At 44.1% G+C, this 288,358-nt stretch overlaps 6 protein-coding genes across 17 annotated transcripts in view; 3 read left to right on the top strand and 3 right to left on the bottom strand.

Annotated features, from left to right (window-relative positions):
* Positions 1 to 64,944, top strand: part of ANO8 (anoctamin 8) — a 104,136-nt gene extending 39,192 nt beyond the window's left edge. For 2 of the 5 annotated variants that reach the window (XM_070747512.1, XM_070747521.1), the window contains exons 3-17: positions 5,305 to 5,437; positions 6,432 to 6,570; positions 13,476 to 13,572; positions 23,679 to 23,795; positions 27,242 to 27,369; positions 30,285 to 30,446; positions 32,393 to 32,545; positions 35,313 to 35,439; positions 37,542 to 37,597; positions 40,533 to 40,607; positions 44,624 to 45,376; positions 47,609 to 47,800; positions 49,722 to 49,853; positions 55,108 to 55,218; positions 59,225 to 59,993. In XM_070747512.1, coding sequence (XP_070603613.1) covers positions 5,305 to 5,437; positions 6,432 to 6,570; positions 13,476 to 13,572; positions 23,679 to 23,795; positions 27,242 to 27,369; positions 30,285 to 30,446; positions 32,393 to 32,545; positions 35,313 to 35,439; positions 37,542 to 37,597; positions 40,533 to 40,607; positions 44,624 to 45,376; positions 47,609 to 47,800; positions 49,722 to 49,853; positions 55,108 to 55,218; positions 59,225 to 59,896 — 3,047 coding nt within the window. In that variant the 3' untranslated portion in view covers positions 59,897 to 59,993. Of the gene's footprint in view, positions 1 to 296; positions 387 to 5,304; positions 5,438 to 6,431; positions 6,571 to 13,475; positions 13,573 to 23,678; positions 23,796 to 27,241; positions 27,370 to 30,284; positions 30,447 to 32,392; positions 32,546 to 35,312; positions 35,440 to 37,541; positions 37,598 to 40,532; positions 40,608 to 44,623; positions 45,377 to 47,608; positions 47,801 to 49,721; positions 49,854 to 55,107; positions 55,219 to 59,224; positions 59,994 to 63,595 lie in introns of those variants that run through there. The other 3 variants (XM_070747540.1, XM_070747550.1, XM_070747531.1) reach the window with 3 other exon arrangements.
* A 5,564-nt stretch (positions 64,945 to 70,508) lies between these two features.
* On the bottom strand, positions 70,509 to 93,416 carry DDA1 (DET1 and DDB1 associated 1). 4 transcript variants are annotated; one of them, XR_011558712.1, is made up of 6 exons: positions 93,230 to 93,339; positions 90,352 to 90,432; positions 85,013 to 85,064; positions 74,519 to 74,580; positions 72,338 to 73,470; positions 70,509 to 72,285 (listed from the first exon to the last, which is right to left on the bottom strand). XR_011558712.1 is itself a non-coding variant. In XM_070747625.1 (5 exons), the coding sequence occupies exons 1-5, from the start codon at positions 93,327 to 93,329 to the stop codon at positions 73,360 to 73,362; spliced, it is 372 nt and encodes a 123-aa protein (XP_070603726.1). In that variant the 5' UTR covers positions 93,330 to 93,416; the 3' UTR covers positions 70,509 to 73,359. The 4 variants fall into 4 exon arrangements, 3 of the variants coding, with proteins under 3 accessions (XP_070603726.1, XP_070603743.1, XP_070603736.1); XM_070747625.1 differs by having other exon boundaries at positions 70,509 to 73,470; positions 93,264 to 93,416; XM_070747642.1 differs by having other exon boundaries at positions 70,509 to 73,470.
* Positions 93,417 to 98,915: 5,499 nt separating this feature from the next.
* On the bottom strand, positions 98,916 to 106,170 carry MRPL34 (mitochondrial ribosomal protein L34). Of its 2 annotated transcripts, XR_011558702.1 has the most exons (4): positions 105,929 to 106,170; positions 104,154 to 104,288; positions 100,465 to 100,547; positions 98,916 to 99,436 (listed from the first exon to the last, which is right to left on the bottom strand). XR_011558702.1 is itself a non-coding variant. In XM_070747419.1 (2 exons), exon 2 carries the CDS (start codon positions 99,410 to 99,412, stop codon positions 99,119 to 99,121), a length of 294 nt encoding a protein of 97 aa, XP_070603520.1. In that variant the 5' UTR covers positions 99,413 to 99,436; positions 100,465 to 100,551; the 3' UTR covers positions 99,025 to 99,118. The 2 variants fall into 2 exon arrangements, 1 of the variants encoding a protein (XP_070603520.1); XM_070747419.1 differs by lacking the exons at positions 104,154 to 104,288; positions 105,929 to 106,170 and having other exon boundaries at positions 99,025 to 99,436; positions 100,465 to 100,551.
* Positions 106,171 to 110,514: 4,344 nt separating this feature from the next.
* On the top strand, positions 110,515 to 224,939 carry ELL (elongation factor for RNA polymerase II). Its single transcript, XM_070747565.1, has 12 exons — positions 110,515 to 110,745; positions 171,731 to 171,778; positions 183,067 to 183,188; positions 184,673 to 184,836; positions 192,246 to 192,499; positions 195,710 to 195,834; positions 207,473 to 207,569; positions 211,477 to 211,951; positions 216,469 to 216,535; positions 219,762 to 219,933; positions 221,246 to 221,290; positions 224,363 to 224,939. The coding sequence occupies exons 1-12, from the start codon at positions 110,614 to 110,616 to the stop codon at positions 224,477 to 224,479; spliced, it is 1,818 nt and encodes a 605-aa protein (XP_070603666.1). The 5' UTR covers positions 110,515 to 110,613; the 3' UTR covers positions 224,480 to 224,939.
* Positions 224,940 to 246,128: 21,189 nt separating this feature from the next.
* On the top strand, positions 246,129 to 266,651 carry ISYNA1 (inositol-3-phosphate synthase 1). Of its 3 annotated transcripts, none has more exons than XM_070732760.1 (11): positions 246,129 to 246,275; positions 248,518 to 248,638; positions 251,729 to 251,890; positions 253,413 to 253,542; positions 253,718 to 253,911; positions 256,727 to 256,876; positions 259,057 to 259,272; positions 262,379 to 262,543; positions 262,687 to 262,800; positions 264,007 to 264,221; positions 266,061 to 266,651. In XM_070732760.1, exons 2-11 carry the CDS (start codon positions 248,525 to 248,527, stop codon positions 266,278 to 266,280), a joined length of 1,680 nt encoding a protein of 559 aa, XP_070588861.1. In that variant the 5' UTR covers positions 246,129 to 246,275; positions 248,518 to 248,524; the 3' UTR covers positions 266,281 to 266,651. The 3 variants fall into 3 exon arrangements, with proteins under 3 accessions (XP_070588861.1, XP_070588869.1, XP_070588879.1); XM_070732768.1 differs by lacking the exon at positions 246,129 to 246,275 and adding an exon at positions 246,401 to 246,479; XM_070732778.1 differs by lacking the exon at positions 246,129 to 246,275 and adding an exon at positions 246,431 to 246,567.
* Positions 266,652 to 272,828: 6,177 nt separating this feature from the next.
* The window catches only part of SSBP4 (single stranded DNA binding protein 4), a 97,324-nt gene continuing 81,794 nt past the window's right edge, over positions 272,829 to 288,358 (bottom strand). Inside the window, exons 12-18 of one of the 2 annotated variants that reach the window (XM_070747590.1) lie at positions 286,101 to 286,136; positions 285,865 to 285,910; positions 280,752 to 280,819; positions 279,436 to 279,514; positions 276,071 to 276,099; positions 273,512 to 273,619; positions 272,829 to 273,280 (exon numbers count right to left, since the gene is read on the bottom strand). In XM_070747590.1, the coding sequence (XP_070603691.1) occupies positions 273,251 to 273,280; positions 273,512 to 273,619; positions 276,071 to 276,099; positions 279,436 to 279,514; positions 280,752 to 280,819; positions 285,865 to 285,910; positions 286,101 to 286,136 (396 nt within the window). In that variant the 3' untranslated portion in view covers positions 272,829 to 273,250. The remainder of the gene's footprint in view (positions 273,281 to 273,511; positions 273,620 to 276,070; positions 276,100 to 279,435; positions 279,515 to 280,751; positions 280,820 to 285,864; positions 285,911 to 286,100; positions 286,137 to 288,358) is intronic. The other variant, XM_070747598.1, reaches the window with a different exon arrangement.

Raw genomic sequence — 288,358 nt, forward strand, 5'->3', positions numbered from 1 at the left:
GTTTTCCTAGATTATATTGTACAATCATATTGCTTGATTTATGGGGCCCAGATCTGCAGGTCAGCGGTTCAAATCTCATCACCGGCTCAAGGTTGACTCAGCCTTCCATTCTTCCGAGGTGGGTAAAATGAGGACCCAGATTGTGGGGGCAATATGCTGGCTCTGTTAAAAAGTGCTATTGCTAACATGCTGTAAGCCGCCCTGAGTCTAAGGAGAAGGGCGGCACAAAAATGAAATAAATAAATAAAAATCAAATAAATAAATTTTCCTGTTTTTCCCCTGCATTTTTCTCATAGTTCAGAAAATCAGAAAATCCATTAAGTAGAGAACGATGGAATATCTTTACAATGACATGACTGACAGCATGAACTGCTGGCTATTTAAAAGTACATATCTCACTCCTAACATTATTTTATGCTCATTAATGACCTTAATCTTCTCTATATTTGTTTGTTTGTTTGTTTGTTTATTTATTTATTTATTTATTTATTTATGCCGCCCCTCTCCGTAGACTCGGGGCGGCTCACAACAATAACAAGAACAATGTAAGAACAAATCTAATAATTTAAAAAACCCCATTATTAAAAGCAAACACACACACAAACATTCCAGTTATTCATATTAATAACTGGCCTTCTCTAAAATAAGCCTGCAATCATCTCAGCTATGCTCATAACAAGATCATATGTGGTCCAGCAATTAATTAATTGGATTTAAATAGCATCATAGGCACATGATAGTTAGAAACTTCAAAAGAGACAGAAAGAGACAAAGTTGTGCCAGAGAATTGGAGTAAAAACAAATGTGTCAAAGTATAGTAAAGTATCCCCCCCCCTTTTTACTATTATCAGAGCATCAGAAAAGGTTGTGCGGGTTTTAAACAGCAGCAATAGGAGGCAGTAAATGGAATGATTCATGGAACTTATTTCCACTGTCTGGGAAAATAATACTTTGTTCTTTATTGGGTTGCACCCACTCAGCATCACTACATCTACATACTTTGGGAATGAGCCTAAAACCATTTTCACAATTGGCCTACCAATCCTATTAGATTTATATTCTGGCATTCCTCCCAGAACTCAAAAAAGTTGATGTGCCTACATCTCTCTCCAGTAGTGAAGGAAAGTAGAGAAGGGAACAAGAGGATCAGCCATATTGGATTTAATTTTCACTAACAGAGATGAAATGATAGAAGGTGTTGAGCTACAGGAACCTTGGGGGCAAGTGATCTTGCAATATTGGAATTCAACATTATGCAAACAAATTGATCAATTAATAATTCAGGCATTAGTCAAGCATTGTTTAACTTGAGATAACTTTAGTTGGGGGAAACAGTAGTAGATCCTTGGAACAAACTTCCAGCAGACGTGGTTGGTAAATCCACAGTAACTGAATTTAAACATGCCTGGGATAAACATATATCCATTGTAAGATAAAATACATGAAATAGTACAAGGGCAGACTAGATGGACCATGAGGTCTTTTTCTGCCGTCAGTCTTCTATGTTTCTAGATTACATTATTATTTGACTTTTATTAATCTGATATTTTACTGTTTTGCTTGATCATATTAAGAACAGAAGTTAATATAGGAAAGATAGTGGTAAGTGAATACCTGTCTGCACTAGACAAGTTCAAAGTACCAGGACCAGGTGGATTATAACCCAAGGTTCTGAAGGAACTGGCAGACGAGATCTCAGAACCACTGAACTATATCTTTCAAAGATCCTGGAGCACTGGAGAATTGCCAGAGGACTGGAAAAGAGCTTTCCCATCTTCAAAAAAAAGGGGGGGGAAATAGATCCAGGAAACTATAGATCTATCAGTCTGACCCCAATACCAGGAAAGATTCTGGAAAAAATAATCAAGCAAAAAATAAATGAGCACCTCGGTGTGTTAGTGCTACTGTCGTGAGGCAGAGGTAGGTGGAACGGCTCCACGGGCCCTGCAATGGCTTACCTCAGGGCCCCTCCAGCCAGGCCACCCACGCCCCAACACCTGCCTCGCGGTGGCAGCACCAGCAGCCATGTCCAGCAGGAGGCTGCATGGCCACCGGCCCACTTCTTCTATTTGGTTGTGGCTACAGCAGGAGGCTGAGCGACATGCCATGAGGCGAGGCAGAGGTTGGAGCTGCCTCACGCATCCTGCACCTGTTTACCTCAGGAGCCTCACAGCCAGGCCATCCTTGCCCCAACACCTGCCTCGCCTTGTGGCTGCGGCACCGACACTCAGTTGCGGCCACAAGTATTCAGAAGAAGTGGGCCAGCGGCCACGTGGCCTGGACATGGCTGTTGGTGCTGCCACTGTGAGGCAGTTGTCAGGGCGTGGATGGCCTTTCTGAGGGGGCCCTGAGTTAGCTGGTGTGGGGCGCATGGGGCAGATCCACTCCTCCAGCTTGCTTTGCCTCACCTTGTGTCAATGGCGCTGGAAGCAACCAGATGGAATAGGCAGTTGTCTGGCTGTGCAGGCTCTTAAGTGGGGCTTATTTTGGGGGTAGGGCTTATTTATTATTTATTTGTTTGTCTGTTTGTTTAAATATTTATTTATTTTATTTTATTTATTTTATTTTATTTATTTTATTTTATTTATTTATTTTATTTATTTTATTTATTTTATTTATTTTATTTATTTTATTTATTTTATTTATTTTATTTATTTTATTTATTTTATTTATTTTATTTATTTTATTTATTTTATTTATTTTATTTATTTTATTTATTTTATTTATTTTATTTATTTTATTTATTTTATTTATTTTATTTATTTTATTTATTTTATTTATTTTATTTTATTTTATTTTATTTTATTTTATTTTATTTTATTTATTTATTTATTTGAAGGACTCAGGGCAGCTTAAAACAAAATATAAAAATACAGTTAACAATAAAAAGAAGTCCAATATAAATTAAAACAATAACCCCAGTAAAACCTCACAACTCAGCAATCCAATCAACACAACATACCATTCAATACAATTTGGCCATGAAAGATGTACAATTCATGGCTCCCAGGCCCTGCTGGCAAAGCCAGATCTTTGTAGCCTTTCGGAAGTCCAACAGTGTGGGAGAAGTATGGACATTGGGGGGAGGAGTTCGTTCCATAGAGCCGGGGTGGCCACAGAGAAGGCCCTTCCCTCCCTGGCAACCTGCATTGCTTAATCGGTGGGACCCAGAGAAGGCCAACCCTGTGCGATCTTATTGGTTTCTGGGAGGTATGCGGCAGGATATTATATTAAGTGCACACGTAAAAATCATGCTAGTGTTAGGATAGGTCTTGTTTTCAGGGAAACAGTGCCACAGTCTTCACTGATTGCCACTTTGCTCCTTGGCTAATTGAAACCCCAGAAACATTTACAGTATATAAGAGAATCCCTGTAGTCAGCAACAGCTGCAAAATTAGATTACTGCGTCCAAACTGGAAAGATGGTGGACAGTCCATCAGCTTCAATTGTGACACCACTGTTTTACTGACTTTAATGCACAGACCCTTGGAAGTGGCTATCTACGGGAGATACCCATAGATAGTCACTTTTGGTTGACATCATGCTTGATGTCAACCAGGAAGAAGGTTCTCTGCATTGTTTTGGAAGTGGTTCAGATGTATATCCTGTTGAACACTGTTACATTCATCTCTGCGTTTAAGAATTTGTGACAGGGCTGCCACATGAACGGATGTCTGTTGATTAGGTTGCTTGTTTCTGACACGGAGGCACCATATCAGTATACCAAATTATGTGAAGGCCTGTGATTGCCACTCATAATCCCTTTTATTTTCTGTCTCTCGGGGGTGTTAGTCTAACCCAATGTCATACTGAGCATTATCTATGACACGGGACTGATTTAACCGGTGCCTCCTAATTATAGCCGAACTCTGATCCCCAGAAGGCCCAGCCAACATAGTTAATAATGAGGGGTCCTGGGTGTAGTAGGTTTCCAACTCTGTCCCAGAGCATTGGAACCATGAACGTGGGTGCTCGAGGTGTGTATTTATGTTTGAATAGAATAGAGTAGAATTTTATAGGCCGAGTGTGATTGGACACACAAGGAATTTGTCTTTGTGCACATGCTCTCAGGGTACATAAAAGAAATTACAGATTTGTCAAGAATCATGTGGTACAACACTTAATGAGTCCTCGAAGAGGGACGCCATATAAATCCGATAGGTAGGTAGGTATGTAGGTAGGTAGGTAGATAGATAGATAGATAGATAGATAGATAGATAGATAGATAGATAGATAGAGATAGATAAATAGATAGATAGATAGATAGATAGATAGATAGATAGATAGATAGATAGATAGATAAAATATCATCCATGTTCTGTCCCAGCACCAAGCCTCCAAAAAGCAGATGCAAACCACCAGATTAATTAATATAGGATTTTACTATATACAAGGAGTATTTGCAGTTAAAGTCTTTTAAAAAAGAAAGTAAAGTCTTATCAGCTGGCTAGCGCCCCAGGAAGAGATAATCATGACAATAATTACCAAGTTGAAGCAAGATTCAAAAGCAAAGTCATTCAGAAGTTGGCTGGAAGCACAGAGCTCCTCAGAAAACCAAGAATGTAAATCCCAGACCGAAAAAACAAGATCTAGAAATTAGATACTAGAATGAACCTACGTTGTTCTCTGCACCGAAGCATGGCGTGATTTACTCTTAAATACCCTGGGAGCGTGGCCCAGTAGTCACGAGTAAACCTCCTTCTGAGTAACCACTCATGCCTCCTAGAGGCCCTGCAAATCCTAGCATCCAGGACAGGCTCCTCCTCCTGAGTCACTCATCTCAGGAGGTGCAGAAGGCCCTGGTTGCTCTTCAGACTCCGACACCACGTCTTCTTCGCTGTCAGTCTCGGGACTGCCAGGAACACAGGACGCCTGTACCGCGCCTCCACTGTCTCTGAGTCTTCTGGGTCCATCACTAATTGTGCAGGATGCGAGCGAGGCACAACAGTCCGGATACATATAAGCGATCAAATTGTTTGCCATGGGTGCATGCAATGTGCAAATGAATGAATGAATGAATGACATTAACTTCCACCTGGAGGCAGTGTTCCCTCTAATTTTTTTTTGGGGTGGGCGGAAAAGTATAGTGTCTGAGCGGCAGTCCCTTCGGGACTGGGCGGCACTCTTTCCCTCTCACTCTTTCCCTCTCGGCTTCTGGGCAGGTTTGAAAAACTCTGAGTTGATGATGATTTTTAAGTGAGCCATTGCTCACTGCTCAGCTTAGAGGGAACTATGCCTGGAGGAAGATTGCAGGTATCGTGTTTGCAGAATTAGAAAGCTTGCATTTGTGTTTCATCCTCCCAGATACAACTGATGACCACACATTACTATGGCTGTTGAACCACATGCGTTTGGGAATCCCAGAGCTCATCATCCAGATTCGGCATCACAAACACACCCGGGTCTATGCATTCTTTGTGACAGCAACCTATGAAAGGTAAGTCCCCTTGGAGGTTGGCAAGAGGGATAGACGGGCAAGTTGGCAGGAGTAGATGGGCAGGAGAGATTTAGGCAGCCTAGTAATTTAACTACTGCTGGAGGAAGCACTATAAAGCTAGTCTAAAGCAGTCTATCTCAACCTTTGAGCATGCTGGCTGGAGAATTCTGGGAGTTGAATTTCAAATAGCCTAAAGTTGATAAAGTTGAGAACCACTGGTTTAAAGAGATAGAGCAAAACCATGAAAATGGATATACACTGCTCAAAAAAATAAATAAATAAAGGGAACACTTAAAACAACAGAATATAACTCCAAGTAAATCAAACGTCTGTGAAATCAAACTGCCCACTTAGGAAGCAACACTGATTGACAATCAATTTCACATGCTGTTGTGCACATTCAACTTTGTACAGAACAAAGTATTCAATGAGGATATTTTATTCATTCAGATCTAGGATGTGTTCTTTGAGTGTTGCCTTTATTTTTGTGAGCAGTGTATATGGATGGATGAGTGGATGGATGGATAGGTAGGTAGGTAGGTAGGTAGATAGATAGACAGACAGACAGGATAGATAGATAGATAGATAGATAGATAGATAGATAGATAGATAGATAGATAGATAGATAGATAGATAGATAGATAGATAGATAGATAGATAGATAGATTAGATTAGATAGATAGATATAGATGTAGGTAGATAGATAGATAGATAGATAGATAGATAGATAGATAGATAGATAGATAGATAGATAGATAGATTTCAAAGAGGTAAGTAAGGAAATAAGCTTTTGCCCTCCCCAGACTTTTTCTGAAAGCCTCTCAACCCTCTGTGCACCCCGTTTTTTGCAAAAACGACCCATTTTTCATTCTTCCACTTTCCCCCCCCAAAAAATGGGGTATACAAAGGGTCTGGGAAGTCCACGGAGTGTTCCTGAGAGTTGGGGGAAGGCAAAAAAAAATTCTCACTCTCCTGTTTTCCCTTCTCTTGGCAGTTTGCTCCGGGGGGCAGACGAGATCGGCTTGCGGAAGCCCGTGAAGGCTGAATTTGGGGGTGGAATGCGCAGTTTCTCCTGCGAGGAAGATTACATCTACGAGAACATAGAAAACGAGCTCTATTTTTTCACTTCTCAGGTGAGTCCTCTGGGGCAGGGAGGAAGAGGAGAAAAATAATCTCCTAGCACCAATGGTGTTAGCTAGTTTGGGTAATGAAGCATCCACAACAGTGGTGGCGAACCTATGGCACAGTTGCCACAGGTGGCACGTGGAGCCATATCTGCTGATACCTGAGCTGTTGCCCTAGCTCAGCTCCAACGTGCATGTGTGCCGGCCAGCTGATTTTTGGCTCGTCCAGAGGTTCTGGTAGGGCGTTTTTGGCTTCCAGAGAGCCTCCGGGGAGATACCCTGTTTCCCCGAAAATAAGACATACCCTGAAAGTAAGGCATGTCAGAGGTTTTGCAGAATTTGCTAATATAAGGCACCCCCCAAAAATAAGGCGTAGTCAAGTTTACATACGGTACGGTGGAAAAACATACGGTACCATTCAAAGCTGTTCATAGCGGTACCGTAATAATGTGGCGTCCCCTGCTGGCCCCTTCCATCGCTTTGTACCGTCCAGTACAGCAGACACAGTCTGCTGCTGTCTCACCGCCATTACAGTCTCCACTGCAGTGCGTAGACTGTAGTTCCTTTGGTGGACGGAAGCTGCAATAGCGGGAGTATACTGTTGTACCATATAAGTGCCGTTGTTTGTGTGTGTGGGTGCCATACTGACAGGTACCGTACCGTAATCAGTGTACCGTACGGTACACTTTCTTTGGGGGTGTCAGCTTTTCTGCCTGTGAATTTGTCTTATTTGAGAAATATAAGGCACCCCCTGAAAATAAGATGTAGCACAACTTTTGGAGCAAAAATTAATATAAGACAGTGTCTTATTTTCGGGGAAACACGGTAGGAGAGGGTGTTTTTACCCTCCCTCAGCTCCAGGGAAGCCTTTGGAGGCTGGGGAGGGAGAAACACAAGCCTACTGGGCCCACCAGAAGTTGGGAAACAGGCCGCTTCCGTCCTCCAGAGGGCCTCCGGGTAGTAGGGGAAGCTTTTTCACCTTGCCAAGGCATTGAATTATGGGTGTGGGCACTACACAGACACACAATAGTGTGCACACACGCTTTTTCAGCACCTGAGGAAAAAAAGGGTTGCCATCACTGGTCTAGAAACATAGAAGTCTGACGGCAGAAAAAGACCTCATGGTCCATCTAGTCTGCCCTTATACTATTTTCTGTATTTTATCTTAGGATGGATATATGTTTATCCCAGGCATGTTTAAATTCAGTTACTGTGGATTTACCAACCATGTCTGCTGGAAGTTTGTTCCAAGGATCTACTACTCTTTCAGTAAAATAATATTTTCTCATGTTGCTTTTGATCTTTCCTCCAACTAACTTCAGATTGTGTCCCCTTGTTCTTGTGTTCACTTTCCTATTAAAAACACTTCCCTCCTGAACCTTATTTAACCCTTTAACATACTTAAATGTTTCGATCATGTCCCCCCTTTTCCTTCTGTCCTCCAGACTATACAGATTGAGTTCATTAAGTCTTTCCTGATACGTTTTATGCTTAAGACCTTCCACTACAAGCTCAGAGACCGCCAAGGAACCCTCATGCCAACTCTGAGCTACAAATATTTGATTTTTGATTTTATTTTATTACATTTATATGCCGCCCATCTCCTCAGGGTGGCGAACAACAATAAAATATGATACAAAAGTTGAAACCCCGTAACAAAAACATTCATCTCACCATCATACAACAGTCGGACAGGAGCCAGGTGTCAATGCTCAACGGTCTTCCCAGGCCTGTCGGAAAAGCTGTGTTTTTAAGGACATTTCGGGAGGTCAGGAGAGTGGGGGCGGTACGAATCTCTGGGGGAAGCTGGTTCCAGAGTGCCGGAGCCACCACAGAGAAGGCTTTCCCCCATGGTCCCGCCAGCCAACATTGAGATCTGATTGGTCGCTGGGATGTGTGAGGCAGAAGATAGTCCAGTAAGTAATCTGGTCCTAAGCCATGTAGGTCTTTATAGGTAATAGCCAACACCTTGAGTTGCGCTCAGAGATCGACCGGAAGCCAGTGCCGCTCGTGGAGTGTTGGGAGTTACATGTGTGTATCTAGGTACAGGAAGAGGGAGATTGTGATCCCGCTATATACAGTGCTGGTGAGACCACATTTGGAATACTGTGTTCAGTTCTGGAGACCTCACTACAAAAATATATTGATAAAATTGAACGGGTCCAAAGACGGGCTACAAGAATGGTGGAAGGTCTTAAGCATAAAACGTATCAGGAAAAACTTAATGAACTCAATCTGTATAGTCTGGAGGACAGAAGGAAAAGGGGGGACATGATCAAAACATTTAAATATGTTAAAGGGTTAAATAAGGTTCAGGAGGGAAGTGTTTTTAATAGGAAAGTGAACCCAAGAACAAGGGGACACAATCTGAAGTTAGTTGGGGGAAAGATCAAAAGCAACATGAGAAAATATTATTTTACTGAAAGTAGTAGATCCTTGGAACAAACTTCGAGCAGACGTGGCTGGTAAATCCACAGTAGCTGAATTTAAACATGCCTAGGATAAACATATATCCACCCTAAGATAAAATACAAAAAATAGTATAAGGGCAGACTAGATGGACCATGAGGTCTTTTTCTGTCATCAATCTTCTATGTTTCTATGTTACACCCATGACAGCTTGCACGGCTGCGTTTCGGAGTGACTGAAGTCTCCGGACGCTCTTCAAGGGTAGCCCCATGTAGAGCGCATTGCAGTAATCAAGCCTCGAGGTGATGAGGCCGTGAGTGACTGTGAGTGGAGACCGTCACCCACGCCACCAAATATTCTCCTTTGGTTCTGGTTGCTGTTGGGTAGAAAAGCCATTGACTGCTAAGGACCTCTACAGACAATCCTGCTGGGTTGATCGAAATATTTGCTAGATCAGACAAACTCTGGTTTCCTCAAAGACTTATTACTTCAGTGCTCTCCAGAAACGAGGACACAGACCTCTCTGATCTGTCCCCAAGGAGCTGTTTTTTATTAATAGTTTGCCAGGGAGGCTCTGTAGAGTGCTTATAGCTAATGGCCCTCTGTTTCTTTTTCTGCCATGGGCTCCATTAAGACCCAGGGCTATCTGTTGCATTCATGTCCCCGAAGCTTTGGACGAGGCCAGCAGTGAAACCTAGATACACCTTTCCTACTGGTTCGGATTTGTGCGTTTTGCCATTGTTGTGTGTGCTTTTTCACCCTCTGTGCCTGCACAAAAGGCTTTGTGCGTGCTCAAAGGATTAAAAAAAAGAAAATGGCGACATCCGGCAGGTGGGCGGAGCCTCATGCTGCTGCCGCCTCTCACGGCGGGGGGGAAATTATTAAAGGTCTGTTAGGACCTTAAACTCCTTGGAGTCGATGGATAAAAGCCTTTAATTCATTTTAAACAAGATATCTTTATTTTAAAAACAGAAATAAACAAATAAAAGACTGTCTCGTGGGACAGCAATACATATACGTCTTACATCATGGAGGTTCATAGAGGTTAGGAAGAAGAAGGAGAGAAGAAGGAAGTGAGGTTGGCAGGATATTGTGACATAAGAGGAGGATCCAATAACACAAACTAGTTAACTGTTTCATTACTAAATGTCTCTGAGGGGCTGTCAATATACAGCGTGACACCGCCGCTACCAGTTCTCTGAATCACCGGCCGCTGCCGCTACCAGTACGCCAGAATCAGGCCGAACTGGTCCTCTACTCGCAACAGAATACCATACGCAACCAGACTTGAAATCCTAGGCTTAAAAAGCTTGGAGCTTTCTTGCCTTAAACACAACCAAGCATAGCCCATAAAATCATCTGCTACAACGTTCCTTCCTGTCAACGACTACTTCAGCTTCAATCACAACAATACACGAGCACAGAACAGATGCAAACTCAAAGTGAACCACTCCAAACTCAGCTGTAGAAAATATGACTTCAGCAACCCAGTTGTTAATGCATGGAACTCACTACCGGACTCTGTAGTTTCATCACCAAACCCTCAAACCTACCCTTAAACTATCCACTATTGACCTCACCCGATTCCTAAGAGGTCAGTAAGGGGCGTGCATAAGTGCATCAGCATGTCTACCGTCCCTGTCCTAGGTTTCTCTCTTATTACTACCAGTATCATGTATATAAACAGTGTTATTTCTTTGTATACTACCAATAAATAGTTGACAAAATAAATAAATATAATAATTTTTATTTAATTTTTTTAAGACAAGGCATCTGAAATCCCGATGAATACTGCTCACAAATTGCCATATTTATTGAAGGCAAAGAAGAAAGATCATATTGACAGGATTGTATTTGTGTAGTGTGAGATTCAATGGAATTCGGCAGAAACTAAATCAAATGTCATTCAAGGCTAAGAGTGCCTCATGGCTAGGCTTGTCATAATCCAGACTTCCGAAACTGGCAGCCTAATTAGCACAATATTTCAATTAGACTAATAGGCGAATTCACTCACTTTGCATTCATTGGATGTGTTTTGAACACAGTCTGCTGACTCATCCTCCTCTGTCTCTCCTTTCTTACCCCCACAATCTCCACTTTTGAATGTTTGCTTTCAACAAACTTTCTTCGGCCCTCTGGGATCCCATGGGAAGATCTTACTTAGCCCCTCTTTTTTTTGTTTTCATTTAGGGCAGGGGTTTCCAAAGTTGGCAACTTTAAGATTATGGACTTCAGCTCCCAGTATACCTCAACCAGCCATGGTAGCTAGGGAATTCCAGAAGTTGAAGTCCACAAGCCTTAAAAGTTGTCAACTTTGGGGAGCCCTGATTTAGGGCTTCCCCTTCTAACTCCTGATCTTTCCCATGCTGTGTACCAAAACTAGATCTGGGTTATAGGCAGGGAAGGCTTGCCGAGGCTGGCACAGGCACCCAGTGGGTGGGCACACGCCATTCAACACAAGATTTCGCTTCTGCGCATGCGCAGCAAGCGAAATCTTGTGGGAAGATGCTCACGTGAGTGATATTTTGGCATTTTTTACTGATATTTTTGCTTCTGCACATGCGCAGAAGCAAAAAAACAGCAAAACCCAGCGAAATCTCACGCGTATGAGCATCTTCACGTGAGATTTCGCTTGCTGCATGTTCTGTCTGGGTCACTCCGGAAGCTATGACCAACCCAAAAAGATAAGCCAGACACACCGGTTGAATCCAAACACAGTTTTATAATGGTAAAGAGAAAAGAAGCCAACAGAAAATGTCCTTACAGATCAGGAAAACACTGGAACTCCAAATAGATACACGAAGGCAATTGTTCATACAGAAACACAGGATCCTTGATGACAAACGAGGCTGTTGCTAACAGGCACAAACCTCCCACGGGTCTTCAAGACTGCTGGGCCACGAGCCAGGAACAAAACGCTGAGAGAAAAGGCAGATAACACCAACTCCACTGTGATAACACTCCACGCTGCCGAAAGAGTTTGCCTGCCTTATAAACCCTTCCCTGCTAATGAGGACCACACCCAACCCCTTGGTGTTCCTCAGTCAACGCTGATAATATCTCTTCAGTTGCTGCCTCCTTTGATCTATGCGTCTCTGTCGCATACTAATGATAGCTTGTGCTTCGTCATCCAATGACTCCAAGGACTCCAAAGAATCCAAGCTACTTGCTTGCGAGAGCCCTTCCCCAGGGCTCCCAGGCCTTTCTTCCTTGTCATATTCCTGACTGTAATCTCCCCTGTCTGGCTGCCAAGAACTCTCCTCTTCGCTCTCAGCCTCCACCGGGCATGGAGCCAGCAGAGACGCAGCTGGTCTTTGCTCTGACTCAGGCTGAACCACAACACTGCATAAGCGCAGAAGCAAAATCATGTGCAGGGCGTGCTTGCGCACATCGGGATGTGCAGCTGCCCATGCATCTCCAAAATTGCTACTGAAATGGAGTACCTTACCGTTCCGGTAGCAGTCCATCACTGGTTATGGGGTACTCTCAGTGAAGGGCTACACATTTTTTTACTATCACACTGTGGACGTGGCTTATTTTGTGGGTGTGGCTTACTGGCCATGTGACCAGGTGGGAGTGGCTTGGCGATCATGTGACTGGGGGTGGCTAAAGGTCATGTGACTAGCTTAAACTTGATGTCACGTCAAGGGTTTGAGTTAGGGTGCCTGGCCTCTCCTCGCCTCGAAGAAATACAATTTCCCTCTTTACTATTACGGTACGTCCAAAATATACCATTTAATTCTATGTATTACACAAAGCCACACATAAATATACATTATCTACTATATAAACTGTATGTGTATGTAAATAAACACACACATGCACAGCTCTTCTAAAATTATACACATTCAACCTCATTTACTGTGATAGGAGAAACATTAGGTTGAATGTGTATGACTGCATAGTTAGGGGTTTTATTATGTTATTAATGTCTTCTTAAATGGATTTAATTTTTTATTATTAGATTTGTAATGTATTGTATTACTGTTATGCTGTCAGCCGCCCCGAGTCTTCGGAGAGGGGTGGCATACAAATCTAATAAACTATAACTAACTATAACTATCTATACCCAGAACCCAGAAGGGAAAAAAAGAAAAAAATTCAAAATTTTGCTACCAGTACTGCATACCTGACCGTACCTGTAGGAGCCCATCACTGAGCGCCCTTATCCATAGCTCCCCCCCCCCAATACTTGTACTCGCTGCTCCCAGCTAATAGCTGTATCACATCTGCAGAGCAGACCTGCACCACACAAAGGTATATTTCCTGCACGGACAGCCTTGTTGAGTGGGGTGGTTTCCTGCGTCCTGGAACAGTCTGTCCTCTGTCATTGCTTTGGTAGGAGTTGTGTGTCCCGATTCACAGCTGGTTGGGACATTGCGATCCAGGCGGAGAGAATTGATGGCTTTCGAGAGAGCCGTAGAGACACAGTCCAGCCCTGGGTATGACTTTGAACGAGAGGCTGTTAATCCAAACTGTTCACGGCTTTTCCATCTTGCTTTCAGGAACGCCAAAACATCATCAGGTATTGGCTGGAGAACATGCGGGCCAAGCAGGGTGAAGTGCTGCATAACATCCACTTCCTGGAAGGGCAGCCAATCAGTGAGTTGGGGACTGGGGGGGGGAGGAGAGTGGACAGTATAACATATGAGATGTACTCAGTGCTGTGCATCCGACAGTTATTTATTTTATTTTATTATTTTATTTTATTATTTTATTTTATTATTTTATTTTATTTTATTATAGAAACATAGAAGCATAGAAGTCTGACGGCAGAAAAAGATCTCATGGCCCATCGAGTCTGCCCTTATACTATTTTCTGTATTTTATCTTAGGATGGATATATGTTTATCCCAGGCATGTTTAAATTCAGTTACTGTGGATTTATCTACCACGTCTGCTGGAAGTTTGTTCCAAGGATCTACTACTCTTTCAGTAAAATAATATTTTCTCATGTTGCTCTTGATCTTTCCCCCAACTAACTTCAGATTGTGTCCCCTTGTTCTTGTGTATACTTTCCTATTAAAAACACTTTCCTCCTGGACCTTATTTAACCCTTTAATATATTTAAATGTTTCGATCATGTCCCCCCTTTTCCTTCTGTCCTCCAGACTATACAGATTGAGTTCATTAAGTCTTTCCTGATACGTTTTATGCTTAAGGCCTTCCACCATTCTTGTAGCCCGTCTTTGGACCCGTTCAATTTTGTCAATATCTTTTTGTAGGTGAGGTCTCCAGAACTGAACACAGTATTCCAAATGTGGTCTCACCAGCATTCTATATAGCGGGATCATAATCTCCCTCTTCCTGCTTGTTATACCTCTAGCTATGCAGCCAAGCATCCTACTTGCTTTCCCTACTTATTTTATTATTTTATTATTTTATTATTTTATTTTATTTTATTATTTTTTTCTCTTCTCTTCTCCTCTCCGCTCTTCTCTGCTCTACTCTACTCTCTTTAAAACAAATGTAAAAACAAGCAATATAGCACTTGTATATAAAACAAACAAGAGGAAAATAATATAAAAGCATATAAAATAGATAATAAATAAATTAGAGCATACAGCCTATAGTAGTCCTTTACTCACAACCATTCATTTTGCTGCAGAGTCATTTTGCAGAGTCAATTGGGGGAAGGCAGATTTGCTTAACAATTGCATGATTCGTTTAACAACCGTTCTGATTAGCTTAGTGAATGCAGCAAAGAAAAAAAAGGTTGTAAAACTGGGTGCAACTCACATAACGACTGCCTCACTGAATGACAATGTTTGGGACCAATAGTGGTCACAAAGCGAGGACTACCTGTCATCCTGTTCATCAAAACAATTGGTGCAGCCACTGGTCCCCATGCTTTTTGGTAAAACCGTTTCTGTGAGACTTTGCCAAAAAAAGTCAGAATGGCTGCATCACATTAAAATAATAACTAATCTCATAAATCCAGGCATGCTCACGTCCATTAATTTGGATTGTCACAACAGTGATTTGTTTTATTTTTATTTATTTTTTAAAAAAATATTTTTTATTAAATTGCAAAGACAGACAAAACATACATTACATGTAACATTTAGTGGAGCAACAATCGGTCCTCTCAAAGTAGAAGTCATCTTTATATTTATAATAAGTAAAAAATAAAAAAAAATAAACTAACTTTAGCATTAATTATAAAATACTTGAATATATCAATTGTAAGAAAATAAGTAAAAAAACATATCTAAAACATTTAAAAATATATAGAAATTTTAAAATTATGACTTGAAATGAACTATGAAGAAAGAAAAAAAAGAGAAACGGTAGAAGAGGAAAGAAGGAGTTTATCTTTATATTGTTAATAATCACTGTCTAATACAATATAACTACTAAGTACAAATATATTTAAAATAATGTAAAAATAAGGTTATCTCTGTTTCTTTGTATCCCACCAGATACAGTGATACCTTGTCTTACAAACTTAATTGGTTCTGGGACGAGGTTCTTAAGGTGAAAAGTTTGTAAGACGAAACAATGTTTCCCATAGGAATCAATGGAAAAGCAATTAATGCGTGCAAGCCCAAAATTCAACCCTTTTGCCAGCCGAAGCTCCCGTTTTTGCGCTGCTGGGATTCCCCTGAGGCTCCCCTCCATGGGAAACCCCACCTCTGGACTTCTGTGTTTTTGCAATGCTGCAGGGGAATCCCAGCATCACAAAAACGAGTGCTTCACTGGCAACGGAAGTCCGAAGGTGGGGTTTCCCATGGAGGGGAGCCTCAGGGGAATCCCAGCAGCGCAAAAATGGATGCTTCTCTGGCAACGGAAGTCCGGAGGTGGGGTTTCCCATGGAGGGGAGCCTCAGGGGAATCCCAGCATCACAAAAACGAGTGCTTCACTGGCAACGGAAGTCCGAAGGTGGGGTTTCCCATGGAGGGGAGCCTCAGGGGAATCCCAGCAGCGCAAAAATGGATGCTTCTCTGGCAACGGAAGTCCGGAGGTGGGGTTTCCCATGGAGGGGAGCCTCAGGGGAATCCCAGCATCACAAAAACGAGTGCTTCACTGGCAACGGAAGTCCGGAGGTGGGGTTTCCCATGGAGGGGAGCCTCAGGGAAATCCCAGCAGCGCAAAAATGGGTGCTTCGCTGGCAACGGAAGTCCGGAGGCGGGGCATTCCAGCGGCGGAGGTGGGTTTGTAAGGTGAAAATAGTTTGTAAGAAGAGGCAAAAAAACCTTAAACCCCGGGTTTGTATCTCGAAAAGTTTGTATGACGAGGCATTTGTAAGATGAGGTATCACTGTATATACCTTTTGCCAAACCTCATAAAATTCTGATTCTTCTTGATTTTTCAACCTTCTTGTCATCATGTCAAGCTCAGCGCATTCTAAGACTTTCTTAAATATATCAGTTTCTTTTGGGGTCTCAGTGATTTGTTTTAACAGAAAAGTAGTTGGGTTGGGGTTAGCAGCTAGAATACCTGGGCCAAATCTGGCCCTTTGGAGGGAAAAATTCAGACCCTCACCTGTCGACCTGGAAACAAAACTGCTGTAATTGGAATTTTAGCTGAACATATTGCCTTAGACAGGCACCACCTCTTCCTTCTTCCCTAAGGGGCACCTTGTGAATTGAATCGTAGATCAAGAGCATTTTTAAAAAGAACACTTCATATCCACTTGCCAAATTAGATGCTTTTGCGCCTTACTTTCCCCACCTGACCCCCAATTCCCATGTTCAAGCCATCCCTGAAATTGATCCTGCTGGAAAGAATTTTAATCAAGCGAAAATTTAATTAGGGCGAAGTGTAGAATTGCAAATGCCAGAGAATGAATTAAGTTAGCAGAAAAAGTCTTTGCCTTCCTCCACCCCTGGACAGCTAAGGTGCCATTTAAATATTGAATAGAAATCAAGTAATACAAATGTCCCTGAAATTGTGGGGTAGGGTGGGGTGGAGTGGGGCTGGATGAGAGACTGAATAGTTTAATGCAGCGGTCTCCAACCTTGGCAACTTTAAAACCTGTGGACTTCAACTCCCAGAATTCCTTTGACTCTGGAACTTGAAGTTCACACAAGTCTTAAAAGTTGCCAAGGTTGGAGACCCCTCTTAGAAAGATGCTATAAATGTCAGAGAAGGTTGTCTTTCAATGGCTGGAAATTATGATTACAGCACAGATAGTCCTTGACTCATAGCTCTGCATTTAGAGATTTTTTGAAATTAGAACAGCACTGGGGAAAAGTGACTTACGACCAGTCCTTGCACCTAAGATCATTGCAGCATTCCCCACAGTCATGTGATCAGAATTTGGGTGCTTGGCAACTGGTATTTATTTATTTATGATTGTTGCAGCATCCTGGGGTTGTGGACTCCACCATTTGCAACCCTCCCAGCTGGTTTCCAATGACGGCCACATGATTCGTTTAACCAAACAATGTCGTTTGGTGGGCCCCAGGGGAAGAGCCTTCTCTGTGGCGGCCCCGGCCCTCTGGAACCAACTCCCCCCAGAGATTAGAACGGCCCCCACCCTCCTTGTCTTTCTCAAATTACTTAAGACCCACCTTTGTCGCCAGGCATGGGGGAGTTAAGTTATCCTTTCCCCCTAGGCTATTACAAGTTATGCATGGTATGTTTGTGTGTATGTTTGGTTTTTTATAATAAGGGTTTTTTAGTTGTTTTTATTAATTGAATTGTTCATGTTGTTTTACCACTGTTGTTAGCCGCCCCGAGTCTGCAAAGAGGGGCGGCATACAAATCCAATTAATAATAATAATAATAATAATAATAATAATAACAACAACAACAACAACAACAACAACGGTGGCGGGGGAAGAGATTGCGAAATGGGATGCCACTCACTTAACAACTGCCTTGCTTAGCAATAATAATAATAATAATAATAATAATAATAACAACAACAACAACAACAACAACAAAACAACAACAACAATAATAATAATAATAATAATAAATAATTATTATTATATTATTATTATTATTATTATTATTATTATTATTATTATTATTATGTCAATACAACTCAGCAAACGAGATCACTATGCTGGATTTCGTATTTCATCACCAGTCGGGCGTTTCCCAAGCACCTAGGACTGCGTGATGTAGCTGCAAATTATGTGTGCCGATCCAAGTAAAGCGGCCTTTTGCAATTGACAGATGGAGATTTTGTCAATTCCAATGGTTTTCAAATGTCCGCTGAGATCCTTTGGCACTGCGCCCAGCGTGCCAAGTACCACTGGGATCACTTTCACGGGCTTATGCCAGAGTCGTTGCAGCTCGATTTTTAGATCTTCGTATTTCACTAATTTCTCTAGCTGCTTCTCCTCAATTCTGCTGTCCCCTGGGATTGCGATGTCGATGATCCATACATCATTATCATTATTATTATCATTATTACTATTACTATTATCATTATCATTATTATTTATTAGACTTGTATGCCGCCCCTCTCCAAGGACCCGGGGTAGCTCACAACATACAATACAAAACAATATGAATACAAATCTAATAGTTAAAACAGTAAACTAAAATCTCATTATGTTAAAAAAAAACCAGTCAGTCTACTCAGTCACATCCATACATAACATTTAATGGTCAGAGGTGGGGGGCATGATCTAGCTGCCCCATGCCTGGCTACATAGATGGGTCTTAAGGGTCTTGCGGAAGGCAAGGAGGTTGGGGGCAGTGCGAATCTCCGATGGGAGCTGGTTCCAGAGAGTCGGGGCCGCCACAGAGAAGGCTCTTCCCCTAGGCCCCACTAAACGTCATTGTCTGGTCGACGGGACCTGGAGAAGGCCAACTCTGTGGGACCTTATCGGCCGCTGGGATTTGTGCGGCAGAAGGTGGTCCCGTAAGTAGTGTGGTACAATGCCATGTAGGGCATTTGTAGGTCAGCAATGGGAATTCTAATCCCAGTTATGATCATAAATTGGGAGCTATCTGTATTTGTACGTAAGAAAACTAGACAGCACAGAATAGAAAGAAATTACACAGGGATCGTACCTTAGTTGAGCCTTGGTGGTGCAGTGGTTAGAGTGCATTACTTCAGGCTGCTTCTGCTGATCACCGGCTGGCAGCAGTTTGCCAGATCGAATCTCAGTAGGCTCAAGGCTGACTCATCCTTCCCTCCTTCCAAGGTCGGTAAAATGAGGACCCAGATTGTTGGGGGCAAGATGCTTGCTCTCTGTAAACCGCTTAGAGAGGGCTGTAAAGCACTGTGAAGCGGTATATAAGTCTAAACGCTATTGCTACTGCTAGCTAGTTCAAAAATGGAAATGGAATAAATGTAAGGGAGGAATATGAGGAGGAATAATAAAGATACGCTGGTTATTATAAGAGGATCCAGCATTAAGGTCCCACACATGTTATTTTAGTCTATCATAATCGTTGCTGTCAAAAGCATCAAAGACACACACAAAGGGGAGAGCTTTGTTCATCCTGACGACACCCTGATCACTATAATAATATATCCTAAATATATATTGAAAGAAAGATGATGTTCAATTTAAAACAGTCACCCTTTAAAAGAGATTAAGAGATTAAGGGGGACCTCATCCTTCCAAAAGCCACACAATTAATCCTAACACTGCTACCTTTTTTGAAAAATCCCTTAAAATTTATCATGCCATGGTGGAAAGCAATTCTATCACTCCATGCTGATTATTTATTTATTTATTTATTTAATTTATTTTATTTTTATTTATTTATTTATTTTATTATTTGGATTTGTATGCCGCCCCTCTCCGAAAACTCGGGGCGGCTCACAACAAGTGAAAAGACAATCCAATACATTAATCCAATTAATTAAAATATTATAAATTTAAGAAAAACCCCTATACTAACATACACACACACAAGCATACCATATATAAATTCAACGTGCCCAGGGGAAGATGTTTAGTTTCCCCATGCCTGATTTATTTATTTATTTATTTATTTATTTATTTATTTATTTATTTATTTATTTATTTATTTATTTATTTAATTAATTTTTATGCCGCCCTTCTCCTTAGACTCAGGGCGGCTTGCAACATGTTAGCAGTAGCACTTTTTTTTAACAGAGCCAGCCTATTATGGGCTGTTATTCCTTAGTTCTTGGTATTTCCTTTTCCAGTAAAACATATCCATTGTTTTTCGCTGTTTGTCACCGTTTCCTCCTTGTTTTATTGTCCTAATAAGTTGCACGGCGCCTAGATTGGCTCGTTTGACTATGGCTGTCAAGCTGCCAGTCAGAATGGCAATTATAAACTGAACAAAGGGAGATTGGATAAAATGGAGATCCTTATATACAGTAGAGCGCTGGTGAGACCCCATTTGGAATACTGTGTTCAGTTATGTTTATGTTTATGTTTATTTAGATTTGTATGCCGCCCCTCTCCGCAGACTCGGGGCGGCTCACAACAAAGTGAAAAAAACAGTTTACAACAAATCTAAATTTCTACTAAAAACATTTTAAAAACCCCATTTTCTAAACACACATACATACACACATACCATTCATAAACTGTACATGCCCGGGGGAGATGTCTCAGTTCCCCCATGCCTGACGACACAGGTGGGTCTTAAGGAACTTACGAAAGGCAGGGAGAGTAGCGGCAGTTCTAATCTCCGGGGGGAGTTGGTTCCAGAGGGCCGGGGCCGCCACAGAGAAGGCTCTTCCCCTGGGGCCCGCCAACCGACATTGTTTAGTTGACGGGACCCGGAGAAGGTCCACTCTGTTCTGGAGACCTCACCTACAAAAAGATATTGACAAAATTGAACGGGTCCAAAGACGGGCTACAAGAATGGTGGAAGGTCTTAAGCATAAAACGTATCAGGAAAGACTTCATGAACTCAATCTGTATAGTCTGGAGGACAGAAGGAAAAGGGGGGACATGATCGAAACATTTAAATATGTTAAAGGGTTAAATAAGGTTCGGGAGGGAAGTGTTTTTAATAGGAAAGTGAACACAAGAACAAGGGGACACAATCTGAAGTTAGTTGGGGGAAAGATCAAAAGCAACGTGAGAAAATATTATTTTACTGAAAGAGTAGTAGATCCTTGGAACAAACTTCCAGCAGACGTGGTTGGTAAATCCACAGTAACTGAATTTAAACATGCCTGGGATAAACATATATCCATTGTAAGATAAATTACAGGAAATAGTATAAGGGTAGACTAGATGGACCATGCCGTCAGTCTTCTATGTTTCTATGTTTCTGTTTGGATACGATCCGTTTGTGGGCCATAACACACTCCATGTATTTGATGTTATTTTTTCTCTCTCTCTATTTCTCTCTTTTATTTTTTTTAATTTTTTTTGCATTTTGAGTTCAGTTGATCCTCTTACATATTTGTGGTATTTAAACTTGGATCAAGCTCAAGTTGTATTGATTGTCCTCCTGCACCAAATGACCGAACTTGCCTCTGGGCCTGATTTGAGCATAGTTAGAAAATAAACAGAGTGAGAGCGAGTTTAGTCTTTGTTTTGAAGGAGTTCACACCTGTAGAGCAAACAAAACATTGGCAGAACAGGACAACCCAGATCCTTCTGAGGTCAGGAAGAGGAACTATAGTGAGGAAAATCCTCACCGTTTACCTTCTAGTAAATCATTGCTATTTTATTAACAGACCAAAACAAAAACACCCACGGCCCGTTGTAGCTCCTTGATATTAATGCTCAGGGAACATTCTCAACAGCATGAATGGGCCTTCCACCTCAAAAGGCCAGCTGCCTTCTTGCCGGGGTGGCGCAGTGGTTAGAGCGCTGCGCGGCAGGCTACTTCAGCTAACTGGTAGCTGTAGTTGAGCAGTTCAAATCTCACCACTGGCTCAAGGTTGGCTCAGCCTTCCATCCATGGGTAAAATGAGGACCCAGATTGTTGGGGGCAAGAGGTTGATTCTGTAAACCTTTTAGAGAGGGCTATAAAAGCACCATGAAGCAGTATATACAGTGTTCCCTCGATTTTCGCGGGTTCAAACTTCGCGAATCGCCTATACCACAGTTTTTCAAAAAATATTAATTAAAAAATACTTCGCGGTTTTTTTTCCTATACAGTAATACCTCATGATATGAACTTAATTGGTGCAAGGAGGAGGTTCGTATGACGAAAGGTTCGTAAGACGAAACATTGTTTCCCATAGGAAACAATGTAAAGACAATTAATCCGTGCAACCAAAAAACCCCCGCAAAAAAACGGCTTTCGGCGACTGCTGGGAAGCCGCGCTGCTGTTTTAAAAGGTGACAGCCAGCCTGGGGGGCTTCCCAGCACCCCCCCGAACCCGGGTTCGGGGTTCGGGGGGGTGCTGGGAAGCCCCCCAGGCCGGCTGCGACCTTTTAAAACAGCCGCGCCGCTTCCCAGCTGTCTCCTGAAGCCGAATGCCAAAGCTGAACTTCCGCGTTCGGCTTCGGGAGACAGCTGGGAAACGGCGCGGCTGTTTTAAAAGGTCGCACCCGGCCTGGACAGCTGGGAAACGGCGCGGCTGTTTTAAAAGGTCGCACCTGGCCTGGACAGCTGGGAAACGGCGTGGCTGTTTTAAAAGGTCGCAGCTGGCCTGGGGGGGCTGGGAAACCCCCCCAGGCCAGCTGCGACCTTTTAAAACAGCCGCGCCACTTCCCAGCTGTCTCATGAAGCCGAACGCCAAAGCCAAACTTCCGCGTTCGGCTTCGGAAGACAGCTGGGAAACGGCGCGGCTGTTTTAAAAGGTGACAGCCGGGCTGGGGGGCTTCCCAGCAACCTCCCGAACCGAACCCGGGGTTCAGAAAAATTTTGCCTCTTCTTACGAACTTTGTTCGAGTTACGAACCGGCGTTCGGGAGGCTTCTGGGAAGCCCCGCCGCCCGGTTGTCACCTTTTAAAACAGCCGCGCAGCTTCCCAGCAGTCTCCGAACGCCGGTTCGTAACTCGAAAAAAGTTTGTAAGAAGAGGCAAAATTTTTCTGAACCCCGGGTTCGTATCACGAGTTGTTCGTAAGACGAGGGGTTCATATCTTGAGGTACCACTGTACCACGGTTTTTCCCCGCCCGATGATGTCATGCGTCATCGCCAAACTAATAATTTTTGCAAATAAATAACAAAAAAAATAATTATTGTTAATAAATAATTATGTTTATAAATACATCAGGATCACTAAGTGTCTTATTCAATGGTGAGTACCAGTAATAATGGTGAGTAAATGGTTGTTAAGGGAATGGGAAATGGTAATTTAGGGGTTTAAAGTGTTACGGGAAGGCTAGTGACACTGTCCATACCAAAAATGGTGTATTTACTTCCGCATCTCTACTTCGCGGAAATTCAACTTTCACAGGCGGTCTCGGAACGCATCCCCTGCGGAAATCGAGGGAACACTGTAATTCTAAATGCTATTGCTAAATGCTATTGCTCCAGAATGCATTTCCAGATTCAGTCTGTTTTGTGACCTATAGCTAGCACACTAGCTCTCTGCCCAGGGGTGTGATTGACCATGGTAGTGTCAAATAATGGGGCCTGGGGGTGGTGGGGGACCAGTGATGGGCTACTATGGGAATGGTCAGGAATGCAGTTCCGGTAGCAAAATTTGGAGCTCCATCCCAGAGCACCCAATTTGCACTGAAAGATGTTGAAACAAAATGCATAAGCCACGCCCACAGCATGGCATTAAAAATTTGGGTAGCCCATCACTGTGGGGAACTATGGTTAATGTGGAGAGCTAAGAAAAAAGATCTCTGGATTTTTGCTCTGCTCCGTTCTTCCTTCTTTCCTTCCTTCTTTTCACAGTCCCTGAGCTGGCTGCTCGTGGTATCCTCCAGCAAGTCTTCCCTATCCATGAGCAACGGATTCTGAACCGGCTGATGAAATCATGGGTACAAGCCATTTGTGAAGCCCAGCCTTTGGGTATGGCGCCTTGAATCACATAGGTCCCTTAGAACCTTTATTAGGGTCATACCACCACACACTTCTGGTTTTTTTCCCCCTCCTTACGCTCGTCAGATTTGTTTTGCTTTCTTAGAGTTGAAAATTAATGCTTCCCCCCCTTGAAATAATAAATTGCTTAAGTGAGACAGGGCTGTTGCTTTCCCAGTACAAAGACTCTCTAACATGATCTGAACCCAAACATTTCTAAAGGTGGTAAATGTGTGCATTTATTTCATGCAGAGTCAGTTTAGCATAAGCATTTTACATGCAGATTTCATTAAGCTCGGAAAACCAGATCTGCTATAACCCCGGCAAACACAAGATGGCAGTAAAGGATTATTTTTTTTCTGGATCTCTTTGCTGCCACCTATTGGTTATGCCGACCTTGCAATTCAAATATGGTACAGTAGCAGTATCAGGTGACAGCTTGAAGTTGTACATCATTTTCTAAGTGGATGGAGTTGCCTTCATACGAAATATGAAAAAAAGATAGGAGAAGTGAAAGAAGCTGCGGAGTATGGCGGGGTGGGGGGAGAGATTGGAAATTAATTATTACTGTAAAAGATGAGGAAGAAGGATGGACACAGAGAAAAAAATAGTTAAAATCATAGTCAAAGAATAAAGATTAGTTGAGGTTAGAACGAGGCTGAGAAAATACAGAGTTTTTCTGCAAGAGGGAGAATGATTTGAAGTTTTACATAAATCACAGCGAATCTACTTTGGTTAAATGTTTATCTATTTACTTTTCACGGCCACCTATCTCAAGAAGTACCTGGGAAGCAGCATAGCGTAAAGATGTAAAACTAATATTTCTTTAATGTTTTTATTGCATTTATATGCCGCTCATTCCAAAACGGACTCAGGGCGGCTAGTGTCAAAAAGTAATCATTAGTAAAATGTTAATACTTACTTCTGTATTAAATTGGTCACCCAATATATGGAAAATGAAGAATGGATGGAGAAATTTTAAGTGCAAATTCTGGCAGAAAAGTACGCAGTCTCTCGAGAGGCATCTTTGCCTCCGGGAGAAAGTTGTCAGAAAATCTCAGCAGGTGGTAGCATCTCCCTGAACTTGGCTGACCTTGAAAAAAACAAAGCTGGGTGATATTTGCTCTAGGTGTGGGGCACCCTACAAGCTAGATGGGGTAATCTAAAAATATTTCAGAAGACGTTAATGGCAAATGACTTCACAATTGTATCCAAGAAAAGATCTTGGACATATCACCGTGGTTATGAGAATTTAGTTTGACTCCCAGTTAGGCTATATCAGTGATGGTGAACCTTTTTTTTCTTTGGGTGCTGAAAAAGCGTGGGCGTGCAGGAATCTCTAGGAATCTCCTGGGAGGAAACAGGACCGGAAAAGGCGGGGAGAAGCCTCCATGGGGCCTCTCTAGCAATCTCCTGGGAAGAAACAGGGCCAGAAAAGGCAAGGAGAAGCCCCCGTGGGGCCTCTCTAGGAATCTCCTGGGAGGAAACAGGGCCAGAAAAGGCAAGGAGAAGCCTCCATGGGGCCTCTCTAGGAATCTCCTGGGAGGAAACGGGGCCAGAAAAGGCAGGGAGAACCCTCTGTGGGGCCTCTCTAGGAATCTCCTGGGAGGAAACAGGGCCAGAAAAGGCAGGGAGAAGCCTCCGTGGGGCCTCTCTAGGAATCTCCTGGGAGGAAACAGGGCCAGAAAAGGCACGGAGAAGCATCCGTGGAGTCTCTCTAGGAATCTCCTGGGAGGAAACAGGGCCAGAAAAGGCAAGGAGAAGCCTCCGTGGGGCCTCTCTAGGAATCTCCTGGGAGGAAACAGGGCCAGAAAAGGCAGGGAGAAGCCTCCATGGTGCCTCTCTAGGAATCTCCCGGGAAGAAACAGGGCCAGAAAAGGCAAGGAGGAGCCTCCGTGGGACCTCTCTAGGAATCTCCTGGGAGGAAACAGGGCCAGAAAAGGCAAGGAGAAGCCTCCATGGGGCCTCTCTAGGAATCTCCTAGGAGGAAACAGGGCCAGAAAAGGCAGGGAGAAGCCTCCATAGGGTCTCTCTAGCAATCTCCTGGGAAGAAACGGGGCCAGAAAAGGCAAGGAGGAGCCCCCGTGGGGCCTCTCTAGGAATCTCCTGGGAGGAAACAGGGCCAGAAAAGGCAGGGAGAAGCCTCCGTGGGGCCTCTTTAGAAATCTCCTGGGAGGAAACAGGGCCAGAAAAGGCAGGGAGAAGCCTCCATGGGGTCTCTCTAGCAATCTCCTGGGAAGAAACAGGGCCAGAAAAGGCAAGGAGAAGCCTCCGTGGGGCCTCTCTCGGAATCTCCTGGGAGGAAACAAGGCCCCCACCCACCCTGTGGTTTCCCCAATCGCACACATTATTTGCTTTTACATTGATTCCCAGACCTATAATTTCCCAGACCCATAATTCAATGCCTGGGGAGGGCGAAAACAGTTTCCCCTATCCTCCCGGAGGCTCTCTGGAAGCAAAAAACACCCTCCCAGAGCCTTTTTGCAAGCCAAAAATCAGCTGGCTGGCACACACATACACGTTTGGAGCTGAGCTAGGGCAACAGCTTGCGTGCCAGCAGATATGTCTCCATGTATCACCTGTGGCACCTGTGCGGTAGGTTCGCTATCACTGGGCTATATCATTTGTCTCATTAGTGTCTTTTTAGCATAGAAGGGCATTAGCAGCCATTACATTCCCATCAATTTAGGCCAGTATTTCTCAACCTTGGCAACTTGGCTGAACTGTTTTAGTGAGTAGATTGACAGCCCTCGAGGTTCCCGTAATGCGGGAGTCATATCCTTCATAGAAATGCAGGTAATCTTCAACTTACAACTGTAGTTGAACCCAGAATTACGGTTGTAAGTCATTGCAATTGTTAAGCGGGTCACAGATCCTATTTTACAATTTTTTTGGTGGCGGTCGTTAAATGAATCCATTCTACAAAACGGATACTTTTTGCATGTAACCAGCAAACAACTAACGGGGGAAAAATGTAGGCAGCCAAGTGACTGTTTGTATGTTGAGTACTACTTGTGATTGCAGTCAACAGTAGGCTGACTGCATTACTGTATTCTGAACAGTCTTCAAGGACAGCCCCATGTGGAATGCGTTGTAGTAGTCCAGATGGGCTATAAATGCTACTTGTACTTCTGAATTTGTTTTCACGTTACCTGTCCAGAAAAAAAGTGTAAGCTGAAAAATCCCAGGGTATTTGGAACAGTTATGGAAGTGAATGCAGATAGGATTGATGGGGTTGGATAGTCCCTTGGATCTGGTATAAACTACCTAACAGCTGAGGAAAAGGGTCAATATTTGAAATATAATAAAATGTAATTCGCTCTTTGATTGAACTGAGAGATTTCTGAGATGGCACAGTTTCAGGAAAGGGTAATTTTGCCTTTTATTTTAGGTTCTCTCCTTATGTTATCCTGAAACTGTCTTTCTTCTTCCTCCAGATGAAATATGTGACTATTTTGGGGTGAAGATTGCCATGTACTTCGCCTGGTTGGGCTTCTACACGTCAGCCATGGTATACCCTGCTGTCTTCGGCTCCCTCCTTTACACCTTCACAGAGAACGATCAGGTGAGGCATTGCAGTGCTTAGCGACGGCATGGTGGCCCTCTGGATTTCTTCTACAGTGGTACCTCTACTTACGACCAGGTTCTTAAGTAGAAAGTAGAAACGTTTGTAAGAAGAAGCAATTTGTCCCCATAGGAATCAATGTAAAAGCAAATAATGCATGCGATTGGGGAAACCACAGGGAGGGGGGAGGCCCTGTTTCCTCGCAGGAGATGCCTAGAGAGGACCCATGGAGGCTTCTCCCCACCTTTTCTGGCCCTGTTTCCCCCCAGGAGATTCCTAGAGAGGCCCCATGGAGGCTTCTCCCTGCCTTTTCTGGCCCTGGTTCCTCCCAGGAGATTCCTAGAGAGGCCCCATGGAGGCTTCTCCCTGCCTTTTCCGGCCCTGTTTCCTCCCAGGAGATTCCTAGAGAGGCGCCACGGAGGCTTCTCCCTACCTTTTCTGGCCCTGTTTCCTCCCAGGAGATTCCTAGAGAGGCCCCACAGAGGCTTCTCCTTGCCTTTTCTGGCCCTGTTTCCTCCCAGGAGATTCCTAGAGAGGCCCCAGGGAGGCTTCTCCTTGCCTTTTCTGGCCCTGTTTCCTCCCAGGAGATTCCTAGAGAGGCCCCACGGATGCTTCTCCTTGCCTTTTCTGGCCCTGTTTCCTCCCAGGAGATTCCTAGAGAGGCCCCACAGAGGCTTCTCCCTGCCTTCTCCCTGGCTGACGGAACCTGGAGAAGGCCAACCCTGTGGGCTCTCATCGGCCGCTGAGAAGTATGAGGCAGAAGACATGGCTGAAGTGGCAAAAAATTCAACCCCCCCCCCCCCCCAATAAAATGGCGATGTTGCATGCAAGTATGGAAATTAGTGGCTTGGGCCATGATGTCACAATACATTCTGTGTCACGTCCTTTTACCCCCGAGGATGCTATTGGGTCTGAGCAACTGATGACAACCTTCTGGCAGGTTGAGATAGATGCAACTAATCCCTAGGTTGACCCTTTCTTAACCTTATAAAGGTTAAAACCATTTTTCTTTGGCCCTGGAAATAAATAGGCTAGGAATGTGGAAGGGCTAAAAAGCTGTAATGTGATCAAAGCCCTGAACTTTTGTGAATCTTTTGATGTCACACTTTGCCACTTTTAAAAGAAGAGATCTCAGTAACTGGATTACTTTCGCTTTAGAATCCCATCTGGCTTTCAGCTGCTAAGATAAATACTTCTTTCAGTTCTTAACTAGTAGCCTCTCTGTGGATAGACAAGGAGGCTAATCAACCACCTGATAGCTAAGGAATGCACACGTGGTGTAGTGGTGACTCCTTGAGACTTTAAGCATACCGTTATATGCGGTGTGTATTACAGCCAACTCAAGACTTGTGCCACTTAAGGCAAGATGGCAAGATCCTCCTTCTCCAAATGCAGTCATACTTGGCAAACCAGCTGAAGCTAGGCAGAAATAGAACAGGGAACACTTGGAATCAGTTAGAGCTTACTTATGGGTCATATCAAAGTTCCACTTTGTACTATTCTAACAGTGGGAGAGCTTTATTCCCCTGGGAAGAAAGATAATATCAATAGGGTTGATATTCCTGGAGGGGTCTGTAATATGGTAAATTATTTAGCTTTACTAGATAAATGGTCAAAGCAATGGAAACTGCAGTTTAATTTTTTCAAATGTAAAATAATGCACTTGGGGAAAAGGAATCCTCAATCTGACTATTGCATTGGCAGTTCTGTGTTAGCAAAAAACTTCAGAAGAGAAGGATTTAGGGGTAGTGATTTCTGACAGTCTCAAAATCGGTGAGCAGTGTAGTCGGGCGGTAGGAAAAGCAAGTAGGATGCTTGGCTGCATAGCTAAAGGTATAACGGCAGAAAGGGACCTCATGGTCCATCTAGTCTGCCCTTATACTATTTCCTGTATTTTATCTTACCATGGATATATGTTTATCCCAGGCATGTTTAAATTCAGTTACTGTGGATTTACCAACCACGTCTGCTGGAAGTTTGTTCCAAGGATCTACTATTCTTTCAGTAAAATAATATTTTCTCACGTTGCTTTTGATCTTTCCCCCAACTAACTTCAGATTGTGCCCCCTTGTTCTTGTGTTCACTTTCCTATTAAAAACACTTCGCTCCTGAACCTTATTTAACCCTTTAACATATTTAAATGTTTCGATCATGTCCCCCCTTTCCCTTCTGTCCTCCAGAGTCCAGACTATACAGATTGAGTTCATGAAGTCTTTCCTGATACTTTTTATGCTTAAGACCTTCCACCATTCTTGTAGCCCGTTATTGGACCCATTCAATTTTGTCAATATCTTTTTGTAGGTGAGGTCTCCAGAACTGAACACAGTCTTCCAAATGTGGTCTCACCAGCACTCTATATAAGGGGATCACAATCTCCCTCTTCCTGCTTGTTATACCTCTAGCTATGCAGCCAAGCATCCTACTTGCTTTTCCTACTGCCCGACCACACTGCTCACATGTCTAAAATGTTGTGCTTTGAAATGAAATGTTTGACATACTACTGCAAAGGTGCAGAGGGAGAGGCTGTTCCCTTGCTATCTTAACAGACATATCTGGCTGGCCATGGTTGGAAGGTGTATTTTTGAGTGAAACTTCAGGCCAGGATTGCTGGTTGTTAATATTATATTTGGTACTTTTCCAACTTAGTTGTTTTCTTGCAGCTGTTTCATTACCAAAACCAAACTCTGCCCAAACATCTACCCAAATTAACATCTAATTATCAGTGTTAGACTAGCAACATAGCTACCAATATTCTTCTTTATTGGTGACATTCTCATCCCGGGAGAATTGTTGGGAGTTGATTTTTCTAATCGATGGATAGCTGGGATAAACAACCTTCTTTAGAAGCTGTTAAAGCAGTGGACATCCCTGTCTTTCTTTTCTCTTCATTAATTATCTCTTCCCTTCCTAATTAGACCAGCAGGGACATTTCCTCTGTGGTATTTGCCATCTTCAATGTCATCTGGTCCACGCTGTTCCTGGAGGAGTGGAAACGCAGAGGAGCCGAATTTGCATACAAGTGGGGAACTCTGGACACACCAGCAGAGTCCATCGAAGAGCCTCGGCCGCAGTTCCGGGTCAGTGGTGTCTGATCTAGCTCAGAAAAGAAGAAAATACAAGTTTGAAAAATGATAATTTGTGCTGCCCGTGTCCATGGATCAAATCTAGGCATGTCATGCAGATATCTCAACATTCAGAGCCATCCTGTTATCCACCTCTCATTTAGCCTAGGATTCTCTGCTTGGATTAATTAAATTTATATGCCTTTGTGGTGTCTAGCATGGTACTCCTTATGATTTTAAATGGGTATCTATTACTTGCAAAAGTAAGAAAACTCTATACATCAGTGATGGTGAACCTTTTCCCCCCTTGGGTGCCAAAAGTGCTTGTGTGCACACTATCAATTCAATTCAATTCAATTTATTAGATTTGTATGCCGCCCCTCTCTGAAGACTCGGGGCGGCTCACAACAATAATAGAAACAATATTCCAGCGAAAACAAATCTAATATTAAAAAGCACATAAAACCCTATCATATTTAAAAAATCAAACAACATATACATACCCAAACATAAATATAAAAAAGCCTGGGGGAAAGATGTCTCAACTCCCCCATGCCTGGCGGTATAGATGGGTCTTGAGTAATTTACGAAAGACGAGTGTGGGGGCAGTTCTAATCTCCGGGGGGAGTTGATTCCAGAGGGCCGGGGCTGCCACAGAGAAGGCTCTTTCCCTGGGACCCACCAAACAACATTGTTTGGTCGACAGGACCTGGAGAAGGCCAACTCTGTGGGACCTTATTGGTCGCTGGGATTGTGCGGTAGCAGGCGGTTCCGGAGGTACTCTGGTCCAATGCCATGCAGGGTTTTAAAGGTCATAACCAACACTTTGAATTGTGACCGGAAACTGATTGCACCTGAACAAGTGCCCCCACCCATAATTCAATGCCTGAAGGGATGAAAATTGCCTCCCACCCCCCCTGGAGGCCTATGGAATCCAGAAACAACCCATTTCCCAATTTCTGGTGATCCCGGTACACCCATTTTTCACCCTCCCCAGGGTCCAGAGGACAAGATATGGCTCTGCATGCCACCTGTGGCACCTGTGCTATAGGTTTGCCATCACATATCAAAGCTAGGGAGATAGATTTGCCTAATGCTGGTGTCTGCAGTCCGTGGCTCATAAGCCACATGAGGCTGTTTGACTCTTGCAGCTCCCTGCTGACCCAGTTGCGAGATCTTCACTCTGCCTTGAGACACTGGTCCAACACAGTGTCTGTCAACCTCGCTAACATGAGGGCTGGCGGGATGGGAATGGGATCCGGGAGGAGGGTACGATGAAAAGGGAGACAGGCCTGCAGCTGAGGAATGAACACAAGCCATGGTAGCACCTTCCCCGAAGACAACCCTCCTCAAATGACCCCTTGGTCAGCTGTTGTGGAGCCAGGAAGGTGTGCACGAACAGGGATACCCTCAAACGAGTGGCTGGGCTCAGTTAAAGTAAAGGCACACGGAGCGGGCAGGTTGACCGGCTGACGTGCGAATGTCTTTCTCCGAGCCTGACCCCTGGAGTAGGTGTGCGAGGCTCAGTGGGGCCAGTCCCTTTTCCCCACTGCTCTGAGTTTCTTCAATTGATTGATTGATTGATTGATTGATTCATTCATTCATTCATTCATTCATTCATTTATTAGATTTGTATGCCGGTCCAAATAGGGCCGCAACTGGTGCACCAGGCGAACCTTGGCAAACGCCCCCCTCGCCACAGCTGAAAGATGTTTCTCTAATGTGAGCTGTGGATCGAGGAGGACGCCCAAGTTGCGGACCCTCTCTGAGGGGGTCAATAATTCCCCTCCAGGGTTATGGACGGACAGATGTAATTATCCCTGGGAGGCAGAACCCACAGCCACTCCATCTTATCCGGGTTGAGTTTGAGTCTGTTGACACCCATCCAGACCCATCCTTGTAGATGTCCTACAAGGTCCCTTCTAACTCTAAATCTGTATCTCTATCTCCTTCCTTTGCAGGGTGTGAAGCGCATCAGCCCGGTGACCAACACGGAAGAGTTCTACTACCCGCCTTGGAAGCGGCTGCTCTTCCAGTGTTTGGTGAGCTTGCCCATCTGCATCTTCTGCCTCTCCTTCGTCTTCCTTACCATGCTGGGCTGCTTCGAATTGCAGGTGAGCATCGGAACAAAGAGAGAGAGAGAAGAATTGTAGTAACTTTGACCATGTAAAACTGCTTATTCACGGTGAATATGCAAATTATAATGTAATTTGATTGGCTGACAAAAGTAGATATACTGCTCAAAAAAAATAAAGGGAACACTGAAACAACACAATATAACTCCAAGTAAATCAAACTTCTGTGAAATCAAACTGTCCATTTAGGAAGCAAAACACTGATTGACAATCAATTTCACATGTTGTTGTCAGCACATTCAACTTTGTACAGAACAAAGTACGGTGATACCTTGTCTTACGAACTTAACTGGTTCCAGGACGAGGTTCGTAAGGTGAAAAATTCGTAAGACGAAACAATGTTTCCCATAGGAATCAATGGAAAAGCGATTAATGCGTGCAAGCCCAAAATTCACCCCTTTTGCCAGCCGAAGGGCCCGTTTTTGCGCTGGTGGGATTCCCCTGAGGCTCCTCTCCATGGGAAACCCCACCTCCGGACTTCTGTGTTTTTGCGATGCTGCAGGGGAATCCCAGCAGGGGAATCGCAGCATCGCGAAAACGGGCGCTTTGGCTGGCAGTGGAAGTCCAGAGGTGGGAGTTTTGGATTCCCCTTTTGTGTAGTGTGTATCTGTTGTTATTATTTAAAAAATTTAAAAATATTTTTTTTAAAAATAAACATCATAAATACATGCTGGTTGGCAAGCACTTGAACGTTCATCCCAAGACCAGTAATGGGTTCCTACTGGTATGGTTGACGCCATTGTACCGGTAGTGAAAATTGAGCGCACTCAGCTCCAAAATCTTGCGAGGGGACACATGCGCGTGCAAGATTTGGATGGGTTTTTTGCTTCTGCGTATGCGCGGAAGCAAAAAAAAAGCTGAAATCTCGCACACGTCCCCTCGCAAGATTTTGCTTCCTGTGCATGCGCAGAAACAAAATCTTTGTTGGACCCACAAGCACGCATACCGGAGACCCAGGGCTGCATGCGTAGCGCGCTGGTAATGGCAGGAGCAGCAACCCCCACTTGCCCGAGACCCTGGGGATTCTATTTTTTTAAATAATATTTTATTAGGGACTGTAAATTTAAGTACATAATACAAAAACAAACAAAAATACAGTAATACCTCGTCTTACGAACCTAATTGGTTCCAGGGGGAGGTTCGTAAGACAAAAAGTTCATAAGACGAAACATTGTTTCCCATAGGAAACAATGTAAAATCCATTAATCCGTGCAACGAAAAAACCCCGCAAAAAAACAACGACGACCGGCTGTCACCTTTTGAAACAGCCGGGGGGGCTTCCCAGCATCCTCCTGAACCCGAATGCCAAACCCGAACTTCCGGGTTCGGCGTTCGGGAGGCCTCCGAGAAGCCCCCCGGCTGTTTTAAAAGGTGAGAGCCGGGCAGCTGGGCTTCCCAGTAGCCTCCCGAACGCCGAACCCGGAAGTTCGGATTGGCGTTCGGGTTCAGGAGGCTGCTCGGAAGCCCCCCAGCTGTTTTAAAAGGTGACAACCGGGTGGCGGGGCTTCCCAGCGGCCTCCTGAATGCCGAACCCGGAAGTTCGGCAAAAGTTCGGATTCGGGAAGCCGCTGGGAAGCCCCGCTGCCCGGCCTCCCGAACCTGAACTTTTGCCGAACTTCTGGGTTTGGTGTTCGGGAGGCCGCTGGGAAGCCCCACCACCTGGCTGTCACCTTTTAAAACAGCCAGGGGGCTTCTCGGAGGCCTCCCGAATGCCAAACCTGGAAGTTCGGCAAAAGTTCAGGTTCGGGAGGCTGCTGGGAAGCCCCCCGGCTGTTTTAAAAGGTGACAGCCGGGCGGCGGGGCTTCCCAGTGGCCTCCCGAACCTGAACTTTTGCCGAACGTCCAGGTTCAGCGTTCGGGAAGCCGCTGCGAAGCCCCGCCGCCTGGCTGTCACCTTTTAAAACAGCCGGGGGGCTTCTCGGAGGCCTCCCGAACGCCGAACCCGGAAGTTCGGGTTTGGCGTTTGGGTTCAGGAGGCTGCTGGGAAGCCCCCCCGGCTGTTTCAAAAAGCGACAGCCGGGCGGCGGGGCTTCTCGGCGGTGGGTTTGTAAGAAGAAAAAAAGTTCGTAAGAAGAGGCAAAAATTTTCTGAACCCCTGGTTCGTATCTTGGGTTGTTCGTAAGACGAGGGGTTCGTATCATGAGGTACAAAGTTAAAAGTTAGAGAGATATCTTGCTCTCTCCTCCTTTCCTTATTGTGTTTCATATTTATTCTACACAATATTTTGTATTTGTATTTGTATTTATTCAATTTTTAGGCTGCCCCTCTCTGCAGTTGCAGTTTTCCACATCGGTATTTTTCATGCTCTACTAATTTAGCTCTATGTCGCAACACAAATAAACATATATTCTTAAATTATAGGTATATAAAAAAATAAAGGGTGGAAACAAGGGTAAAAAATACAAATCATTACAAATACAATGCTTTCCAGATCATATAATTAAACCCCTTACTAGATCTCAAATATCTGATTTTTATCTAATTTTTATCTATGTGTATTATGGCATGTCTAAGAAACAAGATTCTATGTTAGTTGTAAGTCAAGGACTTATCTGGGGTCAGGTTTGTTGATAGTCAAACTAGCTTAGTTATTGTTTGTTTAGAAAATGCTTAAATTCACGGAACAGAAATAATTGAGCCATAGGAACTGGTAGAAATAAACCTGCTTTTACGAAAAGTCATTTCTATTCATCAGCTGTGATGTAATTCTGGCCCTCCAACCTGCTTTTTCTTCCTCCTTGATCAGGAATTTGTGCTGAGCATCAAGGAGCTGCCACGCCTTGTTCGCTTCTTGCCCAAAATCATGCTGGCCATCATCGTCACCGTCTGTGATGAAATCTACAGAAAAATTGCCTACTGGCTAAATGACATGGGTAAATATCATCACATGGCACACCTTCTGATCCCCAAAAAACTTTGCTGAATGGAACCTTAAATGGGTGAGAGGCAGAGGTGGGCTGCTGGCCGAACACCTACCGTATTTTTCAGTGCATAAGATGCACCTTTTTCCTCCCTAAAGTAGGCTGATAATTAGGGTGCATCTTATACTCTGAATGTAGCTCTAATTAACTGCTGGCAATCTTCCCAGCTCTTACCTTGCAGGCTCTTTCATTGTTTCTCTCTGCGAAGAATGTTTTCCAAGCCCTAAGTCTCTGCAGGGTTTGTTTCATTACTCTAACTTGCTCTGAGTAAGTTTCTTTCCAGCCCTAACCAGGTGCTAACGATGTTCCCAGCTCTTACCCCTTACAAGCTCTTTCACTGTTACTCTCTGAAAAGAAGAATGTTTTCCAAGTCCTAAGTTTTTGCAGATTTCCAAGTCCTAAGTTTTTGCAGATGTTTTTTCCAGGTGCTAATGATGCTCCCAGCTTTTCTGGCTTGCACGCTCTTTCATTGTTACTCTCTCAGAATTTAAAAAAAAATTAAGCCCTTAACCAGGGGATAAAATTATGTGCTGAAGCTGACCAGACTAAGGATGCTAGCCAGAGGAATACCCTGTAAGCAGATTCTTTTCCCTATTTTCTTCCCAAAAAACTAAGGTGCGTCTTATACTCTGAAAAATACGGTAATTGGGTTCGCCTTAGCGGCTCTCGGAAGTCCCATGAATTCGAGCGGAATTATGCTTCTGCGCCCGTGCATGTGCGGAAGCAAAAAGCCTCGCCGGAACACGGGCGCAGCTGCGTTTCCGTGAACGATTTTGCTACCTGCACGGGCGCAGAAACATAATTCCGCTCGAACTCTCGGTACCTCCAGAGCCACAGAGGCGAGTCCAATTAGGCCTTCTGGCTAGCAGCCCATCTCTGGTCAGAGGAAACTTTCTAATCGCGTCCAATGCAAGCGATGCTCCGAATCTGGGAATTTCCAAAAGCAGTCCAGATCAATATTTCTTAACTTGGCAACTTTAAGATGAATGAACTTCAGCTCCCAGAATTCCCCAGCAAGCAATGCTGGCTGTGGAATTCTGGGAGTTGAAGTCCACACCACTTAGAAGTTGCTAAGGTTGAGGATGCTGTGCAGCTTTCCTCCCTAAATCAGGGAAAGGCCCACAAGAGAAAGAAGAGGGAGAACGGGGATAATGCAGCTAGTCTCCAGCTGAATGCTGTGAACCAAGTATGCTGAGCATCCTAGCAGTACTTACCCAAAATCTAAGGTTGGAGCAACCTCATAAGTGGGATTAGGAACCGAAATAAAACAAGGTATTGCATGCTACTAGTCTCTCTCCCTCCCCCTCCCATTTTTTTGCTCCCCCTCCACTGCTCCCTCCCTCTCTCCCACTCCCTGCCTCCCTCCCCCACTCCCTTCCACTCCCTCGCTCCCTCCCGCTCCAATTCCTGCTCCTTCTTCCCCCTCTCCCACTCTTGCTCCCTCCCTCTCCCATTCACCCTTTCTCCCTCCCCGCTCCCTCCCGCTCCCTGCCTCCCTCCCCTACTCCCTTCCACTCCCTCGCTTCCTCCCGCTCCAATTCCTGCTCCTTCCTCCCCCTCTCCCACTCTTGCTCCCTCCCTCTCCCATTCACCCTTTCTCCCTCTCCCGCTCCCTCTCTACCGCTCCCTGCCTCCCTCCCCTACTCCCTTCCACTCCCTCGCTCCCTCCCACTCCAATTCCTGCTCCTTCCTCCCCCTCTCCCCCTCTTGCTCCCTCCCTCTCCCACTTCCTCCCTCCCTCTTTCTCCCGCTCCCTCTCTCCCGTTCCCTCCCTCTTTCCAACTCCTGCTCCCTCCCCCTCTCACTTCCTCTCCCTAACCTTCACCCTCTCCTGCTCCCTCCCTTTCCCTCTCCCCCCTCATGCTAGCACATGCACTCACGCCCTTTTGGCACGTGAACCAAATAAGCTTCACCATCCCTGCTATGGGCGGTCCCTCTTACCCCAAGGAACTCTGCTTAGGTTCACTGCTGTCATTGAGAGATCAGTTTATTCTGATTCTATAAAAGACCCACCGAACACCACGTTTTACCTCCTCACTCCTTTTTCCTTGCAGAAAATTATCGCTTGCAGAGTGCCTACGAAAAACACCTCATCATCAAAATGGTCTTGGTAAGTCGAGCCTTTTTGAAACTTCTGTTCCAGTTCTAAAGGGAGGAAACCGTCCCCAAAATCCATCGGGATGAGTTTCTCCAGACAGGAGACTCTTCCTTGTGATGGCTTTCGGGTTGTTGGGTTTTTTGGCTGAGTCTTAGCAAGAAAGTGTCTCAGTTGGCAAGATTACAGGTGGTCTTCAATTTACAACTGGTTGCTCAGAGACCATTTGAAGTTCCGACGGACCTATCTTGAAGATAGTTATGACCCAGGTTTGAAGTTCTGATGATTAATAATTAATAATAATAATAATAATAATAATAATAATAATAATAATTTATTAAATATGTATGCCGCCTCTCTCCGTAGACTCGGGGTGGCTCACAACAACAATAAAAACAATATACAGTGTAACAAATCTAATAATTAAAAGAAAGCATCTAAAAACCCATCATTTAAAAACCATACAACAGAAGCATACCATACATAAAACTCTGTAAGCCTGGGGGAGGTGTCTCAATTCCCCCACGCCTTCTTTAGCCTTCTTTAAGGTCACATGTCCAGACTTTTTTAGGTTTTTGGAAAAGGGACATATATTTGGCAGTTTGCAGCGTATTTTATCAAAAGAATGGCCCTCTTTTGACAAAACTCGGCCTTAGCAAACCAAAGATTCACTGTGTTTGCTTAATGGTAACCTTATTTACTTAAGGACTGCTGCCAAAAAGTTCATATAATCATGGGAACAACCAGGAGCGGGCTACCATTCCCAGCCCTACCGGAATGGCCCGGGAGCGTACCCTCACTTCCCCTCCTCGCGCATGTGTGCGCACGATTTCCGGGGTTTTTTTCCTTCTGCGCATGTGCAGAAGCGAAAAGAACCCAGAAATGGGCAAACAAGTGCCTGCTTGCCGCTGCCCGCTGCCGTTTGCCCCCCCTACCACCCACTTGCTGCCGTCTCGAGCGCCTCTTGCTTTTGGGCGAACAGCGGCAATGCGGGCGGTGGGGGGAGCCGGCGTGAGAGGTGAGCATGGGGCGATTGGCGGAGAAGGCAGTGCTCGCGGCGGGACAGGCGTAGGTCCGAGGAAGTGCCGGTGGTGCATGCACGCGTATGCCTGCCCGGCATCGCCACCGGTGCTAGGCTATGCGCTACATGGCCACCACCGGAACCGTGTTTCCCACCAATTAGGCTGGGGCCCACCACTAGGACCAACTCACTTTACAACCATCACATTGTAGCTCAATTATGGTCAAGGTCTACCTGTAATTCTGCTATTTAATACTGCTAATTATACTTGTCCACCAATATTTGATGGTAAAGGGGTGTGCAAAAATGTACACTTTCTCTGGACCGTTTAGTCTCAATGAAGTTTTGTCTTGTTTTGATAGGACTGTTTTTTTGTTCAATAATTCAGCGACAGCCCCTCAATAAATTGCCCAAAGCTAGAGATAAACAATGAGACGATTTAAATCTCAAGTGGCAACTGGAATTTCTGGTTTTTCTTTGAAGATGTTTTTGCTTCTCATCCAAGAAGCATCTTCAGCTCTGACTGGACGGTGGGGAGTGGAAGGATTTTTTAAAAACATTAAATTAAATATTATAAATTTTATTTACATGAATATATACAATAAATATAATAACAATACAAATATTTAGACAAAAAATATTAAAAAAGAGGAGAAACATCAATGAATTATACAATAAACAATATATAATAATAACAAACAAATAGTAAAAAACGGGCGGGTGAACGGCAGGTTTGTATCGAAAGTTTGTGCTATAAATATTCTCTATAGCCCGTTACATTATAACTGAAAATTACATTATAAGTAAATAAGAAGTAAAGTTGAGTACAGTGTTCCCTCGATTTTCGCGGGTTCGAACTTTGCGAAAAGCCTATACCACAGTTTTTCAAAAATATTAATTAAAAAATACGGTTTTTTCCCTATACCACGGTTTTTCCTGCCCGATGACATCATATGTCATCACCAAACTTTCGTCCACCTTTAATAAATATTTTTTTAAATAAACTTTAATAAAGAAACATGGTGAGTAATAATCTAAATGATTGCTAAGGGAATGGGAAATTGCAATTTAGGGGTTTAAAATGTTAAGGGAAGGCTTGTGATACTGTTCATAGCCAAAAATAGTGTATTTACTTCCGCATCTCTACTTCGCGGAAATTCGACTTTCGCGGGCAGTCTTGGAACGCATCCCCCACAAAAATCGAGGGAACACTATATAGCATAGCAAAGAAATTTTAAAAAGATAGGCTTAATTTTTACCTATATCATATTTCAATCCTTTACCGAAGTAATTTAAACACCAGACTGTTATCTTTGTAAATATACAATTCGGTATGTAGTGAGTTTTAAGAAGTTATTGGTTGGATTGTTCTCTTTTTTTCCAACCAGCGGTAAAAAGGGTCCCAGTGGAAGGATTTATACTCCTTGCAGACAGGGGGTCATTTGAAATCTTTTAGCAGAAATAAGAAAAGATAGAAAAAGTCCAGTTGTCTTTTTTTTTTAAAATTAAAGTTTTTATTTACAAATATACAATGAATACATAAAAACATATAATTGACATTTAAAACATGGCAAATTACATAAGCAGTTGTCGTGTGTTTGGACGATATGCCAAGATATAAAAAACAAAACAATCAATGAACATACGAACTTAGAAAGGAAAGAAGGAAGAAAAAGGAAGAAAAAGAAAGGAAGAAAAGAATGGGCGGGTGTGTGGTGGAGCTGTGTTAAGAATATGAACTGGTTTTAATTACAACAGCTCGTTTCCTTATATCGAAATTTAGTAGTATAGGTAGGTAAGTCCAGTGGTCTTTTGAACACCATTGGGACAGCTGTGACCTGGATGACTGAGAAACTGCATAGACGTTTAGTCTTAATCTTGTTACATCAGCTCTCTCTTACAGCTTCTGTTTCTCTCTTCCCCAAACAGTTTCAGTTTGTAAATTCATACCTAAGTCTTTTCTACATTGGATTCTACCTCAAAGACATGGACCGCCTCAAGGAGGTATGGCATTCGTGAATATGGGAAAGGGTTAAATGGCACTGGGCTCCATTACAACCAGAACCAGGGTTAGTCCAGGTAAATGTACCGGTTTTTTAATCAGGATACGTTTAGGTCCAAGATGTTTTGGGGTATTCAAAAATAGTCACACCCCAGCAAGCCAAGGACTATCAGCCACATTCCTAACATAGTTTTCTTCCTTCCTTCCTTTCCGTTACGGGTTCTTTTAATTTTTCATGGTTTTTTCCCTCTCTCTCTCTCTCTTTGTCTCTCTGTCTTGTCCATATTGCCCTCCACAGCTCCTGCTCATCTTTTCTTTCTTCCAAAGCCTTGTGCGTCAGCTTAAAGACGCGGTCCTCCCTTCCATCACTCTCCAACTTCACCTCTGTCTCATCTCCTTTAAGGGTTTGCTGAGTTTTTCCTGGCAACTGGGCATCTCCAAAGTAGGATCCTGATGATGGAGGGGAGGGTGGGAGGGTGGGGGTGAGAAGGAGTAAGCAGGCTTCAGGTTGAGCCTCAGCTTTCATCCCATTTGTTGGTTCCAATGCATGGAATGGAGTGGAATGGAACGGAATGGAATACAATAGAATGGAATAGAATAGAAAACAATGGAATAGAATAGAACAGAATACAATAGAATGGAACGGAATAGAATAGAATACAATAGAATGGAATGGAATAGAATACAATGGAATGGAATAGAATAGAATACAAAAGAATGGAATAGAATAGAATACAATAGAACAGAATACAATGGAATAGAATAGAATGGAATGGAATAGAACAGAATACAATAGAATAGAATGGAATAGAATAGAACAGAATACAATAGAATAGAATACAATAGAATGGAATAGAATAGAATGCAATAGAATGGAATGGAATAGAACAGAATACAATAGAATGGAATAGAATAGAATAGAATAGAATAGAACAGAATACAATAGAATGGAATAGAATACAATAGAATGGAATAGAATACAATAGAATGGAATGGAATGGAATAGAATAGAATACAATAGAATGGAATAGAATACAATAGAATGGAATAGAATACAATAGAATGGAATAGAATACAATAGAATGGAATAGAATACAATAGAATGGAATAGAATAAAATGGAATGGAATGGAATGCAGTAGAGTAGAGTAGAGTAGAGTAGAGTAGAGTAATTCTTTATTAGCCAAGTATGATTGGACACACAAAGAATTTGTCTTTGTTGCATATGCTCTCAATGTATAAATAGAGTGTCCAGCAGATTTGGAAATCAGGAAATTGTCAGGGAAATCGGCGATTCGGGAAATATCAGGAAATTATCTGGTAATTCGTTAAAAAAATGGAATAAATCAGTGGAAAAACCCCAAACTCTATTAAAATGTTTAAAAGTCAAGGAAAAATCATGTAAAAAAAAATGGATCGCGTTGCCTGGCAGAGTCAAGCAAAAATGAGCATAACTGTGGCAACAACTTGCTTCCTCAGCTACCGATATTTCTCCACGGCTTATCATTCAAGGTCGGACCTCATAAAATTGCGAGATCAATGGCCCCAAGCCTGCCAGAAAAGCCAGCCGTTCTCCCTGAGCAGGGGGTTAGACTAGAAGACCTCCAAGGCCCCTTCCAACTCTGTTATTCTGTAAGATAAAGGAAGGGAAGGAAGGAGGTGCCAAGTGTATTCAGACTTGTAAGACTCTGTAACCTCCATGACCTCATGATAAAACTAGCACGTCTGACCTGCATGACTTTTGCTTCCTGGTCTTCCGTGGTGGGCAACGGCTGGCGCAGTCAGGTGCTCTGTCCCGGTAGAAAATTCCGGGATGCGCACGCAGCTGGGTGTCCCTGACACGTCCCCGCACGAGATTTGTGCATGTGCAGCAAGCGAAATCTCATGTTAAGACGCTCGCACGAGTGAGATTTCGGCGATTTTTGCCGATTCTTTTGCTACTGTGCATGCGCAGAAGTAAAAATATCAATAAAAATCGCCGAAATGTTGCTCGCTCGCATGTCCTCACACGAAATTTTGCTTGCTGCACATGCGCAGAAGCTAAATCTCACGTCGGTGGAGAGCTGCATGGAAAAATATGAGGTAAGATCCAAGTGCAGTCCTCTGACTAGGCAAGCAGGCTATTACCGTATTTCCCTGAAAATAATTTAATTATAATAATAATAAATATTATTATATATAATAATATTATTATATAATATAATATATAATATATACATATGTATATAATATATTATATAATGTATATACAGTATAATAAATATTATATATAATAATAAATATAATTATAATTTAATTATTATTATAATAATTAAATTAATTAATTAATGTGACTTTATGCCGCCCAATCCCAATGGGACTTAGGGCAGCTTGTAACAACAAATAATTCAATACAATATAACAAAAAGTCAAATATTCATTAAAAAGCAGGTAAACCCCATTATAAAACTCTTAACCAACTATCCAATCAAACACACATACCTACAAAAGAAGGCATAATTCGGCTGTGAGGAGATGTTAGCATTCATGGCGCTCAGGCCTGCTGGCAGAGCCAAGACTTCATGTCTTTCAGAAGGGTGGGAGCAGTACGAACATCGGGCGGGAGTTGGTTCCATAGATTTTTTGCTTCTGCGCATGCAGGGAAGCAAAAATATCGGCAAAAGTTTATTTCTTTATTTATTGGATTTGTATGCCACCCCTCTCCGCAGACTCGGGACGGCTAACAACAGTAAAAAGACAATATGAACAAATCTAATATTAAAAGCCCTTCATGGCACCGGACCAGAATATCTCCGGGACCGCCTTCTGCCGCACGAATCCCAGCGACCAGTTAGGTCCCACAGAGTTGGCCTTCTCCGGGTCCCGTCAACTAAACAATGTCGTTTGGCGGGACCCAGGGGAAGAGCCTTCTCTGTGGCGGCCCCGACCCTTTGGAATCAACTCCCCCCAGATATCAGAGTTGCCCCCACCCTCCTAGCCTTTCGTAAGCTCCTTAAAACCCACCTCTGCGATCAGGCATGGGGGAATTGACATGTTCCTTCCCCCCTAGGCTTATAAAATTTATGTATGGTATGCTAGTGTGTATGATTGGTTTTAACTTGTGGTGTTTTAAAATTAATTTAAATATTGGATTTGTTTACATTGTATGGCGATTGCTGTGAGCCGCCCCGAGTCTGCGGAGAGGGGTGGCATACAAATCTGATAAATAAATAAATAAATAAATAAATAAATAAATAAATAAATAAATAAATAAATAAATAAAAGTAATGTAAAAAACCCCAATTTAAGAAACCAATCATACATACAGACATACCATTCATAAATTCTATAAGCCTAGGGGGAAGGGAAATTTCAATTCCCCCATGCCTGACGACAGAGGTGGGTTTTAAGGAGCTTACAAAAGGCAATGATGGGCAACTCTGGTATCTGAGGGGAGTTGGTTCCAGAGGTCGGGGCCGCCACAGAGAAGGCTCTTCCCCTGGGTCCCGCCAAACGACATTGTTTAGTCGACAGGACCTGGAGAAAGCCAACTCTGTGGGACCTAACTGGTCGCTGGGATTTGTGCGGCAAAAGGCGGTCCCGGAGATATTCTGGTCCGATGCCATGAAGGGCTTTATAGGTCATAACCAACACTTTGAATTGTGACCGGAAACCGATCGGCAACCAATGCAGACTGCGGAGTGTTGGTGTGACATGGGCATATTTTGGAAGGTCCATGATTGCTCTCGCAGCTGCATTCTGCACGATCTGAAGTTTCCGAACACTTATCAAAGGTAGCCCCATGTAGAGAGCGTTACAGTAGTCGAGCCTCGAGGTGGTGAGGGCATGAGTTGCCGAAATCTCACTCGCTCGCATGTCCTCACACGAGATTTTGCTTGTTGTACATGCGCAGAAGCCAAATCTCGCTTCGGAGGGCGCACCGGTAACGCCAAAGATGAGCGGCCCTTCACTGCTGGTCTTGTTCTGCGCCGAAGGCGTAACACCTGGTGACTTTACTTCCCCCTTCCTGCCTCTTTCAGATGCTGGCTACACTCCTCATCACCCGCCAGTTCTTGCAGAACATTAAGGAAGTCTCTCAGCCCCACTTATACAGCAAGTTCAAGCGTGGCGACTTCAGTATGCAAAACCTCCGGGAGGTGACCCACACCTTCTTCCGCCTGCTGACCCAGAAGTACACCTTCACCACTTCGTGCGGTGCCAACCCTCGGCATCCCAGGCACCACGACTCGCCGGAGGTCCACGAGGCCCCAGAGGGGGCGGTCAAGGGAGAGAAGAAATGCCTGAACGGAGGGTGCGGAGTGCCCGAAGAAGAGGACGAGGAGGAGAAGAAGGACTCCGACTCAGAAGACGAGAGCATCATCGACTGCGGGCTGAAGCTGAAGAAAGTGAGCTTCATCGAAAAAGCCGACCGCAAGACGGGGGAACCCAGTTTGGAGGATATGAGTTTCTTGGAAGAAGGCAGCCCCACCATGGTGGAGAAAGGGATGGACTCCTCCTCCGTCTTTGAGCTGGGCGACGACGACGACGAGAGCGACGAAGCCCCCGAGAGTCCGTTTAAGGCCCCACCGGAAGTCAAGGAGCCAGCGGTTACTATGCGGAATCGGAGGCCGCGGCTAGGCAGGAACGCCACAGAAGGCGAGGAAGAAGAGGAGTTGGAAGATGGGTATGAGAACCGAAGGCAGGCCAGGTCCTCATGGATTGATCCCCCCGAGGAGAATTACATCACACAGCTTGCCCAAGCCGAAGTGGAGAGCTGCATGAAAAAATATGAGGTAAGGCCCAGGTGCGCTGCTCTGACTAGGCAAGCAGGATATTTATTTATTTACTTATTTATTTACTTATTTATTTACTTACTTACTTACTTACTTACTTACTTACTTACTTACTTACTTACTTACTTACTTACTTACTTACTTACTTATTGGATTTGTATGCCGCCCCTCTCCGAAGACTCGGGGCGGCTATTACCATATTTCCCTGAAAATAATGTAATTTAATTAATTTGACTTCATGCTGCCCAATCGCAATGGGGCTCAGGGCAGCTTACAGCAACAAATAATACAATACAATATAAGAAAAAAGTCAAATATTTGTTAAAAAGCAGTAAAATCCCATTATACAACTCTTAACGAACTAGAAACATAGAAGATTGACGGCAGAAAAAGACCTCATGGTCTATCTAGTCGGCCCTTAGACTATTTCCTGTATTTTATCTTAGGATGGATATATGTTTATCCCAGGCATGTTACTGTGGATTCACCAACCATGTCTGCTGGAAGTTTGTTCCAAGCATCTGCTACTCTTTCAGTCAAATAATATTTTCTCACGTTGCTTCTGATCTTTCCCCCAACTCACCTCAGATTGTGACCCCTTGTTCTTGTGTTCACTTTCCTATTAAAAACACTTCCCTCCTGAACCTTATTTAACCCTTTAACATATTTAAATGTTTCTGTCATGTCCCCCCTTTCCCTTCTGTCCCCCAGACTATACAGATTGAGTTCATGAAGTCTTTCCTGATACGTTTTACGCTTAAGACCTTCCACCATTCTTGTAGCCCGTCTTTGGACCCGTTCAGTTTGATTGGAACTATCCAATCAAACACACATACATACAAAATAAGGCATAGTTTGGCTGTGAGAAGAGGTTACATTCACGGACCCCAGGCCTGCCGGCAAAGCCAGGTCTTCACAGTCTTTCAGAAGGCCAGAATGGTGGTAGCAGGACGGACATCGGGGGGAGGGCGAGTTGGTTCCATAGAACTGGGGCAGACACAGAGAAGGCCCTCCCCTGTGAACCCGCCAATTGCATTGCTTAGTCGACGGACCCGGAGAAGGCCAACCCTGTGAAATCTAATTGGTCTTTGGGAGGTTATGCGGCAGGTATGCACCAATATGACCTGGTCAGTGTTGTGGTTGGCTCTGGCCCAGCTCCTGCCCCAGGGAATGTGGAGGTGGAGGCAGGGAAACGTCAACATGTCCCAGGCCTGTTTTGTTGCCGGCAGAGTCAGGGAGTGCAGTTTCCTCAGACGAAGAAGAAGGTGGGGGTGACTTGGAAGAGGGGGGCTTGGCACACAGCCCAGGAAGCCAATCGATTCGGATGACGAAGTGTTAGACCCACGCAGGCGCAGACTTATGCATCGAAGAGACCAATTGAGGAAATATAGGGAATAAGAGAGGCCACCTGTGTTTGGGTGGGGTCCAGTAATTAGAGCTGCTGTTATAAATAGCAGCGTGCTAGTTTGGCCGTTGTGGAAGATTATCTGATCGCAGTTATTCAGGATCGTGCCTCGCTGTGTCTGAACTTTGTTTGTGGATTTTTCACGCCTTTAACACCAAAGCAGAGTAAAGTGTGTGTGTGTTTCACTTCGTGGGAAGAAGGAGGGCTGTGACGTTTCTTCACAGCTACTAGCTAAGTACTTAAGGACTGATTAAAGGACTTGTACAGCCGACAAGGTTGTTTTGGGGAAGAGTGCTCTTTGCAATACAAAAAGGGTGCTCTGTTTCTTTTGAATTTTGTGATAAAGAACATTGTTTTGAATTTTCAAACGTGTGTGTCTGAAATTTGTACCCGTGAATTTTCGGGAGGCTTCTACCAGAGAGCCTGGCAGAACAGTCAGGGATGGTCGTTCGGGTAATGGAAATGGCAATGCGCATACATCTGCATGTGCCTGACGTACATATGCGCACCCTGCATGAGATTTGGCTTCTGCGCATGTGCAGCAAGCGGAATCTTAACGTGTGTGATTTTTCGGCCTTTTTGCTTCTGCGCATACCCAGAAGCAAAGAAATCAGCAAAGATCCCCCGCAAAAGACAGTGAGTTCCAAAAGTTACTCGGTGTTTTCTATCTTTGCAAACGAAAACAATGCATCTTCAGACACCGAGTGCTAATCTTCGGAATAAGAGAAGTTTAGAAAAGAGCCGACGAATGAAAGTGCTGCATGACCTTTGTAGTTCTCTCTCTTGCACATGCACACACCAGACCTTTTGATCCTGTCCCAACCCAGGACACTTTTCAAGATTACCAGGAGATGTTCATCCAATTTGGATACGTGGTCCTTTTCTCATCAGCTTTTCCCTTGGCTGCAATGTGCGCCCTCATCAACAATATCATTGAAATACGGAGTGATGCCTTCAAGTTGTGCACGGGGCTCCAACGGCCCTTCGGTCAGCGGGTGGAAAGCATTGGAGAGTGGCAGGTAAGCCTCCCTTTTCCATCGGGTTGCAATTGACCGTGTCTTTGGACGTTGTGGGGGGGCTCCGTGACTGGAGGCTTTTTTGGGAAGAAATTGTCCAGATATATATATACAGTGGTGCCTCTACTTACGAATTTAATTCGTTCCGTGACCAGGTTCTTAAGTAGAAAAGTTTGTAAGAAGCAGCAATTTTTCCCATAGGAATCAGTGTAAAAGCAAATAATGTGTGTGATTGGGGAAACCACAGGGAGGGTGGAGGCCCTGTTTCCTCCCAGGAGATTCCTAGAGAGGCCCCATGGAGGCTTCTCCCCACCTTTTCCAGCCCTGTTTCCTCCCAGGGGATTCCTAGAGAGACCCCACGGAGGCTTCTCCCCGCCTTTTCCAGCCCTGTTTCCTCCCAGGAAATTCCTAGAGAGGTCCCACGGAGGCTTCTCCCCGCCTTTTCCAGCCCTGTTTCCTCCCAGGGGATTCCTAGAGAGACCCCACGGAGGCTTCTCCCCGCCTTTTCCAGCCCTGTTTCCTCCCAGGAAATTCCTAGAGAGGTCCCACGGAGGCTTCTCCCTGCCTTTTCCGGCCCTGTTTCCTCCCAGGAGATTCCTAGAGAGGTCCCACGGAGGCTTCTCCCTGCCTTTTCCGGCCCTGTTTCTTCCCAGGAGATTCCTAGAGAGGTCCCACGGAGGCTTCTCCCTGCCTTTTCCGGCCCTGTTTCTTCCCAGGAGATTCCTAGAGAGGCCCCATGGAGGCTTCTCCCTGCCTTTTCCGGCCCTGTTTCTTCCCAGGAGATTCCTAGAGAGGTCCCACGGAGGCTTCTCCCCAACTTTTCCAGCCCTGTTTCTTCCCAGGAGATTCCTAGAGAGACCCCACGGAGGCTTCTCCCTGCCTTTTCCGGCCCTGTTTCTTCCCAGGAGATTCCTAGAGAGGCCCCATGGAGGCTTCTCCCCACCTTTTCCAGCCCTGTTTCCTCCCAGGAGATTCCTAGAGAGACCCCACGGAGGCTTCTCCCCGCCTTTTCCAGCCCTGTTTCTTCCCAGGAGATTCCTAGAGAGGTCCCACGGAGGCTTCTCCCCACCTTTTCCGGCCCTGTTTCTTTCCAGGAGATTCCTAGAGAGGCCCCACGGAGGCTTCTCCCTGCCTTTTCCGGCCCTGTTTCTTCCCAGGAGATTCCTAGAGAGGCCCCATGGAGGCTTCTCCCCGCCTTTTCCAGCCCTGTTTCCTCCCAGGAGATTCCTAGAGAGACCCCACGGAGGCTTCTCCCCGCCTTTTCCAGCCCTGTTTCCTCCCAGGAAATTCCTAGAGAGGTCCCACGGAGGCTTCTCCCTGCCTTTTCCGGCCCTGTTTCTTCCCAGGAGATTCCTAGAGACACCCCACGGAGGCTTCTCCCTGCCTTTTCCAGCCCTGTTTCCTCCCAGGAAATTCCTAGAGAGGTCCCACAGATTCTTCTCTTTGCCTTTTCTGGCCCTGTTTCCTCCAACAATATTCCTAGAGAGGTCCCACCGAGGCTTCTCCCTGCCTTTTCTGGCCCTGTTTCCTCCCAGGAGATTCCTACAGAGACCCCATGGAGGCTTCTCCCTGCCTTTTCCAGTTACAGTTTGTAGGTGGGAAATGGTTCTTGAGAAGAGACAAAAAAATTCATGAACACCCAGCTCTTATCGAGAAAAGTTCATAAGTGGAGGCGTTCTTAGGTATAGGTACCAGTATTGATTTTCTATCCCGTCATAGATTTTCACCCATACATTATAATATCCTGTATCTTCCTTGTATTTACTTTTCATTGTCAGTCTATTCCTATCTGCACAATCCAAGATTTTCTTAATTTACTTCTCCTTCAGAAGGAATTTTGGTTGCTTTCCATATTTCTTCTCAAGTCAGTCCCTGAAAGAGTTTTATTTAAAAAAAAAAAAAGCTTTTTTCTCTACATCTGCAGAAAGTGATGGAGGCCATGGGCGTCCTGGCTATCGTGGTGAACTGTTACCTGATTGGCCAGTGTGGGCAGCTGCAGCGTCTTTTTCCATGGCTGAGTCCTGAAGGTGCTATAATCTCTGTGGTGGTGCTAGAGGTAAGGCTGTGATCTTCTTCTTCTTCCTCTCCTCCTCCTCTTCCTCCTCCTTCTTCTCCTCCTCCTCTTCCTCCTCCTCTTCCTCCTCCTCTTCCTCCTCTTCTTCCTCCTCCTTCTTCTCCTCCTCCTCTTCCTCCTCCTCTTCCTCCTCCTCTTCCTCCTCTTCTTCCTCCTCCTTCTTCTCCTCCTCCTCCTCTTCCTCCTCCTCCTCCTCTTCCTCCTCCTCTTCCTCCTCTTCTTCCTCCTCCTTCTTCTCCTCCTCCTCTTCCTCTTCCTCCTCCTCCTCTTCCTCTTCCTCCTCCTCTTCCTCCTCTTCTTCCTCCTTCTTCTCCTCCTCCTCTTCCTCCTCCTCCTCTTCCTCTTCCTCCTCCTCTTCCTCCTCCTCTTCCTCCTCCTCTTCTTCCTCCTCCTTCTTCTCCTCCTCCTCTTCCTCCTCCTCCTCTTCCTCTTCCTCCTCCTCTTCCTCCTCCTCTTCCTCCTCCTCTTCCTCCTCCTCTTCCTCCTCTTCTTCCTCCTCCTTCTTCTCCTCCTCCTCTTCCTCCTCCTCTTCCTCCTCTTCTTCCTCCTCCTTCTTCTCCTCCTCCTCTTCCTCCTCCTCTTCCTCCTCCTCTTCCTCCTCTTCTTCCTCCTCCTTCTTCTCCTCCTCCTCCTCTTCCTCCTCCTCCTCCTCTTCCTCCTCTTCCTCCTCTTCTTCCTCCTCCTTCTTCTCCTCCTCCTCTTCCTCCTCCTCCTCTTCCTCTTCCTCCTCCTCTTCCTCCTCTTCTTCCTCCTTCTTCTCCTCCTCCTCTTCCTCCTCCTCCTCTTCCTCTTCCTCCTCCTCTTCCTCCTCCTCTTCCTCCTCCTCTTCTTCCTCCTCCTTCTTCTCCTCCTCCTCTTCCTCCTCCTCCTCTTCCTCTTCCTCCTCCTCTTCCTCCTCCTCTTCCTCCTCCTCTTCCTCCTCTTCTTCCTCCTCCTTCTTCTCCTCCTCCTCTTCCTCCTCCTCCTCCTTTTTCTCCTCCTCCTCCTTCTTCTCCTTCTTCTCCTCCTCCTCTCCCTCCTCCTCCTCCTCCTCCTCTACGGCAATGGTTCTCAACCTTTGGGGTCAAACTACCATTTCACAGGGGTCGCCTAAGACCATGGGGAAAGACTAATTTCCCCTGGTGTTAGGAACTGAAGCTTCTGTTCTGGCGCCTTAGAACATATTTTTACAATCCGACCAGTCAGGCGTTTACAGTGGGCGTGTCCCTCTGACCTTCCTGCCAATCGGCTTAAAGCTCTGTTGGGAGAATTGGCGCTGGACTTATGGCTGGGGGTCACCACAACACGAAGAACTGTATTAAGGGGTCGCGGCTTTAGAAAGGTTGAGAACCACTGCTCTATGGGTAGTCCTTGAACCACCCATTTAATGACTGTTTGAAGCTACAACAGCATTTTTCACACTTAGGATTGCTGCAGCATCCTCAGGGTCACATCATCAAAATCCAGATGCTTGGATCCACGGGATCACCTTTTGCAACCTTCTGACAAGTCATTTGGGAAGCTAGATGTACAGTATTTTTCGGCGTATAAGCTGCACCTCCCAACCGCACCACCAAAAAAAAGAGGCTGAAAATTTGAGTGCATCTTATACTCCAAATGTAACTTTTACTAAGCTTTTTTTCAGCCCTAACAAGGTGCTAAGGAGTGAAGCAATCTTCCGGGCTTTGCTAGCTAAGCGATCTTCCCTTTGCCTGTTTTTTCCACAGCTGCTCCCTCCGACAATCGGCTGGGCTTCTGGGCTTTAGAATAGTGGTCGGCAACCCGTGGTCCGTGAACCACTGGTGGTCTGTGAGAAAATTTGGGTGGTCTGCAGAAAAATTATTTGCATTTTTAATATTGTACTAAAGACTTTTTCACTTCTTGATTAAACCACATTATTTGAATAGCCAATAAAAAGGACAAAATGATAGACAGCATTATTAGTTGAGGAGCACAGTGTAACATTTGAAGGTTTTTATACTGAACCCACAAGGTTCAGTATGATAACAGGTTAGGCAAGTAGCTTAAATTTCTTTCATTGCTATAAAAGTCCAGTTCTAGATAATGATTAAAATGATTAAAGAGTTATATGGGTAAAAACATACTATTTATTTCCTATTTTAAAAGTAATTAAGAATCATACTAAGGTACTAGAGAAGGAAGGATGAAAAACAAGTACAGTGGTACCTCATCTTACGAACGCCTCTTCTAATGAACTTTTCAAGATACGAACTCGGTGTTTAAGATTTTTTTGCCTCTTCCGAACTATTTTCACCTTACGAACCCAAGCAGCTGCTGCTGGGATGAAGGGGTTTCTTCCCCCCCCTTTTTTTAAGAAAGAAAAGGGAGGGGCAGCTTGGAGGAGTAAAGATTTTGCATGCTTGCAAAGGCACTGAAAGGGTGTCTTTTTAAGAAAGAAAAGGGAGGGGCAGCTTGGAGGAGTAAAGATTTTGCATGCTTGCAAAGGCACTGAAACGGTGTCTTTTTAAGAAAGAAAAGGGAGGGGCAGCTTGGAGGAGTAAAGATTTTGCATGCTTGCAAAGGCACTGAAACGGTGTCTTTTTAAGAAAGAAAAGGGAGGGGCAGCTTGGAGGAGCAAAGATTTTGCATGCTTGCAAAGGCACTGAAAGGGTGTCTTTTTAAGAAAGAAAAGGGAGGGGCAGCTTGGAGGAGTAAAGATTTTGCATGCTTGCAAAGGCACTGAAAGGGTGTCTTTTTAAGAAAGAAAAGGGAGGGGCAGCTTGGAGGAGTAAAGATTTTGCATGCTTGCAGAGGCACTGAAAGGGTGTCTTTTGAAAAAAGAAAAGGGAGGGGCGCCCCCTTGCCTTTCTTCCTTCCCACTCACCCTTTTAGCCTAGCCTTGCTTCTTCCACCCGCCCCCTTTAGCTGCTCCTCCCTGCCCTCTGTTCGCCTCCCTTCTAAAGTTTGGGATTTTCCTGAAGGATTTGCACGCATTATTTGCTTTTACATTGATTCCTATGGGAAACATTGTTTCATCTTACGAACTTTTCACCTTACGAACCTCCTCCTGGAACCAATTAAGTTCGTATGATGAGGTACCACTGTATTAAGTATTCAATAAATAGTGCATAAACCTACTACCCCCACTGTAAACCCCCCCCCCATGGGGGCAGCAGCCCATTACTGCCTCTTACTCCTCTGGAGTTTACCCCCTCCCTCCTGGTCCATTGCAAGAATCCCAGAGACATCCTGAGCCTGGGAACCGAGTCAGGCCTTGGAGAAAACTTGGGAAAGTGGGAGAGCTGAATATATCTTTGAGAATACTTTGGACACATCATGCAAAGACAAGTCATTGGCAAAAATCCTGATGTCTGGAAACATTGGAGGCAATGGAAAAAAAGCCAAGAGAGAAAACCGCCAGATTAAATAACATCATTGGTGACTCATCTCACAAGACCTCAAAGTCTAATGACTACTGAACAGCCCTGGTGAAGGGACATCTGACATCACGAGGACTTAGAAGCAACTGAATAACAATCTGTTTCCTGTCTCAGAACTACACATTATGCCCAGATCTGAGTTTGGCAATCTCACTTTGAGTTAGTATAAGATCTCAAGTGATAACGCTGAAAAGATACCAGACACTAATGAAATGTAAAGAACCCAAGAGCTTGCAGACCTGAGACTGTGCAAAGTTTGCAAAATTTCAGCCCATTACAAATTACAAACATAATTTTTCACTGAAGCAGTGTTGAGGGATGTAGACTCTTTATCTGGTTACGGGTACAGGAACTGGAAAAGGTGCAAAAAAAGGGAAACAAGAATGATCAAGGAAATGGAGCCCCTCCCTTACGAAACCAGGTTGCAACACCTTGGTCTCTACAGCCTTGAAAGACGGCGTTTAAGAGGTGACTTGATCGAAGTGTATAAAATCACGCATGGGATAGAAAAGGTGGATAGAGAAAAATTATTTTCTCTATCACACAATTATTTTCTCTATCACACAATACTAGGACGAGGGGGCCCTCCCTAAAGCTCATAGGTAAGAAAGTGAGGACAAATCAAGGGAAATATTTCTTCACGCAGAGGGTCATTGGTTTATGGAATTCCAGAAGAGGTTGTGACAGCTGTCAGCCTGGATAGCTTCAAGGCAGGATTAGACAGATTCATGGATTTATTTATTTATTTATTTATTAGATTTGTATGCCACCCCTCTCTGTAGACTCGGGGCGGCTCACAACAGCAATAGAACAATTCATAACAAATCTAATAATTTAAAAACATTTTAAAAACCCCATTATTAATCAGACATACATACAAACATACCATACATAAATTGTATAGGCCCAGGGGAGATGTCTCAATTTCCCCATTCCTGGCGGCAAAGGTAGGTTTTAAGGAGTTTACAGAAGGCAAGGAGGGTGGGGCAGTTCTAATCTCCGTGGGGAGCTGTTTCCAGAGAGTTGGGGCCGCCAGAGAGAAGGCTCTTCCCCTGGGACCCACCAAACGACATTGTTTAGTTGACGGGACCCGGAGAAGGCCAACACTGTGGAACCTAGTCGGTTGCTGGGATTCGTGCGGCAGAAGGCGGTCCTGGAGATATTCTGATCCGATGCCATGAAGGGCTTTATAGGTCATAACCATGGCATCGGGCCAGAATATCTCCGGGACCGCCTCCTGCCGCATGAATCCCAGCGACCGATTAGGTCCCACAGAGTTGGCCTTCTCCGGGTCCCATAAGCTAAACAATACCGTTTGGCGGGACCCAGGGGAAGAGCCTTCTCTGTAGCGGCCCCGACCCTCTGGAACCAGCTCCCCCCAGAGATTAGAACTGCCCCCACCCTCCTCGCCTTTCGTAAACTCCTTAAAACCCACCTCTTTGAATTGTGACTGGAAATTGATCAGCAACCAATGCAGACTGTATCAGATGCCAAGTGTATCGGTGGTTATTGAAAGGGATGTCCAAGTGCCGCCTCTATGTTGGTTGAGGCAAGCAGGATTCCCTTGGGTCCCATTTGTTGGGGGTCAAGGGAAAGGGAGGGTCTTGCCTTCTCTTTCTGCTCATGATCCCCATGCACAATTGGTGGTCCACTGTGTGACACAGAATGCTGGACTCGATGGGCTTTGGCATGGCTCTTCTTGTGTTCTTATGGAGGTGTAACAGAGGCAGTGACGTCTGCAGATAATGTCTAATGACCTTTTGTCACAAGGGTCCATGCACAAGGGTCATTTTTGCTATGTAAAAGTCAAAGTCATCTTCTTTACTCTCTACAGCCTGTCTCTCTCCTCTCCACAGCATTTTGCCCTTTTGCTCAAATATGTCATCCAAGTCTCAATTCCTGATATCCCAGCCTGGGTTGCAGAAGAGATGGCCAAGCTTGAATACCAGAGGCGGGAAGCCTTTAAGGTGAGTCTCACTAAAAAGATGCACAATGTGGAGCTCTCTCTTGTCTCTTTTTAATACAGGTAGTCCTCAATTTACAACCATTCATTTGGTGCCCATTCCAAGCTACAACTGAAAAGAGTGACTCATGAACAGTTTATACACTTGGCCTTAAAGCAATAGCATTTAGACTAATATACTGTGTTCAGTTCTGGAGACCTCACCTACAAAAAGATATTGACAAAATTGAACGGGTCCAAAGACGGGCTACAAGAATGGTGGAAGGTCTTAAGCATAAAACGTATCAGGAAAGACTTCATGAACTCAATCTGTGTAGTCTGGAGGACAGAAGGGAAAGGGGGGACATGATCAAAACATTTAAATATGTCAAAGGGTTAAATAAGGTCCAGGAGGGAAGTGTTTTTAATAGGAAAGTGAACACAAGAACAAAGGGACACAATCTGAGGTGAGTTGGGGGAAAGATCAAAAGCAACGTGAGAAAATATTATTTTACTGAACGAGTATAGATGTTTGGAATAAACTTCCAGAAGACATGGTTAGTAAATCCACAGTAACTGAATTTAAACATGCCTGGGATAAACATAGATTCATCTTAAGATAAAATACAGGAAATGGTATAGGGGCAGACTAGATGGACCATGAGGTCTTCTGCCGTCAATCTTCTATGTTTCTATACCACTTCAGAGTGGTTTGCAGCCCTCTCTAAACGATTTATATAGAATTAGCATATTGCCTCCAACAATCTGGGTCCTCATTTTATCATATTATAAGGCTGAGTCAACCTTGAGCCTACTGAGATTTGATCTGCCAAACCGGTGATGAGCAGAAGTAGCTTGCAGTACTGCACTCTAACCACTGTACCACCCAGGCTCTTACGACAGTTATACCCTGTTTATCCCAAAATAAGACATCTGATAATAAGCCGAATCGGGCTTTTGAGTGCATGGAAACATAGAAACAGAAGATTGACGGCAGAAAAAGACCTCATTGTCCCTCTAGTCTGCTCTTATACTATTTCCTGTATTTTATCTTAGGATGGATCTATGTTTATCCCAGGCATGTTTAAATTCAGTTACTGTGGATTTACCAACCACGTCTGCTGGAAGTTTGTTCCAAGCATCTACAGCTCTTTCAGTAAAATAATATTTTCTCACGTTGCTTCTTATCTTTCCCCCAACTAACCTCAGATTGTGCCCCCTTGTTCTTGTGTTCACTTTCCTATTAAAACCCACCTCTGTCGTCAGGCACAGAGTTCCCCTGGGCCGTTTCCGTTTTATGTATGGTTTGTATGAGATGTATGGTTGTTTTTTTGTATTAAGGGTTTTAAATTGTTTTAATCATTGGATTTGTAATGTTTTGTGTTGTGAGTCTGCCCCGAGTTTTCGGAGAGGGGCGGCATACAAATCTAATAAATAATAATAGTAGTAATAATAATAATAATAGTAATAATAATAATAATAATAATAATAATAATTCCCTCCTTAACCTTATTTAACCCTTTAGCATATTTAAATGTTTCGATCATGTCCCCCCTTTCCCTTCTGTCCTCCAGACTATACAGATTGAGTTCACTAAGTCTTTCCTGATAAGAATCCATGGCAATAAAGCCAAGGGCTTATTTCAGGGTTCATAATAATAATAATAATAATAATAATAATAATAATAATAATAATAATAATAAAAAATAAAAAATAAAAATAAATAAATAAATAAATAAATAAATAAATAAATAAATAAATAAATAAATAAACTTATGCCACCCCTATCCAAGGATAGGATCTTGTTTTGGGAAAACATGGTAGTGTTCAAGAATCATGTAATCACCATTTGTAACCTTACAAATCACCCTTTGTAAGCTTCTGACAAACAGAGTCAATGGAGGAAGCTTAATAATCACATGATTCACTTAAGGCTGCTACGATTGGGTTAAGAATTATGGCAAAAAAAAGTTGTAAAATGGGGCACAATTCCCTTAACGGTCTTGCTTAGCAATAGAAATTTTAGATTCAACTCTGGTCATAAGTCAAGGAGTCACATGCCAACAGGCATTGGTTCATCTATATGTGATCTGCAAGCTTAATTCCAGCCTATTTTGCAAGGTAAGGTTAAGCTCAGTTTTTTAGAGCTTTTATACTGCATGTAATACAAAGTGTTGCTGTCCCACCTCAACAGGAATTCTCAATTCATTGTTTTATATTTATAAATCCAATATATATGATAGTCAATTTATATTAAGTCAAAAATAGCTCCAGTTCAAATACCATTGTTTTCCTTTCAGGTAGGGTATTGTTTCAAAGCCACATTTTCTTTAAATCTTCCTAAAAACCCTTTCCAAACTTCCCATCTTCCCATCAAACTTTTTAGACAGCCTCCCCCAATACCTGCAGACGCCTTTGTCATTGTTCCTCTGGTCAGAGTGTGTGGTGTCACCCAGATTTCGAAATCTAAAGGAACATTGGTGACACCCTCAACTTTTTCATCTGCTGATTTATTTATTTATTAATCAAATTTATTGGACCAGAATATCTCCGGGACCGCCTTCTGCCGCACGAATCTCAGCGACCGGTTAGCTCCCTCAGAGTTGACCTTCTCCGGGTCCCGTCGACGAAACCATGTCGTCTGGTGGGACCCAGGGGAAGAGCCTTCTCTGTGGTGGCCCCGACCCTCTGGAATCAACTCCCACTGGAGATTAGGACTGCCCCCACCCTCCTTGCCTTTCACAAACTCCTTAAAACTCACCTCTGCCGTCAGGCATGGGGAAATTGATTCCCCTGGGCCGTTCCGTTTCATGTATGGTTTGTCTGAGATGTATGATTGTTGTTTATAGTAAGGGCTTCAAATTGTTTTTAACTATTGTTAAAAATTGTTTTGCTGTGAGCCACCCCGAGTCTTCGGAGAGGGGCGGCATACAAATCTAATAAATAATAATAATAATAACAACAACAACAACAACAATAATAATAATAATAATAATAATAATAATAAAATTGTTAGCACCTCGCTAAGGCTGGGGAGGGGCTTCAAATAAAACCACATTCAGATTATAAAACGCACCCTAATTTGCAGCCTCTTTTAGGGAGGAAAAATATCTGAAAAAGTATCTGAAAAATACGGTAAGTCTAAGTGCTATTGCTATATGTATGATAAAGGACAGAGACTCTTCAGGGAAGAGGTAGGCTGCTTGGCTGCATAGCTAGAGGTATAACAAGCAGGAAGAGGAAGATTGTGATCCCCTTATATAGAGCGCTGGTGAGACCACATTTGGAGTACTGTGTTCAGTTCTGGAGACCTCACCTACAAAAAGATATTGACAGAATTGAACGGGTCCAAAGACCGGCTACAAGAATGGTGGAAGGTCTTAAGCATAAAACGTATCAGGAAAGACTTCATGAACTCAATCTGTATAGTCTGGAGGACAGAAGGAAAAGGGGGGACATGATCGAAATATTTAAATATGTTAAAGGGTTAAATAAGGTTCAGGAGGGAAGTGTTTTTAATAGAAAAATGAACACAAGAACAAGGGGACACAATCTGAAGTTAGTTGGGGGAAAGATCAAAAGCAACGTGAGAAAATATTTCACTGAAAGAGTAGTAGATCCTTGGAACAAACTTCCAGCAGACATGGTTGGTAAATCCACAGTAACTGAATTTAAACATGCCTGGGATAAACATATATCCATTTCTAAGATAAAATACAGGAAATTGTATAAGGACAGACTAGATGGACCATGAGGTCTTTTTCTGCCGTCAGACTTCTATGTTTCTATGTTTCTAAGAATTGTTGGATTGTTACATGCTGTTTTTATCATTGTTGTTAGCCGCCCCGCGTCTACAGAGAAAGGCGGCATACAAATCAAATCAAATCAAATCAAATCAAATCAAATCAAATCAATCAATCAATAAATAAATAAATAAATAAATAAATAAATAAATAAATAAGAAAGGGGAAGCTGCAGGAGGCAGCAATTAAGTCAGGTAATTAATTCATGCGTTCGTTATTCCTCCCCAGAAGCACGAGCGACAGGCCCAGCACCATTTCCAACAGCAACAGCGCCGTAAACGGGAGGAAGAGGAACGCCAGCGCCACGCCGAATATCATGCCCGGAAAGAGCGTGAGAGCAGCCGGGAGGAAGGCAAGGCTAATGGCGGCGGGCAGGACCCTGGACACGAGAAGAGTCAGCCCAAAGGGAAGGGTGCAGGCGGGTCGAGCCACGGATCCGAGAAACCCAAGCGGCCCAGCTCCCTCCTGGCCACCAACAACGTCATGAAGCTCAAGCAGATCATCCCTCTGCAGGGCAAGTTTCTATCAGGGAGCACGGGGGCAGCCGGCCCTGGGACGGCCCGTTCACCCCAGTCCCCCACTAGTACTGATAACAAACTACCTGGCTTCCTTAGTTTCAAGTTCCTTAAGTCCCCAGAGACCAAGCGGGAAGCCAACACTGAGAAGGTGCAGTCACCCACTAAGCCTTTCAACCCCAGCAAACTGTTCAACTTCAGCAAATCCGAAGGGGGCAATGGGGCGCCGTCCCCTCCGCGGCCCGGCCCTTCGGCAGACGCAGGCGAAAAGCCTTTGGCCGGCAGATCCCATCTCAACGGGTTGGCAGATGAGGATGTGTCTGAGGACCTGGAGATCCGAACAATGGTGGAGGAGGAGGAGGAGGGGCCGAGCCACAAACTCTAACCCAGATGTTTAGGGCGTGAGGGCTGGGAAAGAGGGCGGCGTGGGCGGCCGGTTGGTTCCTCAAGCAGAATTGGGGGCAGCCTCTGCCGTTGAGTTGGGAGAGGGTCTGTTGGGTCCATCAACTCTTTCCCAGGTGATTTCAGGGCAACCCTTGCTGAGATTTACTTTAGGGAAAAGTTAAGTTGAAGATGGTTCCAGGGAGGTTTTGATGGCTTTGACCTGGAGGGACTCAGTTCTGATATTGACGTCATTGATCTAAGTCAGATTTTAAACCAGGCTCCCCAAACTTGGCCACTTTAAGACTTGTGGACTTCAACTCCCAGAATTCTTCAACTTCAACTCCCAGAATTCTTAAGAGAAATTCAACTCCCAGAATTCTTAAGAGAAATAAACTCTCAGATTTCTTCAACTTCAATTCCCAGAATTCTTAAGAGAAATCAATTCTCAGAATTCTTCAACTCCCAGAATTCTTAAGAGAAATTCAACTCAGAATTCTTCAACTTCAACTCCCAGAATTCTTAAGAGAAATTCAACTCTCAGAATTCTTAAGAGAAATCAACTCTCAGAATTCAACTTCAACTCCCAGTATTCTTAAAAGAAATTCAGCTCTCAGAATTCTTCAACTCCCAGAATTCTTAAGAGAAATTCAACTCCCAGAATTCTTGAGAAATTCAACTCCCAGAATTCTTCGACTTCAATTCAAAAGAGAATTGAAAGGAGCTGAGGTCCGCAAGTCTTAAAGTTGCCAAGTTTGAAGTCCTCTGCTTTAAACCAAGAACTCCCCAAGAATAAGGGATATCTCAAAGGAACTACATGTTAGAAGTGAAGGATACGAAGCGAAAGGGAGAGGGGCCTTTCCCTAACATTTAATCTTAGGTTGTGTTACATGCCTTTTCCCCTTATTTTATTAGAGCTTGGACCAGGAAAGCATCCTAGCTCAAACTGATTTTCTAACTTTAACCCACATAATTCCCAGATGCTTCTCCCTCTTTAACACGGAGGGGCAAGACTGCAAAAAAAAAGTGGATGCAATTTCTCGTTTAAGAAGTCACCACCTTTTGAAAATGTCGTTCAGCTTTATCGGAGCATTTTTTTAAAAACTTTCCCTCCAGAGTTTTGCTTAGCGAGAGCCCCTTCAAGCATTAAGATAGACTTTCAGCCATAGCTAGTTGTAGCTAGCCTTTCCCAGGATGTGTAAATATTTCGAAGAGAGCCACAAAGACTAGAATCGGGTGGGAGGAAGCTTTGCATTACTTTCTCCTTTTTTTCTATTTAAGTCACGGATGATCCCCACGCAACCCCTTTTCTGCTTGAAGAACCACCTCAGCAGCAAAGCACAGGACTTTCAGGAGGCTTGAAAGGGGAGGTGGAAGGTTTTGAACCATTGTCCATGCATGATTGACATCATCTCTTGCACTAAAACTGGGAGGGGGGGGGGGAGAACCACAATGACTTTTGCGTTTCTGAGACACGATTTCAAAAGCTACCGCAGTCGATCAAAACACAAAAAAGAATTGAGATAAGAAGCATTAAGAGTTCTCGGAACGCAAATCTACCACCTATTTTCCTTCTACAAACTTAGTAATAAAGAAAACAAGAAATAAAGGGATGGGGAGGGGATAGAAATCTCATTTGGGAGGCACTGTTATTAGTGATTATTCTTTTTTAAAATTTTGCAATAAGGACCTTGACCTGTGACAGGCTGCGCCAAGGAATTTTTTTTTCTCAATTAATGGGGAAAGCAGATTACAGGTAATCCTTAATTTACAGTCACAATTCAGATCCGTCACTAAGTGATGTGGCCATTAAGTAAATCTTGTCCTATTTTATTGCTTTTTGCCATACTCAAGGAGATCACGTACCCGTTAAGCAAAATTTGGCTTCCCCTCCATTAACTTCACTTGTTGGTAATCCTCTGAGAAGGTACTAATAGATGGTCACATACATCTTGTGCGACACAACAACTGTAGTAAGAAGATGCTTCTTGCCAAACGCACAAATGAAGACAAGGTTGCTACCAACAGCCCTAAGTGCAATGGCTGGGCATAAGTCACTTTTATCAGTGGCATAATTTTAAATGGTTATTAAATGAATGGCTGTAAGTCAAGGATTACCTGTACATTGAGCTACTTTTTAATGACACCATTGAGAAATCCACACAGTTGGCCTTGCCCAAAATATGGAAGAGTTTGCGGCTGCTGCTGCTGCCTTCTGAAATATTTCTTTCAGATTCCACCTGCACACCATGAATTTCCTGGTCATTTCTTTACCAGGATTAACCATATTAACCAGTTCAGCCCTGCTTGGCTTTTTAAATACATAGGAGCACCCGCTTGCTGAAATTGAGAGGGGAGAGTTTGAGCTAAAAGATAGAAAATCCAAAATGCCCATTGAAATAAATAAGAGAGGGGGAATGGAATTTTCTCAATTAGATAATACAGTGATACCTTGTCTTACAAACTTAATTGGTTTTGGGACGAGGTTCTTAAGGTGAAAAGTTTGTAAGACGAAACAATGTTTCCCATAGGAATCAATGTAAAAGCGATTAATGCGTGCAAGCCCAAAATTCACCCCTTTTGCCAACAGAAGCACGGGTCTTTGAGCTGCTAGGATTCCCCTGAGGCTCCCCTCCATGGGAAACCCACCTCTGGACTTCTGTGTTTTTGCGATGCTGCAGGAGAATCCCAGTAGGGGAATCCCAGCAGTGCAAAAACGAGCGCTTTTCTGGCAACGGAAGTCTGGAGGTGGGGTTTCCCAGCGAAGGGAGCATCAGTGAAATTGCAGCATCGCAAAACCACCGAAGTCCTCGAAACCCCACCTCCGGACCTCTGTGTTTTTGTGATGCTGTGATTTCACTGAGGCTCCCCTCACTGGGAAACCCCACCTCCAGACTTCCGTTGCCCATTTTTGTGCTGCTGTGATTCCCCTGCTGTGATTCCCCTGCAGCATCACAGAAACACGGAAGTCCGGAGGTGGGGTTTCCCATGGAGGGGAGCCTCAGGAGAATCCCAGCAGCGCAAAAACAGGTGCTTCACTGGCAACGGAAGTCTGGAGGCAGGGCATCCCATTGTCGGTGGTGGGTTTGTAAGGTGAAAATAGTTTGTAAGAAGAGGCAAAAAAAATTTAAACCCTGGGTTTGTATCTCGAAAAGTTTGTATGACGAGACATTTGTAAGACGAGGTATCACTGTATTATTTTCTCCCAAGTAGATAACAGCTGTATAGTTATCACCTTCAGGAACGTTCTAACACTTTGGAAATGGGGTGGTAGAACTTTTTTTTAAAAGAAATCAGGGTCTATTTGTACATTTGCCCTGTCGTGTAAATTTCTCACAACTGGGTCTGGATAGAAAGGGGGGGGATCCTCCTTTAATCTGGCCGCCCCTTTTAATATGCAAATCACTGTAAAAAAAAAAAGCTATGTGTTTTTTTGACTGGCGGGATTTCCTTAAAAAAATAAAAGCAATTGAACCCCCAGCCCCCCCAAAATAGGAACATCCCTTAATTTTCAGCTTTGTAGACTCTCTGAATTGTTAGCAGGAAGGCTGCTGCTGAGAGCAGGCACGGCCTCTGCCATCTCCCCCCCATCCACCCCACTTAAGCCAGCGGGAAGCGGCAGGCTTAGCACCACACAGACCGTCGGAGGCAGCGTCGGCTTTCCCCAAATTAAAGGAAACTTGCTTTGTCTTTTCTTTGCTAGTCCAAAGGAGTCGGTCGCTTTGCAGGACGGAAAAGAAGTGACCCCCCTAAAGGAAGGGATTTCTCTTTGGTCTTCTATACACAACCCCCCCGTCCTTTCTCTGGACCGATTTGCCGTCACCGCAATACATCGCTGACCGCTTAATACATTTGTTCCTCGCAAGCCAAGTTTGCAGCGATCAAGGTTGGAGGACGGATTTCCGTTGGCCTGCTCCCGGGGGGAAAAAAGGATTTTTGACCACTAAATTCTCCAAGGGGAAAAAAGTGGGGGGGATTACAGCCCCCCCCCTCCAATAAGCGAGCTCCGATGTCTCTCCTACGAATCACTCCTTTGCCTGATGGTGAAACCAAGTACTGGCCTAGCTGTTATTTTCATCCACGCCAGAATGCCAAAAACACAAGGGATTGACCTGCGCATGGCTTTGATGCTCAAAGCTTTCTCTCTCTTTCTTTTGCGGTGGCATCACTTTCAAGCTGTTTTCGCAAGAGCAATAACACAACGCTAGCAGCTACCAAGTCCATTGTTGGTTGCCAGCTCCATTCGATGGGTGCCAAGGAAATATCCCGGAGAGAAAGACTAATATGATGGGGCTTGGACTCGCCCAGGACACACGTGGCGTTTTTCAACGTGGCTTTTTCTGCCTTCTATCGAGTTGGCAGAAGTTGAACCTCGCTCACAGCCATTAGCTGTGTGACCCCCCCCCCCCCCAAGGTGGACTTTAACCTGCCCGTGTTTCCATCCCCTCGCTTAAAACGGGCCACTTTCATTCTGCGGAACAGTTGGGAGTGCTAGACGTCCATCCGAATTAATCGATCCCATTTCTTCTCCTACTCTTCATTGCCTACGGTGACCCGCAGCCAACGTCCACTCATATTTGCCACGTCCAGCCAACCAAAGCTTTCGCAAAAGGGGGGCCGTTCGCAGGAAGGCAGGATTTGAACGCACTCCCAAGGATACTCCCGAGCCAGATGGGAGATTCGAGCTGGGACGGAAAGCTCCCTTCGCTTCCTCTCACCCTTCCAATTCTGCAGCCCCCAGACCCTCCCAAACAAGCCCAACCCAGATATATTGATCTCAGAGTACCTACAAAAAAAAAGCACTGGTCTTTAATGTCTTATTCTTCTGAGCAAATTCACTGTACCAGAGGGGATTATATTTTCTCTTTTGTTTTTAAAGGGGAGGAAAGCAAAGGGGACTATTTTTTTTAAAACTGGTTGATTTGCTGCATTCTAATTTATTTCTGCGACTTCAGCAAAGGAGGGTGGGAGAATATCGATTCCTTTTTAAGTTATTTTTGTCATATTTTTGTAAATTTGGCAGAAATGCAATAAAATTATATTTCAACAGAAGGAATAAAAGTCGGGAAGGGCGGGGCAGGCACCCGCAGCTGCTTCTTCGGAATTTATTTACATAAGGCCCCCACTGATAACTTTTGCTACACTCGGAAGATACATTATAAGGAGATTAAAGGTCTCATTTAATTTATACATTGCCCAACTCCCTACCCAAGCGACTCTAGGTGGCTAACCTGAAACATAACAAATTCGATTTATTCAGCATATCCCTATACAGTGGTACCTCATCATACGAACTTAATTGGTTCCAGGAGGAGGTTCGTAAGGTGAAAAGTTCGTAAGATGAAACACTCCCATAGGAATCAATGTAAAAGCAAATAATGCGTGCAAATCCTTCAGGAAAATCCCAAACTTTAGAAGGGAGGCGAACAGAGGGCAGGGAGGAGCAGCTAAAGGGGGCGGGTGGAAGAAGCAAGGCTAGGCTAAAGGGTGAGTGGGAAGGAAGAAAGGCAAGGGGGGCGCCCCTCTCTTTTCTTTCTTCAAAAGACACCCTTTCAGTTCCTTTGCAAGCACGTTGTTCTCTGCAAATTTTTCCTCCCCCAAGCTGCCCCTCCCTCCTCCCTTTTCTTTCTTCAAAAGACACCCTTTCAGTTCCTTTGCAAGCACGTTGTTCTCTGCAAAATTTTTCCTCCCCCAAGCTGCCCCTCCCTCCTCTTTTCTTTCTTCAAAAGACACCCTTTCAGTTCCTTTGCAAGCACGTTGTTCTCTGCAAATTTTTCCTCCCCCAAGCTGCCCCTCCCTCCTCCCTTTTCTTTCTTCAAAAGACACCCTTTCAGTGCCTTTGCAAGCACGTTGTTCTCTGCAAAATTTTTCCTCCCCCAAGCAGCCCCTCCGTTTTCTTTCTTCAAAAAAGGGGGGGGAAAGAAACCCCTTCATCCCAGCAGCAGCTGCTTGGGTTCGTAAGGTGAAAATAGTTCGGAAGAGGCAAAAAAATCTTAAACACCGAGTTCGTATCTTGAAAAGTTCATTAGAAGAGGCGTTCGTAAGATGAGGTACCACTGTATATTGAATATTATACTGCTCAAAAAAAATAAAGGGAACACTCAAATAACACACCCTAGATATGAATGAATGAAATATTCTCATTGACTATTTTGTTCTGTACAAAGTTAAATATGCACAACTGCATATGAAATGGATTGTCAATCAGTGTTGCTTCCTAAGTGGACAGTTTGATTTCACAGATGTTTGATTTCCTTGGAGTTATATTGTGTTGTTTAAGTGTTCCCTTTTTTTTTAGCAGTGTATATTGTGACTTAACAAGGTTGGCTGGCTTTTGGCTGGTCCACAGAAAATGCCGTGCCGGATTCAAGTCACACCACCAATTAATGCAGTGTGTAAAAGCTACCACTGCCTTAAAACCTCAACTTTTTTTAAGGCAAAGGTAAGGCTTCAAGGTGGCTTTAAAAGTAAATTTCCTGAAATTTAATGTGCGTATTAGAATGTCTATACATGTGAATCAAATATGCATACGTACATGTGCCTGGAGTAGTTAATCCTTGCAGTTGCCTTGGCAAGATTTTTCAATAGTGGTTTGTCATTGCCTCCTTTTTAGGGTTGAGTGACGGGCCCAAGAGTGATGGGCCCAGTTCACTTTGTGCCTAAGGGGGCACGACAAGAGTCACCCATTTTTAAGCCAAGAGCTAGGATGGTGAACCTATGACAGGCGTGCCACACATATGGCTCCACCCAGAGGTGGGCTGCTAAGGTGGAACGGTGACGTGTGCTCGCCCCCCGTGGCTCTGAGCGCTAACGGAGTCCGACGCAATTATGCTACTGCACCTGGGCGGACACGCAGGTGCACCCAGGTGCAGTAGCATAATTGCGCTGGACTCCGCTAGCGCTCAGAGCCACGGGGGGCGAGCACAAGTCACCATTCCACCTTAGCAAGCCCACCTCTGGGTGGAGCCATATGTCACGACACACAACGCTTTGGCCTACATCATCCCCAGCACGCATGTATGCTGGCCAACTGAATTTTGGCCTTCTGGAGGGTGGGGGAAGCCGTTTTTGCCCTCCCCAGGCTTCAGAAAAGCTTCTGGAGTCTGTGAGTGGCAAAAAACGGACCCAATGGGCCTACGGTATGTTTGGAAATGAACTTCTGGGAGGCCTATTGGGCCATTTGAACCGCATGGAGTCTTCCAGGAGTGAGCGGCATACAAATTCAATAAACAAATAACTTTTTCACCCTTCCCAGACTTCAGGAAAGCCTGGGAGGGCAAAAAATGGCCCAACCGCAAATCTAGAGGCTTCAGTGATGTGCAGGGGAGGAGTAGCACTGGGGGTGTGCTGTGCATGCATACACAAGGGGAGAGCATTGCATTATGGGTTTGGGCCATGCACATGTACGCTATTGCGCACAAGCGCCCCCTTTTGGCACCCAAGAAAAAAACTTCACTATCACCGGGCCTAGAATCCTTAGCCACTGCACCAAACTGGCTCTTTTAGAAATATAACCATGTGTTAATTCCGTGTTGCTGGAGTTACACTTTGCAATTGCTTAAAATAGCCTCGGGTGACCCTGATCCAGCTAAAAGCAATCTGGCTTCGTCTCTTGGGCTAAGTAAGCAAGGGATTTTTTTTTTAAGGGTACATTTTGAACTTTTGAGAATACGGCAAATGTTCTCACAAAATCTCTTTGGGGGAAGGAGGCTGCCTGTTCAGAGAACGGTCAACAGGAGGGATGCAAGTCCTCCATGCAAACGCAATTTGCCATCTTTTCTGCTGGAGATGGTACGCTGCCCGGCAGCAAGCCCATCGCTCATTTCCTTAAAGAGTTTCCTAAAAACTGTTTGCTGACCCATGGAATTTTATGTGTTCTATGAAAGGTGTTTAGATGTATGTACACAATCCTAGAAGTAACTCCATGGATCATTGTTAAAATACAGCCAGATTCTAGGTCTCAACAGCAACAAATCTTGACATCCACTGTTTGCTATAGTCTACTGGATTATGGGTAGTGATTGCTGACAGTCTCAAAATGGGTGAACAGTGCAGTCAGGCAGTAGGGAAAGCAAGTAGGATGCTTGGCTGCATAGCTAGAGGTATAACAAGCAGGAAGAGGGAGATTGTGATCCCGCTGTATAGAGCGCTGGTGAGACCACATTTGGAATAATACTGTGTTCAGTTCTGGAGACCTCACCTACACAAAGATATTGACAAAGTTGAACAGGTCCAAAGACGGGCTACAAGAATGGTGGAAGGTCCTAAGTATAAAACCTATCAGGAAAGACCTAATGAACTGAATCTGTATAGTCTGGAGGACAGAAGGAAAAGGGGGGACATGATCGAAAAATTTAAATATGTCAAAGGGTTAAATAAGGTCCAGGAGGGAAGTGTTTTTAATAGGAAAGTGAACACAAGAACAAGGGGACACAATCTGAAGTTAGTTGGGGGAAAGATCAAAAGCAATATGAGAAAATATTATTTTACTGAAAGAGTAGTAGATTCTTTGAACAATCTTCCAGCAGACGTGGTAGATAAATCCACAGTAACTGAATTTAAACATGCCTGGGATAAACATATATCCATCCTAAGATAAAATACAGAAAATAGTATAAGGGCAGACTAGATGGATCATGAGGTCTTTTTCTGCCGTCAGTCTTCTATGTTTCTATGTGTGTTTGCAGCTCTAATTCAGCAGTCCTATATTAGGTATGAGATTTGTCAGATCTTGGGAGCCACAAACATTCACCATTTTGATTAGCTTACTAGAGTTGAAAGGGAGCTTGTAGGTCATCTAGTCCAGCCACCACCACCACCCCCGCTTAAGCAGGAGTCCCTACCCCATTATAGACAAATGGTCATCCAATCTCCTCTTGAAAGTCTCAAGTGTTGGAGTTCTCACAATCTCCGCAGACAAGCTGTTCCACTGGTTGATCTCTCCCACTGTTGGAAAGTTCCTCCTTATTTCCAGGTTGAATCTCTCCTTGGTCAGTTTCCATCCATTGTTCCTTGTCTGGCTTTTCTGGTGCCTTGGAAAAGAGCCCGGCCCCCTCCTCCGTGTGGCAACGCAACTATTGCAGCACTGCTATCATGTCCCCCCTGGTCTTTCTCTTCGCCAGACTAGCCATGCCCAGTTCCTGCAACCGCTCTTCGTGTGTTATAGTCTCCAGTCCCCTAATCATCATTACATTCTATCAAACTCAGCGTTGACTTTTAGCAAATCTTCCAGAATGGTCTGCCCTAAAAACTGACACTTCATGTCTTTATTCATTCATTTGGGTTCACTTTACATAAATAAATTGATATTTAACGGACACTTAGGTTTAGCTGACCCTCCTTTCCTTCCATTAATCTAAACAGCTCCAGCAAACTGGTTTGTGCATTTTGTTGAGTCAACTGCTCATATTCTGGTTTTTATACAGTGATACCTCATCTTACAAACACCTCGTCATACAAACTTTTCGAGATACAAACCCGGGGTTTAAGATTTTTTTGCCTCTTCTTACAAACTATTTTCACTTTACAAACCCACCACCATCGCTGGGATGCCCCACCTCCAGACTTCTGTTGCCAGCGAAGCACCCGTTTTTGCACTGCTGGGATTCCACTGAGGCTCCCCTCCATGGGAAACCCCACCTCCGGATTTCAGTGTTTTTGCAATGCTGCAGGGGAATCCCAGCATCGCAAAAATGGGTGCTTCGCTGGCAACGGAAGTCCAGAGGTGGGGTTTCCCAGCGAGGGGAGCCTCAGTGAAATCGCAGCATCACAAAAACAGAGGTCCGCAAGTGGGGTTTCGAGGACTTCGGTGTTTTTGCGATGCTGCGATTTCACTGATGCTCCCTTCACTGGGAAACCCCACCTCCGGACTTCCGTTGCCAGCGAAGTGCCCGTTTTTGTGATGCTGGGATTCTTCTGCAGCATCGCAAAAACACAGAAGTCCGGAGGTGGGGTTTCCCATGGAAGGGAGCCTCAGGGGAATCCCACCAGTGCAAAAACGGGCGCTTCGGCTGGCAAAAGGGGTGAATTTTGGGCTTGCACGCATTAATCGCTTTTCCATTGATTCCTATGGGAAACATTGTTTCATCTTACAAACTTTTCCCCTGAAGAACCTCGTCCTGGAACCAATTAAGTTTGTAAGACAAGGTATCACTGTATTGCCTTACCAAATGGAAGCTAAAAGAAGGGGCGTGCATTAGCACACTATTGTGCCCACCGTCCCTGTCTTTCTGTCCTAGTATATCCTTTTTATCACTCTATACTTTAAGTTAATACAAACTATAGCTCTAAACTTGTTTGACAAATACAATAAATGAATAAAAATAAATAAATAAATTTCACAAGGTGAAATTAACGTACAACCACCAAACAAGTCATGAGGTGTCTGCCAACCCAAATCTGATATTCTCACTCTATAATTTGAAACTAGGATCCTGTTGGCTTTGCACTACGTAAACTTACAACTCTGAATTGGGCAGGCCTTCTTTCCAGTTCCACAATCACATATTGCCGTTGATGATAAACAAAGTTGAGTCTGTTGACAATATACACTTCAAAGGCACCATTTTGAGTTTTCGGCCACATAAAGTCCTTGTACATATAAAATTCCAATCAAATTAAGTAAAAAGATTAGTTTTACTTCTACATTTAGAATTTAGAAATAAACAGTACATTCTCCAGTGGGGCAGAATCCACTTAAACCAAATTATATTTCCTAGATTACAAAGTATTGCACATGCATAATTTGAAATGCATCAATACACAGTTTGCAGAATTCCCCACAATGCACCATCCTCTGACTTGGTTGCATGGTGTGCACTAGGCCCATTAGGGACCCCGCTCCCAAATCTGTATTTAAAGATGATGCTAGTTTTATTACTTGGCAAGGAAAACAATTGGATACTGCTTTTCACTGTAAAAAACCTAGCAGGAAGTACAACTATCACACACAAAAAAATAAAATTGTAAGGTGAAAAACATCCATTAAAATAATTAGGGATTTTACTGTTGGAAAAGGGCAACATAAAAAGGATGCATTTTTTTTAAAACCGAGCTAAAATATACCAAAGTTGGAGTCTTGAGTGCAATTGATTTGATTTTTTTTTCCATCCTGCCTTTCTTAATTTATAAAGGTGGCTAACATGCATAATGCTCCTTCCTTCTGTTTTCCCACAGCAACCCAGTGAAGTGAGGTGAGAGTGAGTGACTGGCCCAAATCTACCCAGCTACGTGCAAAAAGTGGGACTAGAACTCACACCTTATCCACTACAGAAAACTGCATCAATGAAAGATATTCCACAGGCCTCGTGCTAATTCAGACACTAACCACATCCACACCATCTTGTGGCAGTTGATGTTGAGGGTGGGGAACTGTGGCCTTTTTGTGGACTTCAATTCCCAGAATTCCTGAGCCAAGGCTGCCTTAGGAATTGTGGGAGTCGAAAATCCACAGGTCAAAAAAAGGCCCATAATTCCCTACCTCTGGCTTATGTGAATAAGTTGTTGTACCTAATTCACCTAATTCACACATTCTCCATACACGCATTCCTTCACTCCTTTTTTAATTAATTGTCCCTAAACTAAATCAACCTGCTTCGATGTCAAAAGACCATAGATGTGGTCACTCAGCTTGCTTTCAGAAGCAGCCAAAGGATGTTGGAGAGGTTTTCTGTAACCAGCATACCCGGTTACCAAAACAGCCAGCCACTATTTCATTTGCCAATCAGAAATAAGTTTTCTTCGTTTGTTAGATTCTCAACTAACTTAAGGACAGGGGACCACAGTGAGAGGCTGCCAATCAGAAGCGATGACTCCAGCCCAACAGACAATTACTTAGAATAAGGCAGCTCGTGTCACCTTGGCTTAAAATGTGAACACATCTCAGAATTAAGCACTCCCAACTGCACAAAGAGCAGGCAAGCTTTCTGCTTTTCAAATCTTTTTATGTTTTCCCTCTGGATAAACTGTCGTGGGCCACATAACTGGATGAGCGGCTGGGTCCAAAAAGTGGGGAGCAGACGCAGAATGACTTTATCAGTTTAAAATGTTTTTGACCTTAAAAAATATCCCAACCGTTAGAATGAGTATTCTGATCCTACCCAGAGTGCTTCTGACGTCCCGTGAGATTTGGCATCCGTTTTCAAAATCAAAGCTCTGACCTTGAAATGTTTAACGAACATCTGACAGACGCGTGTTTTCTGACACATTCACACAACCGTCTCTCTTTCAAGTGGCAGGCTGCAAGACAGGACTCTGCTCCGATTACTTGCACGAGGGGTTTGCAACTAATCTCAGAACTGCAGGCAGCTTTAGAAAGCCATGGCCCTTGCCCTAGAGCAAGGGGTCCCCAAACTTGGCAACTTTAAGACTTGTGGACTTCAAGTCCCAGAATGACTGGAGAATTCTGGGACTTGAAGTCCACAAGACTTAAAGTTGCCAAGTTTGCAGTCCTCTGCCCTAGAGTTTCCAACAAGTTTTTTTAAAAACAAGAACCCGTCAAAAGTGGTGAGAAAAATCCTGCTTTATTCTACTTGAAAAGATGCACAGAACTGGTCCATTCAAAAAGGGGTGACAAAGAGATGCTGGGCGAGCCCAAGAGAGGGGTTTTATTTTTTGCTTGCTAGCTACGACCGATGTGCTAATGAGTTTCTCAGGGTTGGGGGGGGGGGAGCCAGAAGGTCGGTGGGGAGGAGGAGGAGACAGGCCAAAGAATGTAACAAGATAACACAACATTGGACAGCAAAATGGGGACAATCTCATCAGCTGAAGAGAGACCACCGCAAACAGACTCATCTCCCCCCCTCCCAACCCCACCGTTGCTGGAAAATGGTATGGAGGTAGCGACACGCCTGGGTAAGAAATAAGCTCTCCGACCCCACCCTCGGCCTTTTAGGAGTTCCTCCTGTTATGGAAACAATGCTAAATCATTACACACCAGTAGTCATCCAGTAATTGTGAGATGGAAATTCTCGATAAGATGAATGGGGGTCACAATATGGAGGGGGTGCCGTCTTCAAGGACCAGCTCGTTCCTCAAAAAGAAGGGGTAGCCACAAAAGTGGATTTTTTTTCATTTTTTTTTTAAAAAAGTACTGATCACAGATTAAACATCATTACTTTCTGATTTGCTCCGAACATATGAGAGAGAGAGAGAGAGCGCACGCATAAATAATAATTAAAAAAATATGGAAAAAGAAAACCTACCTCTCCCCGTCCCCCCCCCAAAAATAAATATATCGGCTTCTAATAAAGTCAGAAATGGTATGTATGTAGGCTGCGCGATGGGAGGGCAGGAGGAAGAGACGGGGAAGGCAGAGGGCCGACGGAAGTGTGCGCGAGTGTGTATGTACATGTGCGTGCCCGGGTACACACTGAAAGACACACGGGGGAAAAAATTTCAAAAATAAAAATAAAACCCACACAGGAAGCGCCTGTAAATTTTAACACAGAAGACTGGAGATTTTTTTTTTTAAGTGTCCTCGTTCATATCTTGGCTGTCTGTCCGGGCAATTTTGCGAGGAGGGGCAGAGTTTTCACCTTCGATTTCCACTTGGTCAGGATCTCTTTTCTTTGCTGCATTCTAAGAGGGAGAGAGAAGAAAAATTAGATCGGCTTGACTCCCTCTCACATCGAGCCCCCAAATCTTTCCTCAAGGTTCTTGAAATTGAATTCACTCCCAAAGCAAACATCGGATACCCATTTTGCTTCCAGTAGACTGTCCTTTCTCTCCCTCTCTCTCTCTCTCTCACACACACACACACACACACACACTTCTCTCTTTCAAGCAGTAGACTTCTGGCAGTGCAAGCAAAAAAATATATATATTATTTCACTAAAAGAGTAGTAGATCCTTGGAACAAACTTCCAGCAGACGTGGTTGGTAAATCCACAGTAACTGAATTTAAACATGCCTGGGATAAACATATATCCATCCTAAGATAAAATACAGAAAATAGTATAAGGGCAGACTAGATGGACCATGAGGTCTTTTTCTGCCATCAGACTTCTATGTTTCTATGTTTCTAAAAAGTGGCCGGTTAGAAGTTGTCTTATTATCTACATATCTCAAGTGAAATTCCATTAGAGCAGTGGTTTTCAACCTTTTTAATGCTGCGACCCCTTAATAAAGTTCCTCATGTTGTGGTGACCCCCAACCATAAGTCCAGTGCCAATTCTCCTAACAGCTTGAAGCTGATTGGCAGGAAGGTCAGAGGGACACTCCCACTGAAAATGCCTGATTGGCCGGATTGTAAAAAATACGTTCCAAGGCGCCGGAATAGAAGCTTTAGTTCCTAACAACATGGGGAATTTGTCTTTTCTGAGGGAAATTGGTCTTTTCTGAGGGAAATTTGTTTTCTGAGGGAAATTGGTCTTTTCTGAGGGAAATTTATCTTTTCTGAGGGAAATTGGTCTTTTCTGAGGAAATTTGTCTTTTCAGAGGGGACAGAGGCGTCCCCTCTGAAACGGTCATTTCACCTCCAAAGGGGTCCCAACCCCTGCTGAGAACCACTGCACTAGAGTTACGGATCTATCAGTTGTTTTGAATCCGCTGTCCTCCCGATGCTGTTTCTGACATGCGCACCCTCTTAAGAATGGTACCCGACAACATTTTTCACAAATATCCCTACCTTTTTGTCCCACTGCTGATGTAGGTAGCGCAAGAGTATATTTGTCTTTTCTGTGACAATTACTGTGGATGAAAGACGAGAGAGAAATGATCAGTACGGAATGAAACAAAGCCGCAAGTAAGCATTGCAGGGTTCTGGACTTCACTGGCTGTGGGTTTACGGGCAGCATGAGGTTGCTTGCCCGGAGCTTAAATCAAGCGCAGGGAAGGTCTCCCGTCACTCAGCAGGAGAGCTCACATTTCACAAGCGGAAAAGTCACAAGTTCGATCCCTGGAGATCGTCTCTCCAGCCAAAAGAAAGCAAGACAATGATTTCTGCAGAACTTTAGGGTAGGTTGTTTCAACCAGGGAAAGTGCAATTCTGACTGCAGAACGATAATATATTATTATTATTATCATTATTATTATATCAATACAACACAGCAAACGACCTTTAAACCACTCCCTTCACATGATTGTCAAGCTACTCCCACCTGGTCACATGACCAGCAACCCACTCCTACCCAGTCACATGACCATCAAGCCATGCCCACAAAATAAGCCACACCCACAGGCGTGGTGGTAAAACTTTTGGCAGCCCATCACTGGTTCCGTCAGAGTAGGAAATCTTTTTAGCCTCATTCAAGATCAAACAATGAAAATACAGTTGGTCCTCAACTTACAACCATTTGTTTAGTGGCTGTTTGATATTACAATGGCACAGAAAAAAAAATGGGTTAAAGGGTTAAATAAGGTTCAAGAGGGAAGTGTTTTTAATAGGAAAGTGAACACAAGAACAAGGGGGTACAACCTGAGGTTAGTTGGGGAAAGATTAGAAGCAACGTGAGAAAATATTATTTTACTGAAAGAGTAGTAGAGGCTTGGAACAAACAAACAAGTAGACGTGGTTGGTAAATCCACAGTGACTGAATTTAAACATGCCTGGGATAAACATATATCCATCCTAAGATAAAAATACAGGAAGTAGTATAAGGGCAGACTAGATGGACCATGAGGTCTTCTTCTGCCATCAATCTTCTATGTTTCTATGCTTGTTTTAGTTATTATTGGATCTCAGAATTGTATAGTTTTTCATATGTTGTAAGCCGCCCTGAGTCCTCGGAGAGGGGTGGGATATAAATTCAATTCATCATCATATCATCAACCATTGTGTTTATTTTTATCATTGTGAGCCCCCTGAGTCCACTGGGAGAATCAAATATTAAATATTAAAAATATCAAAAATAAATACCTTCCCTATTGTGCGTCCCCAACATCTGGCCTATCATAATGCCATCACCCTGTGTGTTTTGCACTTCGCTCGTGGTGAGGAGGGGAAGCTTCAAAACAATTCAGGCAAGGATGTTGTTGACATTGACACTTGATATTCAAGGCAGCTGAGAATCAGATGACCAGGAATCCCGACCTGCCCCCTGCTACATTCTCCCGTGGACCACAGCGGCTGTCAGGCCGAAGCCATCGCTTTGAGTAGGAGACTTTGGCCTGCCACAAGTAGAATAGTACTGTGGGAATTGGGAGGGGTGGTTGCATGAGAAGGAAAAATACTAGCCACAACAAATTCCTTCCAAAGATTCAAGGTCATCTTTTGTTAAATACCAGCCAAAAATACAGAGACTTGGATTGTGGACGAAGACCGAAGTGGGGACAGAACTTGTGAGTGTGGGGATAAACCTTAACCTGGGTGGAGAACTGTAGGAAAGGTTAGTAACAGTTTGACTACAGTTCGTATCTCATGCAGCTCTGTTAATAAATTGGAACTTAGAAGAAGGCCAAGGCTTGGACTCTGATTTATTTCTCAGATGTTAATTGGGACATTAAATGGAAAAGTTTGTAAGAAGAAGCAATATTTCCCATAGGAATCAATGTAAAAGCAAATAATGTGCGCGATTAGGGAAACCACAGAGAGGAGGCCGTTTCCCCCCAGGAGATTCCTAGGGAGGCCCCACGGAGGCTTCTCCCCGCCTTTTCCGGCCCTGTTTCCTCCCAAGAGATTCCTAGGGAGGCCCCAGGGAGGCTTCTCCCTGCCTTTTCCGGCCCTGTTTCTCACTTGTAGCTCTCTCTTGTTACTGAAGCCTAGTTGAGGGCTACTATCAGAGGTGGTACTCCCCTTCAATCATGAAGACGATTGAAGGGGAGAAAACAGAGATCAGTAGAAAAAAACCGTGCTCTTTCTAATGGAGATGATTGAAGGTGATGAAACAGAGCTCTGTTTTCTCACCTCCAATCATCTTCGTTTTTATTTCATTAGAAATAACACTTTTTTTCCTATCAGATATGTTGTTTTTGTGATGGTTTCTGTTCAAATAAGGCTGCAAAAATCAGTCAAGTGGACACCTGGTCCACTTGACAAAGAATGACCCTTTTGTTCCCTCTGCCATTTTGTCCAATGGATTGAGTCTGGGCACAGGAAAGAAAGAGCTAGTTGGATCATTTCCTGTGAACAATCGAGTGAAAACTTTTTTTTGGGCTGTCTAGGAATTCTAAGAGTTAGTTAGTTAGTTAGTTAGTTAGTTAGTTAGTTAGTTAGTTAGTTAGTTTATTCAAATTTATACGCTCCTCTTCTCCAGTGAACACAAGGCGGCATACAGAAATAAAAAACAAAATACTGTACATTGTAAAACCCCACAACATTAAAAACAATTGTCCATCAATCATCCGCTCCACTGACACACTACTGGCCAGAGCAAGATGTTATCACTCAATGTCCCCAGGCCTGCCGGCAAAGCTGAGTTTTTAAAGCCTTTTGAAAGGCCAGGACGGTGGGGGCAGTACAAATCTCCGGGGGGGGGGGGTTGATTCCAGAGGGTCGGGCCCACCAGCCCACCACAGAGAAGGCCCTTCCCTGCGATCCCGCCAGCTGGCACTGCTTAGCCGACAGGACCCAGAGAAGGCCAACTCTGTGGGATCTGACTGGCCACTGGGACAAATGAGGCAGCACTCAGTCCCGTAAGTAATGTGGTCCTAAGCCATTTGGGCTTTGTAGGTCATGACCAACACTTTAAATTGTGTTTGGAGACCAATCGGAAGCCAGAGCAGCTCGCGGAGTGACGGAGATATATGGGTGTATCTGGGTAAACCCATGACAGCTCATGTGGCTGCATTCTGGACTACCTTGTAATCCCAACTAAATTGTAATCCCAACATAGATTCAGGGCATCCAGTCCTAAGGAAAGCCTGCTATCAGATTGCATCAAGAATTTCTCGATCGGGCTGGCCCCCATTCCAACCTAATCCTGAGATGACATCGCATACGTTTGTAATGACTTCAAGACTGGAATGCTATGGCTGTACAGGACTTTCAACTGTTCATTTAGTGACCATTCAAAATTACAATGACAGTTATTTATTTATTTATTTATTTGTTCATTCATTCATTCGACTTCGATGCCGCCCAATCCCGGAGGACTCAGGGCAGCTTTATCTATCTATCTATCTATCTATCTATCTATCTATCTATCTATCTATCTATCTATCTATCTATCTATCAGATTTGTATACCGCCCCTCTCCGTAGACTCGGGGCGGCTAACAACAATAATAAGACAATATAAACAAATGTAATATTTAAGTTAATTTAAAAACCCCAATTTAAGAAACCAGTCATACATACAGACATACCATGCATAAATTTTATAACCCTAGGGGAAAGGGAAAGTCTCAATTCCCCCATGCCTGATGACAGAGGTGGCTTTTAAGGAGCTTACAAAAGGCAAGGAGGGTGGGGGCAACTCTGATATCTGGGGGGAGTTGGCTCCAAAGGGTCGGGGCCGCCACAGAGAAGGCTCTTCCCCTGGGTCCCGCCAAACGACATTGTTTAGTTGACGGGACCCGGAGAAGGCCAACTCTGTGGGACCTAACCGGTCGCTGGGATTCGTGCGGCAGAAGGCAGTCCCGGAGATATTCTGGTCCGATGCCATGAAGGGCTTTGTAGGTCATAACCAACACTTTGAATTGTGACCGGAAACTGAGCTTACAACAATATAAAATACAAGACAACAAAAAGAGGTCAAACATAAAACTCAGTTACAAGACCATTAATTAAAAACCCTAATAAACATAATAAACTAACCTAATATGCATACTAAACATTCATACAATGGCACTTATGATTATCATGGCAGCATCCCCATGGTCACATGATCAAAATTTGGACAATTCGGCCACGGGTGTGTATTTACAACAGTTGCGGTGTGTCAGGATCATGTAATTCCTCACCTGCGGCCTTTCCAGCAGGCTTAACAAGCCAAATCAATGGAGGGCAACGGGATTCACATAACGACCAAGTGATTCAGGTAACAAGTGTGGCAAAAACTTAAAATCATGGGTGACTCACTTATCAACTGGCTCTGCACAACAAGTTTGTGTGTATGTTTGCTTTTAATAATGGGTTTTTTAGTGTTTTTTAAATTATTAGATTTGTTCTTACATTGTCTTTGTTATTGTTGTGAGCCGCCCCGAGGCTACGGAGAGGGGCGGCATACAAATCTAATAAATAAATAAATAACCAAACAAACAAACAAACAAAATTAATAAATAATAAACAAACAAACAAACAAACAAACGATCTTCTGGTCCCAATTAAAGTCATAAGTTGCAGACTCCTTGTGAAGTACCATCCTTTTCAGAGCACAGTGGTACCTCTACTTATGAACTTAATTCGTTCTGTGACCAGGTTCTTAAATGGAAAAGTTTGTAAGAAGAAGCAATATTTCCCATAGGAATCAATGTAAGAGCAAATAATGTGCGCAATTAGGGAAACCACAGAGAGGAGGCCGTTTCCCCCCAGGAGATTCCTAGAGAGGCCCCATGGAGGCTTCTACCTGCCTTTTCTGGCCCTGTTTCCTCCCAGGAGATTCCTAGGGAAGCCCCATGGAGGCTTCTCCCTGCCTTTTCCGGTTACAGTTTTAGAGGCTCGGGTTTGTAAGTGGAAAATGGTTCTTGAGAAGAGGAAAAAAATCTTGAACACCCGGTTCTTATCTAGAAAAGTTCGTAAGTAGAGGCGTTCTTAGGTAGAGGTACCACTGTATAAAGGCACACCGTTTTCTTCCCTAAAAGAGACTGAAAATTTGGGTGCATCTTATACTCCGAATGTCGCTTTTTTGAAGCTTTCCCCCCCCAGCTCTTTCAGGCTTGCTTTTATTGCTACTGCCTCCGAAAACAACTATTTTGGAGTGAACATTATTGTTCTCTCTACTCTTCACTCTTCCCCTGCTCTGTTTTGAAACTTATTCTTGAGTGAATCAGTTTCAAAACAGGGCAGGAGACGAGTGTAGAGTAGAGACAGCAATTAACACTCCAAAATAGTTCTTTCTGCCTCCACTGCACAAAGCAATTGTCCAGCAGAGCTTGAAAAATAAGCCTTCGCAGTTCAAATTGGAACTGGAAACTGGCCAAAGTTGATAAGGCACTTTGAGGATTTTAAAAAGCGCTATGATCCCCATATTGAATTTGCTGCATGGCTCGTGGAAATGTCCAGAGCACTGATAGCGAACCTATAGCATGCGTGCCATACGTTGCCCACGGAACCATATCTGTGGGACATTGCCCTATGTCAGCTCCAGGAAAGCCTCCTGAAGCCCAGAGACAGCAAAAAATGACCCAACAGGGCAACCACAAATTCATTCAGAATATCTCTGAGACCGCCTGCTGCCGCACAAATCCCAGCGACCAGTTAGGTCCCAGAGAGTTGGCCTTCTCCAGGTCCCGACGACTAAGCAATGTTGTCTGGCGTGACCCAGGGGAAGAGCCTTCTCTGTGGTGGCCCCGACCCTCTGGAACCAACTCCCCCCAGAGATTAGGATTGCCCCCACCTTCCTTGCCTTTTCACAAACTCCTTAAAACCCACCTCTGCCGTCAGGCATGGGGGAATTGAGACATCTCCCCCAGGCTATATAGTTTTATGCATGGTATGTTTGTGTTGTGTGTTTTTTAAAATAATGGGTTTTTAGATATTTTTTAAATATTAGATTTGTTTATTGTATTTATTGTATTTATTGTATTTATTTATTTACTTATTGGATTTGTATGCCGCCCCTCTCCAGAGACACGGGGCGGCTAACAGCAATAATAAGACAGCGTATAACAATAATCCAATACTAAAAACAATTAAAACCCATTATAGTAAAGAAAACAAACCCCAAACATACCTACAGACATACCATGCATAAAATTGTAAAGGCCTAGGGGGAAAGGGTATCTCAATTCCCCCATGCCTGGCGGCAGAGGTGGGTTTTAAGTAGCTTACGAAAGGCAAGGAGAGTGGGGGCAATTCTAATCTCTGGGGGGAGTTGGTTCCAGAGGGCCGGGGCCGCCACAGAGAAGGCTCTTCCCCTGGGTCCTGCCAAGCGGCATTGTTTAGTTGACGGGACCTGGAGAAGACCCACTCTGTGGGACATAACTGGTCGCTAGGATTCGTGCAGCAGAAGGCGGTCCCTGAGATAATCTGGTCCGGTGCCATGAAGGGCTTTATAGGTCATAACCAACACTTTGAATTGTGACCGGAAACTGATCGGCAACCAATGCAGACTGCGGAGTGTTGGTGTAACATGGGCATATTTGGGAAAGCCCATGATTGCTCTCGCAGCTGCATTCTGCACGATCTGAAGTTTCCGAACACTTTTCAAAGGTAGCCCCATGTAGAGAGTGTTACAGTAGTCGAGCCTCGAGGTGATGAGGGCATGAGTGACTGTGAGCAGTGACTCCTGGTCCAAATAGGGTCGCAACTGGTGCACCAGGCGAACCTGGGCAAACGTCCCCCTCGCCACAGCTGAAAGATGTTTCTGTAAAGTGAGCTGTGGATCGAGGAGGACGCCCAAGTTGCGAACCCTCTCTATACTGTTTTTACTGCTGTTGTGAGCCACCCCGAGTCTGCGGAGAGGGATGGCATACAAATCTAAATAATAATAATAATAATAATAATAATAATAATAATAATAATAATAATAACCCTGGGGAGAGCAAAAAACCGCCCAAACCGCCCAACGGGCCTACCGGAAATCCAGAGGCTTCAGTGAGGTCCATGTCCATGCGCAGGAGGGAGCATGAAGTGTGTGTGTGCATGCATGGGGCGGGGGGGAGAGAATGGATCTGTTTCCTATCACCCCAAACAGGGAAAACAAAGCTGTAAATTACCGAAACATTTTAAAGAAATATTTTCTACAAAGAAGAGTTTACCACCTAAACCAATTATTATTAACAGAGTTTCTGAGTTTCTCTTAGGCTCAGCAGCCATTTGATTAGCTTTAATTTGAATAATAGGTGAATTAAATTGGTAGGGAAGATTTGCCGATTTGCCGATGACTAAAGTGTGCAATAGGGTTGATATTCCTGGAGGTGTCTGTAATATGGCAAATGATTTAGCTTTACTAGATAAGTGATCAAAGCAATGGAAACTGTACTTTAATGTTTCCAAATGTAAAATAATGCACTTGGGGAAAAGGAATCCTCAATCTGAGTATTGTATTGGCAGTTCTGTGTTAGCAAAAATTTCAGAAGAGAAGGATTCAGGGGTAGTGAACAGTGCAGTCAGGTGGTAGGGAAAGCAAGTAGAATGCTTGGCTGCATAGCTAGAGGTATAACAAGCACGAAGAGGGAGATTGTGATCCCGCTATATAGAGCGCTGGTGAGACCACATTTGGAATACTGTGTTCAGTTCTGGAGACCTCACCTACAAAGAGATATTGATAAAATTCAACGGGTCCAAAGATGGGCTACAAAAATGGTGGAAGGCCTTAAGCATAAAACTTATCAGGAAAGGCTTCATGAACTCAATCTGTATAGTCTGGAGGATAGAAGGGAAAGGGGGGACATGATCGAAACATTTAAATATGTTAAAGAGTTAAATAAGGTTCAGGAGGGAAGTATTTTTAATAGGAAAGTGAACACAAGAACAAGGGGGCACAATCTGAGGTTAGTTGGGGAAAAGATCAGAAGCAACGTGAGAAAATATTATTTTACTGAAAGAGTAGTAGATGCTTGGAACAAACTTCCAGCAGACGTGGTTGGTAAATCCACAGTAACTGAATTTAAACATGCCTGGAATACACATATATCCATCCTAAGATAAAATACAGGAAATAGTATAAGGGCAGACTAGATGGACCATGAGGTCTTTTTCTGCCCTCAATCTTATATGTTTCTATAGCACTGGACTTGATGGGGATGGCTAAAATGGCCACACCCGATCTGGTGATTTTTTTTTTGCTGTGAGAAAGTTAAGTCATGCTGGACATCCATCTTGATATTTTGGCCACTTTCAATACCATCAATGAAAGAATATTTTGCTGGAGCAGCTCAGGGAAGAGGGGGGATAGGATTAAAAAAACCGAGTAAGAGGATGTTAGTGTTTTAAAAAATAAATCACGAAGTTCAATAAAATATAATTATGCAAGACTTAATTTCATGACAAATAGGCTGCAGGACCCCTAAGGTCCATCTTACTCATCACATTATTTAACATCTATACTAGCCCAAGAGCTGCAACCAGCCCCCATGTTGAGTCACACTGTTAAATAAATTTCTGCATTCTAAAATACAATGTAATATTTTAAAACCGATAGTGCATCCATTTTTTTTATAGGGTTTTCTTGCTACAGTCCCTTTGACATACCCCAGCCAAAGTGACGTAGCCAGAAATCTCTGGATTAATTTATACGAAGAATAATCAACCAGTGACTTAGAGGGGTCATCGTTTCAGAGGTATCGCCTTACTTAAACAATAAAACAGAATGATCAAGGACAAAAACAGCAGTGGAAGTAGGAATAATTAACATCCAGGAGGCTTAATGTAGCTGACCAACTTCGGGCAATCAATGGTGGACTGATCTACCCAGCCTCCAGGTGGCCTGGGGCATTGCAGGCTGATTTTGCCCACAGTTTGCAGTGCCAACTCCCTATTTTATGCATGTTTGGTCCTTATGACTGAAAGTTTTTCCATTGCACATATTTAGCCGTATAATATCCAAATTCATAAATAATCGTAATAGATTTTCTAGCAAAGTAGTAGTAAAATAAGGCTTCTAAATGCAATCCAAATCTATCTCATACTGCGAAATAATAGACTAATGAACTGTCCCTACCTCACCTAAACTGTAAGCTTGAAGGAAGAATCTACTCTTTCAATAGAGTGGTACATTATAAACTGAAGTTTTGGTCTGACTCAATATAAAAAGGTACACCACAAACACTGTTACCTCTACCATTAAAATCCCCCCGCGCAGAAACTTTTGAAGTGGCGCAAAGCCATGCAGTCCCAGATCACTCGCTTCTCCGGCCAGCAAAACCGGCTGCCCAGGAAAGCGGCGCGTTTGAAAAGCACGTGTTTAAAAAGCGCGTCACTTTCCCGGGCAGCCGGCTTTGCTGGCCAGAGAAGCGAGCGATCCGGGACTGCATGGCTTTGCGCCACGACAACAACAAAGGCATCGTGGCGGCCTTCAAGCGCAGCCATTCACGGCGCCCCTCTACCTGTTCTTGCAGGTAGAGGTCGGGCGCACTACCAGGAGGCGGAGGCAGCACAGGGCCAGGCGCTGGGCGCCGAAGACGCCAGGGAGGGCGAAGGGGTGGACGTGGCTGCTGCCTCTTTAGCTGGAGAGCCGGATGGGGGCGGAGGCGACGGCGGAGTCCGGCGTTGGGGCAATGCGGAACTGCTCATCCAGGGGACCACGGACCGGCAAGCCGCCCTCTGCTCTCTCTCCGTTCTATCTCTCTCTCTCTCTGTGTTGCCGGCGTGGTGTACGAGACAGAAAGAGTTTTTTAATAAGGGGTTTTTAAATGTTTTTTAAATTATTAGATTTGTTGCATATAGTTTTATTGTTGTTACGAGCCGCCCCGAGTCTACGGAGAGGAGAAGCATACAAATCTAATAAATAAATAAATAAATAAGAGAGAGAGAGAAAAAGGAGGTGAGAGAGAAAGAGAGAGAAAGAAAGCAAGAGAGAGAGAAAGTGAGAAAGAAAGCAAGAGAAAGTGAGAAAGAAAGAAAGAGAAAGTGTGAGAGAAAGAAAGCAAGAGAAAGAGAGAAAAGGAGAGGAAGAGAGAGAGAGAGAAGAAATAAGGAGAAAGAGAGAACAAGAAAGACAGAGCAAGAGACAGAGCAAGAGAGAAAGAGAGAGGGAGGGAGAAAGAGTGAGAAAGAGAGAGAGCAAGAGGGGGGAGAGAGAAAGAGATAGCAAGAGAGAGAAAGAAAGAAAGAGAAAGAGGGTGAGTGAGAGAAAGAAATGAAAGCAAAAAGGGGAGAAAAAAGAGAAATGAGAATTATTTGTTTGTTTGTTTGTTTGTTTATTTATTACCTCTGTGCCGCCCAGTCCCAAAGGGACTGCCACTCAGACACTATACTTTTCCGCCCACACCGAAAAAAAATTAGAGGGAACATTCACCACAAGTTAATTACATTTTTAAGTGCTGAGAAATATAAAACACACAAATTTCCTTTATACATATACAGTTAACAACTTTCCATGGACGGTGGACAGGAATAACAAAAGCAGACAGGGACTTACTCTGTTCTGATGGATATTCCCTTGTTGGAAGATAAACTGAAGGTCTTCTGTTCTGTAAATAATTTTTTTTTCAAAAACAAAGAGTTATGCTGTGTGTAAGAGGCAGTTCAGTTCTCGTATTGTTAAGCATTCAAACTGCAATTGTAATTGCATATTTCTTAGAAAATAAAAAAGATAACTTTCCAAACAGATCATTAGACATCATGTCCTAATAGAAGCTGATTTAATGCTTATTATTTGCTGGAATTCTTCAAAGGATACAGAATCTGTCAGGTCCCCGTTAGATTCAGAAAACCTTCACTCCCAAGTAAGTATAGCAGGACCATTTGTTGCATTTATAAGATGTATATGCCCCTTCTCATACAAGACAGCAAAGACAAAATATACTGCTCAAAAAAATAAAGGGAACACTCAAATAACACATCCTAGTTCCGAATGAATGAAATATTCTCATTGAATACTTTGTTCTGTACAAAATTGAATGTGCACAACAGCATGTGAAATTGATTGTCAGTGTTGCTTCCTAAGTGGTCAGTTTGATTTCACAGAGTTTTGATTTACTTGAGAGTTATATTGTGTTGTGTAAGTGTTCCATTTATTTTTTTGAGCTGTATATATACAGTGTTTCTCCCAAAATAAGCCCTCTTCCGAAATTATTTCAGTGCATAGACATGTTTCGCTCAAATCGCAACAAAGATGGTCTAACATATTAGTTCTCAACTTGGGGGGTCGGGATCCCTTTGGAGGGTCAAATGATCGTTTCACAAGGGTTGCTTAAGACCATGGGAAAAGACAAATTTCCCATGTTGTTAGGAACTAAAGCTTCTATTCTGGCGCCTTGGAACATATTTTTACAATCCAACCAATCAGGCGTTTACAGTGAGGGTGTTCCTCTGACCTCCCAGCCAATCAGCTTAAAGCTCTGTTGGGAGAATTGGCGCCAGACTTATGGTTGGGGGTTACCACAACATGAGGAACTCAGCATTGCAAAGGTTGAGAACTACTGGTCTAAAGCACTACAAAGTCCAGGGAAGGTCCAAGAACGAATCAACAAACTACAGTCCAAAAGCTCACAGGAGTTGCAAAAAAATGCATCCATGAGGTGAGACTTGCGTTGAACAACTGCCATTAGCTCTGGTGAAGGCTAGGGAGACAGAGCTGGAAATCAGGTAGATAGCAAGAGGAGCCCCTCTTGCTCCACGCGCCCCAAAATAATAAGACCTCCCCAAAAATAAGGCCAAGCACTTATTTCGGGAGTTCAAAAAAATATATAAAAATATTGTTTTCGGGAAAACACAGTAGTAGGCTTTCATTACTAAAAATTGGACAAAAATCTGAGTTCTCTTTGTTTTTAATCCAAATACCTTAATCACCATCAGTCTCAGAACAGCATTGGACAGCTATGGAAGTTATATTTTATATTAAATTTTTATATACTTATAATAATTAAATAATAATAATAATAATATTTATTTATTTATTATTCAGATTTGTATGCCGCCCCTCTCCGTAGACTCGGGTCGCCCCGAGTCTTCGGAGAGGGGCGGCATACAAATCTAAGTAATAAAATAATAAATAACAACAATAATACAATGTAAACAAATCTAATAATTAAGTTAATTTTAATAATAATAATAATAATAATAATAATAATAATAATAATTCTGCGGAGAGGGGCGGCATACAAATCTAATAAATAAATAAATTATTATTATTATTAATAATAATAATAATAATAATAATAATAATAATAATAATAATAATAATAATATTTATTAGATTTGTATGCCGCACCTCTCTGGAGATATTATATTAATATTGTTTCCTGATTGCTTATTTGTACCCTATGACAATCATTAAGTGTTGTACCTCATGATTCTTGACAAATATATCTTCTTTTATGTACACTTATGAACTTAAGCACTTTGGTGCATAAGCTTTTGGAGCATCTGTACCAAAGACAAATTCCTTGTGTGTCCAATCACACTTGGCCAATAAAGTATTCTATTCTGTTCTGTTCTATTCTATTTCTATTCCATTCTAATCTAATTCTATTCTATATCACTGATGGCAAACTTATGACATATGTGTCAAAAGTGACATTGCCGCAATGTTTTGGGTGACACGTCAAAATGCACTAAACACCCGACAACTATTCTCAAAAGCAAGGCCCCATCCTCAAGGCCCTTTTGAAGGCTGCGCAAGAAGGGGTTATGCTCTCTTGTGGTTTTCAAAGTCTCCAAAACTCATGTAAGAATTCTGGTTCACTTAATCACCATGTAACTAACTTAACGACTGCAGTGTTTCATTTAACAACTGTGTCAAAAAAAAGTGGTAACATGGGGCAAGACTCACTTAACAAATGTCTTGCTTATTAAGGGAAATTTGGGGCTTACTTGTAAGTCGTACGTTAGGGATGACCTTATTTTCTTTTCTTTCTCACATTTTTCTTTTTCTTTTAATGTCTAAAGCAGATTGTCCGACATTGTTAAATGGCTTAAAATAGCTAACAGTATCTTTCCACTGGAAAACGTTCTGACCCATTGTACCTGGATGGAAAATTCCAGGTTGACAGAAACTTAAGATTTTAGTCTGTCAAGTAGAGTTTTCTTCTGCTATTCCCGATTCTACCCTTGATCAACTCCCTCAAAAGTTCTACTTCCATTCACCTGCTTCCTAGAGCAGGGGTCTCCAACCGTGGCAACCTTAAGACCTGTGGACTTCAACTCCCAGAATTCCTCAGCCAGCTTTGTTGAAGTCCACGGGTCTTAAAGTTGCCAAGGTTGGAGACCCCTGTCTTAGAGGTGGATCATTCTTTGTCAAGTGGACCAGGTGAAATTGCAGCCTTATTTGAAAAGAAACCATCACAAAAACAGCATAGTCTTTTAACTGTTATTAATTGGATCAAATTGTTTTATTATGTATTCTATGTTTGTTGTGAGTTGCCCCGAGGCCAAATCAAATCAAAATCAAATCAAAACCAAATAAAAAAAAATAATAGAAAAAACATGCTCTTTATAATGAAATAAAAATGAAGGTGAGACAACAGAGAGCGATAGAAAAAAACCTTGCTCTTTCTAATGAAGATGATTGAAGGTGATGAAACAGAGCTCTGTTTTCTCACCTCCAATCATCTTCGTTCTTATTTCATTAGAAAGAGCACATGTTTTTTTCTGTCATATATGTTGTTTTTGTGATGGTTTCTTTTCAAATAATGCTGCAAAAATCAGTCAAGTGGACACCCGGTCCACTTGGCAAAGAATGACCCAGGTATGAAACATTCTTCAGGTAAAGGTATCTCTTTTCAGACATTTCTTGACTCAGCCTTCCATCCTTCCAAGGTGGGTAAAAGGAGGACCCGGATTGTGGGGGCAATAGCCTAGCTCTGTTTAAAAAGTGCTATTGCTAACATGTTGTAAGCCGGCCTGAGTCTAAGGAGAAAGACGGCATAAAATTGAATAAATAAATAAATTTCTGATTCTAGCGGGCAGTGTTCACCTCTGTTTCTTGATGCCTGAGGAACTCTGGGAGTGGAAGTCCACAAGCCTTAAAGTTGCCAAGGTTGGAGATTCCTGCTTTACCCAGTTCTATTACAAGTAGTTTTCATTTAGTGACCACAATTAGAACCTGGTCATTAAGAAAAGTGATTGCTAAATAACACCGCAACCGGGCACGTTTTTCTCTGCTTTCCTTTGCTGATTTATAGACCCGCAGAGGCAAAAAATGCGAGGATTGTTACTTTTTCATTTCCACTGTAACTGGGATCAACTGCTAAACAATGCAGTGGTTAAACAAGGACTATCTGTAATCAATTACTTACATTTTGGGTTTTTTTTCCTTTTTAATATATTGAAATATGAGATTGATATAGATTCAGAATTTACAAAGGTAATTTCTATAAACAAATGGTAAGAGAAAGGAGCCAATATAAAAAAAAGACCACAGCTGTGGCAGTTTAAAAAGAAGCTAATCTTTGAAATAAACAATTTCTCTCTTATTGTAACAGCCTATCAAAGATACTCCTTGGAAAATGGGGGCTTTTTAAAAAAAAGTATTTGCAAAAAGGGACAATTAGTACATCTTTCTTCACTTTTCTGTAACACATAGAATAGAATAGAATAGAATAGAATAGAATAGAATTCTTTATTGGCCAAGTGTGATTGGACACACAAGGAATTTGTCTTTGGTGCATATGCTCTCAGTGTACATAAAAGAAAATGTACATTTGTCAAGAATCATGCTCTTCATGGCATCGGACCAGAATATCTCCGGGACCGCCTTCTGCCGCACGAATCCCAGCGACCGATTAGGTCCCACAGAGTTGGCCTTCTCCGGGTCCCATCGACTAAACAATGTCGTCTGGCGGGTCCCAGGGGAAGAGCCTTCTCTGTGGCGGCCCCGACTCTCTGGAACCAGCTTCCCCCAGGAGATTAGAATTGCCCCCACCCTCCTTGCCTTCCGTAAAGTCCTTAAAACTCACCTCTGCCATCAGGCATGGGGGAATTGAGGCATCCCCCTCACCCCGGGCCTATACAATTTATGTATGGTATGTTTGTGTGTATGTCTGCTTTAATAATAGGGTTTTTAAATGTTTTTTAAATTTATTAGATTTGTTATGAATTGTTTTATTTTATGCTGTGAGCTGCCCCGAGTCTACGGAGAGGGGCGGCATACAAATCTAATAAATAAATAAATAAATAAGGTACAACACAATGATTGTCATGGGGTACAATTAAGCAACCAGGAAACAATATTAATATAAATCGTAAGGATACAAGCAATAAGTTAGTCATAGAGTTATAAGTGGGAGGAAATGGGTGATAGGAATGATGAGAAAAAATGGAAATATGGAATTTGACCCACGAAATTAAATGTTTCATAGATTTTTCTGCTATCAGCATCTACTAGTAACTCTATTCAAGAAGAGAATTAGCCAGACTACATTAAGAAAAATGATGCAGGGTTTAAACATGAGCATGGATAATTAAGCCCATGAGACTGATGCACACATATTGACCCTTTGTGCTGTCCTCAATTGCCATCATCTGTTTTTTATTATCTTGTTTATTTGTATTGAGGGTTTTTTTTTTACCCTATGTTGGCCATCCAGAGTCATTATTGCAAGAAAGCCATGTTAATTAAATATATAAACAACTCTTGATCTGGAAGATCTTCAGCCTCCTGAGAAAACGGTCAAATTTTGGAATCAATTTTTGCTTTCCACAGGGGTGGGGAGGAGGTGTTAAGCTAAGGATTTTTTACAGCACTGGCATAAACCTTTGGTCAACTGTGAATACCATTCTCATGCATTTACAACCAAAAGGACTAAAGATACTTACCGATGCTTTGCATACAGAATCTGCATGGAATCGGCTGAAGTTGCTTTTGTTATAAACTGGCAATCCTTTGAGAAAGTCAGCCTAGAAAATAAAAAGAAATTCCAATCACAGGCAAGTAGACCAGATCTCGGTATCTACAGTAATGCCCCTCTGATCCCAGATGGGCCACACCATATTTTTTAGCAGCCAGAAATGGGTATTTTCCTTTGAAAAAAGGAAGTTATCCTTTAGCAGTTACCCTTCATCATGATTTTTTTAAAAAACCTGTGTAATACTCCCTAAATAAATCAGACTACATAGGAGAAACAAGTCACCTGTTTCATAGGTAACTCTTTAACTTGTATGAACAGTTCTTTCATGGTGCCCCAAACCTCTCTCCACCCTAATAGACAAAGGAGCACACATGGGATAGTTATCAAAGCCAGGACTAGCAACCTGTGTCATTGTCTTAAAATCTGAGGCTCAAAAAGAATCCACTAGCTGTGATTCCTAACTGAATAATGTGCCCTACACTGTTTGAATAAAGTCTAGACCAGTGTTTCCAAACCTTGGCAACTTGGCATTCGCTGGCTGGGGAATTCTGGGAGTTGAAGTCCAGATATCTTCAAGTTGCCAAGGTTGGGAAACACTGGTTTAGACAACCAAGAGTCTCAGATGCTCCTGAACTGAACAAAGTGGGATGCCAGGGCCTAAACGCTCCTACAGGTAGTCCTCAACCGACAATTCATTTAGTGACTGTTCCAAGTTATAACGGCACTGAAAAAAGCGTCTTACGACCATTTTTCAAACTCACAGCCATTGCAGCCTCCCAACGATTAAACTTCAGACAAACTAGCCACCGACTCATATTTATGACAGTTTTTGCAATGTCCCCCAGGGGTCGTTTTGCACCCTTCTGACATGCAAAGTGAATGGGAAAACCAAGTTTCACTCCAGCCTCTGCATTACCAACTTAACTGCAGCGATTCGCTTAACCACCGCAGGGCACGAAAAGGTCACAAAACGGAACAAAACTCGCAGAGCAAATCTTTTTGCTGAATAACAGAAATTTGGGGAGCTCAACTGAGATAGTTTAAGTCGAGACCTCCCTGTACAGAACTCTAGCAGAGGGATGGCACAGTAGTTAACTGGGGTGGCACAGTGGTTAGAGTGCAGCACTGCAGGCAACTTCAGCTAACTGCTAGCTGTAGATTCAGCAGTTCAAATCTCACTACCAGCTCAAGGTTGACTCAGCCTTCCATCCTTCCAAGGTGGGCAAAATGAGGCCCCAGATTGTTGGGGGGCAATAGCTACGAAGGGGTATATAAGTCCCACGGGTTTGGGCAGCATAGAAGTCAAATAAATAAATAAAATAAAATGAATAAATGCTATTGCTGCCAAACCTCCATCCAAGACACAAGCTCCCCCTCCCCACAGACACCCCCACCCTCCAAAAAAAGGCTTATCTGGGCAATGTTCAAGCTACAAAGTAAGATCTCTGGCCCTTTCCTGATCCAACACTGAAATCCAACCTCCCCAACCCCCCCCCCACTTACCTCATCTCCCCATATTTGGTTCCCCCCCCCCGCCCTCCTGGCAAACCCCACCATCCCAGCCCCTCCCCACAAATACCCCCCCCCAAAAAAGGATTATCTGGGCAATGTTCAAGCCACAAGCTAAGATCTCTGGCCCTTTCCTGACCAAGGCTGAAATGTAACCTCTCCAAAGCCCCCCCCCCCCAACCTCATCTCCCCATATTTTGTTTCCAGATCCGTCCTGGCAACCCCATCCCAGCCCCTCCCCACAGATATCCCCCCCAAAAAAGGATTATCTATATAAAAAAAGGACAAATCTATATTTTCTTTTATGTACACAGAGAGCATATGCACCAAGACAAATGCTTTGTATGTCCAATCACACTTGGCCAATAAAGAATTATATTCTGTTCTGTTCTATTCTATTCTTCTATTCTATATGGGTCTTTGGAGAAGGGCGGCATACAAATCTAAATAATAATAATGATAATAATGATAATAATGATGATAATAATAATAATAATAATAATAATAATAATAATACAACACAGCAAACAAGATCACCATGCTGGATTTCGTATTTCATCACCAGTCGGGCGCTTCCCAAGCACCTAAGACTGCATGATGTAATAATAATAATAATAATAATAATAATAATAATAATAATAATATGCACCAAGAAAAATGCCTTGTGTGTCCAATTACACTTGGCCAATAAAGAATTCTATTCTATTCATTATCTGGGCAATGTTCAAGCCACAAACTAAGATCTCTGGCCCTTTCCTGACCCAAGGCTGAAATCTAACCTCTCCAAAGCCCCCACCTCCGACCTCATTTCCCCTTATTTGGTTCACCCGACCTTCTTGAAAGCCCCCCACCCCACCCTCCCAGCCCCTGAAACGTCCCATGGCCGCCTGCCTGCTGCCTTTTGATCCACCCCGCGAGGGCCTTCTCAAGTTCAGCAGCCCCTCCAACGTCTATTTATGGATGGAGGTCCCCCCAAGGCACCCACAGATCCTCTTCTAAGGCCCCCACCCCAAGCCCTCAGCCACGCACCCCCAAATCCCGCACTTCCTCCCCCCCCCCCCCCCCATAAAGGCCCTCCCCTGGCTGGGAGACCTTCTGAGCGCAGGCGCGGCGTGTCGCTGCCCGTCCGAGAGCCACGGGCCGGCCCAGCCCCGGCATCCCACCGCTTCTGTCCAGCGCCCGGCACTCATTGCGCCCGGTTTGGAAGCCCACCGCCCGGCACGCCCCTTCCCCTGGGGAGCCCTGCCTCCTCCCCCCACCCCCCGAAGGGGAGGGGACACAAAGCCGGCGTAAGGGGGGGACCGCTTCCCCATTCAGGGTTGGGAGTGCCCACCTACCATTTTTTTACCCCCCAACCAGGCACCTCCTCACCAACTTCTCATCCTCCTCCTCCTCCTTCTGGGTTCCCTGCTCGGCGACGCCCATCGGGAAAACCATTGGACCGCCCGTGGCCGAAACGGCGTCGCCATTGGTTGCTGAGGACGTCGCTCTCCGGAAGGAATGCCCGCCCTCTCGCTCCCTCTCCCTCCCCGTGAGCTCCGGAAGAGGAAAAAAGGGAGAAGAGGCGGAAGGGAAACCCCGGGTGATATGAGGCTTTCCTCCTGTGGCTTCATGGGAAATGTAGTGCGTCCGGGTAAAGGGGACTGATGGCTCTCTGTTTTTTTCATAACCCCAACCTCCCCCCGCCCCTAACCCGGTCTTATCGGGATCCTTGTTTATGATGTCTGAGATCTGCGGTTCAATGTATTTGTAGTTTCCTGATTGCTTATTTGTATCCTGTGGCTATCATTAAGTGTTGTCCTACATGATTCTTGATTCCGCTCCGGGTCGACGGGGAGGGGTGACATTCAAGTCTAATGAATTGAGTTGAATTGAATTGATGTGTATCTTTTTTTGTGTGTTCACTCAGAGCGTATGCACCAAAAACAAATTCCTTCCCCATCCCCAATTTTTTTCCTCCTCTACATAACATACAAATTTATATAAATCTATAGTAGCCTCCCTTCCTTTTTATTATCAGCAAAAATAAGTTCTACATATATACATGCATGTGTTGGCATCTTTCAGTCTCGAAAGACTATGGTATGATTTTAAGGCATATATACACTATATGCCTTAAAATATTAAAAATAACAGTTACACATTTTGATCAATTGTTGAAAAATCCATCTTATTCTGACCTTACATAAACAATCATCACCTGCCCCTTTTTCCCCTTGCACTCCTCTCCCTCTCTACCACCTACTACTACCTTTGTACCCCTTCGCTCACCCTCTACCTCTCTTTACTCCATCTCTTCCGCCCCCTTCTACTTTCCCTTCCATCCTCTTTACCTTTCCAGAGTGGTTTCTTTTAATCCTACCTCACCTCATAATTAGAAGACTGATTTGATTTGATTCGCAAATTTTAAACAGTGACTTTTCAAAAAATTCTTATTATTATAACATTTACTTATAAGAAAAACTTCTTATTCTAGGTATATGTCACACACACACCCAAAAAAAACCCCTACCTCCAAAAATAGAGCCTAATTTTGTCTTGGGGTTCTCCATCAATTGAATCTAGATTTTAACTCCCCAACTTTTAACCGCTGTTGGCTTAGCTTTCCAAAATAATTATTATTTCTTGTGCCACTTAATTTTAAGCCCCTTTATTCCTCCCCTTTCTTAATCTCTTTCCTCAATGTTTGTTTGCTGAATTTGGGCAATTTCTTTGTTTCTGTGCATGCACTGAAGCAAAAAAATTGCCAAAAATCTCACGTGCAAGAGCATCTGCTACTGGTTTTGCCCCATTTCATGACTTTTTCTGACAGTTTGTTTGTTTGTTTGTTTGTTCGTTCATTCATTCATTCAATTTATTGGATTTGTATGCCGTCCCTCTCCGTGGACTCCGTGGACCGTGGAGTTGTTCATTGAATCACTGCAGTTAGTAAGTGCTGTGGTGGCACAGTGGTTAGAATGTAGCATTGTAGGCCAATTCTGCCTGCAATTTGGCAGTTCAAATCTCACCAGGCTCAAGGTTGACTCAGCCTTCCATCCTTCCAAGGTGGGTAAAATGAGGACACAGATTGTTGGGGGAAATATGCTTACTCTCTTTAAACCGCTAGAGAGGGCTGTAAACCACCATGAAGCAGCATATAATTATAAGAACTATTACTATTACTAGTAACAGCTTTGTTAAGTGAATCTGGATTCCCCATTGATTTTACTTTTCAGAAGGTTGCAAAAAGTGATCAAATGACCCCCAGGACATTGCAAGTCATCAATTCATCTTTGTTGTGCGCTGCCCTGAGTTTGCGAAGAAGGACGGCATAGAAATCTAAATAATAAATAAATAAACAAAAATAAGCCAAGTGTCTGAATTTTGATCATGTGACCATGGGGATGTTACAATGGTCATAAATGTGAAAAATATCAGGTTTCTAGTTAATATGCTTCAGATCAGGTACTTTTCAGATCACACATGCTTCTTTACCAGGTGCGGGTTCCTCTTACCTTTTCCTACAGTGTGCATTGCTACGCTCGTGCACATGCACGAGTCCCTTTGTGCAATTTTACTTCTTTGCATGCTCAGAGGGACGATTTTATTCCTGTGCATGCTCAGAGAAGCAAAAAATCACTGAAAATTACAAAAAAATGATGGAGGAGGGGAGAAGCCCTGTTTCCTCCCAGGAGATTCCTAGAGAGGCCCCATGGAGGCTTCTCCCCACCTTTTCCGGCCCTGTTTCCTCCCAGGAGATTCCTAGAGAGGCACCACGGAGGCTTCTCCCCACCTTTTCCAGCCCTGTTTTCTCCCAGGAGATTCCTAGAGAGGACCCATGGAGGCTTCTCCCTGCCTTTTCCAATTACAGTTTTGGAGGCTCGGGTTTGTAACTGGAAAATGGTTCTTGAGAAGAGGCAAAAAAAATCTTGAACACCTGGTTCTTATCTAGAAAAGTTTGTAAGTACACTAGAGGCGTTCTTAGGTAGAGGTTACCATTGTATTAGAGTCTTCTCCAGAGTTCAGTTTTCAATGTCAGGGTTTGAAGAGCTGACCAGCTGCTATGATGATGGACTAATGTAATGATGAGAATGAGTCAGCAAGGTTTTTGGCTGTTATCCCTTTAACAGCCTGTGTAATACAAAGAGGCCCTATTTGGCCATCTCTTTCCCTCTGTCTTGCCACATATTCTTCCCCTGCTATAATTTGCTGATTGTTTGACTTCTGCCTATAGTATGTATATGTATAGTATATACACTGCTCAAAAAAATAAAGGGAACACTTAAACAATACAATTCAGGTAGTTCCCAACTTACGACGTCAATCCGTTCCTACGGGGCGTCGTAAGCCGAATTTCCATGTAAGTCGGAATACTGTATTCCAATTTACACGGGTGGCGGTGGTGGTGACGGCGTCTTCAAGGGACCAACGGCCAGTTCTTCTCGGCGCTGCGTTGCTGCAGCCTCCGAGGCCGGCCACCGCAGAGATCCCTTCGCCCGAATGGAGGCAGAAATGCAGCGCCGAAAAGGACCGGCTTTTGGTCCCTTGAAGACATCACCGCCGCTGCCGCCATTCAGCCAAAGGGATCTCCACGGTGGGTGGCGGCGGTGGCTCCGAGGCCGCCCACCACGGAGATCCCCTCGCCCGAACAGAGGCGGCAATGCAAAGCCGAGAAGGATCGACTGTTGGTCCTTTGAAGACGCCACCGCCTCCGTTCGCGGAGATCCCTTCTCCTGGAGGCGGCGGCGGCAGTGGTGGCTTCGAAGCTGTCCCCGGGTCGTCGTAATGACAAAACGTTGCACGTTGGAGGCGACGTAACCCGGGGACTACCTGTATACTGTAACTCCAAGTAAATCAAACTTCTGTGAAATCAAACTTAGGAAGCAACACAGATTGACAATCAATTGCACATGCTGTTGTGCACATTCAACTTTGTACAGAACAAAGTATTCAATGGGAATATTTCATTCATTCACATCTAGGATGTGTTCTCTGAGTGTTCCCTCTGCTTTTTAAGCAGTATGTTATTTAAACCTCTATTTATGGCATGCTTCTCTTTGCTGTTATTGCTCCTGGGTTGTCTCAAGCAGTAACACTGTACTCACTCTGACATTCAATAATACCTGTAATTCAGGGTTGAATATGGTTCAATCCTTGGTGCTCTCTGAGGTGGATATTTTCTTGCAGATGTTTCATTACCCATCTAGGTAACATCTTCAGTAATAGAAAGGAGTGGGGTTTGCTCTATGTTCATATATGGTGACTTGGCTGGACAATGTTGGTCAGAATCTTGTTTTCTTCATGGCACTTCCTCAATTACGCTGTTTACTGATTGTTATGTGAGCAAGTGATATTGGGATATTGTTTATTGCTTGATTGTTGGTCTAGTATTAATCCTGATGGTAATTTTATTGTAAACTACTTGGGATGTAACAGATCAGAGTTGAAAGGGACCCTTGGGGTCTTCTATCCAACCGCATTTTAGAAAAAAAAGAAGTTATGATTACAAGCACTCCTATGGGAGAAACAGCAATGTTATACATAAAACCAGAGGTCTTCAAACCTAGCAACTTTAAGACTTGTGGACTTCAACTCCCAGAATTCTACAGCCAGAATTCTGGGAGTTGAAGTCCACAAGTCTTAAAGTTGCCAAGTTTGAAGACTTCTGCAAAAAACCATCAAATGAGGAAATAATCTAAGGATGACAGATGCCCGTCAACTGTAATCTCTTCTCAGAATTGCCTTTTATTTTTAAATGCATCACTTTGATTATTTTTACAAGGAAATACCCATGTAAGTGGAGAAAATAAATCTAACTAAACTAAATGCAGGCCGCACCCTTTTAGTCAAGATGAGACTCAACTCCCTTTCTGTTTTTGCCTAAAACACTCAGAGCCAAATTGACTTTTCCTGCACCCTGTAATCCCATCAAAAGGAAACAAAGCTTTCTCACAAGCTCAGAAGTGTCCCCCAAGGGCAGCCTTAAGAAGGAAATTGCAACATAGGTAGTAGCAAGGTGAGAAATTCCTTAACATTCTGTCCTCAATCAGCCTGATTACCTGAATATTATATCTTCTTAACACAAGGGTCTTGCCCACCTCTGCTAGTCTCCTGATAAGGCCCCTTTATCTAATAATCTTCTAGGTACATAGATAAGAGTCTGCCTGCTACCCCAAACTGATCCTTAGTATTGCCAACTTTACAGCCTTCAATTTCTATTAAAAAAAACTTTGCTTTCCTGTGGTTCAAGGTTCCTGTTTCTTGCAAAACAGCTATGCAAACATCATTCCAAGAAACAGACTTCTCCATAGTATTATAGAAACATAGAAACATAGATGTCCGACGGCAGAAAACGACCTCATGGTCCATCTAGTTTGCCCTTATACTATTTTCTGTATTTTATCTTAGGATGAATATATGTTTATCCCAGGCATGTTTAAATTCAGTTACTGTGGATTTATCTACCACATCTGCTGGAAGTTTATTCCAAGGATCTACTACTCTTTCAGTAAAATAATATTTTCTCATGTTGCTTTTGATCTTTCCCCCAACTAACTTCAGATTGTGTCCCCTTGTTCTTGTGTTCACTTTCCTATTAAAAACACTTCCCTCCTGGACCTTATTTAACCCTTTAATATCTTTAAATGTTTCGATCATGTCCCCCCTTTTCCTTCTGTCCTCCAGACTATATAGATTGAGTTCATGAAGTCTTTCCTGATACGTTTTATGCTTAAGACCTTCCACCATTCTTGTAGCCCGTCTTTGGACCCATTCAATTTTATCAATATCTTTTTGTAGGTGAAGTCTCTAGAACTGAACACAGTATTCCAAATGTGGTCTCACCAGCATTCTATATAGCGGGATCATAATCTCTGTAAATTTTTGTAATTTTCCATGTCAGCCAAGATCTAAATCAAGATACACATCCCTCCAAACCCCATCCCCCAAACCCAATTACATGATAAAAGTAACACAAAGTTTCCCCGAAAAATGACAACTTCAATATTTACATCTTACTCATTTTTTAAAAAACAAAAGGACATGTTTATTTTGAACTTTGAAACAGGTTTATTCCTTCTTGGTGATATTTTTGATTCACAATCAAAACAGGAACTACTATAATCACCCCTGTTTCTAAAGGATCCCATATAGAACTGCCTACCACGTTGTAGCGTTTCCTAGCAAGAAAAAAGAACTCATGGATCAGGCTTCCAATTTTGCTGAAAAGGGTCTCGCCAGGGACAACGTTAATGACTCAGAGATTTTCTGCCTTTCAGCATTCTCCGAAGGATCACTTCGATCCCACTGGCGGAGCGGATACGCCTGATCCATCCGTGTTTATGCTTTCGCTTGATATTCGATGGCTGGTACTCATTGCCCCGGCTTCTGGGACGAATCTGCTGGTAGTTCCAGGGCACGGCCGGCCTAGGAATGCTTTGGAAAGCACTGGCAGACTCTACTGACCGAAAGGAGTTAAGAATCTGTTGCCATGGGGTGGAAAAAGCAGAGGAGATTCCACGTTGCCAAAAGGGAGAGCTCATACTCTGGGCATCAACAGGAGATATCTGGGAAAGAGACATGGAGAAATAATAATCAAGAAATATTGTAAAGATCAATTTTTTATTCTGCTTTTCCTCTTAACACTCTGAATGGTATAAATCAGAGGTCCCCAACCGCCGGTCCGCGGACCGGGACCGGGCCGTTGGGGTTTTCCAGCCGGTCCGCGGTGCCGCTGCCCTCCCGGCAGAGGACATTATGCAGGACAGGGTGGGGCGTCGGGCAGGGCGGGGAGAATCAGGAGGCTCCTTTGGTGGCTGGGGGCTGCCTGGCTTTGTGATTTTGGCTGGGGGGGAGTTAGGAAGGTCCTACTTCTCCCCCCCCAGCCAAAAACTCAAAGCCTATCTGCTGGATACGGGCGATGAGCGGGACGAGCGGTGCCGAAGCCGGTGGCTGTGGCAGCTGCTGCAAGAGGCTTCCGCGCCGCTCTGTCCCACTCATCGCCCGTATCCAGCAGATAGGCTTTGAATTTTTGGCTGGGGGGGGAGAAGTAGGACCTTCCTAACTCCCCCCCCAGCCAAAATCACAAAGCCAGGCAGCCCCCAGCCGCCAAAGGAGCCTCCTGATTTTCCCCGCCCTGTGGAGAAGTGTGGAGGGCTGCGTCACTAAGCTCCACCCCTCCATAACCCCACCCCCATTTGACCAAAGCCCCCCTTCCACCGGGCCGTGGAAAACTGGTCTAGCTTAAAGCCGGTCCCTGGTGCAAAAAAGGTTGGGGACCTCTGGTATAAATAATAAATAGAGCCTGGGTGGCACAGTGGTTAGAGTCCAGTACCGCAGGCTACTTCAGCTAACTGCTAGCTGTAGTTCAGCAGTTCAAATCTCCCACTGGCTCAAGGTTGACTCATCCTTCCATCCTTCCAAGGTCGGTAAAATGAGGACCCAGATTGTTGGAGGAAATAGGCTGACTCTCTGTAAACCACTTAGAGGGCTGTAAAGCACTGTGAAGTGGTACATGAGTTTAAATGCTATTGCCTACCTGTAAAGCCACCTACCGAATTTGGGTTACTTTTCTGAGAATTTCAAGCCTACTTACCTTAAAAGAAACTGGTGGCTAGCCAAGTAAGGCCTGCTCAGTTGTGGCACCCTTACCAAAGGAGGGGGAGGCTTTCCGGTTGCCTGCATTTAGAAAGGTAGCAAAACAGGCAAGACTTTATTACCTTAAGTTGCCATTATTCTGTTCCTTAACCTTACACATAATGTATTGTGCATATAATGTATATAATGTAATGACTTACAACAGTTTATTTTGTGACCCTTCAAAGTTACAATGGTACTAAAAAGTGACTTATAATCATATTTCACACTTACGACTTGTTGTAGCATTCCCAGTCAAAATTGGGATGTTTTGATAACTGATTGATATTTATGACAGTTGCAGCGTCCCAGAGTCATGTGATCCTCTTTTGTGATCTTCTGACAAGAAAAGTCAATGGAGGATCCAGCTTCTCTTAACAACCGTGTTACCTACACCATCTTTCGGCTGTGGCGAGGGGGGCGTTTGCCCAGGTTCGCCTGGTGCATCAGTTGCGGCCCTATGTGGATAGGGAGTCATTGCTCACAGTCGCTCATGCCCTCATCACCTCGAGGTTCGATTACTGCAACGCTCTCTACGTGGGGCTACCTTTGAAAAGTGTTCGGAAACTTCAGACCGTGCAGAATGCGGCCGCAAGAGCTATCGTGGGGCTTCCTAGATTCGCCCACGTTTCTACAACACTCCGTGGCCTGCACTGGCTGCCGATCGGTTTCCGGTCACAATTCAAAGTGTTGGTAATGACCTTTAAAGCCCTTCATGCCATTGGACCAGATTACCTCCAGAACCGCCTTCTACCGCACAAATCCCAGCGGCCAATAAGGTCCCACAGGGTTGGCCTTCTCCGGGTTCCGTCGACCAAACAATGTCGTTTGGCGGCCCCAGGGGAAGAGCCTTCTCTGTGGCGGCCCCAGCCCTCTGGAACCAACTCCCCCCGGAGATTAGAATGGCCCCCACCCTCCTTGTCTTTCGCAAGTTACTCAAGACCCACCTATATCGCAAGGCATGGGGAACTAAGACATCTCCCCCAGGCTCTCTTATATTTTATGTTTGGTACGTATGTGTTGTATGGTTTTTTTAACAGTTGGGGTTTTTATTTAACTCTTATTATTAGATTTGTTACATTGTCTATACTGTTTTTTGTTGTTGTTGTGAGCCGCCCCGAGTCTTCGGAGAGGGGCGGCATACAAATCTAATTAATAATAATAATAATAATAATAATAATAATAATAATAATAATAATAATAATATTTTAAGAACCGCAGCGATTCACTTAATCAATGCCGGCAGAAAAGTTGTAAAATGGGGCAAAATTCACGTAACATATTTCTCACTCAGCAAACATAAATGTTGGGCTCATTTTGAGAACTACCTGTATTTCTAATACTGCATTCAAGTTATGGTGGATTGAAAACAGCCATTCATTTTAAAATACTTTAAGTTAAATATTAACTGCTGTACGAACTATGGTGCTGGTTTGCTCTTCCTCCTGCGCTGCATGGCCGCACCTTGTAGGCGCATGGGCACTGTGTGGGCGCGCATGCATGTTTTTAAAAATTGCCAAGAACTGAAAACAATATGGCTATGCACGCGTAGTGCCAGAAATTCGGCTTCTGTCCTCCCATATTTGGGAATACAGTAGTACCTCTAGATACGAGCTGCTCCACATGCAAGTATTCCAAGTTACGAGCCGAGACGTGAGCAAAATTTCTGTTCGACACCAGAGCTCAAATTCGGGATACGAGCCGAGCTTCCACTAGGTGGCGCAAGAATTCCATGCTTCCAGTTATCTTGGCCCGGAAAAACAAAGTCTAAAGGCATTCGTTCGAGATGCGAGTTGATCGACATACGAGCTCGGGTCTGGAACGAATTAGACTCATATGTCGAGGTACCACTGTACCAGGGTGATTTTGACAGAAAATCAACCATATGACTCTTCCCTGGTAAAAGCTGATTTAGCTTAAAGTTTAATGTCCTGCCTTGCATGAAGAAGGGTATGCATAGCTGATGAGAGCATAACAAACTCAAAATAAATTTATACTAGGCTCCTTTCCTTATCACTTATCAGCAAAAATATGTAACCATGTAAATGGTAGTTTATTGACTATTAAAAAAAATACCTGTGTTAGAAATGGCCCCTGCATGGGGCCAAGAGGCAAAAGGAAAGCAAAGTTGCTTCCTCTTATATTTGGGAATACCAGGGTGATTTCAACAGAAAACAACGATAGATAGATAGATAGATAGATACCGATAGATAGATAGATAGGTAGATAGGCAGGTAGGTAGGTAGGTAGGTAGACAGGTAGATGGAGATAGATAGATAGATAGATAGGCAGGTAGATAGATAGGCAGGTAGATAGATAGGCAGGTAGATAGATGGAGATAGATAGATAGGTAGGTAGATAGACAGGTAGATGGAGATAGATAGATAGATAGATAGGTAGGTAGATATGCAGGTAGGTAGGTAGGTAGATAGATGGGTAGATGGAGATAGATAGATAGGTAGGTAGATAGGTAGATAGGCAGGTAGGTAGGTAGGTAGATAGACAGGTAGATGGAGATAGATAGATAGATAGATAGGCAGGTAGGTAGGTAGATAGACAGGTAGATGGAGATAGATAGATAGATAGATAGATAGATAGATAGATAGGTAGGTAGATAGACAGGTAGATGGAGATAGATAGATAGGTAGGTAGGTAGATAGACAGGTAGATGGAGATAGATAGGTAGATAGGCAGGTAGGTAGGTAGATAGACAGGTAGATGGAGATAGATATATAGATAGGTAGGTAGATAGGCAGGTAGGTAGGTAGGTAGATAGACAGGTAGATGGAGATAGATAGATAGATAGGTAGGTAGACAGGTAGATGGAGATAGATAGATAGATAGGTAGGTAGATAGGCAGGTAGGTAGGTAGGTAGATAGACAGGTAGATGGAGATAGATAGGTAGGTAGGTAGATAGACAGGTAGATGGAGATAGATAGATAGATAGGTAGATAGACAGGTAGATGGAGATAGATAGGTAGGTAGATAGGCAGGTAGGTAGGTATGTAGATAGACAGGTAGATGGAGATAGATAGATAGATAGATAGGATGGAGGAGCAGTGTTTCAGTTCTTAAGACCATCGGAAATATGTGTTTCCCGATGGCCTTAAGCAAAACTGTGAAGGGTCGTTCAACCCTCAAAGGCGTCACGATCCATAGGTTGACAACCGCTGCTCTAACCAGAGGGGGGGGAAATTGGGTTTCCCAACTTTATGGTAAAACACAGTCAATCCAGCAAGGTAAGAGGTAGTCTTCAACTTACAACCAGTTGTAACCAGGATTTCTGTTGGTGAGGCAGTTGTGTCCAATCTTATTATCACAATTACTACAACTGTTAAATGAATAACTCGGCCATTAAGCAAATTTGGCTCTCCCCCCCCCCCCATTGACTTTGCTTGCCAGAAGCCAAGTGGGAAAGTTATTGTATTTTTCACTCCATAGATGCACTTGGGTTTAGAGGAGGAAAACAAGAACAAAAAAAATAGATAGGTATTCGTGTGCTGGCTCTGCCTACCTAATCAATCTATCAATCTAATCAATCTTATCTATCTATCTATCTATCTATCTATCTATCTATCTATCTATCTATCTATCTATCTATCCTATTTAGATCAAATTGGGGTTAATTGCCAAGACGATGGCCTTACCTGATTATGTGAATATTTTTCATATTTCACTATGTTGTATTATTTTCCTTGATTTGATTTGATTTGATATGGTATTAGACTAATCAATAAACCATAAACTCTACTGCTAAGAGGAAGAATTTCTTAAGTCATTCTCTGCAGGGACAAGAAAGGAAGACAACACAATTTACCTTTGTTTTGGAAACCTAACAGTCTGGATTCACTAGGGACTTTCTGCAGAGGCTCAGACATAAACATTCTCCAGTGGAGAAATGTTGAAGCATAACTTATTGCAACCTCATCGCTCCTTCTTCAGAACATGTCACATTAACTAAAAACAATAGTGTATTTTCACAAAAGGCTATCTCACTAGTGGTGAAATCCAATTCTTTCTTTCTTTTTTCTACTGGTTCTGAGGGAGTGGTAAGCGTGGCTTGGTGGACATGGCAGGGGAAGGATATTGCAAAATTTCCATTCCCTCCCCACTCTGGGACCAATCAGAGGTGGTATTTGCCGGTTTTCTGAACTACTCAAAATGTTACGCTGCTCCAGTTCTCCAGAACCTGTAAGAACCTGCTGGATTTCAGCCCTGCTACCAACAGAACAGTCCCTAAGTTCCTCCCATATTTAGATCTGTTGGGCGACTTGACAGAAATAGAGATTTCTGGCAACCTTTTGACGAGGTCCCACTCGTTATCTTCAGGCTGGTGCTTTGGTCCTTTTGCTAGGGTGAACACAAGGACAAAAGCACCAGCCTGAAGATGACAAGTGGGTCCTTGTCGAAACATCGCCAGAAATCTCTGAAACTTACACGGAAAATCAACTAGACACAAGAACAGTTTTTCCTCAAACGCCATCACTCTGCTAAACAAATAATTCCCTCAATGCTGTCAAACTATTTACTAAGTCTGTACTAGTATTACTACTAGTTTTTTTTCATCATTCCTATCACCCATTTCCTCCCACTTACGACTGTATGACTGTCAAGCTTATTGCTTGTATCCTTACGATTTATATTAATATTGATTGCTTATTTGTACCTTGTGACAATCATTTAAATGTTGTACCTCATGATTGAGGTACCATCACTCTTAACAAATATATCTTCTTTTATGTACACTTATGAACTTAAGCACTTTGGTGCGTGAGCTTTTGGAGCTTATGCACCAAAGACAAATTCCTTGTGTGGCCAATAAAGTATTTTATTCTATTGTATTCCATGCTCATGTTTAAACCCTGCATTCTTTTTCTTAATGTATTCTGGCTAATCCTCTGCTTGAATAGAGTTACTAGTAGATGCTGATAGCAGAAAAATCTATGAAATATTTAATTTCGCAGATCAAATTCCATATTTCCATTTTTCTTATCATTCCTATCCATCATTTCCTCCCAGGTATGACTGTATGACTGTTGCTTGTATCCTTAAGAATTTTTAATTAATATTGTTTCTTTGTTGCTTATTTGACCCCTATGACCATCATTAAGTGTTGTACCTCATGATTCTTGACAAATGTTCTTTTCTTTTATGTACACTGAGAGCATATGCGCCAAAAACAAATTATTTGCGTGTCTAATCACACTTGGCCAATAAAATTCTATTGTACTGTATTCTATTCTTCTGCTGCAGCGGCTTGACAGATGTTTCGCTTCTCATCCAAGAAGCTTCTTCAGTTCTGGCTCACAACTGAAGCAGCTCTTATGCAGGACGGAGGAAGCTTCCTGGATGAGAAGCGAAACGTTTTCAAGGCAACCCCCCCCCCAAAGAAAATCTAGTTGCCTTTTGAAAAAAAAGGCACCTTTGGGGCTAAGCAACGATCTTATCCCTGGGACTTTGAAGAGAGCAAACTGATGGGCGTTGCGCTCTGCATCTTTAGTCCCTCGCCATTTCTGGGCTTCGACGGGGCGGCCTCGATGGGGACCCCGAGTCTGCAGCGGCCAGTTTCCGCTCTCCTGAGCTGCCGAGTCGCTGCCTCCGCCCTCCCGCCCCAGCTCCGACCCCAGCGTCGCCCATACTTGCCCTTTCTCGAAACTGAAGTCCTTGCAGATCGTGCTAAGGAGTCAAACAGAAAAGTCAAACGGAAGGGGTGGTCTTTGGCAGCCATTACCTTCCGGGTCATTTCAGTTTTCCCCTTGCCGGATGGAACAACAAAGCTTGCAGATGCGAGGAGCGGTGAGCCGCCTCACCCTCTATCCTTTGGGCGATTGCTGCCATCTAGCGATAGTTCCTATTTTAGCAGTCTTAAATCCGCCGGCCTCAAACCGTGACGGCTCTCAGCTGTCTAATGTCAAGAAGTTTATTTGAATAGCCCCGCCTTCTTGTAGGCTCGTTGTCTTTGCTATCACCACGCCCCTCTGTTCTAGAAACAAGCGGAAATGGGGAGGCGGTCCCCGGAATTCTTCGCCTAGGAATGTAGGGAGGTTGTTGATCACCTCTCTATGATGATATACGGTAGTTCGTACTACATTGCAATCAGATACAATAAATGTTGTATTTGTAAGAATTTAAGGCTTTCCCATCAATCGAAGAATTCTTAACACTCGATCAACATAACACTACAAGTTGTATTCACCAGTTTTGGTTGGGTAAATAAATGTTGAATATTTATTTGCATAAAAATAAATGCAATCATAAGGCTCAACTATGACAATCTATTAATCGTCAACACCATTCTGCGAATATTTGAAAAAAAAGTACATTAAATAGATACAACTCAGTTCATATTGAACATGAATATGCTTGCGAGCCGTTTTGAATTTACAAGTCTGATAAACTTGTCCGAGGGGAAGCCAAGATATGCTTTGTTGACCTCATCACTACGTTTTTCTTTCTTCTACAGCAGTAGCCCTTACCTCTTGCACAATAATTTATACCATTCCTCTGATGACGCAAATATCATCCAGTTTTTATGCAATCTAAAGAATTTTGTGCCACTTCCTTAAAAGAAGGCAATGACGTTCACCTTTAGTGGATGATTGATTGATTGATGTATTTATCTATCTATCTATATTTATTTATTTATTTATTTATTTATTTACTTATTAGATTTGTATGCCGCCCCTCTCCATAGACTCGGGGCGGCTAACAACAATAATATAAACAGCATATAAAAAATCTAATATTTAAAATAACTAAAAACTAAAATTATTAAAAACCAAACATACCATGCATAAATTGTATAGGCCTAGGGGGAAGGAATATCTCAATTCCCCCATGCCTGACGGCAGAGGTGGGTTTTAAAGAGCTTACAAGTGGCGAGGAGGCTGGGGGCAATTCTGAGCTCTGGGGGGAGCTGGTTCCAGAGGGCCGGGCCCCCCACAGAGAAGGCTCTTCCCCTGGGTCCCGCCAAATGACATTGTTTAGTTGATGGGACCCAGAGAAGGCCAACTCTGTGGGACCTAACTGGTCACTGGGATTCGTGCGGCAGAAGGTGGTCCCGGAGATATTCTGATCCGATGCCATGAAGGGCTTCATAGGTCATAACCAGCACTTTGAATTGTGACCGGAAACTGATCGGCAACCAACGCAGACTGCGGAGTGTTGGTGTAACATGGGCATATTTAGGGAAACCCATGATTGCTCTTGCAGTTGCATTCTGCACGATCTGAAGTTTCCGAACACTTTTCAAAGGTAGCCCCATATAGAGAGTGTTAAAGTAGTCGAGCCTCGAGGTGATGAGGGCATGAGTGACTGTGAGCAGTGACTCCCGGTCCAGATAGGGCCGCAACTGGTGCACCAGGCGAACCTGGGCAAATGCCTCCCTCACCACAGCTGAAAGATGTTTCTCTAATGTGAGCTGTGGATCAAGGAGGACGCCCAAGTTGCGGACCCTCTCTGAGGGGGTCAATGATTCCCCCCCCAGGGTGATGGACGGACAGATGGAATTGTCCCTGGGAGACAAAACCCACAGCCACTCCGTCTTATCAGGGTTGAGTTTGAGTCTATTGACACCCATCCAGACCCTAACAGCCTCCAGGCACCGGCACATCACATCCACTGCTTCGTTGATTGGACATGGGGTGGAGATGTACAACTGGGTATCATCCACGTACTGATTTTTTATTTATTTATTTATTTAATCAGATTTGTATGCCGCCCCTCTCCGCAGACTCGGGGCGGCTCACAGCAATAATAATACAATGTAAACAAATCTAATATTTAAGTTAATTTAAAAAACCCCAGTTTAGAAACCAACCATACATACTAGCATACCATATATAAATTTTATAAGCCTAGGGGGAGGGAAAATGTCAATTCCCCCATGCCTGACGACAGAGGTGGGTTTTAAGGAGCTTACGAAAGGCTAGGAGGGTGGGGGCAACTCTGATATCTGGGGGGAGTTGGTTCCAAAGGGTCGGGGCCGCCACAGAGAAGGCTCTTCCCCTGGGTCCTGCCAAACGACATTGTTTAGTTGACGGGACCCGGAGAAGGCCAACTCTGTGGGACCTAACTGGTCGCTGGGATTCGTGCGGCAGAAGGCGGTCCCGGAGATATTCTGGTCCGGTGCCATGAAGGGCTTTATAGGTCATAACCAACACTTTGAATTGTGACCGGAAACTGATCGGCAACCAATGCAGACTGCAGAGTGTTGGTGTGACATGGGCATATTTAGGAAAGCCCATGATAGCTCTCGCAGCTGCATTCTGCACGATCTGAAGTTTCCGAACACTTTTCAAAGGTAGCCCCATGTAGAGAGCATTACAGTAGTCGAGCCTCGAGGTGATGAGGGCATGAGTGACTGTGAGCAGTGACTCCCGGTCCAAATAGGGCCGCAACTGGTGCACCAGGCGAACCTGGGCAAACGCCCCCGTCGCCACAGCTGAAAGATGTTTCTCTAATGTGAGCTGTGGATCGAGGAGGACGCCCAAATTGTGAACCCTCTCTGAGGGGGTTAGTGATTCTCCCCCCAGGGTGATGGACGGACAGATGGAATTGTCCTTGGGAGGCAAAACCCACAGCCACTCCGTCTTATCCGGGTTGAGTTTGAGTCTGTTGACACCCATCCAGACCCCAACAGCCACCAGGCACCGGCACATCACTTCAACTGCTTCGCTGACTGGACAAGGGGTGGAGATGTAAAGCTGGGTATCATCTGCATATTGATGATACCTCACCCCATGCCCTTGGATGATCTCACCCAGCGGTTTCATGTAGATATTAAATAGTAGGGGGGAGAGGACCGACCCCTGAGGCACCCCACAAGGGAGTAACCTAGAGGTCGACCTCTGACCCCCCACTAACACCGACTGCGACCGACCAGAGAGGTAGGAGGAGAACCACTGAAGAACAGTGCCTCCCACTCCCAACCCCTCCAGCCGGCGCAGAAGGATACCATGGTCGATGGTATCGAAAGCCGCTGAGAGGTCAAGAAGCACCAGGACTGAGGATAAGCCCCTGTCCCGGGCCCGCCAGAGATCATCCATCAGCGCGACCAAAGCAGTTTCCGTGCTGTAGCCGGGCCTGAATCCTGACTGTTGAGGACCTAGATAATCGGCTTCTTCCAAGGACCGCTGGAGCGGTCCTTGGAAGAAGGGCATGGGGTAATGATACCTCACCCCATCCCCTTGGATGATCTCGCCCAGCGGTTTCATGTAGATATTAAATAGCATTTAATATCTTTTTGAGCAGTATACAGTACTGTATATATATGTAACATATTTTTGCTGATAATGAAAAGGTATATATATATATACATACATATATATATATATATATACACATATATATATATATACATATACAGTATATACATACAGTACATACTGTATATATCTGTGCGTTTGTGTAACATATTTTTGCTAGTATAGATCTATTTCAATATACATAATTCATATATGTTGATTTATGAATATAAGAATTTATGAATATATATGAATTTGTCACAAAAACCCGAGAATAAAATAATAAAAATACAATGGCAATGATATAAAAGCATTGAAAGTCCTCCGGGAGTTGGGCGGCATATAAATTAAATTAATAAATTAATAATAAATTAATAAATATTCCTCAGAGTCGCCACCACACACCCTATAAACTTTAGTATATAGTATAATACTATATTATACACTAGAATATAAAATATAATATACTTTATATAGTATAAAGCATTTCCTTAAATTTAGAACACTCCAGAAGTGAAATTGAGAAACATTTTGGAAGAAGCAAAAAAAAAAAAATTCCCACATCTCCCAGCATGCCTAGCGGTGTGCGGCCCCTGCGCAGTTTGTTTGGCTACACACTCCCAACAAATACTGTAGTTCGGAAAAAACATTTAACAGAAGGGGGCGCCCACAGCATAATAAGCCAAAGCAAAAGAGAAGTTTGTCGGACTACACTTCCCATCGTACTTTGCAGCTTTTTTTAAAAAAAAAAGCCTGCCGTCGCGCGGTCGGATGACATCAACACAGGGGCGTTTCTGCTCCATAATGGTTGAGGGGGCGTGTCCCAGGGGCTTCCGCCGCCACCGCCGCGGAGATTCCCAAGATGGCGGCGCTGGCGGAGAGGGGGTACGCGCTGTCCTGCGGGCGCCTCGGCCGCGGCACACGAGTCTCTGTCTTCCATGTCAAGCTGACTGATTCGGCCCTGCGAGCCTTCGAGGCCTATCAGGGACGCAAGGTGGGTCTTCGAACCTGGACCTGGGGGGAGGGGGCGGGTAGCGACCCCCCCTTATATTAGGAGAAGTTGGTTGTTTGGGGGGGGAGGAGAAAAGTAGCTCTTAAGGCGAGCTCCAAAAGTATTGGGCTGGAAAATGGGGGGGGGGGGGGGCTTCGTTTCTCTCCCCAACACAGGGCTGGAGAATAAAGGAAGAGGGCTCCCCTTCTTAATTTGGCGAGGGGGCAGGAAAGGGGGGACCCCCCTCTCCTCCAAAGCAGCCTTCGGAGAAAGATGTCCCCAAACCAGAAGCAAATGGCTCTTTTCGTTACCGACAGAAGAGCCCTCCTGCCAAATAGAGGGGCACGCAGGAGTGTGTGGAATGCCCGCTGATGAAATCTTTTTTTTTCCCCTGCCACAAAAAAGGAGAAAATAAATGTCCCTGGAATAAAGGAAAAAGAAAATAAATCCTGACTTCTCTAGCAAATTTAGAAAGAAATGTGGGGAAAGACCAGCGTTTCTGAACGCCCCCCTTAAAAAAAATTCAAAATTTATTTATTTATTTATTGATCAAATTTATATACCATCCTGGGAGATGAAGTGCTTCAGCTCCCAGTAAGAATTAAGCTACCAATCATGGAATGAAAATATGTGTGTGTGTGTGTGTGTGACATATTTTTGCTGAATATAAAAATGAAGGTGACTAGTATGATCTAATTTGGCCTTGTTGTGGCTTCATCAGCTAGTCATTCCGCAGGAAAAACATATAAAATATTATACACAGAGAGAGAGTATATTAAGGAAATGTTATGCCTTTCACTCCAATGGCCCACTTTGGAAGCTTCTCCTTTCTAACCTCAAAATATATAGCTTGGTTTATATGTGTGTGTATACTGTATGTCTTTCACTCCAATGGCCCACTTTGGAAGCTTCTCCTTTCTAACATCAAAAGATGTAGCTTGGTTTATATGTGTGTGTGTGTGTATGTGTGTATATATGTATATATATATGTGTGTGTGTGTATATATGTGTGTGTGTGTGTGTGTGTGTGTGTGTATATATATATCAGGTAAAGGCTAAAGTGCTACTAGAAAAGGTTATAACAAGAAAAAGCAGCTTGTCATACCCTATTTATTTATTTATTTATTTATTTATTTATTGGATTGATATGGTCGATTAGGGGACAGAACATGGATTGGAAATGAAGCAACTGAGAATAGGGGTGCAAAATATGGAACTTGAATTTTCTGAATTGATTGAACTCTCTTGAAAAGTTTGGTTTTCTCATCGAGAAAGCTGTCTTAAAATGGATGCAGGACACAGAAAAGTGCTGATCCCCTTATTGCTATCTCCAAATGTGCTGTAGAAGTAAGTAAGTTGAAGAACATGGATTGATTTGGAGACTTATTGAAATCAGACACTCCCTTGTTAGCCTCCCCCCAACCCAAAAGAGCTCCATAAAAACGCATGTCTTAAATGAATAAACTAAATGTATGAGCAATAATTTAAACAAAGTGTAGGTATTGATTAGACAGCCTTGGGTTAGAATACTTTACAAAAGAAATATACTTTAAATGTTTTTTTATAAAGAGCAGTATTAATGATTTCTGGGAAGGAAAATAGAATGTGAATTAGAGTACACTAAATATTATAGAGAATAGATTCCCAAATGTTAGAAAAAGTCAAGATTTGGGGTGGTTTTTTTTTAATGGTCTTGGGAAGGCAGGTTTTTTTTAAAGGGAAATTTTAGGTTCTATTTTGTTTCTATTTTCCAGTGTCAGGTGTATATGAGGAAGACTTGAACAGGTTCCTCGACTTTCGTGTTGTAGCATAAAGGGAGAATGAGCAACAGCAATGAGCAATGTGTGTGTGTGTAGAGAGAGAGAGATAATTGAAATAAGAAATCCATGAAAATGGCAGCTTCCTTTTGCCTTGGTCAGTTGTGCTGGGTTGGGGGATGGGGTTTGCCCAAGCCTTGGTCAAGGACTGCAGTGTGAAGAGCTTATCCTGTAGAGCAGTGGACTCAAGTGCTTTTGAGTATGTGTGAGGATTGTACCTTGTAAAAGAGTTCTCTTTTCTCATTGGACACCTGGCCATGGGAAACATTTCACTGATTTCCTGCTGCTGTAAGCAGTGTGAAAAGAACAATTGGGTCCCCCATCAGTAAACTAATCAATTGGCTAATAGTGGGCAAACATTGTGAAGGACCATTGAATCTTTGGCTGTGATATTTTTAGAAAAAGGGTGATGGACCTAAAAAGTTTATTTATTTTTTTAAAAAAAGAGTTATATAAACAATTTTTTGTCATATGGTAAGTCTTCCTTGGATAGCAGTGCCTAAAGCTCAAATTTTTAATCTTTAGATCGAGAAAGGAAGTTGAGATGATGATACCAGTAGTTATAGAAATATTTCTGCCATCCATATTTTTTTTCTTTTTCCAATCTGAAAATATAGAACTTTAATATTTTGGTCTAAATTCTTCTATTGATCTGTATCTTAAATTGACTTATTTTACAGCTTTGGGAAGATAATTAAATAGCCTCTTCCTGGTCCTTCATATTCTCAGTCTCAAGTGAAAATTCTTGGTTCTGATTTTCTGGCTTCCTCCCCCAGTCCTTGTTTTACCAAGAACATCAGTAATGAATACACTTTAAAGGGATGCATATTTTTTATTAAGTTTGAGAACTGGAATCTGGCTGGGGGGGGGGGAGGATTGTTTTGTTGCCAAGTCCCTGCTGCTTACTGTCTTGTGTTAAGTTGTGTGAACTCTGATGACGGAGATCCTGACTTAGATTTCTTGGGGAGCTGCCAAATGCTGTACTTTGGAAGCTCTCCTTTGGAGGGGGGTGTTGAAATACCCTTTGGTTGCCTAAATTGAACTCTTGGAAAGAGTTTAAGCAATATGGCTTTGAAGGAAAATATTGACTCCTTTTTAAAAAAAATTGTGATTTCCAAAATGAATTGTGCCTTTTCTTTAAAATACAACAGTTTTGTTTCCAGTTCTCCCCTCCATCCAAGTTGAGCTGCAGTAGCCAAGAGGCAAACCTGTTTATCATTGGCAACCTCAGCTTCCAGTAAAGGCAGTTTGGGATTGTGTCATTCTCTATTTTTAATATGGGATGTTGGTTACCCGGTGGGCCTCAGGCGAGCTAAGAAGAGGGCTCCTGCTAATTATTAGCTGAATACTGATCACCTTAGCATGGATTTCTTTCTGCAATTACTTCCAAAATTGCAGAAAAAGTTGGAGCGAGATACAGATGAAGTGCTTGATGCTTTTCTCCAAAAAAAAAAAGGACTCTCACTTGTGGGATTTTTTTCAGATACAATTGTGTAACTTGGGTGAGCATACAGAGTAGTCAGATTATATACATTTCCTGAAGAGGACAGGAAGGAGGGTGGCCTTTCAATATAATCTTCTCAAAGCTAAGGGGATAAATTACAGCTGTGGGTTTTCATGGCATTAATGGTAATTTTGGGCTGTACAGTAATTGAAATTATTGCATGATGGCATTGGTCTAGCAACCAAATTAATCTGATGAAATTTAGGTCCAGTCCTATCGGCAGTGCATCCTTTCTAGAAAATTGCAATTCGTCGAATCTGATTCTTGATTCTTCAATATAGAGCAACCTCCAACCTTGGCAACTTTAAGACTTATGGACTTCAACTCCTGAGACCCCTGATATAGAGCATTACATGCTATCTGATAGTATAGCCTCCCTAGGTTTTCAGCTTTGGAGCCTCTCGCAGGAATTAAACCAGGATTCTGTTATTTGCAAAGCAGATTCTTTATTATTAGCAACTCTTTTCTGAATTGCCTTTCTCCTTTTTAATTTAACTATTCGGTGTAAACATGAATGTACCTCTTGGCTGTGTTGTTCATTGTAACAGTCTTACAGGTTTTACGAAAACAGGCATTAATAAGAGGTCCTTTCACAGCAAGAGTTTGGAATGGTGCATTCTGTTGAGCCAGGCTAAATTTGACTGCATCTTTCTGTTGACCCAAACTGGATCTGGCTCCATATCACATGCAAAGTTGTCATTGTAAAATTTATTATTTGGCTCTGAAATCCCAGTTTAGATATCCCAGCTTGATTTCGAAACGGACAGGTTAAACTTCTTATGGCCTAACATTAGTTGAGACATTAAATTTTTTGTTCATTATGATTATTATTATTTATTGGATTTGTATGCTGCCCCTCTCCGCAGACTCGGGGCGGCTAACAACAGTGGTAAAACAACATGAACAATCCAATTAATAAAAACAACTAAAAAACCCTTATTATAAAAAACCAAACATACACACAAACATACCATGCATAACTTGTAATAGCCTAGGGGGAAAGGATAACTTAACTCCCCCATGCCTGGCGACAAAGGTGGGTCTTAAGTAATTTGCGAAAGACAAGGTGGGTGGGGGCCGTTCTAATCTCTGGGGGGAGTTGGTTCCAGAGGGCCGGGGCCGCCACAGAGAAGGCTCTTCCCCTGGGGCCCGCCAAACGACATTGTTTGGTCGACGGGACCCAGAGAAGGCCAACTCTGTGGGGCCTTATCGGCCGTTGGGATTCGTGCGGTAGAAGGCGGTTCTGGATGTATTCTGGCCCAATGCCATGTCATTCATAGAATATCCAGATAATTCTTTTGGTCTGTGTTTCTTGCAAGAGATAATAGGACGATATGAGAGAGAGTTCATGGAAAGAGCATTAAAAATCATCACTTCGATTAGAAAGCTGTTTCTAGCTTGTTTTTAATTCAGATTTCTGCAATAAGCACCATTAGATATGCTTAAAATCCCCTTTCCACTGCTATGGTATAGAGTTTTAAAATCTACCAATCTTGTTTGGTGTTTTTCTCAACTCACAGTAACTGACTATTAGGGGGGAAAATCAGAGCAACCTGATAAAGATGACATTCCTAGCTTTCCAGAACTTGTCACCGTCTCTGTATTGCCACATAAAGGGAATTTGATGACCCTGCTGTGTTAAAGAAATTATGCTGTGTCTTTATGTGAGCTTGTTACACATTAATGCACCACAGTATTACAAACATAATTTGCCATCCATCAGGATCAACCCCCTCCCCTTGTTTTTGTTCGAAGTACAAATGACACAACTGAGCAATTTAATATATTTGTGATTTGCACATTGACTACAGATTCATAGCATAATGGCTTGTTCAAAACAGCAGTAAGTACATGGGCCTTTGTGGGGAAGGCCTCTGGAGTCGTCAGTATGACGTGCAGGCTTGCAGTTTGCTGGTAGGAATAAATAGATGCTTTTCGAGAGCCGTCAGATGGATAGAATGAATCCCGAGCACCTTAGAAGAAGTTTGATTCAGTGGCCAAAGATTTGGAAAATGTTATGTGCATCTGTGCACTTTGTCCTTGCAGAATGCTGAGGGTGGCACCGATGAATGCGAAACATCCTTTTGTCCAGCCCCACCCTATACTTAAGTCTTCTCTGACAGGTCTCTATCCTGTCGAAAACCTTCTAGGGAAGGCAGTTCTGCCACACACAAAGCAGCTGGGTGGATTTGTCTTGTTTGCACCGAGGTGCCTCCCCCCCCCCTTGCTCACGCACATCAAGACCTGTGGTAATCGAATGCCGTCTGAAGTAGTTGTGACATCCTATGAGTAGTCGGATCGGCTAGGAAGTTGCCTCTTTGGAGACGCACGTATTTAAGTGACTGGTGGTGATTCAAAGGAACACGGTCGTTAGGAAATCCCTAAAGTCTGAATCTGGCTTTTTTGAGAAGGACAGGCAGCTCAGGGCCAAAAGCTTCTGTTTTGCGTGAAAACAACAGGTTTGGTCCTCGGAATCTCAGAAAACCCCGGTGGATTGTTAAAGATCTTTCCTTCAAACTCAGGAGAGCTCATCCTCACCTGAGCAGGTTAAACTACGGGCAGTAGGCCAAGGCACACACAGAGAGAAGCAGAAGTGCAAATGTGTGTGTGTTGTTGCTAACATCATGTCTCTTTGCTAAGTGTTCGTATGTTGCCTGTACATACATATAAACCTGTATGTGGGTGTGTATGTATACAGTGTTCCCTCGATTTTCGCGGGTTCGAACTTAGCGAATAGCCTATACCACGGTTTTTCAAAAAATATTAATTAAGAAATTAATTAATTCTATACCACGGTTTTTCCCACCCGATGACATCATACGTCATCACCAAACTAATAATTTTTGCGAATAAATAACAAAATAAATAATTATTGTTAATAAATTATTATGTTTATAAATATCAGGATCACTAAGTGTCTTATTCAATGGTGAGTACCAGTAATAATGGTGAGTAAATGGTTGTTAGGGAAATGGGAATTTAGGGGGTTAAAGTGTTAAGGGAAGGCTTGTGATACTGTCCATAGCCAAAAATGGTGTACTGTATTTACTTCCGCATCTCTACTTCGCGGAAATTCAGTTTTCGCAGGCGGTCTCAGAACGCATCCCCCACGAAAATCGAGGGAACACTGTATATGTATTGTATATACACTGCTCAAAAAAATAAAGGGAACACTTAAATAACACAATATAACTCCCAAGTAAATCAAACTTCTGTGAGATCAAACTGTCCACTTAGGAAGCAACACTGATTGACAATCAATTTCACATGCTGTTGTGCACATTCAACTTTGTACAGAACAAAGTATTCAATGAGAATATTTCATTCATTCAGATCTGGGATGTCTTCTTTGAGTGTTCCCTTTATTTTTTTGAGCAGTATATATTTGTGCGTGTGTGTATACATACATATACATAGACACACACACACAGTAAATACACAACCACACACACACACGCATATGGGGAGCAAGTGTCTGATCAGGTGTGACCCAAAGTAATATTCTTATTTATTTCAGAGTACAGTGGTTTTTTTTGCAAATTCTTGTAGGTGGGTTTCTTTGTTTGGAAACTTCCATGCTGAATGAAATTGAGCGTATCTGTCACCAGTACAATATGTAGAATTGTCTTTAATGTGGGGATAAACTACCTGTCCTTCTAGTAGCCCCATCTCTTCTCTCTCCTTTCAGTGATTTTACAGGTTCTGAGATGGAGGAGGATCTACCTCCATCTCAGAACCTGTAAAATCTTTGATTTCTTTTGCTACGCCATCCTTCCAACCAGAGATTAGGCTGATAACATTTGTCATTCAAAACAGCTACCTTGGATTATAAGACCTGTGTTAATTCTTACTTGCCTCTCTGTTTCTAATCCTCCAGCATTATCTTGCAGATAAACCTCCCTATATTATTAGTCTTCAAAATTATATTTCCTGCCTGGTCATATGTATTACTTCTATGTGATTCACTGGCAGCTGAGAAATGATACAACTGTTTCCAGGTTTGCAGCATCTAGCCTTGTGTTGCATTCAGTCTTAGATACATAGTTGAGTGCAGACTTTGTCAAGAAATTTCTCCGACCAAAATTTAACTCACTTTGGATCTGGATAACATGTTTGCTAACACAGACACGTGTATTGATCATTTTTAACACTGTTAGCCACCAATACAGTGTTCCCTCGATTTTCGCGGGGGATGCGTTCCGAGACCGCCCGCGAAAGTAGAATTCCACGAAGTAGAGATGCGGAAGCAAATACACCATTTTTGGCTATGGACAGTATCACAAGCCATCCCTTAACACTTTAAACCCCTAAATTACCATTTCCCATTCCCTTAACAACCATTTACTCACCAGTATTACTGGTACTCACCATTGAATAAGACAGTGATCCTGATATTTATAAACATAATTATTTATTAACAATAATTATTTTTTTGTTATTTATTTGCAAAAATTATTAGTTTGGCGATGACATATGATGTCATCGGGTGGGAAAAACCATGGTATAGGAAAAAAACCACAAAGTATTTTTTAATTAATATTTTTTGAAAAACCGTGGTATAGGCTATTTGCGAAGTTCGAACCCGCGAAAATCGAGGGAACACTGTATTTGAGAGAGGAAGCCATGCAAATATAATGCAGACTGTCCTCACTTAGTGACAATCACTGAAGGCTGAGTCATCAGCAGTTATGACACTGCTGAAAAAAATAACTGCAACAGATCTTCACATTTCTGATCTTTGCAGAACTGTCAAGCAAAGGAAGGCTGACGTAAAATCGTAATCACAGTTGCAGTTTCACTTAGCAAACTTTGCTTAAGTGCTTTGCTTAACGACCAAGTTGCCAGTCCTAATTGTGGCTTCTAAAAGAGGGCTACCTGTAAATATGAGTATGGTACCTTCCAGGGATGCTGTTACTTTAAAGATAACAGAGGAGCAAGTCAAAGTTCCAGAGATTTCCTTATGTCAGTTCCCATAGACAGGCAGATAGGTTTAAGACCCTGGAGTTTTATGGATTTATATAATAATGCAGCGGCCACTGTTTAGGAATGCTGCTTTCACAATAAAACTTATTAATCTTTAAGCTGCTGCAAAGTGTGGGTAGGCACACAAAAAAAATGAAAAGTCAGCAAGTAGGCGAAATTAATACTCCGTTTTAGGAACATTTGGTCAATTCCTATGTGTAAAATAGGCCTGACCATAAAACACATGACTACTCTGATTGTATCTTGTAGATTTGATCAGAACTTGCTGGTTTCTCAGCTTGTTTCTTGTTTCTTTTGGATGCACAGAAGGGGAAAAAATTGCCAATTTTTTTCCTGAAACAAGTGCAGTTGCTATGGGATCCAACAGCAGTTCTGAAGGTTATTATGCAATCTCTTTCTTTGCTGCATACTTCCTCAGTAGTTTACTTTTCCCCGGGTGTGTGGAAGATAGTAACAAATGAGGTATTTGGAGCAAGCAGAGATAGTGGAGACCAATATTTACAAAACAATATGGAAATGTAGATTTTAAAGAGTTGCTTGTGTTGCTTTCGTAGCCACTCTGTTACATCTGCTGCTTCTCTTGCAAGGCAAAGCGATCACCCAGCTTCTGGCTCTCTAAAACAGTGTTTCCCAACCTTGGCAACTTGAATATATCTGGATTTCAACTCCCAGAATTCCCCAGCCAGCATTCGCTGGCTGGGGAATTCTGGGAGTTGAAATCCAGATATATTCAAGGAAAAACTGCTCTAAAAGAATTAAAACAAGGAAAGGGTCGAGTTTATAATAGGTGCCAAGAATTCTGCATCTTGCATGGGACCAGTTAAGAATCTGGAGATTTGTGGTGATATACTGTATATATATATATACTGTATTTTAAAACCTCTGTAATTATTTTGTGAAGTTGCACAACCGAGTAGAGGAGGAACATACGTCAGTTAAAGACCGAAGGTGTCTCCTAATCCGTAGGAGCGGTTGACCAGCAATATGCAGGTGGAAAATTCTGGAACGTTCTGTGCTCTTCTGGGAACCCTATAAATCTCACCGGCTGTGCACGACACTGCTACTCCAACAGGCAGTTTCACAAAGTTTGGCCCAGTCTTTGAGAAATGGTGTTAGGCTCAGAATGGTGGGTTTTTTTAAAAAAAAATAATGGTCTAGAAGCCCATAATATTTTAGGAAAATGTTTTCAAAGGACAGAAGGAAAAGGGGGGACATGATCAAAACATTTAAATATGTTAAAGGGTTAAATAAGGTTCAGGAGGGAAGTGTTTTTAATAGGAAAGTGAACACAAGAACAAGGGGACACAATCTGAGGTTAGTTGGGGGAAAGATCAAAAGCAACATGAGAAAATATTATTTTACTGAAAGAGTAGTAGATCCTTGGAACAAACTTCCAGCAGACGTGGTTGGTAAATCCACAGTAACTGAATTTAAACATGCCTGGGATAAACATATATCCATCCTAAGATAAAATACAGGAAATAGTATAAGGGCAGACTAGATGGACCACGAGGTCTTTTTCTGCGTCAATCTTCTATGTTTCCATGTTTCTATTTCCAGAATCATCTGTCTTCTGATAAGGGTGCCAGCATTAAGTTTTCTCATGCAGAGTTGTCATTTCTGGATGTAAATTGAGAAACTTTCTATAAACACTCCGCGCCCCCCACCCCAAAAAATCCCTTATTCCCATAATCTGCATAATCTTTGCCTGAAATATGAAACTCTCTCATTTACGTACAGGCAGAAATTTGGTCCTGTGGAGCCGACGGCAGTTGAACCTGATGTTATCAGCTGTTCATTGTTCTCCGTACTGAAGGAGCGGGTCCAGCAGTCACATGGGTTGCTCATGTCCAATCCGGTGGAACTGAGCCTAGTATTAAAAAAGCTTGCCGGATCCGCCCCTTCCCCAGAATTCGCTCAGTTCGCATATCCTGCGGTTGTATTGTGATAGCTCGTTCAACATTCTAACACCTTCCCTTCGATCTTTCCTTCAAAAAAAGTAGTAAGATTTATTGTCTTTATTTAATTACTTGCACTAATTGCGCCAGCCGTTTAAAAGGAAAAAAGAATAAAAGCGGCTCGGCTTTTTTCCTTGGGAGAAGTTGCGGTTTCGTTTTCCCCCGGCGGTTTTGCCGGTTACGATTCCTGCGGCCGCTTGTGGATTCTTCTAATCCCTTGGCCTGGAGGTTCTGGTGCAAGTATTTATTATTGAATTATTGTTTATTTATTGTATATAAGGGCTTATAAAATACCTCCTGCGGAGTGAGACGCCTTCTAGTCTCCTGGACTTAGTCGATCGCTTTTCCCTTAAGAAATTCTACGGAGCGATTTTTTCGGCGCGAAGGCCTTCGCGCCCTTTTTTAAAATATCTAGGCCTCTCGTGTTGGCCTTTTGCCAGCCGCGTAGGCCTCAGTCCACCGCGTGGATCCGGGAGCGGGCCTTGGGGGTCCCAGGCTAAATTCTCCACCGGCTAAGCCTCCAACCAGAGTGCCTTGGTTTAACTTAATTGCAAAGTTTAGGGAGGCTGGCCCCGCTGGATTTGGGGGCACGAACTCTGGGTTTGCCCAGATTGTCCTCACGTTTCAGCAGCTTCGAGGCCTCGAAGCAGGATCCATTCCTCTTGGGAAGTCCTTGAAATCTTCTCCTTATAATTTAGTTATTGGCTCAGCCTTGTCTTCTGTTAATTGTCAGACTATGGCTACTTTTCCCAAGAGAGGCACAACTAAAGGTCCCAGAGAGGCCAGGCCTACAGGCGATGAGATTACTAGTATCCCACAGGCCTCTTCCTCCTCTTCTCCAGGGGCCCGCCCCTCGACCAAGGTCACCAGGGCCGAGAAGAGAAGGGACCTAGCCCTACAAAAAATTCATGACAAATCAGCAAAACGTTTGAAAGTGCAGGCCCAAGTAATCAGTAGTCAAGACCCACCAGAGGCCTCTAGTCTGCCTCCTTCTGGGGTCCCTGTGTTATCTCTGGATGAGCCAAACCTAGACAGACCCCAACCTAACCTATGGGGCATAGGTCCAGAGGAACCAGATATTATTGAAGATTCCCCCCAGCCAGGATCCTCCCAGGCCTTTAGGGATTCTTCTGCCATTTCTGCTGATATTTCCAGTTTACCTCCTGAGTTCCAATCTATGTTTGCTGTGTTGTCCAAAGCCATTGATGCCAAACTCTCCTCCATCAATGAGCTCCCTTTACCTCTTCCTCCTTCTCGTTCCTCCCGCCCCTTGGGTTCTTCCCCAGCGGTCAGAGCTCCTATTCAGGATGATTCAGAATCCTCCCAGGATGAATATGAGGATGTAGAGGAGGATGAAGACCCTTTTCAGGGCTTATCAGAGGATGAGGAATCCCAAATAAAGGTCCCTCCTCCAATTACTATTTTTCCTTCTCAACTATTCAAATCTCTCCTCCTCAAAGCTAGAATCTCTACGGGATTAGCAGCCCAGGAGAAACAAGCCTCCACTTCCACTGATCCCCCGGAGGAGAATTTACCTTACTTCACAGAGGAACAGGAGGATAACGAGGTAATTCCTATGCCTAAATTGTTTAAAGATGCCTTACTCAAACAGTGGGATTTCCCAGCCTCTGGCCTTAATCCCTCCACCAAGGACAGAAAGTTGTATAAACTCTCCTCTTCCTATGAAGAGCTTCTATCTTTCCCCAAACCAGATGAACCTGTCAAGATTCTTCACTCGGCAGCGGCTGTGCCAGGCGAGGCGGAGGAAGTCCTCCGTCCAGAGGACAAGCGCATCGAGCAAATGCTCAAAAGAGGATTCTCCGCTGATTCCTGGGCCATTAAAAGTTCTGCAGCGGCCTCCTTCTTCTCCAGAGCCATGCTGCTGTGGCTTCGCCAACTTCAACAGCACATTCCTCCCGATGACTTGAGAGGTCAACAAGACTTCAACAAGGTCTTTGCAGCTGCCCAGTACGTGGCTGATGCCACCTTGCAATCTACTAGATTTTCTGCTAAGTCTATTGCAGCTTCTACAACGGCAAGAAGACTCCTATGGATTCGCCCTTGGCAAGCGGGAGTTCGCCAAAAGTGGCAGTTATCCCAGGGCCCCTTAAAGCGCGACCTTCTCTTCGGTGACCTTCTGGATCCACTCCTCACGGAGACCACGGATAAGAAGAAGGTTTTGGGCCCAACCACGAAAAAGGTTACCAAAATGCAGTCCTTTCGTCGCCCAGGGCGCCAGCAAGATCAAGCGGCTTCCTATCAGAGATCTCCAGGTCAGTATTCCCCCCGCTTTCGTTCCCAAGGTAGGAACTCCAGGGGTAGAGGTTTTCGTTTCCAAAGGGGAGCTTCCTCTAACAGGGCTTCAAAAAAACCTAGATGGTAATCTTTCCTCCATTCCCATAGGGGGTCGCCTAGCTCATTTCGCTTCAAATTGGCGTCTCTCCTCCAAGGACCCTTGGGTCATTGACACTGTTCAAACAGGTCTTCTTTTAGAATTTATTTCTCCTCCCCCTAAACGTTTTATTTCCTGCCCTTCTCCCAGGTCATCCTCAGATTGTAACCGTATGGAGGAGGCCATTTCTCATCTATTGTCCATTAGAGCCATTCAACCGGTCCCTTCCGGTCAGAAGGGCCTAGGTTTTTACTCCATTCTATTTATGGTTCCAAAGTCCTCCGGAGGTTGGAGAGCCATTTTGGATTTAAAGAAACTAAACCTATTCATCAAATATAGGAAGTTTAAGATGCACTCCTTGTCTTCTATTTTGGCCGCCATTCACTCGGGAGATTTCATGGTCTCCTTAGACCTCACTGAGGCCTACCTTCACATTCCTATAGCCAAATGCCACAGAAAATTTTTACGTTTTTCCTTTCAAGGCAGGCATTTCCAGTATAGGGCGATGCCATTTGGCCTTTCCTCGGCCCCTCGGGTCTTTACAAAGCTCTTGGGGTCCCTGGCGGCCTATATCCGGGCGTCTCCCATCCACATTTTATGTTATCTTGATGATATTTTAATTCATGGGAACTCCCTAGAGAGGGTGAAATCAGACCTTTCTGTCACCATGTCAGTCCTTCAGGACCATGGGTTTTCCATCAACTTTGAAAAAAGCCACCTCCAACCTTCCACTTCCATTCCGCACCTGGGATCCATTATTGATTCAAAATCTTCCCAGGTTTTTCTCTCTCCCGAGAGAAAACTCAGTATAGTGGAGTTAATTTCTAACATTTTATCTAATCCTTCAGTATCCATAGTTACTCTATCTTCCCTTTTGGGGAAGATGGTGTCATGCATAGGCATCATTCCCTGGGCTCGCCTTCATGCTAGGGAACTCCAGTGGCTTCTGTTGCCTTTTCAGAGATCGGGGCACAGCAACTCAAATCGACGCATTGTCATCCCACTGAGTGTTCGCAGATCCTTCAAGTGGTGGAAGTCTCCGGCCATGGACAAAGGATCCCCGTTCAGGTGCCCGGATCAATTTGTCATCACTACAGATGCCAGTCTATCGGGATGGGGCGCCCACGCCCAGGGGATGATAGCCCAGGGCACGTGGTCCCCGGAGGAGGCTTCCAGGCCAATCAATTGGCTAGAGTTAAGAGCCGTTTCCCTAGCTCTGAAGCATTTCTCTCCTCGCATTCCCAACCGGCACGTTCTCATTCTCACCGACAACATTGCCACAAAAAGCCATATCTGCAGACAGGGAGGCACGAGATCCAAGGCTCTCATGAGGGAGGCCCTCAAGTTGGGCCTTTGGGCGGAAAAACATCTCCAGTCGCTCCTAGCCGATCACATCTCGGGGAGTCTCAACGTCCAGGCGGATTGGCTATCCCGAGCAACGATAGACCCAGGAGAGTGGAACCTCCATCAAGACCTGTTCCATCAAATCACCCTCAGATTCGGCCTACCAGTTCTGGATCTCTTCGCGACCAATGCGAACGCCCAACTCCCTCGCTTCTATTCCAGATTTCCATCCCCGGGAGCGGAAGCAATCAATGCCCTCCGGAGTCCATGGCCTCCAGGCCTACTCTACGCATTTCCTCCAATTCCAATCCTCCCGGACGTGATTCACAAGGTCCTCACCGAGAGGGCCCGAGTAATCTTAATCGCCCCTCATTGGCCCCGCCGGCCCTGGTTCGCGGATCTCCAACAGCTGTCCGTCCAGGACCCTTGGCGACTCCCCGTTTCGGGGGATATGCTGCGGCAGGGGGCCTCTTTCCATCCAGACCCGGAGTGGTTCCACCTCACCGCTTGGCTGTTATCAGGAGAGATTTAGAACTGCGTGGGCATGACCCCGATTCAGTGGAGGTCATTTTAAAGGCCAGAAGGGGCTCAACCAATCGAATCTACGACCACACGTGGTCCAAGTTTCACCAGTGGTGTCTACAGGAAGGTCTCTCCCCTCTGTGCATCCCCATTCACAGAATCATTTCCTTCCTTATGCAAGGCTTCCATAAAGGACTGTCCACCAGCACCCTCCGGCGTCATCTGGCAGCCATTTCATCTGTCCTAGGGGGTCCCCGCAGACAGCCTCTCCGATCCCTCCCTGAAGTTCAGGAATTCCTCAAGGGCATAGCCAACCTCAGACCTTCCAAGGTCCACAGGTATCCATCCTGGGATTTGCCACGGGTTCTCCATTCCCTCACGCAGGCACCATACGAACCCCTAAAATCGGCGTCCCTCAGGTACCTATCCTTTAAGGTAGCTTTCCTGGTGGCTATTACCTCTGCCCGACGCATTTCGGAGCTGGCTGCCCTCTCAATCAGGCAGGACCTTTGCCAATTCCATCAGGACAAGGTAGTCTTGCGACTGGACCCCACCTTCTTACCCAAGGTCAGTTCCATGTTCCACAGATCTCAGGATATTGTCCTACCTTCCTTCTGCCTCCAACGAGACCATCCCTTGGCAATTAGATGGCACACCCTGGATCTCACCAGAGCGCTGAGAATATATATCCAACGCACAGGACCCTTTCGGAGGTCAGAAGCACTTTTTGTAGCCTATCATCCCAGAGTCATGGGGGCCAAAGTGTCTTCAACAGTAATAGGCCGTTGGATCAGAGGGACTATATCTAAGGCCTATGAGTCGGCCTCCCTCTCAGTTCCAAGGAACATCACTGCGCATTCCACCAGGAGCGCAGCCACCTCGGCCGCTTGGGCGACTCAAGCCCCGTTGGAGGAGGTCTGCAAAGCAGCCACTTGGGCCTCGCCAAATTCCTTCATCAGGCACTACAAAATTGATTCTTATGCTTCAGCGGACGCTGCCTTCGGCAGAAGGGTACTCCAATCCGTTATCTCTCACGATAGCAAGCTAATCCCACCCTAGGGACCATCTATTGGGTATGTCCCATGTGACTGCTGGACCCGCTCCTTCAGTACGGAGAATAGGCGTTGATTGCTTACCTGAACGCCTCTTCTCGTACGGTGAGCGGGTACAGCAGTCACTTCCCGCCCTTGTATGTGTCTTCTTTACCTTTCTATACCTTTCTTCCTCTAACAATGAGAGTTGAACACTACAGAGCTTCACAACTGAGCCTAGTCTATGGATTCGCGAATTCTGGGGAAGGGGCGGATCCGGCAAGCTTTTTTAATACTAGGCTCAGTTCCACCGGATTGGACATGAGCAACCCATGTGACTGCTGTACCCGCTCACCGTACGAGAAGAGGCGTTCAGGTAAGCAATCAACGCCTATTCTCCTATTTATCATTTTGTAAGATGCCAGACTTGGTTCAATAGTGAGACTGTTTGCGTATAAGTTTAATAATAAATAAATAAATCTGGGGTTACCAAGGTAAGATGGCGTTTTTCTTCCCAATCTGAGGAATGGACCTGACCCATGAGCAATATAGCATGGCTATACATTAAAAAAAATTTCAACAGCACCATATTTAATTCGTTCCCACCCCTTTTTGGTCATGTTGAATGTTTCAACTTTGCTCGGACCTCAACTCTCAAGGACCTCAACTCTCAAGGCCCTTCCGCAGGGAAGGGCCTTTGTTGTGGCGGCTCCGACACTTTGGAATCAACTGCTTCCAGAGATCCGTATTATCTCCACTCTACCCATCTTCCGGAAAGCCGTTACAACCTGGCTTTTCTGGCAGGCCTGGAACTAGGAATGACTGAATGTATGCATGGTTTTTTAGGGTTTTTATGTATTTTGTGTCATTTGCTGTTTTTATCATTGTCACATTTTACATTGTTTTTAGCTGCTGCGATTATTGTGAGCCGCCCAGAGTCCTGCTGGAGTTGGGCGTCATGTAAATATCACACAATAAATAAAATAAAATAAATGCAGTGATAAAGTCATAAAACCAGATGCAACTCACTTAACAAATTCTGGTCCCCGTTGCAGTTGCAAGTCAAGGATTGTACCTGTATCCATTTTCAGTATGAATTGGAGATTTTTTACTTTCCTCTGCCGCCTTTGCCCTAATCAACAAAATGGCTTCCTCCTGTGACAGCTCCCGAGCGTAAGCAAACCTTTCCAATGGTCTTGTCCAGTTAGGTGAGATTCCAGGGTAAGGCAGTTTTACTTCCAAGCTAAATGCAACCAAGGATGTGGGCACTGCCTGTGGATAATGGCGACATACTTTTCAAAGCAGGGCAGTCTGAAAAGCTTCCCTAGGAGCCCAGCCACATTCTACGTTGGTGGATTATGTAATGGTTAAAAAAAAAAAGATGCATACTTATAACTCTAAGCTTGAACACTATGAATTGAGTATAAATAATATAAATGCAAATTATGCATTGCAGTTGGTATAAATAAGCTATGAATAAGCTGCCTTTTGTAGCTGGAAGCATTTCAGGAATTCGGAGAATATGTGATAGGCCAGGGGTCCCCAAACTTGGCAACTTTTTAACACTTTTAAGTTATGCTGGCTGGAGAATTCTGGGATTTGAAGTCCACGAGTCTTAAAGTTGTCAAGTTTGAAGATCTCTGTGACAGGCTGTCATGGCAGACATTTTCTATAAAGAGATTTTCACGGCTTCAAACTATCCAAATGGAGATGGTCAATCCCAAAATATCAATTTACAGGTAGTCCAAAGCTTACGACCACAATTGAGCCCTAAACACACGTTGCTAAGTGAAACATGGTGCCTTGTTTTACAACTTTTCCTGCCAAAGTTCTGAAGTGAATCATTGCGCTTTTTAAGTTAGTAACCGGGTTGTTAAGTGAATCTGGTTTCCTCATTGACTTTGCTTGTCAGAAGATTGCAGAGGCCTGATTACACGGCCCCGGGCCACTGCAGCCGTCATAAACCCCCACTTAAGGGCCTTCCGGAAAGCCATAAAGACCTGGCTTTTCCTGGGGCCATTGACCTCGATGGGTTGACTAGCGAGGTTGGCCCCTGAATGTATGGATGGCTGCAATTATTTGAAATGGAAATGTTTTTATACTGATTCGTGTTCGTTTTTGTTGTGAGCTGCCCTGAGTCCTTAGGGCAGTGATGGCGAACCTATGGCATGGGTACCACATGTGGCATGCAGAGCCATATCTGCTTTCATGTGAGCTGTTGCCCTAGCTCAGCTCCAATGTGCATGTGTGTGCCAGCCAGCTGATTTTTTGGCTTGCACAGAGACTCTGGGAGGGCGCTTTTGGCTTCCAGAGAGCCTCCGGGGGGATGGGGGAGGGCGTTTTACCCTCCTCTGGCTCCAGGGAAGCCTTTGGTGCCTGGGGAGGGTGAAACACGAGCCTACTGGGCCCACCAGACGTTGGGAAACAGGCCGTTTCTGGCCTCTATAGGGCCTCCAGGTGCGGGGAAAGCTGTTTTTGCCCTCCCCAGACATTGAATTATGGGTGTGAGTACTCACACATGTGCGATAGAACACGCGCACACTCTTTCGGCAGCCGAGGAAAAAAGGTTTGCCATCACTGCTCTAGGGATTTGGGAGGGATAGATAGATAGATAGATAGATAGATAGATAGATAGATAGATAGATAGATGATTGATAGATAGATAGATGATAGATAGATAGATAGATAGATAGATGATTGATAGATACTGTAGATAGATAGATAGATAGATGAAAGATAGATAGATAGATGATAGATAGATAGATGATAGATAGATAGATGATAGATAGATAGATAGATAGATAGATAGATGATAGATAGATAGATAGATAGATAGATGATAGGTAGATAGATAGATAGATGATAGATAGATAGATGATAGATAGATAGATAGATAGATAGATAGATGATAGATAGATAGATAGATAGATGATAGATAGATAGATGATAGATAGATAGATAGATGATAAATAGATAGATGATAGATAGATAGATAGATAGATGATAGATAGATAGATAGATGATAGATAGATAGATAGATAGATAGATAGATAGATAGATAGATAGATAGATAGATAGATAGATAGATCAGGGGTCGACAAAGTTGTTCAGAATCTAGGAGCCAGCCAAAAAATTTAGGAGCCAGAATTTTTTTTAAGCAAACTTGGTTTTTTGCCGAGTCTCCACCTGACATCGCTTTCACCCCCTCCCCCCCGGCGCAGGCCTGGCTCCGCCGAGCCGGCTCTGCTGTACTCCCGTCGGGATCCGAGGGGAGACCGTTAGTCAGAAACCGAAACAGAGAAGAAGGAAAGGGAGACCGGGCCGGGGATGCGGGTGAGGGGGGGAGGGGGGAGGAGGGGTTACTGGTCGGAAGTCACCGCGCACGCGGCCGGAGGAGGAATGAACAAAACCTCACGCCGGGAGGGGAGGGGCTTCCGCTTCTCTCCGAAGGCGGGTGAGCGGCCAAGATCGGAGCGTCTGTGTGCGGTGGGGGGGAGTGAAGGGGTTCGAGTAGGAGGCGGAATGGAGGCAAGGGGGGGAGGGAGAGACGCACGCAAGCGCAGGGGACGCTGGGAAAGCAGCTCGCTCCGAGGTTGATGGGCGGAGCTACGGAAGCCAAGATGTACCATTTCTGGGCGTAAACACAAGGCGGGAAAAATATACTGTATACCAGTGATTTTCAACCTTTTTTGAGCCGCGGCACATTTTTTACATTTACAAAATCCTGGGGCACACCACCAACCAAAATGACACAAATCTAATAAATAAATAAATACATACATACATACATACATACATACATACATACATACATACATACATACATACATACATAAATAACCCCCTCATATATACAATCCCATGTAACATCCCCTTATAAATACAGTCAATCATCAATCATCCCTCCTGAAATTTATACCACTGTCTCATTTCTGGGTACTTCTCCTGTCTTTCCCCCTTTTCTCTCTCGTGTTTCTCATTTCTCTCTCTTTCTCCCTTTTTCCCTCATTCCTTCTCCCTCTCACTTCTCCTCTTTTTCCATCCCTGTCTCTCTCCCCCCCTTATGTGTGTGTATGTATACACACTCCAACCATTTCCAAAACCAGTTGAGGGCTGGGTTTTTTTTCTCTTTTATCCTTTTCAAAAACAGGTGTGGGCTGGGGGGGTTTTCTTATTATTTGGGTGCTTTTTACCATATGCTTCAAGAATCACCTCTCTCTCTCTTTTGTTTCACTCTCCTCTCATTCTCTGCCTCAATCATTTTCTCATTTCTCCTTTTTTCTCCCCTTTTTGTTCTCATTTCTCTCACTCTCCTTTCCTCTCCCTATCTGTCTTGCTTTCTCTCTCTCTTGCTATCTTTTTCTCTCTCTTGTTCTCTTATTTTCTCTCTCTCTCTTGTTCTTTCTCTCTCTCATGCTTTCTCTCTCTTGTTCTTTCTCTCTCTGTTGCTCTCTCTCTCTTATTTTCTCTCTCTCTCTCTCTTTCCTTTCTCTCATTCCCTCTTTCTCTCTATCCTTTCTATCTCTCACTCTTTCCTTCTCTCCCTCCCTTTCTCTCTCTTTCCATTCCCTCTTTCTCTCTATCCTTTCTATCTCTCACTCTTTCCTTCTCCCCCTCTCTTTCTCTCTCTTTCCTTTCTCTCATTCCCTTTCTCTCTATCCTTTCTATCTCTCACTTTTTCTTTCTCTCCCTCCCTTTCTCTCTCTTTCCTTTCTCTCATTCCATCTTTGTCTCCTGGGGCTGACTGCGCCTGCCCTGCACCCCCCACCGCGGAGGGAAAGCATTTGGCATCGGCACCGCCAAACCCCCCCCCCTCCACAAGCAGCAAAAGCCTCTGCGACTGAGCCGGAAGGCAAACGGCGCACCCCACCGCTTAGGCTTTTGCTGCTCCGGGGGGGGAGGATTTTCTCCTCCCCGCCCCCCCCGGCAGCCAAACGTCGCTGGTGCAGGAAAGCAGCGTGTTAAAAGGCGCGCTGCTTTCACGGAAAACAAACCCGGCTTTCCTGGCAACGGAGGATGACAAGCAGGATGAAGCGGGGTGGAGCAACGCGAGGCTCAAGCAGGCAGCTTCCGCGCGTTTCTTTCAGCGGAAGAGGAGGAGAGGGAGCGGATCGGGCGGGCGGGGGCTGCGCCTTCTACTGCCGGCGCCTCCCCGCCCCCGCCCCCCCCCCAGGCAGGCAGGGGAATGGGGACTGCGCGCCCATGGAAAAGGGCACGCAGGGGGGGTATTTTGGGGTGCGCGGGTAGCGGCGGCGGCGGGCAATAGCCGGGGGGCGGCTTCTGCAAGTGGGAGCTCCAGGGCTGAAGCCTCAGCCCTGGAGCTCCCACTTGCAGGAGCCACCTCGCGGCACACCTGGCCATGTCTCGCGGCACACTGGTGTGCCGCGGCACACCGGTTGAAAAACACTGCTGTATACATACAGTACAGCAGGCAACATTTTCTAGGCGCCAGACAACATTTTCTAGGCGCCACTGGCGACCAGGCGCCTGGGTTTGTCGATCCTTGAGATAGATGATAGGTAGGTAGATAGATAGATAGATGATAGGTAGGTAGATAGATAGATGATAGATAGATAGATAGATAGATAGATGATAGGTAGGTAGGTAGGTAGATAGATGATAGGTAGGTAGGTAGATAAATAGATAGATAGATAGATAGATGATAGATAGATAGATAGATACAAACAAATGTATCAGTTGTCAAGCATCCAAATGTAAATCACGTGAACATGGCTGCTGCTGAAAGAGTTCTAACTCTGAAAAAAATGGTCATGACTCAGTGCTGTTGTCACCGTCAATAAGTGAACTGTTGTAACTTGAGGACTACCTGTACTTTGAAGGTAAGTAAAGTTAAAGTTAGGGAGTCTCCGTGCTAAACAAATATGGGAGGAGTTCTCAACCCACCCCCTGCGTTCCTGGCTATATCTTTTTCCCCTCTTTCTGATTTCTGCTTTAATAAAGGTCTGTACAATGTGCAATGGACTTTTTGCCTGAGGCCTGAAACCCTAAGCTGCCTGCTTCTGAACTAACCTTATGTACAAAGGCTATTTACAGCTGTAACCTGGCTTAACATTGCATGTACTTCACAGACTTCTAACCAGTCACAGAAAGCATTTTATTTGTTGGACTTGTATCCTTTACAAGTACTTTATTACTTTACAAGAACCATATTTTTGGGAGTGTAAGACCCACCTTTCCCCCCTAAAAGTGGCTGAAAATTTGGGTGCATCTTATACAGTGATACCTTGTCTTACAAACTTAATTGGTTCCGGGACGAGGTTCTTAAGGTGAAAAGTTTGTAAGACGAAACAATGTTTCCCATAGCAATAAATGGAAAAGCGATTAATGCGTGCAAACCCAAAATTCACCCCTTTTGTCAGTCGAAGCGCCCGTTTTTGCACTGCTGGGATTCCCCTGAGGCTCCCCTCCATGGGAAACCCCACCTCCGGACTTCTGTGTTTTTGTGATGCTGCAGGGGAATCCCAGCATCGCAAAAATGAGCGCTTCGCTGGCAACAGAAGTCCGGAGTTGGGGTTTCCCAGCGAAGGGAGCATCAGTGAAATTGCAGCATCGCAAAAACACCGAAGTCCTCGAAACCCCACCTCCAGACCTCTGTGTTTTTGCGATGCTGTGATTTCACTGAGGCTCCCCTTGCTGGGAAACTGCACCTCCGGACTTCCGTTGCCAGCAAAGTGCCCGTTTTTGCGCTGCTGGGATTCCGTTGCAGCATCACAAAAACACGGAAGTCCAGAGGTGGGGTTTCCCATGGAGGGGAATCCCAGCAGCACAAAAACGGGGCGCTTCGCTGGCAACACAAGTCCGGAGACGGGGGAATCCAGTGGCGGCGGCTTGGGTTTGTAAGGTGAAAATAGTTTGTAAGAAGAGGCAAAAAAATCTTAAACCCTGGATTTGTATCTCGAAAAGTTTGTATGACGAGGCGCTTGTAAGATGAGGTATCACTGTACTCCAAATGCAGCTCTCTTTTTTCCCGAAGCTTTTTTCCCCTAGCCCTAACAAGATGCTATCTATCTGGCTTGCAGGAAGTTTTCATTCCTTCTCCCTCCCAAAGAAGTTTTTCCCCCAGCCCTAAGTCTTTGCAGGCTTGTTTCCATTGCTACTAACCAGATGAATACCTGGTAGGTACATCCTCCCCCCCAATTTTCCTCCTCAAAAACTAAGGTGCGTCTTATACTCAAAAAATATGGTATATATGTCAGGATGTTTTTCCAGCTTTGATGCTGCTGGTTTAGTCTCAAGACAACAAACATATGTATTACTCTTTCCTCCTGTTTTTCCCCACAACAACAACAACTTTGGGAAATTTAGTTAGGCTGGGCGAGAGTGATCGGCCCAAAGTCACCCAGCCAGCTTTCAGGCCTAAGGCAGGACTAGAACTCACAATCTCCTGATTTCTAGCCCGAAGGCTTAAACCTCTAGAGCAGTGTTTCCCAACCTTGGCAACTTGAAGATATTTGGACTTCAACTCCCAGAATTCCCCAGCCAGCAGACGCTGGCTGGGGAATTCTGGGAGTTGAAGTCCAAATATCTTCAAGTTGCCAAGGTTGGGAAACACTGTTCTAGACGAATCTGGCTCTCCGATAAGCATTCCTTAAGCAAAGGAATCTTGAAACCCCCTTACACAGGAATATTTCATTTGGAAGAGTTCTCCAAATGTGGAGCTGTTGCTAAGAAGGCCCCTGACTTTTGTCAAGCAACGCAATTGCTTTTATTGGCATGCGCACAAGATGGGTTTTGAAGGCTGGCCTAAAAGTACAGGCAGAATAATGCGGCCCCCAAACAATTAGTAATTTTAGAAGTTAAATCACAGGAACATTGACCACCCATGCGATTGAAAGAGAATTCCTTTCCCAAGTTGGATCTTACTTTACTAATATATAAGTAAATTGCGTTTTATATCAGTTTGACATTTCTCACCATCCGCAAGTATTTTATTTATTTATTTTATTTATTAGATTTGTATGCCGCCCCTCTCCGCAGACTCGGGGCGGCTCACAGCAGTAAATAAAACAGTATACAATGACAAAACTAATATTAAGTCTAAAATAACAATTTTACATTAAAAACCTTAAAAAACCCTTATATAAAAACATAAACACAAACATTCCATACATAAAACTACATAGGCAAGGGGAGATGTCTCAGTTCCCCCATGCCTGACGACAGAGGTGGGTTTTAAGAAGTTTACGAAAGGCAAGGAGGGTGGGGGCAGTCCTGATCTCCGGGGGGAGCTGGTTTCAAAGGGTTGGGGCCGCCAAAGAGAAGGCTCTTCCCCTGGGTCCCGCCAGCCGATATTGTTTAGTCGACGGGACCCAGAGAAGGCCAACTATGTGAGACCTAACTGGCCACTGGGATTCGTGCGGCAGAAGGCAGTCTCGCAGATATTCTGGTCCGGTGCCATGAAAGGCTTTATAGGTTATAACCAACACTTTGAATTGTGACCGGAAACTGATCAGCAACCAATGCAGACTGCGGAGTGTTGGTGTAACATGGGCTTACCTAGGGAAGCCCATGATTGCTCTCGTAGCTGCATTCTGCACGATCTGAAGTATGGTGTCCCACCAGAATTACTACTGGCATGTATACTTGGTGGTGGGATGCTAGACTAAGAAAATTTGGAATTTTGCCGTGATCCATCAGAACTCCTCTTGCAATGGGTTACACTTTTGTAATATTTTATTTAATCATAACCATAGGTCCTGTGACGGTGGAGAACAAAGTCTCTGTATTAACCGGTGCTTTTGTCTTCATAGCAGTTGTAAGGGAAAAAGAAAGTCTTATCGCATTTATGCCCTGCTTGTAGAACATCCTAAAGGTATTTGTTCGATCATTCTTGGTCGCAGGTCATTGAGTTTCACAGAACATTGCTCTGGTCTTTAGGGCTCTTGTTTTCTTCTCTTGGGTCTCTGTGACCTCATTTCTGAAAAGTACAAAAGGGGAAGCACCAATCAAATAAAGCAGCGTATTTCTCCTATTCAGCTTCTTCGTGCGCAACACATAAAGAACTATCCTATGAAATGCACTCGGCCTGTTTGTAACTTCATTTTCTTAAAGTAGCACTAGAGCAGTGATGGTGAACCTTTTTTCCCTCGGGTGCTGAAAGAGCATGGGCATGTGCTATCACCCATGCGCGAGTGCCCACACCCATAATTGAATGCCTCTCCCGCCCTCCAAAGGCCTTGTTTCCCAACTTCAGGTGAGCCCAGTAGGCTCATGTTTTGCCCTCCCCAGGCTCCAAAGGCTTCCCTGAAGCTAGGGGAGGGTAAAAAACACCTCTCCCAGCCCTCCAGGAGGCTCTCTGGAAGCCAAAAATGCCCACCCAGAACCTCTGTGTGAGCCAAAACTCAATGGGCCGGTATACACATGCATGTTGGAGCTGAGCTGGGGCATGGCTCGTGTGCCACCAGATATGGCTCTGCATGGCACTTGTCGCACCTGTGCTATAGGTTCATCATCACTGCACTAGAGCAGTGTTTCCCAACCTTGGCAACTTGAAGATATCTGGACTTCAACTCCCAGAATTTCCCAGCCAGTGAATGAGTTGAAGTCCAGATATCTTTAAGTTGCCAAGGCTGGGAACCGGACGGACGTCTTCAGGATGTCAAAGCTCCACCCATGGAATTCCCTATTGGGATTCCCCACCTCCTTTCCAGCCTCCAGATCGGCTGAAAACGGCGGTGCCAATCACAAAAACGGCGCTCCGCCGAGCGGCACCAGCCCGCTGTAACCTTCTGAAACAGCCGGGCGCTTCTCGGTGGCCTCCTGAACCCGAACCTCTGGCTTCGGCATTCGGAAGAACGCTGAGAAGCCCCCCGGCTGTTTCAGAAGGTGACAGCCGGGCGGCGGCGCCCAGCGGAGCACCATTTTGCGATCTGCGGTGGGTTCGTAAGCCGAAAAAAGTTAGTATGAAGAGGCAAAAAATTTCCGAACCCCGGGTTCGTATCACGAGGTACCACTGTATGCTCATTTCCCCGAGAATAAGGCCTAACTAGAAAACAAGCCCCATCATGGTTTTTCAGGATGCTCATAATATAAGCCCCACCCTCAAAATAAGCCCCAGTTAAGATTGTCAGCCAGACGGATGCATTTTAGCACCGTATTTCCCTAAAAATAAGACCTAATGCGTCTTTTGGAGCAAAAATTAATATAAGACCCAGTCTTATTTTTGGGGAAAGTCAGGTAGTGTTATATTTCCCCCAATGCATTAGCTTGCAACTTGAGGCACTTTTTGTGCATGGAATGTATGCGCGTACTGTGCACCTTTAAGTCAGTTTTTGACTCCTGGGGGATACATGAACTAACCCCTGCTGTTTTCTTGGCAAGGTTTTTCAGGAGTGGCTTGCCACCGTCTCCTTCCTATGAGCATTTAAGCCTCCGCTGGCAGTCCTGGAATGGCATGACCTGGATACAGGGTCACTGCCCAAGCAGAAGTTGGCATTTGCCTGCACTGGTAGTGGAAGTTTCCATCTCCCCCGAGGCCCAATTTTACAGGGGTGTTGGTGCCTGGCTCCCCTACTTTTAAGAATATAGTTGCAGCTATATGGCGTGATAATTTTTTTTCTGTTTTTAAAAAATGGTTTTTTAGTGGGCATTGAATTCTGGGAAGTTACAACACATACAGCTGTGTTTCCCGACCTTGGCAACTTAAAGATATCTGGACTTCAACTCCCAGAATTCCCCAGCCAGCAAATGCTGGCTGGGGAATTCTGGGAGTTGAAGTCGAAATATCTTTAAGTTGCCAAGGTTGGGAAACACTGACATAGAGCATTTAATCTAAAAGAAATGAAGCTTCTGAAGTTCTTTTCAGAACTGATAAAACATTGAGGGCTACAAAAATGGTGGAAGGTCTTAAGCATAAAACGTATCAGGAAAGACTTCCTGAACTCAATCTGTATAGTCTGGAGGACAGAAGGGAAAGATCAAACATTTTAATATGTGAAAGGGTTAAATAAAGTGTTTTTAATAGGAAAGTGAACACAAGAACAAGGGGGCACAATCTGAGGTTAGTTGGGGGAAAGATCAGAAGCAACGTGAGAAAATATTATTTTACTGAAAGAGTAGTAGATGCTTTGAACAAATTTCCAGCAGACGTGGTTGGTAAATCCACAGTAACTGAATTTAAACATGCCTGGGATAAACATATATCCATCCTAAGATAAAATACAGGAAATAGTATAAGGGCAGACTAGATGGACCATGAGGTCTTTTTTCTGCGGTCAATCTTCGATGTTTCTATGAGTGGAAGCTGTTCTTGGCTAAAGCAGCATTTCCCAACTTTGTGCTTTCCAAATGCGTTGGACTAGAGCTCCAAAAAACCACCATGCTCTTTAAGAGGGATAAACATTTAGTTTAACGCATCTGGAAGGCACCAACTCGGGACAGATATTGTAAGCCCTTTTTGTCTCTCTTCCGGTAGGTATGTTTTTCTTTCTCTCTCTCTCAAGCAGTGAGTTGTAACCAAATACGTAATCCTGCTACGACAAACCAGCTCAACCAAAAGCTGGGATAGGCAGCTTGTAATAACAAAGAGTAAAAAATAAATTAAGCAAGGAAGTGGGGTTTTGGCTTTCGAGCTCCTGGAGAAGGAAGATGAGAGAATCAATGCAGCATTGAGAGAGAGAGAGAGTTTGCCTGGGCTTTAAAAAAAAATTCAGTGGCCTAATCCAGAGGTCTTCAAACTTGGCAACTTTAAAACTTGTGGACTTCAAATCTCAGAATTCTCTGGCTGTAAAATTCCAGGAGTTGAAGTCTACAAGCCTTAAAGTTGCCTAGTTGCCTATTCCTGGAGGCATCTGTAATATGGTAAATGATTTAGCTTTACTAGATAAATGGTCAAAGCAATGGAAACTGCAGTTTAATGTTTCCAAATGTAAAATAATGCACTTGGGGAAAAGGAATCCTCAATCTGAGTATTGTATTGGCAGTTCTGTGATAGCAAATACTTCAGAAGAAAAGGATTTAGGGGTAGTGATTTCTGACAGTCTCAAAATGGGTGACCAGTCAGGCGGTAGGGAAAGCAAGTAGGATGCTTAGCTGCATAGCTAGAGGTATAACAAGCAGGAAGAGGGAGATTATGATCCAGCTATATAGAATGCTGGTGAGACCACATTTGGAATACTGTGTTCAGTTCCGGAGACCTCACCTACAAAAAGATATTGACAAAATTGAACGGGTCCAAAGACGGGCTGCAAGAATGGTGGAAGGTCTTAAGCATAAAACGCATCAGGAAAGACTTAATGAACTCAATCTGTATAGTCTGGACGACAGAAGGAAAAGGGGGGACATGATCGAAACATTTAAATATATTAAAGGGTTAAATAAGGTCCAGGAGGGAAGTGTTTTTAATAGGAAAGTGAACACAACAAGGGGACGCAATCTGAAGTTAGTTGGGAGAAAGATCAAAAGCAACGTGAGAAAATATTATTTTACTGAAAGAGTAGTAGATCCTTGGAACAAACTTCCAGCAGACGTGGTAGATAAATCCACAGTAACTGAATTGAAACATGCCTGGGATAAACATATATCCATCCTAAGATAAAATACAGAAAATAGTATAAGGGCAGACTAGATGGACCATGAGGTCTTTTTCTGCCGTCAGACTTCTATGTTTCTATGTTTCTAGTTTGAAGACCTCTGCCCTAGCTGTTCAAGAAACAGGGAGCCAGTTTAGTTATATTATACTCATTGGGTCTGGAGAATACTTGCCTCTCCTTTTTTTGCAGTAGTGGACCAAGTTTGCTAACTTTGCTCTGGCCCTTTCACCTTTGAAATGGGAGGGGGGAATATGACAGGCTGCCTCGCCCGAAAGATTTCTGTGGAAAGGGTTGGGACGAGCAGCAGCTGCTTGTGGAATTGAGAAGGCCCAGTAGGTAGAAGAAAAAATCGACTTGAGACTGTAGGAAAACAACCAACGGCAGGGAAGCGTTACATAAACATAAGAAATCCAATTCCGTGCCTTTTCTTATCTTATCCAGCATCCTGTTTCTCACTGTAATTCAACCAGAGGCTTCCAGGAACCGCAGGCAAGGGAGGTACAAGCACATTTTGCCTCTCTGATTGCTGTTTTTCTATAGCAGTTCATATTCTCTAATTCTGGAAATAAGTGTATTGGCAACTAAGAGAGTTTGCCAGCCACAGCTGAAAATGTAAACAACTCAGAAATATCCAGGGCATATTTATTTCTGCATATTAATATATTTTAAATTCCTAATTATAGGAGTCGAATGGATTTTGTTTTTCTGGAAATTAACACTATTAAAGAATAATGTATTTTTTAAAGTGTATAGAGTAACTGAAATTTTCCAGGTATATCAGATTTTTTTTTTTAAAAAAATGTGATCCACTCAGAGAAATTGCAGTTATCTGTGTGGATATAGAATGGAAGGTATATGTGACAGAGGGAAGTATGTACGTGCTTATGGGCACTCAGGAGAATTCTAAAGTTTATAACTTTAAACAAAGTCAATGTAATTATTAATTATATTGCAATTAATGCAATTGTATACACTTTTATTTCTAGCTAGGCCAACAAAGCATGCCACAAAAATCCAGGAACTTCTAATCAGTTACTTATTGCAGAAAAGTTAAGCCATTACAAAAAAAATAGCAGTTGCTGAATATAAACTGTAATGACATTCATTTTTTAATTTATTTTTTGGCTTTCCACATATGGGACCAAAATCAAATGGGTGGGAGATACAGTGTTCATGAGTTCCGTTGTTTTGATGATGGCCTGATAACAGTATCAGGCTGCTTAATCTGACTGTTTGAAAACTGACTTTCACATTTCTTATGAAGGCCTTTCCTTTTTTTAAAGGGTAACGTTACTACTAGTAAATGAATTCTGTAGGCCTAAAATCAAAAATTTGGCTCGCAAAATTCAATGAATCTTATCTATAGGTTTTTTAATATTCCCCAATCCTAATTCAGTGAAGATTAGATTAGATTTAGATTTATTGGATTTATATGCCGCCCCTCTCCGAAAACTCGGGGTGGCTCACAACAAGATAAAAACAATACATAATAACAAATCCAATACCCACCAATCCAATTACAATTTTAAGCTAAAAATTCATAAAAACAACCCCAGAATATTAAAACACGCATACAATCAATCTAACACCAAATTTAATGTAGTTCATTGCTTGTACAGTGATCCCCCGCTCGTTGCGAGGGTTCCGTTCCAGGACCCCCCGCAAAGCGAGCGGGTTTTCGCGAAGTAGCGCTGCGGAAGTAAAAACACCATCTGCGCATGTGCAGATGGTGTTTTTACTCCCACAGCGCTAGCGAGGAGCCGAAGATTGGGGGCGGCGCGGCTTTTTGCCGCCGGCATGGAGGGCTTCCTAGCAGCCCCCCAAACCTGGGTTGGGGGTCCGGGGGGCGCTGGCTCTCGGCGCTTTCGAGCTGAGTCCGGGAGCGAATTCGCTCCCGGACTCAGCTCAAAAGCGCCGATAGCAAGCGGCAAGGAACGGCTTGTCCACGCCGTTCATTCTCGGCGCTTTCGAGCTGAGTCCGGGAACAAATTCGCTCCCGGACTCAGCTCGAAAGCGCCGAGAACGAACGGCAAGGAATGGCTTTTCCACGCCGTTCATTCTCGCCGCTTTCGAGCTGAGTCCGGGAGCAAATTCGCTCCCGGACTCAGCTCGAAAGCGCCGAGAACGAACGGCAAGGAACGGCTTTTCCACGCCGTTCATTCTCGCCGCTTTCGAGCTCAGTCCGGGAGCAAATTCGCTCCCGGACTCAGCTCGAAAGCGCCGAGAACGAACGGCAAGGAACGGCTTTTCCACGCCGTTCATTCTCGCCGCTTTCGAGCTCAGTCCGGGAGCAAATTCGCTCCCGGACTCAGCTCGAAAGCGCCGAGAACGAACGGCAAGGAACGGCTTTTCCACGCCGTTCATTCTCGCCGCTTTCGAGCCGAGTCCGGGAGCAAATTCGCTCCCGGACTCAGCTCGAAAGCGCCGAGAACGAACGGCAAGGAACGGCTTTTCCACGCCGTTCATTCTCGCCGCTTTCGAGCTCAGTCCGGGAGCAAATTCGCTCCCGGACTCAGCTCGAAAGCGCCGAGAACGAACGGCAAGGAACGGCTTTTCCACGCCGTTCATTCTCGCCGCTTTCGAGCTCAGTCCGGGAGCTAATTCGCTCCCGGACTCAGCTCGAAAGCGCCGAGAACGAACGGCAAGGAACGGCTTTTCCACGCCGTTCATTCTCGCCGCTTTCGAGCCGAGTCCGGGAGCAAATTCGCTCCCGGACTCAGCTCGAAAGTGCCGAGAACGAACGGCAAGGAACGGCTTTTCCACGCCGTTCATTCTCGCCGCTTTCGAGCCGAGTCCGGGAGCAAATTCGCTCCCGGACTCAGCTCGAAAGCGCCGAGAACGAACGGCAAGGAACGGCTTTTCCACGCCGTTCATTCTCGCCGCTTTCGAGCCGAGTCCGGGAGCAAATTCGCTCCCGGACTCAGCTCGAAAGCGCCGAGAACGAACGGCAAGGAACGGCTTTTCCACGCCGTTCATTCTCGCCGCTTTCGAGCCGAGTCCGGGAGCAAATTCGCTCCCGGACTCAGCTCGAAAGCGCCGAGAACGAACGGCAAGGAACGGCTTTTCCACGCCGTTCATTCTCGCCGCTTTCGAGCCGAGTCCGGGAGCAAATTCGCTCCCGGACTCAGCTCGAAAGCGGCGAGAATGAACGGCGTGGGCGGGCGAAGGGCGGGCGGCAGCGAGGAGTTTGCGTGGGCGGTGGGGAAACTCCTCGCTGACGCCAGCAAGAGGGGGAAGACTCAGGGAAGCCGCCCAGCAGCTGATCTCCCGGTTGCCATCTACGCATGCGTGCCCACGGGCACGCATGCGTAGATGGTATTTTGACTTCCGGGTTGAAAAATAGCGAAGTACCCTGTTCGCAATGGTTGGGGACGCAATAAACGGGGGATCACTGTACTTGCCTAATGGTAAATCTATTGTGGGCTAAAACAAAGCTAAATAAGGAATTAAAGAGAACTTAAACCAGAGGTCCAACCGTGGCAACTTTAAGACCTATGGACTTGAACTCCTGGGGAATTACGGGAGTAGGAAACCTACAGGGTGGACCCCGACTTTAAATATTCTAAAGTTTATTGTCTGAGGACCACAGTCCTACACCAGCTCCTAGACCAGTGCTTTTCAAATAGTTAGGCAGGCAAACCTGGGGGGGGGGGGGGGCGCAGAGTGATGTTATGGGGACACGGCCCCCAGGGAACATGGGTTTTTTTGCCGAAGGGAGTAGGGTTTTTTTTGCACCAAACAATAGCACACACCACAGAGCAGGAGATATGAAGTGCAGATCACAAACCCTTAAGAGACATCATGGGAAAATATTGAACAGGGATGAAAAGAAAGGAGGAGAGAGACGGAGATAATGAGACAAACATAAGTCTCCCGAATCTAAGACGAGGAAATAGGACAAAGCGTATTTAGTGTTTGGCTTCACTGTGACTATGCTGGGAGACAAGGAAAGACCGTTATGTTTACTGTGTCTAAAAATGTTGGCAGAGGACAGCATGAAGCCAAATAAATTAAGATATCACTTAAACCCCCCAATCATGCTTATAAGCTGCTTGAGTTTTTTTAGTGAAAACGTGCTGAATATTGCAAACATCATCCCGGAGGAAAGCTGGAGGAGGGTGCGAAATGTTTACTTATTCCTGAGGGAGGGAAGCGTAACGGAAAAGAATTGAGAAGTATTGTCCTCGTCCAGTGATGGCAAACCATTTTTTCCTCCGGTGCCGAAAGAGTGTGCGCGCACACTATTGTGCATGCTCGAGTGCCCACAGCCATAATTCAATGCCTGGGGAGGGCGAAAATAGTTTTCCTTGCCACGCAGAGGTCCTCCGAAGGCCCAACTTCTGGTGGGCCCAGTAGGCTTGTGTTTCGCCCTCCCCAGGCTCCAAAGGCTTCCCTGGAGCCAGGGGAGGGTAAATATGCCTTCCCCCATCCCTCTGGAGGCTCTCTGGAAGCCACAAATGCCCTCCAGAGCCTCTGTGTGAGCTAAAAATCAGCTGGTCGGCACGCACATGCACGTTGGAGCTGAGCTAGGGCAACGACTTGCGTGCCAGCAGATATGGCTTCAGGTGCCACCTGTGGCACCCATGCCATAGGTTCGCCATCACTGTCCTAGTCCAATGTGGAAAACTAATGGAAAATAAAACTTTTCTGTGGAGTAGTGTCTTAAAAGCAGAAAACCCAATATCCTTCAAGGAAAAAAGATATTTGCGAAAATTGGATTTTTAAATGTAGAATTAAGTCTTCCTTGACTCAGGTTTGAGTGTCTGCCTGGAACTTCCTTAACTGTCCTTCATGGCAACATAGGGAAGTGGCTTGCCAGTTTGGTTTTAGCTCTGGACTTCATGTTGACCACTCATCCAAGTACTAGCCAGTCCAAATGTGCTTACCTTTCCTAAGTCAACTAGAGCTGGCTATCTGCTGCCATCTGCCATGACATTGCATGGAAGACTTTATTATTATTATTATTATTATTATTATTATTATTATTATTATTATTATTATTATTATTATTATTATTACTATTACTATTACTATTATTATTACTATTATTACTATTATTACTATTATTATTACTATTATTATTACTATTATTATTACTATTATTACAACATAGCAAATGAGATCACTATGCTAGATTTCGTATTTCATCAGTTGGGCGCTTCCCAATAATAATAATAATTGTTGTTGTTGTTGTTGTTGTTGTTAATTATGTGTCATCAAGTTGTTTTCAACTTCTAGTAACCCCATGACCATATATGACGATTTTCTCTATGACCATCTATCCCTAACCTGTTCTTTCATGTCTCCCAATAGTAGTCCCATTTTATTATTATTTATTGGATTTGTATGCCCCCCCCCTCTCCGCAGACTCGGGGCGGCTAACAACAATGATAAAAAACAACATGTAACAATCCAATTTAATAAAACAACTAAAAACCCTTATTATAAAAACCAAACATACACACAAACATACCATGCATAACTTGTAATGGCCTAGGGGAAGGAATATCTTAACTCTCCCATGCCTGGCGACAAAGGTGGGTCTTGAGTAATTTGCGAAAGACGAGGGTGGGGGCCGTTCTAATCTCTGAGGGGAGTTGATTCCAGAGGGCCGGGGCCGCCACAGAGAAGGCTCTTCCCTTGGGGCCCACCAAGCGACATTGTTTGGTCAACGGGACCCGGAGAAGGCCAACTCTGTGGGACCTTATCGGCCGCTGGGATTCGTGCGGTAGAAGGCGGTCCCGGATGTATTTCCAACTAAGGCCATCCATCTTGCTGCTGCTCATCTTCTGTTCCTCCCTTCCACCTTTCCCAGCACTAGAACCTCTCCAGAGACCTAGTTCCTCTCTTTAATGGTATCTGAAGAATGACAATTTGTGCCTGATAATCTGTGCCTTAAGTGAAAACCCTGGGTGGATTATTTCAATCATCTATTAGTTTGTTTACTTGACTATGTTATTTTCAGAAATCTCCAATACTCCAAAGGCATCAGTGTTCTTCGTATCCTTCTTTAAAGTCTAATTTTTCCTTCCAGAAAGTGTTACAGGGAATATCTTAATCTTCCGCCATTCTAATCTTTGTATTGGACAGGCAGAAATCCTTGGGACCAGGCAATCTCAAAGATACCCGAAGAGCTGCAAAGTGTTTGTTGATCAAAAAAATAAAGGGAACACTTAAACAACACAACATAACTCCAAGTAAATCAAACTTCTGTGAAATCAAACTGTCCACTTAGGAAGCAACACAGATTGACAATCAATTTCATTGTGTTGTCAGCACATTCAACTTTGTACAGAAGAAAGTATTCCATGAGAATATTTCATTCATTCAGATCTAGGATCTGTTCTTGGAGTGTTCCCTTTATTTTTTTGAGCAGTGTATATGTTCTTAATCGCCTGAAGCTTCCCAGATAGTCTTCAAGGGAAGCTCTCTGTGGAGCATATTACTGTAGTCCACATGAGATATCAGTGTATAAATGACGGTGGGTATGGCCTCTTGATTCAGGAAGGTTGTAACTGACCCGGCTATATAAGCTGGGTTGACAAAATTAGAAACGTGGAGGTGATAAAGGGAATCATCAAAACCATAGAAAAGCAAAAGTTAGAATATTTCAGACATGTAACGCGGCACCTGGAAGAACATGCAAGACTTCACTTAGTCCTCCAGGGAAAGATTGAAGGCAAACGAGGCACAGGCAGAAGAACATCATGGCTTCAAAATCTAAGGGACTGGTTTGGATAAAACTCAGCAGTGCTTTTTTTGTGCAGCTGTTGATAAAAATAAGATCGCCAACATGATTGCCGATGTCCAATGATGGATCTGGCACAAGAGGAAGAAGTAGTAACTGACCCATAGAATGGCTGTATGTCAAGACCCTTTGGGCAGGAGCTATGAGTTTAGGAAGGCTACCCTGAAATCAGAAGACATCTTGTCTTGGGTCTTGTGGGAACTGAATGTAAGCTTGTTTGTCCTCATCTAGAGCCAACAGAGCTTAGGCACTAGGACAGGGCCTCAATTGCATTTCCGGTCCAGCCTACTGTTGAGATGTAATGCAGAAGACAGAGTACCTACTGGTGACTCCATGGTGGTCGATATCTTCACCCAGTGGCTCTACAGAGGAGAGAAGCATACGTGTCTAGCTTGAAGGCATGTCATGGTAGAAGGCTCTCTGGCCTGATTACTCACTCTCTACTACCATTACTCACTCAGGAGAACCTTCTCTAACCCTCACAAGCAGTTGGCAGAGATTGTGAAGACTTCCGTCATGTGAAGCCTGAAAAGGACAACCACACTTCCCCTATTCTGATCTCAATCCAGGCCATCCAAGCTTCAGTCAAATGTGGATGATCAGGTTCTTCCAGGGTTCTCTGCAGTTACAGATCCAACTCTGTTTCAGCAGCTGTCCCCCAAAAGAAAAGGTTGGAGACTGTTTAGAACAAGGGTCTCCAACCTTGGCAATTTTTAAGACTTGAGGACTTCAACTCCCAGAACTCCACAAATCTTAAAGTTGCCAAGGTTGGAGACCCCTGGTTTAGAAGACTGAGCAATAGATTTTTAATGAAGGGGCATCTGTCTATCTTCAAGGCAAACAGGAACATTCTTCATACTCAATAAGTATTCTTCACTACTCAAACTCTACTTTTGGTTTGCTCACCAGTTGGAAAGGTCAGGATTAATCCTGGGCCGACATACCACCGTTGTCAAGTTTCTTCAAGACCTGAGAGTCTCGGACTCATCCCAGATAACCTTGCCAATAACCTGGGTTTTATGTCTTTCTAGTTCACAATTGATCTGGTTGTGAGTTTTCTACTATTTGTAACTGTCTTATCAAGGAGCCATGTCCCTGTAACCTCTGCTTGCTAAGTTTTCAAGTTCAGATAACGGTGCTACTAGCTGTGAAAATTGGGAGGATGTAATTGCAATGGTTTCATAGCATCACAATGTGGTTATTCTCTGGTTCTGTAAATGCTACATTGATCGGTATCAGCCTGGAGGAAATCTAGGTTGGCCTAACCATTGATACTGGAGCTGTTTGTTGCCTCGTTCTTCCTGCCCCCAGTCAATTGCTGTTCTCAAGTTGGACCCCAGGTTTTGCAGTGCAATCATTTGCAAATTACATCCAGGTTGGTGTGCTAACAGAAGAATTTATACAGAGGAATTATTGAGTCTGTCATCTGCACCTCTATAACTATCTGCTTTGGTTCTGCAACCCAACAAGACAGACACAGACTTGAATAGACGAGTAGAACTACAGAAAAAACAAATACTACCAAATTGTCTTCCATTGAGGACCTGGCTATTGCACCAAAAAGAAAATATTTACAGACCCCTCACATCCTGGACATAAATTGTTTCAACTCTTACCCTCAAAATGACACTATAGAGCACTGTGCACCAGAACAACTAGACACAAGAACAGTTTTTCCCCCGAATGCCATCACTCTGCTAAACAAATAGTTCCCTCACCACTGTCAAACTATACGTCTGCACTATTATCAATCGTTTCCATCGCCCATCTCCTCCCACAAATGACTAAATGACTGTAACTTTGTTGCTTGTAGCAAAAACTTCAGAAGAGAAGGATTTAGCGGTACTGATTTCTGACAGTCTCAAAAATGGGTGAACAGTGCGGTCAGGCGGTAGGGAAAGCAAGTAGAATGCTTGGCTGCAGAGCTAGAGGTATAACAAGCAAGAAGAGGGAGATTGTGATCCCGCTACATAGAGCGCTGGTGAGACCACATTTGGAATACTGTGTTCAGTACTGGAGACCTCATCTACAAAAAGATACAGTAGTACCTCGTGATACGAATCCCTCATCTCACGAACTTTTCGAGATACAAACCCGGGGTTCGGGATTTTTGTGCCTCTTCTTACGAACTTTTTTTGCCTTATGAACCCGCCGCGGCGAAACGTGGACTCCAGGAAGGACGTCTTCGTGACATCGAAGCTCCACCCATGGAATTCCCTATTGGGATTCCCCACCTCCGTTTGAGCCTCCCGACCGGCCGACAGCTCCGCGGCTCTTCTGCAAAGCTGACAGCCGGGCGGCGGCACTTCTCGGCGTTCTCCCAAACCCGAACGCTGAACCCGAACTTTTGCCGAAATTCCGCATTCGGCGTTTGGGAGAACGCCGAGAAGCCCCCCGGCTGTTTCAAAAGGTGACAGCCGGGCGGTGGCGCTTCTCCGCGGCCTCCCGAAACCAAACTTTGCTGAACTTCTGGGTTCGGGTTCGGGAGAACGTCGAGAAGCCCCCCGGCTGTTTTAAAAGGTGACAGCCAGGCGGCAGCGGCCAGCGGAGTGCTGTTTTTGCGATTTTTTTTCCCTTGCACGCATTAATCCCTTTTACATTGTTTCCTATGGGAAACATTGTTTTGTCTTATGAACTTTTCACCTTACGAACCTCCTCCCGGAACCAATTAAGTTCGTAAGACGAGGTATCACTGTATTGACAAAATTCAACGGGTTCAAAGACGGGCTACAAGAATGGTGGAAGCTCTTAAGCATAAAACGTATCAGGAAAGACTTAATGAACTCAATCTGTATAGTCTGGGGGACAGAAGGAAAAGGGGGGACATGATTGAAACATTTAAATAAGTTGAAGGGTTAAATAAGGTTCAGGAGGGAAGTGTTTTTAATAGGAAACTGAACACAAGAACAAGGGGGCACAATCTGAGGCTAGTTGGGGGAAAGATCAGAAGGAACGTAAGAAAATATTATTTTGCTGAAAGAGTAGTAGATGCTTGGAACAAACTTCCAGCAGATGTGGTTGGTAAATCCACAGTAACTGAATTTAAACATGCCTGGGATAAACATACTGTATATCCATCCTAAGATAAAATAGTATAAGGGCAGACTAGATGGACCATGAGGTATTCTCCGTACTGAAGGAGTGGGTCCAGCAGTCACATGGGTTGCTCCTGTCCAATCCGTTGGAACTGAGCCTAGTATTAAAAAAGACTGCTGGATCCGCCCCTTCCCCAGAATTCGCTCAGTTCGCATCCTCGGATGTGTGTGAATGCTCGTTCCTCTCGATAAAACACCTTCCCTTCGATCTCTCTTCAATAGCAAGTAAGATTTTTTCCATTACTCAGCTTGCCGGCAGTTTTTTTCTCAGCCCTACAGGGCTTTGAGTTGGGGGAGAAGTTAGCGGCTCAGCCATTTGCGGTTTTTTCCCTTCGTGCTGTAGCCGCGGCCGGTTTGTTAATTCCGGCCTTGGAGGTCCTGCCGTGAGCAAGCTTTATTTTTTTCAACTAATTAAGGGCTATTTACCTCCCGCGGTGTGGGACTTGTTTTGTCTCCCGGGCTTAGTCGCTCCTATTGCAAATAACGGAGCAGTTATTTTGGCGCCAAGGCTCTGACGCCCAGTAAGTTGCACTTTCGGTTCTGCCCTAAGGGGTCGGCCATTAGTGCCTACAGCCCGCCGCCTGACCCTGGAGTCGTCGCTTTGAGTTCCCTCGGGCCTATTCTCCACGGAAGTGGCCTCCAACCAGTGTGCCTTGGTTTTTCTTAAAGTTAAGTTAGTGAGGCCTGCCACGCTGCACTTAAGGACAAGAACTCTTGGTATCGCCCAGGATTGCCTCTTAAGGCGCAGCTGCTCCTGGGCCTAGGAGCAGGGTCACCTATCCTCTTGGGAATTCCACAAAATAATTCTTCTCTCCCCTATTTTTTGGCTCAAGCCTTGTCTTCTGTAATTGCTCAGACTATGGCTTCCCTTCCCAAGAGAGGCACTACCAAAGGTTCCAAAGAGGTTAGGCCTACTGGTAATCCTTCTGAGCTTCCCCAGGCCTCTTCCTCCTCTTCCTCAGGCTCTCAGTCTTTAGCCAAGCCCACTAGGGCTGAGAAGAGAAGGGACCTAGCCCTACAAAAAATACATGATAAATCAGCCAAACGTTTTAAGGTGCAGGCCCAAGTGCATATCAACCCTACCCCCCCGGAGGCCTCTAACCTGCCTCCCTCTGGGGTACCTGTGCTATCCCTGGATGAGCCAAACCTAAATCCACCCCAACCTAACCTATGGGGTTTAGGTCCAGAGGAGCCAGATATTACCGAGGATTTCCCCCAGCCAGAACCTGTTCAGGGCCTCAGGGATCCTCAGGCTTTTCCGGCTGATATTTCTTCCTTGCCACCGGAGTTTCAGTCTATCTTGACTATTCTGACTAACACTATTGATGCTAGACTCTCATCTTTAAATGTACCTCCTCTGTCTCATCCTCCCCCTCGCTCCTCCCGTCCCGTGAGTTCTTCTCCTTCCTACAGAGCCCCAGTCATGGAGGTCTCTGACTCCTCTCAGGAAGAGGATGAGGACGTGGATGCAGAAGAGGATGATGACCCCTTTCAACGTCTGTCGGAGGATGAGGAATCTCAGATTAAGATTCCAGCCCCAGCTGCTATTTTCCCTTCGCAGCTTTTCAAATCTCTCCTGCTAAAAGCTAGAGTATCCACGGGGCTAGCCGGGCAAGAGAAGCAAGCTACTCCTTCCACAGACCCCCCAGAGGAAAATCTTCCTTACTTCATGGAGGAACAGGAAGACAATGAGGTAATTCCTATGCCCAAGTTGTTTAAGGATGCCTTGCTTAAACAGTGGGACCACCCAACCATAGGCTTCACTCCCACTCCCAAGGACAAGAAGCTCTACAAGCTCTCCCCCTCCTATGAGGAACTCCTAACATGTCCCAGGCCAGATGAACCAGTGAAGACGCTCCACTCAACGGCTGCCATGCCTGGCGAGGCAGAGGAGGTCCTCCGGCCAGAGGACAAACGACTTGAACAAATGCTCAAAAGAAGTCTCCTTGCAGACTCATGGGCCATTAAGAGTGCTGCAGCGGCATCCTTCTTTTCCAGAGCTATGCTCTTATGGCTTCGTCAGCTCCAACTACACCTGCCTCCAGATGACTTACGGGGCCAACAGGATTTCAACAAAATTTTCGCAGCTGCCCAATATATAGCAGATGCTACTCTCCAATCTTCCAGATTTGCAGCCAGATCAGTAGCAGCCTCCACAACGGCCAGAAGGCTTCTATGGCTCCGCCCTTGGCAGGCGGGGGTAAGACAGAAATGGCAGTTAGCTATGGGTCCACTGAAACGTAACCTCCTCTTCGGAGATCTTCTGGACCCTCTCCTTACGGAAAACGCAGACAAGAAAAAGGTCTTGGGACCTACCACCAAGAAGGCCCCGAAACCGCAGTCCTTTCGGCGCACCGGGCGTCAGCAGGATCAAAGCTTCGCATTTCACAAGAGCCCAGGTCAGTATTCCCCTCGCTTTCGATCCCAAGCTAGAACCACCAGGGGCAGAGGGTCCCGCTATCAGAGAGGATCCTCTACTACCAGAACTTCCAAAAGAACCAGATGGTAAGTTTTCTCACCTGCCTATAGGCGGTCGCCTAGCCTGGTTCTCTTCCGCCTGGCACCGCTCTTGTAAGGACCCCTGGGTCATTGACACAGTGGAAAGGGGCCTAAGGTTAGAGTTTATTTCTTCTCCCCCTAACCGTTTTATTTCTTGTCCCTCTCCCAGTTCCTCTCCATCTCGTTTGCGAATGGAGGAGGCTATTTCTCATTTGTTGACTATTAGAGCTATTCAACCGGTCCCCTCTCTCCAGAGAGGTTTAGGCTTCTATTCCATCCTCTTCATGGTCCCTAAGACTTCTGGAGGCTGGAGAGCCATCTTGGACCTAAAGAAATTAAACCGCTTCATTAAATATAGAAAATTCAAAATGCACTCCCTATCTTCCATTTTATCAGCTCTTCATCGAGGAGACTTTATGGTGTCTCTAGATCTCACTGAGGCCTACCTCCATATCCCCATTGCCAAGGTCCATAGGAGATTTCTGCGCTTTGCCTTTCAAGGCAGGCATTTTCAGTATAGGGCTATGCCTTTTGGGCTCTCCTCAGCTCCCAGGGTTTTCACTAAACTCTTGGGATCCTTGGCGGCTCATATCCGGGCCTCTCCCATTCATATTTTATGTTATTTAGATGACATTTTAATTCATGGTAATTCCAGAGCTGGTGTAGCTGCAGACCTCTCCTCTACCATGTCGGTTCTACAGAACCATGGTTTTTCCATAAACCTTAACAAGAGTCATCTTGATCCATCCACTTCCATTCTGCATCTGGGGACTATCATTAATTCCGAAATATCCCAGGTTTTTCTCTCCAATGAGAGAAAACGCAGCATTTTGGATCTCATTGCTCGCATCCTGCCCCAGCAATCGGCCTCCATTGTCACCCTATCCTCCCTTTTGGGTAAGATGGTGTCATGTATTGGTATTGTTCCCTGGGCCCGCCTTCACGCCAGGGAACTTCAATGGCTACTATTACCATTTCAGAGATCAGGCCACAGCAACTCGAACCGACGCATCACCATCCCACCGACGGTTCGCAGATCCCTCAAGTGGTGGACTTCTCCAGCCCTAGACAAGGGATCCCCCTTCCGGTGTCCCGACCAGTTTGTAGTCACCACAGATGCCAGCCTCTCGGGCTGGGGAGCCCACGCCCAAGGTCTTTTAGCTCAGGGCACATGGTCACCGGAGGAGGCTTCCAAGCCCATCAATTGGCTAGAATTAAGAGCCGTGTCTCTAGCTCTAAAGCAATTCCAACCTCACATATCCAACCAACATGTGCTGATTCTCACCGACAATATGGCCACCAAAAGCCATATTTGCAGACAGGGAGGCACAAGATCCAAGGCCCTCATGAGGGAGGCCCTGAGGTTGGGTCTTTGGGCAGAGAAAAATCTCCAATCGCTTCTAGCCGATCACATCTCGGGGAGCCTCAACGTCCAAGCGGACTGGCTCTCACGAGCCACCATAGATCCAGGCGAGTGGAATCTCCATCAGTCACTGTTCCACCAAATCTGCCTCAGGTTCGGCCATCCAGTGTTGGATCTATTCGAGACCAGAGACAATACCCAGCTTCCCCGCTTCATCTCCAGGTTCCCGTCTCCGGGAGCGGAGGCAGTCAATGCCCTCAGGAGTCCTTGGCCTCCAGGCCTACTGTATGCCTTCCCTCCAATTCCAATTCTGCCAGACGTGATCAACAAAATCCTCCTGGAGAAAGCACGTGTAATCCTGATTGCCCCTCACTGGCCTCGCAGGCCCTGGTTCGCGGACCTTCAACAACTGTCCGTCCAGGACCCCTGGCGACTCCCCGCTTCGGAGGATATGTTGCGGCAGGGGGCCTCCTTCCATCCGGATCCAGAGTGGTTCCACCTCACCGCCTGGCTGTTATCCGGAGGGACTTAGACCTGCGAGGGTATGACCCAGACACAGTGGAAATCATTCTGAAGTCTAGAAGGGGGTCTACCAATCGGATCTACGACCATACTTGGTCCAAATTTCATCAGTGGTGCTCGCAGGAGGGCTTATCCCCCCTGTGTCTTCCCATACACAGGATAATCGCCTTCCTTATGAAAGGTTTTCACCAAGGTCTCTCTACCAGCACCATCCGCCGCCATCTGGCCGCTATCTCTTCCGTCTTGGCGGGGCCTCGCAGGCAGCCCCTACGCTCCCTTCCAGAAATCCAAGAATTTCTAAGAGGAGTGGCCAATCTCAGGCCTTCTAAAATCCACAGATATCCAACCTGGGACTTGCCACGGGTTCTCCACTCTCTTACTCAAGCACCTTACGAACCCCTGAACTCTGCGTCCCTCAGGTACCTATCCTTCAAGGTAGCATTCCTGGTGGCGATTACTTCCGCCCGACGCATATCTGAGTTGGCAGCCCTTTCTATCAGACAGGACCTCTGTCAGTTTCATCAGGATAAGGTGGTTCTGCGGCTGGACCCCACCTTTCTACCCAAGGTCAGTTCCATGTTCCACAGATCTCAGGATATCGTTTTACCTTCTTTCTGTCTCCAACGAGAGCATCCCCTGGCGATTAGATGGCACACTCTAGATCTCACTAGAGCGCTAAAGATTTATATCCAACGCACAAGATCCATCCGGAGATCTGAAGCACTCTTCATAGCCTACCATCCCAGATCCTTGGGATCCAGAGTGTCTTCCACAGTAATAGGTCGTTGGATCAGAGGGGCCATCTCAAAGGCCTACGAGACAGCTTCCCTCTCCATTCCAAGGAATATTACAGCGCATTCCACCAGAAGTGCTGCCACATCTGCCGCTTGGGCGACTCAGGCTCCGTTGGAAGAAGTCTGCAAAGCAGCCACTTGGGCCTCGCCAAATTCCTTTATAAAACACTACAAGATTGATTCGTACGCATCAGCAGACGCTGCCTTCGGAAGAAGAGTACTCCAATCCGTTATCTCTCACGATAGCAATGTACTCCCACCCTAGGGACCTATCTCTTGGGTATGTCCCATGTGACTGCTGGACCCACTCCTTCAGTACGGAGAATAGGCGTTGATTGCTTACCTGAACGCCTCTTCTCGTACGGTGAGTGGGTACAGCAGTCACTTCCCTCCCTTTGTGTGGTCTTCTTTACCTTCTATTCTAATTTCTTATAACACATGAGAGTTGAACATTAAAGAGCTTCACTACTGAGCCTAGTCTACGGATTCGCGAATTCTGGGGAAGGGGCGGATCCAGCAGTCTTTTTTAATACTAGGCTCAGTTCCAACGGATTGGACAGGAGCAACCCATGTGACTGCTGTACCCACTCACCGTACGAGAAGAGGCGTTCAGGTAAGCAATCAACGCCTATTTTCTGCTTTCAATCTTCTATGTTTCTATGTACCCTTACAATTTATATTGACTGGTTTCTAATATGATTGGATTGCCTATTTGTACCCAAACTATCCTTAAGTGTTCTACCTTATGATTCTTGACGAACATATCTTTTCTTTTACGTACGCTGAGAGCATATGAACCCATGACAAATTCCTTGTGTGTCCAATCACACTTGGCCAACAAAATTCTACTCTGTTCCGTTCTATTAGGATTTCAGAATTGGTCATTGAGTAGCTGTACACGCAGGCGAATAAAAACATAACCACCCATCAAATCACACAGTGTAGTCTAGACAGTGTGCTCGGTCATAGAGTCCCAGGTCTGTCTTTGTTCTTGTTTTTTAAACGCCGCCTGGTTGAGGAATAGCTTTTAATCTGAGGAACCCTGCCGTTAAAACAAACAGTTGCTATTGCAGGAGCTTCGTGTTGCGGTTAACTGGTGGTGTGCAATACATTTGGAGTCCGAAATGTTTCATGCTTGAACCGCACACACTCACGTTAGGAATAGGTATTTTGACCTGATCAAATTTCACTGTTGTTCCAAAACATTCTGATTTTAAAATAGACCTGGAGCACTTTTGCTAAGGTAGGAACAACCTTTTTTTTTTTGAAGTCCATATGATTGAAACATTTCTGGGATGCCTGACCCTTCCAATATGATCATAACAGACTCTTTTAAATCCAGAATAGAGTGTTTTAGGTTCAAAGCATTTCAACTATGGAACATTTTGCATACCGCAAGCTACCGCTGTTTGCACACAAGCCTGCAATAATAATGCTCCAGGTCTGGCTTCTCTGGCACTGGGTTTTCTCCTTGCCGTCGGTTTGTCTTTGTCTGAATTTTGAGAAAGAAAAAAGAAAAGTTACCATAGATTGTATGTTTGGGACAAGGAATAATCCTTCTGTCTATTTTGCAAGCCCTAAGTTTGCAAAATGCTAACTTGCTTGAGTCGTAATGTGCAATTTTGCTAACCTGCTTCTGCATTTCTTTTGCTGCGCAACCAAAATGGTTTCAAAACACATCGAAGGGTTTAATCCTCTAGAATTATTGCTTTCTGTCTTGCCAATTCCTAGGGGCCAGGTTTAGGCTTTCTTTGTGGAGCATGTATGCATGGTTGGACCTGAATGAGAAAGGCGATGTAAGCAACACGTAGTTCAACAGTGCACCAGCTCATAACCGAATAATCTGATAAGTTTATATATTTATATATTTACAGCAGCACGAAGCTTATAACTTCAGCCTGATGATGGTGAATGTGATTTCACCGAAACGTCACATAGACACTCAAAATATTACACGGGGTAAATTTGTTTTCGTAGATTTTCACGGGTATATGTATGTAGATTGTTCTGAGTTCGGGTTTTGCATAAGGAACAAATGGCAGTTGCAAACATTCCATATTTACAGCAGCACGAAGCTTAAAACTTCAGCCTGATGATGGTGAATGACGTTTCGACGAGGTCCCACTCATCATCTTCAGGCTGGTGTTTCTGTCCTTGTTCTAAGGCGAACACAGCGAGACCTGAGCTGCCTTCCTTCTATAAATACTGGTGGCTGGGTGTGGTTTGATGGCTCAGCAATTGCCTGCTGTGTAGAAACTTCCTGGTGAGTCAGTGGGGTCGTTGATGTAGCTGAAGTATGCTGATTAGTTAATGGTTGTTGATTAGGCGTGATATCCTGAGTAGTTGGAGCTTGCAGGCTACTTGATTGTTTTGCAATGTGTGTTCTGAGTCTGGTTTCAGTTTTTATGGCTGGGTTACGTTTGAGGGCTGGTTTCCCGATGTCTGGTAGGCAGGAGGTATCATCCCGCTTGTTCATATTTTGGGGATGTTTTTCTATCTCGATGGCTTCCATGATTATTCTTTTGCTGTAGTGTTCTGTTTTGGAAATTAATTTAGTACTGTCAAAATCAATTTCATGTCCTGTAATTTTGAAGTGTTGGAAAAGGGAGGAGTTTTTTTCTTTTTTCCTTAATGCATTCTTATGTTCTGCAACACGTGCATTTACTCTCCTGTTAGTTTGTCCAATATATGTGGCTGGGCATATTTTACACGGTATTTGATAAACTCCCTGGTTTTCTAGCTGGATATATATATATTCAAACCAAATCTCCACCCCCAACACTATATGTAAGGAACAAATGGCAGTTGCAAACATTCCATATTTACAGCAGCACGAAGCTTAAAACTTCAACCTGATGATGGTGAATGTGATTTCACCGAAACGTCGCATAGACACTCAAAATATTACACGGGGCAAAATCCGAACTCAACAATCTACGTACATATACCCGTGAAAATCTACGAAAACACACACACACACACACACATATATATATGAATGAGACGGTCTTGGTATATTCGGGTTTCTTCCCGTGTAGGATTTGGAAATTTCTATTTATAGAAGGAAGGCAGCTTAGGTCTCGCAGTGTTCGCCTTAGAACAAGGACAGAAACACCAGCCTGAAGATGATGAGTGGGACCTCATCGAAACATCGCCAGAAATTTCCAAATCCTACACGGGAAGAAACCCGAATATACCAAGACCATCGTACCTGTACCCGTGAAAATCTACGAAAACATATATATATATATTCATGGAAGCCATTGAGATATATGACGGTCTTGGCATATTTGGGTTTCTTCCCGTGTAGGATTCAGATATTTCTGGCATGGGAAATGCCAGAAATATCTGAATCCTACACAGGAAGAAACCCGAACATGCCAAGACCATCATACCTGTACCCGTGAAAATATACGAAAACAAATATATATATAAATTCTAACAGGTACAAGATAGGCCCATACACCCTGGGAAAGAATCCGGTATTCTTGACCATATACCGAGTCCAAAATATATGATCAGTGACGCAGTTGTTGAGAAGTCTTTTTCTCATAAAAATCCATTCCTGTTTTCCAAGTTTTCCTTTTATGATTTAATCTTTATGATGCCACGACTGAGAAGTTTTTATTGCTGTTAGTTTGTTGGAATTAGAAAGTTTTGCTGATCTTCTGCAGATTACGTAGACTCTGTTCAAGGGTTACAGATAGAGTCTATTTAAAAATCAAAACAAACCTTTGAATACTAGCTGTTAGCATACAGCTATTGACTTTGTGGCTTACCAATGGCATTTCACTGGCTATTTATTAGTAACACATTTCCTTCCCTCTGTTTTATTAGGACCACTCTTGTTAAAAAGTGCAAAGAAGAGATACTCCTTATTTAAAAATCACATTTCATTATGCTACTTTATATCAGCTGCCATTTTCTTGCCCTGTTGGCTTATTCACTGCTCAGGAATGAAGCATTCAGTACAAGAAAGTTGATATATGCTCGGCACCAGGGGTTAAATCCAGCAGGTTCTGGAGAACCGGTAGCGGAAATTTTGAGTAGTTTGGAGAACCGGCAAACATCACCTCTGTCTGGCCCTAAAGTGGATGGGGAGGGAATGGGGATCTTGCAGTATCCTTCCCCCAGGAGTGGGGTGGGAATGGGGATTTTGCAGTATCCTTCCCCCAGGGGTGGGGAGGGAATGGACATTTTACAGTATCCTTCCCCCGGGAGTGGGGAGGGAATGGAGATTTTGCAGTATCCTTCCCCCAGGGGTGGGGAGGGAATGGAGATTTTGCAGTATCCTTCCCCCAGGAGTGGGGAGGGAATGGACATTTTACAGTATCCTTCCCCCGGGAGTGGGGAGGGAATGGAGATTTTGCAGTATCCTTCCCCCAGGAGTGGGGAGGGAATGGAGATTTTGCAGTATCCTTCCCTCAGGGGTAGGGAGGGAATCGAGATTTTGCAGTATCCTTCCCCCAGGAGTGGGGAGGGAATGGGGATTTTGCAGTATCTTTCCCCTGCAGTGCAGAGGGAATGGACATTTTACAGTATCCTTCCCCCAGGAGTGGGGAGGGAATGGAGATTTTGCAGTATCCTTCCCCCAGGGGTGGGGAGGGAATGGACATTTTACAGTATCCTTCCCCCAGGGGTGGGGAGGGAATGGAGATTTTGCAGTATCCTTCCCCCAGGGGTGGGGAGGGAATGGAGATTTTGCAGTATCCTTCCCCCAGGAGTGGGGAGGGAATGGAGATTTTGCAGTATCCTTCCCCCAGGAGTGGGGAGGGAATGGAGATTTTGCAGTATCCTTCCCTCAGGGGTGGGGAGGGAATGGAGATTTTGCAGTATCCTTCCCCCAGGGGTGGGGAGGGAATGGAGATTTTGCAGTATCCTTCCCCCAGGAGTGGGGAGGGAATGGAGATTTTGCAGTATCCTTCCCCCAGGGGTGGGGAGGGAATCAAGATTTTGCAGTATCCTTCCCTCAGGGGTGGGGAGGGAATGGAGATTTTGCAGTATCCTTCCCCCAGGAGTGGGGAGGGAATGGAGATTTTGCAGTATCCTTCCCTGGCCATATCCACCAAGCCATGCACACACAACCGGCAGGGGAAAAAAATTGAATTTCACCCCTACTCGGCATTCCTACATGTGTAAGCAGATACCTTTTGGTGAGTTCCTCTCGACTGGCCCATCTGATCTATTCCCATTCTTAAGATTATCCAGGTATCATACAAAAACTGTCAGCTGTTCCTATTTGCATGTAGTGGAAAATGCTCGGCTAATTACCACTTCAGCTGTGTGATCGCTGTCGGCTGATGAGCAGCCAGGGTGCCTATTAGTCTGCTCTTGTCCTGCCATCTGACCCTCCCGCCTTCTCTCCTCTGGGTCCTTTCTCTGGCACGCCCTGTGAAGCCTATTGGATATTTTGAATCTCTCTTGTTCCCCCAAAGAATAGTTTATTAACGCGTGAAGGAAAAACCTGTGCCTTCACAGGCCGTAATGTCTCTGCAAATGGCTTCTCCTTCCCTCCTGTCCTGTCTGTGCCTCATCCATTCTTCATTAGCTGCACCTTGGCAGAGCCTGCGGAGGGGAAAAAGATGGAGAATTATTATTATTATTATTATTACTACTATTATTATTATTACTATTATTATTATGTCAGTACAACACAGCAAACGAGATCACTATGCTGGATTTCGTATTTCATCACCAGTCGGGCGCTTCCCAAGCACCTAGGACTGCATGATGTAGCGGCGAATTATGTTTGCCGATCCCAGTAAAGCGGCCTTTTGCAATTGACAGATGGAGATTTTGTCAATTCCGATGGTTTTCAAATGTCCGCTGAGATCCTTTGGCACTGCGCCCAGCGTGCCAAGTACCACTGGGACCACTTTCACTGGCTTATGCCAGAGTCGTTGCAGCTCGATTTTTAGATCTTCGTATTTCACTAATTTCTATTATTATTATTATTATTATCATCATCATTATTATTACTATTATTATTATTATTACTAGTATTATTATTATTATTATTATTATTATTATTATTATTAAATTAGATTCGTATGCCACCCCTCTCCGTAGACTCGGGGCGGCTATATCCGTTTATTATGAGAACATAGCAGAAGAGAAGCAAACATAGGCACACAATCCACGTAATTATGTACAAACTTCTATTTGGGGGTATTGAAGAGCTTCGGTGGCGCAGTGATTAGTGTGCAGTAGTAATTTAGTGCTCACTCAGGGAGTTCGATTCCGAGCGGCTCAAGGTGGGCTCAGCTGTCCGTCTTTCTGAGCTACGTGAAAACGAGGATGCAGATTGTTGGGGGCTCTATGCTGACTCCATACACTGCTTAGAGAGGGGTGTAAAGCAATACGAAGCGGCATATAAGTCTTTAAGTGCTATTGCTTAAGCCAGTGATTCTCCGTACTGAAGGAGTGGGTCCAGCAGTCACATGGGTTGCTCCTGTCCAATCCGTTGGAACTGAGCCTAGTATTAAAAAAGACTGCTGGATCCGCCCCTTCCCCAGAATTCGCTCAGTTCGCATATCCTGCGGTTGTATTGTGATAGCTCGTTCAACATTCTAACACCTTCCCTTCGATCTTTTCCTTCAAAAAGTAGTAAGATTTATTGTCTTTAATTATTTACTTGCACTAATTGCGCCAGCCGTTTAAAAGAAAAAAAGAAAAAAAGCGGCTAGGCTTTTTTCCTTGGGAGAAGTTGCGGTTTCGTTTTCCCCCGGCGGTTTTGCCGGTTACGATTCCTGCGGCCGCTTGTGGATTCTTCTAATCCTTTGGCCTGGAGGTCCTGGTGCAAGTATTTACCTATTGAATTATTGATTATTTATTGTATACAAATATTTAAGGGCTTAAGAAATACCTCCTGCGGAGTGAGACGCCCTCTAGTCTCCTGGACTTAGTCGATCGCTTCCCCTTTAAGAAATTTTACGCAGCGATCTTTTTCGGCGCGAAGGCCTTCGCGCCCTTTTTAAATCTAGGCCTCTCGTGTTGGCCCCCTGCCAGCCGTGTAGGCCTCAGTCCACCGCGTGGATCCCGGAGCGGGCCTTGGGGGTCCCAGGCTAAATTCTCCACCGGCTAAGCCTCCAACCAGAGTGCCTTGGTTTACTTAATTATAAAGTTTAGGGAGGCTGGCCCCGCTGGGTTTGGGGGCACGAACTCTGGGTTTGCCCAGATTGTCCTCAAGTTTCAGCAGCTTCGAGGCCTCGAAGCAGGATCCATTCCTCTTGGGAAGTCCTTGAAATTCTTCTCCTTATTATTCAGTTATTGGCTCAGCCTTGTCTTCTGTTAATTGTCAGACTATGGCTTCTTTTCCCAAGAGAGGCACTACCAAAGGTCCCAAAGAGGTTAGGCCTACTGGTAATTCTACTGAAGTTCCCCAGGCCTCTTCCTCCTCTTCCTCAGGCACCCATTCCTTAGCCAAGCCCTCCAGGGCTGAGAAGAGAAGGGACCCAGCCCTACAAAAAATACATGATAAACCAGCCAAACTTTTAAGGTGCAGGCCCAAGTGCATATCAATCCAACCCCCCCGGAGGCCTCTAACCTGCCTCTTTCTGGGGTTCCTGTGCTATCCCTGGATGAGCCAAACCTAAATCCACCCCAACCTAACCTATGGGGTTTAGGTCCAGAGGAGCCAGATTTTACCGAGGATTCCTCCCAGCCAGAACCTGCTCAGGCCCTCAGGGATCCTCCGGCTTTTCCGGCTGATATTTCTTCCTTGCCACCGGAGTTTCAGTCTATCTTGACTATTCTGACTAACACCATTGACGCTAAACTCTCATCTTTCAATGTGCCTTCTCTGTCTCATCCCTCTCCACGCTCCTCCCGTCCCGTGAGTTCTTCTCCTTCCTACAGAGCCCCAGCCATGGAGGTCTCTGACTCCTCTCAGGAAGAGGATGAGGACGTGGATGCAGAAGAGGATGATGATCCATTTCAGCGTCTGTCGGAAGATGAGGAATCTCAGATTAAGATTCCAGCCCCAGCTGCTATCTTTCCTTCGCAGCCTTTCAAATCTCTCCTGCTTAAAGCTAGAGTATCCACGGGGCTAGCCGGGCAAGAAAAACAGGCTACTTCTTCCTCAGATCCTCCGGAGGATAATCTTCCTTATTTCATGAAAGAACAGGAAGACAATGAGGTAATTCCTATGCCCAAGTTGTTAAGGATGCCTTGCTTAAACAGTGGGACCACCCAACTGCTGGCTTTACTCCCACTCCCAAGGACAAGAAGCTCTACAAGCTCTCCTCCGTCTATGAGGAACTCCTAACATGTCCCAAGCCAGATGAACCAGTGAAGACTCTCCACTCGACTGCCGCCATGCCTGGCGAAGCAGAGGAGGTCCTCCGGCCAGAGGACAAACGACTTGAGCAATGCTCAAAAGGAGTCTTCTTGCAGACTCATGGGCCTTTAAGAGTGCTGCAGCGGCATCCTTCTTTTCCAGAGCTATGCTCTTGTGGCTTCGTCAGCTCCAACCACACCTGCCTCCAGATGACTTACGGGGCCAACAGGATTTCAACAAAATCTTCGCAGCTGCCCAATATGTAGCAGATGCTACCCTCCAATCTTCCAGATTTGCAGCCAGGTCAGTAGCAGCCTCCACAACGGCCAGAAGACTTCTATGGCTCCGCCCTTGGCAGGCGGGAGTAAGACAGAAGTGGCAGTTAGCCATGGGTCCGCTGAAACGTGACCTCCTCTTCGGAGACCTTCTGGACCCTCTCCTTACAGAGACCACAGACAAGAAAAAGGTCTTGGGACCTACCACCAAGAAGGCCCCTAAACCGTAGCCCTTTCGGCGCACAGGGCGTCTACAGGATCAGGGCTTCGCATTTCAAAGGAGTCCAGGTCAGTATTCCCCTCGGTTTCGATCCCAATCTAGAACCACCAGGGGCAGAGGTTCCCGTTATCAGAGAGGATCCTCTTCTACCAGGGCTTCCAAAAGAGCCAGATGGTAAGTTTTCCTCCTTTCCCATAGGCGGTCGCCTAGCCTGGTTCTCTTCCGCCTGGCACCGTTCTTGTAAGGACCCCTGGGTCATTGACTCTGTGGAAAGGAGCCTAAAGTTAGAGTTCATTTCACCTCCCCCTAACCGTTTTTATTTCTTGTCCTTCTCCCAGTTCCCCTCCATCTCGTATCCGAATGGAGGAGGCTATTTCTCATTTGTTGACTATTAGAGCTATTCAACCGGTCCCCTCTCTCCAGAGAGGTTTAGGCTTTCTCCCATCCTCTTCATGGTCCCTAAGACCTCTGGAGGCTGGAGAGCCATCTTAAATCTAAAAAAATTGAACCGGTTCATAAAATATAGGATTTTCAAAATGCATTCCTTATCTTCCATTTTTAGCAGCTCTACATCGGGGAGACTTTATGGTGTCTCTGGATCTCACGGAGGCCTTCCTCCATATCCCCATTGTCAAGGTCCATAGGAAATTTCTGCGCTTTGCCTTTCAAGGCAGGCATTTTCAGTGTAGGGCCATGCCATTTGGGCTCTACTCAGCTCCCAGAGTCTTCTCTAAACTCTTGGGATCCTTGGCGGCTCATATCCGAGCTTCTCCCATTCATATTTTATGTTATTTAGATGACATTTTAATTCATGGAAATTCCAGAACTGGGTGGCGGCAGACCTCTCTTTTACCATGTCGGTTCTACAGAATCATGGTTTCTCCATAAATCTTAAAGGGAGCCACCTTGATCCATCCACTTCCATTCTGCATCTGGGAACTATCATTAATTCTGAGTTATCCCAGGTTTTCCTCTCCACTGAGAGAAAACGCAGCTTTTTGGATCTCATTGCTCGCATCCTGCCCCAGCAATCTACCTCCATTGCCACCCTATCTTCCCTTTGGGTAAAATGGTGTCATCTATTGGTATTGTCCCCTGGGCCTGTCTTCACGCCAGGGAACTACAGTGGCTTCTATTACCTCCCAGAGATCGGGCCACAGCTACTCGAATCGTCGCCATTCCACCGACGGTTCGCAGATCCCTCAAGTGGTGGACTTCTCCAGCCCTAGACAAGGGATCTCCCTTCCAGTGCCCCGACCAGTTGTAGTCACCACAGATGCCAGCCTCTCGGGCTGGGGAGCCCACGCCCAGGGTCTTTTAGCTCAGGGCACATGGTCACTGGAGGAGGCTTCCAGGCCCGTCAATTGATTAGAATTAAGAGCCGTGTCTCTAGCTCTAAAACAATTCCAATCTCACACCTCCAACCAGCATGTGCTGATTTTCACCGACAATATAGCCACCAAAAGCCATATTTGCAGACGGGGAGGCACAAGAGCCTAGGCCTCAGGAGGGAGGCCCTGAAGTTAGGCCTTTGGGCAGAGAAGAATCTCCAGTCGCTTCTAGCCGACCACATCTCGGGGAGCCTCAACGTCCAAGCGGACTGGCTCTCGCGAGCGACCATAGATCCAGGCGAGTGGAATCTCCATCAGTCACTGTTCCACCAAATCTGCCTCAGGTTCGGCCATCCAGTGTTGGATCTATTGGCGACCAAAGCCAATGCCCAGCTCCCTCACTTCATCTCCAGGTTCCCGTCTCCGGGAGCAGAGGCAATCACTGCTCTCAGGAGTCCTTGGCCTCCAGGTCTATTGTATGCCTTCCCTCCAATTCCAATTCTGCCAGACGTGATCAACAAAATTCTCCTGGAGAAGGCCCAAGTAATTCTGATTGCCCCTCACTGGCCTCGCAGGCCCTGGTTCGCGGACCTCCAACAATGTCCGTCCAGGACCCCTGGCGACTCCCCGTTTCGGAGGATATGTTGCGACAGGGGGCCTCCTTCCATCCAGACCCAGAGTGGTTCCACCTCACCGCCTGGTTATTATCCGGAGGGACTTAGACCTGCGAGGGTATGACCCGGACACAGTGGAAATCATCCTGAAGTCTAGAAGAGGGTCTACCAACCGGATCTACGACCATACTTGGTCCAAATTCCATCAGTGGTGCTTGCAGGAGGGCTTATCTCCCCTGTGTCTTCCCATCCACAGGATAATCACCTTTCTCATGAAAGGCTCCCACCAAGGCCTCTCTACCAGCACCATCCGCCGACACCTGGCCGCCATCTCTTCCGTCTTGGCGGGGCCTCGCAGGCAGCCCCTCCGCTCCCTTCCAGAAATCCAAGAATTTCTAAGAGGAGTGGCCAACCTCAGGCCTTCTAAAATCCACAGATATCTCACCTGGGACTTGCCACGGGTTCTCCACTCTCTTACTCAGGCACCTTACGAACCCCTGAACTCTGCGTCCCTCAGGTACCTATCCTTCAAGGTAGCATTCCTGGTGGCGATTACATCCGCCCGACGCATATCTGAGTTGGCAGCCCTTTCTATCAGACAGGACCTCTGGCAGTTTCACCAGGACAAGGTGGTTCTGCGACTGGACCCCACCTTTCTACCAAAGGTCAAGTCCATGTCCCACAGATCTCAGGATATCATATTACCTTCCTTCTGCCTCCAACGAGAGCATCCCCTGGCAACTAGATGGCACACTCTGGATCTCACTAGAGCGCTAAAGGTTTATATCCAACGCACAAGATCCATCCGGAGGTCTGAAGCACTCTTCATAGCCTACCATCCCAGATCCTTGGGATCCAGAGTGTCTTCTACAGTAATAGGTCGTTGGATCAGAGGGACCATCTCTAAGGCCTACGAGACAGCTTCCCTTTCCATTCCAAGGAATATTACAGCGCATTCCACCAGAAGTGCTGCCACATCTGCCGCTTGGGCGACTCAGGCTCTGTTGGAAGAAGTCTGCAAAGCAGCCACTTGGGCCTCGCCAAATTCCTTCATCAACGATTCGTACGCATCAGCGGACGCTGCCTTCGGCAGAAGAGTACTCCAATCCGTTATCTCTCACGATAGCAAGGTACTCCCACCCTAGGGACCTATCTCTTGGGTATGTCCCATGTGACTGCTGGACCCACTCCTTCAGTACGGAGAATAGGCGTTGATTGCTTACCTGAACGCCTCTTCTCGTACGGTGAGTGGGTACAGCAGTCACTTCCCTCCCTTTGTGTGGTCTTCTTTACCTTCTATTCTATTTTCTTATAACACATGAGAGTTGAACATTAAAGAGCTTCACTACTGAGCCTAGTCTATGGATTCGCGAATTCTGGGGAAGGGGCGGATCCAGCAGTCTTTTTTAATACTAGGCTCAGTTCCAACGGATTGGACAGGAGCAACCCATGTGACTGCTGTACCCACTCACCGTACGAGAAGAGGCGTTCAGGTAAGCAATCAACGCCTATTTTCAACTTTTTTGAGCCGCGGCACATTTTTTACATTTGCGAAACCCTGGGGCACACCGGGGGGGGGGGGAGGGGGGCGCAGCTAAAAAAAGTTTGGACAAAAAAATTATCTCTCTCTCTCTTCCACCCCTTCACTCTATTTCTTTCTCCCTCCCTCTTTCCCTTCCTTCCTTTCTTTCTCTTTCTCTCCATCCCTCTTTCTTTCTCTTCCTTCCTCTCTTTTTTGCTCTCTTTCTCTCTCCATCCCTCCCTCCCTCTATGTCTTTCTCTCTCTCTCCTTCCCTCCCTCTCTTTCTCTCTCTCTTGCTCTCTCTCCCTTTCTCTTTCTTTCTCTTGTTTTCTCTCTCTCTTGCTTTCTTTCTCTCTCTCTTGTTCTCTTTCTCTCTCTTGCTTTCTTTCTCTCTCTCTTGCTTTCTTTCTCTCTGGGCTTCGCGGCACACCTGACCATGTCTCGCGGCACACTAGTGTGCCACGGCACACTGGTTGAAAAACACTGGCTTAAGCAATACATGGATGTCCAATTTAACTATCTTATTCACCACTACCCCTTTTATATCTCACCTGCATCTCTGGATTCAAAGCAGGTTACAACTGAACAAATGTACATTTAGCCATTCTGCACAAGGCAATAGAAAAATGGTAAACTAACAAACTAGAAATATTCTCTGCTGTTGAATAACTTAGCACCAATACTCAATGAAATAAGCCAACTCTTAAAAAGTCCTGCTGAAAGTCAGGAGCTTCAGGACATTTTGTACTTTGGAAAACAGAGCATGGGGACAGCCGGTGAGCATACAACTTACTGATCCCCCACTTCATTCATTGAATTGAACATTGACCTCAAGGGGGATGACAAGTGAGGTCAGGCCATGAATGTATGGATGGCTGCAATTATTTTAAACTGAAATGTTTTTATACTGATTCATGTTCGTTTTTGTTGTGAGCCACACTGATTTCCTACCGCAGTGTTACCTCGGGTGTCGAAAGAGCATGCACACGTGCTATCACGTACGTGCAAGTGCCCACACCCATAATTCAATGTCTGTGGAGGGCGAAAACAGCTTCCCCCACCCTCTGGAGACCAGAAACTGCCTGTTTCCCTTCTGGTGGGCCTAGTAGGTTTGTATTCCACCCTCCCCAGGCTCCAAAGGCCTCCCTGAAGCTGGGGAAGAGTAAAACACCCTCCCCCATCCGCTGGGAGGCTCTCTGGAAGCCAAAAATTCCCTTCCAGAGCCTCTGTGCAAGCCAAAAATCAGCTGGCCGGCACACACGTGCATGCTGGAGCTGAGCTAGGGCAACGACTCGTGTGCCAGTGGACATGGCTCCACGTGCCACCTGTAGTACCTGTGCCATAGGTTTGCCATCACTGCTCTAGGGAGTTGGGCGGTATAGAAAAATCAATCAATCAATCAATCAATCAATCAATCAGCGTTCTGAATTGGACCAGGAAGCAAATGGGAAAACAGTCAGTGTGGTCCCTGTACAGCACTAGCAGTCCATATCTAAATCTGCTGCCCTTTGGATACCTGGAAGCTCTGCAAGTTGTTTTCAAAGATAAGGTCCCTTATCTGAAAGTTACTAGGCAACAGGGGGGAAATGCTTGGGCATTTATATATGATTGCTAGCATAGAACGATAGGAGGTTCCGTGTTATTTCTACCCCACATTCCTGGTGGTGTCTTGTGTGCTCCAGTTCTGACTGGATCAAGTCTTCTCCTGGCAGAAATCAGCAAACGGAACAGGGCAGGCTGGACATTGGTCAATTGATAGATTTTAACCGGCTTCTAGATTTAAATTTAGAAGAGGTAACTAGCCCTTATTGTACCTTGAAAGATATGCACACATGGTTCTTTCTGTGATTCTTTTCCCATCAGTAGAGGCCTCTCTGCTGATGGAGTTTTTCCTTCTTCTTCTGCAGTTATAGAAATAATCACTATTATCTTGCAGCGACAGAACACTTGATGACTTAAGCCGCTATTCCTAGCGAGGCTGCCAGCTCCTTTCTTTTGCTGCGCTACAGCAGCATCTCAAGGGGGACCCACGCGCCTGCATAACCTGAGGAGCTCCTAATGAAGCCAGAGACTTCTCGGCTCCCTTGAGCCTTGCTGAGCTGCTGGTAGATAGCAGACCTGCTATCGTGAATTTGATAGTCCTCTCTGGTCTTAGTTTTAAAGCAGCCTCACAAACACAGGCAGTCCTTGGTTTAGCGACTTGAGCCCAAAATGTCCGTTGTTAAGCAAGGCAATAGTTAAAGTCAGCTTCGTCCCATGTAGCAGCCTTTCTTACTAACAATAGTTAAATGAATGATTGCAGTTGTTAAGTAAGTGTAAGTAACATGGTTGTTAAGCGAATCAGGCTTCCTCGTTGACTTTGCTTCTCAGGAGGTCGTAAAATATTTCACGAGGTCCAATAGGTCCAAAAATGTTTCACAAGAAGAGTCTTCCACTCCTCTGCTCGCAACAGAATACAGTGGTACTTCTACCTAAGAACGTCTCTACTTACGAACTTTTCTAGATAAGAACCAGATGTTCAAGATTTTTTTGCCTCTTTTCAAGAACCATTTTCCACTTACAAACTGAGCCTCCAAAGCTGTAACGGGAAAAGGCAGGGAGAAGCTTCCGTGGGGCCTCTCTAGGATTCTCCTGGGAGGAAGCAGGGCAGGAAAAGGCGGGGAGAAGTCTCTCTGGGGCCTCTCTAGGAATCTCCTGGGAGGAAGCAGGGCCAGAAAAAGCAGGGAGAAGCCTCCATGGGGCCACTCTAGGATTCTCCTGGGAGGAAGCAGGGCCGGAAAAGCAGGGAGAAGCCTCCGTGAGGCCTCTCTAGGAATCTCCTGGGAGGAAACAGGGCCTCCACCCTCCCTGTGGTCACGGAACAAATTAAGTTCGTAAGTAGAGAAACCACTGTATCTTATGCCACCAAACTTGAAATCTTGGGCTTAGACAACTTAGAACTATGTCGCCTTTGAACTGATCTAAATATAGTTCATAAAATCATTGGCCACAATGTCCTACCTGTCAATGACTACTTCAACTTCAACCACAACAATATACAAGCACACAATAAATACAAACGTAATGTAAACCGCTGAAAACACGATTGTAGTAAATATGATTTCAGCAACAGAGTGATCAATGCCTGTAATTCACTACCCGACTCCGTGGTTTCTTTCCCAGACCCCCAAAACTTTACCCTTAGACTGCCTACTGTGGACCTCACCCCATTCCTAAGAGGTCTGTAAGGGATGTACATAAGTGCACTATTGTGCCTACCATCCCTATCTTACTGTCCTATTGTCGTCATTTATCTATACTTATTTTGCTTATGTTTATGTTTATACTTATACCTGCTATCTTGTACATGTTTGACAAACAAAAAAATAAAAGGTGACCATGTGACCCGGGGACACTGAAATTGTTATATAAGTAGGAACCAGTTGCCAAGCACCCGACGTTTAATCACATGACCCTTGGGATGCTGTAATGGTTATATAAATGTGAAAAATGCCCATGAGTCACTTTTTCAGTGCCATTGTAACTTTGAATTGTCATTAAATGAATGGTTATCCAAACTCTTCTTAAAAACTTCCAGTGTTGGAGCATTTTACAATTTCTTGTAAAATGTATTGGCAGTTCTGTGTTAGCAAAAACTTCAGAAGAAAAGGATTTCGGGGTAGTGATTTCTGACAGTCTCAAAATGGGTAAGCAGTGTGGTCGGGCGGTAGGAAAAGCAAGTAGGATGCTTGGCTGCATAGCTAGAGGTATAACAAGCAGGAAGAGGGAGATTGTGATCCCGCTATATAGAGCGCTGCTGAGACCACATTTGGAATACTGTGTTCAGTTCTGGAGACCTCACCTACAAAAAGATATTGACAAAATTGAACGAGTCCAAAGACGGGCTACAAGAATGGTGGAAGGTCTTAAGGATAAAATTTATCAGGAAAGACTTAATGAACTCAATCTGTATAGTCTGGAGGACAGAAGGGAAATGGGGGGACATGATCAAAACATTTAAATATGTTAAAGGGTTAAATAAGGTTCAGGAGAGAAGTGTTTTCAATAGGAAAGTGAACACAAGAACAAGGGGGCACAATCTGAGGTTACTTGGGGGAAAAATTAGAAGTAATGTGAGAAAATATTATTTTACTGAAAGAGTAGTAGATGCTTGGAACAAACTTCCAACAGACATGGTCGGTAAATCCACAGTAACTGAATTTAAAAACGCCTGGGATAAACATATCCATTGTAAGATAAAATACAGGAAATAGTATAAGGGCAGACTAGATGGACCATGAGGTCTTTTTCTGCCGTCAGTCTTCTATGTTTCTATGTATGACGGCAGAAAAAGACCTCATGATCCATCTAGTCTGCCCTTATACTATTCTCTGTATTTTATCTTAGGATGGATCTATGTTTATCCCAGGCATGTTTAAATTCAGTTACTGTGGATTTATCTCCCACGTCTGCTGGAAGTTTGTTCCAAGGATCTACTACTCTCCACCAACCGGATCCAGGCAGCCCCCAGGCCTTGAGTTTGACACCCCCGATTGTTTCTCAGTGATGGCAGCCTGGAAATACAGTAGACCCCCGCTCGTTGCGAGGGTTCCGTTCCAGGACCCCCCGCAACGAGCGGGTTTTCGCGAAGTAGCGCTGCGGAAGTAAAAACACCATCTGCGCATGTGCAGATGGCGTTTTTACTCCCACAGCGCTAGCGAGGAGCCGAAGATTGGGGGCGGGGCGGCTGTTTGCCGCCGGCATGGAGGGCTTCCTAGCAGCCCCCCAAACCCGGGTTGGGGGTCCGGGGGGCGCTGGCTCTCGGCGCTTTCGAGCTGAGTCCGGGAGCGAATTCGCTTCCGGACTCAGCTCAAAACCGCCGATAGCAAGCGGCAAGGAACGGCTTGTCTCGGCGCTTTCGAGCTGACCGGACTCAGCTCGAAAGCGCCGAGACAAGCCGTTCCTTGCCGCTTGCTATCGGCGCTTTTGAGCTGAGTCCGGGAGCGAATTCGCTCCCGGACTCAGCTCAAAAGCGGCGAGAATGAACGGCGTGGGCGGGCGAAGGGCGGGCGGCAGCGAGGAGTTTGCGTGGGCGGTGGGGAAACTCCTCGCTGACGCCAGCAAGAGGGGGAAGACCCAGGGAAGCCGCTGCCATCTACGCATGCGTGCCCGGCACGCATGCGTAGATGGTATTTTTGACTTCCGGGTTGAAAAATAGCGAAGTACCCTGTTCGCAATGGTTGGGGACGCAATAAACGGGGGATCACTGTATATGGACTTCATTTCCCAGGATTCCCTAGGCAGCCAATCGGGTATTTACTGGGAACCATTGTGAAGAAAACGCATCCCCTCCCTATTGCTTTATTTGGGCAGTTCCTATTTCGGAATAAATCTCTTTGTACATGAAAGTTCCATTTGGTCTTTGTGGCTGATACACGAACTCATAACAATGACAAACTGAAGTCAGTAACATTTTTTTTTTAAAAAAAACAGATTTTTAAAGCTCCTAAAATTGATAGAATGTGCCTGGTTGTTGTTTTTTTATAGCTACTCAATCCATTATTCAGTCTGCTTTAGCTCAAAGGGAATAACTGTTAATGCTTAGCAAGTCTTGTGACTCATCTATATTTTTCCCCTTTTGTATAGGATTCTGTGGGTTTGAAGCCATCAATCCAGTTTCAAGGAAGCCAAGGGGTAAGTTGAAGGATTGTGCTTGATGGTTTATTTATTTTTATTTTATTTATTTATTAAATTTGTATGCTGCCCCTCTCCGTAGACTCGGGGCGGCTCACAACAGTAATAGAAAACAATATACAGTGTTCCCTCGATTTTCGTGGTTTCGAACTTCGCGAAAAGTCTATACCACGGTTTTTCAAAAATATTAATTAAAAAATACTTTGCGGGTTTTTCCCCTACACCACGGTTTTTCCCGCCCGATGACGTCATATGTCATCGCCAAACTTTCATTTGACTTTAATAAATATTTTTTTTAATAAACTTTAATAAATAAACATGGTGAGTAATGATCTAAATGGTTGCTAAGGGAATGGGAAATTGCACTTTAGGGGTTTAAAGTGTTAAGGGAAGGCTTGTGATACTTGTTCATAGTCAAAAATAGTGTATTTACTTCTGCATCTCTACTTCGTGGAAATTCGACTTTCGCAGGCAGTCTCGGAACGCTTCCCCCGCGAAAATCGAGGGAACACTGTATAATACAAATCTAATAATTAAAACTAAAACCCCATAATTTAAAAAACACGCACACAACATACCATACATAAACAGTATAGGCCTGGGGAAGTTATCTCAGTTCCCCCATGCCTGACGGCAGAGGTGGATTTTAAGGAGTTTACAAAAGGCAAGGAGGGTGGGGGCAGTTCTAATCTCAGGGGGGAGCTGGTTCCAGAGGGTTGGGGCCGCCACAGAGAAGGCTCTTCCCCTGTGACCCACCAAACGACATTGTTTAGTCGACGGGACCCAGAGAAAGCCAACTCTGTTGGGACCTAATTGGTCACTGGGATTTGTGCGGCAGAAGGCGGTCCTGGAGATGTTCTGGTCCGATTAAGGTATCTACTGGATGTTTGAAAACCCATTTGTATTTTTCTTGTAAAATCCACGTGACTTCCATTACACAAGTTAAAACTGTTAAAATGTAATAAAAAAGAGCAACGCTAGACAAATATATCTGCACTATTTAAATAGTATGCATTAATATACAGTTTAAACCAGTGTTTCCCATTCTGGCAGTCTTGTGATGCATGGACCTCAATTCCAAAACTTATCAAGCAATGGCCATAATGACTGGAACTTCTGAAGTTGAAGATCACACATTGTAAAGCTACTTAGCTTGGGATACACTCGTGTAAATAATTATAAAAACTTTTTTAATGTTACAATTCAAATATTAAAAGTCCCACTGGTTATAATTGTGTATCACAGTGAACACTTGATCTGTTTAGGATGGGCCCACCTCTAATCAGAAATAATACAGGGCTTGGGACTGCTAAGTAACTTCAACAATTTAGACAGACAGTAAGTTAAATAGCTGCTCTAGCAGGCAAGTTGTCTCGAAGCAGCCAATTGAGTTGGTAATAGAGAGTCTCAAAAATATGACATGGCTTTGCATAGATTTTCACAGTTCAACTGATGAGTTTGGAGGTAATTAAACAATACATAAAACGTATCAGGAAAGACTTCATGAACGCAATCTGTATAGTCTGGAGCAGGGGTCCCCAACCACCGGGCCGCGGACCAGTACCGGGCCGCGGGGCATGTTGCACCGGTCCGTGGAGTCAGCAGCTGCCGGCCCTCATGCCGCTACCCCCTCCTTCCAGCGCTTCGCCTCCCGCCGGGCAAGAGGCCTCAGGAGGCAGGTTCTGCCGGCCACAGGACGATGGATAGGACAGAGGGGCGGGAAGGACCGAGAGGCTCAAGCCTCTTTTGGCTTCTGCTGCGGGGCGCTTTTGCGTTTTTGGCTGGGGGGAGGCAGGAGGGCCAGCCTGACCCCCTCTTGCTGAAACTGGTCCCTGGTGGAAAAAACGTTGGGGACCACTGGTCTGGAGGACAGAAGGAAAAGGGGGGACATGATCGAAACATTTAAATATGTTAAAGGGTTAAATAAGGTTCAGGAGGGAAGTATTTTTAGTAGGAAAGTGAACACAAGAACAAGGGGACACAATCTGAAGTTTATTTATTTATTTATTATTTAGATTTGTATGCCGCCCTTCTCCGCAGACTCGGGGCGGCTCACAGCAGGATACAACAATTCATGACAAATCTAAATATAATTTAAAATATTTTAAAAAACCCATTTACTAAGCAAACATACACACAAACATACCATGCATAAATTGTACATGCCCGGGGGAGGTGATTCAGTTCCCCCATGCCTGACGACAAAGGTGGGTTTTAAGGAGTTTACGAAAGGCAGGGAGAGTAGGGGCAGTTCTAATCTCTGGGGGGAGTTGGTTCCCACCACAGAGAAGGCTCTTCCCCTGGGGCCCGCCAACTGACATTGTTTAGTTGACGGGACTCGGAGAAGGCCCACTCTGTGGGACCTAATCGGTCGCTGGGATTCGTGCGGCAGAAGGCGGTCTCGGAGATATTCTGGTCCAGTGCCATGAAGAGCTTTAAAGGTCATAACCAACACTTTGAATTGTGACCGGAAATTGATCGGCAGCCAATGCAGACTGCGGAGTGTTGGTGAAACATAGTTGGGAGAAAGATCAAAAGCAACATGAGAAAATATTATTTTACTGAAAGAGTAGTAGATCCTTGGAACAAACTTCCAGCAGACGTGGTAGATAAATCCACAGTAACTGAATTTAAACATGCCTGGGATAAACATATATCCATCCTAAGACAACATACAGAAAATAGCATAAGGGCAGATTAGATGGACCATAAGGTCTTTTTCTGCCGTCAGACTTCTATGTTTCTATGTTTCTAATACGTGAAAGGGACTTTTCCTTCAACAACTCTTCCTACCATAGTTACCTCCCCCTGCCTCACACGTGGAGACTGTGAAGTGACCAAAGAAGATTCTAATCTCTTACTTTGTACATAGAAAAGTTGTAAGCTTTGAGTTTGCCCAGTAACATGTGGTTTCCTATTGCCTCTTCAGTCATGATGAAGCATCCATTGTAGATGTATAAAAACCTGGCAGCCTTTGAGACGGTTGAGATGCCCCCAACCCAGAAGAATTTTCAAAGATCCAAACTCCTCCTCCCCTGTGGCTCTCATTAGTCGTTCAGTATGACCACTTAAAGAGCCAAGATGCAGTGATGGATACCGGTCATTGCCTGGTGCAGCTTTCCTTGGTAAACGTCTTGCCAAACGTGGGAGGGATTCGCATCCAGAAACCCAGAGACTGTCAAAATTGCTGACTGCTATTTTAAGCTTATCTGCTTTAAATTCTGCAGTGCTACACTTTAAAAAATGAAACTGTGTGGTCCGGATAACAGTAGTAGGTGGAGGAAGAGGAGGAGGAGGGGAGGACCTCTGTGAACCTGGCTAGACACTTAACCATGGATATAAACCCCAAGCTTTTCAATTGGAAGAACCCGGGGTGAATGAGACGGGAGTTAATTGGCTTCCTGAACACAGAGCTCTGCCAAGTGGGGCTCGAGTGAGTGCAGGATTATGACCTTTATTTGCCTCTCTCTCTCTCTCTTTATCTCTGTGTCAGCAGTTAATGAATTGTACTTCCTCAGAAGGAGGCCAGAAGGGAATCAAAGAAACGAAACCGGTTTTGTTGAGGCAGCTTAGGGTGGTGATCGGATTGTACTGATTGGGAAGATTGCAAAAGGCAACTATCTATTCACCGTAGAGCCGTGATGGCGAACCTATGGCACGCGTGCCACAGGTTGCACACAGAGCCATATCTGGGAGCATGTGAAGCATTGCCCTAGGGCAGCTTTAGCGCACCGACCAGATGATTTTTAGCCTACCGGAAGGTGGGAGGAAAGTCCATTTTTGCCCTCCCCTGGCTTCAGCCTCTGGTGTCTGTGGATGGCGAAAAACAGAGCCAACGGGCCTACTGGAAGTTCGAACTTCCAGTTGGCTTGTTGGGCTGTTTTTCGCCTTCCCCGGGCTTCAGGAGGCTTTCCTGAAGCCTGGGGAGGGTGGAAAACGGCCTAGTGCAGGCGTAGGCAAAGTGGGCTCTTCTATGACTTGTGGACTTCAACTCCCAGAATTCCTGAGCCAATCATGTTAATTCAGGAATTCTGGGAGTTGAAGTCCATAGAAACATAGAAGACTGACAGCAGGAAAAGACATCCTGGTCCATCTAGTCTGCCCTTATACTATTTCCTGTATTTTATCTTAGGAAGGATCTATGTTTATCCCAGGCATGTTTAAATTCAGTTACTATGGATTTACCAACCACTTGTCATAGAAGAGCCAACTTTGCCTGTCCCGGCCTAGTGGGCCTACCAGAGGCTTCAGTGAGGCCTGTGCGCATGTAGGGTTAGCACTGGGTGTGGGTGGGTGTGCAGATGTGCAGGAGGGGAGCATTGCATTGTGGATGTGGACATACCACTTGTTCCTTCATCCCCTGGAAGCCAAGAGTCATCAGGAAGCATCATCCATCCTTTCAGCTGTGCTTTAAAAACATGGATGGTTTTAAAAGAGACCTAAAAGAAGAATAGGACGTTGGCGATACTCTTGGAAAGATTTGTACATCCATCTTTATCGTTACTGAATTCATTGTGCAGTTTTGGCAATGTCTCATTGTTCCCTCCGTTAGAGACAGTCTATCTTATTAATCCGACTTTGAGGAGAGACAGGTGTTTGATGTTCTCCTCTGCAGAGTTTTTGTCCTTCCAGGCTCGTAGTTGCTTGTTGTTGCCGGACGTAGCCTAATGGACCTTGGTTTGATCCAATAGGTCATAGTGACAGCTTGCCAGATTGGCTCTAAATATGTTTTGTTTTCTTACTGTTCTTGGGTTCAAGTGGAGCTGGCAAGAAGTAAACTTTGTTATGGGAAGTTTGAGAGAGATAACAGCACCTATTATAATTATGGGACGCTTATCATCACCCCGCCCATATACAGCCTTGTTGATTCCAGCTAAGATTGTATAGGTCAGTGATGACGGAAACTATGGCACACGTGCCACAGGTAGCACGCAGAGCCATATCTGCCGGCACATGAGCCACTGCCCTAGCTCAGCTCCAGCATTCATGTGCATGCTGGGCAGCTGATTATCAGCTTGGATGGAGGCTCAGAGGGCATTTTCGGCCTCCTGGCGGGTGTTTTCGCCTTCCCCAAGCTCCATAAATAGTCTCTGGAACCTGAGTAAGGGGAAAAATGGGCCTACTGGGCCCACCAGAAGTCAGGAAATGGGGGAGAGGGGAGTCATGTACACATGTGCAGGGGGTGGCGGTTTGCATGTGCACACGTAGGGGGCAGGGCACATTGAATTATGGGTTTGGGCATGCGCATATGTGCATATGTACACACACACTTTTAGCACCCAAGAGAAAATAGCAATAGGATTTAGCCTTTTTTTAGATGAAGCCTGCTTGAAAATTCTTTAGCTTATGGAAATCTATATACTCTAGCACAGCGCTCTCCAACCTTGGCAGCTTTAAGCCTGGCGGACTTCAACTCCCAGCATTCCACAGCCAGCTTTGAATGCTGGGAGTTGAAGTCCGCCGGGCTTGAAGTTGTCAAGGTTGGAGACCCCTGCTTTAAAAGCACACCAGATGGGAGAAGTTGAGAGAGTACATCAGGCCGCTTCAGGAAAATAACAAATTGAATTGTGGGAGGTAATTCAATCCCATATCGATTTATAAACTGCCCATCTTCAAAATCGACTGTGGCACAGGGATCTAATAATTTGGGGGAGGGGGCTCAACTCTAGTTTAAAAGTCTTAGATAAATACTATTATTATTATTAATAATAATAATAATAATAATAATAATAATAATTTATTAGATTTGTACACCGCCCCTCTCCGAGAACTCATAGAAATGTCATAGAAGAAATTTCTTTCATGACTTCTGAAAATCTCAGTTCAGGTATTAGTTTCCATCAGAAAACCAAAAAAAGGCCGTTATTCTATTCTTGGGAATACTCAGCCGAAACTAAAACATCTTCTCATTTGGTGGCGTTATCTTTGTTTCGAACAATCGCTTGCCAGCAGCTGCCGCTCTTCTATTTTTAAGGGCAGGTGGTGTCCAGAGGAATAAACAGCACCAGCCTCGGTCTGCCCTCCGAGGGTTTCGCTGCATCTGCCGAGAGGCCGAGAGGCCCTCGAGCGTCTGGCATAAATAAGAATACCCAGGGACCGGTGGTGGCAAGATGCGCTCGCTCTGTAGTCCTGAAACAGAACTTGCCTGTAACAGAAATGCTAATTGAGGGAACTGGAAGTGACCCTTTCTGCGCTCCGTTGCATTTCCTTAGAGGACCTGTGGCTTTCGATCTGTCAAAGAAATTCTGCAAAAGCAACAAAGCGCTAGTAGGTATGGGTGCCAGCCGAAGCGATGCTTCCGGAACACTTGGTCATATTTGTACTTAGAACCAAAAAATGTAGATTTTTCAGGCAGAAAAAAACTGTTTCCCGAGAAGGCTTCTCTCCCCCCTCTTTCTTCTTCCATCAGGGTTGTGTGTGTGTGTTTCTACTTTCTATTAATTTGCTTTAAATGCTTTACTTGTTTTTCATGAGAGAACACGTAGATGTTGGTGTGGTTATCTAGAGGGGAGGGGGGCAATTTATGACACCTGTGTCCATGATGTCACCTATCGCACAAATAACTCCAAGTCATCGCTTAGGTGTCATTGGGGCTTATAATAAACAGCCGTGAAGGGGTGTTTATATCATTTCTTTTTTTCTTTCCTGCATTGGATGCAAGGACATATATGCAACCCACTGGATTTATTAGCACTCTGGAATTAATTGTAATAGAAACATAGAAACATGGTCTGTATAGTCTGGAGGACAGAAGGAAAAGGGGGACATGATCGAAACATTTAAATATGTTAAAGTGTTAAATAAGGTTCAGGAGGGAAGTGTTTTTAATAGGAAAGTGAACACAAGAACAAGGGGACACAATCTGAGGTTAGTTGGGGGAAAGATCAAAAGCAATGTGAGAAAATATTATTTTACTGAAAGAGTAGTAGATCCTTGGAACAAACTTCCAGCAGACATGGTTGGTAAATCCACAGTAACTGAATTTAAACATGCCTGGGATAAACATATCCATTGTAAGATAAAATACAGGAAATAGTATAAGGGCAGACTAGATGGACCATGAGGTCTTTTTCTGCCGTCAGTCTTCTATGTTTCTATGCTTCTATAGAAGTCTGACGGCAGAAAAAGACCTCATGGTCCATCTAGTCTGCCCTTATACTATTCTCTGTATTTTATCTTAGGATGGATATATGTTTATCCCAGGCATGTTTAAATTCAGTTACTGTGGATTTATCTACCATGTCTGCTGGAAGTTTGTTCCAAGGATCTACTACTCTTTCAGTAAAATAATATTTCTCATGTTGCTTTTGATCTTTCCCCCAACTAAATGAGCCCCTTCTAATCCCCAACTTCTTTTATTTAGCAGTAAATGCTTCTAGAACAGAGTTTTAGCCTCAATAGAGCCCCAGGATTTTAATTCTCGGCCATTACCTTTGGTTAATTTCATGGTGAACCAGCTTTCCTTGCGTTGATCTGGAGAAGCCCCTTCCATAGACCAAAATAGGAATGCAGAAGGGTTATTGAAGGATTTCAGTTTTTGAAACTTCTCACCCCAAGAGATTTTTTTTTGCATGGTCTCCAGTTACTTCTGCTTTATTCTCCTTTTTAAATCTCCTCTGTCGATTTTTATTTTTTCTAGTACAGTGGTACCTCGAGATACGAGTTTAATTCGTTCCGGACCTGGGCTCTTAAGTCGAGCAGCTCTTATCTCGAATGATTTTTCCCCATAGGAATTAATGTAAATAATTTTAATTGGTTCCAGCCCTCAAAAAACTCACAAAGTTAGTCTAAATTATGCAGAAAGACAAGTTTTTAATGAAGAAATGTACATGTACATATAAATGAATAATGAAGTTTCTTTCACTTAACTTGTAAACTTTCTTAAACTTTTAAATTTACATATGTTCAACTTCTCTGCCACCCAATCCTGTAGGACAGAGGTCCCCAACCCTTTTTGCACCAGGGACCGGCTTTAAGCGATCAAGAGAGGAATGGGATAAATGAATGGATGGAGGGTGGGAAGGAAGGAAAGAGGGAAGGGACAGGAACAGAGGAAGGAAGCAAGGAAACTTATGAAAGGGGAGAGTAAGAGAGGAATGAGTGAAGGGAGGGAGGGAGGGAAGAAGGTGGGAAGGAGAAAGAAAAGAAGAAATAGAGGAAGGGAAGGTAAAAGAGAGAAAGAAAAAGAGCTAACTTCCGCGTTCAGCTTCAGGAGACAGCTGAGAAGCCGCGCGCGTGTTTTAAAAGGTTGCAGCCGGCCTGGGGGGCTCGGGGGGGTGCTGGCAAGCCCCCCAGGCCGGCTGCAAGCACCCCCCGAGCCCCCCAGGCCGGCTGCAACCTTTTAAAACACGCGCGCCGCTTCGCAGCTGTCTCCTGAAGCCGAACGCGGAAGTTAGCGTTCGGCTTCAGGAGACAGCTCCTTGGCACTCGTATCTCGAATTTGGGCTTGTAAGTAGAACAAAAATATCTCTCCCCTCCCAGCTCTTATCTCGAGTTGCTCGTAAGTAGAGCAGCTCTTATGTCGGGGTTCCACTGTATTACCATGTTCTTTTGATTACCCCTTTGTGTTATTTTGTAAATAAAATTTTATCAAGATTTAAAGATATTACAGTTGGCAGCTGTTTAAAAATAGATATTAATAGATATTGAGCAAATGAGACACCCACCATAAAGGATATGAATGGGTTTTTTTTAAATAAGGGGTTTTAAATAGTTCTTTTAAGAGTCCTGGGAGTTGGGTGGCGTATAATCAAATTAAATAAATAAATAAATTTTACTTTTGAATATTTTATATACATAATATTTTATTTTTATATATAAATATGTTTATATATATATAAACATATTTTTGCTGAATATTAAAATTAAGGGAGACTAGGATAGTGCTATTTCGGCTTTGTTTTGGCCTCACTGGGATTTGATCCTGGGGCTTCTGAATTAACCTCTAGGCCACCAGATCTGATCCCTTCAGCTTTGTACCAGGGAGGGGCTATGTGTTTTTTTTCCTGTTGGATCACCCTGGTATATTGAAGGAACGTCACAGCTCCTTTTTGCCTCTAGGCCCAACCCAGGGCCATTTCAAGGCAGTTAACTTATTCATAGCCAACAAACTATGTTCTGTATGTATAGAGCATAGTTTGTTGGCTATGAATAAATTAACTGCCTTGAAATGGCCCTGGGTTGGGCCTAGAGGCAAAAAGGAGCTGTGACGTTCCTTCAATATACCAGGGTGATACAACAGAAAACACACACACACAAACAAACACACACATATATATATGTATCACATGGTTTTTACTGAAATGTTAAAATTAAGGGAGATTAGGATGGCACCATTTCGGCCTTGTTCTGGCCTCATCAGCTAGCCATACCCTTACTGGGATTTGATCCGGCAGCCTCTGCCTTGTAATATATATACATGCACACACATACACACACACATACATACATACATACATGCATACACACAACACTAATTGTTATATCAGTCTATATCTGTCTGTCTGTCTGTCTGTCTGTCTGTCTGTCTGTCTATCTATCTATCTATCTATCTATCTACCTATCTATCTATCAATCTATCAATCTATCAATCTATGAAGGTCTTGGCATATTTGGGTTTTTCCCCGTGTAAGTTTCAGAGATTCCTGGTGACATTTCGACGAGGTCCCACTCGTCATCTTCAGGCTGGTGCTGTTGTCCTTGTGGTAGGGCGAACACAGTATATATAGTGATATAACAATTAGTGTTGTATAAAGAATTACAGATATTTTAAAAGTAGCTTTTATTTACAATAATTAAAAAAAACTACGAACAAGCCTCGACTTACACAATTCATTTCGTGACCATTGAAAGTTCCAGCAGCACTGGAAAAAGGGTCACTTATGACGCAACAACCTCTGCGACAATGCCCGTGGTTACATGATCAAAATTCGGATGGTTGGCAGCTGGTTCCCATTCATGATGGTTGCAGTGTCCTGGGGTCTTGTGATTCCCTTTTGCAACCTTCTGATGAGCAAAGAAAATGGTCAGATTCACTTAACAAAATTGTGGCAAAAAAAGGTCCTAAAATGGGGCAAAATCCACTTATCAAATGTCTCACTGAATAGCAGAAATTTTGGACTCAATTGTGATCGTAAACCGAGGCTTAGGGCCAGACTATTTACAGGACCAGTTTCTGCTGCATAGCTCCCAGCAACCCATGCTGGCCTTCTCTGGGGTGGGAAAACTTGGCTCTTCTATGACATGTGGACTTCAATTCCCAGAATTCCTGGGCTAAGATGATTGGCTCAGGAATTCTGGGAGTTGAAGTCCACAAGTCATAGAAGAGCCAAGGTTGCATATCCCTGGGCTAAACAATGTCGTTTGGTGGGGCCACGTGGGAAGGCCTTCTCTGTGGCAGCTCCGGCTCTCTGGAACCAACTCTGTCCCTGGAGGCCCATACTGCCCCCATCCTACTGCCCTTCTGGAAACCCGTTAAAACCTGGCTCTGCTGGCAGATTGAGTATGATTCCATCTAGATCCATCTGAAGGTGTGAATGATTTTTTAAAATTTTTAATGGGATTTTGACTGTTGTTATATTGTTTTTTATATATGTTGTACGCCGCCCAGAGTCGGGAAGGAGTTGGGCAGCTTAAAAAATTAAATTAAGAGAAATGTTTTAAAAGTAAAGAGCAAAATCAAAACTAAACAAACCAGACTCACAAAAACAGAATAGAAATTTTCTATTATTTTTTCCTCCCCTATATCCAAGGCTCTTGAAATGTTGGAGTATTAATTTAGCTAAGTGGATATCTCACCTGGAATAAACCACCTTCTCATTTCTTAGGTCCTTCAAGAAGGCTGCATCTCTTTGTTGGATAGACGCACCGGATTTCTCCTTCTATCCTGAAAGAGTAGTAGAGAGTAGTATTACTGAAAGAGTAGTAGATCCTTGGAACAAACTTCCAGCAGACGTGGTTGGTAAATCCACAGTAACTGAATTTAAACATGCCTGGGATAAATATAGATCCATCCTAAGATAAAATACAGGAAATAGTATAAGGGCAGACTAGATGGACCATGAGGTCTTTTTCTGCCGTCAGTCTTCTATGTTTCTATGTTTCTATCCCCCACTAACGGAGAGGGGCGGCATACAAATCCAATAAATAAATAAAACGCCTATCATTTGATTTAATTAGACCTCGTAATTGGCTGTGCTTTTCTTTCATTGGAATTCAGACCTGTGTTGTTGTTGTTTTAATCTTTCTTGCCGGGACAGATATTTATATTTCCTATTCTTCTAAAACAGCACATCTCAATACCGAGACCAGACTGCCCAACAGGAGTTCGGACATTTTCCTTTTATCTCTCTAATATTGGCAAGGACAGTCCTCAGGGGAGTTTTGATTGCATCCAGCAATATGTGTCCAGGTGAGGAAACGCTCTGGGTCGGCAGGAGCTGCTTCCAGAGGCAGATGTGAAAACTGAAGGGGTCCAAAGACGGGCTACAAGAATGGTGGAAGGTCTTAAGCATAAAACGTATCAGGAAAGACGTAATGAACTCAATGTGTATAGTCTGGACGGCAGAAGGGGAAAGGGGGGACATGATCGAAACATTTAAATATGTTAAAGGGTTAAATAAGGTCCAGGGAGGAAGTGTTTTTAATAGGAAAGTGAACACAAGAACAATCTGAAGTTAGTTGGGGGAAAGATCAAAAGCAACATGAGAAAATATTATTTTACTGAAAGTGTAGTAGATGCTTGGAACAGACTTCCAGCAGACGTGGTAGATAAATCCACAGTAACTGAATTTAAACATGCCTGGGATAAACATATATCCATCCTAAGATAAAATACAGAAAATAGTATAAGGGCAGACTAGATGGACCATGAGGTCTTTTTCTGCCACCAGTCTTCTATGTTTCTATGTGCCTATGTGTGCAAAGTCTGGGCCGCCTCTTTTAAAAGAGCGTGTGGTGTGTGCATCGTGCATGACCTGGTACCAAGCAGGCACCTGGAACAAAGGGCTTCGTGAGCTAGAGAATAATACAGGTTGGCAACCCAGAAGGCAGCAGAGGTTGGGATCAAAGCCATTTACTTTCTTTCTTTCTTTTTTTTTTTAATTTTATTTTACAAATATGACATACAAGACAAAAGAAAAAACATACATAAAAAGATATATATACAACATTTGGGAAATGAAAGTTTCCCCACTTTTTGGGGGGGATATTTGATCAGAGAATTACACTTCTTTTACATAATATTAATTTTTGAATTCTTTTATTTGACGTGTTGCTTTGCATAAATTTTTATTTATTTATTTCTTTTAGCCAATCATAAAATTCTGCCCATGTTTTATAGTAATCTGATTCTTCTTTTCCCTCTAATCTTTTGGATAGCCTGTCCATCTCCGCACAGTCTAGTATTTTTTTAATTATTATGTTTTCTTCCGGTATTTTATCTGTTTTCCACTGTTGGGCATATACTATTCTGGCAGCTGTTAGTATATGTATAACTAGGTATCTTACTTCTTTTTCTATTTTTTTATTAAACATACACAATAAATATAATTCTGGGTTTTTTTCGATTTCTTCATTTGCTATTTCTTTTAACCAATTTGTTATTTTATTCCAAAACTTTTTTGCCTGTGTGCATGTCCACCATTGGGGGTAGAACGAGCCTCTTTCTTTTTTACACTTCTAACATATTGGAGAGGTTTTTGGGAACATTTTTGCAAGTCTTTCTGGCGATAGGTGCCACCTGTAGAACATTTTAAATTGGTTTTCCTTGAATGCGGTCGATCTTGTCATCTGCCATTTACTTTCAGTGGAATATATAATGAGAGAGAGAGTTTGTAGACAAAGGCTTAATTTCTGACTTTCCCTCCCTGTTTTTTTTTTTTTTAAAACCCACAGCAATGGGAACATTCAGCTGGATTGCCTTGGCAGCATCCAGGACAAAATCACGGTCTGCGCCACCGACGAATCCTACCAGAAAGCGAAGCAGAACATGGCCCTGGTGGAAGAGGAGACACGGAGCCGGAGCGCCATTGTCATCAAGCCTGGAGGGCGCTACGTTGGTAAGCCTGGAGCTTTCGTGCTTTGCACAAGGTCAATTCAATACCGACCTGGAAGGCAAAAGAGCAAAAAGTGGCACAGAGACGCTGTTAGTCGGTGGTGGCGTTAAAGATCACAGACGTTTCGTAAACAAGAGCCAGGTAACTGGCAGAATCCTTGCTGCTTGCGATCGCGTAGAGCAGTGTTTCCCAACCTTGGCAACTTGAAGATATTTGGACTTCAACTCCCAGAATTCCCCAGCCATCATTCTGGGAGTTGAAGTCCAAATACAGTGATACCTCGTCTTACAAACGCCTCGTCATACAAACTTTTTGAGATACAAACCCAGGGTTTAAGATTTTTTTGCCTCTTCTTACAAACTATTTTCACCTTACAAACCCAAGCTGTCGCCACTGGGATGCCCGACTTCCGGACTTCCGTTGCCAGCCGAAGCGCCCGTTTTTGCGCTGCTGGGATTTCCCTGAGGCTCCCCTCCATGGGAAACCCCACCTCCGGAGTTCCGTGTTTTTGTGATGCTGCAGGGCAATCCCAGCAGGGCAAAAACGGGTGCTTCGCTGGCAACGGATGTCCGGAGGTGGGGTTTCCCAATGAGGGGAGCCTCAGGGGAATCCCAGCAGCGCAAAAACACAGAGGTCCGGAGGTGGGGTTTTGAGGACTTCTGTATTTTTGTGATGCTGTGATTTTGCTGACGCTCCCCTCATTGGGAAACCCCACCTCCGGACTTCCATTGCCAGCGAAGCACCCGTTGCCAGGGAAATGCCAGTTTTTGTGATGCTGGGATTCCCCTGCTGGGATTCCCCTGCAGCATCGCAAAAACACAGAAGTCCGGAGGTGGGGTTTCCCATGGAGGGGAGCCTCAGGGGAATCCCAGCAGCGCAAAAACGGGAGCTTTGGCTGGCAAAAGGGGTGAGTTTTGGGCTTGCACTCATTAATCGCTTTTCCATTGATTCCTATAGGAAACATTGTTTCATCTTACAAACTTTTCACATTAAGAACCTCGTTCCGGAACCAATTAAGTTTGTAAGACAAGGTATCACTGTATCTTCAAGTTACCACGGTTGGGAAACACTGGTGTAGAGCAGCGTTTTTTCAAACTTGGCAACTTCAGGACTATTAATGGGCCCCAAACAGTACAAATGGGATCGGCGATCTGATAGGACTTTTTAGTGGGTTCCAGAGGCAGGCACGGGCGCCCCGGATGTGTGTGCGCCCCCCACGCAAGATTTTGCTTCTGGCTTGCACCCGAAGTGAAATCTCGTGCAAGGATGCTTGCGCGGGTGAGATTTTGGCAATTTTTGGTGCTTTTCTTTGCTTCTGCGCACACGAAGTGAAATCTTGCACAGGGGCGCATGCACAGAAGCAAAAAAAGGGCCAAAGTTGCTGAAATCTCACCCACACGAGCATCCTCGCGTGAGATTTTGCCTTGGGCACATGCGTAGAAGTGAAATCTCGTGCGAGGGTGTGCGCATACATATCGGGGGCACTCGCACCCGCATCGGCCTTGGGACCCTTTACTGTTTAGAACGCATGGCCTTTGATTCTCCAGCCAGCTAGAATCAGGAAGTTGGAAGTCAAAGTGTTGGTTATGACCTTTAAAGCCCTACATAGCATTGGACCAGAGTACCTCCGGAACCGCCTGCTACCGCACGAATCCCAGCGACCGATAAGGTCCCACAGAGTTGGCCTTCTCCGGGTCCTGTGGACCAAACAATGTCGTTTGGCGGGACCCAGGGGAAGAGCCTTCTCTGTGGCGGCCCTGGCCCTCTGGAATCAACTCCCTCCGGGGATTAAAATTGCCCCCACCCTCCCTGTCTTTCATAAACTACTCAAGACTCACTTATACCACCAGGCATGGGGGAGTTGAGACACCTTTCCCCCAGGCTCTTTTATACTTTGTTTTATGTTTGATATGATTGTGTTGTTTGGTTTTTTAAATAATGATAGGGTTTTATATGTTTTTTAATATTAGATTTGTTCTACTATAATATTGTTTTTATTATTATTGTGAGCCGCCCCTTGTCTTTGGAGAGGGGCGGCATACAAATCTAATAAATTATTATTATTATTATTACTATTACTATTATTATTATTATTATTATTATTATTATTATTATTATTATTATTATCTTAAAAGCTGCCAAGCTTTTGCTGCCCTTCACACATTCACTAGATCAGGGGTATCAAACTCAATTTCATTTAGGACCGCATCAGGGTTGTGTTTGACCTTGGTGGGCCAGGGTGGGCATGGCCAGGATGGGTGTGGCCAGCTCAATGTCATTCCTGTCGGGGCGCCTATGGTAGCCTGAGCACTCTGCCAGTGAAAATGGGTTCCCGAGTTTCGTTTTCGTCTGCCGTGGCCTCCCGCAACCGTCAGACGGCTCCGTTTTCACTAGCAGAGGGTTGCAGGAGGCTATGGCGGCCGAAAACGGAGCTCAAGAGCCCGTTTTCACTGGCGGAAGTACCGCAGGTCGGTCCTTTGCTGTTTCCAGGGTGGCCCCACATGCCGCATCTAAGTACCCTGTGGGCCAGATCGGACCCCCGAGCCTTGAGTTTGACCCCCCTGTACTAGATGTATGATCTCTGAACTTTTGTACCTTCCGCAAAGCATAACTTGGGCCAATGTTTCCCCCTCATCATCAGCAAATCTGGATCGTGGAAGCTTTAGGGGTTTATCAGCTGTGGTTGGCCAGATACCCTGACTCATCATTTTCTGAGTCACTCAGACGTTTCAAGCGGACCAAAAGTCAAGCATTGAGGAAGGAAGTGTGGTCCGCTCTTGTGTTCTGGGAAAAGCACAAGGGGTCGGCTGGAGCAGCCCTTATCAGAGAAGCTGGAGGAGGAGGAGGTTGACTTGCTGGAGCATAGGAAACCTAACATGCCTTAAATTAAATCATAAGGATGGAACTGGGAAAATGTCTCCTCTCTCTGCCTTCCTGGATACGACTGCTTAACTGCCTGTCTTTCTCCTGCCTCCTCCTCCTCCTCCTCCTCCTCCTTCTTCTTCTTTTACTGTGTTAATTGACGCTGGCCTCAATGGGCTTTTTTTTTTTTTACACAAGATGTAGCTGAAAATATATGATTTGTTTCTTCTTAAATAAATGCCTTTTGTTAAAGCTCCTCAACAATCTAGGCTCTGTGCTAAAATGGCCAGATCAAAGGCAAACTCCATGCCACAATGTAGCAAGGTGTGTGTGTGTGTGTGTGTGTGTGTGTGTGTGTGTGTGACATTTTTGCTGATAATGAAAAGGAAGGTAGATTAGTATAGATCTATTTCAGGCTTATTTTGCTCTCATCAGTTAGCCGTACCCTTACCAAGATTTGAACCAATGCTATGAGTGACTAGATTACATGAATGTGGATGATTGTGGGGGTTTTAGATTTTTTTTTTAGTTTTTGTAATATTCTTAATATTAGATTTCTACACATTGTATTGTGTTTATTATGTTGTACGCCGCCCTGAGTCGGTTGAGAAGGACGGCATAAAAGTCTAATAAACTAATTAACTAACTTGGGGAATCTGCCTGTAGCTTTAACCTTGTCTATACAAAACCTCTAGACATTCGACAAAACACGCACACACACACAGGGTTAGATATACATAGAGGCAAAAGGGCTCTTTTTATTGGAAAACTGTTTATATTCTTTTTATCCCTTATTTGATATTTGCCTTTTTTTAAATGAAACATTTTCAAACCCCATATGAAATCTTGAATGTGAATTAAAATATGGGGGAAATTTCTGTGAAGGTCAAGCTGTCCACAATAGCCCTCTCTCCCTCCCTCTCCCTCCCTCCAGAGAGAGAAAGAGATGGTGGCTAACATAAGCAGCCAATGAGAAGAGTACACAGGTTTCAACAGAGCTGGTCCTAATAGCTTGTACTGAGCATTTTGGAATGCTCAGAGAAATTCAGAGTTATACAACAGGACCAATTTGATGTAGTGATTGCATCACCGGACTAGAAACTGTGAATCTGTCAGTTCTGGTCTTATCTTAGGCACAAAGTCAGCTGGGTAACCTTGGGTCAATCATACTACTTTCAGTTCTGGGAAAGAGGCAATGGCAAATCAGTTCCAAAACTTTGGCAAGAAAACTACAGTCACCAGATGTTAACACTGACTTGGGGAGGGTGGTGGGTGGATTTCAGAGGTGGTAAGCTCCCCTTAATTGGCTATATGGAGTTTGGGCAGCTACTTGTTTATTTATTTATTTATTAGATTTGTATGCCGCCCCTCTCCATAGACTTGGGGCGGCTAGCAACAGTAATAAACAGCATGTAACAAATCTAATGTTTAAAATAATTTAAAAACCCTTATTAAAACACAAACATACACACAAACATACCATGCATAAATTGTATAGGCCTAGGGGGAAAAGGGTAGTTCATTTCCCCCAAGCCTGACGACAGAGGTGGGTTTTAAGGAACTTACGAAAGGCAAGGAGGGTGGGGGCAATTCTGATCTCTGGGGGGAGCTGGTTCCAGAGGGTCGGGGCCGCCACAGAGAAGGCTTTTCCCCTGGGTCCCGCCAGACGACATTGTTTAGTTGACGGGAAGTTACAATTTTTAAAAATAATAATACCGCATACACACTACATATAGCACAGTGTCAGTGATCTCCATGCTCCCCTCCACCCAACAACATTCAAACCCCTCCACCCATAAGAAGTTACAATGTTCATTCCTGTTTTCAATTAACAGTGGCTCCTTCCTACTCCAGGATTCTATGATAGTTTGAGACCAGAAGTCTTTGCAGTTACTTTGGGGGAACTGTAATGTAGCCTATGTAAAAAACTGCAGGTTGGGGAGAAGGCTAGTGTTAGCGTCCTGCATCGCAGCAGCTTTGCCTGATAGAGGGGAAAAAAATCTTAAAGCAGGCTTTGTGAAGTGAGGACGCGTGAAGTAGAAGAACAGACTAGCAATCAGAAAAAGAATAAGTGTCAGTAGATAATTACAAATAGTCTGCATATATGCCAATGTCTGAATTGGACCAGCAGCCGGTGTATCGTTTTAATCATAGAGATGAAAGGAACAATGCTGGCTGCTGAGTTGACCATCCTGTTGTGTGTAGAAATCAGAATTAAAGCATTTGTGACAGATAGCTGAACTCTGTGGAAGTACTTAGTAATGGAGAGAAGGCCTAAGATGGCATGACCCATAAGGAATTTTGAAAAAGGGTTCATAGCCATAGTGACAGTTGCATTAGCCGCAAAAGCACAATACAGTGTTCCCTCGATATTCGCGGGTTCAAACTTCGCGAATAGCCTATACCACGGTTTTTCAAAAAATATTAATTAAAAAATACTTCGCGGTTTTTTTTTCTATACCACAGTTTTTCCCACCTGATGACGTCATACGTCATCACCAAACTAATAAATTTTGCAAATAAATAACAAAATTTATTTATTGTTAATAAATAATTATGTTTATAAATATCAGGATCATTAAGTGTCTTATTCAATGGTGAGTACCAGTAATAATGGTGAGTAAATGGTTGTTAAGGGAATAGGAAATGGTAATTTAGGGGTTTAAAGTGTTACGAGAAGGCTTGTGATACTGTCCATAGCCAAAAATGGTGTATTTACTTCCGCATCTCTACTTCACGGAAATTCGACTTTCACGGGCGGTCTCAGAATGCATCCCCCCGCGGAAATCGAGGGAACACTGTATATATATTGTGTAGGAATCATTGAGTCTGTCATCTGCACCTCTGTAAATGTCTGGTTTGGTTCTGTAACCCAACAAGACAGACAGGCTTCAGAGGGTAATCAGAACTGCAGAAAAAACAATTGCTGCAAACCTGTCTTCCATTGAGGATATGTGTATTGCACGAGTCAAAAAGAGGGCTGTGAAAATATTTACTGACCCCTTGCATCCTGGACACCAATTGTTTCAACTCCTACCCTCAAAACGTCGCTACAGAGCACTGCACACCAAGACAACTAGACACAAGAACAGCTTTTTCCCGAACACCATCACTACTAAACAAATAATTCCCCCAACTATCAAACTTTTTATTAAGTCTGCACTTCTATTTCTACTAGTTTTTTCTCATCATTCCTATCATCCTTTTCCTCCCACTTAGGACTGTATGACTGTGGCTTGTTGCTTGTATCCTAGGATTTTTATTGATGTTGATGGTTTCTTCATTGCTTGTTTGACCCCTATGACTGCCATTATGTGTTGTACCACATGATTCTTGAGGAATGTATCTTTTTCTTTTGTGTACACTGAGAGCATATGCACCAAGACAAGTTCCTTGTGTGTCCAATCACACTTGGCCAATAAAGAATTCTATTCTATTCTATATGTAGAATAGAATAGAATTTTATTGGCCAAGTGTGATTGGACACACAAGGAATTTGTCTTGATGCATATGCTCTCAGCGTACATAAAATATACATTTGTCAAGAATCATGTGGTACGACACTTAATGATTGTCATAGGGGTCAAATAACCAATGAAGAAGCAATATTAATAAAAATCTTAGGATATAAGCAACAAGTTACAGTCATACAGTCAACATGGGAGAAAATGGGTGATAGGAATGATGAGAAAAACTAGTAGAATAGAAGTGCAGATTTAGTAGAAAGTCTGACAGTGTTGAGGGAATTACTTGTTTAGTAGAGTGATGGCGTTCGGGAAAAAACTGTTCTTATGTCTAGTTGTCTTGGTGTGCAGTGCTCTGTAGTGACGTTTTGAGGGTAGGAGTTGAAACAGTTTGTGTCCAGGATGTGAGGGGTCAATAAATATTTTTCCCGCCCTCTTTTTGACTCGTGCAGTATACAGGTCCTCAATGGAAGGCAGGTTGGCAGCAATTGCTTTTTCTGCAGTTCTGATTGTCGTATGTATGTATGTATGTATGTATGTATGTATGTATGTATGTATGTATGTATGTAAGTAAGTAAGTAAGTAAGTAAGTAAGTAAGTAAGTAAGTAAGTAAGTATGCATATGCTTTTAAGAAGAACTTCCTTTGACTTGGTTCAGAAACTTCAGCTGACTTGAAACCAGGCCACTTAGACAGAGATGTGACTCGCCTGTCACAACAGCTTCCTTGGTTCCTGATCCTTTTCAAGATATAAAACCAAACGGTTATGACTCACAAAGCCTTAACAGGTTTGGCTATAAGTTACTTAAGCCCTGTCTTTGGCGCTAATCCTTACATGGCAATAGTTATAAATCTGTTGGTTTTTTTGCTTCATCACCGTTCTGATTGACCCAGTGCTGCCCATTTATTAGTCAAAGAAAGAATCTCAAACTTAAGAACTGCAGAAGTAGCTTAGATGTCAATAACTGTGCTTTGTTGAGTATGCTGGACATGTGAATATTAATTCCAGGCTCACTTTGTCTGAAAAGATTAAAGTCCACATGTTTCTGTGTTTTCTCTGCTTCCTCCCAACTTTCCCAATCCATAGGAAAGACCGTTAAGATGCGTAAGCCTGCACCAGGGGTTTCCGACACCGTTCCCTCGCGGATACGCCCAACGCCTGTCAACCTCGCCAGCGCCATGAAGAAGGGCAATAGTGCCGTCGCCCAGAGGCCTTTCAAAGATAGGGTGATGCACTTGCTGGCACTCAAGCCTTATAAGAAACCAGAGCTCCTCCTTAGGTTGCAAAAAGATGGCCTTTCTCTGCAAGATAAGGATTCCTTGGACAGCCTCTTGCAGCAGGTAAATTGGTCCTTCAGATCGTGTCATAAAACGCCTTACATGCACTTGTGGCCAGATGTTGAAGAAACAAAGTACAGTGGTACCTCTACCTAAGAACGCCTCTACTTGCAAACCTGTCTAGATAAGAACTGGATGTTCAATGGTTTTTTTGCCTCTTCTCAAGAATCATTTTCCATTTACAAGCCTCCGAAACTATAACTGGGAGAAGCCTCCGTGGGGCCTCTCTAGGAATCTCCTGGGAGGAAACAGGGCTAGAAAAGGTGGGGAGAAGCCTCCGTAGGGCCTCTCTAGGAATCTCCTGGGAGGAAACAGGGCCGGAAAAGGTGGGGAGAAGCCTCTGTGGGGCCTCTCTAGGAATCTCCTGGGAGGAAACATGGCCGGAAAAGGCGGGGAGAAGCCTCCGTGGGGCCTCTCTAGGAATCTCCTGGGAGGAAACAGGGCCGGAAAAGGCAGGGAGAAGCCTCCGTGGGGCCTCTCTAGGAATCTCCTGGGAGGAAACAGGGCCAGAAAAGGTGGGGAGAAGCCTCCGTAGGGCTTCTCTAGGAATCTACTGGGAGGAAACGGCCAGAAAAGGTGGGGAGAAGCCTCTGTGGGGCCTCTAGGAATCTCCTGGGAGAAAATGGCCAGAAAAGGTGGGGAGAAGCCTCTGTGGTGCCTCTCTAGGAATCTCCTGGTAGGAAACAGGGCCAGAAAAGCTGGGGAGAAGCCTCTGTGGGGCCTCTCTAAGAATCTCCTGGGAGGAAACAGGGACGGAAAAGGCAGGGAGAAGCCTCCGTGGGGCCTTTCTAGGAATCTCATGGGAGGAAACAGGGCTTCCACCCTCTATGGTTTCCCCAATCATTATTTGCTTTTACATTGATTCCTATGGGAAAAATTGATTCTTCTTACCAACTTTTCTACTTGAGAACCTGGTCACGGAACGAATTCAGTTCGTAAGTAGAGGTACCTCTGTAATTGTCAAGCCCCGAAACGGCAAGCGTCTGGCGTGCCGTCTCGAATTTGCCGTACCTGGGGAAGGGAGGACGGGCCAGTTTGGGAGGGCTTACTGACGCAAAGATTGGACTTACGAGGGTGTATGAAAACGCATGGGCTGTGAATCATGACACTCGGTGAGAGAGGCAAAGTTGCAAGCAGGCCTGCAGACAGAGATGCAGGGAGACCACGGCTGATGTTTCCCGGCATCCAGAAACTGCTGGAGAGGGGCGGGGTGTTCCTACACTTTTAAAACCAGCTGGGTGTGACGGCAGCCTCTAGTGCTGACTTAAACCCTAGTTCACTTTGTGCCGAGATTCTCGCCTGGATTAAAGCATTTCACAACAAGACCTGTGCGACTTGCTGTTTTCTGGGGCTGAGAGCTTGGAACGTGACAGTAATCTTCACCAAGGACAACCACTAAATTACCTAAACCGGGGAAGTCCAATTTCAGTAACTTTAAGAGCTGTGGACTTCAATTCCCAGAATTCCAGCTGAGAGTTGAAGTCCACAAATCCTAAAAGTTAGAACATGAGAGAACATAAGAAGAGACATGCTGAATGGGGCCAAAGCCCATCGAGTCCAGCATTCTTTGTCCAACAGTGGGCCACCGATTGTCCATGGGGATCTGGAGCAGAAAGAGAAGGCAAGACCCTCCCTTTCCCTTGACCCCCAACAAATGGGACCCAAGGAAACCCTGCCTGCCTCAACCAACATAGAGGCGACACATGGACATCCGTTTCAATAACCAAAGTTGCCAAGGTTAGATACCCCTGATCTAAATGAAGTCACCCCCGTAGGGAAAGGCCACTTCCCCATGCTTGTTCATTGTTGGTTGTTCGTAGACAGTTAATATAGAAACATAGAAGACTGATGGCAGAAAAAGACCTCATGGTCCATCTAGTCTGCCCTTGTACTATTTCCTGTCTTTTATCTTACAATGGATATATGTTTATCCCAGGCATGTTTAAATTCAGTTACTGTGGATTTACCAACCACGTCTGCTGGAAGTTTGTTCCAAGGATCTACTACTATTTCAGTGAAATAATATTTTCTCACATTGCTTTTGATCTTTCCCCCAACTAACCTCAGATAGTGTCCCCTTGTTCTTGTGTTCACTTTCCTATTAAAAACACTTCCCTCCTGAACCTTATTTAACCCTTTGACATATTTAAATGTTTCGATCATGTCCCCCCTTTTCCTTCTGTCCTCCAGACTATACAGATTGAGTTCATTAAGTCTTTCCTGATACGTTTTATGCTTAAGACCTTCCACCATTCTTGGTGGAAGGTCTCTCATATGGTACTAGATGAGTGATGTTTTAGAAAATATAAGAAATAATGTGCTGTACAGATAACTTAGCTAACTTATGACCACTCATTTAATGATTGTTCAAAGTTATGATGCCCTGGGAAAGGGGGGACTTTCAATTCAGATTAAAAGTTTTGACTGTCAAAGGTCTTCCCCCCCCTCCCCCAAATAGTGACACAATCGCACTTTGGGCACTTGGCAGCATAGCGACACTTATAGTCCTATGCTGTGCCCATGTTTTACAATGATTTTGCTGCTACTTCCAATTGTAATATGGCAGACAATGGGTTTACTCAACGACTACTGTGTTTGCTTAACTGTGACGTTCTTTTTATTACTGCTACAAAAAAAAGGTAGTTAAACCGGGTCAGTCACATGATTGACTCATTTTACGACCACAGTGGGCGAGTTCCATTACAGTCCTAACTTGAGGACTACCTGTAATTGGGAGAAGTGGGACAATGTATTTATAGCCTTGGCTTCTTTGTTCTTACCAGGGTTGATATTCACTCTCCCCTCAATAAAAGATCATTTCAAGGAGCAGAATAAATTACAGAGGGTTTTCCCTAAAAATTGGAATCTTTGTTGTGAAAGTTTTTAAAAGTTTGTGTTCTTTCTCCAAGCAGACAAGAAAAGCAGAGTTAAGACTCTGAAGCTTTTCTTCCTCATTCATGAGAGCTAGAACCTTTTCAGGCTCATACGCAAAGCCTTTTTTTTAAAAAAAAAAAAGCTGAATCCTCCTCTTAATGGATGGCTTGGCAAAATGCAAAAGGAACCCCAGCAACTTGTGGTTTTCATGCCGCCCTGGCGCAATTAAGCGCTTGTCTGATGCTTTTGTAGAAGGCTGCAATTATACTCAGTCTCTCTGGCTCCCATCCAGCGCATTTAAACTCCTCCTCCCCTTCCTCCCCCCACCCCATCCCACAGGTTGCGAATGTGAATGCCAAAGACAGCACATGTACCCTGAAAGATTATCTTTACAAAGACGTGCAGAAGGACTGGCCCGGCTACTTGGAAGGAGACCGACAGCTGCTGAAGAGGGTCCTTTTCCGGTAGGAGCTCCAGGGTCTCTTTTCCAGAATCGGCACCAACATCCATCAACGTGTTTAACTATATTAGGTTTTAGACATTTGTGTAAGGTTTATTTGTCTGTTGGTTTATTCGTTTGCACCTCTCATAACTTGAGGGCTCTTGATCAAAAGAAAAACAATACATATATAAAAAAAGGGGTCACAGCCAGTCGAAGGAGCAACATGTAAGTCCCATAAGCTAAACCAAATAAATGGAGGCTGCACAATTTAATTTACTTTACTTTACTTTAATGGAGTTATATGCCACTCAATCTCATGGGATCTAATTTCAAGGCCTAGGACAGGGTGTCAAACTCAAGGCTCACAGGGTGCAGTGATGGGTTCATAGAAACATAGAAGTCTGACGGCAGAAAAAGACCTCATGATCCATCTAGTCTGCCCTTATACTATTTTCTGTATTTTATCTTAGGATGGATATATATTTATCCCAGGCATGTTTAAATTCAGTTACTGTGGATTTATCTACCACGTCTGCTGGAAGTTTGTTCCAAGGATCTACTACTCTTTCAGTAAAATAATATTTTCTCATGTTGCTAGGGGTACGGTCAGGTACGCAGAACCGGTAGAAAAATTTTGAATTTTTTTCCCTTCTGGGCTCTGGATACATTTTTTCCTATCGCAGTAAATGAGGTTGAATGTGTATAATTTTATTTTAGAAGAGTGTGTGTGTGTGTGTACATACACATGCAGTTTATATAGTAGATAATGTATACTGCTCAAAAAACTAAAGGGAACAATCAAACAACACATCCTAGATCTGAATGAATGAAATATTCTCATTGAATTCTTTGTTCTGTACAGAGTTGAATGTGGACAACAGCAGGTGAAATTGATTGTCAGTCAATGTTGCTTCCTAAATGGACAGTTTGATTTCACAGAAGTTTGATTTTACTTGGAGTTATGTTGTGTTGTTTAAGTGTTCCCTTTATTTTTTTGAGCAGTGTGTATTTTTGTGTGCCTGTGTATAATATGTATGTACACACATGGCATACATACATAGAATTAAATAGTATATTTGGCATGAATAGTAAATAGATAGGAAAATTGTATCTCTTTGAGGCGAGGAAAGGCCAGGCACCCTAACCCAAACCCTTGACGTGAGTGACGTTAAGTTGGCCACCTTTAAGCCGGTCAAATGACCTTTAAGCCACCACCACCCGTCACATGATCATCAAGCCACTCCCGCCTGGTCACATGGCTGGCAAGCCACGCCCATAAAATAAGCCACGCCCACCGTATGATAGTAAAAAAATTTTTGCAGCCATTCACTGACAAGTTGGTTAGATCTGGCTCGCGGGACTGGTCTGGAAATAGCCAAGGACCAGCCTCAAGTATTGCAAGAGGCACAGGGCCCATCTGCCTCCCGTCCTGTTCCCATCCCAACCCCTGGCCTGCCCAGCAATGCTGATCTGGTCCTCAAAGAAATCCATTTTGACCCCCTGGCCCCAAAGAACACAACCAGATTATTAGTAGATTTCCTGGACACCCTAAGGGTGGGAGCTACACAGATCTCTCAGATGACATCTCCCTGGAAGGCAGGCATCGCAGGCACTTCCTGGGTTCCACAAGTTGACACACTTTTAATCAATAGGATCCAGAATGTACACACCCTGCTTGATTTTACTGACTGAGCAGAAGCAAGAAGTATAATACTGATCCAGTAGTCACTACCCAGGCGACTTCCTTCCTCCACCCCACCCCAGTCATTAACAAGTTTCCTCATTTGGTGGGTGGGGGGGGTTGTTTTTGTCTCGGGTTCGGCTTTTGCAGAATTATTATTATTATTATTTATTGGATTTGTATGCCGCCCCTCTCCGTAGACTCGTAGAATATTCTCCTGCAAGTATAAACAGAAGAAAGATTGAGATCTCCTGTTGGAGTCTGGCAGGAGTTTCTTATTCCCTGTCAGAGTGACAAAAATGGCATGTTTTTCCATGGCAAAGCCGGCTGAGGAATTCTGGGAATTGAAGTCCACAAGTCTTAAAAGTTGCCATAGTTGGAGACTCCTGCGCTACATCAGCATTTCTCAAGCTTTCTGAGAAAGACTGCTCCAGATCTACGGAAAAAAATAAGCTTAGAAATCTAGGGCTAAAATCTGCATGAAATTGCAGGATCCTTGGAAGTGATAAGTTATGATTTTCAGTTTTGGAGAATTGGTGGCCGTGGGGAATTACAGCCCATTTCTTTTAGGGCCAAGCAAAATACAGTGATACCTCGTCATACAAACGTTTTGAGATACAAACCCGGGGTTTAAGGTTTTTTTGCCTCTTCTTCCAAACTATTTTCACCTTACAAACCCAAGGCGCCGCCACTGGGATGCCCCACCTCCGGATTTCTGTTACCAGCGAAGCGCCCGTTTTTGTGCTGCTGGGATTCCCCTGAGGCTCCCCTCCATGGGAAGGCTCCCCTCCATGGGAAACACCACCTCCGGACTTCCGTGTTTTTGCGATGCTGCAGGGGAATCCCAGCAGCGCAAAAACGGGTGCTTCGCTGGCAACGGAAGTCCGGAGGTGGGGTTTCCCAGCGAGGGGAGCCTCAGCGAAATTGCAGCCGTGTTTTTGTGAACACGGAAGTCCGGAGGCGGGGTTTCCCATGGAGGGGAGCCTCAAGGGAATCCCCACAGTGCAAAACCAGGCACTTCGGCTGGCAAAAGGGGTGAATTTTGGGCTTGCATGCATTAATTGCTTTTCCATTGATTCCTATGGGAAACATTGTTTGATCTTACAAACTTTTCACCTTACAAACCTCGTCCTGGAACCAATTAAGTTCGTAAGACGAGGTATCACTGTAGATTTTTAAAAAAACAGAATAAGAGAAGTTGAGCCAGTTTGCAAAACTTGTCCCATTGCTTTTCTTGGGACAAAACACAGAATGAGTTTGTAATTACTGGACTACGCTTTGTGGCCTTCTGGGCTTCTTTTGGTTCAATTTTTGTTTGCCCAGGCAGCTCCATCCGTTCCACGCTCTATTTTTAGGTTACTGCTTAATCCACAGGCCAAAAAAATAAATACGAGAAGGAAGGGGCATAAAAGCCACACCTCCTTTTCCCCCTGGAGGACTTGAGTTGATACAACTGTTCCACCCCATGGCCTGATTCTATGCCGTCTGTGTATAATTTGTAATTTTCCATTGAATTTATAATTCAGTAGTTGGGTTTCAGTGCCCATCAGTCCCCATCGCTTGCCAAAGAAAACTTCATATTCTTGTTAAACCAACAGCCTCTCTCTCCTCCAAAGCCTGCTGGGTTTACAAACTGGAAACTGTTCAAACGGGACAGGAAAAAGGAAAGCGGGTTCTTGTTTGCCTTAGCAAAGAAAAAGAAAATGGGGGGGGGGGGATCAAACGAAAAACACGGTGACAGAAACAGAAGGTGTGACACCCGGGGGAAATTGAGCCATCTCTTGCTTAATCAGCAATGAGGAAGAGCAGCATTTGTGCGAGTTTCCTACGCACACGTGTGCGTTCATGCACACAGGCACACATCCCTGTACAGCACTGGACGTGTGGAACTCCCAGAGTCTGGCCAGGTGAACACTTACCTTTGTCTTAGAAACATAGAAACATAGAAGTCTGACGGCAGAAAAAGACCTCATGGTCCATCTAGTCTGCCCTTATACTATTTCCTGTATTTTTATCTTAGGATGGATCTATGTTTATCCCGGGCATGTTTAAATTCAGTGACTGTGGATTTATCTACCACGTCTGCTGGAAGTTTGTTCCAAAGATCTACTACTCTTTCAGTAAAATAATATTCTCCACTGCATCTGGAAGGAGAGTCCAACATGGGTATTTCTCCAATCTTATTGGTAGAGACTGAGTTAAAAATTTAAATATTAATTGAGCACCGCCCCCTCTGCTCTTCCCATGAGCCAGTTTTAAAAACTCAGTCTAAGAGTAGAGACATGCTGAGTTTGTTTTGAGGAACTTTGAATTGGTTTAAAATAGAATAAAATAGGAAAATAAATGTATAACCTGTTTAATCTGTTTCTTTGTTTTTCAGATTGCAGAAACGAAGTGGAACAGACGGCTGGGGTCTCTGCCCTCCGCGGGCAGCACCCCCAACGATCCTCCTCAGGGGTCTTGTATTCCCCCCGAGGGAACACCACGCAGAGGAGCAGCCAGCCTGGGATCCCTGACCTCCGAGGTCATACCAGGGCTGCGAGCCGAAGGTGGAGGGGACTGCCCCTCCACTGGGAGGCTCGGAGGCAATCCGGCTCGGCCGGCAGGGAAGCGCCTCACAGCTGATCAGCGCGGCGGCCGCCGCCGTTTGCCGCCGAAGCCGCCGGAACCGCCGCCGAGAGCCGCGGCCGTCAGAGCGGCTGAGGAAACAGCTGCCCCTCTCCCGGAGCCGTGGAGGCGAGGAGTGAGAAGGGCCAGAGGCCGGAGGACCCTGGGGAATAGCCTGGACGCCAGGAGGCGCGGGCGCCGCCATATTGGGTGAGCCGATTGGGCGTCGCGTCATTAGGCGCGAAAACGCCCCCCCCCCCCAGACGGCAAAAGAGCGCGATAGGGCCAGGCAGCCCAATGCGCAGGCGCGGGCCCAGCAGGGACATGGACGCCATTTTTACCTGACGCACTGAGGCTACAGCTACCGGAGGTCAATCTAAGAAGTTTTGGAGGCTCGTTTGGACATTGTGAGTACTATGGAAGACCGTCAGGGCAGCGATAAGCCTGAATCCCCTAGGCCACCAAAGGACAAGGGGAAGGGGAAGGGGAAGGAGAAGGCCAAGTCCTCCCATTCCCCTGCCTCCACCTCTTCCATCAAAGAGGCTGAAAAGCGCATCAAAGCGCTCGAAAAAAAGCTGAAGCTGCATTACAATCATCTCCAGCGGGGCTACCTCCAGCCCAGAGACAGGGATCAGACCCCATGTCGCCCCCAGCCACCTTTGGGCCTATGGGGGTCCAACCTGCAGGGGACTGGTCCCCAGATAGACAGTTTCTGTCCATGCCTCAAGCCATGCCATCCCCCAGCACTTCCTGGGCCAGACCAGGGTCAGCGGGGCCTTCGGGGAGGAGCTCCCAGGGACCATCTGCCACCTTTACCCCCACAGCAGCTGGATTGAGATCACAGCCGGGTGCGTGGCAGAATTTGCCCCCAGATCTGCAGGACATCATAGCCAGTGCTTATTCGCAAAACATGGCTATGGGAGCGCAGCAGTATGGCAGGCAGCCTCTTCAACCAAAGGAATCATGGTCGGCACCGCCCCCCTCGGGTTTGGGGTCCTTGTTGGAAGAGTCAGCTCAATTTGAGGACAGTGAACCGGAATATGGCTTCTCAGAGGATGAGACAGCGGCAGAACAGACGCCCACGGTGGGTCTGTTCAAACCAACGCTTTTTAAGACTCTGTTATATAAAGCCAAGCATGTAATGAACCTTCCTGGTTCAGAGAAGGCCACAGAGGTCACCGAGACTGGCAACACTTCGACCACACTTCTACAAGAGCCTCAGCCCGAGTCTGACCACTTTCCTGCCTCGGACATTTTTGTAAAAGGAATCAAAAGGCCCTGGCAGTATCCTGCAGCAGCCCAGGGGCCTACCAACCTAGAGAGGAAATTCTATACCTTCGATGAGGAGGTAGAGAAACTATTGGAATTTCCCCCAATCGACCAGCCTGTCGTGACGCTGGTCTTTAGCGCATTAGTACCTTCAGAGACAGGTGACAGCCTGAGACCTGAAGAGAGAAAAACGGAAACGTTACTGCGCAAGACACATCAGATGTCCGGCTGGAGTTTCAGAGCGGCTGCAGCAGCGTCATTTATTAACCGGGCATCGATGTTGTGGATTCAGGAAATGCAGTCCCGCCTTGGTCCGGAAGACAGACGTCTTTGCCAGGATCTGAGTAAGCTGCGGGCGGCGACGGAATTCTCCGCAGACGCCACTCTACATGCGGCTAAGTTTTCCACCAGGAGCATGGCCGCCACACTGTCTTCTCGCCGGCTCCTGTGGCTACGGAACTGGCAGGCGGACCTTAAATCAAAATGGCGGCTGGCATCCGGTCCTTTCCAAGGCTCAACCCTGTTCGGAGACCTGTTGGAGAAGGTCCTCGTGGAGGACAAGGACAAGAGAAAGGTCCTCCCCAGGTCCAACCGACGACAGGACCGTAGATCCACGCTATACTCGAGGCGTCAATCCTTTCGTTGGGATGCATCTGCCAGCTCCGGCCAGAACCAGCGCTCCTTTACTCAGGGCCAATACAATCCACAGCCCTACAGGAGCGACCGCGGTTCCTTTCAGGACAGGCCAAGGGGATACCAGCAGTCCAGAAGGCCATTCCGTGGTGGCAACCAACGAGGGTTCAAACGTAACACGAAGTGACTCGGCCACCTCACAGCCCTTAGGAAGCAGACTCCAGGGATTCAGCTTCACCTGGCAAGCGACCTCCTCCGACAAATGGGCTGTGGCCACCGTAACACACGGGCTCAAGTTGGAGTTCGTTCAGTCACCTCCCAGTCGTTTCTTACACTGCCCAAGAATAAAAGACTCTCAGAAAAAGTTGCAGTTGCGCAAGGAGATCACGCACCTGTTAGACATACAAGCCATAGAACAGGTCCCCCGGCAGGAGGAAGGCCAAGGGTTTTATTCAATGATATTCATCGTGCCCAAGGCCTCCGGGGGCTGCAGGTTGATACTAAACCTGAAACAACTGAACCTCTTCATAAGATACCGGAGGTTCAGGATGCACTTCTTGCACACTATTCTGGCTTCCGTGCGAGCACAGGACCTTTTAACATCCATAGACCTCAAGGAAGCATACCTGCACGTTCCCATACATCCAGAACATCGCAGGTTCCTCCGCTTCTGCTCAGAAGGGAGGCATTACCAATGCAGGGCAATGCCATTCGGCCTTTCATCGGCCCCACGCACCTTTACCAAACTCCTGGACGTGTTGACAGCCAACTTACAGGCACGATACATCAGATTGATGGCCTACCTGGACGACATCATCATCTTGTCCAGGTCCCAGGCAGCGGCAAGAAGAGACCTCACCGAGACCATACACACACTGCAACGCCACGGCTTTACCATCAATGTGGGAAAGAGCCAGCTCACGCCCACCACCAGTTTACTACACCTTGGTGCGCTTATAGACACTCAGGCGGGCACGGTAGCACTGTCGACAGAACGACAGAACAACATACGACGCTTGGTGTCCAGCATCCACCGGGGACCAGTTCTCTTATCTCTACTGTCAAAGATACTAGGCACTATGGTGTCAGCGATTGGCATCGTTCCTTGGGCCAGATATCACATCAGGACATTACAATGGTTCCTGCTCCCGGCTCAGAGAACCAAGGTGAGCCACTCCCACAGGCTAGTACATTTACCACAGCAGGTCAAGGACTCCTTAAGCTGGTGGACATCTACCGCAATAGCCATCGGATCTCCATTCCAAATGTGGAACCAGGTCATCCTGACCACAGACGCCAGTCTTACAGGATGGGGTGCCCACATCGGGACCCAGATGGCTCAAGGCCTGTATCGCCCGTCAACATAAACTTTTTGGAACTAAGAGCAGTATTCCTAGCTCTACAGACATTTACACCTTTGGTCCAGGGAAGGCACGTGTTGGTGCTCACGGACAATGTTGCGACCAGGGCCCACTTGAACCACCAAGGGGGCACACGGTCACAACGACTCATGAAGGAGACGGACAATCTCTTCAACTGGGCCGAAAGTCATCTGCAATCCCTGTCAGTGGAACACATTGCGGGAGTCAGCAACACGCAGGCGGATTGGCTAAGCCGGTCTACCCTGGATCCGTCAGAATAGAGACTAGAGCCGAGCATCTTCCAACAGATGGTCGCCAGATTTGGGTCCCCATCAATAGATCTTTTTGCAAGCTCCCGGAATGCTCAGCTGCCGAGGTTCTACACACGGTTTCCAGAGCCCGGAGCAGAGAGGGTCAATGCCCTGCTGACACCCTGGCCACCGGGCCTACTTTACGCATTCCCACCAACGAACCTGGTCCAGCGAGTGGTGGACAAAATTCTGCGGGAAAAAGCGGAGGTGCTGCTGGTAGCTCCTCATTGGCCCCGTCGCCCGTGGTTCTCCGATCTGGTGGCGCTGTCAGTGTCACCCCCATGGAGGATCCCGGACCGGATGATATCACTGAGCCAGGGGAGCCTACAACATCCAGACCCACAGTGGCTTCAACTAACCGTCTGGCACTTGAGCGGCTCAGACTACGACAATTGAAACTACCTGACAAGGTCACTGATACTATGCAGGCCGCAAGGCGCCCTTCAACGTCTCGCATTTACCAAACGACATGGGCAGCCTTTTGCGGTTTTTGCGAAAAGCAACAAGTTAACCCTAGGATGGCGTCGGTGATCACCGTTCTCGAATTTTTGCAAGCGGGACTTGAGCGTGGGTTAGCACCGAACACACTAAGACGACATGTGGCGGCCCTTTCCACCATGATACAAGTGGAGGACATAAGATCTTTGGCTTACCACCCTTGGGTGAAGGATTTCCTGCGGGGAGCATCGAACCAGCATGCCCTGCCGGTTCGGATATTTCCATCGTGGGATCTTGCACTAGTACTCAGGGCCTTGTCTAAGCCACCATTTGAACCTTTGAGATCCATATCACTACGACTATTGTCTATTAAAACAGCCTTCCTAGTCGCGATTACGTCGGCACAAAGGGTGTCGGAACTGTCTGCCTTGTCGGTAAGGCCGGACCTTTGCATCTTCCACCCAGACAGGGTGGTACTGAGACTAGACCCTTCCTTTATCCCGAAGGTAAATTCAGACTTTCACAGGAAACAGGAACTGATTCTTCCGGATTTTTGCACCCACGGTACCCATCCATCAGAGTTAAGATGGCACAAGATAGACGTACGCCGTGCGGTCAAGATTTATGTGAGGCGAACGGAATCCTTTCGGCGGACGGAGAGACTGTTCGTCGCGTTCTCACAAGGGAAGAAGGGACTTGGAATTTCATCCACATCGATTAGCCGTTAGATCAGAGACTGTATCGCGGAGGCGTACAGGGCTTGGGAACAACCCGTACCAGCAGGAGCGACAGCTCACTCCACAAGGAGTGCGGCCACTTCAGCAGCCTGGGTCACACAGGCGTCCATAGATGACATCTGCAGGGCTGCCACGTGGGCAGCTCCTTCAACCTTCATACGGCATTACAAGTTGGACTCCTTCGCTTCGTCTGAAGCAGCTTTTGGGAGACGTGTTTTACAACGAGTTTGTGTTTCTCCAACGTCCCTGACAAGACCTTCTCCCTCCCATGGGCCGTAAATCTCTGGTATATCCCATGTTGGACTCTCCTTCCAGATGCAGTGGAGAAGAACCGTTGTACCTACCTGAACGGTCTTCTCAATGCACTGGAAGGAGAGTCCAAACCCACCCGGTATGCTTATGGGTGCAGGGACGCCGGAGTGGGCAGTTAGTCAGTTGTTAATTATTATAATAAACATTTGGTTATCCTCTTTATATGGTTTTTCGTTTTTAAAACTGGATCATGGGAAGAGCAGAGGGGGCGGTGCTCAATTAATATTTAAATTTTTAACTCAGTCTCTACCAATAAGATTGGAGAAATACCCATGTTGGACTCTCCTTCCAGTGCATTGAGAAGACCGTTCAGGTAGGTACAACGATTCTTTTCTCACGTTGCTTCTGATCTTTCCTCCAACTAACCTCAGATTGTGTCCCCTTGTTCTTGTGTTTACTTTCCTATTAAAAACACTTCCCTCCTGAACCTTATTTAATCCTTTCACATATTTAAATGTTTTGATCATGTCCCCCCTTTCCCTTCTGTCCTCCAGACTATACAGATTGAGTTCATGAAGTCTTTCCTGATATGTTTTATACTTCAGACCTTCCACCATTTTTGTAGCCCGTCTTTGGACCCGTTCAATTTTGTCTTTTTTCTTTGCAGTTGACCCAGTCCTTGAATAGGTCATCCTTTGAGAGAAAGGGATGGGGTCTGATGGGGTCAGAATAAACATTAAAGTTAGGCTGACCATTTTTTTTTAATCTCAATGCTGGATGCGCTCATGATATCTAAGAAGAGTTAATAGAGTAGAGTATAATAGAATAGAAGAGAAGAGAATAAAAGAGAATTCTTTGTTGGCCAAGTATGATTGGACACACGAGGAATTGGTCTTTGGTGCATATGCTCTCAGTGTACATAAAAGAAAAGATACATTTGTCAGGAATCATGAGGTACAACACATAGAATAGAATAGAGTAGAGTAGAATTATTTATTGGCCAAGTGTGATTGGATACACAAGGAATTTGTATTTGGTGCATATGCTCTCAAGGTACATAAAAGAAAAGATACATTTGTCAAGAATCATAAGATACAACACTTAAAAGATTTTTCATAGGGTTCAAATAAGCAATCAAGAAACAATATAAATTGTAAGAATTCAAGCAACAAGTTACAGTCATACAGTCATAAGTGGAAGGAGTTGGGTGATAGGAATGATGAGAAGACTAATAGTAATAGTAATACAGCCTTAGTGAATAGTTTGACAGTGGGGAGGGAATTATTTGTTTGTGATAGCGTCCAGGAAAAATCTGTTCTTGTGTCTAGTTGTCTTGGTGTGCAGTGCTCTATACTGTCGTTTTGAGGATAGGAGTTGAAACAATTTATGTCCAGGATGCGAGGGGTCAGTAAATATTTTCCCCGCCCTCTTTTTGACTCGTGCAGTATACAGGTCCTCAATGGAAGGCAGGTTGGCAGCAATTGTTTTTTCTGCAGTTCTAAATTGGAATGGAATAGGAATCCAATACAAGCTACACTAGACTACACAGCACTACACTGCACTATTTGTGTCAGGTGCATAAGCACTCAGTGTACATGCAAAGCAACAAGGTAATAACAACAACATAATAATCATATCCTAAATAGAAAAGTAATTGTAGTGGCCAATGAACTCATTCAATAATAAGTCAATATTTACTTACTTAAACTGATAAACAGATGAATCACAGAAAAGCAAAAGAAAAAAGCAGTGTGAATGGAAGCAAATTTCAACTTCCTGCCAGCTTCCCCATTGATTTTGTCAAAAGCTTGCAAGAAGCATCAGAAAACACAATCCCGCGACTGTGCAGATGTTGCAGTGCCCATAACTTTGCGAATAAAACTCTGAGCATCATAGAAATAACAGTCCCACAGGAGTAACGGGTCGTGGATTTTTAACAATTCTTTTTAAGTTAGCAAATTTTAGGTTGCTCGAGTCAAAAATTGGTGTGGTGTAATGTGTTGTTTGGACTAACCCAGGGGTAGGCAAAGTTGGCTCTTCCATGACATGTGGACTTCAACTCCCAGGATTCCTGAGTTAAGCATGATTGGATCAGGAATTCTGGGAGTTGAAGTCCACAAGTCATGGAAGAGCCAACTTTGCCTATCCCTGGACTAACCTGAGGGGGACAAGCAGTTAAACACAAAAGAGTTTTGGTCATATATTGATAGATTTGTCATATATGCCTTCTGCCATTGAATTGAGTTGTTTGGGGTTTTTAAAAAAATGTTTGGCACTTTTGATCCAGAATGTTTTAACTTGGCTTTTGGCTCAATGGCTTCGGTCATTGATGCTTCGCTTGAGAGCCAATGTTGGGCTGTTCTTTCCCCAGGAAACTCTGCCAGCCACAGAATTCCAGCTGCGTCCCTGAGAATTCTGCTCCCAGTCCTCCAAGGGACACCGCACACATTTCTTCCTCCCCTCCCCAGGTAAGTTTATTATTATTATTATTATTTTTATTTATTTATTTATTTATTATTGGATTGTTCGGGGCGGCTAACAACAGTAACAAAACAGTATAATCCAATACTAAAAACAGTTAAAACCCATTATTATAAAAACCAATCATACATACAGACATACCATGCATAAAGTTGTAAAGGCCTAGGGGGAAAGAGTATCTCAGTTCCCCCATGCCTGGCGGCAGAGGTGGGTTTTAAGCAGCTTACGAAAGGCAAGGAGGGTGAGGGCAATTCTAATCTCTGGGGGGAGTTGGTTCCAGAGGGCTGGGGCCGCCACAGAGAAGGCTCTTCCCCTGGGTCTCGCCAAATGACATTGTTTGGTTGACGGGACCCGGAGAAGACCCACTCTGTGGGACCTACCTGGTCGCTGGGATTCGTGCAGCAGAAGGCGGTCCCTGAGATCATCTGGTCCGGTGCCATGAAGGGCTTTATAGGTCATAACCAACACTTTGAATTGTGACCGGAAACTGATCGGCAACCAATGCAGACTGCGGAGTGTTGGTGTGACATGGGCATATTTACAAAGCGGATGAACATTTTCAAATTGATCAGACCAAAAGCAAAGCAGCCTGAGGAACTCTGGGAGTTGGAGTCCACAAGTCTTAAAGTTGCTAAGGTTGGAGATGCCAGCATCAGACTGTTCCAGGATTTAGTGTACTGTATACACAAATACAGTGCGAGGCCTTGCTGGTGTCTTAAAACACACACACAAACACACAAGTTTTGCTCAGTTGTGCAAATCTTCCTCCATCCCCCACTCCCTAAAACAACCACCACCCCAGGCTCAGTCTGTAGAAAGGTTCTGGAGAGATCTTGAGTAGCCCTGCTCAGAAATCTTTCCGTGATTGACACTGAAAGCTGTTGTGGTCAGGCTGGTAGGACTCGGCTAAAGGGTTGAGCACTTTCATCTAGGAAACTGGAGGTTTCAACATCCTCGATTCTCTAGGAGATTCTCACCCAGCCCGGTCATGGTGGTCCCAAAGGTGCTTTCCAAAAGGCAACTGGACTTTCTGGGGGTTCTAGTTTCTTCCAGTTCGAGTTTTTGTTTCTGTTTCAACATCCCTGTTTTAAATTTACATCCAGCGTTTTTTTCCAGACATGCCAAGTTTCAGGTGAATGGCCAGAATCCTTTAGCCGGACAGAATTCTGGGAGTCATAGTCCACACACCTTAAAAGTTGTCAAGTTTGAAAAACACTGCTTTAAACAAATGTACACTAAATTAAATGCTGAAAGTAAAGAAAGAAACATATGTCTTACTTTCGGGGAAACACAGGGGTATTGCCGCCTCCCTCTCATCTAGCTGGACCTGGAGAGCGAGAAGGCGAGGGCGAGGAAGGCGCTTGGGAGCGGCGCGGCGGGGAAAGCAGCGGGGGCGGGGGCCGCCTCCCTCCCTCCTTCCTTCCTTCCCAGCTGGCAGCGCACTCCGGGCCTCGCCGGCCGGCCGGCTCCCTCCCCATCTGTCTATGTCTTTTTCTGACTCCAGCGCTACCTTCCTGCTCAACGAGGTAACTTAACGGGCACCGCGCAGCCGCCGGCGTTGCCATCGCCTCTCATCTAGCTGGACCTGGAGAGCGAGAAGGCGGCGGCGAGGGCGAGGAAGGCGCTTGGGAGCGTGCACGGCGGGGAAAGCAGCGGGGGCGGGGGCCGCCTCCCTCCCTCCTTCCTTCCTTCCCAGCTGGCAGTGCACTCCGGGCCTCGCCGGCCGGCCGGCTCCCTCCCCGTCTGTCTATGTCTTTTTCTGACTCCAGCGCGCACCGTTTTTTCCAATATAAGACATACCCCGAAAGTAAGACATAGTGGGGCTTTTGGGGATAAAAAGAAAGTAAGACACTGTCTTACTTTCGGGGAAACACGGTATTTAAATTCAGTTACTGTGGATTTACCCAACTACATCTGCTGGAAGTTTGTTCCAAGCATCTTCTACTCTTTCAGTAAAATAATATTTTCTCACATTACCTCTAATCTTTCCCCCAACTAACCTCAGATTGTGCCCCCTTGTTCTTGTATTCACTTTCCTATTAAAAACACTTCCCTCTTGAACCTTATTTAAGCCTTTAACATATTTAAATGTTTCGATCATGTCCCCCCCTTTCCCTTCTGTCCTCCAGACTATACAGTTTGAGTTCATGAAGTCTTTTCTGATAAGTGTTATGCTTAAGACCTTCCACCATTTTTGTAGCCCGTCTTTGGACCCGTTCAATTTTATCAATATCTTTTTGTAGGTGAGGTCTCCAGAACTGAACACAGTATTTCAAATGTGGTCTCATCAGCGTTCTATACAGCGGGATCAAAATCTCCCTCTTCCTACTAGTTATACCTCTAGCTATATAGCCAAGCATTCTACTTGCTCTTCCTACCGCCCGACCACACTGCTCACCTATTTTGAGATTGTCAGAAATCACTACGCCTAAATCCTTCTCTTCTGAAGTTTTTTCTAGCATAGAACTGCCAATACAATACTCAGATTGAGGATTCCTTTTGCCTAAGTGCATTATTTTACATTTGGAAACATTAAACTGCAGTTTCCATTGCTTTGACCACTAATCTAGTAAAGCTAAATCGTTTACCATATTACAGACGCCTCCAGGAATATCAACCCTATTGCACACTTTAGAGTCATAGGCAAACCTTCCCTACCAAACCTTCTCCCAAGGTCACTCACAAAGATATTATAAAGAATAGGACCCAGAACAGATCCTTGTGGCACACCGCTTGTAACCAGGCTCTGCTCAGAGTACTCGCCATTAACAACCCTCTGATGTCTATGCTTCAGCCAGCTGCAAATCCACTGAACTATCCAGCGATTAAGTCCAATCTTAATTTATCTATCAGCTCTTCATGTGGAACCGTATCAAAGCCTTTGCTGAAGTCCAGATAGGCAATATCCACGGCACCACCTTCATCCAACACCTTTGTGACATAGTCAAAGAAATCAATGAGATTAGTCTGACATGATTTGCATTCAGTAAAGCCATGCTGGTTTGGGCCCAATAAGTTATTGTTTTTTAGGTGCTGATTTATCCTTTTTTTGAGTAGAGTCTCCATCATTTTAACTATAACTGATGTCAAGCTAACTGGCCTGTAGTTACTAGCTTCTTATCTGTCTGTCTGTCTGTCTGTCTGTCTGTCTGTCTGTCTGTCTGTCTGTCTGTCTGTCTGTCTGTCTGTCTATTCATTCATTATCTATCTACCTATCTATCGGACCTATATGCCGCCCTTCTCTAAGGACTCAAGGCAGCTTACAACATATAAAAATAGGAAAACCAGTGCAAAAGTCCAATATTTAAAACAGTCTAAAACCCCCAGTTTAAAAATCATATACCCCTACTCATTCACACCACGATCATACTAAAGGCGGGGCTAGATGTTAAAGTTCAACGGCCCCAAGCCTCCCGGCAAAGGTAAGTTTTCAAAGCTTTTCGGAAGACCAGGAGCCACCACAAAAAAGGCTCTTCGCCTAGGCCCCGGCGGACGACGTTGCCTGGCTGACGGGACTTGGAGAAGTCCGACTCTGGGAACTGAATACATGAGGCAGAGGAAGGTCCCTTAATCTGCTCCTCAGCCATAAAGGGCTTTATAGGCCATGACCAACACTTTGAATTGCATCCGGTTGAATTATAGATGACCTGCAAAGTCCCTTCCAACTTTGCTAATCCATTAAAAAACCAGAATAGCAATATTAATGACACTTGCTAGTTTTGGGTTTTGGTTAGGAAAAATCAGCAAAAGCCAAAATGAACACAAAAGTGGCCTTGTGTTGCCCCCTAGTGGCCATAGATATATTTTTTATTCTCAGATAAGTCCAGTTCTTAAGACGTCTGCTTTTGAAACGTTATTTCCATTGTTAATCTTGTTTCGATTTCCTTTCCTTAGAAGCGACCCCAGCCTTTGGACTTTATTGACCCCCTCGCCAACAAAAAGCCAAGGATCTCTCACTGTGCCCAAAGGACTCAGCCGACATTCAATGGCAAACTCAACTCTGCCAATGGGAAGGAGGCCTCTTTGCCCACAACGGTGGCGGCTGACTCGGTCAGCTCCAGCTCTCTTTTGCCCACTCTGGAGCTACCGAGGCCTCATGACCCACTTGCTGACGTCAGCAATGATCTAAACCACAACGGCAAAGACTTTGAGATGGTGGAGCCGGCCGAGAGGCGGACAGCAAGCCGGTCAGCCGCAGACCCTGCCCAGGCGAGCAAACACAATTGTGTGGCGGTGCACTCGAAATCCAGGAAGAAGAAGCATAAGGAGCGTGAAAGGAAGGAGGAACAGCAGCAGCAGGTCCACGAAAAGCCCAACTGTGAAGTCAAGAAAGGTGGCTCCAAATTGAACCCCTCCCAAGACAGTGCAGGTGAGGATGGGAGCCAGTAAGGGGACGGGCGGATTTGGTCAGTGTGTCCATTTCAAAGGCAACAAGAGACTTTGTAACACATGGAAGAGAGCTTCTATGGCAGTGGTGGGGGACCTTTTTTTTCCTCGGGTGTCGAAAGAGTGTGGGCGCGAGCTATTGTGCATGTGCGAATGCCCACAGCCATAATTTATTGCCTGGGGAAGGTGAAAACAGCTTCCCCCACTGCCTGAGGCCCCTATGGAGGCCGGAAACAGCCTGTTTTCCCAGCAGTTTAGTTTAGTTTTATTGGATTTATATGTCGCCCCTCTCCGAAAACTCGGGGCGGCTAACAACAATCATAAACAATGTACAATAAAATCCAATACTAAAAGCAAATTAAAACCCCTTAATATATAAAAACCAAACATACATACAAGCATACCATATATACAGTTGTGACGGCCTAGGGGGAGAAAAAGTCTTAATTCCCCCATGCCTGGCGGCAGAGGTGGGTTTTAAGTAGCTTACGAAAGGCAAGGAGGGTGGGGGCAATTCTAATCTCTGGGGGGAGTTGGTTCCAGACGGCCGGGGCCGCCACAGAGAAGGCTCTTCCCCTGGGTCCCGCCAAGTGGCATTGTTTAGTTGACGGGACCCGGAGAAGACCCACTCTGTGGGACGTAACTGGCCGCTGGGATTCGTGCGGGCTCATGTGTCACCCTCCCCAGGTTCCAAAGGCTTCCCTGGAGCCTAGAGAGGGAAAAACTCCCTCCCCCATCCCCCTGGAGGCTCTCTGGAAGCCAAAAATGCCCTCCCAGAGCCTCTTGTGTAAGCCAGAAATCAGCTGGCTGGCACACACATGCATGATGGAGGTAAGATAGGGCAACAGCTCGCGTGCCAGCAGATATGGCTCCTTGTACCACCTGTGGCACCCATGCCACAGGTTCGCCATCACTATTCTATGGCATCTATCTACAGTAGCTCTTTAAAACAGCTGCATCTTCCTCTGATCAGACAGCTACAATATAGACACACTATACCTGCATGTCTACAGTTTGATGCTAAGCAACTATACAGAGGAGAAAGACGGGGGAGTATTGTCTCATAAAGATATAATTGCTGAGTGGCAGCGATCTTGGTTTGAGTATAAATTGAGTTCCAAATTCAGTCCATAGTACCACAATGGTACTAAGGAGAAATTTCCTGACAGTCAGAATGGTTGATCAGTGGAACAGCTTGCCTCCAGAAGTTGTGAACGCCCCAACACTGGAAGTTTTTAAGCAGATGTTGGATAACCATCTCTCTGAAGTAGTGTAAGGTCTCCTGCCTGAGCAAGGGGTTGGACTAGAAGACCTCCAAGGTCCCTTCCAACTCTGTTGTTATTATTATAAATAAAAGGAACAGCTAGTGAAAAATATGTGCCTCTAGGCATTGGACCAGAATATCTCCGGGACCACCTTCTGCTGCACGAATCCCAGCGACCGATTAGGTCCCACAGAGTGGGTCTTCTCCGGGTCCCGTCAACTAAATAATGTCGGTTGGCGGGCCCCAGGGGAAGAGCCTTCTCTGTGGCGGCCCCGGCCCTCTGGAACCAACTCCCCCCGGAGATTAGAACTGCCCCTACTCTCCTTGCCTTCCGAAAGTTCCTTAAAACCCACCTTTGTCGTCAGGCATGGGGGAACTGAAACATCTCCCCCGGGCATATACAATTTATGAATGGTATGTTTGTATGTATGTTTGTTTAGCAATGGGGTTTTTAAATATTTTAAAGTACTATTTAGATTTGTGATGAATTGTTTTATTTTGCTGTGAGCCGCCCCGAGTCTGCGGAGAGGGGCGGCATACAAATCTAAATAATAAATAAATAAATAAATTGAAAAGCTGCAAATCTGTAGAGATGAAACAATAGATTTAAAAAAATCAGTTGGCTGGCCAATCGGAAAGCGGTTTCTTTTCTGGCCATGCCACAAGACTACATACAGAATAGGAATTTGTCATTGGTTATTTTATTTATTGATTGATTGGTTGATTGATTTGATTTGAATGCCGCCCCTCTCCGTAGACTCGGGGCGGCTCACAACACAATAAAACAATTCATAACAAATCTAATAATTTACAATTTAAAATATTTTTTTAAAAACCCCATTATTAAGCAGACATACATACAAACATACCATACATAAATTGTATAGGCCCGGGGGAGATATCTCTGTTCCCCCATGCCTGACGACAAAGGTGGGTTTTGAGGAGTTTACGAAAGGCAAGGAGGGTAGGGGCAGTTCTAATCTCTGGGGGGAGAGTCGGGGCTGCCATGTAAGCTGGCGTTTGGCTTAAATTCTAGCACGCAGCAGGCTGGTGGTGGCTGGGCTGTTCTCAGCGTCAGCATTTTGACCCTCCCGAATTCATTCTTTGATGGCCCGGGAAGCGAGGAATCGCAATCCGGATTTCTCTTTTTTTACATGCTGCTAAGAAACTGTAGTAGCTTTGTTCCTTTTACTCTGAAGCAATCTAAAAGTTGCAAAATGGACAAACACTACTCAAGCTGAGTGGATATCGTTTCCCAACTGCGAGTACTGCAAAAAGTACAAGGAAGGGGAAGAGATTTTGAATCCTGATGTCGAGGAAGATTCTCAGTCCTCCAGGTAGAATTGTCTGGTGGTTGAATCCTGGCAACTTGGACTTCTTTTATTATTTTTTTCATTTGAAACATTTCCCTGTTTGTGCAAGTATCTTCCGCAGTGTGATTAAGTTCGTTAAGGCATTGTTTCCCAACCTTGGCAACTTGAAGATATTTGGACTTCAACTCCCAGAATTCCCCAGCCAGCGAATGCTGGCTGGAGAATTCTGGGAGTTGAAGTCCAGATATCTTCAAGTTGTCAAGGTTGGGAAACACTGTGTTAAGGGATAAAACTCCTGCAAGGTGGTTTCATTTCTTACCTAATCTGAATAGGCTCGTTAAGTAAATACGCAGAGAGTTGTTGAAGCATCTCATTGAACAATTTTACAATAGAGCTCTGATGGAATAGAAAAACTGCTCATTGTTTAGTTTTTTAAAAATATCCAGGATATGGATATGCATTGTTGTATCATGGAGTCATCTTGTTTAATTGTCCTTTTATAAAGTTTTAGCCTTAAATCTTCAATTTTTTCCTAAAAGTGACCATGTTTTTATGGACCACCCTCACTTTGGAGTCACAAGAGACAACCAGCATTATAAAATAATCTATCTATTAGTTTTTGTATTTAATTTTGATGAAATATAAAGTTTAATTTTATATTTAATATATAATATCAGTGGCTCAGAGACTGAGCTTGTCAATCAGAAAGGTCGGCAGTTCAGCAGTTTGAATCCCTACTGCCACGTAATAGGATGAGCTCCTGTTACTTGTCCCAGCTTCTGCCAACCTAGCAATTCGAATGCACATAAAAAATGCAAGTAGAAAAATAGGGACCACTTTGGTGGGAAGGTAACATCATTAGCTTATTCATGCTGGCCACCTGACCATGGAGAAAGTCTTCGGACAGCACTGGCTCTTTGGCTTTGAAACGGAGGTGACCCCTGCCCCCTAGAGTCAGGAACGGCTAGCACATTGTGCGAGGGAAACTTTTACCTTTGATATGAAGTTGCTTTATGTTGGAATGGCACATCTATTTGAATCAGAGGCTTCATAATAGCTTCCGATTCCTCCAGGGATAATAGTTACTGCTGAGTTATTCTAGCAAATGGGATAAAACCTAGGATCTCCTGTGCTCCAGGAACAAATGGCACCCTTGCAATCTTAAACTACAGTATTGTAAACTCGAGTTGTGATCAGCCTGAAAAGTGTTTGTGCGTGTATGTGCGCATATATTATTCCACGTCTGAACTAAAATGGAATTTAGAGTGAATGCCCACTCAGGATTTTTTTATTAATCAATTGATTGATTGATTATATTTGTATGCCACCCAATCCCGAAGGACTCGGGTCAGGGGTATCCAGTCTTGGCAACTTTAAGATTTGTGGACTTCAACTCCCAGAATTCTTGAGACAGCTTAGCTGACTGCGGAATTCTGGGACTTGAAGTCCACAGTTGTTAAATTTGCCAAGGTTGGAGACCCCATTCGAGGAAGTACTAATACTAAATGTCTCCTTTTTTAAATAAGCCAGGAGTATCTGAATTATGGTTATTCTGCACAACATCCCTGAATAATCCCTGAATGGCATTCAAAAGTAGTCCTGTCCAATCTGGTAGCCCACTTGCTAACCATCCTGAGCTCTGTTTTTTTCAGATTCCCACTCTTGCTGAAACAGATAATTTTCATGCTCCACAAACATTTTTATCCACATTTATTCACAATTATTAGCAGTATTTTTCCAAAGGGGTGCTATTTTAGTTTATCCTAAAGAGAATTCCAGTCCATGAATTTCTGTCATATTTGCACACGCCATGTCATTAAACCTTGTGAAGCTGTTTTAAAGCTTTTGCGGGTGGGTTTTAGAGCATCGGTCCGAGAATGTTAGCGGTCCTGTGACTTCTGTCCTTTTTCTCTTTTTTCCCAGGTTTAAACAGGACGTGCAACAGCTCCAGTGTTCCATCTTCCACTTCAGGCAGGCCAGACTACTTGCTGTAAGTGTGGGAGGATCCGTGCCATTGTACCAAAGAGTAAAAGAGAGGGCTGTTGCATCAGAAATTGTATGAGCACTCGTATCTCATTAAAGCAGCACAAGTATTTTTCAGCATGCAGAGACCTGGGGGGAAAAGAGATAGGGCTGCTTTCATTATATTCATTTAAACTATTCTGTTAATGGCTACCAGCATAGCAGCAAATATTATGTGCAGATGGTATTAGGTGGAGAATTGCTATACTGTACAGTGATACCTTGTCTTACGAACTTAATTGGTTCCGGGATGAGGTTTATAAGGTGAAAAGTTTGTAAGACGAAACAATGTTTCCCATAGGAATCAATGGAAAAGCAATTAATGCGTGCAAGCCCAAAACTCACCCCTTTTGCCAGCCGAAGCGCCCGTTTTTGCGCTGCTGGGATTCCCTTGAGGCTCCCCTCCATGGGAAACCCCACCTCCAGACTTCCATGTTTTTGTGATGCTGCAATTTCGCTAAGGCTCCCCTCGCTGGGAAACCCCACCTCCGGATTTCTGTTGCCAGCCGAAGTGCCCGTTTTTGCGCTGCTGGGATTCCCCTGCAGCATCGCAAAAACACAGATGTCCGGAGGTGGGGTTTCCCATGGAGGGGAGCCTCAGGGGAATCCCAGCAGCACAAAAACGGGCGCTTCGGCTGGCAACAGAAATCCGGAGTTGGGGCATCCCAGTGGCGGTGGCTTGGATTTGTAAGGTGAAAATAGTTTGGAAGAAGAGGCAAAAAAATCTTAAACCCCGGGTTTGTATCTCAAAAAGTTTGTATGACGAGGGGTTTGTAAGACGAGGTATCACTGTACTTCTTTTTGTTTGCCTTCAGCCTCCTGTTAATCTTCTTTTTTGGTTCAATCCTCAAATATTACTCACCTGAACACAGCTGCACCATCTGTTTGGCTAACAATAGCACAGTATTGACTGTCAAGTTCTTCTAGTCATTAGAGTCACTCCTTATCCTTTGAGAGTTTATTTTCTCTGTTCTTTTGGGCCTAATATCCCAACAGCCCACCATGAAGTTCTAAATGAGCTGCATTGTTCCATAAACTAAATCAGTATTTCCCAACCTTGGCAACTTGAAGAAATTTGGACTTCAACTCCCAGAATTCCCCAGCTAACCAATGCTGGCTAGAGAATTCTGGGAGTTGAAGTCCAAATTTCTTCAAGTTGCCAAGGTTGGGAACCACTGAACTAAATAACTCTGGGACAGAAGTCTCCAACCTTGGCAACTTTTATGACTTGTGGATTCAACTCCCAGAGTTCCTCAGCCAGCTTTGCTTTGAATTCTGGGAGTTTTAAGCCCAGTTTTAAAAGTTGCCCCTGCTCTGGGAAAGTAATAGGCTGAAGAAGGTCACTATCAATTAAAGTCACCCATTACCCTCAGCTCAGGCTTATAAAAGAAGGTGAAATGCAAATGCTACCTACAGGTAGTCCTTGGCTTATAACAATTCATTTAGTGACAGTTTAAAGTTACAGCCTACCTGAAAAAGGGAAGATACAATCCAGTTCCAGCCATTTCTATGGTCATAAAGGGAAGATACAATCCAGTTCCAGCCATTTCTATGGTCATAAAGGGAAGATACAATCCAGTTCCAGCCATTTCTATGGTCATATGCACCATCCTACAGTCACGTGATTGTATTTTACGGCACTCAGTTTAGATTTTTGACAAACTGCCCGTAGCAAACTGGTTTGTTGTACAATCACAACATTCATTTAACCACCATGGGTTAAGGGAATCAAGGAAGGGAATCGAATCGAAAATAGGCCGGCAAGTGTTGTATTGCCTCTGTACAAATCGATGGTGAGACCACATGTGGAGTACTGTGTACAGTTACGGTCACCACAGAAGGTGCAAAAAAGGGCAACAAGAATGATCAAGGAAATGGAGCCCCTCCCTTATGAAACCAGGTTGGCAACGCCTTGGTCTCTTCAGCCTTGAAAGACGGCGTTTAAGTGTATAAAATCATGCATGGGATAGAAAAGTTGGATAAGAAGAAAAGGTGGATAGAGAAAAATTATTTTCTCTATCACACAATACTAAGATGAGGGGGCACTCCCTGAAGCTCATAGGTCAGAAAGTGAGGACAAATAAAGGAAAATATTTCTTCACCCAGAGGGTCATTGGTTTATGACCCTCTGACTGAAGAGAGGGGCGGTATACAAATCTAATAAATTAATTATTATTATTATTATTATTATTATTATTATTATTATTATTATTATTATTATTATTATTATGGAATTCACTTCCAGAAGAGGTCATGACAGCTGTCAGTCTGGATAGCTTCAAGGCAGGATTAGACAGATTCATGGATGCCAAGTTATCGGTGGTTATTGAAACAGATGTCCATGTGCCGCCTCTATGTTGGTTGAAGCAGGCAGGATTCCCTAGAGTACCATTTGTTGGGGGTCAGGGGAAAGGGAGGGTTTTGCCTCCTCTTTCTGCTCAAGGGTCCCCATGGACAATTGGTGGGCCACTGCGTGATACAGAATGCTGGACTTGGTGGGCTTTGGCCTGATTCAGCATGGCTCTTCTTTTTTTATTAAAATATAGTTTATTGATTTTTTAAGAGAAGAAAAAAAGGGGGGGGAAAGGGGGGGTAATAGGGATACAAAAAGTAAAGGCGATACAGAACAATAAACATATTTCAGCATAAGATATATAACTTATTGTATATCAGTTTTAAACATTTAACTGTACATTTTCATGTTATACTTAATATTTAACATTTTATAGTTTAGTATCTATAGATTTATTTAGTAATATATTAGTATGGTTAGATAAGATAAGGTAGGATTTGAGTGGGGAAAGGGAAAGGGATGATACCTGCGATATAGCAGGCGTATGCAGTTTAACGACAGATTTTTAAATTATAGAGTTGTGGGTGTGGATGAGTTGAGGATGGTTGCATATTACATTGTTAGTAGATTATAGATAGATATCAGAGGGATTGAACTCAGACAGAACATCTAGTTTGTATTTGGTCTAAAGAGTTTTCAGTTGGTTTCTTCTTATGTTCTTACGTTCACCACAAAAAGTCCTAAGATCCGATTGTCACATGACTGATCCCATTGACGACAATCGTGACTTAAACAACCATCACGGGCATTTTCCATTCATAGTTGTAACTTGAAGGTCTAACCTGTAATGGTTTCCTTTGGGATTATTTCATTTTTTTTCCCATTCTTATCGCTGCTCCAGAAAATACGGCGCCATCTCTTCCTCGGAGCAACGCCAGAGCTATAAGAACGACTTCAACGCAGAGTACGGCGAGTATCGCGACCTGCATGCTCGTATTGAGCGGATAACCCGGCGGTTCATGCAGCTGGATTCGGAATTAAAGCAACTTTCTCAGGGCACGGAACAATACAAGGTGGGGAGCTGAGAGGGCTGGCTTGGGCCTGCAACTTCAGCCACTGGCCTCTCTGGGCAGCTGAAGAAGATAGAGAGGAAACTGAAGTACAGTGGTACCTCAGTTCTCGACCACAATTCGTTCCAGAAGTGTGGTCGAGAACCGATTTGGTCGAGTACCGAATTAATTTATCACATAGGAAATAATGGAAACGGCTTTAATTGGTTCCCAGCCCCTGTTGACTCACTGGGAACCAATTAAATCTATTTTCTTTATTTCCTATGGGATAAAAAATCTGAGGAGCTCTATAGTCTAAGCGCTCCAAGCTGCAGGAAAGGTGGGGGCGGCTGCAATCCCGGCAGTTTCGGGGGGCTCCTTTCCTCAGTACTTCGTCTTGTTACCTGTAGGCAGCTGCACCAACTTTCTCCTTCCCGGCGGCAGCAACGGCGGCGGCTTCCCTTCGAGTAGCAACAGCGCCGGGAACGTCACGTAATGAAGGGAAGCTGCTGGAGCGGCGGCAACTGCTGAGATGGCTCCGGTGGCTTCCCTTCATCACGTGATGTTCCCGGCGCTGTTGCTACTCGAAGGGAAGCCGCTGCCATTGCCGCTGCCGGGAACGAGAAAGTTGGTGCAGCTGCCTACAGGTAACAAGACAAAGCATTGAGGAAAGGAGCCTCCCGAAACTGCCGGGATTGCAGCCGCCCCCAGCGGTAACATTTCGGATAATTAACAAAATTTTCTGTGGCTGTTCGGTATCTGAATTTTTGTTCGGATACCGAAGGAAATTTTTGCTGAAAATTTTGTTTGGTATCCGAAATGTACGACAACCAAGGCATTCGAGAACCGAGGTACCACTGTATCTTGGCTGTGAGCTAAAGAAGCCCCTTCGACCCACAGGCTGCCTTTGGAGAAGGAAATCTTCAGAAAAAGGTTTTAATAGGATGTCCAGCAAATCTGGAAAACAGGGAATTATCAGGGAAATGGGCGGCTCGGGAAATATCAGGGAATTATCAGGGAATTCATGAAAAAAAAAACCCAGAATAAATCAGGGGGGGAAACCAAACTGTATTAAAATGTTTAAAAGTCAGGGGAAAATCATGTTTTAAAAAATGGATCGTGCTGCCTGGCAGAGTCGAGCAAAAATGAGCCTAACTGTGGCAACAACTTGCTTCCTCAGCTACTGATATTTCTCCATGGCTTAGCCATTTGGTATGACGTCACCTACAACCGCGCCTTAACTAGGTCGCAAGTTACAAGGGAATTTCAAAATACTTTTCCCCTGGACACCCTGTTTAGGATAATTTTTATACGTGGCATGTCATTTCTTTTGCAGATTATCCATGATCAGATCTTGCAAGAGTATCGAAAAATTAAAAAGGTGAGTCACTGGAGCTTCTTGTTCATCATCAAGTGCTTTTTGAGAGTGAGAGGAAGAGAGATGAAAAGAATCCTAAATTTTCTCACTTGAGAAAACGTTGGCTTGATCAGAAGCAGCTTGGCTGAAGAAAACCGGGATCAAACTGGCCTTCCTATGCTTAATTCCTTGCACAATTACAGGTCCCTCCTAGGTGTCAGGCCCATTTGATTCCTGAATCTTGTTCTCCAGCACATCTGGGGAGAGCATCAGGTTAAAGAAGGCTTCATTTAGACAGCTTGTAAGAAAATAGAACCTGGCAATAGGTATCTGCAGTGTGTCCAGCAAACCTGGAAAACAAGGAAATTGGAGAATTATCAGGGAAATCGGCAGTTTGGGAAATATCAGGGAATTATTGGAGGATTCGTGAAAAAAACAGAAAAATCGGGGAAATCATGTAAAAAAAACCAGATCAGGCTGCTTGGCAGAGTCAAGCAAAAATGAGCAAAACTGTGGCAACAACTTGCTTCCTCAACTACCAATATTTCTCCATGGCTTAGCCGTTTGGTATGACGTCATCTATGACTGCGCTTTAACTAGATCACAAGTTACAGGAAAATGTCAGGGAATTTCAAAATGTTTTTCCCTCCTGCCATAATGACTAATTTTAAAATTTGAAAACCCTTTTTTAAAAGCCGTTTTTTTAAAACGATAGGCGGGGTAGATTGAATGAAACAGAACCCCCATATTGCAGCTGTCCAATAAACTACTAGTTTATGAAATCCGATGATTTAACTCATTCAAAGCAAGCATTGCCTGTTGTAAAATTGAAGTCTGCCAGGCGTTAGAAACAAGCCAGAGGCAGCTCTTATTTTTCTTGCTATCAGATGTCAGCATCTGCTGGCTTTCCTTCCTTCCTTCTGTTTTGTTTTCTAGAATTCTTAACTCAAGTTGGAGAGGCAATTATTTGCCCGGTATTTTTATCGTAAATGAAGCCACTACCTCTTTTTTTCTTTCTTTCTTTCTTTCTTAATCCTGCCTTTATTGTGATCATATGTCGAGGACTTTTATTATTTTGATAAATACAGCTAGTCCTTGATTTACCACCGGTCAGTTAGCAGCCATTTGAAGTTACGGCAGATTTATCTTGGGGCTACTTATGACCCTATGGAAAATTCCAAAGGTCAGTCATGTGGCTGAACTTTGGGCACTTAGCAACAGGGTCACATTTACAACCGTTTGCACTGTTTCACAATCCTGTGAGTCCATTTTATTTACTTATTTATTTACTTATTTACTCCGGAACCGCCTTCTACCGCACGAATCCCAGCGGCCAATAAGGTCCCACAGAATTGGCCTTCTCCGGGCCCCGTCGACCAAACAATGTCGTTTGGCGGGCCCCAGGGGAAGAGCCTTCTCTGTGGTGGGCCCGGCCCTCTGGAATCAACTCCCCCCAGAGATTAGAACGGTCCCCACCCTCCTTGTCTTTCGCAAGTTACTCAAGACCCACCTATATCGCAAGGCATGGGGGAACTAAGACATCTCCCCCAGGCTTTTTATATTTCATGTTTGGTGTGTATGTGCTGTATGGTTTTTAATTATTGGGGGTTTTATATATTTTTATTATTAGATTTGTCCCATTGTTATACTGTTTTTATTACTGTTGTGAGCCGCCCCGAGTCTTTGGAGAGGGGCAGCATACAAATCTAATAAATAATAATAATAATAATAATAATAATAATAATAATAATAATAGTTGTTGTTATTATTATTATTAATTAATTTATTAATTTATTTATTTAATTTTGGATTTATATGCCGCCCCTCTCTGAAGACCCATTTTATGATGGGTTTTGTCAAAATAATGGCACTTCTGGTTTTCCACAAAACTGCACCTCTGCTGAACCAATGGTTTGTTTAAGGACTCTGAGTTTGCTTAACCGCCGCCATAAAAAAGGATCCTAAAATGGGGTTGTACACATGGTTGATTTACAATCATCATGGCTTAATGATCAGGATGAGCAGAGCAGACTCCATTACCGTCATAAGTTGAGAATTATAGAAACATAGAAGATTGATGGCAGAAAAAGACCTCATGGTCCATCTAGTCTGCCCTTATACTATTTCCTGTATTTTATCTTAGGATGGATATATTTGTATCCCAGGCATGTATAGTTAATTCAGCTACTGTGGATTTACCAACCACGTCTGCTGGAAGCTTGTTCCAAGCATCTACCACTCTTTCAGTCAAATAATATTTTCTCACGTTGCTTCTGATCTTTCCCCCAACTCACCTCAGACTGTGCAGATTATCTGTAACTCAAGGCGACAAGCATATATAATCTTATTTGCTCCTCCAAAACTCCAATGGGGTAGGATGAGCTGAGAAAGAAAGTGGCCCAAAGTCACCCAACTGGCTTTCACGCCTAAAACAGGACTAGAACTCTCAAATCTCCTGGTGTTTGGTCCAAAATCACCCAATCGGCTTTCACAACTAAGGTAGGACTAGAACTCGCAGCCTGCTGATTTCTAACCTGGTGCCTTAACCACTAGACCAGTGGTTCTCAACCTGGGGTTGAACGGCCATTTCATAGGGGTTTCCTAAGACTATGGGAAAGGACAAATTTTCCTTGGTGTTAGGAATTAAAGCTTCTATTCTGGCGCCTTGGGACATATTTTTACAATGCAAACAATCAGGTGTTTACAGTGGGGGTGTCCCTCTGACCTTCCTGTCAATCAGCTTCAAGCTCTGTTGGGAGAATTGGCGCTAGACTTATGGTTGGGGGACACCACAACATGAGGAACTGTATAAACATTAGAAACATAGAAGATTGACAGCAGAAAAAGACCTCCTGGTCCATCTAGTCTGCCCTTATACTATTTCCTGTATTTTACCTTAGGATGGATATATGTTTATCCCAGGCATGTTTAAATTCAGTTATTGTGGATTTACCAACCACGTCTGCTGGAAGTTTGTTCCAAGGATCTACTACTCTTTCAGTGAAATAATATTTTCTCAACCACCGCACTAGACCAAATTCGCTTCACATACTCAACTTTTATTCTCTCTTATGTTTTTTTTTCCCTCCCTTGCAGACGAATCCAAATTACAGCCAGGAGAAGAACCGCTGTGAATATCTCCACAACAAACTGGCCCATATCAAAAAATTGATCGCTGCATACGACCAACAGCAGTTTCAGTCTTGGCACTGAGCCCGGGTGGGGGGGGGGCTGAGTGAGACACCCCGATGGACCCCAACCTGTGAACGAGTCCCACAGCGAAGGAAAAAAGTCACTCTCAGCTTCCTGGGCTCAGTGACTCGAAAGGATTTAACCCCCTGTGAGAAGTCCATCACTGTACTGTACACACCCAGGAACCAATGTGGCTTATTCTCAGCGTTTTAAACTCTGTCTCTTCCCAGATATTAAAAGGAGAAAAAAAAAACCAGTCAAAGAAAGGAAAGTTTGCTTCTTCTTAGATGCCAGCAAATGAGCCTTCCTCCCTAAGAATTGACTGTTCTTGTTCTCCGATGCAGGTTCAGTTTAGAGTCGGAAACCGAAGGGTTGTCTGAGCTCTGTTGCAAATTCTACCCGCCTGGGGTGGGAGGGAACAACTACATATAACAAATCTGTCTGTCCGCTGTCCATTAAATTCTTGCATCACTCACTCGTATTTCTGCAATCTCCCCCTTTTCTTTCCTGGCCAGGATTTAGTGAACATATCAGGATCCGGATGCTGTTGAATGTCCCCTAACATGGCTGGCCATAGTCAGAGAAGTTTGTTCAACTTTCCTGCCTTCTCTAGGCAGCAGCTTAGTTTTATGAATTGCCAACCCCCCAGACAGAATCTGTAATCCGGGTATTGATTTTAAAAGAGGGGGAATGTTAGAAAGGAGGATTCCACATTTCTGTAATCGAGATGGAAGAGTCCTGTTAACACTGTGAATGATCCTCAGACTTCTGTGGTCCCCTGTGGTGGGACCCTTGACCCCCCCTCCTTATATTTGGGTGGGAGGGATGGCAAAATGTGGGTCTGAGCTCCCATTTTTTAAAAACTCAACTTATCCAAAGGGAACAGCACAAAATCAAAGGTCATATTAGAGAGGGTGCTTTGTTTCTGAAGAATATATCTAATTCGGGGGTTTTTTCCTTTCTTTTGTTTGCCAGCCCAACAAAACCAGGAGTTCAGGTAGAGGGTTAAAAAGTACAATTCTACAATTTCTCCCCACCAAACTCCACTTTCGGATTTTGTTGGTGTGATTTTTCCTCTTCTACATCTGCTAGAATTAAAAGTGGAGAGTGTGCAGAATGTTTCGGCTTTGAAATGGTTTTTTTAAAAATACGAAATGGCCTTTTTCTGACCATCCTAGTAGACTTTTGAATTCAAAACATCTCTCTCAGATTCAGGTTTGAGACAGATGTTCTGAGCTTGTGACAGGGCTGTTTCCTGGCGTAGATGGAGCAAGGTGTTTTTAATTCAAAATTTAATTGAATTTATATGCTGCCACTCCCTGAGGACTCAATGTTTTCCTCACCCCGGATGGAACTGGTGTCCGGCCTGAGGTTTCTCTCTTCCTCCTGATCTTTTCCCTCAAATTAAGTCACCCAGGATTTTTAAAAAGCCTTCTCTCTTTGCAGTTTTTCACTCTTAACATTTTTTTTGCGGGATGGCAGCCCCGAGACCAGGAGGGTTATTTGCAAAACACTTAAGATAAGGCTGGTTTAGGATAAGATTGGGAGCCCTCTTATCTTCCGCTTGTTTGTAAACAGAAATATTTCTTGTCCTGTCCACTCTGAACGGAGGCCACGGAGAGGAGATTATTTTAAAATCGGGAGAGGCCAAAACATTACAGCAGCAGAGCAGATGTGACAGGATGAATCCAGGTCCAGGCATATTTACTCAGGCATTAAAATTAATTTTCTTCCCCTGCGGTTCTTGCGTTAGGTTAAAATACAAGCATTGTGGCTTCTGAGGACTTTTCCCCAAAGGCCGGTGGGACGGAAGTCAAATATTCCTCTTGTAGGAACGTTAAGACTTCACATCCCACTCTTAAGTTTTGCAGTTGGGACTTAAAAGGGAGGGGAGATTTTCAACCGGCAATTTGTGTGTTGTCGCAAGGTGCCACTTCCTGTGAAACAATGCTGATCGGTTTATGAGGCTATTGGCCAAGGCTGGAGGGGAGCTGTAATACTTGTATCCTGTACAGCAGTGTTTCCCAACCGTGGCAACTTGAAGATATTTGGACTTCAACTCCCAGAATTCCCCAGCCAGCATTCGCTGCACATGCATTGCTGTTTTTACACTGGCTGGGGAATTCTGGGAGTTGAAGTCCAAATATCTTCAAGTTGCCAAGGTTGGGAAACACTGCTGTACAGGATTCAGTCTTCAACTTTGAGCCTTGTTTTACTTCCCTTTTTTTTTTAATTTCCCCATTTTAATCGGCACTTGCAACCTGTGACAATCCTAAATCCAAGCCTTAACCATTGTAGGTCTGGGCTATCCCTGAGAAAGCAAACGTTAACAAGGGAATCCAGTTTATGACCAAAAAGAGCATTTGAGTATGTTTCCTAATTTCCTTGAAAGCTCTTAACGGAGGGTGAAGTGACATAGGACGAAACGCATCCAATCCAAATTCCCTTAAATAAGGAACTGTGTGAAACAGAAGGGCTGTAAGTTGACTGTTCTCTCTTTAATCTTTTTTTGTGATGGGGGGGGGGGGGAATCTTGCAGAGTTGGGAGGGAAGGGGGGGGGACACAAATATTTTTGGAGGGAAATTATTAAGAGAGAGGGAATCTCAGTTCTTTATATGAATAATCTGCTCAATATAATATTTTTGCAAATCAAAGAGTTGGATACAAAGATGTATTGTGTACATTACACAAGTGTGTGTATATAAATAAAATAAAAAATATATATTCTGGAACTTTCTAGAATTTGGAACAGATATTTAAATGACTATCCAAAAGAGGGAAAGTACTGTGAGGTTCTGCTTTGCTGCTTCGTTCTGAGACTGTTTAAACCGAGCATAGTTTTTTGTTTCTTTCTTTTAAATTTTAAAAGTATGTCATCTGCTTTATTTCCATCTTAGCAGTTTATAAAGCTCCAGGCAAAATATTTCTGCAGGGGGAGGTGGGACTTTGTAAAACCCCCTCCCCTCAAGCCTATTTGAATATGATTTAATTTATTCATAACATGTGTTTTTGTAATACTTGTACAATGACAAATAAAAAGATACTTTGAGCCATTAAGCTGTTTACAAAAGAATTAAAAACAACGGGTTTTTTCACGCTGCCAAAATTATACTGTTTAAAATGGCATTTCGGCTTTTTTTCCCCCCCCTGTTATCTTTTTTGGGGGGTGAAACGGTGGTGGAGACGGATCCATACACACAGAAGGGGAAATAAAATACAGAGAGGAATACCAACTTTTATTAGTTTTGCAGCACATAATAAAATCATTGTACCGTGTTCCCTCGATTTTCGCGGGTTCAAACTTCGCGAAAAGTCTATACCACGGTTTTTCGAAAATATTAATTAAAAAATACTTTGCGGTTTTGCCCCCCTTTACCACAGTTTTTCCCGTCCAATAACGTCATATGTCATCACCAAACTTTCATCCACCTTTAATAAATATTTTTTTAAAATAAACTTGAATAAATAAACATGGTGAGTAATAAACTAAATGGTTGCTAAGGGAATGGGAAATTGTAATTTAGGGGTTTAAAGTGTTAAGGGAAGGCTTGTGATACTGTTCATAGCCAAAAATAGTATATTTACTTCCGCATCTCTACTTCGCGGAAATTCAACTTTTGCGGGCGGTCTCGGAACGCATCCCCTGCGAAAATCGAGGGAACACTGTATTGGAAATACATGCAGGTTTTGGGGGGGTTTTATATCTTGTGTCTCAGTTTCCCAGGCATTGTGACCTTTTTCAACTGATGAACATGAATTTTGAGAGAATCTCCGGCTTGGGGATTTCTGTGATCTATGGGGACCTAGAAGAGTAGTACGACTGGGATCACCGATTAATTCGTAAAAACAGCGATGCATGTGTAGCTGTGCACCCCCAATGCAGCCCTGCGTGGGATTTTGCTACTGTGCATGCGCAGCAAGAGAAATCTTGCATGATGACATGCACATGTGCAAGATTTCTGCAATTTTTGGGGGGGGTTTGCTTCTGCGCAAGCGCATAATCAAAGAAATTGGCGAAAATTGCATCACGCCCACCTGCCCCTCTTAACCACCAGCTACCACAGATCACCGTGGAAGGCAAGTAAGAAGCTACCGGGCACTGGTTATAATCACATAACTGTCTGCCACCTTGTCAAGAACAGGACTGTGTAGAAATTGCTTAATAGATTGCACACTGGGGTGGAAAGAACAGGACAATCTAAGAAAACTACAAGTAACTACAGGCCAGTTAGCTTGACATCAGTTGTAGTTAAAATGATGGAAACTACTCAAAAAGAGGATAAATCAGCACCTAAAAACCAATAATTTATTGGACCCAAACCAACATGGCTTTACTGAGGGCAAATCATGTCAAGACTATTTTCATTGATTCCTTTGACTGTCACAAAGGTGTTGGATGAAGATGGTGCCGTGGATATTGCCTATCTGGACTTCAGCAAAGCCTTTGATACGGTTCCACATAAAGAGCTGATAGATAAATTAGTGAAGATTGGACTTAATCCCTGGATAGTTCAGTGGATTTGCAGCTGGCTGAAATGTAGACATCAGAAGGTTGTTGTTAATGGCGAGTATTCTGAGCAGACTCAGGCAGCTCACAACAAAACAAATATATAAGAAATCTAAATTTAAAATTAGATCTAAAACCCCAATATGTTAAAAAACAATAATCCACGTTCATCCCACATATATTCGTGTCGATGGCCGGAGCTAGACGTAACACTCAACGGCCTCAAGCCTGACGGCAAAGTTGGGTTTTTAAAGCCTTGCAGAAGGCCAGGAGGGTGGGGGCGGTATGAATCCCTGGAGGGCCCGGGGCCACCACAGAGAAGGCTCTTCCCCTAGGCCCCGCCAAGCGGCATTGCCTAGTTGAGGGAACCTGGAGAAGACCAACTCTCTGGAATCTACCAGAAGCTGGGATACATGATGTTACCTAGTTTGGTAATGAAACATCCAGAAACCAAGTAGAAAGCTCAGAAGACAAACCTCTGCCTGAATCTACAACCCGAGCTTCAGATATTCTCTACAGTTTCTAACATTCAATGCCCTTCAACTTGTATGGACGGCTGCAGGAAGTGGGCATGGCTAGTTAAATGAAAAGAAGGACCAGGGGAGACATGACAGCAGTGTTCTGATATCTCAGGGGTTGCCACAAAGAATAGGGAGTCAGGTTATTCTCCAAAGCACCTGAGGGTAGAACAAGAAGCAATGGGTGGAAACTAATCAAGGAAAGAATCAACATAGAACTAAGGAGAAATTTCCTGACAGAATAATTAATTTGTGGGAAAGCTTGCCTCCAGAAGTTGTGAATGCCCTAACGCTGGAAGTTTTAAAGAAAATGTTGGATAACCGTCTGTCTGAAGTAGTGTACAGAATACCCTACGAGACTAGATTTTCAATCCTGGGCCTAGAAAGTTTAGAACTAAGATGCCTTAAACATGATCTAAGTATTGCCCACAAGATCATATGCTGCAACGTCCTGCCTGTCGGCGACTACTTCAGCTTCAACCACAACAACACAAGAGCACACAACAGATTTAAACATAATATTAACCGCTCCAAACTTGACTGTAAAAAATATGACTTCAGTAACCGAGTTGTAGAAGCGTGGAACTCATTACTGGACTCCATAGTGTCATCCTCAAACCCCCAACACTTTACCCTTAGATTATCTACAGTTGACTTATCCAGATTCCTCAGAGATCAGTAAGGGGCGAGTACAAGTGCACTAGAGTGCCTTCCGTCCCCTGTCCTATTGCTCTCCTATATCTCCTATACCTTTCTTCTATTCCTATATCTCTTCTTCTATTCTTTCATTGATATGTTCTATTCCTATATGTTCTATTCTTTCTTAGATATATTTTACTATGAGTATCTCCTCTATAACCTTCATTATGTATTTTACTATGTATATAACCACTAAAACCCTCATTGTGTATTGGACAAAATCAATCAATCAATAAATAAATAAAGTGTAGGGTTTCCTGCCTAAACGGGGTCGGACTAGAAAACCACAAAGTCCCTTCCAACTCTGTTGTTATTATTATTATTATTATTTATTTATTTTATTTTTATTTATTTATTTATTTTGTCCAATACATAATACACATTGAAGAGAAAGATATGTAATAATATAAATAAAGAAAAGAATAGAAGAAAAGATATAAAAGCATAGGTGAACATATTTGAAAGGAAGAAAAGATATATGAGATAAGGAGAGACAATTGGACAGGGGACGGAAGGCACATTGGTGTACTTATGCATGCCCCTTACTGACCTCTAAGGAACCTGGAGAGGTCAATCGTGGATAGTCTAAGGGAAAAATGTTGGAGGTTAGGGGTTGACACTACTGAGTCAGGTAATGAGTTCCACGCTTTGACAACTCGGTTGCTGAAGTCATATTTTTTACAGTCAAGTTTGGAGCGGTTAATATTAAGTTTGAATCTGTTGCGTGCTCTTGTGTTGTTGCGATTGAAGCTGAAGTAGTCATTGACAGGTAGAACGTTGCAGCATATGATCTTGTGGGCAATACTTAGATCGTGTTTTAGGCGACGTAGTTCTAAGCTTTCAAGACCAAGGATTGATAGTCTGCTTTCATAGGGTATTCTGTTTCGAGTGGAGGAGTGGAGGGCTCTTCTGATGAAGTGTCTTTGGACATTTTCAAGGGTGTTGATGTCCAAGATATTGTACGGGTTCCAGACAGATGAACTGTATTCAAGGATGGGTTATTATTGTTGTTGTTATTAAATCTCTCCAACAGTTGCCAAATGCAGCCCCTCTGGGGGCCCCTGTTAGATTCTGCTCTCCATCCAGCTGAACTGCCCAGCCAGGAGTGGAAAGTTACAGCTCAACTCTCCTATTGTCTCTCGATCCTGCTTGGGTTCTGTTGCTGAAATTTCAATGAGCCAGTACAAACCATGTACTGTACAGAATATTAAAGCAAAGGTGATTTAGAAGAGAGTAACACACACACCCCTTCACAATTCCCAACATTCTTGATTTAAAAAAAAACAGCAGAAATAAGAGGATCCTTTGTTTAACTTTATGGGGTGGGGAAGTTGTTAAAAAAAACAAAAAACAAAGGAGTGTTTGATCAGGACACTTGTTCTCAAAGTATCTACTTCTGCGTGGATTCTTGCAATGGACTCAATGCGCTCAAAAGTTAAGTCTCTCAGTGGAACTTTACCAGCGAATGCTCCCATGGCTCTTGTCTTTACTTACCGTATGGAAACCGTCCAATATTTTCCTTACTGGGGAGCAGGGTGGGCTTTGGGAACAGCAGTGGGGCAGAAATAGAGCTGACCTACATGCAGATAACGTCAAAATGCTTATATCTCCAGTTAAAAAATGTAGTGGGCAGTCAATCACTCGGGGGGGATGTTTCTCCAGGTTTTCTGCCCATCAATCAGTCAAGCTGGTCCTTGTGTATAAAAGAATTGAAGAAGGGATAGCAATGTTGTATGTTTTTGAATGTTTAGACACAATTCCTCAACTTACAATCAACATTTATTTAATGACCGTTTGAAGTTACTACAGCACTGAAAAAAGTGTCCAAATTGACCATGGAATTACAAAATCAGGGAGATACAGATTTCTACCAAGCCTGGGACAAGGGGTACAACTGGTTAAGGAGAAGAAAATACTAGCAAATTTTACAAAAAGAAGACAATCCAACAAATTAACTCTTTAACGAATGATAAATTTCAACTACAGTGATACCTCATCTTACAAACGCCTTGTCATACAAACTTTTTGAGATACAAACCCGGGGTTTAAGATTTTTTTGCCTCTTCTTACAAACTATTTTTACCTTACAAACCCACCGCTGGGATGCCCCGCCTCCGGACTTCCGTTGCCAGCGAAGCTCCTGTTTTTGGGCTACTGGGATTACCCTGAGGCTCCCCTCCATGGGAAACCCCACCTCCGGACTTCAATGTTTTTGTTGCAGGGGAATCCCAGTAGTGCAAAAATGGGCGCTTCGCTGGCAACAGAAGTCCGGAGGTGGGGTTTCCCAGCGAGAGGAGCCTCAGTGAAATCGCAGCATCGCAAAAACACAGATGTCCGGAGATGGGGTTTCCCATGGAGGGGAACCTCAGGGAAATCCCAGCAGCACAAAAACGGGCGCTTCGGCTGGCAAAAAGGGTGAATTTTGGGCTTGCACGCATTAATCGCTTTTCCATTGATTCCTATAGGAAACATTGTTTCGTCTTACAAACTTTTCACATTAAGAACCTCATCCCGGAACCAATTAAGTTTGTAAGACAAGGTATCACTGTATTACTTTATTTACCATAAATATCGTAGATAGCTTACTTGCAGCATTGAAAGATCAAAATTATCTACTCTCAAACAAAACTAGTATATACCCTCAAAGTAATAAGACGGGATTTAATACACCAACTACATTCTCTAATTTTATGTCATATTGAGCCGTAGCAGCAGCCAAGTTGCTGGTCTTTCTTTTCCTATTTCCTATACTCCCTCCCTTTATTTTACTTTCCTTCAATATCTTTCTCTCTTTCTATTGTTTCTCCTTTTCTCTCTCACCTTTTCTTTACTTCTTTTCTTATTATTCTCTATTTTCTAAATATGATGTGATGTTTACGGTATAGGCCTCAAATGTTACGATTTACAAAGTAATTACTATAGACTTAATTTATCTTACCCTTGCTGTTTTCATTTTTGTAAAACTCAATAAAGATCATTTTTTTTAAAAAAAAAGAAAAAAGTGACTTACAAACAGCCCTCACATTTTTAATAGCACTGTGTGTGTGTAATATATATTATACCTTTTTTGACAAAGTGACAAAATTAGTGTCACTAAACAAGAAAAAATATTAAACTCAAACATGCAGAGCTCAACATGGATATGCTTTGGTTGTTGGTTGTCAATCTAGTATTGTATTGGCAGTTCTGTGTTAGCAAAAACTTCAGAAGAGAAGGATTTAGGGGGAGTGATTTCTGACAGTCTCAAAATGGGTGAACAGTGTGGTCGGGCGGTAGGAAAAGCAAGTAGGATGCTTGGCTGCATAGCTAGAGGTATAACAAGCAGGAAGAGGGAGATTGTGATCCCACTGTATAGAGTGCTGGTGAGACCACATTTGGAATACTGTGTTCAGTTCTGGATGCCTCACCTACAAAAAGATATTGATAAAATTGAACCGGTCCAAAGACAGGCTACAAGAATGGTGGAAGGTCTTTAGCATAAAACATATCAGGAAAGACTTAATGAACTCAATCTGTATAGTCTGGAGGACAGAAGGAAAAGGGGGGACATGATCAAAACATTTAAATATGTGAAAAGGTTAAATAAGGTTCAGGAGGGAAGTGTTTTTAATAGGAAAGTGAACACAAGAACAAGGGGACACAATCTGAGGCTAGTTGGGGGAAAGATCAAAAGCAACATGAGAAAATATTATTTTACTGAAAGAGTAGTAGATCCTTAGAACAAACTTCCAGCAGACGTGGTTGGTAAATCCACAGTAATTGAATTTAAACATGCCTGGGATAAACATATATCCATCCTAAGATAAAATACAGGAAATGGTATAAGAGCAGACTAGATGGACCAGGTGGTCTTTTTCTTCTGTCAATCTTCTATGTTTCTGTTTCTATGGTTGAAAATGAGTACCCTGCAATTGCTGATAAAGCAATTTTAGATCGGGAAAAAATGGGGGCTCGCCTTGAAGGGACATAAGGGGTACCGGTACACGGTACTGGTTCCGCCAGAAATCTGACGACACCAAAGGGTTCCCCTGAAGAAAAAAGGTTGAAAAACACTGCTGTAGACTTATCATGCCCCCATCCAAGTCTGAATCTGAGACAGAAGATGAACAGCAACATGATAAAATATTTTTTGACTGAAAGAATAGTAGATGCTTGGAACAAACTTCCAGCAGACGTGGTTGGTAAATCCACAGTAACTGAATTTAAACATGCCTGGGATAAACATAGATCCATCCTAAGATAAAATACAAAAAATAGTATAAGGGCAGACTAGATGGACCAGGAGGTCTTTTTCTGCAGTCAGTCTTCTGTGTTTCTATGTTTCTATGTAACAGCTGAGAGAAAAGGAGAGAGTGGCCCCCATTGGCTGTGGAGGAAAATGGGGAGGGGCATAGTCATGATGGGCATATCAAGGGAGAAGAGGGGGTTTAGATTAAGACCAAGGCTGCTGCTTTAAGAATGCCCCCCACCCTCCAGAATTGTTTTTCTTGTCTTCCTGTGACCCAATGCCTGCCCTGGGGCTTCACATCAGCCTTCCCAAGCCTGCCAAAGGGGAGGAGGATGCGGGCAGAGAGGATCTTCTTTCTCACTGCCTGCTAATGCCCTGGTCAGAGAAAGTGGGGTGTGGGAAAGGAAGGGTGGGGGAAACACCCTTTCCAAGTTGGATGTACTAACAAGTGCTTGTAACAATTGTGGCAGGTTTTAAACTGTATCTCTTTTTATGACACAAATTCGCCAGCAACTGATTAGCAGATATGAGAGTGCTGGGAAAGGTGTTTTTTTTAAAAAAAGTCTCATTTATAATCTTGTTTTTTATTTTTATTTTATTGTTTTGTCAAGTACTATTGGTGGTATACAAATATATAACAATGTTTAGATATATGATACTAGTAACAGAGAAACATTAGGACATGGAACGGAAGGCAGGCTGGTGCGCTTATGCACGCCCCTAACTGACCTCTTAGGAATCGGTAGAGGTCAACAGTGGAGAGTCTAAGGGTAAAGTTTTGGGGGTTAGGTGATGATACTACAGAGTCTGGTAGTGAGCTCCATGCATCAACTACTCAGTTGATGCATAGAACTTTTATTCTGTTATTGCAGAAAACTGTAGTGATCCTATTATAATTGCACTCCTGCTTTGTTGCTACCTTTGCATCTTCACAAACCTGCAATTTACTTCTTGCAATCTTTTTTTTATAAAAAACCTGAGAATTGGAGGGGAGGGGATTTTGAGGTTTACATTAAAGGATGCTCTTGCATAAAAAGACCCATCCTTTTAGATACGACTACCGTATTTCTACACAAGAATTGTAAGCATTGTAATTCTATTCATCTCTGATTTTAGGGGCTTCTGTTTCGATTGCCCTTTAAAATTTATTATTTAATTTAATTTATTTTATTTTATTATTATTTTATTTTTTTATTTTATTATTTTATTTTATTTTATTTTATTTTATTATTTATTTATTTATTTTATTTATTTATTTTATTTTATTTTTTATTTTATTATTTTTTATTTTATTTTATATTTTATTTTATTTCATTTCTTTTTCTTTTTCTTTTCTTTCTTTTATTATTTTTTCAATTTGTATTTCTTCCCCCAGCCAGCAGAATTCCCAAAATAATGGTAATTACAGTGTACAATATAACCTTGAAAAACATTGCTGTACAAGTTTTCATGAGGCAGGACTGTTCTGTCGAGCTCTCTCGCAGAATCCTCCCGAAAAGTCAGATACAAATTTCAGACACACACACACGTTTGAAAATTCAAAACAATGTTCTTTATAATGAAAATTCACTTAAACTAAGCCCTCTTTTAGTATAGCAAAGAGCACTCGTCTCCAAACAAACTGGTAATTTGTACAAGTCCCTTATCAGTTCTGAGATACTTAGCTTGCAGCTGTGAGGCAATTCACAGTCCTTCTTTCACAAAGTGAAACACACTTTGCTCTGCTTTAGTTTCAAAGTGGGGAAAAAGTAACACACCAAGGTGGAAGTCAGTAAAGCAGGCACGAAACACAACGATCAGATAATCCTCCACAATGGCCAAACCCACACGCTGCTCTTTATAGCAGCCTCACTAATTACCACAGCCCCACCCAACCACAGGTGGCCTCATTTTCTTTGATAATAATCTCTCAGTTGTTGTTGCCTATGCATCGCTCTCTGCATGTGTGGCTGTATCATTAACTCTTGTTCTGAATCCAAGGAGGAGAGAGATAATTGATCTCCTTCTGAGCTGTCTGCCACACTCTCCTCCTCCCTGTCACTCATGTCTTCTTGGTCAGAGGAGCCTTCATCAGCAGATTCCACCGGGAGCAAAACAGGCCTGCGGCATATGGATGTCTCCCCCACATCCACAGTCCTTGGGGCAGGAGCTGGGCCAGAGCTAACCACAACACAGGACCATTCAAATATTTGTAAGCAAGATAGAGAGCTTTAGTTGTATTGTTGTGACCATTTGGACCATTTTTTAAAACCAAATTCTGCTGAACCCTCTGTTTTCAAGCGTGGAGACGACCACTCTGGACGCAATGACAGGATTCGAGGGTGCCAAGATCCTTGGGAACAGCTGGTGTGGGACCCAGGGGAAGAGCCTTCTCTGTGGCGGCCCCAGCCCTCTGGAATCAGCTCCCCCCAGAGATTAGGACTGTCCCCCACCCTCCTTACCTTTCGCAAACTTTTGAAAACTCATCTATGTCGCCAGGCATGGAGGAATTGATATATCCTTAGCTGTCTTAACTTTATGTATGGTGTGTTTGGGTTGTATGATTGTTTTTAATAGGGGGCTTTAAAACTGTTTTAACATTGAGTGTGTACGAGTGCGTAGTTGTGATTTTATGATATTGATTATTTTATATTAATGGTTTTTTAATTGACTTTTTAAATTTTAATATTACATTTGTAATGCATTGTACTATTGTTTTGTGAGCCGCCCCGAGTCTTCGGAGAGGAGCGGCGTACAAATCTAATAAATTATTATTATTATTATTATTATTATTATTATTATTATTATTATTATTATTGGATTTGTATATGATGTTTTACTTGTTGTGAGCTGCTCCAAGTCTTCAGAGAGGGGCAGCATACAAATCTAATACATTATTAATTATTATTATTATTAGAAAGGTTGAGAACCACTGAATTTACAGCAATGTTTTCTTACTTTTCAACTTTGTGACTAAGTGGAGGGTTTTTAAAAACAAAACAAAACCCCACCAACATTATTTTTCCTTATCAGTAAGGCAGGGGCTTCATTTGGAAAGCGAGGGCCTTGTTTGCTTGCAAAGGAAGGCTGGGAACAATTTCTCCCCACCCCCACCCCTACCCCATCCCATCACACCACACATTGTTTAGTCCTGCAAGGAGGAAATCCAAGCTCTGTGTTGGAATCCCCTAACCTCAGCAAATTTTGGCCTCCAAAAATCACAATTGTTTGTCTCGACTCTTTGGTCCCGTTTAGCGATGCCAAGTCGAGTAAATTTCCACTTGTTTCCTTAAGCCACAACAACCCCAAAGCTGCTCTGGCCATCAGCCAGCCAGAGGGGAAGAGAAGGGGGCTCCACATTTCTCCTGTCTCATTTGTGTTGACAAACAGCAGGGCTGCAGTTTCTGATTTCTCCTTTAGCCTCCTCGAGGGGGAAGTGTAATAAGTCAGAAAGAGTCCAGGGTCCTCTCACCATAGCCCCCTAAAGGGGCACCATGGAATCCAGGAAGTGATCACCTTGGTGTCCTTAGCAACCTGCCGGTATACGTGACGTCAAAGCTCCGCCCCCGGAATCTCTTGTCGGGATTCCCCGTTCGGGTTTGGTTCGGGTTCCATCGAATTTTGCATAAAGTTCGTCCGAACGTGCCAAACCTGAACACCGTTGGGTTCGCCCATCACTACTGGTATGTGAAAAAAATGCCCAAACAGGGAAACCGGAAATTTGGGAAAACGCACTTCCGTTTTGCCATTGTGCTGTTTTTTGCACTCCAGAGGGTTCCGGGAAGCTTCCTGAAACTCCGGAGTGCAAAAAACCAGCACAATGGGCAAACTGGACGTTCAGAAAACGCACTTCCGGTTTGCCTGTTGTGCGCATGCACAGTGGAGGAACATGGGGGGATTGTGCACATATGGGGGGAGGCAGCACACATACACAGGGGGGGAGGGCATTGCATTATAGAAATATAGAAGATTGACGGCAGAAAAAGACCTTACAGTCCATCTAGTCTGCCCTTATACAATTTCCTATATTTTCTCTTAGGATGGATATATGTTTATCCCAGGCATGTTTAAATTCAGTTACTGTGGATTTACCAACCACGTCTGCTGGAAGTTTGTTCCAAGCATCTACTACTCTTTCAGTAAAATAATATTTTCTCACATTACTTCTAATCTTCCCAACTAACCTCAGATTGTGCCCTTGTTCTTGTGTTCACTTTCCTATTAAAAACACTTCCCTCCTGAACCTTATTTAACCCTTTAACATATTTAAATGTTTCGATCATGTCCCCCCTTTCCCTTCTGTCCTCCAGACTATACAGATTGAGTTCATTAAGTCTTTCCTGATACGTTTTATGCTTCAGACCTTCCACCATTTTTGTAGCCCTGTATAGCGGGATCACTGTCTCCCTCTTCCTGCTTGTTATACCTCTAACTATGCAGCCAAGCATTCTACTTGCTTTCCCTATCGCCTGACTGCATTGTGTGGGCACACACTATTTTGCACGCACGCACGCACACACGCACGCACCCTTTTTGCCCAAAAAGGTTTTGCCATCACTAAAGTGACCAGATCATGAGTTAGGTAAGGCAGGACACCATCGGCAGCTGCGGCGGGGGAAGATGGATGACCGACAAAACTCAAAATGCTGAAAAAAGCTTGCCTCTTCTTCCCCATGAAGACATAGCTGGCAGAGGGTGGCGGTTTCGATGGCGTCTGCAGTGCCCCTGTCTTGTGGGCGTCGCTGGAGGGCTGGAGGGAGACTGCAGCGGGAGTTGTGGTCCTGCAGCGTCAGGACAGGTTTGCCCCACCGGTTTGGGGTGCGGAGGCAGGTTGGATCAGCTTGCCGGCTTGCAATAAGCTCAGCAGCAGGAGGGCCGGTTGAGTGCGGGGCATCACAGCGGCGGCGGTGGGGTGCTGCGAAGCTGCAGCGAGTGAGCGCACTTCTGCAAATTGTCTGCCCGAAAAAAGTGGGACTTTTTAAAAACAGTGCAGGACAAGTGAAAAATTCGTAAAAACTGGGACTGTCCCACTAAAAGCTGGACCTGTGGTCACCTTAGCCATCACTGACCTATATCATTTCAGAGAGACTGTTGGTAGTTCAGTCTCTTCTTTAAAATCTCCAGTGTTGGAGCACTCACAACTTCTAGAAGCACATCTTGTGTGTCCAATCACACTTGGCCAATAAAAATTCTATTCAATTCGAATTAAATTTAGAGAAAGATATTGTGATTTGGGTTTTTTTTGTTAACAATCCTTTTGCTTTCTTTTTGTCTCATGGCGTAGCTCTGCTATGCTGCACGAAAAATTTTGGTCACCTTTTTCGAAGAAGAGAACATGTAGGTCAGACCCTTACAAAAACTTTTTTCTTCTGTCTTCTATTAAAGATAATAATCTGGGGGTAAAACCCAGGTTTCCCTTCTTTGCAGCTGTTTCTGCAGAGAAATTTGCATGCCAAACATGATCTCATGTAAGCATCACTCTACCCTGGGCTTGGCCTGATTTATTTTCATTATTTGATGCATTTTTTTGGAGCTTGGTTTATTTGGGCATAAATGCTGTGCAAATAAACATTCACTAGTAAAATAACAATAATTCAGAGTAGAATTTGCTTGTTTCCTATTAGCAGCTGCTGCACAACAGATCTCTTTTTATCTTTTGCAAAATCAGTTTCCTGCTTCGCCTCTGCCCCAATCCTGCAGGAATTGCTTCCCTTTTGAAGTATACTTTTGAGAAAGGCTAGATGTCTTTAAAACTTTTGCCAGGATATGAGCTCTCACAAGTGTTCGGTCAGATTCAGATTTACTTTTCTTCCATCGCTTCTCCAGACGTCTCTTCTGGCGTTTCAACACCCGGAGTTACTCAGTGCAGTGATTTTCAACCTTTTTTGAGCTACGGCACATTTTTTACTTTTACAAAATCCTGGGGCACACCACCAACCAAAATGACACAAAATGACACCCTAAGACACTCTCCTCTCTTTTTCCATCTCTGTCTCCTCCCCACCCTTGTGTGTGTGTGTGTGTGTGTGTATACACACTCTTGAACCATTTCCAAAAACAGGTGAGGGCTGGGTTTTTTCCCCTCTCTTATTCTTTGGGTGCTTTTTATCATATGCTTTAAATCAAGAGTCACTTCTCTCTCTCTTTTGTTTCTCTCTCTTTCCTCTCATTCTCTGTCTCAATCATTTTCTCATTTCTCTTTTTTCCTCCCCTTTTTGTTCATTTCTCTCTCTCTCTTTCTCCCTTCCTCTTCTTTTTTCTCTCTCTCTTGCTTTCTTTCTCTTTCTTTCTCTCTCTCTTGCCTTCTTTCTCTCTCACTCTTGCTTTCTCTCTTTCTCTCTTTTCTTTCTCTCTCTCTCACTCTTTCTTTCTCTCTTTCTTTCTTTCTCTTTCTTTCTCTCTCTCTTGCCTTCTTTCTCTCTCACTCTTGCTTTCTCTCTTTCTCTCTTTTCTTTTTCTCTCTCTCTCACTCTTTCTCTCTCTCTTGCTTTCTTTCTCTTTCTCTCTCTCTCTGTTGCCTTCTTTCTCTCACTCTTGCTTTCTCTTTCTCTCTTTTCTTTCTCTCTCTCTCTCTCACTCTTTCTCTCTCTCTTGCTTTCTTTCTCTCTCTTTCTCTCTTGCTTTCTCTCTCTCTCTCTTACTCACTCTCACAACAAAAAGTTGCGAGACCGGAACCTGAGCTTCCTTCTTCGCGGGACACCTGACCATGTCTCGCGGCACACTGGTTGAAAAACACTGACTCAGTGAACCAAGGAGCTCTCCGGGGTCTAGTGCCCGAGAGAGTTCGCAATGGCGCAATCCGGTCAAGAGCCTCCGCTGCAACCTTGTTCCAGGCCACAGCAAGAGACTCTGCCTAACTGTGGATATACCGTTTTCCCGAAAATAAGTCACCACAAACTGGTAGCAACCCACTGGTGACATCATGATGTCATGGAACTAGATTGGTTGGTGCCAGTCCATGAAAGTCGCCATCTTTTTTAAAATTTTTGGGGAGATGTTTTTGAGGGGATTTTTTTCTGATTGTTTTGCTAGTGCACATCCACGCAGCATGGGAGAAAGAGAACTGGCAGCGAGGTAAGTTAGAGCCCACCCCTGCATACGATGCGACACCCAGAAAGTAGGCCGTACTTCACTTAATCCTCCAGTAAAGGCAAACGAAGTCCAGGTAGAAGAACATCCTGGCAAAAACCTCAGAAGAGAAGGATCTAGGGGTAATGATTTCTGACAGTCTCAAAATGGGGGAACAGTGCAGTCAGGCAGTAGGGAAAGCAAGTAGGATGCTTGGCTGCATAGCTAGAGGCATAGCAAGCAGGAAGAGGGAGATTGTGATCCCACTGTATAGAGTGCTGGTGTTGTGGTTAGCTCTGGCCCAGCTCCTGCCCCAAGGACTGTGGATGTGGGGGAGACATCCACATGCTGCAGGCCTGTTTTGCCCCTGGTGGAATCTGCTGATGAAGGCTCCTCTGACCAAGAAGACATGAGTGACAGGGAGGAGGAGAGTGTGGCAGACAGCTCAGAAGGAGATCAATTATCTATCTTCTCCTTGTATTCAGAACAAGAGTTAATGATACAGCCACGCATGCGGAGAACGATGCATAGGCAGCAACAACTGAGAGATTATTATCAAAGAAAATGAGGCCACCTGTGGTTGGGTGGGGCTGTGGTAATTAGTGAGGCTGCTATAAATAGCAGCCTGTGGGTTTGGCCATTGAGGAGGATTATCTGATTGTGGTGTTTTGTGACTGCTTTACTGACTTTGACCTTTTGTGTGCTGATTTTTCCCCGCTTTGAAACTAAACCAGAGCAAAGTGTGAATTGCCTCACAGCTGCAAGCTAAGGATCACAGAACTGATAAGGGACTTGTACAAATTACCAGTTTGTTTGGAGAGGAGTGCTCTTTGCTATACCAAAAGAGGGCTTAGGTTAAGTGAATTTTCATTATAAAGAACATTGTTTTGAATTTTCAAACGTGTGTGTATCTGAAATTTGTACCTGTGAATTTTTGGGAGGAGTCTACTAGAGAGCCCGACAGAACAGCTGTTGAGACCACATTTGGAATACTGTGTTCAGTTCTGGAGACCTCACCTACAAAAAGATATTGACAAAATTGAACGGGTCCAAAGACGGGCTACAAGAATGGTGGAAGGTCTTAAGCATAAAACGTATCAGGAAAGACTTAATGAATTCAATCTATATAGTCTGGAGGACAGAAGGGAAAGGGGGGACATGATCGAAACATTTAATAATAATAATTAATAATAATAATTTATTAGAGTTGTATGCCACCCCTCTCTGAAGACTCGGGGCGGCTCACAAATATTTAAACATATTTCAATATGTTAAAGGGTTAAATAAGGTTCAAAAGGGAAGTGTTTTTAATAGGAAAGTGAACATAAGAACAAGGGGGCACAATCTGAAGTTAGTTGGGAGAAAGATCAAAAGCAACATGAGAAAATATTATTTTACTGAAAGAGTAGTAGATCCTTTGAACAAACCTCCAGTAGATGTGGTTAGTAAATCCACAGTAACTGAATTTAATCATGCCTGGGATAAACATATATCCGCCCTAAGATAAAATATAGGAAATAGTATAAGGGCAGACTAGATGGACAATGAGGTCTTTTTCTGCTGTCAATCTTCTATGTTTCTATGGCTTTAAAATTTAAGGGACTGGTGAAAACTCAGCATCACTTGTTTGTGCAGCTATTGATAAAAATAGGATCGCCATCTCGATTGGCAGCATTCAATGACAGATATGACACAAGAAGAAGTGATTTGGAGAAGACCTTCCAACAGCCAATACTGTACCTGTCAAAGTTCCAGGTAACATCCAAACTAAATCAGAGTCCGAGTCAAAATACTCCATCCTGGCACCTATAACCGGGAAATCTGGATCTGAGTTTCTCACTCAGTTGAAAGTTCACATCCCTTGTGCCACACCCACAAACCTATCATGTTGCCCACTCAGATTGTGCCAATGTGGCAAATCCTTCCTCCACTTCCATCCAGGTGGTGGGCATAGGATGTCCTTGAACCACTCGAAAGAATGCTTTGTGGCCGCATCTATTCCCTCATGAACAACGTCGCTTGGCGGGACCCAGAGGAAGAGCCTTCTCTGTGGCGGCCCCGGCCCTCTGGAACCAACTCCCCCCAGAGATTAGAATTGCCCCCACCCTCCTTGCCTTTCGAAAGCTACTTAAAACTCACCTCTGCCGCCAGGCATGGGGGAATTGAGATACACTTCCCCCTAGGCCTTTACAATTTTATGCATGGTATGTCTGTATGTATGTATGATTGGTTTTTATATAATGGGTTTTTAACTGTTTTTAGTATTGGATTTTGTTATATACTGTTTTATTGCTGTTGTTAGCCGCCCCGAGTCTGCGGAGAGGGGCGGCATACAAATCCAATAAACAAACAAACAAATAAATAAATAAAATGAAAATCACCCCTCCCAAGTTCCCATAAACATCAGGGCTTCCATAAGTGTGGCAAGTCATTAATTTCTGACCAACCTCTGCACCGACTTGACAGTATGGTCAAGGGATGATGTCTTGAGGAGAGGATGCACCACTATCTCCTTCAAGGCAAAAGGATGCTCTCTCCATTGCCGTGACTTAATTACCTGACACCTGTCTGGATGTTTTGAGCAATCACGCTGGCTGGGGAATTCTGGGAGCTGAAGTCCACACATCTCAAAGCTGCCAAGGTTGAAAAACACAAGTCTTGGAGAACGTTGGGTTATATGGTTCTCTTCCAAAGCTTTGGATTATAACAGTCGTCCATTTCTCAACTTCTGCAACCTTGCTCTGTAGAACCCAAAATCTCAGAAAAATCTTTTTTGTTTCTTTGTCCAATTCACATATTGGCCAATTATATTTTTTGGATGAAAGAAAAGAACAATGATCAGCACTCTTTCCCAGCGGGTCCTTTCAGAACAAAAACAGGCTTAAGTACAAATTGTTATGAATGTAATCATGATGGGAGGTGTGTGGATTAGAAGAGGGGACATTCCAGGACTGCCAGTTCTCACTAAGGAATGGGGTCAAATGATAGAGGGTTTAAAAAATGGTTTACCTTTGCAAGTCTCCCCCCCCCCTTTTTTTTTGCTTCCAGAGAGCTAAAATTTTATCTCGCTTAATGCAATGGATTTTAAGAGCAGCTAGGGAAAGCCAGACCTAGAATGTCTAAGATAATAATTTAAAAAACTGTCTAAAAACCATTTCTTATCTGGGATTAAAGGCCTCCCTTTCAGAAATATCCATAAATTCCATTACAGTATTACATTCCATATTCAGTGTTCCAGGACTTGAACCTGGGAAGGAAGCTGGAATTAAAAGGAAACTTGGAAGGGTTCTAGGTTGTCCTTCACACAAACATACGGTATTTTACTATGTGTATATATATATATATATACAAGGCAAAGGTTGCAGGTTCAAGTCCCAGTGGGTATGGCTAGCTGATGAGGCCAAAATAAGGCCGAAATAGATCTATCCTAGTCTCCCTTAATTTTCAAATTCAGCAAAAAAACATGTGAGATATATATATATATATATATATATATATACCCTACCCACTAAAACCATCACTGTGTATTGGACAAAATAAATAAATAAAAAATAGATTTGTGAGTTCAGTCCTAGGTAGAGGCAAAGGTAAGGGTCTCCTGCTTGGGTAGGGGGGTTGGATTAGATTATTATTATTTATTAGATTTGTATGCCGCCCCTCTCTGGAGACTCGGAGCGGCTCACAACGGAAAAACACAGTACAAATCTAATGATTAAAAAACAGTTAAAACCCTTAATATAAAAACAATCATACATCCCAGAGAAGCCATAAATAAAACAGAACGGCCCGGGGGAATCAATTTCCCCATGCCTGAAGGAGTTTGCGAAAGGCCTCCAACGTACCTTCCAATTCTGTTATTCTGTTCTGCTCTGTTCTAATTCTATTTTATTCTAGTTCAATTCAATTCAATTCTAAATGGCCACTGTTTTCTTCAAGCATGGCAGCCTAAAGTCCCCAACCCAGGATTTTCCAGCAGTCTCTAGAATATAATAGAATTCTTTATTGGCCGTGTGATTGGATGCACAAGGAATTCGTCTTTGGTGCATAAGCTCTCAGTGGACATAAAACAAAAATACATTTGTCAAGAATCATGAGGTACAACACTTAATGATTGTCATAGGGGTCAAATAAGCAATGAAGAAACAATCAATATTAATAGAAATCTTTTTTTTAATTTTTAAAATAAACTATATAATCACATAAAATACAAACAATGAAACTCACACAGAAAAAGAAAAAAAATGAAATAAAAGTTGGACAATTTGTGACGTGCCTGTCGTCCAAGTCTAATAGTGCTTATTACATGTATTGTATTTACATATATACATCGAGTTTTGGCAAAGATCTTATTCTGCTATATCTTTTGGTTTTTCTTTTGCGACCGATTCTGACATTTACTTCCCATATTATCTAGCATTCATTCACTCTCTTGTCCTTTCTTTCCATCCAGTGATAATATTAATAGAAATGTTAAGGATACAAGCAACAAGTTATAGTTATAAATAGCTTTGACCTATTCAGAGACACCCCGAATTCTGCTCCGGCTTCGCTTCAAGAAATAAGCATCCCTACCGAGCCTTAGAGAAGAACTGAGGCGCCATTGGCAACGCGGGAGCCAAAGAAGCCCAGCGCACGCGGGCCGGGCGAGAGGGGGCGTGGCTCAGGGGGAAAAAAAGAAAAAGAAAGATACAGGGTTGTGGGTTTTTTTCTTCCTCGAAGAGGCGGAGCCTTTGGCGGAGGGGGCGGGTCCTGAGATTTAATAAATCCCCGGCGCGCTGGAACGGCGAGTAAGACTTGACCGACCGTTGAAGCGGAAGGTGAGTGGCTGAGGGAGGCTCGCTCTGAGCTGGAGCCGCTGGGGGGCGGGGCGGGGGGGGGAGCGGGAAGAGGAGGGGCACCTGGCCCTCAGGTAGAGGAGCGGCGGCGGCGCCGCCTCCTCCTTTTACCCTCAGCCTTTTGTCCTCCCGCTTTCAATGCAAGCGTGGCACCGAAAAAGGAGCGCCGGTTCTGTCAGGTCGACGGTGGGTGGGGATGCGGCCGGCGTTTCACCGGTGCCTCCCTCCAGCTTTTGGCCTTACCTGGCCGCTTGAAGACAAAGGAAAAGGCGGAGTGGGTGTCTTAAGTGGGAAGGAGAGGCCCACCGTTCTCGGCTTTGGCGAAGAAAGCGAGAATCCTTGCAGAAAGCCCGGGGCTGTGTTGCAGGTCTCCCTTAGGGGTTCCGTCCCCACTTGCGGGAGACAGCCCCCCCTTTCCAAAATTACCCCCTTCCTTCCTCCTCCCCAAGTGTCCCTGGTCATTTAACAGAGTTGGGAGGGACCTTGAAGGTCATCTAGTCCAGGGTTAGGCAAAATTGGCTCTTCTATGATATGTGGACTTCAACTCCCAGAATTCCTGAGCTAGCAGGATTGGCTCGGGAATTCTGGGATTTGAAGTTCACAAGTCATAGAAGAGCCAACTTTGCCTACCTTTAGTCTAGTCCAAACCGCCCTGCCCCCTCCTGCCCAAGCAGGAGATCCTACATCTGCCTCTACCTGGGATCGAACTCACAACCTGAGCCGCCCTGAGTCTGAGGAATAGGGCAACATAGAAATCTATTTAATAAATAATAAACCACTTGATTGTGAAGCAGGAACTCCACCCTGGGCCAAATAATAATAATACAACAGAGTTGGAAGGGACCTTGGAGATCTTCTAGTCCACCCCTCTGCTTAGGCTGGAAACCCCCTACACTACTTCAGACAGATGGTTATCCAGCATTTTCTTAAAATCTTCCAATGTTGGAGCATTCACAACTTCTGGAGGCAGGCTGTTCCACTGATTAATTCTTCTAACTGTCAGGAAATTTCTCCTTTGTTCTAAGTTGCTTCTCTCCTTGTTCAGCTTCCACCCATTGCTTCTTGTACTACTCTCAGGTGCTTTGGAAAATAGGTTGACTCCCTCTTCTTTGTGGCAACCCCTGAGATATTGGAGCACTACATTCATGCCTCCCCTGGTCCTTCATATGTTTTAGCCTCCGGTCCCTAATCATCTTTGTTGCTCTTCTCTGCACTTTTTCTAGAGTCCCAACATCCTTTTTGCATCGTGGCAACCAAAACTGAATGCAGTATTCCAAGTGTGGCCTTGCCAAGGCCTTATAAAGTGGTATTAACACTTCATGTGATCTTGATTCTATCCCTCTGTTAATGCAGCCTAAACTGTGTTGGCTTTTTTTGGCAGCTTTGTCTCCCTTTAACTTTTCTTGCTTTATTCTGGGAGCCTAGAAGGCATTTCTCTCTCCACCTGCCGTGTATATTAGGCTGAATATCCTGAGAAACTAGTTTTTCAAACCTAGGATTCCCATAGGGAAGAGTGGGTTGTGGCGTCTCTTTATAGCAGCAGCCGCCATAATACTTAGACTTATATACCCCTTCACAGTCCTCTCTAAGGGGTTTCTGGAGTCGGCCTACTGCCCCCAACAATTTGGGTCCTCATTTTACCCATCTCACCTTACTGTACCCATATTAATATTAATATGTTGTTCTTTTTGGTTGTGAGCCACCCAGAGTCCTTAGAGAGTTGGGCGACATACAAACTTTAACTAATAAATATATAAATAAATCTCGGAAGAATGGAAGGCTGAGTCAACCTTGAACCTTGAACTGCCAAATTGTAGGAGCGGTGGCAGAAGTAGCCTGTAATATTGCACTCTAACCACTGCTCCATCGTGTCATTGATTGATGGGAAGGCCTTAAACAGCCTAGTCTGAGATGGACTGCTTGTTTAGCTCTTTAGTCCTTCTCAGCAAAAGGGCTGCAAGCTGCTTGCCCTGTAAAGCAGGGGCCTCCAACCGCGGCAACTTTAAGACTTGCGGACTTCAACTTCCAGAATTCCTCAGCCCAGCTTTGCTGAATTTGAAGTCCACAAGTCTTGAAGTTGCCGCGGTTGGAGGCCCCTGCTCTAAAGAGACATCTTGCCTTTCCAGCTGAACAGAATAATAACTCAAACTCTGTGCCCAATTTTAACTCGAGGAGAGAGTTAAAACTCTGGCTAACTTGGTCGTTCCCATCCTTCCTGATCCAGCACAAACATGGCAACATCATTTCAAGTGGACAGCCCAAACGTGAAGTACACTCCAGAGTTCATCGAGGCTAAGTACACCTATGACACGGTACAGGTCTGCCAGGAGAATGGTGTCACTAAGGTAAGATTGGGTGTGTATGTGCACACTGCCTTTTTGTGTTGAAAACAAAAAAACAAAATAGTTTGTGCTTCAAATAGGAACATACACAGTTAAAATCAGGTGGAGCAGTCAAATTCAGCTTTGTCAGTGCTGGGTGGGGGATTATGAGAGATGCACATATACAGGCACTGAGGGAAAATTAATAGCCAAATCATTAGATCAGAGGTATCAAACTTGCATCATCATGACATATCACGACTTTTTCACATGGGCAGTGTGTGATGCCATGGGCCGCAGGTTTGACAGCCTTGCATTAGATTATGAAGAAGAGGGTGGTAGCAATACATTCTCTGAGGTTATTGTTGTTAGAAGGGAATTTGATTTTATTTGATTTTATTGGATTTGTATGCTGCCCCTCTCCATAGACTCAGGGCAGCTAACATCAGTAGTAAACAGCATATGACAATCCAATATAAACAGTTAAAAACCCCTATTGTAAAACCAAACATACATACAGACATACCATGCATAAAATTGTAAAGGCCTAGGGGGGAAGAGGATCTCAATTCCCCCATGCCTGGCGGCAGAGGTGGGTTTTAAGAAGCTTACGAAAGGCAAGGAGGGTGGGAGCAATTCTAATCTCTGGGGGGAGTTGGTTCCAGAGGGTCGGGGACGCCACAGAGAAGGTCTTCCCCTGGGTCCCGCCAAGCGACATTGTTTAGTTGATGGGACCCGGAGAAGACCCACTCTGTGGGACCTAACTGGTCGCTGGGATTCGTGCAGCAGAAGGCGGCCCCTGAGATAGTCTGGTCCGGTGCCAGGAATATTGACAAACTCTGCTGAACTTCACATTTTGCTGAAATGGGGAAAAAAATTAGAGGAAAAATCCCCAATGAGACATGAGGGGCTAATGAAGATGAAGCAGGCAACTGTTAACCAGGGGTAATGTGGCTGGAAAAGTAGAAGGTGGCAGAGAATATTCTCGAAAAGAGAATTGGTGGCTGATAGGAATTGTAAACAAGAATTCAGATTGCAACACTAATAGTATAAGGGCAGACTAGATGGACCATGAGGTCTTTTTCTGCCATCAATCTTCTATGTTTCTATGTTTCTATTGCCTATCTTAAGTGTCCAAATATAAATAAAGTGGTAAAAAATTAAACACGGAAAAATTCTCCAGAAGGTTTTAAATGGATCTTATATTGCATTAAGACCTAAAGGGAAAAACCACCTGTTTTTCAACAATGGGTGCAGAGGAAGGCAACTGATTTTTCCCCCCAAGTTGGGCACTTAAAGAGTCAGTAAAATCTCTAATGAAAGTTTCAGGTTGTGGGGAAGAAACAAAAACCAAAAGTCTTGGATTATAGGTTTACGAGGATCCCAAGTTCCAAACTACCAAATGAAAAAGCAAAGTTGGCAAAAGCTCTTGAAAACTGGAAAGTAGAGGTAAGGGGAACAGAAAAAAAAGGCTAGACACAAGGAACTGTAAAGACCAGGCATCTGACTGAGAAAGAATAAGAGGCCAGGTGATCCTAGTATAAAGGGCAGAGATGAAAGAAGAGGCCTGTTTTCTTTCATAGTGGCTTTAGGCCTCTTATGTTGCCCACGGTTTATAAAGGCTAAGCTAGGTCAGAAAGCTCCCAGACATTCCACTTGCTTGGGAAATAAACTGGAATGCTTGTAAGTTAGTTTCTTTGATAAAATAGAGAGGCTAGTCCCTATTTTGTCAAAGAAGCCAATTTACAAGCATTCCATGAGGGTGAGGTGAGGGTGGTAGAATTTTAAACTGACCCTGAGAATGGGATTGTTTCTTGGAGCAACAGAATTTGGGAAGGTCGATTAGGAACCATAAAGTCCTCAGCAAAGCAGCAACAAAGGTCACCTGGGAATGTGTTCCACCTTCCTATTGGTTCCTCAGTTAACCTGAGTGCAATAAAATCTGCAAGTATCATTTCTAAATGGAAGCAGACATCTTGGCCAGATGAATTAAGCACCTTCTGCAAAGTCTCAACTCAAGCATTGCTGAAGTGTAGGAGAAGAGAATTTGGGTGAGTGAGGGGGAATCCGCTGCGAGGATTCAATATGAACTAGGGATAATCTATGAGCCATTGGAATTTGGAGTTGTTATTATAACTATTCACCTAAATTGTCATATTTTTGGACTATAAGTGCACCGGTGTATAAGACACACCAAGATTTCAAAGAGGTAAGGAAAAAAGTTTTTGTCTTCCCCAGCCCCAGGACCACTTTGCAAGCTTCTCAAACCCATTGCGCGCCCTATTTTTTGTAAAAATGGGGGCGTTTTGCCCTACCCCAGACCCAGGAGCACACTCTGCATACCTCCTAAGCCTGCTGTGAACCCTGTTTTCACAAAAACGGACCTGTTCCCCCCCCCCCATTTTTGCAAAAAATGGGGCACAAAGGGCATTTAGGAAGTCTGCAGAGTGCTCCTGGGGGCTGGAGGAAAGCAATAACGCCCCTGTTTTGTGAAAAACAGCCCATTTTTCACCCATTTATTTTTGCAAAATCAGGTGGCAGAGGGTTTGGGAAGCTTGCAAAGTGCTTCTGGGGGCTAGAGGGAGGCAACCCCCCCCCCAGGCCTTTCCCCCCCAAAAGGGAGGTGTTTTTGCTTTCCCCCCAGCCCCCAGGAGCACTTTGCAGGCTTCCCAAACCCTCTGCACACCCTATTTTTGCAAAAAACGGGCCCATTTTCCACAAAAATGGGACATGGGGGTGGGGCTTTGGGAGGCCAAAAATGGCTGTATTCGGTTTGTAAGATGCACCAATATTTCCACCCTCTTTTAGAGAGGGGAAATGGTGTGTCTTATACTCTGAAAACACGGTATGTTTTTCAACGTGAGCAAACTTAAGTCTGTGGGTTTCAATTCCAAGAATTCCTCAGCCAGCATGCTGCTTAGGGAATTGTGGGAGTTGAAGTTTACACATTTTAATGTCACCAAGGTTAAGAATCACTGGTCCAACTTAAGGCAAATGATGTAGGTGTGGAATTAAGAATGATTTTTTGTTTTGGAGTTAGCATATCTTGCTGAGTCCTTCCATCCTCACTGCCCTTCTGATCTCCAAGATTTCTGTGGTGGGATGTTTCCACAGGTCAAACCAACCTCTACTGGTCTCACTTTCCGCACAGGCCTGCGGGTTCCCAAGCTGGGTGTGATGCTTGTTGGCTGGGGGGGAAACAATGGCACCACAGTGACTGCTGCTGTTTTGGCTAATAGGCTGGGTCTATCCTGGATGACCAAGAGAGGTCAAAAGGTAAGTGAGTCATTCAGATTCTTGGTTATACGTGTCATGTTTTCTGACAGGGACTTAAATTCTGAGCAAGAAAACTAGTTATAATCTCCAAAATCTAATGAATATTTAGTTTTATTTTTCTCCTAGTAAGAAGCTTCTCCAGACAAAACATAAACATTATGGAATATTCTACCAGATTTCATAAACAGCATTTAATGAGTTTGGCAAAATATTTTACCCTAGTATTTGGGGTGACTGTCGCTCAATTTTAGTAAGGTTTTTTAAAAAAGCAAATATTTACAGTTTTTGTATCCCAAAAATTTGAGTTCAAGGTGTTTGGGGACATCTTTTCTCCCACCTTTCCTGAATATTAGAGTGAATAAATGTATGGATCTTCCTTTTTTTAAAGTTATGTAATATTCCTTCTCTTCAGGAAGAGAAACGGAATTTTGTGTATTAGAATGTTATATACTTAACATTGTAGATAAAGGAATGTTTCTATATTTCATGATTAGCAGGAAAGGTGGGAGGCTAATGGGTAACCTATAAGGTAAAAATATAAACATGTTACATATTAATCATTCATTTCTCTAGTATCCATAGATTCTGAGTAAATCCTTGCCTGGCTTTACCTTAATTTTATGGGGGAAGGGAGGTATGAAGATCATCTCTTAAATTTGTGCTAAACGTGACTTGATGGACTTGAAAGATGATAATTTAAGCAGAAGAAAATAATAGAATAATGATGCTCACATACAAAGTGAAATCTTATTAGGCTTATGAGGACCAGATAATTTCCTATTAACGTGTTTCCTAAATATTTCTAAATTGTGCATAAGAGCCAGTTTCTTCTAAGAAGGCACCACGCTAGAAAGTGGGAGACTGGGAGTTCTAGTGTCCCCCCCACCCGCCTCCCTTAGGCATAAAGTTAGGCAGGTTACTTTGGACAAGTCATCCTCTCTCAGCCCTGGGAAGGAGACAATGGCAAATCAATTCTGAAAAGCCTTGCCAAGAAGGACTAGTCCAGGCAATCTCCAGGACCCAATGCTGATTTGAAGGCACCCCAAACCATGTGTAACCTGGTAGGCCTGATGATGCTGGACGAAATTGTCTGCTGTGTAATTCTGTTTCTCATCTGTGCTACATGAGTCAGGCAAGTTCTCCAGGAATTTCAAGCAATTTTAGGCCATTCTCATCATATGCCCTGAAATCTCTTGAAGCGCAGATGAAAGGACCACATCTCCTTTCCCTAACATTAAAAACTTCCTAAATGTTCTTCAGAAGAACGCTCATCCTCTTCCCTACATATGTTCAAATGGAGCATATTTGGTTAGAAGACCAAAATTAAGGCCTATCTAGGATGCTTTAATTTGGATTCTGGCTCTCAGGAGCAGGCTGGAGTCAGTGGCAGCCCGTTTCAACTCTAGGCTTCTAAAATTTAATATAAAAAGCAAATGGTCCATGCTGGATAAGGTGGTTCCATTGAATGCTTCACCCTCTTTACCCATACTGATGTCTGGTCTCCCCCCCTTCTACCCCTCAGCATGCCAACTACTATGGCTCTCTTTTACAAGCATCCACAGTATGTCTCGGGACCGGTCCTTCTGGAGATCTCTACATTCCTTTCCGTGATATGCTCCCCATGGCACATCCTAATGACATTGTTTTTGATGGTAAGTGCTGGTTTGGAGTGAAAAATGTCTTATTTTTAAAAGTTGCATACTTTAATGGGGAGAATAGTCAAAGGCAAACAATAGTCAATATTAAGGTATGGGCCTGACAATCAATGCCCAAAGTTACACTGTGATAAGATGGGCAGCCAATAAACTTTGAATTCCATCCTGCTAGGCTGGGACATTTCCTCCATGAATTTGGCTGATGCCATGCGCAGGGCTGAGGTTTTGGACTGGCCCCTTCAAGAACAGCTGCGGCCTTACATGGTAGGCCTGAAGCCTCGGCCTTCCATATACATCCCGGAGTTCATCGCTGCCAATCAGAGAGAAAGAGCTAACAATGTTCTGACTGGAAGCAGGGCTGAGCAGGTGAGTAGGAGGCATAAAGTGACTCAGAATCTGGTCTGTAAAGTTTGCGAAAGATGCCCTAATTAATTCAGGAGCCATGAGTCAAAGTCCAAAATAAATACAAAGATTTATTAGAAGCAACATTCCAGCAATACTCCAATGCAGCCAGAACTGAGTTCACATAGGCTACCTTCCCTCATGACCCTATTCCCTCCTCTTCTCATTGGACATATCATAAATCACATTCTCCAATGAATCACTTTGGTGGGTTGTGGACTCCACATCCCTCCTTCTGACTCCGGTAGCCTAAGACACAATCAGTAAAAGAAACATTTGTGGAATGTACCATATTTGTGGAGCATAAGATGCACCTTAGTTTGGGGGGAGGAAAATAGGGAAAAAAATCGTACCTATCAGATATTTATCCAGCTAGCTTCAGCACATCATTTTATCCCGTGGTTAGGGCTGGAAAAACTTTTTTCAAAGGGAATAGCAATGAAAACAAGCCTGCAAAGACTTAGGGATAAAAAATAACTTCAAAGTAATGAAAACAAGCCTGCAAGCAGGAAGATTGTTAGCACCTCATTAGGGCTGGACAAAAAGCTTTAAAAAAGCTGTATAAGACTCATCCAAATTTTCAGCCTCTTTTATGGGGGAAAAGGTGCATCATTTTTAAAGTCTGAAATATACAGTCATTTCAGTTAGGGCAGTTAGCTCCTCCAGCTCTCCTTCCCCCTCTGTTTAATGGCGACTTGAAATCTTTGCAAGTTGACATTGCCATAAGCAGTTTACAGAATCAGTCTATTGCCCTCAACAATCTGGATCCTCATTTTACAGACTTTGTAAGCATGAAAGGCTAAGTCAACCTTGAGCCAGGTGAGACATGAACTTTTTTTTTGTCTTCCACCTTGGTGCCACTTTCTAAGGCTTAGGGCAAGGCTTAAAAAGTACAATAGTCAAAACTGGATTAAAGTTCAAACTGAATGAAATAGTGAAAATATTTCTGCAGTAAAAATACCATTTGTTATCTTGGATAGCAATTTTGGGAAGTGTGCTTGGGGCACTTCCTTCAACGTTTTGAGGGAGGTACTTGTGGTTCAGCTTTTGCATTTCTGTCCAGCCTGCAGGTGCTTCCTATTGAATGCCTAACAAATGCCTAGATGGACTTTACTGGCTTGATACATCTCTCCCCCCCCCCCCAACAACAGAAAACTCTCTCTCCCATCCTGAGCAGCAGCACCTGGTGGCACTAAGGCCTCAACTTCAGTTCTAGCATCACCTCTGCCATCTTAAAAGATCGCCTTGCACCATTCCTGGAGGAACACAAGGCTTAGGAAATGGTGCAGTTGTCCCCTGGTCCAGAGCTCCCCAGGATTGCCACACGTACCACTTTCCTTCAGGCCCCTGAGGCCTGACTGAGGCAGCTCCAGGCCAGATGAGGACCTTGTTCTTGATGTGGCTTTGCAGAATGCTTTTTCCCAGCCTCTGAAAACCATGTGAAAATATGCTTCATTCTTGCATAGACTTTAGAGATGCAAGAGCACATTCCATTTTTTGTGCAGTGTCTGTAAACTCTGAAAATTGTATGAGAATGGGTGTGCTTTCGTGAGTAGTTATCAGGTGTTGGTGAATACTCGCATGTCACCTTTGACATATATGTCACAGGTTCGTGACCACTGCAAAGTGACTTCTCAGATATTATTTTTGCAGGGTGTGCGTTCAGGTCTATTTTTGAGTTATGGCAAATGCCTGGATTAATTTCTCCGAGTCTGCGGAGAGGGGTGGCATAAAAATCTAATTAATAATAATAATAATAATAATAATAATAATAATAATAATAATAATAATTAATTTCTACCATTTTCTTGGCAAGATTCTTTGGAAGTAGTTAGCCATTGCTTCCTTCCTAAGGCTGAGAGTGTGACTGACTCAGAGTTGCCCAGCTGGCTTTGTACCTAAGGCAGGACTAGAACACACAAACTCTCAGTTTTTAGCCTTAGGCTTAACTCCTATACCAAAATAGCTCTCCTAGTTATGCACGTTCTCAGTGAGCCTGCAAAGCAGACCAAGAACTGAGGGGTTATTTTTTTTACCTTAAATATAATTTTATCCAAAGCTTTTAGAGATTAAACTTGATATATCTGCCACTCTTCACTAATACACAGGACCAGATGCTCTAGAAATACAATATAGCTGTCTAATTTCTCCCCAATAAACTAGGAAGCTGCCTTAGGCCATCTAGGCCTAATACTCTCTCCAACAATTTGCAGGCAATCTCTGTGGTCCCATTTCTGTAAGAGGCCTTTCCCATCAGTTGCTGCTGGAAATTACTTGCTTGGAAATTGCTGGCATTGTTAGGCACTGAACAAAATTAAAACATTGAGGATGCGAATGTTACAGTAGTACTATATATAAAACCCCAAATTGCCTATATTAGTTAAATCCCAATTTATTTACTTTTATCTAGGGCTTTTCCCAAGTGGGCAGTATATAACGCATATTATCTGATTCAGCTTGGATGTTACCTTCTTATTTCACATGGGGAAAGAAAGTGATTTATTAAGGGCTGTGAACTGGCATTTGAACTGGCAATTCCTCACATTAGATCCTGCTTATTTGGACCCAAGTATATGGGTAGTTTGTTTATTTATTGACTTTATGTTGCCACCCTTTCAGTGACTCTAGGTGGCTTACAAACTGTAATAGTTGTTTGTGATGCATCCAGGATATATTTATAAAGACTGGCTTAAGTGTCTTGATTAGGAATCTGGTCATTCATCGTTTGTAATACAAGATCTGACATTTTGCTTATTTGCTTATATTTTTTCCTCCAAAGATGGCTCAGATTCGCCATGATATCCAGGACTTCAAGGACTCCACTGGGGTGGAAAAGGTGATTGTCCTCTGGACGGCCAACACCGAGTGCTTCTGTGAAATCCATCCTGGAGTGAATGATACAGCTAGCAATTTACTCCAAGCAATTGAGGTGAGATATGGTGTATTTGTTTCCTTGCTTCTTTCAACCAGTTATTGGCTCTTCTTGTTCCTTTAAATCAGGGGGGTCCAACTGGTGGCCCGCGGGCCAGATGCATCACATGCAGGCCCTGATGCCTGTCCTGCTCAGCAAAGGCAGGAAATGTCAAGATACATCATGTGGTTGAGTTTTGAACTTTAGTTTTTGGAGATGTTGCATTGAGATTAGGCACCTAAGTGTTACAAATCTAAATCAGTTTAAAACTTTATTATTCTTGTTTGTTGGTCCTCTCTTCTCCCCCACCCCACCCTGTCACATATGACATATGAGCCGGGCTTTTAATGAAAGTATATTTGTATGTGTTCTCAGCTCTTTGGCTATGCTAGGAACAGGAGTGGGTTCCTCCTTGTTTGGACCAGTTCACCGTGGATCAGTCAGTGCTGGTCCGTGGGCTCTGCCATCTTTTTTTGGGAAATTTTTTACTTTTATTTTTTTGAATTTTTTATTCATCTTTTCTTCTGTGCATGCACAGAAGCCGTGTTTCCAGCATTGTGCATGCGCCAATCACTGTTTTTTCCAGCGGTTTTTCCTCCCCTGGGTTTTTTTTGCATTGCACATGCACACAAAGTGCACGCGCACCCAGAGGGCACGGCCATGCGACATGGGAGGAAGCAAATCGGCATTGAAGTAAGTTGGAACCCACCCCTGGCTAGGAAGGCTAATGCTTAGACAAACCAACTTATAATTGTTGGTGTAAATACCGTATTTTTTGAACTATAAGACGCACCTTTTTCCTCCCTAAAAGAGGCTGTTTTATACCATGACTGTAGCTTTTTTTGAAGCTTTTTTTTCCAGCCCTAACTAGGTGCCAACGATCTTCCCTGCTTGCAAGCTCTTTTATCACCATCACTCTACTAAACAAATAATTCCCTCGACACTGTCAAACTATTTACTAAGTCTGCACTTCTATTTCTAGTAGTTTTTTCTCATCATTCCTATCACCCATTTCCTCCCACTTAGGACTGTATGACTGTAATATATTGCTTGTATCCTCCAGATTTTTATTAATATTGATGGTTTCCTCATTGCTTATTTGACCCCTACGACAATCATTAAGTGTTGTACCTCATGATTCTTGACAAATGTATCTTTTTCTTTTATGTACACTGAGAGCATAAGCACCAAGGCAAATTCCTTGTGTGTCCAATCACATTTGGCCAATAAAGAATTCTATTCTATTGTTACTTTCTGTGAAGAATGTTTTTCCAGCAATAAGTCTTTGCAAACTTTTTCCATGGCTTTACTTGCTTCCAATGTTTCTTTACAGCCCTAACAAGGTGCTAACGATGTTCCCAGCTCTGATCAGCTTGCAGGCTCTTTCATTGTTACTTTCTCAGAATAAGGGTTTTTTAAAAGCCCTAACCAGGGGATAAAATAATGTGCTGAAGTTGATCAGACTAAGGATGCTAGCTAGATGAATACCTGGTAGGCAGATATTTTTTCCCTCCTATTTTCTTCCCCCAAAACTAAGGTGGGTCTTATACTCCGATGCATCTTATACTCTGAAAAATATGGTATGTCCCAGATATCACCTACTTTAATTTTTAGCTGTGACACCGTAATTAAGATAAAGACTTTTCAGAAAGAAAATGCAGTAGCCTAAATTTTCAAATAACACATTTGTAGCAAAGATTGAGAGAGAGAAATACTCAGCTTCAATTAACTGTGATTACCTTGCCAGTTTTTTCCCCAGATGTGCATGTATTACAATTTTCAATATCCTCAAACACCCTGTGAATCTAATTGTAATACAATTTTTGCATTTGATCAAAAAGAATTGTATTATCCACTTTCCTTGAGTATATAAATATATTTGTGTTTTGGTTTTAAGCGAGATCAGTGAACCAAGCCACTGTAATTAATAATAGCTCATGGCTGACTTTATGAATGAACCCAGCCAGTTCTAGCTGGTATCTTGGCTTAGTACAATGTGTGAACCAGCTATTCTGTAATCCAGATTGTATCTGTCCTCCTTTCTCCATTGCCCTGTTTTGGGTTTTCTCTAATTTATAGACATTTCCAATATCTGCAAAGTTCAATAGTTCATTGAAGATGTGTCTCTGGGCTGAAGGGCAGAAGGTCTGTTTTTCAGCCTCCTGACCAACTGTTGACCTCTTGATGTTTTTCCCCAGGCTGGCCGGGAGGTTTCTCCTTCTACACTCTTCGCTGTGGCAAGTATCCTGGAAGGTTGTACCTACATCAATGGCTCCCCCCAAAACACCTTTGTGCCAGGAGTTATTGATCTGGCTGTTCAGCAGGGAGTCTTTATAGCCGGAGACGATTTCAAATCTGGTCAGACAAAGCTCAAATCAGTTCTGGTGGACTTCCTCATCAGCTCTGGCATTAAGGTGAGTGACGACAGTGGGATGGGGCATGTGGGATGGACTTGCTGGTTATTCTATAAGATTGGGTAATACGTGGCCTCCCACAAGTGGTGGAATTCCAGCTTCCAATAACACCAGCCCTCCTAGCTTATGGTGAGGGATGCTGGAAACAGTCGTTTACAAACATAGAGGGGGCAGCATAGATTTTTCCACCTTTGCTGTAACTTTAGTACACAGGTAATTCTCGGCCCACAATAACAATAGCTAAAGGACAGGTACTTTTATGGCCTTTATAATACCCCTCCAGCTGTCATAAATAGATGCATCCTTCCCTTAGTCATGGCTGCATGTTAGGTGCTTGGCAAATGGACACTTTTATGACTGGTCATGGCATTCTGTAGTCATGTTGTTGAAGGGGTTTTTGATGGTTTCCAGCAAAAGCTGCCATTTGAATGAATGAATTTGCTTAATGACTGCCACATTCATTTAATGATTACTGCATTTTCTTAAGAACGAGGAAAAATGTTGGAAAAACAGTTCCAGTCATGTTGGGTGCCTTAACTTTTGACCGTAAGCACTTACAACTAGATTCCTGATCTCACTTGCAGTCATAAATCGAAGTCTACCTTACCTGTATGATCTCTACTGGAAACACTTGACACATTTCCATATTTGCAAACCAAGCAACAATTCACAGGCTCTGGGTAAAAAAATAGGAAACGCCATGAACATTAGATAAATGCTCTTTATAATGCTAATCTGTTGTGGTTAGCTCTGGCCCAGCTCCTGCCCTAAGGAATGTGCAGGTGAATGTGGGGGAGACATCCACATGCCGCAGGCTTGTTTTGCTCCCGATGGAATCTGCCGATGAAGCCTCCTCTGACCAAGGAAGCATGAGTGACAGGGAAGAGGGGAGTTTGGCAGACAGCCCAGGAGGAGATCAATCATCTATATCATCCTTGGATTCTGAACAAGAATTAATGACACATCCACGCATGTGTAGAGTGATGCATAGGAGACAACAACTGAAGGATTATTACAAGAGAAAATGAGGCCACCTGTGGTTGGATGGGGCTCCAGTAATTAGGGCTGCTGCTATAAATAGCAGCGTGTGGGTTTGGCCGTTGTGGAAGAGTATCTGATCGCAGTTCTTCAGGAATCGTGTGTTGCTGTTTTCTGGACTTTGTTTGTTGATTTTTCACGCCTTTGAAACCAAAGCAGAGCAACCTGGAAGAAGAAGGGGGTGTAAAGTTTCTTCACAGCTGCTAGCTAAGTACTTAATGACTGCTTAAGGAAAATTGTACAGACTACCTGGTTGTTTTGGGGCGAGTGCTCTTTGCAATACAAAAAGACTGCTTAGTTTATTTTGAATTTTGTGATAAAGAACATTGTTTTGAATTTTCAAACGTGTGTGTGTCTGCAATTTGTACCCTTGAATTTTCGGGAGTCTCCTACCAGAAAGCCCGGCAGAACACTAATCACTGCTCCTGTAATATTTATAGTCATAGTTTGAAAGGTCTGTGAATTTCAAGACCTCCAGAAAGTTCTTAAAATTTATGCCAATTTAAAATAGAACATATCCCGAGTGTGGCGGCTTATGAATCATGGACAATTTTTTTCCATGCTAATATCTGTTGTGGTGTGGTGGTGAGAAGGAAGAATTGCAGGCTAATTCTGCCAGCTGCCAGCAGTTCAATTCTTATTGGCTCAAGGTTGACTCAATCTTCCATCCTTACCATCAGGTTGGTAAAATGAGAACCCAGATTGTTGGGGGCCATATGCTGACTGTAAACTGCTTAGAGAGGGCTGTAAAGCATTGTGAAGCAGTATATAAATCTAAGTGCTATTGCTATCCTCCTAAGGCATTGGATTATTATCAATCCCATCCTCTTCAGTTATATTGCCCTTTGGGATGATGGGTGTGATAGGCCAACACATCTGGAAGGGATTGTTTTAAGGCGGATGACTTCCCATCTGAGATGAAACCTTTTCCTTTGAGTAAGTGAAATTTAGGAATAGTAGAAAAGCTGGAGAAAGATTAACAGAAGTCTGCAAACGACCATGGGAGAGCTCTGGTCTCAGGTATTCCTTTCATTAAAATCTATGTGCAAAGCAGTGATGAAATTCAATTTTTTTTTTTTACTACCAGTTCTGTGGGCGTGGCGTGGTTTGTGTGGTGTCACTTGGTGGGCATGGCAGGGGACGGATACTGCAAAATCTCCATTCCTTCCCCAATTCTGGGGGAAGGAAATTGCAAAATCTCCATTTCCCACCCCACTCGGGGGCCAGTCAGAGGTGGTTTTTGTCAGTTCTCCTAACTATTCAAAATTTCTGCTATGGGTTCTCCAGAATCTGTTAGAACCTGCTGGATTTACCCCTGGTGCAAAGGTAAGGGGGCTCTGTAAATTGATCTCAAAGAGCAGACTAGATGGACCATGAGGTCTTTTTCTGCCATCAGTCTTCTATGTTTCTAAGAGAATGCAAATGCCATTCCTCCAAAGATGAAAGGGATCTAATCCCCCAAACTGAGCTGAATAAGTATGAAAGTAAGCAGTCATTGCGTTGCAACATGCATATAGTTGGAATAGCACTTTTCCTTCTCATTCCCCTCACCTCCACCCCAAAATCTACGGGACCAGCTCTTGCCACATACCTCCCAGAGACTAATAAGAGCACACAAGAGTTGGCCTCCTCCAGGTCCCGTTGACTAAGCAATGCAAGTTGGCGGGACTGTGGGGGAGGGCCTTCTTTGTGGCTGCCCCGGCTCTATGGAACCAACTATCCCCCTGATGTCCGTACTGCTCCCACCCTACTGGCCTTCCGTAAGGCCACGAAGACCTGCTTTCCCGCAGGCCCAGGGGCCATGAATTGTACATCTTTCATGGCCCAACTGAATGATGTGTATGCATGCGATTATGACTGTTTTTTATAACAAATGGGTTTTTATCATGGGGTTTTAGTTTTTGATATTATACTTGACGTCTTCTATTGCTTTATATCTTTTTGTATCTGCATTATATTGTTTTGTAAACCGCCCTGAATCCATAGACGTCAAATAGATAGATAGATAGATTCCCATTAAGGACTAGAAACCTTACATTTTCAACAACCGCTCTTTCCTTCCTTGCAGCCAGTCTCCATTGTTAGCTACAACCACCTGGGCAACAACGATGGAAGAAACTTGTCCGCACCAGCTCAATTCCATGCCAAGGAAATTTCCAAGAGCAACGTGGTGGATGATATGGTGATGTCGAACCCCATCCTATATGGACCAGGGGAACATCCGGATCACTGTGTGAGTGGGAGGCAATGGTGTGGCTTGGGGCAACCAAGCTTGTGGCGTGTGGTGCGCCTATTGGGGATGTTCATCTCTTTTGGCTGCAAGGGATTATTTACTTGTTGCTTGCTCATAGACACCACTGCACACTCCCCAGACAGGTGGTGATCAAGTACGTGCCCTACGTCGGTGACAGCAAGCGGGCACTCGATGAATACACATCGGAGATCGCTTTGGGGGGGACCAACACCATCGTCATTCACAATGTTTGCGAGGTGGGTAGAAATAGCTCTAGGACTCCACATGATAATGTGGTCCGCATCGGCTGCCAATTGGTTTCTGGACTCAATTCAAAGTGTTGGTGATGACCTATAAAGCCCTACATGGCATCGGGCCAGAATACCTCCAAGACCGCCTTCTGCCACATGAATCCCAGTGATCAGTCAGGTCCGAGTCGGCCTCTTCCAAGTTCCGTCAACTAGACAATGTCATTTGGCAGGACCTAGAGGGAGAGCTTTCTCTGTAGGGGCCCCGGCCCTCTGGGATCAGCTCCCCCAGAGATTTGCACTGCCTCCACCCTCCTCGCCTTCTGTAAGCATCTAAAGACTCATCTATGCCGCCAGGCTTGGGGCCATTAGATTCTTGCCCCCTGGCCAATGAATGTGTTGAGAGAATGTTGAGCAAATGAAATGACTGTTATTTATAGGGGTTTTTTTTTTTGGGGGGGGGGGTAGACATTTAAATTTAATTAATTAATTTATTTATTGGATTTATATGCCGCCCCTCTCCGCAGACTCGGGGCGGCTAACAACAGTAATAAAACAGCATATAATAATAATCCAATACTAGAGCCAGTTAAAAACCCATTATTATAAAAACCAAACATACATACACATATACCATGCATAAAATTGTAGAGGCCTAGGGGAAAGAGTATGGTGGCAGAGGTGGGTTTTAAGCAGCTTACGAAAGGCAAGGAGGGTGGGGGCAATTCTAATCTCTGGGGGGAGTTGGTTCCAGAGGGCCGGGGCCGCCACAGAGAAGGCTCTTCCCCTGGGTCCCGCCAAGCGACATTGTTTAGTTGACAGGACCCGGAGAAGACCCACTCTGTGGGACCTAACTGGTTGCTAGGATTCGTGCAGCAGAAGGCGGTCCCTGAGATAATGGGATCTAAGATATTGTATATTGTTTATTATATGTTGTAAGCCACCCCAAGCCTTCCAAGAGGGGCGGCATAAAAGTCCAATTAATAAATAAATAATAATAAGTGAGGTAAACATGTATTTACATTTAGGGGGTGGGGGAGAGATTGCAGATTGCTCAAGAGACTGGAAGGGATGAGCACGGGAGGAGGTATTCCATGTCTTGCTTAGCTCACAGGCGGGATTTAACTGCCAATTCCAAATGTAGGATGTTGGTGCATATTCCTAAAGATTACATTGGAACAACCTTGGGAGTTGCCTTTCTGATCCGTTCTGCAGGATTCCTTACTGGCTGCTCCCATCATTCTGGACCTGATCATCCTGGCTGAACTCTGCCAACGGATCCAGGTGGGCATAGGAGACGCCAAGCCGGAGCCCCTTCACAGCGTCTTGTCCCTCTTGAGCTTCCTCTGCAAGGCTCCCCTTGTTCCTGAAGGAGCTCCAGTGGTCAACGCACTCTTCCGTCAACGGGCTGCCATTGAGAACCTATTCAGGTAACACCCCAACCTTCTTGGGTAACATCCTGTATGTACTCAACTTATGGCGATGGCCATTTTAAGTGTATCACTTTATGTAAAAAAGGGGGGGAGGGGGGAATGGAAAACCAAAACTAAAATGAAATAAAAATATGCAAAAAAATTTTTTAAATCACAGGGCACTGTGTATCCAGCTGTATATGGATTGTGCGTCACAGTGGAAATCTGTACTTCCTCTGCATACTACTCCACTTTATTTACCAAATTCAGGCGCCACCCATCTCACTCTTGAGTCACTCTGGGACAGCTAAAACAGTGTTTCCCAACCTTGGCAACTTGAAGATACAGTGATACCTCGTCTTACGAACTTAATTGGTTCTAGGACAAGGTTCGTAAGGTGAAAAGTTCGTAAGATGAAACAATGTTTCCCATAGGAATCAATGGAAAAGACAATAATGTGTGGAAGCCCATTAGGAGAATCCAAAATATTAAGGCTTAAAATAAAAAAAAGCGGCGGCCAGACAAAGCTGAGGGGAACGGAGTGGGGGGAGGGAGTCCCAACGAAGCAAGGTGAAAAGAGCCTCTCTTGAGCTCCATGAGTCCCTGCCTCCTGTTTTTGTCCCCTCCCCACTCTGCTCATCTCCCCCACACCTTTCTCCTCCCTTGAGCTCCATGAGTCTTTTCTTCCCGTTTTCGTTCCCCCTACTCTGCCCGTTTTTGCGATCCTGGGATTCCCCTCCTGGGATTTCCCTACAGCATTGTGTTTTTGCGGAAGTCAGGAGGTGGGGTTTCCCATGGAGGGGAGCCTCAGGGGATCGCAGGATCGCAAAAACTGGCGCTTGGCTTGCAACGAAAGTCTGGAGGCGGGGCATCCCAGCGGCGGCGGCAGGTTCGTAAGGTGAAAAAAGTTCTTAAGAAGAGGCAAAAAAATTCCGAACCCTGGGTTCGTATCTCGAAAAGTTTGTATGACGAGGGGTTCGTATCACGAGGTACCACTGTATTTGGACTTCAACTCCCAGAATTCCCCAGCCAGCAAATGCTGGCTGGGGAATTCTGGGAGTTGAAGTCCAGATATCTTCAAGTTGTCATGGTTGGGAAACACTGATCTAAAAAAGACAACTAATTTTAAGCTAGTTGAGGCTTCATTAAACTCTCAAGAGTGTGGAAGACGCGTCAGGGCCCTGGTTACATAGGTTCCGTTCCAGCTGCCCCTTTGTTACCAAAAGGAGCATTTTCTTTTATTTTTTATTCACAATTCTGAACCTCCTATCTCCCGCAAAGAGTTGTGAAGGTAACCATAGCAACTCCTGAATTTGTTTGACTGGGCCTGCTGAGAACTGTGTTCGAGTCACCATGGTAACCCTGCACATTTCTTCTTTGTAGATGTCTGGTTTCTCTCTTTTCAGGCCCCCCATTAGCCCCTAAACCCATTAACTTTAACGTAAAATGTAGCACTCCGTCCCCACGTGTTTGTATTAGAACAGCCTTCCTGTTTTCCCCAAGGACCTGTTACTTGGAGGTAGCTCCCTCCACCCAGATTTGTGTTTAGTTGTCATGGTTACTAGTTGCTGTTACACCTATTTTTGTGAACTTATCCAATTTCTGTAAAGGCAGAAAGCCCTGTTTTATGGCAGAGTTCCTTCAAGTCTGTGTTACTCCTCAGCCAAGTTTTAATTTGTGGCCATCCCTCGAGTTGTATAAGCAGGAGAAACCCCCCTTTCTTTCCTGCATGGTATCAGCCTGTCTCCTTGTGACTGAAGATTTTAAAAATGTGTGTGTGTATGTGTTTGGGGGAAGGGGGGTGGATGATTGCTTGCAAGGAAGATCTATTAACCTGCCCCCCCCTTTCTTCCACAGGGCCTGCGTGGGGCTCCCACCTCAAAACCACATGCAGCTGGAATACAAGACCCAGAGATTGTGGACCAGTGCAAACCACGGCCATGCCCCTGTGCCCCCAAGCTGGGTAGCCAATCCTAAAAAGGCACCTCCCCACATGAATGGTTTTGTGGATCCCATTGAAAGCAATGGCCTCCCAGACTGCAGTGCCCACAGCCACTTAGCTGACCTGCAAAATTAGAAGCCCACAGCATGCTCCACTACTAGTCAACACTGTATGATAACCAGACCAGATTTACAACTTAGACTGTCTACCTCCTTGACACAAACACACACACACACACATGCCCCACCCCCCCAATCCCTTTTTTGTATTTGGTTACTTATATTTTTATGTGGTAGTGACAAAAGCTGTATGTCCGGGACAGGCAAATAACCTTCTTTTACTGTGTCCTTACCTGTTATGAATGAAATGTAATTTGAACGCTGGAATGTTTGAAATATGATGTAACTACTGTATAGTTGTATCTTTCATCCAACTCAGAAATTTAGATTTATTTGGCTATCCTTTTTGTAATGGTGACATTGGAATAAAAACACATTGAAAGATGAGAGGGCCTGCTTACTTTGTGATATTAACCTCCAAGCTTTCATTGTCAGATAAGAGGGCTACCTCAATCCCTTCTGGCATATACACATCTCTGAGGTTTTTACAATCTAGAGAAAACTCAAGTGTACATCATGTGAATGACAACTAGAACAAAACCCATCTGGTGAAGGTTTATGTTGTTGCTAGGACTAGACAGCAACTTGTTGGCACATTTAAAAAACAACAAACTCTGGATCTGTACATTGAACCAAGCTTATCTTAGGCTGCCTAAATACATCTTCAGAATTAAGAAATACAGTGATACCTTGTCTTACAAACTTAATTGGTTCCGGGACGAGGTTCTTAAGGTGAAAAGTTTGTAAGACGAAACAATGTTTCCCATAGGAATCAATGGAAAAGCGATTAATGTGTGCAAGCCCAAAATTCACCTCTTTTGCCAGCCGAAGCACCCGTTTTTGCGCTGCTGGGATTCCCGAGGCTCCCCTCCATGGGAAACCCCACCTCCGGATTTCTGTTGCCAGTGAAGCGCCTGTTTTTGCACTGCTGGGATTCCCCTGCAGCATCACAAAAACATGGAAGTCCGGATGTGGGGTTTCCCATGCAGGGGAGCCTCAGGGGAATCCCAGCAGCGCAAAAACGGGCGCTTCGCTGGCAACGGAAATCCGGAGAGGGGGCGTCCCAGCGGCGGCGGTAGGTTTGTAAGGTGAAAATAGTTGGAAGAAGAGGCAAAAAAATCTTAAACCCCGGGTTTGTATCTTCAAAAGTTTGTAAGACGAGGTATCACTGTAGTGTGTCTTTGATGATTAGCATGGGAAGGAAGGATTTCTTGACTATCCATGGGGATCTGGCTGGATTTTTGCTGTAGTAGAACGAGATTGTACTCAATTTATTCTTGCTCTACCAGTGTCTCTGTACTCCCAACTGAAAATGAGTTGCTAGGATTCAAACAAAAACATGTGATCTTTCTGGAAGAGGCTTGCTGCTGGCATCTGGCCACCAGATGTTGGCTTAGTTGAATCTTGGATTTTATCTTAGCAGTATAAGAGTTTGTCCCCTGAGGGTAGATAATAGATTGTTCTGCTTGCTGAATGGGAAAAAAAACACAAACCACTTGTAGACATTTTTTTCTTAAAAAAATCCAAATTACATTTATTGATGCAAGTTTTCTCATTGGAAACCTTAAAAATTCAACGACTTCCTCAAAAAATGGTATTTTATTTACACAGAATAACAATGAAAAAAAAAACACCAAGCTGATGCTATAATTCCTTTGGATCTGGTTTGAGGCAGCAAATTTTGCCTTCTTTCCCATTCTTTGAATTTGTGCAGAGGCTGACCCCAAACCCAGAAAAAAAGGAGCAGAGTCAAACATTTCTCTTCTCCCCGATATACTTTTTACAATCGCACAATAGCAGTGAAACCCCAACACTTCAATAGTGTTAAGATGTTATGAATATGAATTTGATTCCTCATTTTCCCCCCAGACACAAATTAATTTGCTTCTGTTTCTATATCACTTATAACATGGCATTTTGGATATAAAATTTTGCCTGTAACATTTTTCCTTGCAGTTTGTGGATTGGGGGGGGGGGGGGAGGGGGGAAGCTATATTACAAAATTCTGAGATACAGAAATATCCCCCCCAATAATTTTGGCTTGTGAGATGTGAATTTTGATAAGATACAGACTGGGGACATTTATTCCCCGGCCACAGATCCAGGTTACGTTGAGGGGGAAGTTTTGTACCAAATGGGAATATTCAATCCAAATCCTCAAATCTTTACATATAAATCATTTACTTATTAAAAGATCAGACACATCCCGGAGGTATGGAAGTGGCCAGGGGTAAACATGGTTTTGGAAGTAACCAGGCAGAAATGAGAACCTCCTGGCCTTGCTAAATTTCCTAGGGAGGAAAAAATAGGATAACACAAACCCATTTTTATATAAATCGTTGCAGGGAAAAATAGATTCTGCCCTTTTGCATTACTATTATGGAATGTACCTGTTTCTCCTCAGGGCGGCAACAAAAACAGCATTGACACCAGTTCTTAAGTTTCTGAAATGGTGGCGGTGGGTGGGAGTGAGTCAGTATCATATTGCAGTTACGCTGCATCCAAGGAGGGATGGGAAGAAAGGTTGCGATCAGCTAGAAACTGCCCTTACATTTATGGAGGGTTTCTTTGCACCTACTGCTGAAACCAAAGGGTTGTGGGAAGAAGGGTAATGGCCTCAGAGAGGTAAACCCATTCTAAATCTGGCTCTCTCTCATACTTGCATCTCTGTGGCCAGAGCTGTTCTCACATAAATGTAGCAAGCTTAGTACATGGTGCATGTGTTTGTGTGTTTTAATTACAGTGTTTAGCATTAGCCCATATAAGAAGAACAAGGGGCTGATGGGCTTTTAAAAAGCAGGTGGTGAAGAATGGCATTTGAAAGAGCTGATGGGGAGGGGGGGGGAATCCAGAACTAGCATCCCCCCCCCAAAGAAAATCTAGAACTAAAATCTAGCAGAACTAAAATATGCAAAAATTTCGTAAACTACTCAAGACTCATTTTTACCGCCAGGCATGGGGGAGTTGAGATAGGCCATTACAACTTATGCATGGTATGTTTGTGTGTATGTTTGGTTTTATAATAGGGGTTTGTAGTTGTTTTTATTATTGGATTGTACATGTTGTGTTTATTATTGTTGTTAGCCGCCCCGAGTCTACGGAGAGGAGCGGCATACAAATCCAATAAATTATTATTATTATTATTATTATTAAAGCAGAGAATGCATAATCTGCAACTTCACTCAACAGCGCCTGTAAAAGCCATCCCTTAAATTTTATTTTTTTTAATATGCCTGGAGAGGGGTTATCAAGGACACGGAAAGCCAACATACCGTCTTCAGATTCGTTTGAATCAAAAGTAAATAAAGGTGGAATAACTTTTGTTAGTTGACCTCTTCCAGCGTGTTTCTCAGACTTCAAATCTAAACCAAGATTATGCTGATTATTATACAGGCATCCGTGCCTAATCACAATACCAAAATATATAGGAACATGAAATACTAAGGGGCAAAGTTTGTGTCATGAGAGTACGGCACAGCTACGTTTTTCACTTTCTCCCTTTGAATGCCTATGAACTGTAATGATCACTGATCTCTAACCAAGCAAAACAGAATGACTCAGTTCTTTTCTTTTTCTTTTTGGCTGATCTCAATGCCGAGATCTAAAATCCCCATGATTTTCTGGAAAAGTTAGGCCCAGGCATCTCAGCTTGCAGAGATGATAGGTGTGACAATAATAAAAGATAACGGTCATTGTTCAGTCTGGTTCCGAATGCCACATTTTAAGAAACAAACTGGAATGAGTTCAAAGAAAGTCGGGGAAAGGACAATTGAGTTAGGACAACAGAGATGATCTTGAAGAAGACACCGAGTAGCCCACAAAACAACCACAAATGCTGGAAGCATGCATTAAAGCCCAGGTAGGTGGGAAAGTATTAGAAAAAGAGTCAGCCTGCTCCTCCCGATATTAGAAGGATGAAAGGGGAAACATGGGCAGACTTGCAAGGTTTTGTTACTGTAGCCTGTTCAACAAAGTATAGTTTTAGTCTTCCTGTTTCTTGATCTTGCCTGCTTTGCTTATAGGCCCGGTAGGAATTTTAGTCCTATGAGAAGAGACTGAAAGAGTTGGGTGTGTTAAGCCTTGAGGGGAAAAGAACGAAGCGGGAAAGGGAAAATATAATGGCACTCTTGACATACCTACTAAAAGTCAAGACCTCTGTAGCTTGAATGAATTTAAGACCCAAGTAGACAAGCTGGTTGAGTAAATTTTCTGCTGGGTAATGAAGGAGAAGTTGGGCTCCCCTTGGCTTGAGCTCAAAACCTGTCCAGCTACAGTGGCTGCCTACACTGAACAAGGAAATCACCCATGCTTGGCTTGTGATCTGTACAACTGATTTTTAAGGGAAAAAAGGTAAGTAGCTTAGGCCCACTTAGCATATGGCTGTTGAGACCTTCAACAAATTCCAGAACTACCGACTAGACTGGGAAGTCAACCCTCCCAGATGACCAAGGCCAATCACGTTCATATAATTGGCTCTCTCACAAAATAAACTTCAAAGGATCCCCCTGTTCAGTCCCACTCAAGAGCCAAACTATCTCCATCTATCCCCAATGGACACACAAAAGGTTGTGTTCCTTTGATAACAGGTCTGAGATAGGCCAAACAATTCCAGATCTCTTCCAAAGTACAGTGGTACCTCTACTTAAGAACTTAATTCATTCCGTGACCAGCTTCTTAAGTAGAAACGTTCTTAAGTAGAACAATTTTTCTCATAGGAATCAATGTAAAAGCAAATAATGCGTGCAAACCCATTAGGAAAGGAATAAAAGCCCGGAATTTGGGTGGGAGGAGGAGGAGGAAGAAGAGGAGGAAGAAGGTGAGGGGAATCAACAAAATCCAAAACGTTAAGGCTTTTAAAAAAAGGGATTCTGAGGCAGTGAGGAGGAGCAGGCACCTCCCATATGCCCGGCGCAAGGCTGCCTCCCATACACTGCACCAGAGAGAGAAACCGAAAGGCTGCTGCTGCTTCCTGCTGCCTCTTCCTTCCCATGCTGAAGGGCTCCCCTCTCCTCTCGCTTGTTTGCTTTGTAGCCAGCACCTTTCCTTTCTGTGGTGACTCCTCGGCTGCCCAGAGCGAAGGGAGCGTTTCTTTTCTCTGGGCGCTGGCAGAGATTTATTCCCTGTCCAAGCGCCCAGAGAAAGGAAAATGCTTCGTTCGCTCTGGGCTGCCAAAGCCTTCTTAAGCACCACCAAAAGGCTCCTCTGGTAGCCCAGATGGCCGGGATTAAAGGGGGAATGGCAGGAAACTGTCCGGGCCTTTGTGCCGCTCTCAAATTTCCTGGCAAATTTTTCCGGGCTCGGGTTCTTAAGTAGAAAATGGCTCTTAAGTAGAGGCAAAAAAATCTTGAACACCCGGTTCTTATCTAGAAAAGTTCTTCAGTAGAGGCGTTCTTAAGTAGAGGTACCACTGTATTGAATTCATTGACACATAAAGACAGCAGGCTTCCTAGAGTTGATGCCCTTCTTCACAGGTCTTAGCTTTCAGCTCCCAACAACCAAAGTTGCTGGTTGTGGGTGGCAGGAATTGTTAATAGGAAGCATCTAAAAGCTGAAAGGTGGAGGACTGACTTTTGAAGAACGGTCAAAGGTCTATTTTTATATTCTTGTTAGTGTTGGGAAGAGATGGAGGTATAGCCTTTAAAAAAAACCACACAAGTCATTTGTGTGTTTCCCCTTTACCTTCTTAGCTGAAAGGGATGGAAGACAGAACAGGGGAAATTTCTCTACTGTGTGCCTCTGCCGTAGAGTTCTCTTACAGCCAAATTTCTTTTTCAGTTACTGCTGGCAGAGGTGACAGAAAAGGCAGGCCACAAGTGTTCAAAACACTCTATTTGAAAGAGAAAAAAAATGGGGAAAGAAAAGACCAAAAACATGATAAAGGGGGAAAACACTAACTGCTATCGTAATTTGTGTCTTTGCATAGCAACTAGTAGATCAGCTGGTGGCAGCGTCTGGCTGACCTTGTCTAGGCTTGAAAGCTGTGCAGATTTCAGTCTGGTTAATACCAGAATGGGAGACCACTAGGAAATCCCAAGGCTGTAGGAAGCTGAGAATACATCTCAGAAGAATGCAACAGCAAAAGACTTCCATGCTAGTGCCAGGAGAACAACATGGAAATTTCTGTGAAGTTGTCAGGAACCAAGCTCAAATTCACCTTGAGTTCAATATTAGGGTACCTTCCCCCCCCCCCCCCCACAGCATCTGGTACCACACAGTCTCTGCCAACCCATATGGGCAGAATCAGGAATACTTCCATGGGAGTCTGTGCAATTAGGAAACAATTTTGCTATATTTTTTTCCTAGCCCAAAAACTTTTGCATTGCCCGTCAAGTCCACACACCTCCGAATCAATTCAATCTGCTTGGGGCAGCCAATTTTCACCCACCACGTCTTCCCCATTTACCTCCCAAGCTCACCAAAAGGGGGCGTTGTGTCTTCCTCTAGCCGCCTCCTGCTGAACTTCCAAGACTCTGGAAGAGTCTTTCTTAACCATGTTTCCTGATGCACATGCCTTCCCCCCACCAACTGTACCACCAGGTTTTCAGAACAGAGACCAACACGAAGTTTTCCAAACAGCTCAACTGTTCCTGCTACAATGCAGAATTTCAAAAGTCCAAAGACGCACAGTAGACGATAGTCCCAATGTCCAACGGATCTTCATAAACCCCTCGGGGTAAAGGGATGCTGCGGTCCAGCAGGAGAGGAAGGGCATATCTCCCTGCCTTTCGTAACTGTCCGCTCGTGCAGCATATCAAACCTTCGGCTGTCCCACTTTGCTTAGTGACAATTCTCAAGTCACTAGAGTTTATTGAGTACCAGTTAGAGGGCAGGTGGTGACCTGGGCGGGGATCAAAAGTCCAGACTGGGGGCGGGGGGGGGGGGGCTGAAACTAGCAATCAAGGGAAGCTGTTATTAAATACAGGGGGGTTAAGACCCCTGGGGGGGGCATCAGTCTGGCTCCTCTGGGACTGGGCATCCGGGCCGGGTCACACGCTCATAGTCATGCTGGGCGAATACTGGGGAGACAGATGGGAGACACCACAGCATTAGAGGAAGGGTCCATCACGGAGTGGGGGCACCGGCCCCCCTCTTCACACCTCTGACAGCTGCTGCTTCCAGCACGAGATGGCACTGTTAGCTGTTGGTACTGACAGCCCAGTCCGACCCTGCCACAGGGTGCCCCGCCCCCCGCGTGCCCCCCGAGATCCCCGCCCCCTCCGCGGCCGCCGCTCCACGCAGGCCCTTACGCTCTCGCTTTGGAAGGGGTTTATGAAGCTGCTGCCCATCTCGCTGGCGCTGTCGTCACGTGGGGTGCCCGGTGGGTTAGCTATGCTGGCAATGCTACCTGGGGAATTCTTGGGGATCAGAAATAAAAGAGAGAGAGAGGGAGAAAAACAGTAGACAATTCACACCTGAACCATGACTGGAACATATCCTAACATGCGCCATGATTAGGACACTATTATTATTATTATTATTATTATTATTATTATTATTATTATTATTATTTATACTTGTATGCCGCCCTTCTCCGAGGAGTTGGGGCGGACTTCCTAAAATGAACCATGATTAGAACACATAGAAACATAGAAGACTGACGGCAGAAAAAGACCTCATGGTCCATCTCGTCTGCCCTTATACTATTTTTTGTATTTTATCTTAGGATGGATATATGTTTATCCCAGGCATGTTTAAATTCAGTTACTGTGGATTTATCTACCACATCTGCTGGAAGTTTGTTCCAAGGATCTACTACACTTTCAGTAAAATAATATTTTCTCATGTTGCTTTTGATCTTTCCCCCAACTAACTTCAGATTGTGTCCCCTTGTTCTTGTGTTCACTTTCCTATTAAAAACACTTCCCTCCTGAACCTTATTTAATCCTTTAACATATTTAAATGTTTCGATCATGTCCCCCCTTTCCCTTCTGTCCTCCAGACTATACAGATTGAGTTCATTAAGTCTTTCCTGATACGTTTTATGCTTAAGACCTTCCACCATTTTTGTAGCCCGTCTTTGGACCCGTTCAATTTTGTCAATATCTTTTTGTAGGTGAGGTCTCCAGAACTGAACACAGTATTCCAAATGTGGTCTCACCAGCGCTCTATACAGCGGGATCATAATCTCCCTCTTCCTGCTTGTTATACCTCTAGCTATGCAGCCAAGCATCCTACTTGCTTTTCCTACCGCCCGACCACACTGCTCACCCATTTTGAGACTGTCAGAAATCACTATCCCTAAATCCTTCTCTTCTGAAGTTTTTGCTAACATAGAACCATGAACTATGAACCATGAACCTAACATAATTAGAACACATTCTCAAAGCTGTAGACGGCATTATTAAAAAGGTACCATGTGGAAAAGGTTGATAAGGTTTTTTTAAAAAAAATCCAATTTCTGGATCTTTTAAGTGCTTAAGATTCTATTTGCACAATCAGTTGAATTAGATCATGGGGAATCAACATTGTGGTAGGGATTTTCTCAAAAAGATATAACAGGCAGCCCTCAACATACGAGCGTAATGGAGTCTGCCCAGTATGACTGGACGTCACAATGCTTGCAAAACAGACCAAGCCCATTTTACAACCTTTTTTGTGGCTGTCAATAAGAAAACCCTTGGTTGTTAAGCGAACCAATGGTTGGCTACAGAAGAAGTTGTGGCGAAAATTAGAAGCACCACTTTTTGATAAAACTGTCATAAAATACAATTATGTGACCCTATGATGTGGCGCAGGGCCGCAAATGCAGCCATTTGCACTATGGCTAAGCGCCCAAAATTCCATCACGTTCAGGGAAACCCAGGCCCTGGACCTTCCAGAGTCACCCAAAGAATAACCGGTTGTCTCTAAATGTAATAAATAAATAAATAAACTCTTTTTTGGCTCGATCATAACTTCGCTTAAGTGATGGTTGTAAGTCACTTAGCGACTTACAAACAGTAGGTTGTAAGACGACGTGATTCAGATAAGAGTTAGCCTCAGAAAGAATTTGGTTCCTTCCCAGATATCATTCTTTGCATGCTAGGCATAAAGAGAATCAATTAATCTCTCCAGTACAGTGGTACCTCTACTTACAAACGCCTCTACTTACGAACTTTTCTAGATAAGAACCGGGTGTTCAGGATTAAGAACCATTTTCCACTTACAAACCTGAGCCTTCAAAACTGTAACCGGAAAAGGCAGGGAGAAGCCTCCGTGGGGCCTCTCTAGGAATCTCCTGGGAGGAAATAGGGCCAGAAAAGGCAAGGAGAAACCTCCATGGGACCTCTCTAGGAATCTCTTGGGAAGAAACAGGGCCGGAAAAGGCAAGGAGAAACTTCCTCTCTAGAAATCTCCTGGGAAGAAACAGAGCCAGAAAAGGCAGGAAGAAGTCTCCGTGGGGTCTCTCTAGGAATCTCTGGGGAGGAACCAGGGCCGGAAAAGGTGGGGAGAAGCCTCCATGGGGCCTCTCTAGGAATCTCCTGGGAGGAAACGGCCTCCACCCTCCCTGTGATTTCCCCAATCACACGCATTATTTGCTTTTACATTGATTCCTATGGGAGAAATTGCTTCTTCTTACAAACTTTTCTACTTAAGAGCCTGGTCACGGAACGAATTAAATTTGTAAGTAGAGGTACCACTGTAATTAGTTTTTGTTGGGGAGATCAATTGACTCTATTTCTAAGATTAAACGATTTTACATTGAGAGGGCCCCACCGAGTAGATCTAATGCTCCCCTTTAAAGCTATAAAATCTTTCCTGATCCCCTTCTAATCCCCTGATGCCCAGAGCCTGTGGAACTCCAGCCCCATGATGCAAACCCTTACCTTGGGCATCCCATCTATTTCACCTGGACCTGCAACGACAATGAAAGCAAGTTAACCCCCAGCCCTTACGTGGTCTCTACCACGTTGGAAGACTTTTGTGGAAAGCAGGGATTCATTGGCAGCTAAAGTCTAAGGAGCCTCCACTCAATCCACAGAAATTCTTACCAATAAAATCTTTCTACCAATGGACTTTATAGAGATATCGAATATCAATTGCCACCTCTTATCAGTTTTTAAGAAAGTTTTATAACACCTGTTTCTTTCCTCAAGGCCTCCTCTGAACAGGATGTTAAAGTTCAGTCGTTGAGACTGGCAATGATTTCACCCAATCATTGTTTTGCTTCCACAAACCTTCAAGAACAACCAAATCATTCAAAGCAAGGACCAACACAACTAAACTCAGTAAAGTTAGGTCCCACAGAGTGGGCCTTCTCTGGGTCCCGTCAACGAAACAATGTCGCTTGGCGGGACCCAGGGGAAGAGCCTTCTCTGTGGCGGCCCCGGCCCTCTGGAACCAACTCCCCTCAGAGATTAGAATTGCCCCCACCCTCCTTGCCTTTCGTAAGCTTCTTAAAACCCACCTCTGCCGCCAGGCATGGGGGAACTGAGATACTCTTTCCCCCTAAGCCTCTACAATTTTATGCATGGTATGTCTGTATGTATGTTTGGTTTTATAATAAGGGTTTTAACTGTTTTAATATTGGATTGTTATATGCTGTTTTTATTACTGTTGTTAGCCGCCCCGAGTCTATGGAGAGGGGCGGCATACAAATCCAATAAATAAATAAGTAAAATAAATAAATAAAAAGTCAGCCTGCCTCAGGACGTCTTTGAACAAAAGAAACTTATTCAGACGACTTGTCCAACATATATATAGGCCTATCTATAATTCCATCCATATCAGTGATGGGCTCCTACGATCAGGCACGTAGAACCGGTGGAAAAATTTGGGTCAGGTACACAGAACGGGTAGAAAAATGTTGATTTTTTTCCTTTTTTTTCTCTTCTGGGATCTGGTTATGTTTTTCCTATCATAGTAAATGAGGTTGAATGTGTATCATTTTAGAAGAGCTATGCGTGCCTGAGTATGCGTACATGCACAAACAGTTTAAATAGTAGATAATGTATATTTTTGGGTGCCTATGTGTAACTTGCATGTACACATATGGCATATGTACATAGAATTAAATATTATATTTTGGATGCTCAGTAATAGCAAATAGATGTCGAGGAGAGGCCAGGCACACTATGTCAAACCCTTGACGTGAGTGATGTTGGCCTCCTTTAAGCCAACCACATGACTTTTAAGCCACCCTCGGTCACATGATCATCAAGCCACTCCCACCTGGTCATATGGCCAGAAAACCACACCCACAAAATAAGCAATGCCCACAATGTGGTAGTAAAAAAAATTGCAGCCCTTCACTGATCTGTATATACGTTTCAACTATGATAGAAACTTTGAACTTTGTTAGCTTTGAATTGTTTTTATTATTTATTTTATTAATTGGACTTTTATGCCGGTTGCTGAATGAATAAGTCAAGGACATCTGTATCTGATTTCAAGCTCAGACATCTGGGTGGTATAACATCCTTGCTAGATAATCAACAGATAAATGGACACGTGTGTAGTAACACCAATTCCCTAATACTGAAGCATGGAAGTTGTTCCTCATCTTCCAAAATTAACGCTAGAGGATACTCCGAGTTAGGGTCCTGGTGTCCAATGGCCTGCACTCCTGGCTCCAGTCAGAACCTAGCAGATCTTGGCTGGACTCAAAAACCTGAGCAAGCTTGGAGCTGGTTAAGACTTGGGTTAGGAGACCACCAGAAGATTTCACATCTAAAGGTTAGACCAGTGATGGCGAACCTTGTTTTTGCTCATGTGCCAAAAGAGTGTGCGTGTGTGATAGCGCACGCAGCGTGCCCACACCGATAATGCAATGCCCTGCCTGCGCATGCATGCACAACCTCCCCTATGCTCCCCTCCCCGGTGCATGTATCCAGGCCTCACTGAAGCCTCCAGACTTCCAGTAGGCCTGTTGGGATGTTTTTTTCGCCTTCCCCAGGCTTCAAGAAAACATTTGGAGCCTACAGATGGAAAAAAACAGGCCCAACGGGCCGACCGGAAGTTGGGAAACAAACTTCCGGTAGGCCTGCTGAGTTACTTTTCACCCTCCGGAAAGCCAAAAATCAGCTGGAGCTGACATAAGAGCATTGCCTGGCGTGCCCTCAGATATGGCTCCATGCGCTGTAGGTTCGTCATCATTGGGTTAGATTATTAAAAGTTTTTGTTTTTTAAAAAAACATCTTGGAGGAAAACAGTGACAAAGCATTTCTAAACAGACATAAGTAATGTAAGAATTTTATGGATGTGCCCTGAAATCACACTCAACTGGACTTGATCTCTTTCAGCATGCAAGAGAACATAGGGAATTTATTGGATTTTTATCGTCCATTTTATTAATATTGTTTCCTGATTGTTTATTTGACCCCTATGACAATCATTAAGTGTTGTACTTCATGATTCTTGACAAATGTATCTTTTCTTTTATGGACACTGAAAACATATGCACCAAGGACAAGTTCCTTGTGCGTCCAATCACACTTGGTCAATAAAGAATTAGAAACATAGAAACATAGAAGACTGACGGCAGAAAAAGACCTCATGGTCCATCTAGTCTGCCCTTATACTACTTCCTGTATTTTATCTTAGGATGGATCTATGTTTATCCCAGGCATGTTTACATTCAGTTACTGTGGATTTATCAACCATGTCTGCTGGAAGTTTGTTCCAAGGATCTACTACACTTTCAGTAAAATAATATTTTCTCATGTTGCTTTTGATCTTTCCCCCAACTAACTTCAGATTGTGATACACTGCAAGCTCTGACTGTTTGAAGATAAATGCATCTATACCAGCAGACTCTAAGAGTGAGGAGGAGGAGCAAGCAGTTAGAATTCTATTCTAACCCTGAAGGAAGGCCCATACTTACCGAATGATCCATACATCAGTAAGCAGCAATATATTATTATTTAAATTAAACTTATTTTTAGAAAACCAACCATACAGAGGGAAAACTCAGAGTCCCTATTCATGACTCAGTTTTTAAAAACTGAGCTCCTGGGGCAGCTGGGGGGGGGAACCTAATTAGTATGTTAATTATGTTAATTTAAACTCAGTCCCTACCAATAAGACTTGAGCTAAACTCACGCTGGACTCTCCTTTAAGAGGCATTGGAGAATGTATCTTTTCTTTTATGTACACTGAAAACATATGCACCAAGGACAAGTTCCTTGTGCGTCCAATCATGCTTGGCCAATAAAGAATTCTATTCTAACCCTGAAGGAAGGCCCATACTTACCTAAGGATCCATTCATATGATGGGGCTCCATGGCACTCATTCCAGCCATTGGACCTTCTGGACTCGGCCCCATGGAGAACTAAACATTAGGCACAGAGAGTGAAAAGAAGAGAAACACACAAGTAATGAGGAAGGGCAGGTTCCAGGTGGAGACGATTGACAGTTTTCTCCTTCATGTTTGTACTTATTTATTCATTAAGAAAATGTATATGGCCACCCAACTCATTCATGGTGAAAGAAGGGATTTGTTATCATCTCATACGATCCATCTGTTAAACTACTGAAGTTTGCAGATGATACAACAGTGATCGGACTCATTCGAGACAATGATGAATCCGCATACAGATGGGAAGTTGAACAACTATACTTGTGGTGTGACCAGAACAATTTAGAACTGAACACACTCAAAACCGTAGAAATGGTGGTAGACTTTAAGAGAAACCCTTCCACCCCTCCACCTCTCACAATACTAGACAACACAGTATCAACAGTAGAGACCTTCAAATTTCTAGGTTCTATCATATCACAAGACCTAAAATGGTCACCTAACATCAAAAACATCATCAAAAAAGCACAACAAAGAATGTTCTTTCTGCGCCAGCTCAGGAAGCTCAAACTGCCCAAGGAGCTGCTGATACAGTTCTACAGAGGAATCATTGAGTCTGTCATCTGCACCTCTATAACTGTCTGGTTTGGTGCTGCAACCCAACAGGACCGACACAGACTTCAGAGGATAATCAGAACTGCAGAAAAAACCTATGCCTGCCAACCTGCTTTCCATTGAGGACCTGTATACTGCACGAGTCAAAAAGAGGGCGGGGAAAATATTTACTGACCCCTCACATCCTGGACACAAATTGTTTCAATTCCTACCCTCAAAACGTCGCTACAGAGCACTGCACACCAAGACAACTAGACACAAGAACAGTTTTTTCCGAACGCCATCACTCTACTAAACAAATAATTCCCTCAACACTGTCAGACTTTCTACTAAATCTGCACTTCTATTCTACTAGTTTTTCTCATCATTCCTTTCACTCATTTCCTCCCATGTTGACTGTATGACTGTAACTTGCTGCTTATATCCTAAGATTTTTATTAATATTGTTTCCTCATTGCTTATTTGATCCCTATGACAATCATTAAGTGTTGTACCACATGATTCTTGACAAATGTATATTTTATTTTATGTACGCTGAGAGCAAATGTACCAAGACAAATTCCTTGTGTGTCCAATCACACTTGGCCAATAAAAATTCTATTCTATTCTATTCTATTCTATCCAGCAAGGGAGTGAGCAGGAAGAAGGCACTTACCCCAGGCCGGCTTGGCGGAGGGCCAACAGAGTTCATCATGTACATATTTTCACTAGAGTTGGTGGAGTCTGAAATCAAGGACAGGACATTGCAGGAAAAAGTAACCAAGGTGGTCGTCTTTTCTTTTTTTTAGATGTACTGTATTTTTCAGATTATAAGATGCACTCTTTTCTTACCTAAATGACTCTGAAAATTCAGGTGCATCTTATATTCTGAATGTAACTTTTTTCAAAGCTTCCCCCCCCCCCAGGTGCTAACAATGTTCCCAACATTTATCAGCTTACAAGCTTGTTACTCTTTGCAAAGAATGTTTTCCAAGCCCTAAATCTTTGCAGGCTTTTTTCTCCATTGCTCTAACTTGCTCGGAATGTTTCTTTCCAGCCCTAACCAGGTGCTAATGATTTTCCCAGCTCTTACCCACTTGCAAGCTCTTTCATTGTTACTCTCTCTGAATAAGGTTTTTTTAAAGCCCTAACCAGGGGATAAAATAATGTGCTACTGCTATTATGCACTGAAGGAGGGCTTTAACTTGATATCTGTACATTGTTTACAATCTAGCATATCAAAACTAAACTAGGGTCTGCCTCACCTCGATTTAGCTCAAGGCTTCGCATGGCTGCCTGGGGAATTCTCAGAGTTGGAAGTTCACACCTTTTAAAGTCAGCAAGACTGAGAAACATTGAGCTAAACTAACGCTAAGCAGACCCTGTTGCTCGAGGAAAAGAATGTGAAGTCCCAGAAGGGCCGCAAAGCGGAGGCATTCCTATATAACATCCTGGATTAGGCACTTTTATTTTTTAGCTGGGCTGTTTGTGTGTCTTTAGATAGAAAGATTTCCCCCCACCACGGAAACTTCTCTGGAACTCTTTTTCAATGGCTGTGGCTCCACAACATGCTTAGCCGGAGAGGGGCGGCATACAAATCTAATTAATAATAATAATAGTAATAATAATAGTAATAATAATAGTAATAATAATAGTAATAATAGTAATAATAATAATAATAATAATAATAAGCCAGTGAAAGTGGTCCCAGTGGTACTTGGCACGCTGGGCGCAGTGCCAAAGGATCTCAGCGGACATTTGAAAACCATCGGAATTGACAAAATCTCCACCTGTCAATTGCAAAAGGCCGCTTTACTGGGATCGGCAAACATAATTCGCCATTAGATCACGCGGTCCTAGGTGCTTGGGAAGCGCCCGACTGGTGATGAAATACGAAATCCAGCATAGTGATCTCGTTTGCTGAGTTGTATTGACATAATAATAATAATAATAATAATAATAATAATAATAATAACAACAACAACAACAACAACAATAATTGTTATTATTATTATTAGCCAGTGGAGGGCCGCTCGTCTTACCTCCTACTGGTGCACCCTCCAAGGCCCTCGTGGGCACACATGCACTCAATGGGCGTGTCGGTGCGAGATTTGGCTTCTGTGCATGCGCAGCAAGCAAAATCTTGTGTGAGGACGCGCACAAGAGTGACCTTTTGGCAATTTTTGGAGATATTTTTGGTTCCGCACATGCGCAGAAGCAAAAAATTGGTGAAAATTGTCCAAATCTCACTCGTGCGAGATTTCGCTTGTTACGCACGCGCAGAAGCCAAATCTCATGCAGGGCCACGTCAGGGGTGTGCAGCTGCGCACGCATCCCGGAATTCCCTACCGGGACGGAGCACCTGAGCTCACCGGCTGCTGCTAACTACTGTCAGCTTAACACAGATGAGACCCAATGGCTACGTTCACACAATACACTTGGTTTTTCTAAATTAGAATAAAAAAATATCAGGAGGAAGCCTCTCAAACTTGGCCATAACCTCCTCCATCTCAATTGATGTACCTATTGTTTTTATTCTAAATCTCCAATTTCCATGTTGGCTGAGGCCTTGATTACATTTATCCAATGAGGTAATCCAGGCTTCAAAGTTAATTTAAAACAGTGTTTTGGAAGATTTTCTTTCTTTCTTTCTTTCTCTTTCTCTCCTTCCCTCCTCCCTCCCTCCCTCTCTTTCTTCCTTCGTTCCTTCCTTCCCTCCCTTTATTCCTTTCCTTTCTCTAAATAACGCAAGGTTGCAAACAGCTAATACACCTCCTACTTTCTTCACAACGATCCACCTGTGAGGTGGATTGGACTGAGAGGCAGCTCAAAGTCACTCAGTCAGTTTTCATGCCTAAAGTGGGACTAAAAGCCACAGTCTGAATTTGTAGCCTAGTACAGTAATCCCTCGCTACTTTGCGGTTCATCTTTCACGGATTCGCTACTTCACGGGTTTTCAAAAGGGGCTCAAATCCATTATTATTATTACTATTATTACTATTATTATTATTATTAATAATAATAATAATAATAATAATAATAATAATAATAATAATATTAGATTTGTATGCCGCCCCTCTCCGAAGACTCGGGGAGGCTCACAACAACGATAAAAACAATATTATAATGGCACAAATCTAATATTAAAAAACTAAAAACCCTATCATAATTAAAAACCAAACAGCACATACATACCAAACATAAATTATAATAAGCCTGGGGGAAAGATGTCTCAAATCGCCCATGCCTGGCGGTATAGGTGGGTCTTAAGTAGTTTACGGAAGACAAGGAGGGTGGGAGTAGTTTTAATCTCCGGGGGGAGTTGATTCCAAAGGGCCGGGGCCGCCACAGAGAAGGCTCTTCCCCTGGGGCCCGCCAGACAACATTGTTTAGTCGACGGGACCCGGAGAAGGCCAACTCTGTGGGACCTTATCGGCCGCTGGGATTCGTGCGGTAGCAGGCGGTTCCGGAGGTACTCTGGTCCAATGCCATGTAAACATTTAAAATCCATTAAAAATTCTTCTACAGTACTACTGTACTCTATTAAACAAACTGGTAGGATATCACATGTAGTTCCAGCTGAGAAACATTAAAGAATGACTGTTTAATGCAAAGGGTGGGTTTTAAAAGTCCAAATACTTGTTAAATACATTAAAAAATATATCTTTCCTCTACTTCATGGAAATTCATTTTTCACAGGTGGTCTTGGAACGCATCCCCTGCGAAAAACGAGGAATCATGGACTTTAACAACCAGATGCTATGACAGCACGGGCAAACCAATGAGTGGGCACTGGAGAGTTTAGGCCAGTGATGGTGAATCTATGGCACGGGTGCCACAGGTGGCACACGGAGCCATATCTGCCGGCAGATAAGCTGTTGCCCTAGCTCAGCTCCAACGTGCTTGTGTATGCTGGCCAGCTGAATTTTGGCTTGCACAGAGGCTCTGGGAGGGCGTTTTCGGCTTCCAAAGAGCCTCTGGAGGGATGAAGAAGGGCGTTTTTACCTTCCCCCCAGCTCCAGGGAAACCTTTGGAGCCTGTAGAGGGTGAAACGGAGCCTACTGGGCCCACCAGAAGTTGGGAAACAGACCATTTCTGGCCTGCAGACATTGAATTACGGGTATGGGCACTCACGCATGCACGATAGCTCATGCCCACGCTCTTTCTGTGCCCAAGGAAAAAACGGTTCACCATCATTGGTTTAGGCCAATAGGGGTTAATGCAGGTGAATGACCACTACTGTATGGACTATGGGTTCAGTGCTCAGGAAGGCAGGGGATGCTAGACAGATATCTGGAATCTCATACTCCACAGCGGAATTCTTCAGGAGAATAAGCAATGGGACCCACTCTCTGTTCTGTCGGGCTCTCTGGTAGAATCCTCCCGAAAATTCACAGGTACAAATTTCAGACAAACACATGTTTGAAAATTCAAAACAATGTTCTTTATACCGAAAATTCAAATAAATTAAGCCCTCTTTTTGTAACGCAAAGAGCACTCGTCTCCAAACAAACTGGTAATTTGTACAAGTCCCTTATCGCATTCTGCACGATCTGAAGTTTCCGAACACTTTTCAAAGATAGCCCCATGTAGAGAGCATTGCAGTAATCAAACCTCGAGATGATGAGGGCATGAGCGACTGTGAGCAGTGACTCCCTGTCCAAATAGGACCGCAACTGGTGCACCAGGCGAACCTGGGCAAACGCCCTCCTCGCCACAGCCGAAAGCCGCCCCCACAGCCGCCCCCACTCTCCTGGCCTTCTAAAAGCCAAAAGCCTCTAAAAACAGTTTGAGGCCTGGGAAGCCACTGAGCACCAACATCTTGCTCCAGCATGATGGTTGTATGATGGTGAGATGAATGTTTTTACTATGGGGTTCAACTTTTTGTCTCGCATTTTATTGTTGTCTGCCGCCCTGAGTCCACGAGGAGATGGATGGAATACAAATGTAATCAAATCAAATCAATTTTGACAGAACAGTAGAGCCTTTGGAAATAATTTCCTTCCAAAAAAGAATCCCAGGGTACTTATAAGAATCCAATCCTAGTTAGTCACTGGGACCAAAGATTTATTCTTTCAAGCTTTTGGGATCATACTGGAACTCATCATGAGGGAACTTCTTTCTCCTGATAATAATAATAATTTTAATAATAATAATAATTTTAATAATAATCATAATCATAATAATCATAATTTCGTGGAGAAAAAGAAAGTATGGATCATCGACATCACAATCCCAGGGGACAGCAGAATTGAGGATAAGCAGCTAGAGAAATTAGTGAAATACGAAGATCTAAAAATCGAGCTGCAAAGGTCCGTGAAAGTGGTTCCAGTGGTACTTGGCACGCTGGGCGCAGTGCCAAAGAATCTCAGTGGACATTTGAAAACCATCGGAATTGACAAAATCTCCATCTGTCAATTGCAAAAGGCTGCTTTACTGGGATCGGCAAACATAATTCGCCGCTGCATCACGCAGTCCTAGGTGCTTGGGAAGCGCCCGATTGGTGATGAAATACGAAATCCAGCATAGTGATCTCGTTTGCTGTGTTGTACTGACATAATAATAATAATAATAATAATAATAATAATAATAATAATAATAATAATAGTAATAATAATAATAATAATAATTTATAAGACTTGTATGCTGCCCCTGTCCAAAGACTCAATGATGAGCTCTAAAACAAGTCCGAAAGTTTGGAAGGAGAAACCTTTGGTCCTTGACTCAGATGGGATCCTCCAACATTACCCTGGGACAAATATATTAACCTTCCTTCACAGGATACTTACCTCCAGGGCTGGGCATAAGTGGGGTGCCAGGGGGGCCTCCGCCTCCCTGTGAGGAGAGAGAGAAATAATGTTCAGGATCCCGGGGTTTGCCTTGTGGAGTCACTCTCATCATCAGCATTATCAACCGTGTCTTGCAAGCAGATTAATTAAGAGTCATCTGCCCTGAATCAGGATGTAGTTCAAAACTTGCCCAGGAAGTCCCGCCCACATCGTTTCACCCCTCTTCAGCCACTTACCCCATAGCTGCCAGGAGAAGATGAGGAATAGGATACCTAAACAGGATAGAAAAGAAAGGGAGAGAATCACCGGATTGGGACCAGATTTATGTATTTTGCATATGGAATATCATACATGGATTAGCAATACAGTGTTCCCTTGATTTTCGCGGGGGATGCATTCTGAGACCGCCCGCGAAAGTCAAATTTCCGTGAAGTAGAGATGCGGAAGTAAATACACTATTTTTGGCTATGGACAGTATCACAAGCCTTCCCTGAACACTTTAAACCCCTAAAGTGCAATTTCCCATTCCATTAGCAACCATTTAGATCATTACTCACCATGTTTATTTATTAAAATGTATTAAAAAAATATTTATTAAAGGCAGATGAAAGTTTGGCGATGACATATGACGTCATCGGGTGGGAAAAACCGTGGTATAGGGAAAAAACCAGCAAAGTATTTTTTAATTAATATTTTTGAAAAACCGTGGTATAGACTTTTCACGAAGTTCGAACCCGTGAAAATCGAGGGAACATTGTATACCATATTTAAGACACAACCTTTCCCCACCCTAAAAGAGGGTGGAAATGTCGGTGCATCATTTTTAGCTGTCCCGAAGCCTTGTTCCCTGCCTGCAGAGAGTCTCTTGAATGCTGGGGAAGGGCAAAAAATGTGAATTTTTTTTATTTTTTTGCAAAAATGGAGTGGGCAAGTGGTCTGAGGAGCCTGCAGAGAGCTCCCGGGGACCAAGGGAAGGCAAAAATGCTTCAATGTGAAAAAAAGGGCAAAAACCCCTGCTCCATTTTTCATAAAAATGGGGGCATTTTTGCCATCCCCCAGCAGCTCCCTGCAGGCTTCCCAGAGCTTTTGCCCACTCAATTTTTGCAAAAAAGCGTGGCAAAAACCCCTGTTTTTTTCAAAATCGGGGCAATTTTGCCTTCTAATTGCCCCATCCAGCATGACTGGAGGAGGAATTCTGGGAGTTGAAGTCCACTAGTCTTAAAGCTGTCAGGTTTGAAGTTTGTAAAAAGTTTACATGTTTGTAAAAAGTATTCTGCTACACTGGTCTTTTATTAAATAATGTATTACTACACCATTTGGTTCAGAATATTTTTTTCCTTGTTATCCGCCTCTAAAATCTAGGTGTGTCATATACTCCAAAATATGGTACATCAACATTTCATCTAGATAAGTAGAACACAATAAAATATAAATGTTATAAAGATCTTATCTGGGAAGCAGAATATATCAAGCATTAGCTGCATTTGGTAGGCCTGCTTAACCTGGTTACCGAATTAACATAGAAGACTGACGGCAGAAAAAGACCTCATGATCCATTTAGTCTGCCCTTATACTATTTTTTGTATTTTATCTTAGGATGGATCTATGTTTATCCCATGTTTAAATTCAGTTACTGTGGATTTACCAACCACGTCTGCTGGAAGTTTGTTCCAAGGATCTACTACTCTTTCAGTAAAATAATATTTTCTCATGTTGCTTTTGATCTTTCCCCCAACTAACTTCAGATTGTGTCCCCTTGTTCTTGTATTCACTTTCCTATTAAAAACACTTCCCTCCTGAACCTTATTTAACCTTTTGACATATTTAAATGTTTCGATCATGTCCCCCCTTTTCCTTCTGTCCTCCAGACTATACAGATTGAGTTCATGAAGTCTTTCCTGATACGTTTTATGCTTGAGACCTCCCACCATTCTTGTAGCCCATCTTTGGACCCGTTCAATTTTGTCAATATCTTTTTGTAGGTGAGGTCTCCAGAACTGAACACAGTATTAACCCATTTGGGGAGAGTCTGCATATCGTATTTTTCAGAGTGTAAGAAGCACCTCCCACCCCCCAAGAGACTGAAAATTGAGTGTGTCTTACACCCTGTATGTAACTTTTTTGAAGCTTTTCCCCCCAGCTCTTTCCAGCTTGCAGGATTTTTTTCACTACCACTTTGAAGAAGTTTTTTTTCCAGCCCTAAATCTTTGCAGGCTTGTTTTCATTGCTACTCCCTCCAAATAAGTTTTTTTCCCCAGCCCTAAACAGGGGATTATATAATGTGCAGAAGCTGACTGGACTAAGGACACTAGCCAGATTAATACGTGGTGGGTACATTTCCATCCCCCCTCCCCATTTTCCTCCCCCAAAACTAAGGTGCATCTTATATCCTGAAAAATAGGGTAATTTCCTGAATTACAAAGTAAATAAACTGGTTGAGTGTGTACCACAAAATGAGACACAAAAACTCTGCCCATTTGGTGAAGTCTGTTGT

The sequence above is a fragment of the Erythrolamprus reginae genome, chromosome 1 (assembly GCF_031021105.1).
Source record: "Erythrolamprus reginae isolate rEryReg1 chromosome 1, rEryReg1.hap1, whole genome shotgun sequence".
NCBI lineage: Eukaryota > Metazoa > Chordata > Lepidosauria > Squamata > Dipsadidae > Erythrolamprus > Erythrolamprus reginae.

Excerpts from the sequence above, each read along its gene's own strand:
- DDA1 (XM_070747625.1), bottom strand. The coding sequence starts at position 93,329 with ATGGTTTTCCCGATGGGCGTCGCCGAGCAGGGAACCCAGAAGGAGGAG. Across the intron at positions 90,433-93,263 it reads AGGAGGAGGATGAGAAGTTG|GCTGACTTTCTCAAAGGATT; the intron begins GTGAGGAGGTGC and ends TTTATTTTCTAG. Across the intron at positions 85,065-90,351 it reads ATTCTGTATGCAAAGCATCG|AACAGAAGACCTTCAGTTTA; the intron begins GTAAGTATCTTT and ends AATTATTTACAG.
- MRPL34 (XM_070747419.1), bottom strand. The coding sequence starts at position 99,412 with ATGAGCTCTCCCTTTTGGCAACGTGGAATCTCCTCTGCTTTTTCCACC.
- ELL (XM_070747565.1), top strand. The coding sequence starts at position 110,614 with ATGGCGGCGCTGGCGGAGAGGGGGTACGCGCTGTCCTGCGGGCGCCTC. Across the intron at positions 195,835-207,472 it reads CTGAAGAGGGTCCTTTTCCG|GAAACTCTGCCAGCCACAGA; the intron begins GTAGGAGCTCCA and ends TTCTTTCCCCAG. Across the intron at positions 211,952-216,468 it reads CCCCTCCCAAGACAGTGCAG|GTTTAAACAGGACGTGCAAC; the intron begins GTGAGGATGGGA and ends CTTTTTTCCCAG.
- ISYNA1 (XM_070732760.1), top strand. The coding sequence starts at position 248,525 with ATGGCAACATCATTTCAAGTGGACAGCCCAAACGTGAAGTACACTCCA. Across the intron at positions 248,639-251,728 it reads AGGAGAATGGTGTCACTAAG|GTCAAACCAACCTCTACTGG; the intron begins GTAAGATTGGGT and ends ATGTTTCCACAG. Across the intron at positions 262,801-264,006 it reads TCATTCACAATGTTTGCGAG|GATTCCTTACTGGCTGCTCC; the intron begins GTGGGTAGAAAT and ends TCCGTTCTGCAG.